The sequence below is a fragment of the Manduca sexta genome, chromosome 18 (assembly GCF_014839805.1).
Source record: "Manduca sexta isolate Smith_Timp_Sample1 chromosome 18, JHU_Msex_v1.0, whole genome shotgun sequence".
NCBI classification, from domain to species: Eukaryota; Metazoa; Arthropoda; class Insecta; order Lepidoptera; family Sphingidae; genus Manduca; species Manduca sexta.
This window is the reverse complement of record NC_051132.1, coordinates 6,730,405-6,954,019: the sequence shown is the minus strand read 5'-3', so window position 1 is coordinate 6,954,019 and position 223,615 is coordinate 6,730,405. Positions and strand designations below refer to the sequence as shown.

Genomic DNA, 223,615 nt, shown 5'->3' with positions numbered 1-223,615 from the left:
AAACTAAAATTGAAGGTTTATTTTGACTAGCAGATCTAGATATGAAAAAAAATCCTTGTAATTTGTAAAATAATATTTTGACAAAATGTGAATTATAAGATTTTTCTTATCAATTTCGGTGCTTTCGCTAGAGCCTTTGAGCCACATTGGCTTAAGGCCAAAGGTGGTCATAGGCTCCTGTAAACTGGAAAGCCTAGACAATTGCCCAGTTTGATATAGAAATATAAATATCTTATATGTAGATTTGTTTCTAATAACTTTTCAATACTTAAAAGGGCAGTAAACTCACATTTAATTAATTTATTTTTAATGGCATTATTTTATAATCGCCGTTATTTTTTAAATATTAATCAACCAAGGCATACATGCAATGTGGTAATAAGAGTACACCTACCAATCACCTATTTCTGGCTAATGAGCTGATATTAGTCAACATTATGATACCTATGTTATTGGCCAAATTAAGCATTCTTGTGATACTTTGTAAAAATTATTATTTAACTGGCAAAGCATAAATTAATAGTATTTATGAACCTGTTATGTTGCAAGATCATTTGTAATACATTCAGTAGTAACTTCACTGCAGTGTTTGCCCATTAGCTCCAAAAATTGCAACCATTCAAACACTCCAAAAAGTTCAAACACATACAAATTTGTGTGAAGTCACCACAACCTGTAGCAGATTAAATTTTATTAGGTTTATATTAACCCGTCATGACTTGTCAAACAGCTACGCGTGTGACGGAAAAATAACCTTATTATGTAGTATATAAGGTTATAATCCCGTGACACACGCAAATGTCATGTAGCTGTCTTGGCTCGCCGGCGAGCCACGCCACGGCCTAAATTTAAATATAATCTTTATGCATAGTACTTTAAAATTGTAGCAACAAAATTTATTAGGTTTTCTAACAATTACAAAATAGATAGGTAGGTACTTGGGAAGTTAAATGCATCATACTTTTTGTAAACCTACATTTTTTGCCATGTATAGCACCATAATCTAGTTTAATTTGAATAAATTTTTTACTTGCCCTTATGTTTGCTTTACTGTTTTTTCCCAGAAAAAAAATGCAAAATTAAAAAAATTAAAACATGACATATCTATTCAAGAGGGAACAAAAACTAGCAATGATCCCTCTCTCTGCGCCTTACTGCTGGGGAAAAGTCAAATATACCCATAAATTTTAAGAATTTGACATGTGGTCTGAAACATTTTTGAACAACATGGTCCAATTATTTTAGATTGACCTTAATTATTATAGCAATTATGTTTCATTTAGGAATGAGCAATTAATTTTAACCATGGTATCTAATTGCTATTTCCAGTCATTTAACATAGGTATTAATGACTGGTATTTTAGTGATGAACATTCTACATTAACATAATTTAAAATGTTTTTTTTAACATTTACTCTTTTTAAAAGCTTTGGTGAATAAACATATTCTTTTACAAGGAAAATATGAAATATAGTGAAAAACTGTAATCTGAGAATGCATAGTCAGACTCATTCTGGGAAAATCCTTTCACTTGGACGAAACCATGAGCAGAAGGCGGAAGTTAGTAAATGTAACATATAATGTTAGGTTTATCATTCCAGCTTTAATCATATTCTATATTGTGCCTTTAATAAACTCCATTATAAAGTTAAAATAAAGATATAATAATAAAAACTAAAAATGACCTATATCTCCAGTTTTTTTTCATAGTTCTTATTTTAAAAGTCTATAGACATTGGATAATTATAATTCACCAAATTAAGACAACATTGATATGAAATGATGCTACACTATTATGCTATGTTCGTGATAGTTAAATAAAGCTAACTTGTACAATCACAATCGCAGTCACTGTCCCCCCCATCACCACCACGATCAGAGGAACCCCAACAATCACAACAGTCATTGCCTGATCCATTATCATTACCTTCACAGCTGTTATGCAAGCAATCACCACAACAGTCACAACAATGTTCTGTACATGATGCTATACACCGGCAAATTTCCGAGATACATCTTAACAAAATAAAAGCATCTTGATCGTAGTAGCAACAGCAGTCTTCTACAATTTCAGATAATTGATCGTCTTGCTTCTTTTTTTTCTTTTCTTCTTCAGAGTTGATATCTGATGGTACCGCTTCCAGTGACGCGTTTTCAGGCACATCATCATTCGCCATCGGTTGCGTTGTAATAACACTGGCCATGACGATTTTTTTGAATTTAGAAAAAAAATAGAAACTTTCTCAAAAAAGTTTTTTTAGTGACCAAAAAGGTGGTAGCCCAATATTATTTCTTCTTATGGTTGTTTTTTTACGGTATTTGAGGTTGGCCATACAATTTAGTTCTTGTTTGTTTATTTCTTAGTTCTTTCGAAACAAGGTCCGGGTACTTATATTATAAATGATTCAATGGCATGTATCTAGTTATATCACCATTATATAGGTACTATTTACGTGCCTAACTCAATAATAAAAAACATATTCTCTTAAAAGGTTAAATATTCAGATAGGGTAATTCGAAATTGGTTTAAAAATTTAATACACACAACGAGTGAAGACACAATATTGTTATCGTTAAAAAACAGACTACACTCGACGTAATAATAGTAAACTATCTATGAAGTATGAGGATAACACAACACTGACAGTAAACCAATGTAAATACTCGATTGATCATTGACATACAGTGAGCTGTCATCACAAAGTATAAGTACCAGAATAAGTACTGTATCTCCCGTCATATATACGTCATACCAGACTAAAATAAAAGTTCCGAAACATCAATCTTATTCGTCCGATAATACGGTTTCGAGAGTGAGTGAAACAATAAATTTTTGGTGGTTTTTAATTATTTCGCAGGAGTCATCAGATGGAATGAGATACAGTGGTTAAATTTATGCATCTAAAATGAGATCCTTATATGACATTTCATTTGATCACATAATTTTTTTTTGAGACATATTCGTTTTGAAACTGTTCAAAACTATAAACTAATGGTTCCCAAACTCTTTTTTCTCATAGACCACTTTCAAAATTTAATTTTTTGGTCACACCAATGTAGACCCCCGTCAAGACTCGCATAGACCCGTGGGGGTCTCGCATAGACACCTGGACCATTTTGAGAATCAATGCCTTACATAATTTTACTATATCTACATAATTTTTATTTAAATCTGACTTCCACAAAGTTATTTAATTTACTTAGTCTTAAACTCATAAAAATGTTTTGTCAATAAGTGTCGTATTGCACTGAACTCGCCTTTAGAGCAATTTGTTAGTTGTTTTTTTTTTTTAAATCAATGATATGTGTATATGGCATAAAAGTTTCGTGAATACTAGTGACAACCTTGTAAATTTCGAATGCATGAATGAATATCCATCTCTTTCTGTCACCTTATTAAAGCTATAGGGTAATATAGTATAACACGACTTCGATGGTTTTATTGTTTTGTTGTTATAACTGGTCACTAAACATTTTATCTAGGCATTGTCGAAGAAGTTAAAAAAGAAAAGAGCATCGGCGTTTTTGTTAGTGAGAACTAATAAACTATAAAGTGGCCAAGAGTCGATAAACACCTGAAACTAAACGTAAATAAAAATAAAATAACATCATTGAATTTTCTTTACGTTTTTAATCACAGAAAAACATAGATATTCAGAGTCTCTTGAGTATTTTTCTTTTTTTGATCGCTACATTGGTAACATTGCTTTACGTAATCTCGTCGCTACGGCAAGAGATCTTCAAAATATACTAATGAGTAATGATTGCTAGCAACGGCTAGTGTAGAAATTGCCCCGGTTCTGGGGCAGCTTAACTTACTGAATTGAAAATATCAGATATTTGATATATAGCATAATAATTATTTGGCAACAATAATTCAATAAGTCGGATGATTATCGCTTGTTTTAGAAATATGTGGTAAGCGGTGAGCCATGATTGGAACACTTCACCTGTGTTTTCAGTAAAAAATTTTGAAAATATGACAAATGGCAAGAAACAATAAAATTTACCAATACTAATCCAATGTCGAACAGATTAGGTATGTTGCTGCTATAGTTAAAAACAATGCAATTTACTTTAAATTTATTTTATAAAAAAAAGTTTAGTTCATTGAATCAATAAATTGGCCACTGCCAAGACGTACTACAGCAAAAAATCAGCTATTTTCAAAATGGCAGTGCTTTTAGAGTTAGGTACAGATGCAATACCATTGCCTCGCAGACGCATAAACCCATTCCACATCATTTGCAATGATTTGGTAAAGTATTATGATTTTTGAAAACGGGGCTGGTAAAGTATTATGAGGATTTTTGAAATCGAGTGTACTCGATCATACTATCTTGTTATGACCACATAAAATATTGACTGTATGAATACTCATTCTAATTTATAGCACTATGTTAGATAGATAGAGTATTGTTCTAGGTTAGACGGATAGTTTTTTTTCACACATACGCGGTATTTACCAATGCTAATTAAGCGGTATTGTACTATTCTACGATAGATAAAATTAATATAATGTGTTACATAATTAGGGGCATTGTCTTTGGACTTTGCAAAGTACCTATTACACATTGATTCCTCGAATATACTTGGTATAACAAATTTTGCGTGTAAATAGACCCCATTAACATAGACAGATCAGTATTCAAAGTTTAAACTCTCATACTACAAGGTACGATGTGAGTTTCATAATATATAAGATTAAAGTAGTTACTATTTTGAGCACGTGCTAATTATAAGTGAAAATACGACTTAGTTCTCCTTACATATTATAAAACTAGTTCCCCGTCCCATCTGTCTGAACGCCATAAACTGAATAACTACCGAACGGATTTCGATGGAGTACCTATGCAATGTGGCTGCCATCGCCGTGATCGTTTCCATTACAAGTGTCAACTTCATTAACGGGTGCCTCATTACTATATCGATCTCTTCTTTCCATCAAACCTCGGTAAAAAACGGGCTCTGATTGTACGTCTACGTTGGCCACATCCAGATCTCCTTCTTGATAGCCTGAACAACAGCAACAAATAAAATCACAAAGAAAACTACCGAGATCATATTTCGTTGTAACTGTTCGTTCTTGAACGCTTTCAGCTAATTCAATTTGTTCCTCTTTTGCACTTTCTTCTTGTTCAGTTTGTTGTGTTATATCACTCCGTATCTCTTCTTTTATTTCGCTTTCAATCAATTTAACTGATTCTGCCTTTTGCGCTTGTTCAATTGGTTCTTTTTGTTCACTTTGTGGCTCTTGTTTTTTTATGTCTTCAGCCAATTCAATTGTTTCTTCATTTACATCTTTGATTGCTGAAGCATTATCATTATTACCTTCAGATACTGTATTAGATATCAAGGGTATCACCATTTTTAATTTTTTTCTATTCCTACTTTATTAATAAGACTTCAAACAATATGATGGAAGATTAAACTGGTATATCATTAAATATTACTTTGTAATTTCAATCTGAGCGTGTTGTGCAATTTTCTTCTTCGTTTTTATATAAAAGGCAAACCAGTTTTCAAGATGTATCTGAAATTACAATACTTATATAAACAAAGGACTAAATGAAATCACATTCCTTCAGAGCTGGTCTTGTGCAAGGCATAAGTACCTGAACACATAGACTTATCTGGGGGGAGGCCGCAGGGTCGCTTGGACCGATAACTAGCTACGTATATGACTCAATATCTAAATCTCCACAGATTAACGCGTCTAAACAAACAAAATATAAAACTTCAGAGGTATAATATTAGCTTAGAAAATGAATGAGTATAAATATTTCCACGAATTGATAACTTCTACAGAAAAGTGGCTGATAAGTTCAGGAATTACATAATGCAAGAATTTCACGTTGAAGTATTTTACTAAGTTTTCAATATAAATTAATAATAATAACTGTACATACCATTGAAATTAAAACAAGAACGAAATATCACACCTTCACGATTTTATGATATTACGGTTCAGTCCCCATCGAAATAAATTGCGTACTACTGTTGTTTATTGTAGTCTGATCACTCATGAACTATATATATAAATATGTAGGTTTTTCCTCTTCAATGATTTATTGGTAAATTATGTGATTAATGGTCTTCGTTTACAGTAAGGAAAACAAATTCCTAAATTACATCTATAAATGTTACGGCCCATAAATTAAAAACATTCCTGGTAATCCATAATGTTATATATTTTCTGAGAGCGAATGGTAAGATGTAAAGGAATCTGCCCACATAACCGAATCATATCATGACTGTGTCATTATCGTATCAGGTACAGACAGAAACATGACACAGAATACTATACTCAATAGAAGGTATCAACAGCGTACCTACCTATCATAAGCGGCGATAGCCTAATTGGGTGTGGGACGGACTGCGAAGATGAATGTCCGCAGGTTCAAATCCCAAGGGCACACACCTCTGACTTTTCTAAAATCATGTGTGTATTCTTTGTGAATTTATCGTTCGCTTTAACGGTGGAGGAAAACATCGTGAGGAATCCTGCACACCTAAGAAGTTCTCTATAGGAATTTCGAAGGTGAGTGAAGTCTACCGCACTCGGCCAGCGTGGTGGACTAAGGCCTAATCCCTCTCAGTAGTAGAGGAGGCCCATGCTCAGCAGTGGGCAAATATATAATACAGGGCTGATATTATTATTATTTATTATTATTACCTATCATACCCGTAACGGCACCGGCAAAATATTCTCGCCAACAATTGTGACGATCCGTGCATGACATACGACGATGTTGGTCGGTGACGAATCGGTCTAGTGGGTATAGTCTCGTACTTTTCAAAACAAAGAATATGTTTTTGCCTGACATGTTCCTAGCACGGTCATAATATGAAACGGTGTAGTGAGCAGACTCCTTCAATGGTCAAACGGTTAGTTTCAAGAATACTAAGCAAAAACCATTGGTAGGATGTATGAACATAGCATGTAAAGTATTTTGTTATTTAAGTCTATTCTTTCGGTGCTTTGTATGCAAAATTTTAAAACCGCTCGTCTAATACTTACAAAGACAGACGAGCTGATAACCCAGCTCGGCACCTAATTGATATTAAGTATATCTTAACCTTTGTATATCGACTATGCTAGAAACATAGCCAAGCAATTGGTAACCGTAATTATTCATTAACCACTTGATAATTTGTAGGTAATAATAAAACGATAAACTCGTATTCCAATGTTTAATTTTAATCGTCAGTAGTATATCCTCCGTAATCACCACCGCCACTATCATCAGCATCACAAGTTGAATCACCAAAGTCATTGTTATCGCAATTATAACTCGGAAAATCATTATCATTATTTTGATACTCATTATTATCTGTGTCGTTGAAGCCACTGAAAACATCCGTATCATCGTCTCTGGCCTCATACTCGTCATCTACATAATCATTATATCCATCATCTGAATTTGATTCATAGTCGTTATTAGTTGTCAGACAATTTCGTAAGCATTTTTCCAAACAGTAGCATTTAAAAATGGAATCACAGCAGTCGTCTTCTTTTTCCCTTAATTCTGTGACACGTTTTGCTTGAAGTTGCTCTTCATTTAGGTCATTTAGCTCGACATTGTTGCCGCTATTTCTGTTTGGTTGAGTAGTTACTGGGTCCGCCATTTCTTCAAGTTAGTTTTTTGTTACTAGAGTAGATATAATTTTTCTACGTAATATAAAAGTTAAAACTTTCTAATTTCAGCATCTAGGTATGCGATAAGTACTATCTTTTCAGAAAATATGTCAGGGAATTCTTTAGACAATATCTGAAACAAAATAGAGGTAGATAAGTATTTGCATCATGAATTAATTATATAATATCTATAATATAAATAAAAACAAAATTGCCACGTGTATGTAACACCGTCACTTGAGAATGGTTGGATCGGCTAACTGTTTTTTCTTTGTTGTGTTTCTTATTATCAGAACAAGGTTTGTATCAAAGAATACTTTTGAAAAACCAACGGGAAGAATAATATTTGTCTATAAAAATATTTTTTTGTACACACTAATTTTCGAAATCATCTCAATCATCAAACCAATTTCAATGAAAATTTTTATGAGAGCTTAGATACTTAAATTATTTAATTTTTGGATCCCGTAGGCGGCGCTGTTGTCCAGAGCTAAAAGATGATAGTTAACGTAGGATGTGATCTGTGACGGGCCTACAAGTATTTTATACATAAATCTACCGGTATGTAGGGACATCACTATCTACTCATGTAGAGTATCTAATAAATGTATGTAGTACCTATGCGCGGCGTAGGGAATGATATACTTAAATACTTAATGCGTACATTTTTATGTGCGTATCTAATTAAAATACCTACTAAACTCTCGACGGTGTAAAGTATAATAGATGTTTAGCTATAATAAAACATTCACTGTTCCCTGTGGGCTGTGATTCACTGAAGAACATCTTCCTCTCATAATATGTTTCTCTGTTACTGTTTACTGACGATATCGGTAGGTAACCCAAGATACAGGCATGGCCTAGTTTAGCGACCTCGTGTCAATTTGTATAACTCAATTCAGATAATAATATCGTGCCAAATGTTTTTTTTATGTAACGCCTGTTTTACACCTACTTATCTCTGTGTGTTTTTAGTGACAATAAAATTATTATTATAATTTAGAACACGCTAAGAAGCTATTACATATAGCTATTATTTATACTTACTATATGCGTAGCATCTTAGTACTTATATAATATTTACATGAAGCCTAAAGTGGGAATCTTAAGGCTCTCTCTACCCCCACAAACCGGCGCGCTAACTAACCATAATTTTAGTAGCTAAGATTTAAAATTTATTAGACATTTTATATAGTAAAATAAATTAAACATCATATTTTTACAATACGTTATAAGTATTTATTTTTAATGTTTAGTTTTTTTTTTATAATGTGAATATCATTTCATTAATTTCATGATGGAAATGCCACTAAAATATTTGACTCGGAATTTACTTTCATTTTCTCAGTACACAAAGTACACATCATATTAATATGCAATTACCACGATGAGATAGACAATTTAATAAGGAACTTTTTGTTAACAGTTTGAAATTTTCAAAGGACGTAAGTAAAATACATTTTTATATTAATCATTCGTAAGTCTGTATATTCCCGCCTGTAACTTGGGCGGCGTAAATGGTACAAAGTTTCAAGACTATTTTGTAGAGATAAGGCCTTCAAGCCAAACCAGAAGTTAATTGCGAAGAATGTCTAACTAACCAATGACGTTTTACAAAAAAACATCTTAGTAACTAACAACTTAATTATATTATTTATAACTAAAATATAGAACTACCTTTATCTCGCGGTTCTGCCCACATAAAATAATTTTCCGAGATAATAGTTCCGCTATATATTTTCTCGGAATAAAATTATGCTTATGAACTCAGGATCTGAAGCTGTCTTCATACCAAATTTCATCGAAATCAGTAAAACAGTTCAGTCATCACAGCGTCACAGACAACACAGAGTTACTTTCGAATTTAGAATTATGGATTTGACAGAAGGTTTAAACAGCGCGCGAAGAAGAATTTTAAACATTGTCGATAGCTGCACTTACCTACTTTCCTTATCAGAAGTTGTTAAAAAAAACACACACACAGACAACTTTTCAACAATAAAACAGTCAAACATCCAAATACCTGGTATTTAACTCACTTCATCATGTTCTGACTGCGTGACACTGAACACCCAAATTCCAATGTTTTCTATAAATAGATAAAATATGAGATCATTTACAATAAACAACGTGCTGTTGCTACTAATCATTCAGTACTGCTAGCTACGTATAGGAAGTGCCTTTTATGTTTTTAAACAGTGTAGTAGATGTTATAATAGTTCACCACTATGTAAATGACCGGCCATGACGGCGCACGCGATTACTAGCGAGCGTCGTGCGTTACTAAATACTATTTTGCCTGACACTGAATTTAATTCAAACAGGCCTCTCATACATAGATGTTCAAATAAAATTATTTCCTAAGGCGGGCATTTCACCTTAGTTTTTTTTATAGTTACATTCAGGTAACTTCGTTTAAGTATCATTTTATTTTTCGCGGACTCCCTTATTACTGGCATCCAGCATTCGAGGGGGGCGACTGCCCGGTTATGTTGGGGTAACCGTGCCTTATAAGCCGCCCGGATTTGATGTCAACCTTCGGGCGACCGCCGGACTTACTCCCCATACTATATACACCCTACGCACGACCTACAATCTAAAATTACGCGGCAGCCCTCTTCGGCGCATTAGGGACGGCTGCAGCCTGCGGACTTCTATTAGGCATAATATCTTACGACAGGCGGGGGATATCGTTGTGGAATTCTCCAAACGCCTCCATTCCACAAAGCGGACGTTACCATGTCATCTACGGGTTGCCTGTTTTACTAAACAGGTTTCGGTAAGGAGTTTTTGACTGTTTGACCTTCAAATTGTGCTCATTGTCTAGAATGGCGATGTTTCATGATGTTAGATTGGTTAATAATTACCCGTTTACAATAAGTACGTAAGGGGCCGTTCAAGTATTTCGTAGTAGTTCTTGTGCTATTTTTATTACTTTTAAGTTTCATTTTACGTTTAAAAGCTTAACACAACATAAACATACTTACGTAGATATTTATGACAGATCTCTGTACAATTAAAAAATAACTTTTTCAATGTATTTTTTTCTGAATGGTCCATTTTTGCTATACCTATAGATTGGATTGTAGCAGTCGTTTCTAGGAGTCATCTATGTCTATGGTTTATAGAGTAGTTTAAATAAAAAACATATTAATTGAAAATATTTTATTCTTATAAATTATTTTAACTACTTTTATACTGACCATGTAATTATGTACAACGGGCACTGTTACATAGTCGGTCGAATTGTATTAAATTGATACCAAATATAGCCTTCTATTTAATTCAAGTAAGTAAAACGTGAATTTTAACATTTATGTCATAAAACTAATTGACAGTACAAGATTAAAACACAGCTGGATACAAATTTGCATTCTGGGATGATTAAAAAGAACATACAAGGAATCCTGTGTTAGAGCCGATGCTCATTACTCAGTTGTCTAAAATATTTGTTTTGAGTCAATATTTTATACGAACGAAGGATAGGATAGGTAGGTAAATAAGGTAAGTATATTGTAAGGGGAATACAGAATTCTGGATAGAACGTGACTGCACATTCGGATCTAAGATTCCATTTAAAAACGATTCGGTCATCATTACATCAAATGTATAACAATTTCTACATAAAAAAGGTTTGTGGCAATCAATTTACGAAAAAAAATAATTAAGTCTACAGACATAGGCAGAGCCGCAAGCAGCTCGCCAAGAGTGGTGAGCACAGACGAACGGTGGTTGGAGCAGCTGGGGAACAACATCCGATCGCAACGTCTTAATCCAATAATAAACGAAGAGCGGCTGAGGAACCAATTAATTTCTTATAGCGCGAAACATCGGTATATTGAACCTCAAACCTAGAGCAAATGTACAACAATCCATCGACTTGTCCGAGTGAAATAGTACACGAATATCGAAGAATTACTTTCTTATCGCGCGAACAATCAGCATGTTGAACGTCAAACCGAAAAATAGCGTGCTTACGACTCATGCCGCTGTACTTAACTTATAATTTTGAGTTGAAATCTTGTATATTCTACATGTATTACGTGTCGACTGGATCAATTAATATTATTTTATAAGGAATTATTTAAAGTGGACGTGAACAAGATATTTAGTACTTTACCTTTAAACATCTAGCGACTTTTCATGCTACATTAATTTATATTTTTTTTTATCAAAGGCTACTTTTAAAAGGCAATACATTTATTCGCTTGGATATACTAATTTAAATATTAAATTCATCTAGTTTAAAAAGCTGAATATTAAATATCTAAGCGTTATGACTACAATAATTAAAATAAATACTTTATATTAAATGCGCAATTACAATAATAATTCCTGTATTCATTTGAATGGTAATGAATCAGTATAAATGTTATCACTTTAAAAACAACATTCTATTATTTCTATACGTATCAAATGCCTTACCGCCCGCAAAAGCGTATTTTAAATGAAATTGTGTTGGTAGATTTCGCACGATATGTATATTGATTAAAAAAGGGATGAGATTATAATTCTTATTCCACAGTTCCGTTGCAACACGGCTCACTTTTTTTCTAAACATGCAAGGAAAAGAATGCTAATTACGAAATAATTTAATTCGTGCAAAATCTACTTATTAATAAAAAAAATATATAATTTCAGCAATAAATATGTATTTTATTCTTTAAACGCCCTCTACATGGAACGTGACATGTGATTAAGTGTAGCTCATCTTCCCTCACACTTTTCAGACTACCCTTACTTTTCACACCCATGTATCTATAGCACGATAACATCGTGAAGTATAAATTTCCCATCGGGACCCGACTTATTGTTGAAGACACTTTATTTTATCGACAATCGTTTGATTCGCTTACGTTAAGACGGTCAAATCATTAATGTTTTCTATAAGTATATTTTGTTCGATATTATTAAAATAAAAAACTTAAGATTTGAATTAATTAGAATACCATTTCTACATTTGAATTAAGAATACAGTAATTACTAACGGAAATTCCAAAATTGGCGCGCTTTAAATTATCGACGCCATAAAAATCATTTCTTTATTTTTGGACGAAGGACGAATTTTATTTTGCTCTAAACCGTGCAAGGGATAACAATAATTCTTTTGGATACCACGATGACCAAAGTTTATAAAAAACCTCAGGTTTCAAATGAGTTTAAACCACGGTTTCCCCAAAGATCTATAGTTTTTGGTTTCTCTAAGCTTCATTTATACGCAGTCTTGTGAAGCTAAAGGCGACACAGATCGACTTAATCACAAATTGTATTATTTTACTTTGGCATAATTTTGCATCTCTGGTCTTATGTTGGTTTATTCCAAAAACTTCCCGTTTTAAACAAGATTGTTTCCTTTTCAGCGTGTCACACATAGACCTTAACAAACAGAATTTATAGTGTTATCGACAATTACTAACACTTCTTTGTAATATAATAGTAGAGACTCGATTACCAGGACCTCAGCAACCATAACATAACATACGAATTCGCCAACCTTATATGAAATTTATGTATGAAATTCAAAAAGTATTAAACCAGTTTTAAAAATACACTAATAGTAAGCTACATTGCTGCTGAGTGCTATGAGACTACTTTTTTACTAGAGAATCTATATATTAATACGTGAAGCAAAAAGTAAATGCCCCTTTTGCCAAAAAGTTTGTAATTAATTTTCGATTTCGATTATTCGAATGGTTCATTGAGTCTCTAGTGTAAGTGCTAAAATAAACCCGGTGCTCCAAGCTAGGAAACCATAGATAAATACCACATATAAACTTTAATGTATGGATTATGGATTTATTTTGTCTTGATAGCGTCTGCCATTCATTTAGCACGATTTGTCTGTATCTTGCACACGAGTCGAAAACATTAGGCAAGTGTTTGAGAATCCTTCGTACCATCGTTGCACTATAAGTTTCGTAATTAATTAAGTCCCAATGAAAATAATTTTTGATATGATTTTTTTTTGTTTATTGGCCAATGTGTCTCAATCCTTTGATTGAAATTTACCAGTATGTGTTCTTGTCTATGAAAATACCATTTGACTTACTTTACATTCATCCAATTTAGCACCATAGTATGTCATAATGGTGTTGCGGATAAATAATAAAACTTATCACAGAGGATTTAAGATATTTTAAGGATTGCAATAACCTTGTTTATTCAACAAAATGATTAACTCATGTAGCGGTAAGTTTATTTCACGTTCAAGTATTATCATAATGGAACTAATATGTTCATCATAATCAAGAATTTATTGACTATTAGAACTATCGTTGAAGATAAATAAATGATCCCGATCTTATCTTGAGAATAAGCTACTAAAATAATTAATCAAAAGCATGTCAAAACAAAATTTCCTTATTGGCCAATTTCGCGATCAATCCGCAGATAGCTATTGGGATCGGCCGTATATGCGTGGCCGCGGAAACTTAAAAAGTGCTATTCTCAACAGCACTCTTATTGTCCTAAGAACAGAGATGCAAATGCCACTAAATTAAATACTATCAGTCGATCCGCACTACCGTCCACACAGGTCAATCCCTGGTAGACGGAGAGCTGTCCTCAGCTTTCCTTTTACTGCCAGCATGTTGAGTTTTCTTGTCTGGCTTGTATTTCTCCCATTTTTTATGGTTAAGTTGGTCGAAATCGTCGCAGTATTGAGCTATATCACGTAAGTATGTAGAGAGGTGTAACAACTCTCGGTCCCTGTCTCTGTTGAGATGGGCTTGTCTGAACGGTCGGATTTTCAACCCGCTCTTTGGATTCATTATGAAATTTCTTCGAATATCGTCGAACATGATTGTGTTCTTCGAGCTGTACTGCGGGAACTTGCCCCATATAACGCCCAACGGTTTCACCTGGAATGAGGATTTTATGTCAAAATTCAATATCTTAGGATGATGAGTTTTGTATTTCAAAGTTAAAACTAGTATTGCTATTGTTGATAAAGTAGCCTGTTCTCGGTCTACCGTTCTAATAAAAATCAGTCTCGTATCGTTCATAAATCATATTCGTTCGTTCATATATTATATATCATATTCGTACGCCTATAAGGCGAACGAATCCTTTGCGTCTCGTTCCTCAACGGTATAAAACATATGACAACTAACTATCTACGATATAAATTATTCTAGTGCATACAAAATTTGGATTTTGCTAGTAATGAAAGTATTTCATTTGACATACGTCAATAGTCCCATATTTGGCTGTGTGGACGGTGATCATCGCCAGATAATCCAAGTAGAACATGATCTTGTACTCCTGATGTGTGGACACGCCCAAGAGCCGCATCTTCTCTTCTATCCACTTCATACCGGTGGCCGACCATATCACTATGTCGTAGTCTACGTACGCTGACGTCAGAAATTCATGGAGAAATGGCCGCATTAATTCATAACCTAAAAAATAATACAGTAATATATAGCAACATGATTTTGTAGGCCTTACGCACTTAGGTCTATTGAGTATTAAATAAAGTTATATTATATTGTAGTCGTTAATTGCTTTCTACAAATAAAAAACTCTATGGCAATGTAGTTTTTGAACAGTTTAATAATAGGCAAAATGCGTCTTCTTGGTGCTTTACATTTATCGCATCATTTTCCTTTAATATCATATAACTTAATGATTATATTTAATTAATTATAACTAATAAATAATATATTGAATTAACTTTTAATTTTGATGGACTAAAGCTTTAATTGATCATTTAATTAAACATAGTATAGGGATTTGATAATCGACAGTCAAACCACTTTTATTTACAAAGATTTCTTACCAGTTTCAGCGACAGATCTGTGATCAAACAGTGTGTAGTCTATGTCTAGAACAAGCAGTTTCTTTCCTGGACGTGGCTCATTCAATATGTAGATTTTATAATCGCGCACACGTTTGCCAATCTTTGCTAAGTATATCTGAAAATTAAAGAAAGAAAATTGTGATAACATCTTTGATTACAATTTCTATAACCTATTACAAAATTAATACTAGTTTTTGCATAGTTAATGGTGCTGTTTATTGTCTCTAGTACAATATAGATTTTTATTATTGAAAGAATATTTAAAGTCGATTCTGTAGTTTAAACTCCACTTTAAAAGTTACATTATAATTTGCAGTCACTCGCCATTTTTATAGATAATTGTTACATAATATAGAAAGGTTTTCTTTTGAATTTAAATGAAATCTATAATATAGTAGACAAACAAAGTGGGCAAGATATCTAATGATAAGAGATTACTAACATCTATAAATATGCACACAACTATAAATATGTTTTCAAGTTTCAAGAGTAGTCCTAGAGTTTAGTTGGAAGGAAATTGTTGAATATAAAGTAATAGACCAATAATTGATAGCATTTAAAAAGAGTCTATGGTATTATCACATAAGCAGTGATTAGTAGTTTGATGCTCGGTAAATAACCTGCATTTATATTTGCTTTAGATAACTATCAAAGATGTATACATTTATTCAAGGTTTTTAAGCATTTGTTTTATAGATTACAGTAGAAAATTATTAAAACGACTTCAGCTATAGCGTGCATCAGTTATATTGACAAAATGGCAAGAGCCATGCAAATAAACACATATGAAATGACTATTTATTTATAATATCAGCCCTGTATTATACACTGTCCCACTGCTGGCCACGGGTTTCCTCTACTAGTGAGAGGGATTATGCCTTAGTCCACCACGCTAGCTTAGTGCAGGTTGGTAGATTTTACACTCCCTCGAAAATTCCTAATAGAGAATTTCTCAGGTATGCAGGTTTCCTGACGATGTTTTCCTTCACTGTTATAACAACTACAGAAATGGCATCCAGGTTTCTTGGTCTCTTCGACATTGTTATAATACTGCATGTATAAATAGCTATATTAAATACCTCTTGATTTTCAACATCAACCTCTTCTTCCTCAATGTCCAGGTCATTGACTACTTCATCCCCAACATCTGGTTTAGTGCGGGCACCCTGTATCGCTTCTTCTAGAGACCCCATCATCATTATTTTCAGGTTTGGCTTTAGGTTTAACTCTGATAGCGTGCAGTTGTCTGTTGCTACTTTACCTATTTGATTAAAATATGAAAAAAATAGAATTTTGATTATGGAAACATACTATGACATAACATCTGTACAGATTCTATGCTGTATATCTCTCATGGCTTTTGTTTGCGGCTCCACATTAAAATGTTTCTCTGATAATCTTTCTGATAATTACTTGTAGGTACATATTTGGAATTTATAATTTGATTATCAGGCAAATATTTAGCTTGGTATAATGAAAAATAACATTAAATAATAATGCCTAGTTAGTTTTGTAATTATTAAAGTCAACAGAACATAATTGTCATATTTCCCTAAAAATTAATAAGAACAAATCTATGAATGAAATAACTAAATTTTTAAAACAATTCAGTTAATCATGAATTGTTATGAACATTTTTGATAGCAATATTACATCAAAATAATGTAATTGAAAACTGAACAAAGGTGACTTTGTCCTTAATAAAAACTGCTATATACAAAATTTTAATTGCTTTATATAAATTTGTAAAACAACAAAACAAAAAACAAAGTCAACTAATAGCTATCACATTTTATAAGATAGAAAAGATATCAGATATAACATAGGTGTATCCATCTACATCTCACAAGTACGTAATTTAGGATATTAAGTCATAAGACTGAGTTGTAAAACTGTCTTTTCATAAATTATACTATAAAGAACAGCACAACTTCAGAAATTATTTTAATATTATACTTTTCAATTATACATACATACATAATAAAATTAAGATTCAAACTTAATTTCCTAATTTACGTAAACTCAGGAGTGTCACCAACTTTCAGGTCAGAGTAAATATTAAATTTTAATCTACAGAGGAGGGCAAACTGGATTTTATTATAAAGGTGCCATTCAGTAAAATGCCATTAATTGAATTTAATTGTTAAATCTATTTTATTCATAATATATACAGTTGATGTATATAAGTATTTATAAAGCATGCATCCATCAAATTTAATAGAATTCTAGAATAGACACGTTATATAAAAACGTGATGTTTTTACATAACATAAAAACTAGATGTATTGTGCTTTTATTGTTATAAATACAAAAAGTATATGCATATTTTAATTATTTAAGGTTTTCATAACATTTCTTGGAATAAATTTACATAATTTACCTTGAAACTTAACGTTAAGCAACTTTTGTCTTTCCGGACGAACGCCCGTCGCATTTTCTATTGCGATTTTTAACATCGCTACGGAGTCTGATGGGGAGAATTCTGGAATATCATATTCTTTTCCGTTCCACTTAACCGTTAGTTTTATTGGATTATCATTTAGATCACACATTTTAGTGGAATTTTCACAAAATTACTGCTTGTTGCATGACACATAAACAAAACAAGTTTGACATGCGGCTAGTGACGTCAATAGTTTGTAGTTAAATGAGTGGTAAAAATCGACTAAACTGATTTTGAGCAATTTGTTCAATTATAAATTATAAAACTAATAATCATAAACTATTTTTTAACTTATATAAATTTTATTATTACTGGTTTAGTTGTGAAATTTCCGTATATATTATAATCTTCTTTGGTGTGAATGTTCTTACAATGAGATAACATTAGCTCGCGGCTAAATTGCCTCAGGGCGGCATTCTATCTCCTCTTCTCTTCACAGTTTTTATTAACTCGATCTCGAATCAGCTTCGCTCAGCCTACCACCTGTATGCTGATGAGCTTCAGATTTATTGTCAAGCACCGCTGGAAAATCTGTCTGGTGCAGATGCTAAGATAAACTGTGATCTGCATCATATTTATACTTGGAGTAAGGTTCATGGTCTAAAAGTAAACCCAAGTAAAACGCAGGTAATTGTCATTGGCAGCCCTAGGTTGATAGCCAGGGTAGATTGGTCGCGAATTCCCTAAGAGATTTGTGACAATTCTACTATCCCATACAGTGACTGTGTAAAAAATCTTGGGTTATACTTAGACAAATCACTCACATGGGGACCTCAGCTTCAACATGTTAGTCGAAAGCTCTTTGCGTCAGCGGGATCCTTGCGAAGGTTACTTACGTAACCATTCTTACCCATTGCTACCACGATTTCACTGGTACAATCCCTTCTCCTTCCCATCCTTGATTATGCTGATGCCAGTTATATCAATATTACTGAAGAACAACTTAATAAGCTTGAGCGCCTCCAGAATTTTTGTATCAGATTTATATTTGGACTGCGCAAATATGATCACGTGTCTGAGTTTCGCACTAAGCTCATGTGGTTGCCTATTCGACTTCGCCGGAATGTCCATATCCTTTCCCTCCTCTATAGTATTTAGTTCATTCCTGTTACCCCTTCCTTCCTTAAATCTAGATTCCTTTTTCTTCACGACTCACACGATAAGTTGCTCAGATCATCGGAGAACTTGAAATTGAAGATGCCTGTGCATGCTACTATATTTATGGAGAAATCCTTCACTGTTGTCGCTGTCAGGTTATGGAATGCCTTGCCAGTAGCAATAAGACGCGCTCAGTCACTATCAATTTTTAAAAGGATGGTAAAAGAGCATTTCCTTACCCTCTAAAATCTAATCGTATGGCATTGACTAGCACTTGTTACTTATCTATATGTGTAATTCATATTAAATATATGTATGTATGTATGTATGTATGTAGTCTATAAATTATTTGTGTTAGCGCATATGTATATTTATGTAGTATATTCTATATATTATCGTATCTAATTTTTCATATTACTATTATTATTGCTATTATTATTATTTATTTATTTATTTTTTATCTTTTTTACGTACGCCTTAAACTGCCCCTTTCGACTATTTTTATCATCTCCATCCAATGGTTGTCTGGTAGAGATCGCCTCGAACGATAAGACCGCCATTTGTACCATCAATGTATTCTTTTCCACCTTCTGTATACAATTTGTCTTCTTTATGTGTTTTTTTTTACATTTTTGGTGTACAAAAAAAATTTAAATAAATAAAATAAATAAATAAATTCGTTGCGTAGTTTTTGGGTTTATCGCGCTCAGATTAGGCAGAGAGATGTGACGAAAAACTTTATTTTATAATATATTTTTTTAAACTTTTTAAGCTGAACAATTCCATCAAAAATATTTGATGCGTAACTTTAACAGTTTACTCAGCGCACGCAACGGAAGCTTTCAAGAGGAATAGGTTTTTCATGTTTTGAAATATTTTTTTTGATTCCGGATGTCCTTACCAGTGTTTCAAGGGTAAGTAATAAATACAATAAATGATATTTACGTAATTGTTTTTTATTCAGAAAAAAATCAATGTGAAGAAATGTTAATCTATTTTAATTTTCTTCTCTTCAACTTCTACAAAATTTTCTGGTTCATAATCGGGATCCAGGGTTTTTGTTCTAATCATTTCTTTATAAATAAAAGCTGATTTTCTAGGTGTCCTTGTTTTTACGGGACTTGTAAAATCTACTTCATAAAGTCCAAACTTCTCTCTGGAAAGAAAAAACCGTTAATAAGGGAGTTAGTATGTAAGTATATAGTGTAAGTAAGTAATTTTTATTTATGATTCCTTTTACTATAATTGGTATGTAAGTAAGTACTTTTTACTTATGATTTATGTAGACGATCAATTTATGATACTTGATTTATAATTTGGATGAAAGGTGTTACGTACGTGTATCCGTGAGTCCATTCAAAATTATCCATCAAAGACCACACTGAGTATCCTTTCACATTGGACCCTTCATTCACCGCGTCCAGAAGCGCATTGAGATAGCTCCGAATGTAGTTAACTCGATCGTCATCGAGTAGTCCACCTGCAGTAGACCAACCATTTCCAGTAATGTACACCGACGGATTGTCGTAGAGTCTTTTGACTTCTTTTAACAGTTTGTATAATCCCCGTGGTACTTCCTGGGAAGGAAAATATGGTGGACCTGTACTATAACAATGCAAGACCATATGTCGAATGATTTTGGAGGCCTATTGTTAGATAGTCAGGCATAGGACTCTAAAATTATTCGAATGAAATGCTTCAATCGAAGTTCAAATTAGAACTCTAAGGTATCTAGGTACATCACAATATAGAAATAGTAAAAAATAAATTTGTGTAAGAATTTCTAGTCTGATAATTATATTTAATTGTTGTGTATTACGAAAAACGATGCAAACTTTTACGTTTTAACATATTGAATAACTATAAATCCTTATCAAAATATTGTACATACATAGATACTTACTGCCAACCAATTAGATTGTGATAGTGGCCATGATGGATCTTTAACAAAAACTGCACCCACATCATCACCAAACGAAGGCACGGCGTACAAACCATCTAATGATGCATCTCTATACGCCAATCTGCTTGTGTATGTGTTAATTCCGAGGAAATCTGCACTTCCCTGAATATGGGTCACTTCGTCATCCGACAGCTCCGGCAGACGAGACCTTGGATAGCCTTGTTCAGCACTTTTTAGTGCTACATTTCTTTTAACTTCCTTGGGGAAGTCGCCTAATTTGGAAAATATTGGATGCATGTATTGTCCCCACTGAAATGTATAAAATAACAAATTTATAACTGCAAAATAACATAGTATGTGAGTCGAGAAAGGCCAGACTGCAAAATGGAGCTCCATGGATTAAATTCTATAAAGCACAAACTTATTTACTAATTATACCTATATATAACTATAGGGGCCGTAGCCAAAATTATGTTCTACAATCGTTAACGCTAATAGGAAACAGATCTATAAAGTTATAGGTAACGATAAGTCTATCATTATCGGATATATCATTCTTACACATAACGTAAGCGTTAACGATTGTAGAGACATCTTGTCTACCGCCCTCATTCTTACTCACGTCGAACATCTTTGAATCCTCCGCGGCTAGATAATCATCAAGTGTTTCCGAAGCTGGCTCGAACCAAGTACAATAAACTGATATACCAATACTGCCATTTTGCAAACTTCTGTAGTGCTCGTCATACAAATGGTACACTTTAGCATGCGATAACAATACATTTTTAGTGCACATGTACTCTGCAATCCCTGTCATATTTAAAAATGGCGCTTTAAGATCTGACCCGTACCCTTCAAAGCATATATGTTTAGCCCCGTTTATAGTAATCCAGTGCTTCACTCTGTCACCAAACTTTTCGAACAAGACTTTCGCATAATCTCCGAACCAATCGATGATTGCAGGGTTCGTCCACCCGCCTAGATTCTGGAGATTTTGTGGCAAATCCCAGTGGTAGATTGTTACGAAAGGTTTTATATTGTTAGAAATCAGTTCATTTATCAAATTGTTGTAGTAATCGATGCCAGGTTGGTTGATTTTGTTCGCGAAACCGTTTGGGAGTATCCTGGGCCATGACACCGAGAATCTATAGAAGTCGAGCTTAAGCTCTTTAATAATTTCAACGTCTCTTTTGTATAAGTGGTAAGAGTCTGTTGCGACATCACCTGTTTTCCCGTCTTGTATGTAAGAAGGCTCTGTGTGTGTGGCTATGTCCCAAATCGAAAGTCCTTTACCTGAAAACATGTTTAAGATATCAGCTTTCTATAAATTTTATTGCAAAGAGCTTTGGAGAATAACATTAAATTAATGCAATTTTTAAAATCAACTAGGTATACTTATTACAATTGAATGACAGTCTTTCGTTGACACGTTCGTCTCGTAATATTGATGTAATGATTAACACGTAATAAAAATATTGTATTGTTACCATCTTCGTCCCATCCTCCTTCTATTTGGTAAGCTGCTGTTGAAGCACCAAATTCAAAGTTTTCAGGAAATTTTCTTATCTTGCCCTTACCTAGTGCCCCATTTTCGAAGACGAATAAAGCTAAACTGAAATTTAATTATATGATCATTTATTTAGTAATTGCTTTTTATATTTTTTTAAAATTTGTAAATCAGATTACTATGTGTCCGAAAAGTGCAGCAGTACAGGAAATACTTACCTACCTACGAATTAGAGCATCCATTATGATACAAGAATATAATGTAGTTAAGTTGGTGTTTTAGGTATATAGATTCTTTGTGTGGAGATTATGTAAGATAATAACACTGTTCCGGTATTGGCTCATACTTTTAATAAAACTGGCTATAAGATGGGTCTACCTTTTAAGGTAAAATAATGTACTTATGTATAAAAAGAGGATGGAAAAGAATAATCAATTAGATTTTAATATTATTGTATGGGTTGAATAAAATTAATTTATATTTACCTATGATTGAAGTTTATTTTTGAGATATAAAAGAAACTTACCAAACGCTTGTATAAAATGCGAACGCCATGAGCCAGCGATTAACTCAGAGTTTTGATGGAACTGATATCAATTTGCCAATCTTCAATGCGTGAGTTATTCTGCACTACTTATTAGGTACTCCTTTTTATTCAATGGCCAAAGTAATTTTAAATGCGCGAGTTAATCTGTATTCAATTATCCACCTTTATTTGTATATTTTTGTTTCCATGAATAAACAACTATTTTGAATTCTACGTTTTGCAAATTCGACTGACTACTAACTACTAATAAATTATAATTAGTGCGTGATCGGATCACTGCTATAAAGTACATATTATTAATATAAACTTTTTTATGTTTAAGTAATTGTTTCTATAGAAAATAATTAATAATGTCTGATTCACGTAGACTTATAAACATTACAATTTTGAATGGACTTGAAACCTTACTTAGCTTGAATTAGAACATTTTACTTAGGTACCTACCGCTCTAAACGATAGAAATATTATTACTGCATAAAATAAACTGGCCACATGGAGTACAGGGCATACGTACTAGCAGCGGTATGTCTTTATTGATTAAAAATCTTGTTCATGTTAAAGAAAATAAGCCATTGACCGGTGGCGAAAGGTGAAATTTTCCGGAAGGGACCCGACGCAACATATAGGTACTAAAATGCATAAATGCGGTCTGCAAATCGTTCTGATGATAAATAGGTTCTTCATAAACTCTACATAAAGGTAAGCCGATAGGAATCGTATTGTATGGAGCCTTTGCCACTGCCCAGTGCCCAATGGCAGTGAATACTAAAACAGTCAATACTAATTCTCTTTGTTTCTTATATATATAATAATTATACTTATCTATGTAAGTATTTTTATGCAAATAAATGATGAAGCAAACAAGCCCCTCGTTTCATGGTAAACGACACCACTACTTATACCTAAACGACAGGAAACCACACAACTGTGTAGATGCATTGCGTTCGTCATCCTTTGCTTGCGGATGCGCCCGCGTAAAAAGCTTTTTCCGTTACAAGTCCCTAAAACACAGCACAACGCCAGTGCCATCAATCGCCATTAAAAAAAAACATTAAAAATTCCGTAATTTTCCATGGGTACAATATAAGGTCAGGTGGGGCAAGTGCGCCGACGGGGTAAGTGCACCTACCCTAAAAAAATCGAGAACTATTGATGTTATACAATTACCGCAATCTTACATCTATGCTACTAACTGAAATACAGTTCGACTAAAAACATAAATGGCTATGTTCATTTTAATACGATTTATTCGCCATTTTATTTTAAGTGTCATTTAGACCTGTAAACCGAGATGACCCCGTGAAAGATAACATCAAATATTTCAAGATATTTAACATATTTCTGTAAACCAGTAAGGTGAATACATAGTTTAAACCTTTTATTTTAACTTCCTGCCTGAATTTTATTTATATATACTCAAATAAATGATTTTTTAGCAATGCGAAAAAATGTACCTAAAATTGTCAAGTAGGGCAAGTGCGCCACAGTTAATAGTCGTATGGCGCACTTGCCCCTGATCCATATATAACCAACCTTTTTTGAGAATAAGTTTTACTAATATGAATTATTATTATTAAAATGTTATACTTAACAGCAGATTTTTTGTACTCAAGGTATTTTGTTTTGAGCCGACTTAAATAAAAGGGCGTATTAGTTAATTCGTTTTTACAAAAGAAAAACTGAAATATCTTGGTCTAGAGCAACTTTACGTGAATAGGTTGCTGTTCGATCAGGCACGTTATCTGGATATAATGCAGCTAAAACATATCAAATGTCATAAGGCCAAATTCTAAGTAATTGAGTTATAACGCATTCAAAATTGTTAATTCCTAAATTTTTGTATGTTTCTTTTTAGTTTTTAGAAATAAAATGGATTTTATATTAGGGCTAACATTTTTTTAACAAACATATCCGCACACAAAACTCTAACATAGCAAAAAATTATATATCAATAAAAATTCTAAAATGTTTTCAAGCCCTGATTTACATATATATGGCGCACTTACCCCGAATTTGATTTGACAGCCATAGTTTGTTATAATATTGATTGATTAAAAATGATCCAAGAGCAATGCGTGTAAAACTTATTTCTCTATGGACTAAAGTGAGTGTTTTCTTTATAATGTTACATATTGGCGTTTTTTTTACACAGGCGCACTTACCCCATTTCCGGAGGCAAGTGCGCCTACTACCATTTATTTTTACTTTGAACAAAATATTATTAATTTATGGTCCGATTTCCTTGAATGGCTATAGGTTGTTATCACAAAATACCAAATATTCTTAAATTAATAAAATTACATTCTTAAGTCAGCACAAAAATAAATTATTTTGCATTGAATCCAGCTATGAAAATTTTATGGCGCACTTCCCCCGACTGACCTTACCCGGATTAAAAATGATCGAACTGTTAATCCAGGGGGGGGGGGGACGAACTACGTTTCAAATAGCGAAACCTCGTGAAACCCTATGTGAGACACAATTGTTACCCATCGACTATATTAAAGCCCATTTCGAATCATTACGAAAAAAAAACTGTTTATCCAGGATATGGTCTATCCGTGTGCTAAAATTTAATTCAAAACGTGTGGTTAATTCTGTCCCTATTCACTTCTAATAAACATACAAGCATTCAAACTTTCGCATATATGTTATATTTGTAAGAATTAAGGTATTATAATGGTAATCCAGAATATGGTGTGCCAAATCTCATTAAAAACGTGCAGTAATTTCTGTATTCAAACTAATAAACATGCAAGCATTCAAACTTTCGTATTTGTTATATTAGAAAGATTTACGATAAGCATGTTGCCTAAAACAACAGGTTTTAATACGATTACACAAACGTAGACAATAAACAAACATGAGTTGCAAAACCTGTATTCATTTATTATCTAAGTATATGTATTAACGTATTTGGATTGATGTGCAATCTTTGTAATTATTTATTAAGTGCATTTTGGTATAAATATTCCTATTGTAGTAGTATCTCAAAGTATCTACTAGTCATGAGGTGTTAAAACACGTAGTCAATCTAGAGGTGCATTTCATACATTGACAACATAATACGAGTACTTAATTTGTTTTAAAGAAATTGTCGCGATAGAAAACATAATTAAAAAAAAAATCAATTAAAAACTTAAAAAATAATAAACAATTAAATTTTAGGTAAAATTTCAATATATCAGAATGGCCCTGCAACCAAGAGTACAATTGATTATGGTAAAACTTAAAACAATCCATTTGAGACGTGCGTATCATCATCTCAAAGGTGTTATTGAAACAATGGATATTGTGTATTCACGCTGCGAGGGCATCATTCAAAATTGACCAACTGTATATAAACTTAAGTTACACCTTCCGTGAACCAGCATAGTCATAGGTAGTTTTATTTTTGCCGCATTGGTGCTGTCGTCGCGTTTGTTCCTTTTTATGCCGTTGCAATATTCGCCACAAAAAAATTGAAGTTCAACTTATTTCTTGTCATTAAAATTTAGTAGAAACAAAAATTTTGTTAATTATATTGCTTTTTAAGATGTTTTATGAGTGCGGTTGTATGGCGAGTGGGAAAATAAATCGCGTTAGAAGTTAAAAAAAGAAATAATAAATTATCAAAAAATGTCACAAAATAAATTACTTTTTTATTTATTTTTAAAGTAGGTACATAAGTTTGTACTATAAATATTATTACAAATAGTGAAAGGATCTAACATATTCAAATTTGAGGTAGATCTATGACTCGTATGTTTGAGGTTTGGTAATAATAATAAAATTGTCAACCTTAAAAAATACTAAATTGAAATAAAGAAAACAATTACTAAAATTCTGATACTTATATTTTGTTCCCGTACCTCTATATTATTTTGCGATACTTTACATGTTTATTTTTCCATGGTCTAATTTTGGTAAATGCCTGAAAATTATAAATTTATTCATTTATTAGCACCCTCACATTGTACATAATATAACAACTGTTCAGGTAATTAGATATATTTGCCAGTATTACAATTCGTCGTTGAACTAAAATCATACATAGGTATCCATTTTATATATTTTGATGAAACTTATTCTAAAATCTATAATAAAATAATTAAAATGCTCTACTTCAAGGTAAATTTATTTCAGAGTAAAATTATGAAATACCTGTGTAATTTATTTTCTTTGAACGGGTTGTCTTGTAATTTCTTGCGCGGTGAGTCGGCAATCCTAATAGAGCCACTTCTCTTTGAGTAATTTCCGTCCTGTCTCCTACTTTTATACCCTGTGAACATCATGTTAGGAACGATATTGTATACTTATACAGCTTACATTAAAACATTTACAAATATCATTTGTATAAAATCCGGAATCTAGGAAAATCACAGCCAGGAAATTTATAAATTACTTTTTTTGGTTATTATGCGAAAATTTACTATATAAGTCCCTCATTCGACCAAATATACTACAGCATTTATTACTACTCGTAAACGTCTCTACTCTCTACATATTGCCGGGCGTAACTGGACTACTCTACGGCAGTAAAAAACATTATAAAAATGCAACTATGCAATTATTAATATATTACATGTACGTACTCAAATAGGTACAATGCTACTTTCACTAAAAAATAATGTAATTTATTAACTATTTATATATTACACAAAATATCTTTTTGTTACTGACCCCTTCGTCTATGGCATTTAGCAGAAGTGGAAAAACGATCTTTATCATTCTCCTGGCGTTGCTGAAATAAGTAGGCTATTAGTTTTATATGTATTTTAATCTGGAATTGAAGCTTATAGGAAAGTATATTTTACCTGGCTTTGAGTAAGGACGTACATATGAGGCGTATAATACTTCGACGAAAATAATTCGTTGTAATATTTTTGAGACTGAAACATAGAATAGAGCAATAATCTCAAATATTGATGTCAATTTGAGGTCAATCTTAAAATGATAACAATAGATAATATTCTACCCACTTCCAAGAGATATCTTGACGGAGACATGACATCGTTTGCTCCTGAAAGCAATGCATTTTTTACAGATATTAGTTACCTATTACAAAACCAAACAATACATCAACAATTGGTCTTACCTGGAGGTATAAGCTGTGTCCGACTTCTAAACGTAACAATTCTGCCATCCGTAGTCATTCCCCTATTCCTTAACCGTTTTTTTACTTCTCTCATAACACAATCTCCTTTCTTCTTCTCCAAAGATATTTCTTTTTCTGCTTTCTTTTTCTCAACAATAGGACTCCACCAATCGTTCGTAATCGTGCTCACGTCACAAACCTTAGCTTTTTCAGTCAACGTTGATCGGTTTGTTTTTGTTACAACTCTTGTTTTAGTCTTTCTTTTATTCGTTTTTCTCTCTTCTCTGTAATTGAGTGTCGCGAGGCTAATTATTGTTGTGTCGGTTTTGGAACCATTACTTGCAAGAGAGGATTCACTTTTAAGACATGTTAGGCTTTCGTTTGTGAAACTATCGTTAACATCGTTCAATGATCCTGTAAAAGGCATTATAATTGCTGATTTCATTTATAACGGTTCGGTATTTTAGATTTCATTAACTCATTTATCTGACATGATTTTAAGAACCTTATTATCTATAATATGGTTTTTACCTATGTCACAATTATTAAAATATAAAACGAAAAAATTAGGTACTTAAAAAAAAAGTTTTATACCTGAACTTTCTTTATGAAAATCATAATCTTCTGTCGTTGCCTGAGGCACATGTCCTTGTTGCGAGTCTACGAGTTAAAAAAAATATGCTAGTTAACAAGAATATAGATATAAAATATTTTCTTTTGACAAACCTTCTGACTTTTCGTGTAGCATCCTTCTTTTATGTTCTGTAGCTGCATGATGTAATTCTGAAATTAAGTTTTATATAAAAATAGGGAACCATTCGACGTAATAATTACGATAAACACGGCGTTCCGGCCCTAAGATTATTAGTACTGAAGAAAAATTGCGACGTTTTTTTAAATGAATAAGGTTAAATTTCTATCCTCTAATCGCTTCCATCACTGATTTAATATTGTGGAATAGAAACGGCAGGATTTTCCTCATAATGTTTGTGTGGGTTATCCAAAATTCTATAGTTGCAAGTTAGTTTTAGCGATTGCATTTTTATGCAAAAAGTAAAAATATACATACCAAAAGAAAACATGGTCACAATGTTTGTTTGGCGCAAATGAAAATGTTGCATAAGTTATAGCGGGCGGGTGAGATAACAAATTATAATTTAAAGTCAATAATTCCATTAAGGAACACGATCATGAGCTTTAAGAACATTTATGCATGATTTCTTACCATTGCAGTGATGCCCTAACCAAGTGCCGACATCTCTGCTGGTAATGACACGCTGTGTAGCGCAAGTACACGTTTCATTCTCTTTACTCATGGCATCTGTAAAATGGTTTCCATTTCTATCATACTCGAAGCAATAAAACAATATAGACACCTATTATGTTTATGAGTGTCTTTGTGGTGTAGTTATATTACGTTTTTCGGTACGACTGCAGTACTTAGTTCGACCCGTTTGAGTTCAATCACCGGGACGGGCAAAGTGATATTGAGTCTTCCTACTCAGTGTCAGTGCGGACTCTGGAATTTGTGTCTGATATGTTTATAAGTTCGCCTCCTATCACATCATCGGGCGAAAGTGGGTATGCCAATTGCGCCTCTGCGTACTCTTTTGGGGATGAAAAACCCGAGTGTATTATATTTATATTATTTTTTAATGAAAAACGAAAATAAATTTGTAATTCTTAGACGTTACTTCAGAATGTATTGCGTCACTATCTACGCACCTTTGAATAAATATGTTCATTTTTAGTTTTGTATAAAATATTGTAAGTAGGTATTACAGTGACATTTAACATTATTAAGGCGATACCTCAAGGTCCATTTTCATACATTTTGTTTCATTCATAATCATGGATATTTCGGCCTTTAAAATTTAATATGACGAAATTTTAAAGGCCGAAATATCCATGATTATTAATTATTTTTACGTTTTTCTTTCAACTGCGAGAACTAATCACTAACTAGACGTGAATTTAAATTCTTTACTTGCCAATACTTGTTTAGTTACCCAGATTAAAGGTGAAACAAAATGTATGAAAATGGACCTTGAGGTATCGCCTTAAAACTAATAATTTTTGTGAAATGCTTAGCATTCCTTATTTTTAATCCCAATCAATATTTCTCATTATGGAAATACCAAAACAATCTACCAAAATCGAATTTCTCCTTTAATCCGGTCAATTACTTATGCAAATATTTATATTGGACCTGAATATAATCTACCGCGTTTCGTTTTCGTCGGATGCTATCCAAATAAAACTCAATGAGCGTATCTACCTAATTATAATGAAATTGGTTAGGAAATTGTTTGACCTCATAAGATCCTGCTATGAATAAAATTTGTTTAATCATATCTTTAATTTAGATTTGGAATTAAATAATGATTGTTCGTCCTATGAAGTCCTCGTTCCAGATGAACACAAATGGCGCAGCTGAGGTTTTATTTTTTTGTATACGGAATCGTGAGGGATCTTTATGCCTGACGGTAAGTGGATTGGGTCCAGATAGAATGTCGACTGACGAGAGATTATTTCATCTCGTCAGTCAACACAATTATGCCGGCCTATAGAAACCGGATATATACTATTATAACGCGGGCCATTATGGCGGGTTTCAACACCTTATGTACGGTGTTGAAATCGGCCGCTATCCAGGAGAATACAAAATATATCCTACTAATGTCCCGATACAACTATGTAGTCCAAGGTCCAAGAATTCGTCAGATATGCATTAGAATCTCCTATGATCAGTTATAATTAATGTTTCTATAAATATAGTTCAAGTCTATAATTTTATTATATAAATTCATATACTTAGCATATGCTGAATTATAAATAAATAAATATAATTCATTTTCACTGTGACATCATGCAGATTACGAATAGATATACATAAGTATTTTACTTATTTATCGCTTACCTTGCACAATTTCGCGCGGAGCCCATGCCGCTTGAGTGGTGTGGTCCTGAATTACTTTTACTTGGGTATGTTGGCAGGAGCTACAATGTAAATATAACATGAGTTAGGTACTGTAATAAATTGTTCTAATGCTTACTGAAAATCGGTGATGGTCTTTTCTATAACCACGTAAAGTTACGTACAAAGATTTCACTTTAGGCAGCACATTCACTCCTTTGTTGGCTGAAAAGAACAGTTATTTTATTTTTATACATAATATGTCGAAAAAAATCGCTTCTAGGAATCTGTTTAAGTAATGTATTGTAAATACTAAAGTTTATGAAAATTATTGGATGATAGAAGTAAACGCAGAAATAGCTGAACGAATTTAAATGAAATGATACATATAGGCTATCAGTAATATGCTCCCATAAGAAATGAGTCCTTTTAATCAGATTCTATAAATAGCTGGTGCTAGAATCGTACAGGTAACGCTATGAATCGATTCGCTACAGTTTTAGGTACTTCTGTAGCGAGAAAGGCTTTTCACGTGGCGAAATCGCGAGCAACGCCTAGTAATTGTATTTTCCGAGATATAGGAAATATGATAGTGAGTTATATATACCAAGTACCTTTGTTTTCTTTCCTAATTATGCAGGACGTTTCTTCCTCAGTTGAGCTTCCAAAAAGTGATGCGCATAAGTCTCTCATTAACTTCAATGGAGTCTTTAAACTAAAATATTTTTAAAGTAATTTATTTTAAGGTGTTCATTACTAAAATTTTCTAATCGTTTTTAATAATTATGTATCACACACAGTGATTAATGGATCTAATATGGAACTGAAATAGATGAAGCTTAGGTATATTTTTTTTATTATATGTTTAGATTTTTTAATTTCTTTATGTGGCTATATTAATGTTCCCGTATTTAATACCTCATAACATATTGTATACATATTTATCTCTTGCCGGTCGATATATTTTTGACCATCTCTTCCCTTACTTTTATCAGATGCAGCGAAACCAATTTGCCGTACACTCGATAAACTTTTTCTTTTGAAGGAAGAGGCGAATTTCTTTCCATATTTCACATGTTCTCCTATCAGTAAAACCTTTACTAATACAAAATTTCTGACCAATTTACATAATTCTAACAAAACTTTTAGAATGACATTACAATTTCCATATTTCCGACGTAATTTCTAGAATTGAGGTTTATATTACCGAGGCACGTTCTTTGATTTATCACAAACGCATTTTTTCTTTTTACTGTTTAAGGTATCCATTTCGCTAGTTTTCCTTGAAGTGTTACTGTCACAGGGTGCTGCAATAAATAATAATATGTGTGTAATAATACATATTAAATACGCGGCGATAGCCTAGTTGGGTATGGAACGGACTGTCGAAACGAGTGTCTGCAGGTTCAAAACCCAAGGGCACACATGTAAGATTTTTCTAAAATGATGATAATGAAATTGAAGTGTGTATTAATTGCGAATTATCACTTGCTTTAACAGTGAAAGAAAAAAATGTGAGGAAACCTACCTGAGAAACTCTCTATAGAAATTTTGAGGGTTTGTAAAGTCTACCAATCCGCACCAGGCCACTTTGGTGGACTAAGGCCTAATCCCTTTCAGTAGTAGAAGAGGCTCGTGTCCAGCAGTGGGACGGTATATAATACAGGGCTCATATTATTATTATTAAGTAAAGGGAAAAAAATACGATTACCCGGAAGGTTGCAGTCGTCATTATAAGATCCATCACCTTCACAATACGTAGCGGGATTTTCTTGATCGATAAGTGACTGCTAAAGTGTAAGTTAAATTTAAAAATTGTTTTTAATCCTTACTCTAAAGTTGAAATTGGATTAACTTTTGAAAATAATTGGTTGTAGAAATCCTTTACTAAGTGAGACACTTAATTTATCAGTTGTTTGATAAATTACCTACATGAGTGGCTCTAGCAAGGTGTTTTGGATATATTTTGGCGCTACATTCATAAATCTTACATTTGTTTTAATACAAAATTTCCTTCCAGTCTCTTCGAAGATGTCATTTATACTGCCAACATCATTATTAACAATGGAGCGGAAATAGTTGACTCGTCTTGTCGTACTTGAATTATTCTGACGCACTACAAAGTGAAAATTAATGCAATATACCAGCGTATTTAATGTTACGCTCTTAGCTAAAGTAAACGTTTATGATAAGATGATAGTACTTTTTAAAAGAATATACAAGTATTTTAACATTGAGTTATTAAATTAAACTTTACACTTATCTTCTTGAAAATAATTCCCAATAAGTTGTTGGGATCGTAGATGTAAAATAAAAAGTGTAAGTTTCGAACAACATAAATATGAATAAAAAGTATTTTTATTGATATTTTACACGCTCAAATATAAAGTTACTACTTACCGAAAACATTATTAACAATCGGAAAAGTAAAACCCGGATTTTTTATTATTTTAACATGTTCGTTATTCTTAGATAATTTTTGTCACAATAATAGCAGTAGTAAAGACATTTATTTGTTTTCATTTATTAATGCAATTTCATAATCAACCTGTATAATAGATTATTCTAAACATAAAAATGAGAATGGGTTCATTGTAACTAATGAATAATAAAGATGTTTTTACGGTTCATGAAGAATTGTGATTGAATAGATTAATAGTCACAGGTTAAAACTTACAAATTATTCTTCCAATTCGTTCACGGGAGACTTCTGCGGCCTTTACTAACTTTCGTGTTACATTCTTGGTCGATGGACCTTTTTGGAACTTCTGTGAAATTCTATTACGGAACCTTTCCAATGCCTTTTTTGTGATGTCTATTTCTGTAACAATATTATTCAGCCCTCTTTGAATGTCCAATTAAAAACGCGTATCGGAAGATTATGTCGTTTAATTTTGTTGTATGTGATTGACCACAATGCGTTAGTCGCGTGTTAGTCTTTCATTTCAGTAAAACGACACGGAGTACTGTCGAAATATTTTGACACATTTGAAGCATACTGTCCGCTTTTAAGAAATCTTCACAATATAGGTAAGGATAAGGATCCATACAGGTAAGATAAGGATTCATACAAATCAAGTAAGTAGTTATGTAAGTATTTTGTATCCTTTAGAATATGCAGTGGTCGTTATAAAAGAATTGATGAAATATTTAACATTTCATCAGCTTATAATAAATAGTTTTCAAACATCGTACTTGATTTACGGCGAATTTTCAGTTGATTATTATCAGGGTTCTCTTTTCTTGGAACATTAATTTTCAACATTCCAGAACTTGTACACTTCGCGATCTGTGATTTTCATTAAAAAATAGACTAAATTTACGTTTTCATTGTAACCATATAAGCTACGTGGTTCAAATCAGTATCTTTATGGGCATTAGGTACTTTTTTACGAGAAAGAAAACTCTACTATTGATGTTGAGAAAAACTCTAGATTACACTAACTTAATTTATTTTTGTCTATTTTTATGATAACTAAATAAATCTGCTTGATATGCAAAATTTTATTTACCTGGATTTTTGGCGGAGCTTCTTTAAGATCTAATGGACTTTCAAATGACAAATCTACTAAAGGTTTGCCTGTATTTTTGAAATTAACTTTTCTTTCTGGGACTTTAGAATCAATTTCATACTTTCTTTTAAACCACTCTTGATCGGAAAAGTAAACGGATATTCTAAACTTTCTTGCTTCTTCTTTATCTTTTTGGTCTAAGTCATCGTTTTGGTTGGCCCGGAAAAATCTAATTAATTTTTTGCGTCGTTTAAAATTTTTCTTTTCTTTGCTAATATCATTGTTATTATTAACATTTCGCAATGTACTAGCAGACTTAACCTGTAATTTCACATTACTCCAGCATGTAGAGCATATTGTTTTAAGACTTTTTAATTTCTTTATGTGTCCATATAATGTTCCCGTATTTAATTTATTGTGATTGTCTGTCTCCCTACATTTTCTGTTGTGTTTCTTCTCAGACTTCTTTTTATCTCCTTTCTTACGTTTCACTCTCTTAGAATTCTTCTTGCAATTTTCGAAACACAATGTATTCGTTAGATGCTTAACATCAATACAATCATCAGTGGTCTTTGTATTAATCATAACTATATTTATAAGTAAACATTTTGTAGATTTTGCTTTAACATAAATATTATAAGGGAAAGACTTGTAATTAATATTTATTTGGTTTAAAACGTCAAAATAGTGCCTATCATTTTTAAATATTTTGTTCATTTCATCCACTTCTAACATTGGATCAAATATAATATGATTTATACAATAATTATCTATTTCCGAGGTTATTTCGGCAAATAAATGGTCATCAAATTCTTTAGCGCGAGGATTATCGTAGCTATGTTCAATGTTACGAAATCTCGTAATTCTGTGCCTATTGTAAGGCAAGAGTGAAACTTCGTCTTCACGTTGCTTAGTTCTTGGAGCTACATTCTTCTGGTTTGTTGTTTTTAGATACTTTGTTATATTATTGTTTTCGTTGTAAAGTCTGCCAGGCTGTAACAGTTAATTTACATATTACACAACAACAAATCTAAAGGAGTAAAGAATCTACTTTTATAAATTACAAACAGATTTATTCCTCTCGGTATTGATTCTTGAATGTCCATTATCGTCATTTTCGTCTTCACTGTCACTGCTTTCTCCAGATGAACCTCTAGAAATTATAAAATTTCCAAATAATAAAGTAAAGACAGTTTTCTTCGAGGACACGGTTATTGATTAATTATAATATTCCAAAGAAGTTCGAACCCGCTTAGACTTGATTACGAAACAATAAAAAACGATTGATGTACGAATACATAGTTGAGCGATTTTGAGGAAATCTATTTTGCTTTAAACTACACGATTCTTAGTTATTTACATCATTCTGGTATTAACTAACCTTTCCAAACTGACGTCACTTAAATCCCCGTAGTCTTCTGGTGATAAACAAATGGTGCAAAGTTGGCCAATCTCGGCAAAACACGAACAGCAATATGTGCCAGGGCAGTCCTTACATTCACATCTATGAAAACAGTTCAAAAAGTTAAACGTACTTCATTTGTCTTATTTAAATATAATCTTAATAATAATAATATCTTTGTATCTGTTTTAGTAGCTTAACTCAAAGATAAACCTTATCATTTGTGTGTCAGGATCTGTTTTTAATTGTGTTGTACCACATAGTAAACATTTCTCTTCAAATCTTTTATCGAGGAGAGAACGGAGGCAATTAAATCTGAAAGTAAATTATCATGTTTTTTTTATCAGTAATATTAATTGCAGGTGACTCGTTTATTTCTAATTATATTCAATTATCGCATTAGCAGATTTATAAGTATCAGCGAATATACATATGTTATTATCCAAAACTTACCTAACAAAAATTACTTATTAGTAAGTAATTGTTGTAAAAACTTACGGCATGAGAGAAGTAAACCACATTCGAAATGTTAATTTAGTTTGCGCTCTATATTTATATTCTCTATGGAGTTTTCTTCGTGCAAATTTCATAAAACTACCTAAAATCGTTTAATCAACATTTATTACTATTTTTAGTTTAAAGGACGGATTAACAACAAATACAGTTTAATGTATAGGAGGTACTCCATAGAGAGAAGAATAAAGAATAATTTGTTGCAGTACACGTCATATATATACCTATAATATGTTTGAAAAAATTAACTGCTTGAAACATATATCACGTCCCAATGGCGATAACTAGTATCTAATACTTACCACGTGTCCGTAATATGTGATTATAAAGCCACACAGCTCTTTCTCGAGCTCTCTCTGGTCGATAATGGCTCATTATAACATGACGCAGTCGAAGTCCATATGGCTCGAATAAAGCAAAGAACCATAATAGAAATATAAGCACACCTACAAAGTAATATTTCTTTAATGCTAGTATTTTAAGTTATATGTATTACCTTTATTGCAAATGGGTATGGTCAGTTGCTACTTGCTGGCAATGTAATAGGAAAAAATTATCTAACTTAAGCTAATTATATTCATGTCTTTTTATTATTTAAATCATAAAAAAATACAGCACACAAGAAATTTTCTAGTTTTTTTTTCAGAACCTTTTTCATCAGCCCCTATTCTTACCCACTGCTAGATCCTAAGAACAGCATGTAAATACCTATACCCTATTCAGAACTTACCAGATTTCTTTGGATTTATCTTACCGTCGGTTTTTTGGCTCACAGATGCTAGTTTCAGGTTAGATTTATATATTTATAATTGCTATAATTTATCCTATTTAAGACATTTTTAGGACTATACGTAAAAGAATTTTAAAACAAACCCTGAAACTTACCAATTTGCGTATATCGTCGAAAATCAGGTGGTTTAGGATTTGGAAGACAAGACGCTGAAGAATCAGTATTGAATAGTGGTATTTCAAGAATACTAAGTGTGGATTTAAGAAATCTTCCAACAAGTCCAGCATCTGATACATCAAAGTAAGGTCTTGGCAATTCCGCTGAAATATGTATATTTTTTTTGCAAATGAAGATTGGGTCAAGAAATTGTTGCATAGGTTATTTATTTATTTAAAACAATATTAAAGGCAGCTACTGTAAAATGTTTTTTACCAGGCAATGGCGTCTGCAAACTTCCATGATATTTAATAGTCATGAGAACCCAGTATAAGCTGTAATCTGCCACCATATGGATCAATAACTTGAACGTTGTTATTGTCATGAATACGACAGAACGACTCCAATACGTTCTTTCCGACGTTAGTAATCGAAACGATGTTATCTGAATGTGTAATGATAAATTAATACATACCTGTATATTTTAAGAAACTAACACATTTTCAAACTGGGTGAGTTTGACGAGTAGATATACTACTTATATCCTACGGTATTGAAATTGGCCAATGCTACGAATTGGGTGAAGTTTTAGTACTTACTTAATTCGAATACTTAAAAATAATAAAATGTAAAAGACAGTATAAGTATAGTTTCATATCCAATGTGCTTTAGGCATTGCCTCTCCAGTACCTTGCATAACGAATTCAATTACCTTAGTTCACATGTTCACTTAGATAAGCTAGTAATAGTTTATAAACCAAGTGTAGATGTATTGACTATTAGACCGTTAATATTGGAGGTCCAAATATCACTTACATTGATGTATTTGGCTTTTTCTCTTCTATTTAGCGGTAATATTGTTTCTCTACCCTCTCTTAGCCTTTTCAAGTCTAAATCGCGGAGTTCTTTGGATACATAACGATTGTCAAACCGAGATCTTGTTTCGTACATGTGCTGATAATATTTCGCCCTAAAAATCACATTGGGATTAAAAGAAATTCATATGGAAATTTAATCCTGGCTAAATCCAGTAGGAGTTAATAATTTAAGTTTTGATTTACCGCCATTTTCAAAAAACGAATCCAAAAGGTTTTTTCGATATATCTCAATAATGTACCATTCAGAACAAAGATTTTTTTGCGTTCTTACCAATGAGTTTTTTTATTGGTTCATTCATGGAATCGGATTGAAGATCAAGATTAGGTTCGTTTATAAAAACGGCTGTTAATCAGCTATCAATGGACCAGTTTCTATTCTTCTTACCTATTCTATTCTAGTCTATTTTTCTTACCTAAATATAATAAGCAGCAGGAACAAACTTGTCACACAAGAGCTCCAAGACAACCAAGTAAGTAGCGGATCAGCCCGGTTCCTGATCTCTGTAACTATACCCGCTGCCACTTGACTAGTAGAGCCGCTGGTGTCGGCACTAAATGAGTAAGAATGATGTGTTCTCACTTCTACGTGCATCATCGCTTCGATTCGGTCAGAGAAATCTTTTAGTCCTAACGATAGAACACTTTTCATTAGCTTGATAACTATTGCTCGCTGCACAGCTTTGCGTGAAAGGGTTTAAGTGTATAAAAAACACAAGTATTTTACATTTGTGCGGGATAAAATGAAGCCTTATTCACTAAAATGATTGTACGTCCGTTGCTAATACTACTAAGGAAACAGAAGCTATTTGCATCCTAACTTCTACTTTTAAAGTTTAGATTAACAATACGTATTACTCTGGGATAGTGGTTACTATAGTGACAATTGTATAAATTATATGGTTTATAAAAATTATATCTTACTTCTCCGAACGGTGGCGAGAAAGCAATCGTCAACAAATTCGGAAACTCCGCAGAAAGCCTCGAAGGCCTTTGTATCAGCGCAGGCCTCGCGTGCCAGATTAGTTTTATCGCACAATTTAGACACAGCACCAAAGACTTCTTCGCAATATGCTATGCTATTCTTTAGTACTTGAGTGCAGAACTCGTGAGGGGTTCCCAGTTTTTTGTTGCAGTTTACCGCTATGGATTTCAACCATTCAAAATTCATTTGTATTGCGCTCACTGAAAATAAGTCAAATTAACACTTTAACAGAAAATAAACTGAGGCTGTTATTCTTAAAGAAATCTATAAATTTCCAAAGCATTCATAAATTAAATACCCACAGTAATACTAAAAAAGTAAACGTCTATTGATTGGTACCTACCGACTCTACTTTCTGATGCGGCGCCCTAAGCCTTGATGGCTGGATTCATAAGATAAACTTTAGATTATATTATATTCCTATCTAGTATCGAAGTAAATAAGTACTACCTTCTTTCTTTTCTTTCTACTACTACTTTCGAAGGCTCAATAATCATTCGGCTTCTTATTACCTACTTATAATAGCATTGAATAAAATTTCAATTTGCTGTTATTTAATTATCACAATAATCTGATAATTACAGTTTGTATCAAACTATTACCACTTCTGCAAGAGGTTATTAATAATGACAATAAACGTTTAATAACTGTATACAGTTATTATGAAATTTGCAAATTAACAGGTTAAGTATGTGGGAATCAACAAGACGTATGGCAATCGATACTTCAAGGATAATTGCAATGAAGTATCATTGGTGGAGTATCAGAATACTTAATAGAACATCGCAAAAACCCTTTTTTGGGCGTTTCATGAATACAATAAAATAAAGAGGTTAATGTATTAGGGACGAATAGAATTTCAAACTGTTTTCTTTAGCCGCTGCTCCTTTTTATAAATATAGATACAAGTACCTACCTTATGTTCTGACGAGAGTCATTAGACTTACAAATAGTTAGCTGTTCGTTTAAGTTCAAATCGTACGTACAAAACTGCTTCTTAAAGTGTGGTGAAGATATAAATAAATCATACCGACGCTCAGGATCAGCCTGTTAATCTTTATCATTATTTGCTTTAACTCAAGTGAAATTTTCTTAGTCTTCTCCATGATTTGTTTTACAGAATCCTTCAGGAAATTATGAGGTTTTTTTACCGATTCGTTCAGATTGTTTAGGCTTGTTTTTATTTGTTCCTATATAAAAATATTACAAATGTTGCTTACTGCTAGATACTTTTTAAGTAATAATTACATATTAGATAAATACATTAAAGAAAAATATTTATCTAGCATGTACCTGACTGCAAGCCATCGATTCTGAAAGTACTTCAGAGTTTTTCAAAGTGTTCGTTGCAGGACCAGTTAAAATTAAAATTAACGCATAGCAAGTCAGGGTATACCGACCAAATCGAGAGAAAAATTGTGGTACTAGTAAAAATATTAGGCACCTGAAAATTTTAATATATAGTAAGAATCTATAGATAATTGAATATTATACTAATATGTATATTGTATAACGTTTTGGTATCGCTGATAACTATGTCTAATTTTACATTCATTCTTTCATAGGATAGAAAAAGATGTGTTAAGTAAGACCCAGTTTTTATCGATTCAGGGACCTTACGCACGTGGCCCTTAGGGCAATGACAACCCTGGGTAGTAGGTAGGTATTAATATTATACATTTTGTAACTTAAGCTACATAATGTATTTTTGGAAATAAGATTGTAAAATATAATGAACCTACCTTATTCTGTAGCTAAAAGCTAGTCCCAAAGTCAAAAGTATCCCGATTATAAAACTCAGAACTGTGGCGTATACCACAGAAATTGATAGCTGGTACACAAAAAATATGAAGCATAGGTATGATAAGACATATCCTCCAATGAATCCGAATATTGCTTTCACCAGAATGTTAGTAAAAGTCTGCTTGGTTCTCAAATATATTATGAAATTCGATAGGCTGGACCCTTCTGGGTAAAGTTGACGAAATGTTTTCGAAATTCGTTTTTGTGTATCGAAACGGTAATGTCGCCATTTTTGCAGCACATTTTTTTTGGGTAGTTCAATATCCGCCATGGCAATTGAATTGATTTTCTCATTTTCATATTTGACGCGGTATTTTTCTACGATTCTCGCCTTCCACAATAAAGCGAAATGCGCCATGTTTAAGAAACCATGGAACCTGGAACAGAAATAAACAATTCTAGGTAGTATTTATAATTTCTCTAAAAACAAATCTATTGCAGCCAATGATATTCTCTTTGACATAAAATTGATTGATAAAATGATGGATACAGTATAGAAAATACATACGGCAACCAGTATCAAATAAAATCAATGATTAAAAATATTTATTTCCAATCATGAAGGTTACGCAGTAGGTAATGTTCATTGGGTTCGAGTTCATTGGCAAGTCGGTGTAGCTACAGTGTACGTTTTAGTGCCAATTTGCCATTCTGGCGGTGACTCCGAGTGGCGCGGCGAACGGATGCCAGGATGAAATGGGGCGAAATGTTCGCCTTAGTGGTGGTACCCAGCCGACCTGACGCATAGGTAACTGTGGATGTAGGCAGGAACCTATTAATCAGATTTAAAGGTTAACCGGTTCCCTTAATATATCTTTCATTTGGTTAACGTTTTTTCGAGTTAACCCTTAAACCAATATGAATTAAATTAATATTGTTGGTTAATCCAATTAAACCCTGAAGAGTAAGGAAACGCAATTTACGCTTTACCGTTTACCTACTTAGCAGTAATAGAAAAAGCAAAACAGCTAGTCAGTGAGTGATTAAGTTTCAGAACCTTACATTAATAAGTACCTAATACCCACTAAAAATCTACGTTCAGTAGCAATCAGGACCTAGTAAACTAGCCTAATATTAACTATCTAACACGGTAACCGACGCCTTATACAGGAATTTTACTAATTCTGACACAGGCGATAAAGAATACATAAGTAATAATTATAATAATTATCATTGATATTATATATAGTTTAAAAGTTCTATTATTTATTTGTTTATTTTATAAACGTAAATGTAGGCACAATAATATGAACGCATCCTTAAAACCGTAAAGGTATATTTTTGGAACCGAATATGTACTGCCCTCGGCAAATTTTAAAATAATTATGTTGGATTAATACATACACGCACCATAATTTTATTTCCACCAGCATTCAGTTCGTTGACATCGATTCTATAGTTGTTACTTACCAATAGAATTAATAAAATGAACACAGCCTAGCTCTTTCATTTAGTAAGTCTGCGCAAGGCGGCTAACATGCGCAGATCTCTGCATTGCTACAAACGAGCTCCGTAGCTTAGCATATCGTGAAAAAAAATACTTTTGTAATAACTCTCGTGCGACATAATGCAGGTTTAACTAATGTGTTAACAAATTCTTGAAAGTGAAAAAATATGTGAGACTCAGTGACATTCCTCAACAACAAAGGACTATTATAACAAGACACGAATGAGAGCACTTGATATTTATTGAAGAAGTAGTTGAAAGGTAAGTGGTTTTGAAAAGACACAATAGTGGTAGGAAGTAGGTCTATCTATATATTCATTTTATTTGTGTTGCATTTCAATGAAGCCTTATATTTGATAGCATTTCACAACATAATATTTTATCATTATGTTCACCTTTACATCGTAATGAAGAATTCGATATATTATAAGGAGCCCATTAACGACAAATCTGCATAATCATAAAAAAGGCACTTAGCCGGCAGGCACTACAGTAAAACTGGGTTGGTAAGATACAATCAGTGCACGAAAGGCAATGTTGTTTAAAATCGATTGCATACAATTTTATACATCGAAAATTAATTTATGAACGCATTGTAATCAAAATGTCATTAATTTTCCTTTAAATTTGACAATTACTGACGTTTGTAAAACCAGTGTTTGTTTATATTTTGAAATTTTGTAGTATGTTAATTTATGAAATATAAGTAAATAAAATAAAATAAAATTAAATGTAAACATTTTTTTTTAATCATATTAGAGAGAAAAGACAAATTATATTTCTGAATATAAATGAAAGCTATTAGTAAATTATTAATGTGAATGGAAAGGCTAAAAATGTTTACACAAAAATAGTGAATGATAATCAAATTAAATAAGCAATAAATATTAAAGATTGCGATGATTGTGACTTGTGTATAAATGTACGTAGGTATCTATAAAACAATATTAGTGCCATAACTTATTAGGTACTTACATGAAAATAATGTTAAATATTACAATTTTTTTCTTCCAATGTATTAAATAATGCCTTGAAGAGATGAGGAATGTTTGCATTAGTGTATCAATACCATGATATTGTTTATCCTGGGAGCTTGAATATGGTATGTGTATAATGCCAAAATCCATATTCCTATTGTGGCTTCATCTAACCTGAAGATGTGCCCCCTCATCAGTGAAACCACTGGATTTTATCTCTCTATAGTATCAAACCTATAACACATATACCAGAGACTTAGAAAGACAGTACTTAGAATACTGCCGTGCTAAGCGCTATAGCGGTATGTCAGGGAAGCCTTATTTTGAGATAATCAAAGTTTTGTAAATATAGTTTTTTAATTAAAATTAAGAGAGATAACTCTATTAAGGTTTTTTTCTAACATTACTAAACAAGATACCATTATTTAGGTAAGTTCATTGGATGGACATTTGTTTAAGCTATCTGACACCATAAAAATGAAGATTTCTATTTTTTTTTGAGATACAGCGATTGAGCTAAGCATGGCAGTATAGTAGGTTGGAGGTACTAGTATCACATTAGCAAGTGCCTCCTAGTGTTGACAATGGAGAAACCTAGGCTTTGTCTAACGCACTTGTAGACCCTTACTTGAACATGAGAAAGTTTAAACCCCAAAAAATAATGTACATAGTTGATAAAAAAATAACAGTAGAAATGTGTTATTATTATCATATTGTGAAATATGTAACTGATTATTGTTTCATTCTGTTTCTCCTAGAATATACAGGAATTAACTTAGTTATTTTTTGCACATAATATGTAATTATTGTAAATGTGCCATAACTTCATTGAAATTTGGCACATACTCAAGATATCTTAGTAAATATTTTGGTGATACTGGAGGAAGTAAATAGTTTTTGTTATGTCTACTGTAATCAATTTAATGTTCTTTATTACGATCTATGTATTTCATATTACATTTTGTTTATAATTCTAAAATTGAAACCTATTTGTTAATATGGTATTATTATTAAAAATTGTGTACTACAGGCAACTATGAATAGGCTTCTGAATTGAATTGATTAAAACATAAAACTTTCTAATAAAGAAAATGATAAGAAAAAGATAAGACCAAGTGTAATTTGAAAAAAGAAATCACCAATTTTGATTTTGATTTTTAGGTCATGTTAGGGAAATTTTGTAATAACTGAACAGAATTTTTCAACTTGCAAGGTTATCCTGTCATGCTTATTATGATTTTTTAAATATTTTTTTCTTTGTTGCATTTTGATCATCTGTGACAAAGTATAGTAACTTAAAAAATTATATTAGTAAGTGATGCTTACTTATTTTTTTTAAAAAGCCTGAAATAGTTTTAACAGCTTTTAGTTCTGATAACACTACAAAAACTTTCATATAAAAATATTTGACCCTATTTTTTACTGTATAGTGCATGTTTTCTGTGGGTACTTTATTTTACATTTTAATCATATTATTTATTTGAATGTGTTATAACAGGGCTTTTTTACTATTTATTCGTATCTATTTCGCTTCTTATTACAATATACTGTGTTGTGGTAGTATTATAACGAGTTTTAGGTAAAGTTTAGTTCAAAGTGATTTTCATTACTGTGATTAATTAATGGTCTAACTCATGTAACCACGGCAGCATACAAATATAGGGCGCGTCCTAGATTAATGTACAAAGTCACGCAATCCCACTTTTTTAATCCTAATTTTCATGTTAGTAAACGTGAAGCTAAAATATTGAAGAACAATTTTATCGTTTACTGTCTCACTACTTTAAAATTACTTATCAAACTATGTATATATATCTATAATGTTTGATAGATGGTAATGCCGAAATCGATAGACGTGGATAAAATTTGTCGTATGGATAGATCCATGTTATAGATTTACACAACAGGTAGTTTTTATGCTCGAAAAATTCGTCAAATTTTATTCTAGGTAATGTTTTTCACGCGTACGGGGCAGCAAGCAACATATACTATATTATAAAAAACATAGATATAATTTATTTCATATGTCACTTAATATCAAGCTATATTATAAAATATAGAACATAACAACTCTTGGTCGCTGCTGCTGAATTAGTTTATCATTTCACGCTCGCTTCATTTCCATATCATAATATGGATGTTAATGAGGAAATTCTCTCCGAATTAATTTAGTATAACCACCTACGCTATGTGAGTCAAGCACGGGCGGAGTACGAATTCGCCTTATAATTGGGACTCACTCGCTCTAAATAATTTACTTATATGTCACATGCTGACTTATAATATAAATTATTGAAGATTGCCTTTGTTGCATTTAGACTGCCAGGTTTTATTTAAAAATAAATGACATTGATTATTATTTCATATTTTACCCGGTAGATATGTGGTGCCGGTCATGCTGCTCATATTTATTGCAAGAAATTCCTCAAGGGCAAATTACTTGTTTGTTATAGACCATGGACAACGAGCAACCACATCAGGAGTTGGTCAAATGTGTGGTGGTAGGTGACACGGCTGTCGGCAAGACGCGGTTGATATGCGCACGCGCATGTAACAAACATGTGTCGCTATCGCAGTTGATGACCACGCATGTGCCCACAGTCTGGGCCATTGATCAGTACAGGATTTATAAAGACGTGAGTGCGCAACTACAGTACAACAAAATTAAGAACAAAAACCTAATAGAAGAATAAAGTACTATCGACTTTATTCGGAGATTATAAAGATGTACTCGTTAGGTATCTCAATTCAAGCGTATAACTTGCTGTATCCACATTAAATGCTTGAATCGAGATCGACTGCATTGTTGTTACTGTAATTTTGAGCTCGAGGAGGAAATCCTTACATACACCAACAATTACGCATTAATCTGCAGTCGTGCCGTAATACTACTGCGCCACAGAGGCAGTCATTTTTTGTCAATAAACTAACGTTTGTTACTTACATCATATATTTCGAATGTAAAATAATTATGGTTACCCTTGCAACTTAAGGTGTTGGAGAGATCCTGGGAAGTGGTAGACGGTGTCAATGTGTCTCTGCGTTTGTGGGATACTTTTGGTGACCACGAGAAGGACAGAAGATTCGCATACGGAAGGTGATATACTTAATCATTTATCACTTTGCTTGACTACAATTGCTTGCTAGTTTATAAGTAGTTAACCGGTTCAAATTCCAATCAATCAAATCAAATTTCCAAATTTTTCTCTTAACTGATAAACTCGCCTGAATATTATTTTGTCCTATCTCGAAATCCCAGATCTCAGTGTTTTAGCTTTAGTAAAATGTCAGACCAATGAGGCAGTTGTTGATTTTAAATTATAGTCCTAATTATAACCACTTAAAAGTTCTTACAACTGGTTTGAGTTCATAAACACCTACGTACAATCGCCTACAGATGTCCCATTTCAAGATATGTCTACTCTACTGTTTTATTGTGTTCAGTTTATTGATTATACAATAGCGCCTGTGTCGTCATACAAGACAGTCAAGTAGAGGTTTACCAGTTTTATTACTTTCTGTAAGATTTATTTTATAGCACAACATTAATAGATTTAAAAACATTGTTTTTGATTGATGGCACTTTATGCATGTAGTCGCCTAGGAGGATAGAATCTATTGATTTGTTTTTATTGCTGTTAATGTATCTTCGAACGGCCTTAATTGATTATTTGCTAGTTGCTACACATGGTTCAGCCTTGAGTGGTTCAGCAACACATAATATGTTTTTTTCTTGACACGGCATAATGACTTGGAGACAGAATATGTTCGGTAATGGTTGTATGTTTTACATAAGTTGACGCCATAAAGCAATTTATGGCGTCAATTATTTCGGATTACTTGTGGGCGATTGTTGTTATGGAGTCGAATACAAAGTAAATGTAGCCAGTGAAACTACTGGACATAATGAGACTTAACATCTCATGTCTAAGGATGGCGAGCGCAGTGGAGTATCAAACAATACTTTGTAATTCAAGGTGTTGGATGGTGTTTTTTCTGTTTATGGGCGTATAGCTTAGTATCCGGCGAACGGCAAGCTCGTCTCGTCATTCAAAACAATTAAAAAAGAACCCTGTACCTCAATACCAATATCTCTAAATAATCGGAAACAGCAATATAATTATCGATGAAACACTATTTCATACATAATATTATGCTATCTGATTTAGTTGTTGTAGAACTTTGCAATATACGTTTCTTGCAGATCTGACGTGGTGCTATTATGCTTCTCTATAACGAATCCCATATCATTGCGAAACTGCGGCGCGATGTGGTACCCGGAAATAAGGTAAGTCACGTAATGTTATTAGTCTTCATGTCTCACCCAGACTCGCTTGTATCAAGTATTCTTTGCTGTGTTTAATTATTTATGTTCCTGATTCCAATGTTCATATTAAATTGTTGTATTAACATAGGTTCGATTATTATCAATTGCTTTGTGTTTTTTATTCGTGTTGATCATGGTGTCTTCATTCCGTTTAAGAATTTGGTTAATTCATAATCAAAAATTATTAAAGAATTTATGTTCGAAATAAATACTTTCCGAATATTAATATCAACAAATTCTTCAGACGATTCTGCCCAAACACGCCGGTGCTTTTAGTCGGATGCAAAAACGATCTACGTTACATGTACAGAGACGAAACCTATCTGAACTATTGTAAAGATCGCAGTCCGTTTATAAGGTATGTTTTGGAGACCAATATATTGAATGATTATTTACAATTTCATTTGTATAATTATTTATTTCTAGTGGTTACATTTCAAAAACAAAATACTTATGTTTACTTATGAAGGTGCACAAACTTGTAACAAAATACCGTCAAGTATAAAAATGTAAACTATTTCAACACATTCAATGTAAAACTTGCTCAATATGTTATAGACAAATACTGATGTTTTCAATACCAATAATACACTGAATGTGTTGGAAGAGCATCTGTGTGCGAATACCGATCAATATTGTATCTACTTCTTAATAATTAGCAAGTATTCTCATGTAAGTTACTTGTATTGTCTTTTTTGAGAATAAAATTCTTTAAACCCATTTTATAAACTTTTATCATCAGGGCACCAAGAAAAAGCGATCTCGTGATGCCGGACCAAGGGCGAGCTTTGGCTCATGAGTTCGGCATCTATTACTATGAAACATCAGTTTTTACGTACTACGGGGTGAATGAAGTGTTTGAAAATGCAATTAGAGCTGCCCTTATAGCGAGACGACAACAAAGGTTTTGGATGACTAATCTGAAAAGGGTGCAACGACCTCTGCTGCAAGTAAGGGAAATTAGATAAGATTTAATAATATTATTATAATAGGAACTTTATTTTTTTATGACTTATGTTTGATTGTATTCCAAGGGTAAGTTTCATAATAGTTAAAGCATTTTCTTGATAACGTAATTCTTTTAATGTAGCAAAGTTGTTTAAGTGATCATACGAGTATTAAACGCAGAAAAACTATCATAAAACAAATTTCTATGTTTCAAATCTAATTATCGAAAGGGTTAATGCTCCAGACAAGATCTTAATACATACAAAGTATGCATGCGGTGAAGGTATGGAGATTTGAAATTCTAATTATATTTCCATTGCAATGCACATCATATTGACACGGGCGTTCAGATACGATAGTTTACTCAGGAGCCTAGTAAAAACTCGTATAGTAAAAATATTCTCATTGTTGATATTTTTATCACAAATGTCCAAGATCTTCCTGATATCGTAGCGATCTATCGTGATTGTTTTTTTCTCTTTACATGTGATTGTAGGCCCCGTTCCGACCGCCTAGGCCTATGGAACCCGAGGTTGCAGTTGTCAACAGCGTTTATCTAGAGAACACAGCAACTCTGCTACGTCAACAGGTCAGTTTTAAATGTTACTTTTAATGATGTTTCAACATTTTTTTATTTTCTAGATGGTGTCGGAAGATGAGAAATTTGTTAACTAAGCTTTAAAAATATTATGATATCAATGTGATTTTTTTGGTCTAATTATGTGTTGAAAAAGGTAGTAAATTATTTTTTAGAAAATTCGACTTAGGCCTCTTTGTATCTTGGGTCCTTATTAATAGTGCCTGTGTAAAATAACAAGAAAAAAGAAACAAATAATTTAATGGTGCATAATTGCTATGCACACCTAGACTGAAACCGATTAGTGATTTGTCAGTAATTATTATTATTTCCACGTCAGGTAGATTTTGATTTCTTATCATTTTTAATGTTACGGTCATCAAATTTCTTTTATACACACTAAAATTACGCCAATAAGTTACTGACATATTTTATGAAATTGTTATGTTGTCAGTACTTCTCGGACATGGTGATAATATGCGGCGCGAAGGGTTTCCCGGTGCATCGGTTCATGATGGCGGCCGCGTGCGAAGCGTTCCACCGACTCTTGACCACCGACTGTGCAAGTCTCTCCGCCGAGCTGGCCAGGAGTTCCAGTGAGAGCAGCATGGTGAGGGGTGTTATTATTTAGATAACAAGTTATGGTATGGATACCGGTAGAGAACTAAATAGATACACGGACATCGTACTGGGGCCTTATTGTCTATAACAGTGTAAACTCATAGCGTGGCCGTGTTACCTTATCTTCGTGAAATTAGCGTGGAATGGTATTCTAAATGGCAATTCCAGTTGTCATAAACGTGACGAGGTGCATTACTTGTTTGCTATCTACTGTCAAAATATTTGGCATAGGGAATCAGGGTCCAAGTTTGAATTGTTTCGTCAATTTTTCATCGCAAATTAATACTCAGTTTCGCATCGTATCTGTGGTATGTTTGATCTCATCTATACTTCTATACTATTATATAAAGCTGAAGAGTTTGTTTGTTTGTTTGTTTGTTTGTTTGTTTGTTTGTTTGTTTGAACGCGCTAATCTCAGGAACTACCGGTCCAAACTGAAAAATTCTTTTTGCGTTGGATAGCCCTTTGTTCGTGGAGTGCTATAGGCTATATATCATCACGCTATACCCAATAGGAGCGGGGCAGTAATGGCTAATCTCAGGAACTACCGGTCCAAACTGAAAAATTCTTTTTGCGTTGGATAGCCCTTTATTCGTGGAGTGCTATAGGCTATATATCATCACGCTATACCCAATAGGAGCGGGGCAGTAATGGCTAATCTCTGGAACTACCGGTCCAAACTGAAAAATTATTTTTGCGTTGGATAGCCCTTTGTTCGTGGAGAGCTATAGGTTATATATCATCACGCTATGACCAATAGGAGCGGAGCAGTAATGGCTAATCTCAGGAACTACCGGTTTGAACTGAAAAAATATTTTTGTGTTGGACAGCCCTTTGTTCCTGGAGTGCTATAGGCTATATATCATCTTGCTATAACCATTAGGAGCGGAGCAGTAATGAAACATGTTGCAAAAACGGGGAAAATTATGAGTTTTGAGAGCTTCCGTTGCCTGCGCTGCGTAAACGGTTAAAGTTATGCAACAATGATGTATGACGGGATTGTTTCACTTAAAAAGTTCTAAATAATATAAAAAAGTCCCCCGCTGCATCTGTCTGCCTTAACGTGTTAAACTCAAAAACTACCTAACGTATTAAGATGAAATTTGGTATGGCGACAGTTTGAGACCCCGTGAAGAACATAGGCTCCCGGGAAACTACTACTTTTATAACGGAAAACTTTAGCCTAAAAAACTTTATAACGCGGGCGGAGCCGCGGGCAAAAGCTAGTTTAGTATAATTATGTATTCAGGTCAGCAGCATGGGTGAGGCGACGACGGGTGATTTCAACGAAGACACAGAGTATTTGATCAGACAAGATCAGGCCAAGCAGATGAGGTATGGAAATTTTATGCACAATACATTTTCTGTATAAAATCTTCATTATCAGTTACTGGAAGTCCATTGCTGAATATAGCGGGCGACAGCGGTTTAGGGCAGACAGTTCTAATCGGGGGCCATTTTTTTGCTTCCCTATACTCGATATTTGCACGCACGATATGCAGGCGGCACAAACTCAGTGGCTTTTCTTAAGGAAAGCATAAGTTCGCCATTGGTTAGGAGCGGCCTCTATATTTACATATTAGTATAACTGTCAAATAATCTGTACAAATGCATTCATCCTCAGTAACATAGTTCAATGAAACAGAAATTTCACAGGCAAAGGAAATTAGTAATAATATGTATGATCAATATTCATGTTTCAATAGACAGCTAAAAGTGATTTCTACTCGACTTCTACAACTGTAAAGTTCTTTTTTAGAGTTTGGGACCAGATCAAACGTCGTTCGTCATGTCAAATCCTGCCGTTGAGCGACAACTGTAAGAAACCGCCAGATCTATACAGAGAAGTGAACCACCCCGCCATCAATTCGATTAGAGTTGTAAAGGTATGTGGATATAGTAAAACTATTTTATAATCTGACATATTTTAAGTTGTCACGCATGATCACACAATTAAAAATGGCGGTTCATTTGGTATAGGACCTTGAATTTAAAAGGTGTAGAGGGGAGCTCCTCCAAGGATTTCGATGATTGTTTTTGTGTTTGGTTCAATATAGCTTGTAAGTGCGATCATAGCAAAAATGTCGTTGTTTGATTTTCAACTTTAAAATACTGAAGGGAATTCCTCAAAATGAAATAGTATTTGGATTATTATTTTTTTGTTTAGTTCCGTATAGCTTAATTAAATATATAATTTGCCCCCAGTGCGACAAGATACAACACGCGACGTCTCAAACGCAAACGATCGTCACAATGAGCAAGCTCATCTCTCAAATAGTGATGCAAGAGATCATCAACTTCGTGTACACCGGGGCACTAGACAGCGGCACTTTTAAACAGCAAGTATGTATTTCACACCTTATTATCCGGCTCGAAGGACCGTTTTGCTTTAATGTTCGGATGATGGTTTGAAGCCCGAAATTGATTTTATCAGTATTTTGTTTAGGATTATAGCTATAACTATAGTATTATTATGTATCATGTAGATTTTTTCAGTTTTAAGATTATTTGTATAAAAGTGAGAAATACTTCCATACTTGTTATAGTGCTGCTATGATTTATAATTTTTACGATGAAGTATATTCCTAATTTATCTCTAATGGTTCCTTTATTATTACTTAACTATATTATACGTAGTATTATGTTTATTTATTGTTTAATGTGTTACAACATAAAAATTATCTTACTGGATACAATACCTACTAGAATATTCCGAGAAATAAAATAATATTTAACATAGAACAGTAAGTCAAATCTAGTAAGATGATTATTTATGTATACATGATAAAGTATAATATATGTATTTCTTTCTCTCTTCTGTCCAATATTTTATGTACTTTACACATTATTAATAAATGATATTTATTAAAATAATAAAATAAATAATGTTGTGTTCTGCAGTCCGCTGCAATCGGATTATTACTGGTAAATTGTTGTCATAATAAACATTATCATAATAATTCATTATTATTATTTTATACATATTTTGTTGTAATAGCACTGTTAATGTAGTGTGCATTTTATTGTTTATTTCAAATGTGTATAGTTTGACATATTATTATTCCCTTGATTCTGAAGGCATTTAAATTGTTGTCATGATTTTCCTATCATTATTTTATTTATTCATTGACCTTAGTTTATGTGAATAGGGTAGGTAATCATGTGTTTAATATTTTGATAAAAAAAGTGTGTCATCCAAAAATATAGCTGAAATAAAGTATTCAATATTCAATAAAAAATGACTATAATTTTTTTATGTGTGGTGTAAATAATAGCTTTCAAATAACAGAAAAGAGATGCACGGTCTAAGACGTGACGTCACTGCACATAACTGTGCTGAGGTTCGAAAGAAATAGTGAGATAATCCTACTAAGTGACCGCTCTTGCTTTTAGTAATGTTCTATATTTGAATTACAGGCTCATTTTTACTTTTTTATTAGTTACTTGTAAACTAATGTACAATATCGTACATCCGAAACTAACTTATTAATGCCTTCAGATTTTTTTCCTTTCACACTATATACAGCCATCTAAAAAGAGCCGAAATTTCACAATCTTATTTTTTATCCATTAGCATTTTATTACGTTTACATTGTTCTACAATTTTTATTTCGGCCATTTATCAAGCCAATATTTGCTATGAAATATGAATATGTTTGTATTTCGCTCTTCGTCCTTTAAGCTTTCTTATAATTTACGAGTTATACGGAAATCTAACATTAAATATAATGTTATCACGAACATAAAAAAAGAGAAGTTACTATACTTTGATATTAATAAACTTTTAATATTTTTAAATTCTGATGCTCGTTTGGAACATGCCAGAATGTCATAAAACCTCATTATTCTATTTTTTTAGCTTAAAATACGTTTCCACAACAACCATCGTAAATTTTAGTAATTATTAAATAAAAATACATTGAACTAAAAAATTATATTTCTTTTCAATCGTTAGTTACGTGAATCAAATACTAATTTTGTTTTTACCTTTGTTTAGGAAATCCGTCAAGCCGCTGAACTACTCGGATTCCACGAACTAACGAAGTTAAGTCAATTCATACTCGATCAGCACTTATTGTTCGACAAGGGATTTATGCTTCAATTTCATACGGTAAGTACATTGGTTTTATTATTATTTTATTTATAGGTACCTTTGTATAAACATTAGAATACAGTGGTATTCTAACTGGCACAAATCATCAGCACAGATGAACTGTGGTAGCGTATAAAAATGTATAGTAACCGTTCGACACGTGAAGGCCGATAGATAAAGAGCATCGACTGAACCAATCACGTGAAGCGTCGGCGTGAACAACGAGAAACCGACCAATCACGAGCGTGCTCAAGACTCGTGCCTGTATCTACTAGTTGTGTTGAGTGTCGTGAATGAATGATTATTGAAACAGAAATTACATAATAACTGTTTACTCGACGGCTGTAAAATGAGCGAGAGGCCGTTCAAGTATTACGTAACGCAATTTGGAGGGGGGAGGGGGGTCTTGTAAAACGTAACGATGCGTTACAGGCGCGGGCGGGGGGGTTCGTACAACTCGCTATGTAACATTGGATTTTTTATTTAAAAACAATAATAAAGGTATTTTAGCGATTTTCCGGTACTTTGCGAAAAAAATGTAATTTTGGAGTTACATAACTTTTTGGAGGAGGGGCGCGGGCGTACAGGAAACCGTTACGGCGTGTTACATGGGGGAGGGGGTCATAATATTGAAAAATTGCGTTACGTAATACTTGCCCCTGAGAGCGACGAATGCTTACATTGCAAACAAACAGATAAAATGCACTGGTACAGTCGCAACAACAACCGTGTTTTATAACTGTATTTGATTAATGTTAAGTATTTGTAGCCAGTTTTCTAGATTTAATAAAGAAAAAAAACGCTACAGTTGCCAAGTTCTAACTGAACTTTATACAAAGGAATTTCGGGACCGATAAGTTATTCAGCTAATCGTAAATACAATTGCCCATGAAACCAGCAATACCACTCAGAGGTTTGAAAAAAGATACTGAACTCAATTCGTATCACCAATTTTTTTTCTTAGCCGCTTCCCCAAAGACTTCGTGACATGTACGTCGAGAGGAACTTGTTTGCTGACGTTACCTTCGATCTCGATGATGGCATCCATCTCGCCCACCGCGCAATACTGATGGCGAGGTGTGATCCAATGAAGGCGATGTTTCAAGGTCACTTCAGGGAAAGCACGTCCAGAGTGGTATGTTATTTTTTATTAATGGTAAAATTATTGCATTGATTTTTTTTCATGCAATTATGACTGGCAGGTTATGTTGGTTTTATTATTCTTTCGGCTCAGAGTTGAGGTTGGAAATATAGTGGACATGAAGAGACCACTGGACCGATCGCATTGGGACTATATTACAGGCCCTAGATCCTCTTATGTTCGTCTGGGGCTCCGAGGTCCTAGGTTCCCTGACTTAATATCTAAATGTTGGATCTGCGAGCATCAGTTAAGTACCTTTATAGGAAGGTACTACAACTATATGTTTCGGACTGATCATTACCGATCAAGCTTTATACTGATTTCGTACATTTTCCAGATATCATTCCCCGGAGTGAAGATGTACGCGTTCCACATACTGCTATGCTACATATATACGGACAAGATCCCCACAGTGGAGCCGACGCGCTGCCTCGAGTTGCTGGAGCTGGCCAACAGGCTGTGCATGAACCGCCTCGTCAACCTTGTCGAGGCGCGCGTCATAGACCAGCTGCAGAGGCAGGACAGGTGAGGGTCTTTGTCCTGGCTTGGTAAATAATTGTTTCTGGAACCAGTAGGGAACTTCAGAAATGGGTATTTAGGTATTAGTATTGAAAGAATTAGAATGTGTCCGTGAATGAATATACAAATAGCAAACATAGATTTTTTTACAATTGGTTATGTCTTTGTTTTTAGAGTGTGCGGTGAAGATGATCAAGTTGTGGAAATTGCCCTGTCATTGTTGGAGCCAGTGAAGGTATTTTATTTGATTTTGTAGTTTTGGTACATGGAGCGTTACTTTACGGCCGTCCTTGTGTCCCGCAGTTGCACAACGCGCACAACCTGTGGTCGTGGTGCCGCTGGCGGCTGTGCGGCGCGTACGACCGCGTGTGCCGCGCGCGCCACCTCAGCCAGGCCTCGCGCGACTACCTCGCCGACCACCGCTGGCCGCCTGTCTGGTAACTGCACAATACGCGATACCTATCTCTAACTTCAGACCAATGCAAAGAATGAAACAATCAGTCATCGGAAATTATTTTTCTAATCGGTCCATTTTCACTATTATCTGGAAAGCTAATGGGATTGTTTATTTAAAACGCCCGTAGAAAGACTATTTTTTATTTAGCCATTTTTAATTACGACATAAATGATATTTTTTTAAATCTGAACCCGATATTTTAAAGGTATGTGAAGGAGTACGATTATTACCAGAAGTGTGTGAACGAGCAGTCGAAAGAGAAAAAGGAGATCGGTCCCACCACGTCGCTGCAGGCCAACCAGCAGACCGGCTGCTTGTGCTTTTCTAGTGAGTCATAACTAGATTATAAAAAATGTCTGTTTTCTAATTTTTAGCTTCGATGACAGGCTAGAACTTTTCCTTCCTTTAGTCATATCTAGTAGTCTCTTCTTTTAACTGCCTTTATAATATTTAAGTTAAGCCTCACGTACTATGTAAGAATGATAAATATTTTTTTCTATCAGCATCTGATTAATGTGAATACTAGTACGATATGTAATTTGAGGAATTTTAGTTAAGAAAGTGTGGCTCAGGAAGAAGTCCAATTTGCAAGAGCGAGGTGAACGTATATATGATGAAAGCTATAAGTATAAGCACCCAAGTATGCGTGTAGGCAAGGCGCGGCGCTCGAGCGAGGTGGCGGGCGCGGGGGCTGCGGCGGGCGCGGCTGTGGCGGAGGGGGAGGAGGGCGCGCTGTGCCGCCCCGAGCCCGCGCAGCACGACCCGCCCCTCTGACACCAGCCTTATTGGAGGTAGGGGGTTTACACCATTACAATGTAGGAAAATATACAGATTTCCAGGGCAATCACAATGTTTACAAAAATCTATTATTATACTAGTTATTTTAGATTGGTTCGATTCTCTCTACATATCTTAAGTGTAAAAAAATTTTGAACCACAATTTCGAAATAAAAAAAAAGGGGGATTTGTTATTACTTTATATATACTATCGTAGACTTATAATTGTAGTATTTTAATATATAGATTTAGGTACAAAATTTATTTCTTAATTTGTACATTTTCCAACAAATGATTAGTTTTTTAATTAAGATTTTAATTCGATTAAAAAAAATATTTGTAATTGCAGCAAACTAGGTTTTATCGATATCTTTCTCCGCAGGTCTCTCCGATTCGCAGTGCTCCTGCCAGTATCGATGTGTTTCATGAGCACTATACTGACTATAATCGTACTTTTTCACGTTTACACATAAATCGACACACCACATCTAACGGTAGTTAAATACGCACTAATAAACTTTAAACTCACTCGACTGCTATTTTTATCGTAACGGTTTTTGGTACGACGTTGCACTGTCGATAATTTCGTCTTACATCTATCAAATGGAGGGATTTTGTATTTCGTAGGCGAGCGTGGTTCTATCGAAATTCAAGTGGAATTTAGTCAGATAAATAAATACAAAATCGAGGAAAAATATTTTCTAGTATTACATAATGAAAGTTTTGATCTCTATTACTGAAAAAAATATTCATATACAGCACTGTATTATTAAGACTTGCAAGCTTTTTTTGACATAAAATAAAACACAAAAAATAGCATAATATTATACTTAGTTTAGTGCTGCGCTCGCCTGAAATGGGTGTTTGCGGGAACCGATTTATCGAACTTATACTTGTTGCGTCTGTCTCAAAATGCGAAGCTGAGCTCAATTTCATATAAATTACTTTAGTAATATTTCGCGAGCTACAGTTATCTTATAGTTTTGTGTGTCGCTAGATTTAGTGCTGTTTTTTATTTATCGATATTTTCGGAGCTTGAATGTTTGTATAAGATTTTGGAAGGAAAAGAAATGGTTGGGTAGGTAAATTTAAGAAGAAAATAGGAAGGGATTAGCTTAAGTAGTTTGCCAGAATATTCGTCCGAACGTCGATTTTTAGGGTTGCAAAAACCTGATAAATTATTTCAATTAAAATGAGCTTTGTGCGATTAATAAATGCATTTAGAATTGAATCTGTAAATCAGATTTTGTATTATATATTATGTTGGGTTGGATGGATGGATTATACGTATATAAGCATTTATCGTGTTTAGATTGTTTGGAATTGTAGGGGTTTAAAGTATGGTTACACTCGACGCACGCCACGCTAAGTCATATTATGCACCTCTAATTTTACTGTCCACAATGTTCTTTTTTAACAAAACACAATTTTAACGGCTTTATCAATGGTGGCGTATTATCTATAAATTTATTTTTATTTACAAGTCAAATTATTTTTATTGGTATATGTTATGAACTAGATATTAAGATACTTAACAATAGCATTGTCTGTAATAGACGAAAATTTAGGTAGTTTTGCTACTAACAAGTTATTAACTATTATAATATTTTAAGGCAGAAAGTGCGCATCGATTAAATTCTTTCTAGGTTTTATGGCTGTACTATTTCATATTAGATTGCGACGTGATGTAGCGTGGCGTGACATCACGTAGGCGTAGTATGTTGAGGATATTGTTTATGGAGATATGGATAGGACTTTCGCTTGGTGCTTGTTTGTTAAAGTGTGACTTGTAAGCGTAGAACATATTGAATATGTATAAAGTAATTTGTCTTAAATAGTTTCGTGGGAAATTTCATCTTGTACTGAATTTTTGACAAGATGTTGCGGGACTTGTGGCGGATTTACTACTGAGCCAAACTGTTTTATTGATGCGTCATATAATTATTATTTTGGTCACCTAGTCTTACCTACCATGAATGATTGGTGCCAACAAAACATTGCCTATTTTTACGTAAATCGTGACTGGCCAATGTATTAATAATTTTGTCGACAGTTGACACTTATAAGGTCTAGTTTGTCCGTCATTAAGTCAGTCATCAATCCGTTATCACTTGAAAACTAAATTCTTAAAAACCATTTAATATTCTTAATTCTGAACACTTTGCCTCAATGCTTTCACAATTGGTAGCCTCCTTTTTTTGTGTAATTCCAATTTTTATAATGACATTAAATAAAGCAATTTAATAAAAAGTCATGATAAAAATTTCAAAGAAGGAAATATATTTCGTTCATATATTTTGTAATGTACCTATAATCTATAAAATGTACGTTTTTTAATTTAATTATGTAATGTAACTAGATTAAGAAGGCTTTTCATTAAATTCACGAGGTTTGTTTTATAAAAAAAAAAACATATTTGTAGTGTTAAAATTCTTAAAATGTTCCTATTTTTGTATTATTTAAAATTTAAAGTGAATATTTATTCAGCTTTCTTTACGTGTAATTTTGTTAAAAATCCATTTATACATTATTTGCCTTAGGATTGTTCACAAAAACTTTGGGATAAGTATAATTTGGAAATGTGAATTTCATAGTAATTTTATTTATGAATATGACTTAATACCTAATCTTTAAAGGTGAATTAAGTGAAAATATGGCATTCCTGTGATATGGCCTGTTTAAGTTATTCTGCTATTAGCAATTCTATATTTTTATTTCGCTGGAATCTTGCCAATCGATAACGGTAGAACATAAGTTCTATAAATTATACTATTGTTTAATAACAAAGTTGTTCTGAATATTTCAAATACATAAATACAATCAGTATTATAATATTATGAAAGTGTTTCGCCGATGATTGTAGTCTGTGATAGTTTCTAATATCAAAACTGTGATCCGTAGGTCAAACCACGAGTAAGATACCAAAGAATATAAGAGTATGGTCGGCAAAATACTGAGACAAATAAAATATTTTCATAATTCGTGAAAATAATGACATATCAATGTCTTTTTCGTTTCCGTTCCTTTACACAGTATTTTCTGTCATATAGTAGAATATTATTTCTACATTAATTTAAAATTTCGTTGGTTCGTTCTCTTCAAATAATTATAATAGTTCATATTTGCACTATAGTATAGACCAACCTTCTAATAGTTACTATGTTGCACTTAGTCGAAGCATCATAGCTGCCATATATAATATATACTAGAAAATATATAATTTAAATTAGAAATATAGTATTTAATTAATATTTTATTTGAATAATTTTGTAATATTTAGCCGGCCATACATTTAAATTAATCGTATGAGATTAATTGTTCATTGAGAGTGTATTGGGTACGTAATGTATTGTTTGCATGATGAAAGAAGCAACAATTGTTGGAAAATAATGTTTTTTGTTTTATGTACAGGGTGATTATTTATTTAATTATATTCGTAAACCTAAGCTAGGATGAATGATGTGGTTATAAAATTTATTTGTATTTATAAGAATAATCATGCATTTTTTATTAAGATTTCAATCTTCGGCTATTGTGTAAGCGATTCTGTTTACAAAATAATATTACAGACTAAAGTTTTCGAATGGCTTAAAGAGAATGTTTTTTTTTTTATTTCCTTTATGTACCTATCAATTTAAATAGTATTCCATCGTATGATTCTAAAATTGTGTTATAATAATAAGTGTATGCTAGAAAACAATAGGATTTCGAAATTTAAATCACTGTCCGAATTGTCTTGCAATATTACTTTTTTTTTGTACCGGGGAATTGTCAGAGAATATACTTTTCTACAGAATAATCAAAAGTATCTTTTGCCATGTATTTAACATTTTTATAACCGTCTTGTCTACTTGAAATACGGAATCACAATATTAAATTTTGAATAGTAACTCATTTGTTACCATAAGTCTTAGTAAGGTCGAATTTCGTTATGGGTTGCCTGATTTGTCTCAATTTCATTCACAATCTTTGGGACCAAACTATATCATGTGAATTATAAAGAAACTAATCAATAGTATATTCACGCAATTTACATCTGCTGAAATAGTAAGCTACAAAGATGCAAGTCTTTTCCATTTTTATAGTTATTAAAAATTAATTATCGAAATCCCAATGTTTGCTTAAAGATAGTATTTAGATCTTATTCTGCTATCGATACCGAATTTCACATGTTGCGATTATTATGTTATTCTTCATAATATAAGTATTATATATTTTTCTTAATTATTTCGGACAAGTTAAAAGTTATAAATTATTTCTAGGAAAAAGTAACATGGGTATTATTCGGCAGAAAAGTATATTCCAATTTTGATGCGCACAACGTGTGTTGAGAAAAATGTGTTTGATTTGATCCGTTGGTAGCCTTAAGCTTGTAATAATTTAAACGTTGCGGTTTATAGAGCGTGGTGGTTAGTACAACCCGTGCAGTTAAACATCATAATGACATTGTTATTCTCTCTAACTTCCACACTGTTTTAGGATTGATTTCGAGAAACTCTTTAAAACCCAACTGCCGATCTATGGTGAGGTTAAACCAATCAAAATAAATCGGTTGTGAAAAAATCTAGAAAAACTATTCTGATTGGTTTATTTTGCCGTCGGTACTAAGGTAGCGGTTTTTCGTTTACAGAAATCGGCCGTTATTCGCACTTATAGGTAAGGTCAACATATTACTATGGAGTGTTTCTCGCTCTTTACATCACTAAAATATAAAAATATCCAATTAAATTATCTCGCTATTTCGGATCCCACTGTTGAATTGTGCGTGTTGTACAAACATTCTAGCTTTACTTGTAGTGCGCTCGGCTCCATCAGTTTCAATGCGCTTTGTGACGTAGTTATAATACTTTCAATAAGTCTGTGACGCTGTGGAGATATTTCAGAAATACTTTGAGTAGAAAAAGTCGAACAAATTAATTAAAATTTACATCAACATATTGTACAAGGCGATTAGTTACATTAGTAATTAACTTCAGTACAATAACTCGTGCCACAATATCAATTGTGTGAAATATCGTACACGTGTAAAATGCAAACACAATCATAACAGTTGAATACTTAATTCTTGATTAAATGTTCGGATCTTGTCTATGGAAGTTAAAATATTTTCTGAAACAAATCCACTGCGAATAATTACGAGTAGTATTATTGTCCTAAGAATTTGAAGTACAAAGTACCATCATCACTACATACACATATAGAGAGAATATTATAATTTTAGTTTTGTAAACACGCTGTATGTTTTATTATGTAATTGCGATTCTACACAATATAACTATTTTCTTATCAAGCACTTGTCTGCAATGAAATCTAATGTATTTAATTATGTTTAGCTGTACATAACTGAGCCCGTAGCCAAGATTTCTTGCTGCAATTGTTAACGCTAATAGTTTTTCTTTTTTGGAATGTCATATCGGAACGACAATCTCATCGCTAGGATATGTCCTTCCTACACATAAAGTTAGCGTAAACGATTGTAAGAGGATAACTTGACTACGGTCCCTGGAATTACCACAACTAATATTATCTAAAATTTACTTTTCATATAAAGGATACCATGATGGAGTTTGACAAGTAAAAAGTATTTGATAATGCACATATAAACTGATAAAGGGATAGATAAACTGGTTGACTGCCTACTTGTGATGCGTACCTACTACAGATACATGTTTGTGTGAGTGTGCATCTTATTTAACTCATCATAGCACTGAACACAGGATAGCACTTGCCAGCCAAAACATTTTGACAAATGCGTCTGGTTTTTGGACTTATGAACTATTTTACCCTTAACCTGTTCATTGCAATTGTGTCCAAATACATCGAGTTAGTAAATAGTAATTGATTTCATTGCATACAAGTGTTATATTTTTATTAGAACATTTTAAAATTGATCTCATCACGACCGAGCACTCATCCAAAAGCAGGGTTAATCTATTATATAATTATTGCTTCAATTATTAGTATAACTAGGTGGGTCCAGTAATTTATGAACATTTCTGACGAAAGGGACAAACTGAGTTTTTAAGAAAATAATCAACATTATTGTAACATCAACTCAACAGATGTATAACACAAACATCCTCAACTGCTGTGTAAAATATTTTTAATAATAATTCATTTACCAACTTAGGTAAAGAAAAAAACCATTTCAACTGAATTAAAAATATTTGTCCGAAATGTTCAATAACTTTACTGAAACCCTACTCATTCAAGCAAGTCTAGACTTCTACATTAGTAATTCTAGTAATCCTAGTGCGTAATTTCTAATGTAATGAGCATTAACACTGTCCATTGTCGTACTTGCGTAATTTAATTTAAGACTGTTTTACCTGCTATTGACATATTGGCTGAATTGTTAATTTAGTAATAATGAATAATATGATTTATTTATTATTTTTTTGGATTTGGGTTAATCATTTCATGTTTCAGGAAACATTATCTTCGATTTTTTAATCTTAAAAAGTATATAGCAAGCAATAAGTAAAAAAAATCAAGTAAATTCTGTTTCTGTTAAATGTTTTTACTAAATACAGTGTGTTAATCTCATGAATTTGCCTTGGAAGAAGATAAAAAGCGTTTCATATTTAATGATTTTCTCTCAACAACAACAAAACTATATTGTCCTAGTCTGTATAAATTATTTGATTGAGTCAGTTTTGTTCCAACAAACAGTGTAGTGAAAAGGGAAAAAGGCATGGATATCTTTTTAACCAAATGTAGCTAAATTTATAAAGTTAACATGTGGTTGGGATCAATGAAACATACAAAGAACTCATAATAACAATGACTATATTAATAGACATTTGCAGTCACTTACAAAAATGAAGGAGCCATTTTTAAAAGATGACTTGAATACTTTTAGTAAGATATTAAGTTAACAAATTCTATGTAAGCATTTGTTTTCTATTTCTATTCTTTGTTGTATTACATACTTCTGAAATTATAATGTAGCACTAATGTTCATGATTACAATTGCAATGCGACAATGGATAGTGTGTGAACCCTTAATTGTATTTTGCCAATCTTCACTGTCAATAAATGACAATCTGCCATTTTTTACGTACCCATAGATTTTAATAAGTGTATTAAATGTATGTGTAAATGATATTGACTTGTTTTATTTAATCTTTTAATATCCTTATATTAAGAATAACTGTCCAAAAATGTATGGAAATGTGATAAAACAAGTGTTTTTTAAAAATATATTTAATATTTTTGGGCCTTATTCAAATCTTAACCTAATTAACTAATAAAATTTAAAGTGGGTTTGCCAGAAACTTAATTTCACTCTTGACTTCATCAAATAAGTCTTTGTAGTCTTCATGTTCCTTGACAAGGACCATGATGCATCCTCTCATGGTTCCCATAGCAGAACCGATGTCCAGTCGACTTGGAGTATAGCAGTAAGGCACATCCTTCTCCTCACACACTGCAGGTAGGTGGCACATGATGTCTATCGGAGATATGTCACCGGCGAAAAACACCAAACTGAAAATATTTAAAATAAATTAAAGTTATATTATTTGGACATACCAAATTTAAATTTACTGTGTTTGTTAGGGTAGACAATCTGTATATTATGATGAATACAATGGATTTTTTTTTATAAAATATGCAACCACAAGGAATGTAATCATAAAATGACCAAGGGTCCACACCAGTGAACATGCATAATAGACAAGAGTATGACTAAAAATCATCATCATCAGCCTGTTGTAGTCCACTGCTGGACATTGGCCCCTCCTAAGACTCTATGCATCTACTCTGCTTTATCTAGACTATAGATATATCAGAATAATATGCTGAGTGTATAAACTGTAACGAGTGTCGAGTGAATTATATTAATAACCAATGAAAGTATCTATACATTTACAGGATTTTCAGACATGTAAAGGTCAGGTTTTGATATTTAGACAGTTTACATTTTTTGTATTTTTATGATAACTTAATGAGGGAGCCGCTGTCATTTGTTGATAAGCACTACTACTGCTTATATGAGTAGAAACACTCAGAAATTTGATTTACAATATAGTAGGTGATACTGTTTATGTTGTTTCATGACTAGCAATTATGCTTGCTTCAATGCCTCTTGAGACATATTGGAACACAATTATGCATGCGCACTGTACTTCATAGTAAAAATAGACATTGCTGTGGCACGTACCCAGGCGGTCCATCATATACAAGCGACCTACCACCAGTAACATGTAAGCAAGTAAATATAAAAATAAACAGTGACCTATTAGGTAATGGCTTTTATGACAACACGTATCAGCGATTGTTAGTCCAGCAACATGAAGTTAGCCATGGCTAAGCGGCCGTATATTATTGATATCATCTCATATTACCCATGCTGAACTTCAAACATAACCTCAAAATCTGTAACCAATATAAAACTCACCCTTTCTCTCCCAAACGCAGTTGTTTCTGTACGATTTTAAGTCCATTTTTAATGTGGTTCTTATGACTACTAGATTTTTTTATTAGTTTGTAAATCTTTTTGCTTAGTTTTCTGGGGGCCATCGGCTTGGCGATCACACTGCAGTTGTTTACTTTGTCATCGTAACTTAATGTTTCAGTTTTTACACTCACGTCCGCTTGCTCTGTCTCTTCATGTTCTGTAGGTTCTTGTTTAACTTTACCCATTTTAAGCAATTTATAAACAACTATATCTCAATAAACACGTGTGCGCCGTACACAATGCTAACACAATTTGACAGTTTGTTGATTCGTTTGAAAACAGCATCATTCATGATATATTTTCCCGGTTTCAGAACGAATTATTTTTTATTTGTAGTAAAGAAATCCTATCATTCTCACTTTTAAAATATTTAATCTTTATTACATACTATTTATTATTATTATATATAATTATGTTCATAATAAAAATAAAATCGAAACAGCTCTTTACTACATAAATTACGAAGTAGATAAGAACGTACAATGGAACTACATTTAAACAAGTTGCCATGGAAACGATGACATTTCAAACAATTTTAAATCGAACTTCGATTTATTTTGAGCTTATGAAATTAATTTAATTACAATGAAAATAATCGTCCATTAATTTGTTTATAGTGTACAAGACCTTTGTTAAATTTCCAAAGAACTACCAGTAACTATGGTGAGTGAATAACTAGGTCCCTATGTTTACGATACAATAATTTGTAGCATAAATATTTTTAATTCTCCTTTACTTTCAGGGGTTACTGAATATATTGAAGAAATTACGCTCTAATCCTGATAAAGAGTTACGTCTGCTTTTACTTGGGCTGGACAATGCCGGGAAAACAACCTTGCTCAAGCAACTAGCATCAGAAGACGTGAACCATGTAACGCCGACAGCTGGATTCAACATAAAATCTGTGTTGTCCAATGGCTTCAAACTGAACGTATGGGATATTGGTGGCCAGAGGAAGATTAGGCCATATTGGAGAAACTATTTTGAGAACACTGATATTCTAGTAAGGACTTTCAAATGCAAGTTATATTAAATTTTTTCAAGTCTACGAAAAATTAGACAAATGCCATCATATTTAATTAATAATAGAAAAAACTCAAATTACTTTTCAATAACTTTCAAACAGTGCCTAATGTAAACATAAAAGTGTTTAACTTTCAGATCTATGTGGTAGACTGTTCAGATCACCAAAGACTTGAAGAGACAAGCCTAGAGCTCACTGAATTGCTACAAGACGAGAAATTGCGAGGAGTCCCGTTGTTGGTTTATGCTAACAAACAGGATTTAGCCACTGGTATGATTTTATGTAGCAAATCATCTATTAATTTATAAACTCATGTTTTAGCCCCCAAAAGTCTAAGCAGATATAAGTACTATTTTAATTTGTATATTTTGTTTATTACATGACAGTTGAACTATTTATTGCAGATGGCCGATGAGCACACTGTAATATTGTTATGAGGTAGAAATTTCAATTCTGAACAGTTCTTGCTTTTCATTGTTACCTGACAATATAATAAATTTTATTGTTACCTGTATCTTGATGTAATTGCCAGGATAATAATTTTGCAGACAAAAAATGTTATCACAAGTAACAAATAACACCAGGTGCTTCATAGTTGTTCTGAATTTGAAGTTTAACAAGATAATTTTTGAATGAAGAATTTATATTTATAAATTGTTTATAATATTAAGACGATCTTTGTTCACAGCTTTGCCTGCAAGTGAGATAGCACAACATTTAGGCTTGCATTTGATCAGGGATCGTACATGGCAAATTCAGGCATGTGTAGCTACTGATGGCACTGGAGTCAAGGTTAGTCAAGTCTTTTTTAATACTTTTCTTAGTACAATAGAGTGAATCATAAACTAAAATTTTTTGGTCATTAATTTGGAGACTAAACTGCTTTTATGACAATGCAAAGAGAATTTTTTTGCTTGAGATTTGATTAACAAACTTTTTTTTGTTTACTAGCATTTCTTTTGTCTCTTTTCAGGAAGGAATGGAGTGGGTATGCAAGAATATACCTGTTAAGAAATAGATTAATAATGATAATTATATGGCTTCTAATTGATACAATTGACATATCCAATGACATTCAATATTTCATAACAAAGAATGTATTACAATGATATTGATAGTTATTCATAGGCACTTACTCTAAACGGGCCACATTGATGAATGCTTATTAGTATTGTTAATAAGTAGGTATGCAGTCTGCGCTTTTGTTAAGCAATGTTATCATTATATATGCAAACACTTTGACAAAAATTAAAGAGATAGGGGCAGTTTTTTCTCTGTTACAATTATTCATAAATCTATTTACTGAACAAGACAACATCAGGCAGGCACAAATTAATTAGTGGTGGTATCTTTAGACACATCACAAGTCTATGGTGTAGAGAGTCTATTGGTCATTATGCTTAGAAATCAGTTGTTATAAGTTTGTACTTATGACAGCAAATCTTGCCTGCTCATGTTATTGCAACTTTTGAAAAATAATATGGCAGCATAAAAATAATTCGAAGTTGTTTAAATCCTTTTTGAGGTCAAAAATTTTAAGATTGGTTACTATTTTACCTGCATAGGTATTTAATTAATAAAATTTTCTTTGGTATTTTATGATATTATATTTAAATATTGGATCTTATTTAGTCGAAACTGTATGTATCCGTCCAATTAATTGTTATTTTTTAAATACGTATGTTTTGTATGATATTGTTAAAAGAGACATGTTGAAGGAACATGTTACAAGCATAGAGGGTTTCCTTATGTTAGGTAGGCATAGTTATTATTGAGTTAATTCTATAGAACATTTGCCGAAATTTTTGCAATAGTGAAGCTTACGCCTAAAATAATAGAACAGTTAAGAGCCTTCAGGAACATTGGTCGAGACTTTGGACTAGATAGTCATTGATGGATTATTGTCGGGACTTGAGTGTTTCCATCATCTGACTTCTTAGAAATGTTGGAAACCTTGGAACAATCTGATAACTATTATTTTAAGGTAGTTGTATAATATACCTAGTCATATAGATATTTATTGAAAAACAAATGAATTGTCAATTTATTTGCTAATTATCGAAACACATAATATAATGTATAATCATGTTATTTTATAAGGCTACGAATGCGGGCATTATTATAAAATTATTTTTATTTAAAAAATGTTATACAAGTAGAAAAACATTGATATACAGTTGCAAATCTTTGAACTATTGTGATAAAAAATATTTTTATCGTAATTGTAACAATATTGTATTAGCAAAAACAATAATAAATTTAGGTACTTACCCGCAAATTGATATTAAATAAACGCATCTAAAGCATTTTATTTTATTGGTCTCCGAAACACACTGAGAATAACTAAATGGCTTTAGGGCCGGCCGCTTCTTTTTCCTGGCAACCTTTTTTTAGGTCACAAGTATATGCCTGTAGCGCCCCCTTAGAGTTTTTGCCGTCATCACTACTACTTTGCGCCTCGGGCAACCCCTCGCTCGCCAGTTAAAGGTGCTGCGGGCACTTAGAAGCCTTCAGCACCACGAGTCGGAGCCACCTGATTCCTGGATCCTGGAGCGGCCGCACCGTATACCCTATGAATGGTCCGGCCCTGCTTTAGCCCATATTAAGTGTTAATTTGCAGTTTTTGCGTTATTTAAGAAGCACTGCATTTTTAATATCTGGATAATAATAATAGTTAATAATGATGTTGATAAGTTTGCCCGCATCTACATGTTAAAATATCCTTCCATTTATAAATAAATCAATACATTTACATTCTAGATTTTTATTTCTCTCACAATAACATTTATTCAAATTAATTATAATTATAGGACGGCATTCATAATTTTAAATAATTATATACAAAATAATTTAATAGTTAGATATAATTTTCTTACGAATAAGATTTTGCGCATAGACGTTATTGCGATTTAGTTATTAGGTGCTACGCAAACGCAGTTTTATTCCGCGAATATCCGTCTCTGTCGTCAGTAAATGTTACCCTTATATGGCTTGAATGAATGAATAAGGGATGAATGTGAATATGTTTTGCTATTTTCCTTGATGTGCCTCAATATAACGAATATAACACGATATGTGTCGTTTGCGCAGCGCCTTAGGAATCCGCCACACTACGATTTAGTGTCGATTTTTGCCGATTATTAATTTTCAATTTAACCAGAGTCTCGTTAACATGAGATCGGATGTCAAATGAGAATTAAAACAATTTTGAAAATATAATATTAAGTCCTTTGTTTAGTTTCATCGTAATGTGACGGAGAGTTTAATACTTAAGTAGGATTACTTACGTCATAATTAATTATATAGTAGGTTTGTTTAAAGGAGGAGAAACAGCTATGTTGTAAAGCGTGTCCGTATAAATTATACTTTAGAAATAATAGTTTATATATTTAACCTACACAACAATCAATCGAGTGAAAAAAAGTAAAGAACAATAGTATTCGATAACTAGAAAGACAGCAAAGTTTAGATTAGCACATAAGTTTAAAAATTTTTTACCTACCAATTTCGTAAGAAAATACATACTAGTAAAGAACAGATAATAAATGCAAAATAAAATATTTTTAGCACCAAAATGTCCAGCAAATATTACATTATTTTCTTTTAACACTAAAACAATATAAGTAGGTACCGAAATGTATATCACCATATTTAAAAAAAAGATTTCTTTTAATACTCCTAAACTCTTATTTTCACACGCATCGGCCCTTAACTTGGCACCAATACTTTGAACAAGATAAATTATAAATAATTTCGCCTGCTGGTCCACACTTGTGAAAACTTTGTCTGGGAAAAAACGTAGCCTATAGCACTATAAAAATCTATACAGACAAAATGAAAATCTTGTTACGCGCGGCTATACTAACCGATGACATCGGGCGTTTCCGGAAGTATTCGGCTGCGCGGGCGAGCTGGCCGAAGAGAAAATATGTCACGCGGCGACTATTCTATTATTCTCTCTGGTTGCACGTAGTCAAAAATGTCTAAAATTGTATTCTGTAATTATGTTTGCTAATATAATGTTTAATACTGTAAAAAGAGCGTTTAAAAATCTCTGTAGTAATTCCCGAGATTAGCGCGTTCCAAACATATTACGGCGTTATATATATATATTAGTATATATTAGTATAGATAAGTAGGTACCTACGTGCCTGTGCGAGTAGATTAGGCACTACTCGGAAATTGATTTCCACTCCGAATAGCGCGTAATTATTTGCCCAACTGTGACGTTAATGAACCAATCGCGTACACACATTCGAGTGTACAAGAGCTTTCGCACACAACCAGCTGCCCAAACTTGATTCCCCAACAGGTCAGTGAAGTACCGAGACATGTTTTAATTACTTTGTTTTAGCAATCGGGCCACGAGAACCTAATTGAGTCAACTAAAACAGCATTTGGTCCTACTCCGTCTATGGGGCTTATCCGTCTATTTGCAATTGACGATAAAGCCAATTGATAATAGTACTGATAGGAAAATAGGGATTTTTTAATTATTTTACCTATATGGCTATCAAACTTGTCCCTCGATTAGATTTGATTGCAAAAAGACGGATTTGCCTCCGTAGACGGTATAGGACCTCCTGACTATCACTATGAACTATATGTTCGTAATTACATTGATAATTTCAATTTTACAACATTATTATAATTCGAAATATGACTGATAAAAATTACACAATTCGTAAAGAAAGCATAAAAAGTATCTAGTTTCATTTACTTAAGGAAATAAGTATTATCTATATAGATATTCATCAGTTACGTGTGTGGTCGGATAGCAGTACATTGGAATGAATATTGTTAAATATTAGCTAAATATAGTATTGTAGATTGACGGCAAATTGTAAAATAGACGTGAATTTACTAGTTAACTATTAATATTAGCTTAAAAATAAATATTATTTAGACATCACAAGACGATTCGTATGTTTACATTATAATTCGCTATGATATACTTCGGTGGTGACTTTCAATTCGTGTTCGTGGAATGCTGAGCAGTCTGCCGGATAAGTGGCCTGGAATATGATAAAGTAAATGTTTCAATATGTTATATAATATCACCTAGAAATATTTTTTTTACGTATTTCGACTATTACAGTTAGAATGTATTTTCTTTAAAATCACACAGCTATCACATTAGGATTAATTAATATTCCAAATTTGTATTATTGTGAAGAAATTTCAATAAAAGAAGAAAATAGTAATTTCAGCTTACCTCGCAGTTGACATCGTTCTGTATGGCGTTGTAGAGGTCCCAGAACCCTTCGCCCTTTTGGAAACTGAGAGCAGCCGAGGCTACCAAGCTACTCAACTTCGTCAATCCTGCTTTGAATCCTGGAAGTCCTGAAATATATTGCAGAATTTTGGAAGAGATAGACAAAAGTTTGATAGATTAAGTACTTTTTAGTTTGTGTAGTGATTTATGCATACCGTCCCAAAGTTATGGTCAAGATTACAAAAGCAAAAATTTTAGAAATCAATAGGTATATTCATAGAAAACAAAATGTATAATATATGTAAAATATAGTAATGTATAATATATATAACTATAATATAAAATATTGTGATACTTGTACTAGGTTATAATTTTCTAGTCACATATTGTATTTGGTTTTAATAGCAACATTACTTAAGGACACGTCCAAACAAAGGTATTATTTGTTTATATCAGCTTCATCCATTCCTGAATATGGTGTAGAAAAATAACAAAGAAATATCACCGAAAATACGTATGATTTTATGAAATATTTCTTAGTAGTTCCGGGTTACCACACACGTAAGGTTGGCTTTTATACATAGATAATATATATCAAAAGCATCAACGACTAATTGGGATGATAAAACAATCGGAAACTCGATCTGCGTTTGCCGCTTTTGTATAGTAGTTTCGTGACTGTTCGGATTTTATGGCATACTATAGTTTCCGTTACATATTCTTACGATATTTTTTACTATTATCAAGATTTTTCCTTGCGTGCAGGAATTAGGTTAGGTACAATGGTGCTTCCTATGTACACATAGGTGTACCTACTATGTTGGGAAATGTCAAGTTGTATATGTAGGTAGGTGTGTTCGTTTACATTTTAGGTTTAACTTATTTACCATACTTAATTTTATATGTTTTTTTTTTTGCAAGATTAAATTTTATTACCGTTCCAGTACGTCTTGACTTGGTTTCTTTTTATTAAGCGGTCGCTAAAGTGACAGAAATTTTCCTTGGATTTCACTGAGAAATGAAATCCAAGGAAAATGTCTACCGTCAAGAGACGAATGTAATATTAAGAAGGTTGGATATAAAATATATTACCTTTCGTTTCATTATCTTGATGTCTGTTGACCAAGCACATCAGGTGTTCTTGGCAATGAGGTGCCGCCACGGAGTGCTTGTACGCTCTGTACACGCGCAGCACCGGCTCGATGACCTCCAAGTTCAGGGTGTCGGTCAGACGGTCTGCGATCGCGTTGTAGTCGCCACGGGAAGATATTGATTTCGTCGTCTTCTCTGCCATTTTAACGGTTTGCTGTAATATTTGAATCCTCATTAGTGATTTATTTTTCAGTTTGAGCTCCCTCATAATTTGTGACAGAACGAATACCTACTTTTAAAGAAGTCGCCAACATTTAATAGATATTAACTATTTTATTCAAGTAAATAACGAAACAAACAAGCGTACCACCTTATATTAAACACCAGCTGATTCTTTAACAATAAAAATTGCAACACCACCCAGAAATGCGAACTGTAGAAGCAGCTTTGCGTTGCGCTTCTCTCCACAAGGCGGGCGTTAAGTCTTATTATGCCTAGTAATAAAAGAAACTAACCTTAAAATACTCTATAGCCGGAGACACATATTGAGATACATCAGTATCGATATCCATGTATTTCTTTAGCACGTAGTTGACGAGCACAGTGATGGACTTCTCCGGTTTCTTTACGTTGAAATGTGTGCTCTTTGGAAGGCCTTGCGCTTCCAGGAAATTGTTTATGATGAACTGAGCTGATATGAGATATCTGGAAATGTTGAGAATGATTTATAGCAACGAGGATATGTATGGTGGTGTTTTTATAATAATTCGAGTCTATTGCTAAATTTTATTAAATCTCATCCTTAAATGATGGCGAATTAATACTTCTAATACTTAAATAATACTTTCGCTGTGGCGCACGCAAATGGTGCGTATTTTCGGGCGTGACAAGAGTCTGTGACAAGAGTAGGCATAAATTTCTCGTCCAAAATAGTGGGGCCATAGTACATATATATCGATGGGGGCCACACACCAGGTGGATTTTCGAGCGGTTACGACTGTGCGGGAAAACACACGATGTGTGTTCGAACTTTATTTACTATATTTTTTTTTTATAATATGTGATGATTTAAAAAAAAAATGTGTTGATGAATTATTATTTTATTTATTCCAAACAGAGTTCAATGTGTTATTTTTGTGTATGTTTATTATTATTGTGTATCTTTCGTAATGTAATAGCACAGAAGAAAGGCGAGCTTCACTAAAACTAAAAATCTGTAGGTATTTTAAGAATTGTAATGTACCTACTTTACAGATTACTAGAATTACATCAGTGGCGAATTCTATGTAGAAATTTTCATTAGAAGGATTTGCAGACCTATATGTTGTGTCGGGTTCTCTTTTAGATAGTTTCATTTATCGCCACTGCTCTACATAATTGTATAAATATTAGCATTTTTTTATTACAGCACATGTTCAGCTTGAAAAATAAATATATCTAATAAAAGCTACTTTGTCAAAAAACGGCCATTATTTTATGTTCGTATAAAGATCAGTTCTACATCTATGCATCATTCCTACATCGTTGTCGGTAAGCGACGTCCATTGTTTACTTATTGAATTTTAGCAGAGTTTCAAAATTTGCAGTGATTGGTATTCGGTAAGTTTGTGTTTATATGTGTATGGGAATGGGTAATGGATTATAACGAGTGCAGCGCGTTTGTAAAATATATAAATAAAGTATTTAAGGATTTTTTTCACTATTTTTAATGAAATATAAATAGTTATAAGGCTTTCATATCTACAGAAACATTTTTTTTTTAATTAATATAATAACTGCTACATATCTCAAATACTATTATAAAAATAAATTATTGAAAAATGTTCTTTTAATAATTAAGGTGTAGAATACACAAATTAATATGTTTGTATACTTATTTAGTAAAAAAATAACAATAACAATATTAAGGAGATACTTAATATTTTACATTAAATTATGTACACCAATTTCACACAAAACAGTAGTGTTGCGCCGCACTGGTGTCGAGTGCCCGAAAACGCATCTGGTGTAATGCCGCATTCGTGTCACGAAGCCGAACGCCAGTGCGGGAAGACGGAATCCGTACGCAATCTCCGCATAGGTGGATAGATCGTTGTTTTGGCGCCGCAGCGAACGTATAAACATTTTTAAACAATAAAATACAAGTCTGTTGGGTTTATATTAAGTTTTTCTGTGTATTTAAATATCTGTTATGATTAGTCTAAAATTATAAATAGACTGGTGTCTTAATAAGGTCAGATGTTAGATGAAGATATTATGTTAAAGTAATAAATTGAAAATAAATTATTAATATCTAGTTCTAAGTTCAATGTCACCTCCGACCGTTCATTCTTATCATGAACTCTATTTAAAGGTATCTCGATCTCTTTTTGGTTTTCTGAGAATAGTACTGTTATTTAGATCAAAATAATTTTATTGGGAAAATATTCTCATAAAAGAAAATCTGAGAATTTCAATTCTAGAATTTTAATATACTTATAGTATTATCATCTTATCGACTTATTTATTATTTACCTCTGATACACTTCAGGTTTCGATACCTGAACAACCATGTCGGTCAAATACGTAGCAGCTGCCTTGATCCAATGCCTCCTGAACGAATGGTTTTCGAAATTCTTAAACATTGTTTCAAAACTGATGCTTCCATCAGGTCCAGTGAAGGATTTTAGGATCTGTTTTACCCCAGACTTCTCCCAAATAGTCTGTCCTAATTTTGAATTAATGAATATGTCCCAGTAAAGATGTGCCTTTTCCAAAAAAGGTGGAAGGAATGAGGCATGGTCTTTGTGGCCGTCAGCTCTCCTTTCGGCTTCGATCTCGGAGAAGGCGCTGATCGCACTCATTACTAAAGGCATGTACTTAACGGTGTTTTGATTGGTTACGAAACTTGATGCCAGGTTCAATATGCCTTCGAGATTCAAATCACTGTCATTGTTTTCCCGTTTTTCTCGTTTTGGTTGCTGAGTTCCCATATTTTGGGCGAACATGGATATCATTGAGCCGACCATAGCGGGATCGATTTTGCCGTCTTGCCCGCCAAATATGCTGCCTAGACCTGTAAATTTATAATTATGATAGATAGTTTTTGGTAGGCATTTTCTATGGTTTGGTTATGTACTTAGTAGTAATTGTTTCTTTGCTAGTAATCAGATAATCATTTTTAACTGACAATTCTTTACGTGCATTAAATTCTACTGATTGATCATACTTACTAGACAGCATATCACCAGCATTTCCATTCCCTTGGCCTAGTAAAGATCCGAAATTCTTAGCGTTGTGTCCTTGCATGAGTGAACCCACTAGATTCCCTATAGTTGCCAGTCCGTTGAGATTATTACCACCATCTCCCATATTTTGGAGGAATGAGGAAGCAAGGTCCAGAAATGGGTTATCATCATCAGTATGACCTCCGATAATCGGAAGGGCTATGAACTGACAGAGAAGTACAGCTAGTAAGCTGAGCTTGGCCATTTTGTTTCTGTAAAGAAAAGATAAAAAAATATAATCAGGACCCTATGAATATAGTAGGTAGGTACACTTTTCATTTTAATTTGAACTTGCACAAGAGAAGTGTGATTTAATCCCTACAAATTATAAACTAAAGTCCTCCGCCGCGTCTGTCTGTCTGGACGCGATAAACTCAAAAACTTCCAAACCAATTTCGATGAGAATTGGCATGGAAATAGTTTGAGACCTTGGAAAGGATATAGCCACTTTATATCCCGGGAAAATCTATCAAACGGGCGAAGCCGCGAGCGCGAGCAAGTATTATAATAATTATAAACCTACTCGCATTGCAGACGATTGTAAGTCACTTAAAATACCTATATTTAAAAAAAAAAGGTTTTCGAGTGTTAACTTTATAGAGGAATACAACCGATACTTAATATACTTAGGTACGATTTTGTATTTAGTTGGTACCTAAATATGCATTTGACAATTAACTTGTAAAACTTGTTCAGGTAAAAAAACTGCGATCGTGTTTCGCTGTATTTTTTAATAAGAACTTATCGAAGCAATGAATTAATTAGCGTGTTAGTGATTTATTCGGCATTGCAAATATCAGCTTCTAAAAATTGGTATCAGGTTTATATTTAATTTAGCACTGTTTTATATTTTGTTATATTATTATCCGACGTTTGGATCAATGGCTTTAGTTTTATTCTCGAACGGCTTCAATTGGGAGAGGGAGGATTAAAAAATGCCGAATAAAATTTTAGAAAAGAAGTGCCATATTTTATCTTATATTTTGTTTATGTTAAAGTTATAATAATCATTAAACTAATCCTATTTTTTTTGTATTAGTCTGCTCATCGAGTGAGGCTTTTCTACTAAAGTAACAATTTACTTTATTAGGTATATACCTGTACAATATTATATAAAATATATTTCTTATTTGTCACAAGTATTAGTATTGATCGCGATATTAAATGTTATTTAAATATTTACGTTACAAAAAACTGCTCTATTTCTTCAAGAAGAAAATATCTTTCAGCAAAAATTACTTTATCCGTACTGTTCATATTTATTGCATAAGATGTAGTTTTATAGCAGTTTCGTAATGTGGAACATACTGTATAAAATTAAAATGAGTAGGTATAGTTCATTATTGTTAGTTACAATGGATTTGTAACGGATATGTAATTTATGCATGAATAAACAAGCTTATAAAACGTGCCGTTCAATATTTTATTTATAACAAAAATATATTATAATTTATGCATGTATAAATATATTGATAAAACATGTTAAAATATGCTACTGACATTTGATTCTAAATGTTAAATAATTCAATAAAAATCGAAAGTATTTTATAATTTTAGCAGTGAAGCAAAAAATAAATGAATTCTTTATCCTATTTCTTTCTTCTGCTATGCTGACGGTAATGGATTTGCGTATCCAATATTTGCGGAACAATGGCTAATTCTTTTTTCAAAATTTCACAGTCATTAGTTTAGATCTTATGCTTCTAGACCGCTCAGAATCATCTAATTTGCGACGGATTACGTTATTTATTTTTTAAATATCGAACAAAATTTAAATAAGGACTCATCTTCGTAAAAAAAATTAAAGTGCGCACTATCCCCTGGTATTTAGTTAATGTGTACGTGTTAAATGTGAACAGATAAGAAAAATTGTATTTGCTAAACATTCATGTGGGTTGTGTCTGAATATCTATCATAGTCAGTGGTGCTATGGAATATTCCAATTGTCGCTGATTAAGCACCCAGCCCTCATGAGTGGTATTAATAATACCCATATGCGAATAAAGCCAGTTTCGAATAGGACTGCGCTCGTCACATTAGATCGTGTCTTATTATTTTTTTTTATTGCCTTAGTAGGCAAACGAGCAAGCGGTCGGCCTGATGTTATGCAGCATCTGTCGCCCATAGACTAAAGCAATGCTAGAGGCATAGCCAAGGCGTTGCCTACCGGATCTCCGGCCTCTTCTAATCCGCAATGACAGTTTCATTCAAATCGGAATACCTACATACTGTTTGACTGACCAAACTGCGACATTGCGTACCATATGGTTATGATGTCTAAGATCTTTCATATATAATAATATCAGCCCTGTATTATATACTTGCCCACTGCTGAGCACGGGCCTCCTCTACTACTGAGAGGGATTAGGCCTTAGTCCACCACGCTGGCCTAGTGCGGATTGGTAGACTTCACACACCTTCGAAAGTCCAATAGAGAACTTCTCGGATGTGCAGGTTTCCTCACGATGTTTTCCTTCACCGTTAAAGCGAACGATAAATTCACAAAGAATACACACATGATTTTTTAGAAAAGTCAGAAGTGTGTGCCCTTGGGATTTGAACCTGCGGACATTCGTCTTGGCAGACCGTTCCACACCCAACTAGGCTATCGCCGCTATATCTTTCATATACTTTATATCAAAAATATTGCCTAGTAAAAGCCTAGCAATTGCCCCCTTATAATTATTGCAACGATAATCCACTCATTAAAGAAATATATAAAAAGTATTTTGAGTCATCGGCCAATGATATTTAGTCGTGTACCTTCTACTCAGTAACAATAGCTAGTTAAAACATGAAATCAAGTAAATGTAAACTTATATACCTTGTAGAAAAATAAAATTGACATTTATAATTAATTAGTATATCGTGAATATTACCAATGAAACTATTAAATACCATAAATGTACAGAGCAGAGTATATTACAAATAATAAGTAATTCGATTTGAACGCTTTATAACTAACGCGAATATTTATTTTCGATGGCATGTGACATGAATAATTCAACCGCATTCCGCTGACCATCTCGTGCCATTTCTCTCTTCATTTAAAAGTGAAAACCGATGTTGATCTGTTTAATTTATGAAAATATTTGTTCGTTGTAGCCATGAAAAGTGGTTATCAGTTATGTGAGACTGATCATTCTGCTTTTGAATGTTTTGTTATTTGTCTCCCTAATTTTGAATGTCACTCGGTATAATGATACGATTTATCTGACAGTAATACTTATATACAGATTATAATAACATAGAGGTAGAAATGTGGATTTTTTTAATATGCTATTGAAGGATGAAACGAGAAATCTATTCGCCGGATAATCTCTTATACTGTCCATACTCTATAAGAAGTTTAAATTAGTGCCTAATTCTTACAGGCCTTAAGTAAAAGCCATTGTTTCTGCCGTCACACATGTCCGCTTTTTTGTGGTAGCAATAAAATGGTCCCTGGTCGGAACTAGGCCGCTGTCGTTCCTAGGCCGCGGCCTGTATGGCCGATAAGAGTATGAATTAAAAAGCGCTCATATGCTCGCGATTATGAAGAATTTAAATCTGTAGTAAATGTTTGTATTATATAGAAGTGTTTCAAATAATGTCTCGCACTAAAAACCATGTTAAATATTTTTTTTTATAAATGAGATGGCGCATTATCTTGATTTGTTATCGTTTCCACTGGCTCATTATATTTGTTTTTTATCAGATTCAGTCACGTGTAATGGAAAGTGCATTAGAAAATGTTCATGCTACGGAAACAATGGGACCTATTCTCTAACAAAATATGTCCAATTTTGATAAGACTCATGCAGAAAATATGTTGGTACCGAAATGTCATTATGAACTTCATTGTAACGAAATAAAGTTCAATTTGCAACAAAAATGGCAATGGAAATTAACCTGCCTCATCTATTGTAGAAAACAATGGAAAGTAGAGTATATCTCATTCTTAATGGCGACATTGTTTCGGATTTAAGCTACATCGAGACTCGACCGTTACTAGTTACTATTAATATGTTTGTAATAGAGTTAGAATCGATTAATAAGAGTATGTGTGTAGTCACTATGTTGGAGAGATTTGGGTGAAATATGCAACGAATAACGACTTCCTTTACCAAAATTGGGATTATTTTGGGCAGCTATAAATCAATTCAAAAGGTTGTTCTTTATACCTTCTATTAATGTTGTCGAATAAAGTACAAGGGATATCTAGCTAGTTTGTCTTTCGTTCGCACTACTGTTGCGATAATAAATATCATTAATTAATGCTAAAGACTATATTTTAACTCAAAAACCTGGGCGAGGATTCGAGAAAAAACTAGGTGTAAATATACAGGCATAATAATAAAATGCAAACAATAATATTTAATTATTAAAAACTCGTTACATAACGAATATATATTTCTAAAAATAAACGTAACTAGGTCACCGAGTTGATTATTTATACAATTAAGCATATTGACAATTAGAAAGTAAAATAAATTATTGGTCTCATTAGCCATGAGGATCCATGAGCCGTTCGGAGTTCTCATTCCATTTAGGCATTGAACGAATTAGTATTTGACTTGCCTTCTACGTTGGTGTCTAGTTCGGCTCTCATTTGGGTGATAAAAAGTGTCTTATTGGTAGAGCTTAAATATGGACTGTTCTTGCTTACAATCATATCCTTTACGAGAATTAAAATCTAAAATTATAATTTCCAACAGTGGATATTACCAGCAGCGTATTTTTAAATTTTATATCGTGCAAGGATCATCTTGTGTATAAAACTCGACAGGAATGTATGACTAACGGGTTTCTTTGACTTGCCCTTACAGTGGACGCTATCTTGCCTTCTAACAAAATAAAATATCGTGGTTCAAAAATTGTCTTAAGGATATCTTATCTACTATGTTTAGTTTGAAGTTTTAAAGAATTTAGAAATTTGAGTTATTTTTTCTATTTGCAATTTCTTTTAAGACCCTATCCAAAGCAAAAGAACTTGAGCATTCGTTCGTTAAAAAAAAAAATATTATATGAAAATGTTAAACAATAAAAATATTTCTTATTAAATTGTTTATTTAATAGTGTTAGGTGCAAATTTAAATTATGTATACTTTAGGAGAAGCTGCACGGAATTAATAATTTTATTGGTATTTTTACTGTAAAAAGTAAAGATATAATATCTACATTATAAACAATTTGAAACTACCAAAGTTAAGATACCATATTCTAGACTGTGATGTTTAATTGTTATGTTAGATATTTCAAAATTTCGAGTGAATAGCCTATAAAAATACGATTAGCGCTTCGTTTTGCTAAGGTTTTGCTAAAGATTGAAGCAGACAGGATCTGATGATCGGAGGACTGATAGAGTCCATTGTTGCTATAGTAGAGTTCCTGTATGACGAATTACATTTGCGATGTTGGTAGCCACAAAACGTTGTTATTATTCACGAGACAAAACCACGTAACGGTGTCGGATGACTTGTGGCCAAAAATGCTGAGCATTCAACGGGTCAGTAGAACTGTGTTTTGTTTGCCGATTGGTTTGTATTGTTGTTTTAAGAATGTAACTTATGTAGGTTATTAAGTAGTACGATAAATTATAATATAGGCTATACTACAAGAGTACTCGAGGGATATTAAATGAAATGATTTATTTTGAACTCGTAAAATGTTATACATTATATATATTCCGTCAATATTAACTCTACCACCAGTTCGTAAAGCAGTTCTCACCAGAGAAGAACGGGCAAGAAACTTGAGTGTTGCTCTTTTCAAAATCAGTTTAAGGTATAGACTACAGTACATGATAAAGAGAAGAAAAAAATACAATTAGTTTTTTTATTGTTGTTTAGAGAAGTTAATTTATATGCTCGCAAAATAAGGAATAAATTAATTTCAAATTTCCATACGAGTGTACAAATACCTGATGGATAGATTTAGAGAGCAAGGGCTTGTTTCACAACTTCTGAGTAAAGGCTTCTGTCACATAAATACATAAACCGACCAAATACAAGTCACGTATGCTCCCATATAAATAATAATAAAATCAGTGCTATACATTATTTGTTTAATACAATAATTGTTAATAAAATTTATTCGAAACTGTGATACAGACCCTTAAGGAGTTTTGAAATATTGTACAATTTAGAACATAAGACTACCTAATTAGATTTCGTGCTACAATACGTAGGTACGACATAAAGTTTAAACTTAATATTATACTTAATTGTAATACTTATTGAAAAGTTGTAAGGTGTAATGACTATTCAGGTACCTAATTATCTCAGAGTTGAACTAGATAATCTTAATATAATTTTAGTGCATTCTAAGTCTCATAAATTAATCTTAAAAATAAACACAGTAAAACAGTATAATTTTTATACGCAGTCATTTGTAAAAGTCAAGTCACGCCATTTATTCTCCCTTCGAAATGTTTATTATAACATTTTAATCGGTTCGGGAATGATTTTCTATATATTCCTGTTGTGATACGATGCCAAATAAAAGTAAATGTACAAAAAACGTTTGATTTATGTTTTATGTTCACTCGTGAAATATCTTTTTATCAAGATTTGCTGAGCGACCGATTGCTAGTATTTGCTTTTGTTCCAATATTTTTTTTTGTTATTCGAGTCGATTTATAATTATTATTAATAACATTGGCAATAGCGTGGTGGACTAAGGCCTAATCCCTCTCAGTAGTAGAGGAGGCCTGTGCTCAGCAGTGGGCAAGTATATAATACAGGGCTGATATTATTATTAACATTGGCAATAGATGGTATTAATCTTGGACTTGAAAAGTCGGATTTTAAGCCGGTTTATTAGATGCGGAGGTACGTGGTCTAACCGGTCTGATTTGTGGCATAATCATTGAAAGCCTTACTATGCTCGGCTTTATCTAGACGATAGAGGCAGACAACCCTATATGTAGCCTTGCGAATAAATAAGAAAGATAACTTAAAGTTGTTTTGACAGATTTGATAATAAAATTTAATATATTTTCGTTATGTCGGTTGTATGAATAAAATAATTTACTTTTAGTTTTATATTTAGTCTAAGTTACATCGGTTAACTAACTTTAATTAGCAAATAAAATTTTAAAACATCATAAAGAAATACTTACTGCATGTTTCTTTATAATTTCTAAACAATATTACCTGAAGTTACGAACTGGGCCCTTATTCTCTATCCCGCGCGTTATTTTAACAGTGTGTAACAAGGACGTAACACAACGCATCATGTTTAGGACTATAGAAATTTGGATTACAGAATACCATTACACGCACATTTCTCGAAGATAACATGACACGGCCGTGTTACGCGTTTACACTACCATACAGAATAAGGGCCCTGGATACGAAAGTCGAACTCAATGATTACTTAATTGCTTCGCATGGTCTATAATTAGCGCGGAATGTCAATCAGTCTTCCTTTAGGGCGGAAACAGACTAGCAATATAATACCACTTCGATTGAACCAATCACTTAAAACATTTTATGGGTTTAAACAGAACTAGTATCCGATAAATAGTCAACGAGTAATATCGGTAATTTTAAGACTTGATGAGCATAGCGAAAGAAAGAGTGATATTAATTTAGAATATTCGTGGGTCCTCTCTTGGCTTGCCGGCAAGCCCGACAGCCACATGACATTACGCGTGTCAGGGAAAAACAACCTTATTATGTAGTATATAAGGTTATATTCCCGCGACACACGTAAATGTCAATGTCACATTGAGAGGACCCACGAGCCCTTGAAGTATCTCAACGTTTGCCGGCAAACATGACAGCTTCATTGACATTTACGTATGTCACGGGAATATAACCTTATATACTACATAATAAGGTTATTTTTAACTACCCCAATCACAATAAAATTTCGTCTTATACAGGTACGGAAAAGTGACTCCGACACATTGGATTGTGAGTGGAGTGTTAGAGTATCAAGTGATGAGAGATGACTATCCTTCGCTAGTCAATACAATGATTTGAGCCTATTCAAAAACGGATGTGAGATTTGAGAATCATGACGTAACTTTGAAAAGGAATAAAATGCACTTGCTTCCGGAAATAGCGTGAAATTGCAAGACGGGATTTAGCGATCGTTAAAATGCTAAAATATCGTAAGTCGTGCGTTTTGAATGAGAATTTTATTTGGAAGATTGCCCATTCTATTGGGTTTTCCAATTATTCGTGATTATACGTGAACGCTTTTATTTGGATGTAGAAAGCTTAGGTTTTTCAATAAACGTAAGGTAGACATTGGGATTTGGGACCTAAGTATATTCTTGAGAGAATTGGGTTTTGCTAAGATTAAATTGAAATCTAAATCTAGTTAAGTAAAGCGATGTTGGACACCGAAGTATATAATGGAATTCTGTGTTAAAAACCGGAGAATATAATCCACAATAATAATATAAATATTTACCTTTAAAGATAAGGTTATTAAATTTTAAGGTTTTCGCCTGGGATTGGATTTGTACGGTATATCTTGTAAGTGATTTCTTAACCTATGCGAAGTCCGTCAGTTTACACTAAGCTAGTGTTATAAACTATTGGTTAAATGCTTAAATTCTCAGTAATAGGAGAGGCCTATGTTTAGCAATAGCACACCATATTACACAGAGCTGGTATTATTAAGTAAACTATAGATTTATTGTAAAATATAAGTTGGAATCCAATTATACTAAAGCTTGGGCACTAAATTCTTATCATAAATCTTGACATATTATTGTATCTCTATAAGATAACTGAATCCTTGATGGCCCACTTAATATTAACATCCTCATAAATCGGTTCTTGATATGTAAAATAAAAAATATAAAAATGTCTAAATTGCAACATATCACGACATATCTATACTATTATATAAAGCTGAAGAGTTTGTTTGTTTGTTTGTTTGTTTGAACGCGCTAATCTCAGGAACTACCAGTCCAAACTGAAAAATTCTTTTTGCGTTGGATAGCCCTTTGTTCGTGAAGTGCTATAGGCTATATATCATCACGCTATACTCAATAGGAGCAGAGCAGTAATGGCTAATCTCAGGAACTACCGGTCCAAACTGAAAAATTCTTTTTGCGTTGGATAGCCCTTTGTTCGTGGAGTGCTATAGGCTATATATCGTCACGCTATACCCAATAGGAGCGGAGCAGTAATGGCTAATCTCAGGAACTACCGGTCCAAACTGAAAAATTCTTTTTGCGTTGGATAGCCCTTTGTTCGTGGAGTGCTATAGGTTATATATCATCACGCTATACCCAATAGGAGCGGAGCAGTAATGGCTAATCTCAGGAACTACCGGTCCAAACTGAAAAATTCTTTTTGCGTTGGATAGCCCTTTGTTCGTGGAGTGCTATAGGCTATATATCATCACGCTATACCCAATAGGAGCGGAGCAGTAATGGCTAATCTCAGGAACTACCGGTCCAAACTGAAAAAATATTTTTGTGTTGAATAGCCCTTTGTTTATAGAGTGCTCTAAGTTATATATCATCACGCTATGACTAATAGGAGCGGAGCAGTAATGGCTAAACTCAGGAACTACCAGTTTGAACTGAAAAAATCGTTTTGAGTTGGATAGCCCTTTATTTGTGGAGTGCTATAGGCTGTATATCATCACGCTATGACCAATAGGAGCGGAGCAGTAATGAAACATGTTGCAAAAACGGGGAAAAAATATTCGTTTTGAGAGCTTCCGTTGCGTGCGCTGCGTAAACCGTTAAAGTTATGCGACAATGATGTATGACGGGATTGTACCTCTTAAAAATTTCTAAAAAATATATTATAAAACAAAGGCCCCCGCTGCATCTGTCTGCCTGAACGTGTTACACTCAAAAACTACCCAACCTATTAAGATGAAATTTGGTTTGGAGACAGTTTGAGATCCTGGGAAGAACATAGGCTCCCGGGAAACTACTACTTTTATAACGGAAAACTTTAGCCTGAAAATCTTTATCACGCGGGCGGAGCCGCGGGCAAAAGCTAGTTATAAAATATAATAATAAAATATCTAACAAAAATCGTAATATCTTTTAGCATTATAAAACAAAAGACGCAAAAAGATGTTGGGCCATGTTAGGAACTGGGTTATCTTCGGTTACACTACCTTAGAAAACGCAGATCACGGTTGTGTGTTTCACACCTAATATACATAGCGGTGTTAAGAATGCCGTTTCTCCACCGGGTTACGACTCAATCAAAACGCTAAGTGTTTGCTCGTTTGTAAATACCCTTAACACATCTAATATCGATGTATAATTTGATTCTTAAACGGTTATATTCGTACATACATACATACATAACATCACGCATTTTATCCCCGAAGGGGTATGCAGAGGCGCAACTAGGGCACCCACTTTTCGCCAAGTATGTTCCGTCCCATGATGTGATAGGGGGCGAGCCTATCGCCATATCGGGCACAAATTCCAGACTCCGGGCTGATACTGAGCAGAAAAACCCAAATATCACTTTGCCCGACCCGGTATTCGAACCCAGGACCTCAGAGCGCTATTGTACCGGACGTGCAATACAACTACGCCACCGAGGCAGTCGGCAGAAGGTTATATTCGTATTTTTCCTAAAAGCAATTTACACATTTTTTATACGTGTACAGCTAAGTGCACTGCACCTGATGGTAATAATGGGGTCTAATAGAATGTCGATTGACGAGAGATCTACACAATTATGCCGGCTTGTTAGAACCGGATGTACACAGGCTAATCCCGAAACGCGGCACACTTATATGAGACACTATAGCGGGTATAACACATTGTGTATGGTGGTCGCTATCCGTGAGGATATATCCTACCGTAAAATATATCCTACCACCAGTAGACAAGATTAATACAATAATAATAATAATATCAGCCCTGTATTATATACTTGCCCACTGCTGAGCACGGGCCTCCTCTACTACTGAGAGGGATTAGGCCTTAGTCCACCACGCTGGCCTAGTGCGGATTGGTAGACTTCACACACCTTTGAAATTCCTATAGAGAATTTCTCAGATGTGCAGGTTTCCTCACGATGTTTTCCTTTACCGTTAAAGCGAACGATAAATTCACAAAGAATACACATGATTTTAGACAAGTCAGAGGTGTGTGCCCTTGGGATTTGAACCTGCGGACATTGGTCTTGGCAGTCCATTCCACACTCAACTAGGCTATCGCCGCTTACGATTAATACAAGATAAAGCATAATTATAACTTTTTAAAAGAACAATACAATATTGTCCTGAACCTAACAAAAATCTTTTGTTTTGTTAGGATGTGTATTTTTAAAATCATTTTTTATTTGTCTAATTGTTGTCTTGTTTTATCACGTTGATAGCCAGTGTGAAAACTAAATAATTATTAATTTAGTACTCACATAGTAACCAAAAGATTTTTCAAGGAAAGTGGGTATTTACTATCATTATCAGTTTTTACGCAGAGGTATTTGGTTAGTGACTTTGTTTCTATAGAGCTCGTGTCGTCGACCTCACCTGTTCGCGACGCCAATCATTTTAGCGGTACGTTTAACTAGGTCCGCACGCAGATTCTATAGCTTTGTTATTTATTTTCTTAAGGTAATCACCGAAGGCGAAACGGCAAAGCACTGGTTTGTTAGATCATATGTATTTGGTATTCACTACTTTTAAAAGAATACACAATACACCTAAAGATATTGTTTAGAGTTAAAATAACGCCTTCCATCGCGATTGCAAAATTTTACTGTTGTTACTATAAGTCCGTTCATTTTTATGTCATATTTTTATTATTAAGATATTCATAAGCACACTACTCATTTTGAAAAATACTCTTGGACATTTGCATTTGGGCTAATAAAAATAACTGATTATAATTTGGAAAGCGTTAGAGTTAAAAACAAATTTCCTCTACCTCTTTTGGGTGCAGGACAATATATTCATAATGAATAAAGATGTTGAACGTATACTGTAGGCAAATTATTTTTTATATAAGCTGTTTCATCTTGGGATAACAGTAACACCCGCTTATTATGATTTTTCGCGTAATACGCCAATTTTAAACCAGTGCCTGCAATTTGAGGCATGTTTTAATACATTTTGTCATGCTTAATACGATTCGTCGTCGTTAATTCGCCTTTAGAACACGTGTGTTATCACAAATTGTGAACCGCGAAAGTTTTAACTAGGACGAATATGGTTTACTTTTAAATTGATGCCAAATAAATCCTATGTCTTCAAGGGATTACTTACATAGTGGCAATGTATGTAAATAATGTCTTACTCTCCTGGCTTGTGCCAATTCTAATGGGATTAAAAAGTTATGTTTGTTAGTGATTGGTAAAGCGGAACATATTTGTTGCTTTGAAAATCTAAGACAATATATGACAAATCGAGCTTCGATGACTGGTCTTCATTTTATCGACTGCATAAAATCTTTAGATGTTCCCTTTCTTTAAATACTATAAATAATGTTTAAATACTTTATTTATTTATTTAAACTTTATTTACAGTAAATGTATACATATGGATTTTATGTCTGAGGCATTCTCTAAAAGTCTACCTTTGGTTGTTGCAGGGTTGTGAGAATGTAGGTGTACTTATATATAAACAAGGCAATACATATTATACTATATAATACATACATATCTAGATAAATACAAACATTCTTATCCTATAAAACATACAATATAAATAATATCATGATGTAACATAATTTTAAAATACACAGGTAACATTATAATAATTTTATAAGTTTATAATTCAATACCTCCACAAAATAAGTACATAATACGTTTTATTATCCGTTTCCAGCACAATATGCTTTCTCGCTTAAAATGCGTTTATGGTCGGGTCCCTTCAAAATCATCTTAAACGAGTTTTACTGCATCGATAAAAATGCCTTCAGTTTAAAATAAGACAAAATGCAGCACAATATATGATATCGGAAGTTCATCAATTGTTATTACTAATTAGTGAAAAATACATGTCATCAGCAACTTGGAAATGCTGACGGAGGTAACCTACTTATTCCAATCGGCATACACGTATGATTTTCTGTTTGCATAATATAGCTGCGTACTTAAAATCAGCTGTTTTATTGTTTCGATAAATGTTTTGTACATTTTATTATTATAGAAAGTGCAAGGCCGTGTTTTCTTTTATGTAGAAAGATTACAATAAAACGCTAGATTATGATTAATGTAGGCAAAATGTAAATGCTGTACATGTGGCGAGCCTTATCGGATATTAATTCTAAAACCGAGAAATTCCATCACATTATTTCGTTTTGGTTGCTAATGTCAATTAAATCTCTGTTAAAGTTATAATACTTTAGAATTTGAGAATTTGTAAAGACTAGGCACAGGAATTCTTAAACTATTTACAGTTAGCGACATTTCCTTAGTTTGCGTGAATCATTTTCTTAAATATGGACCACGCCGTTATAACTGTATCTATTAGTTTAATAACTTGTAACGTTTATATTATTTGAACTCAAGTCTTAAATTATTGTACTTTTAAGTTATAAAACTTGCTTAGTTGAAAGGGTAAATGAAATATTCACGGTTGTTCTAAATTAATCTTTATAATGTTTTATGTTTATAATTGGTCGTTTTTTTATGAAACTCTTTAGTATCATATTATATAAGTGTGTTTGAAATTCAGTGAAATAGGTTTTTATTAGAATCGAAAAATAATAAAAAATAATGAACATTAAGTTCTTGATTTTCGACATAATATTGTAAATGTCAGAAGAAACTATATTTCGAGATTGGCGATTAAAATAAAAGTTAAACTTACCCTCAATATAAAAAAGAACTCCAAAATGCACAATATTAAAATATTTTACGTCACTTTTAGTTTTTAAATATCGACTCCCGCGCACGTTCGTTTCATGACTCAATTCACGCACCGGTAAATGCAAAAGAACCACGTAACCATTCCCGCTAAAAATTCAATGTTGCTACACTACAAAACAATATTTTTGTTGTTACAACACTCGTTATTATATCTAAAAGAAATGTTTGAAAAATCGAACACTTTTAAACATTCAAATAATATGAAGCCGTGTGACCGACGTTCAAGCCACGGCAATGTTTTTTCGTCTATGTAGGAATAATGTTGCTCGCTCTTTTTCACGTATTGCTCTGTTACTTTCTTACAGGTGAAGACTTGAGTGCATTCGTCCTTGACTCTGAACTCTGATTCAACAAGTAGCGGAGATGTACCGTTGGCATGTTGCGTCTCGTTCTTTGGACATTAGCAGAGTCATGTAAGAAAGAGACAGATACAAAATTACCAGTTATATGTGAAATCTGGCTGTCAATGACCGAAGGCTCGAATTGTCAAAGTGGAAGTTATTAGGACAGTTATGTTTTACTGTTATTCGAAGTCCTTTGAACTTTATAAAAATAAATAGATAAAACAGGACACATGGCGGTTGACGTTTAGGCACCTTGAGTAGATAATGTGAATAATTAGATCCTTGGAAAATATATGTCTATTTGGTAAAGTTCTTTTTGCGTGGTAACGGCATACTCATGCGGGTAGGCAAATTTTACGTATTTGTTGATAGAATTTTCATTTTTCATTTCATAATAGACTGTAAAAAATAAATAAATAATGAAGCAGTTACCTTACGATAAAGCAACCGTGGAGTTCTGTTGTGGGTGCTTTTATTTAGGTTTTGTTGAAGAAACGCGAAATTGTGGCATATTTGCTACAATTTATGCAGTATGCAGCTTGTACTAAGGAAATTAATAGCACATTGTACAATATCAATAAATATGTAGTTATTACCCAAAATTTTGGTCCAAGCGTATGTTCTTAATTTAAAAAATCTATCAATATTAAAACTTATGTTCCGGATATCCAGATACATTTTCCACATCATTTTTTTGCGACATCAACTTTCCACTTAAACTTCCGTGAAAAGCTTTTGTTTTACTCCAACTTTGTGGAATATGATGAAACACTTAACCACTTGTGTTGAATTACGAAGTTTGTAGAAAATCAACTTCTGCTCGCGGCTTTGCTCCTAAAGAATTCTGTTCCCGGACACAAGTGAGCACTCTAGGATGATGTAGCCTCAAGGATAATATAACGTCCTTTTAGTGAAAGAATTTAGAATACGAGAAGTAGTTTCAGAGACCAGCTTGTTAAACAAAACCTTTTGCATAATGATTTCTTATGTTTATGCAAATGTAAGACATTGAAATTAAACAATTTTCTAGATTTTGAAAACGTCTGGATAAAATAATGATATAAAAAACTGCGATAAAACGTGGAAAATAGTTTTATTTCAAAAAGATTTGCTTTAAAATTTGTATAAATTCATAGCTGACAACTTTATTCATTTATATTTATTGATGTATTAAATCTTGGTATATGTCTTATGAATATGCTATTCATTGATATAATTTAATTTATTTTTAACACCCTCAAATTTCAAATTGACTAGCCCTTTATATCACTATAATTAACTAAATCGTCAACAAAGTTCCATCTTGACCGCTGATATACTCATCGAAATTGAAACATGAATTGTTAGACAATATTTTTTTCATCACAATTTCGAACATCAACAATTTATTCCGCAAATTAAGCCAGCAAATTCCAACTTCCTTCGTAAATTGAATATTATTAACTATCGACCATTGCTCATTGGATGCAATAAAAGAATTAACAACGGAAATGAAATTCTAAACAGCTTTACACCAGATTCAAAACTTCAGAAACCAGTTCAGATAACATCGCTTGACCGAAACAGTCAGCGTGAAAATGAATTCGGAACTTGTAATTGTTCAAATAGTATTTTTTATTGTTATAAATGTACAGTTCGACGGCAGAAGTCAACAAGTAAGTAATGAACAAAGTGATTTTTAAGAGTAGACGGATATTATAAAAAACAGAATTTTAAATATTTTTATAACCTAGTAATGGATAATAGGAAGCTAAGCAACAAAACGCAAAATTTTCTGGACACTTTATAGACAATGATTTATTTGTAGAAGTTTGTTTTCAAAGTCTATTAAACCACATCAGAGTTCAGAATGATTGACTCATCGATCAATCTTAAATTTATATTAAAACTGATTACATTTTAGCTTCTCATGGTAGTAGTTAATTTAACTTTTTGACGAGTGTAGTAAGAGACAATATTAATAATGAGCTATTCTGTCTCCGTTTATAGTGTCTTAAATATATAATTTTTTGCGTTTTTCATAAATCGGTTTTGTACGACGAAGATTTTTTCCTTAGTACAAAATCTGTTAACCCACTTTACCAATAATTTTTTTTCTAGGTGGAAGCCGCCCCTAATCATCCAAAACAATTAGGCAGTTGGTTTGGTAGTTTTGAACAAGTTGATTTTCGGGTAAGTCTTGGCGATTCTCGTAATTGAATATTTAAATTTGAAGGCAGCAGACGTATCTATGTAGGTTTACATTACTAATTTGAAGTACCGTTCGTTGTTTAGTTTCCCTATAAGGCGATATAAGCCTATTTTATTTTTGTAGAAAATATACACCACAATAATACAGAGGGCTAAAAAATGTCTTGAGAAAATAAAAAAGAAAGTAAAAAATATTCTTTGTAAGAAAAAAAATAAGGCACGACTGTGAAGTGAGTTTATTTTGTTTTAAACACAATACTATTATAATTAAACAAAGTATCATACTCTTCGTAATTGTCAAATATTACAATACTAGCTTTTGCTCGCAGCTTCGCTCGCGTGAAGGAGTTTTCCGGGATAAAAGCCCTACTATATATATTCCTGGGATAGTAGCCTATAACCTTCCCAGGGTCTTATACTATCTCCATACCAAATTTTACTTTCTTATACCACATCTTATGTCACGTCCCGTTCCCGTGGGAACGGGATAAAAAGTATCCTATGTCCGTCTCCTGGTTCTAAGCTACCTCTCCACCAATTTTCAGCCAAATCAGTTTACCCGTTCTTGAGTTATAAATAGTGTAACTAACACCACTTTCTTTTATATAATATATAGATTTGGCAAATTTTTGATGCGATCTGTGATGCGATCTCGAGCTTTTTGAAACTTCTACCTACCAAAATATCAAATCGTTGTATTTACTTTTTCGTAAAAACTCAGGTGACTTAGCACGAACAATAACCAAACAAAAAACTATTTCTAAAAAACGGATTTGGTATTGTAGAAGTTATCCCGAAATGCATTTTTGATCCATATTCATACACGTGCAATAGATATAGATTTTTTGTTTGAGTTCGTACAAAATTTGTTTTACATACAAAATATTCCAGTTATTAACGAATAAAAAATATACTGTAGGTATGTTACAAAAGGCAAATGAAAAGACTACCGAAAATATATTTTGTTTGTGATCTGAGATTCGAAAATTAGATGAAATCTTGCTTCGGTATTTGCTTTAATTGTATTGAATATTTATGTAATAGATCAAAATAACGTAGTATGGTATCATGTAATAATTCCATGTGCTACAGTGACCTTGAAATTTTAAGATTTTTTATTATACTGCGAAACTTTATATAGTATCTACAGATTATTTCAAAAATTGTTTTGAAATGTAATGTAACCCTTTAATTATTCTTACGCCTTAGGATATGCAAGTAACACCAACAACTACAGATAATTTTGAAATAAAACCGCCGACACACAAGAAAATGCGAAAAAGAAAGGCAAATAAAAAGAAGAAAGCAAAGGAAACGGAGACAGATAAACAAGAACTCAAGAAAAAGAAAAAACATAAGAAGAAAGATGGACGCAGGTTCGTGAAGACGATGGTGCGCGAGCGAGATGGAGAATATAATGCGTCTTCATCTATCGAAAATGGAGATAGGAGAAAGCCGGTCGACATAATTGTACATATTAAAATGCATGATTAAATGAATATTATTTTATTGCCTCGTCTTTGTTTTATTGTTTTGTTCTAAAGTATGCAGATAAAAAAATCTGTGAAATCTAGAGTTCGATTTCTTACTCGGTTAATTTCGATTCGAAAACAGAAGATTATAACATATTATTGATTTGAATTTATGTACACATGTAGATTTTTTTTATTGCCTAAGTAGGCAAACAAGCAATCCATCCCCTTGATAGTAAGCAGTACCCGTCGCCCATAGACATATGCAATGCTAGGTAGCAGTGTGCGAACATTTTTTTATGACTACCAACAAATTACATTATTGCGCACAAACATTAACTGTGAACTGTAGACCAACTAAATCTATCGATGCCTATCTTTGTTTAATTTTTTGAGATTAGCTAGTACTTATAGTAAAATAGATCGACATAATTTTGGCGACCATTGAGGGCGGTAATATTTTTCGTTGCGATAATTTCTAACTCCATTTTACTTACCATCACGTTACAGTCACTTTCTAATGTGAGTTATTTGGTATTGAATACAAATCACAATTCCGTATTAATATTTCCGCTATACCATCTCACCAGTCACCACCAACAACATAAAAATATCCATGTTTTGACAAAAAAAAAAAAACATTAAAGTACTTATTACACCATTCACTGGTTACGATTTGGCGAAAATGGATATTGCTATTAACGTTTGTATCTCCTAAACTTATAATAAAACTCAAATAAATCAAAAGAGTCACAGAGTATCAGAATAATAATGTATTTTCGATACCTAATCTAATTTACCCTGCGGAGCCATAATTTGGAATTATGTTTTTAGTATGTAAGTATTCTTTGTTGATTACTTAGGTATATTGACCTTTTTTAGTTTATAAATTGATTTTAAAACGAAGTAAACGACTATTTATGTATAGTAATAAATGCAGTGCATTTATTTTTTCGTAAAAATGCACTGCATTTATTACTTAGCAATTCTGTTTTTTTATACAACTGAATGCTGGCTGGTTAGCGTCGTACTTGCCCTTTAAAAAGTTCCAATACTATAGTGTTTTATGTATTTCATGCCTGAAGTAAAGGTACTACGAAGTAATGGATTTAGATTATAATAAAGCAGATATAATGTTTCGTAATTTCTCAAAAACTGAATTAAATTTAATAGAGTATTTTCACTTGTCTATGAAATCTAATTAGTTGATTGGGTTATATCCATCATTAAGGGTTTGCTAATATTATGAAGTAATAAATTGTGTAAAGGCTATTTTATTTTCCAAATTAATTTATGGAAGTTTAGTTACATTATTGGCCTTATTCACAAATTTTTGTTTCTTCCTCAATTTTTTATTTTTCTTGTTTACGCGCTTCTGTAACTTTATCCTCAGCCTTTGTAGAAGGTTCGATGAGTTATTTCGCGTTGAGTTCGGATATCTTTTCTTAATTTCTTTCATCAAATGTTCAACAACGCTTTCAGTCACAAGTTCTACGTGTCTGACGAACTAGAAGATATTTGCAAGTTATTAATATGATTTTTTTTCTGCTTGAATATCATATTGAACTTCAATTGATTAACATTCATAAAATATACAAGCATAAATTCTTGGGTGTTATAACAAAAAAATTGTGTTTACTTACTCTTTCATTATTTGGGAGCACATCATAACCGTATGTTAAATCACTGATGCTGTTATCTCTATCTTTCAATTCGAAGTTCTAAAAAAAGAAAAATATTGAAAAAGTCAAAAAATAAAAAACTCATATTATGCAAATCTATAACCAACCTCTTTTACATGTAAATCTTTGGACAATATGACGTTGACAAACAAAACAGATATAATCGAAAAACTTAAAATATTCATTTTTTAAATTTAAATTTCCGAACAACAGTCGTATTTTGGCCAGAATCAATTTCCAAGTCGGGTCTTTGTTAGGGCCGTTTTGTTTATTAAACAAAAGTTGGACGGTGTTATTCAAAAATCGAATGTTTGCTTTCGATAAACGACTTTCATTCGTTTAAAGGTTTGAGCACCAGTGCCTACATGAAACTTTTTTAATCAGGCAATTTAAATTGTTACTTTGGTGCTATACCATTTCGTGGATATGTTACGTTTATGATAATATATTAGTGTGCTCCTTTACATTACATTTTGCTTGCGATTTTGCCAGCATAGAAGTACTTTCTCCATATAAAACTCCGCTATATTTGAACAGGAAAATAAAAACCTCTCCATGTTGTAGTAAAATATGGAACTGATTTCCTATACTAACAATGTTAAAGGAAAAGTGGCGTCCTCAAGTTTTTTTATTTCCTGATTTATATGTACTTACACGCAATGATTCCAGGATTTATTCTATGCGCCAAATTTCATTCAAATCCGTTCTGCAATTTACTGTATTTACTTCTAACAACCATATAACCATATAAACATCTTAACAATTTTTCGTATTTATATTAGTAAGATATAAAAATGGTTTGTCTTTTCAATACCTATTTTAACAGATTTTACATTAATTTGTAAATATCCCTAACAATTTAGTGCTGCAAAGTTCGTTAATTATGTTCTGTACTCCATTGTCCCTGCTTCGTTTAGAGTGAAATGGTTAATTAATTTAGGGAATACGTGTAATGAATATTTAAAGTGTTTACGTTACTAACAAACTTCATGCGTACGATAGACCGCGTGGTGCCGATATTCTGACAAACTTTAACATGATGGAAAGTTTTATTTATAATATAACAGCATTTTTTTCGTCTATTGGGCCCATAGGAGACCATCGCCGAGGCTCGCTCGCGGCTTGTGCTGAGGGTTTTCGTACTTACATCATGACGTTTGGAACGATACACTAATAACTTTGTAATACTTGTTTTTTTCATTTAGTTTTCCATTGTTATTTCTTTTATGTGTACTCGTGCTCGTGTCCTATTTCTTTTGTTTTTTTTTTCCTTATTTTCTTTGTGCCATGGTAAAAGCGGCGATAACCTAGTTGGGTGTGGAACGGACTACCAAGACCATTGTCCGCAGGTTCAAATCCCAAGGGCACACACCTCTGACTTTTCTAAAAAATCATGTGTGTATTCTTTGTGAATTTATCGTTCGCTTTAACGGTGAAGGAAAACATCGTGAGGAAACCTGCACATCTGAGAAATTCTCTATAGGAATTTCGAAGGTGTGTGAAGTCTACCAATCCGCACTAGGCCAGCGTGGTGGACTAAGGCCTAATCCCTCTCAGTAGTAGAGGAGGCCCGTGCTCAGCAGTGGGCAAGTATATAATACAGGGCTGATATTATTATTATTATATTATTATGGTGTTGTGCGAATAAATGATTTGTATTTGTATTTATTGATTACTTCACCGAATTTAAACATCGAAAGGTTCAGCATGTGCCAATGATTTCTGTATTTTGAATATTCATTGCCAGCACAGATTCGTTATTTTGGAATTTCTTTGTTAGTATAAACACGAGCGCTGGGAATCCTATTTTGCTACAACTCAATAAATTTATATACGACTGAAGAGCAACCGCTGTAATAAAACTGCCCATATATCGTACCGTTAACATGGTTTTTGGAATCAGCCTTTCTACATCCAGCTACGGCAAGCCAGCATAATTTGGCATTGGCGTCATTATAGTCTACAAAATACCTACGTATCAACGAGTGTTGTGTAAATAATTTGCCGCTCATCAATAAATGAAACAAGCAATCAATTTCAGTTCCTAACGTCCTACAGCCTCTATTTTCGCAAATTCAACCAATGCACTCGAGTTTGTTCATTTTGAAAATGGAACGTAATAAAAGGAAGCATTGTTTGGTGCGCAAGATACATTTCCGTTTGAAACTAATAAACGAGTTTCAATAAAGGTTTAATTTGTTACATTTCGATGCTTGGAAGTATTGTTAGATTTTTGCTTTATTTACTTTCTATTGTATAATGTTGCGTCCATCCTAGAAAGGGCAGTGTGGGGCTAGGTTTTCATAGCCGAGGTTATGAATTCTCTTCATTGATTTCATCTCATATCTTAAACTTGGAATATTTTCATAAAAATATTAAGCGTAATTATCCTCTCCACTTTTATAGAATCCTCAATTGCATCACCAAAATGTCACTGTTTGTCTGTAAGTACACCAGCAACTCAGTAATTATTTGGTTTAAATTTATGAACGAACACGTATGCTAGAGGAAATAATGCATAAATAATACTATGAAAATATTTTAATCAACGAACCAAAATAAAAAGTAGCATTTGTTTTTCAGATATTCATTAATTAATACCGTACATACAACTGACCTTGGTAATGAAAAATGCTTTTATTATTCAATAGTATTATAATTAAATACGAATTCATTTTAATTAAAAATTAAAACATGAATATAATTACCATAGAACAAAGCTGATATTTTATTAAAAAAAAAAACTGTTTATTTTGAATTATGAATACCATCTAAAATAGCTCGTGTTGCGGTTTGGAAATTATTGCATTGAAGATGTCAGCTTTATATTATAATCGATACCATATTTTGTTTGGTACTAGATGGAAGTAGGATAATAATACATTAAAAATAATTTCGTCATAATAAAGGTTCGAAAAAAGTACAAAAAAATGTACATAAATACCTTTTATAAAGGAATTGGTGTATCTTAAGTATGTATAGAATAATTATAAACCTTAATTACACAATATTTAAATTAATTTGCGTGATACATCTTTACCTACAAACGTCCGGATAGGGAAAAGGCTATGAATTTAAATTTGGAATCAGTTTGGATAATAAAGGTAAATTCAAATTTCTTGCTATCGAAATCCATTCAAAAACCTAGCTCGTTCCGGATAGAATGTGTTTTCCAATTGATTTTTAGATCGTGTTGGCGTATGCAAGTCCTCTGTCGGCCGCACTAGAGGCACGCCGCGCTCTCTCTCCATCTGAAATCATAGAGAGCTGATTTGCATGTTATCTTTCAGTGAATTCATCGTAGAACACCAGATTGGAATTCGCAGGGATTAGTAAGCTTGCGAGTGTGTTGTAAAATTGAAAATGTACTAAAATATTCGTTAGGTGTAAAGTAGAGTACTAATTTGTGAGAGATGAATTTGTGTTATATTTTATACATTACAATATTTTTTTACGTATAGTTTGTTGCTTCTGTTGTAAAATAAAAAAATAAAAAATACAATACGGAAGCCGTATCAAAAGTTTAACTCACAGTATTACGATGTCTTCGAGTATTTCGTATTTTTTTTTCCAACCTTTCTAGTTTCGCTTGGTAATACTTTCTTCTATCTGGGCTTAAAGGATCATCGTATGTATCAAAATCGACATATTTTTTAGTTATTCTTTCCCTTTCGATTTTATGTTTTAATTTATCATTGTTCTCATTTGCGTAAACACTCTTTTCTTCAGCACTTTTATAAACGTTCCTTGGTTTTATATCGTCTGCATAATACGTTGGATATCGAGGTGTATTACCAGAAACAATAAATTTGGCTTCAGGATAATCCTTAATGTTGTCTGTGAAATCCATATGTGCGTCCTTACCTTTAATTAAAGTGTTTTGATTCCTTGCTATAGACATGGGTCTTTTATTATAATCTGTTTGGGAATACTTGTCGAACACATTCGTTCTTGCGTCAGCAAATTCTTTTTTGAGCGTTTCAGAATCAGTTAAGGCTTTATCAAAATCGGTCTCTGCTTTGTCGTCACTTCTAACTAAATTAATAGGCTTCCCTACGACCTGTTGGTATATTTTCTTGATTTTTGCAATAACTACATCTTTATCTGTACCATGTAATTCTATTTTTCTTACCATTTTTTCTAATTCATTGCATAACATTATTAGTTGATTAGCAGTTTCGTTAAAACTTCTAGTGATAGACTGTACCGCGGATATGTTGTTATCGTTAAAATATCGGCTGTAATCGATAACCTTGTCTTCTGCTGTATGCAACATTGTTTCAGTAAAACCATTCTTGCCGTGAATATTATTTTCTGATGAAACTGGTTTGACGTCAGATATTTTTATTTTAGAATAAGGGTCGTTTGTTATTTTTCTAGTCATGTACTTCTTTACTAGAATTTGTGCTGTGTCAAAATTTTTCCTGGGCACAACATCCTTTTTAATAACATTGTATTTCCTTGTGTTGTCAGACTGTTTTCTTTGCATATGCGGTAACTCGAATGTTTGCGCTCTTGTAAACACGCTTTGTCTCTGTAATTTGCAAAATATATTTCTTCAGCATGTAAACTCAATAAAATATATGGTAGATCATATGATAAATATAAAATGCTTCCAGCCTTTGGCCATTGAGAGCAAAGTATGGACTTTTGCAAAAAAAAATGTAAATGTAAGTTAGGCCTTTTCGTTAGTTGAAATTATTGATTCTTAATCGCACCATCAATATAAGCATATTCTAATAGCACTATGACTTATTTGATTTCCTCTCGTATAAATCTACTTAGATGCATATGCCCAAAATATATTCCATTGATTATTTATATTATGTTTACGTCTATAATATTTACCCGTTGTTGCGGACTGCGTTGTAAAGCTCTGTGGGGGTCCATAAGGTGTTTTGTATCTGATACCATCGTCTTTCTATTGAAATATCGGTTTTTGACATCCAAAATTTGCTTTTTTTTACCTGATCTTGTCGTCGCTCTAAAATTTTAATTGGGTTAATTTTTAAAATTCCGAATATTTAATCTAAAGCGAAAGAAAGCATAGACTTTATTATATAGATATAAATCATTTATATGTATGTAGTAATCAGTATATTGGCCGTAAATAAGCAATTAATTTATGATAAATTATGTTACAGCAACCAAGTACCTCGGAGTAACCTTATCCATTCTACGTATGTCATCGAAAGTATTATGCTGAAATAAAATATTAACAATAAATAAATGAAGTTTCGATAATCTAACATATCCAAAAAAAAAACTTAAACAAATTACCACACACACACAGTCACACATATTACGTCTTTATTGTTTAGTTTTTTAATTAGTGTGTGTGCGCTAATGTAACAATGGTTAAACATTTTTTGATGAAATAAATTACCTCGTTTATTAAATCATGTGTAGGTTCAGATTTTTCATAGTAATCGAATATTTCTAATGAGTTTTTATCTGTTATCGATCCATTTGCACCTCTAGAAATCAGAAACTGTATGTTATTTACTGCCCACAATACTTAATATCATCTGACTCAAACATACTGTGTTGTTTTTATGTTCAATATAAGGTAGAATGAGAGATGTCTAAATATATATTTTTTGATAGAATTTTTGAAAACGACAACATAGGTGCATCATGAAATTACTTTTAATTACTCTTCATTATTTTTTACCCATAACAGTCAGAAACCAAAAAATGTAACAGGTATACGATAAATAAATTAAAAACAAATATTATCAAATAGAATTTAACCACCAGTTTCTAAAATCAAATCATCTAGTTAGTGCTTTATCAAATCTAATGTAAACTGACATTTTTGGGTTAAGTCACACGTACCCATAAGAATTAGAAATGAGTTTATGTGGTGGAGCATCTTCCATCGTAAATATTGGCAGAACGACCACAGTCGGGTCGCAGTTCACATCTCCTTTAGTACATTTGCGAGTTATATGTTTCAATGGAGTGGGCTCTGTTGAGAGTAAAATTAAAGTTGTAAAATATACTATAAATGTTTATACTGATGAAACCATGATAACAATAAATATTATATAATAAAAGTTATTTCATCCATGAAGACGCGCCCCACCACGTTTTGAGGGGGGTGTTGCGGGATGTCGCTGGGTAAGTGGACTGATCCAAGTACTTTTCCCATAATTATCCATCGTGTGTGTGTGTGCTCTCATGCTGTTCACGCACACTGTAAGCGATTAAAGAAAGTAGTGGGACGCGTATTTGTCGATGAAATAATCTATAGAAGGTATGGGCTTATCACAGCCATTGAGCCTTGGATTCTTGATAGCTACGGGAGGTGTTGATGGCGTTTAATTAATAGTATAGCCAAAAAAAACTCATAATCAGTGTATTTTGTAAATAAGTAGTAATCTCACAGAACATTACATGTGGGATATAGTCTTTCACGCTGTAGATCAGTTCATTCACAGGTGGCCCGATAACAAACAAGATATCCCTCAAAGTAAATTTTTAATCAATAAGTACAATCTAATTTATATAATTATATTATGTTATTAACGGAAAACGAGAAGCTCATTTCATCCCGAATTAGAAGTTCATAATGACTAGACTTTAAATACAACTGCAATTATCATTATCAACTTTCAGTTACCTACAAACATTTTCACCGCATCATAAATTGAAATTATTCCTCGACTCGCTAACGAACTGACGAAATTTCAAACACGTTCCACCAATCCAATTTCCAGAATACAGAATATCTGAGGTGTAAATGTGCCGCCATTGTTCTCAGGTCAAAGGTTTCAATGGTGAAGACAATCCTCTCTCATCGTCATTGGGTCTTACTCAGTGGATTCCGCCAAATAAATGGATTAGTTCGCAAACGAAGATCTTAGGCAGTTGTTATGGTGAAAATAGTACTTGTGTCGAATGTTATTATACTTTCGACTGTGAAATTGGATGTTATACGCCATACAATCTTACCTATAAACTTGTTTAAGCGTTTAGAGGTGGTTAAGAATTGCTTAAATAGATGTCAAATGCATCACCGGTTCCTAGTTTAAATCTTATTAAGATTTTGACTTACAGCTGATCGAGTAAATTTGTATTCTAACTAAGTATAGCTTTGCGAAATTTTTATAAGTAAGACTGAATGTTGATTGACGATTTTTTAATTTGTGTCATTACCGGTTAGTTTAGCTAGATTATCGAAATAAAATAAACAGGTATCCAACTCAAATTGAGCTAGATAGTGAGAAAGCGTTTTCTTGTCGCGTTTCGTTCGGATAGTGAGATTGACATCGGTCTAATAGATTCTCTCTTTCCTAATTTCTAAAAAGCGTTAAGATTACTATCTTTACTACTGATTCAATTCTAATATGTATTTCATCAATAGAAGGATACATCATCACAAAATAATAGTTTACTTTTATATAGGGAACAAGGTTGAATTCGGACGGTATCACGGGAATAAGCTTGCCTAGTACAACGTTATCTTAAAAGTTACACAATAACCCACGTTTAAATTAGACTAATCTTCGGGTTTAAGTAAGCTTAAATTGTCTTGCGCGGGTCGTCGGGTGTGGATGTTTAAATGGACATTTATGTCGCTTCAGTTGTTCACTAATGCGATAGGTTAGCTTAGTTTGTCCCATTTGCGCCTTTGGACGTTGAAGTGTTAGGAATCCAGATAATTTTGACGTAGAACTATTTTTGTTGATTATATAGCTGATTTTATTTAAAAAAAATGCGTTGTTTCGTATTCCTTCAACCTACAGGCCTCAGGGCGGAATAAAAAAATAATTGTGGAACGCAGTAACAATAGTTTGAGTATAGTAAAATGGGTTGTGTATCACAATGCACTGGGTTCGAGCAATGCAGCCAATCATAAATTAGAGAATTAGTTTGCACAACACATCATTGCTTACGTGGTCTAGAGCTCTCTTGACACAAACAGTTGGAATCCTCTTCGCTGCCCGGAGGACATCCGCATTTGGAACTAAAACCGGGCGTGGTCGGCGGCATTGTGTTGTAAACTGGACCAAGTTTACGAGGACGTGATGAATAGTTGCATATAACTTGGACCGACTGGAATTAATGCGGAGTTACATCAAACCTCACTAACTCTGTGTCTTACGCTATCACAATTAGCCAATTTTGATGAAATTTGGAATAATTTAAACTTGAACTCTAAGAAAGATATAATGTATGTTCAATAAAGTAACTTACATTATAATTCAGTGGAGCATTGTTGTCGTAATAAGCGTATTCAGTGTATGCAGATATGCCGCAGCCCATGTGCGTGGCCGGCCCATAGATCATCTCCAGATAAAGCCTGCCCTCCTGGTGGTTTGGGTTTCTAGAATTGTGGAACTAGATTTGGTTATAATACAAATATAATCCTATAAAAATAATCAAATTGTATGTGAATATTATTTAGGTAGTGTGAATTATTATTTTATACAAAGTGTATCAGAATTGTTTCTTCAATTATATCTCTAAGATGGTACCTGTTAGATGTAATAACTTGTGAGTTGAGTGTGATGACTACAGTGAGGGCTATAACATTTCAATGATATATAATAACAATGAAGAAAATTGGAAGCGGAACGGTTTTATTGAGTATCACGATGCAAATGTATATAAAGCAATAAATTCAGTAGTGAAGAGATAAAAAGCCATAGACAAGAAGCATCTACAATCGTTAACGTTGATAGGAAACAATACCATGTCTTGTAATGACATATCGCTGGCTTACTATTACAAGGTCCTATGATTTTTACTCATGTTGGACAAATCAGATTAAAAAGTTTCCTGTTGGTTAAATTAGAAAAGACAACAATTTATGGTTTCCCATGTATTTATCTTTGAGCATTATTTTAAATATTGAAAATATCTCAGAATCATGTGATACTATTCAATTTGCATATCAAATATGACTGGCTTGTAATAATGTGCAAGCGATAAGTCTTTTGGTAGAATATGTCATTCCCATACATAACGTTAGCGTTAACGATTGCTAGAAATTTTGTCTACGACCCCTGTTCTAACTGCGCTGGCGTAGATTTTAAACGACTGCTAACATAGGAATGACATTTGCGACGTGATTCACTACGACGGATAACTCGGTTACTTACAAACTCCAATCTGGATAACTAGTTATCATGTCCGATGAGACCGAATTCTTCTGTCCATACCAAGACTTCAGGGTTTGCGTTATAGCATAGAATAGCTTTGGCGTGCTTAGTCCGGGCGTTGTAAAGTGCGCTGACTTTGACACTGGGTACCAATCCGGGTAAGAGAAGCGGACTAGCCCGGCTGTTTGACCGGGATCAGGAAATTTCTCTGAGAAAAATGTTGATAGCTTGTAACATTAATTAAATATTAATAATATTATCCATAAATTTATATTTTTCTAAAATTAAATGTTAATTTTAGAAAAATATAAATTTATGGATATTTAGTACTTATCATAGAGAATGGACACAAAATTGTAAGTACTATAGATCCCCTAGCTGCAAATTAGGTTTAAAGACTAGTTTAGGAATGTATAAGTTAATTAATTATAGTAATGTTATGTACTTACATAGACAATCTTTTTATATAATACATGGTTGAAGAGAACTATCTAAATTATAATTATTGGTGTACTGCTTAATATTTTACTAAGATCAGTCATCGCTAATAGATTAATTAAACGCAATTTTAATGCAGTGTCATAATAGTCTTGGTTTTTTAAGATTATATTAAAATGTGATATATCGCGAAATGATGAGTTTCTATGGATACGTCTAAACTTTGATTTAAATATTCTAACACCTTCAAATCAGTATAAGTATATTATATATTATTAGGATTGTTATCACACCGCGTCGGACCTTTAAAATTTTTATCTTATTTGCATAGGTTAGTAAATAATCAATTCAAATTAGCTTGCATAAATCGGGCTCGGGCTGTGCAACCCGATGTGGCGGGTGATCTCGGCAAATAAAATGCAAATGAGATGGCACAGGTGTGCAATCGTGACTCTGAAATGAGGTCGAAGCCCACTTGTATTTGTTATATCGGAATAATATATATATTATAATTTATTTTTAATGTATTTCAGAGGGACTATTTGAATTTTGTGGGTTATGTTTTTTACTATTCAAAAATATTATATTAATAATATTATAAATTCAATATAAATTATACTCATATATACAGCTGTAGAGTTTATTTTGTTTGTTTGAATGCGCTAATCTCAGGAATTAAATTTTTAACTATACACCGTACTCAATAGTCTTAATTTATCTTAGTCCGCACTTTAAAAGTAATTAACTAGTATAAGGGCGCAAAGTTTAGGAATACAATCTAGTTTTTATGCTTGTATATTTTATAATTTACTTTAATTTTGATTGTTTGCGTCTTAATTTTATTAAATAAATAAATAAAGGCATTTGGTTTGGAACAAAAAATATTTTTGTATTAGATAGCCCACATATCTAGGAAAGCTAAAAAACATACAATATCACGCTTTGACCTTTGAAAATGTTGCAAAAACGGGGAATATTCCTTTTGAAAGCTTCGATAGCATGCGCTGTGTAAACTGTTAAAGTTACGCAACAATTATCTATGACGGAACTTTTCTTCTAAAAAAGTTATAAAAAGTATTTACATAGTGTTTAATGTATTGTTATACTATAAAACAAAGTCCCCCGCCGCATCTGTCTGTCTTTCTAATAAAGGAAAAAACTATCCAACAGACTTTCATTAAATTTGGTATAGAGATAATTTGAGACCCTAGAAGGACATAGGATACTTTTTATTCGTAGAAAATATATAGCAGGACTTTTATCCCGAAAAAGTCAATCACACGGGTGAACATTACATAAAATCTTATTAGTAAACATCTTGATTATAAATATAAATACCTCGATATTTGCATAAAAGATATGCTACATTTATTTTGGTTACATAATCTAATTGTTTTAATAACTTTTATATTTTGAGACCCAAACCAAGTTATTAGTACGCCCCAGTTGGCGTCCATTTAGACAAATGATCAAACACAGCCGTGGACGTAATTAGTACAGTGGATTTTAATAATAACGCCAGGTGTATTGAGTTCGTAAATCACGGAATTTGTTCGGCTTATCACGTCCGGGAAAGCTGTTGGAAACTGCTATATTTATGATCTCTTTGCCCAAATGTTTATTAATTTCGAAAAATTATTGCATTAATTTATTAATTGAAAAATAACTGTTGTGTTCCGGTTTGAAGGACATTGTAGCCAATGTAAATACTGGACATAATGAGACTTAACATATCATGTCTCAAGATGGCAAGCGCAGTGGAATACCAAAGAATACTATGTAATTCAAGGTGTTGGATAGTGTTTCTACTGTTCATGGGCGATCGTATCGCTTACCATCAGGCGAACGGCCAGTTCGTCTCGTCATTCAAAGCAATAAAATAAAAAAAATATTATATGCGCGATAGCTTAGTTAGGAATGGAAGATGTCGCGATGAAATTCTGTAGTCTCTTTACCCAAATGTTTATTTATTCCGAAAAATTTGCATGTTAGCCTAGTTCGGCATGACAGGGACTGTCATGATAAAAGTTCGCAGATTTAAAACCCAACGTCTGACTTTTCCTTAGTTGTGTTTTTGTTAACTAATTATAATTGTTCATTCGGTGAAGGGAAACATCGGAAACCCAAATACCTAAGAATTCTAGATTAGAATGACTATTGTTAGGGAAGTCAGGCAAATAGCACTAGCCCTGCATGGTGGACTGGACTAATCCCTTTTAGTAGTAAAGGCCCAAATGGACAGTACATAACATAATGCTGTATCAATTACTAGAAAATGCCTTTATTATAAAAGTTCGCTTCGGTAAATTGAATTATTATTTTAATTTGTAAAATAATATGCTACACATGATAAATGAAAAAAAAAAAACATATTTTATCGCGTGCAGATTAAATTTGAATGTATAGGCGACCATTCGCAGCTGTGGTGCTGTTAATAAAAATATTTTTATGTTATTCGTTGCACATTTAAAAACTTGGAATAGTTTTTTTTATCTTGAATGGCAATAATTTAATCTTAAAGCCAGTGTAGTAAATTATCAATTAAATCGAACTTTCTAATTTTTTTTTAATTTTTTCAACCGTTTCACAGATTCCCTTGACCGTTTTCATATAAAATTATTGTTCACCATTTGAATCAAGGTACTACTTTTCTCTTTCTTTACTTCAATTTTATTTATAAATACGGATACGTTCTAAGAGATTAACAATATAATTGAATAGTGATTATAATAAAATAGTGATTATAAATAATCAAAATAGGTGTTTTATTTATACTATATTTTAGATGAATAAAATTTCCTAGGTTTTCTGGTTAGCCTCAACCAGAGACCCGAATTTGTGCGAGAATATGGCGATTAGTTCGTCCAAATCATATCACGTGACAGAATACACACGGTGTAGAGTTGGTGTATTATTTACGTCTCTGCCTACCCCTTCGAGACTAAAAAGCGTGAATGTTAGTGTAAACAAAATAACAAAATTGTGTCTCATTAGAAGCCTAATAAAGTTTATTGAGTACTTATTGTTTTGTCGGAGTAGAGTTCATTTTTAGTCAATTTAAAAGTACATACTTATAATAGGTGTTGGGACACACACAGTTGCGCAGCTATGTAAGTGCACATACGTAGTTGTGCGAGAATGCTGTGTCGCACCATACCTCCCATATAAAAGCAACGTACGCCTTTGTTTAATTAGTACGTCTTACGATATGTTACTATTACCACCTAAGTACGCCACTGTGTATTAAACGTACTCTGGAGTTTTGAAATACATAATATATTCAGTGTCATCTTTGGAGTTTCATTATAGCTAGAGTTGTGACTCCCATACATTACCATCAAAAACACAGTAAACTCTACAACAGGTAAATCAAATTGGCATAGACTTACTTGTAGCTCGACACAAATCGTGTTTCAGAACACATTGATTGGCCAACACCTGCGCAAACGTAGCCAGCTCGCTGTCCCATTTCTGTAAAATTTATATCCGAACGTATTGAGGTGTTCAAAATTGATTGTCATTGGATTCTTTTCCGAAATATTTATATTTACGTGTTTTTATAGATTCTGCAGCTAGTTGGCACAAAATTAATGATACTAATTGAAATTAAATGCAAGCATCTGTATTTTATCTTTGTAAATATGTGTTATTTTTAGAGAAATATATACCATATTTAATATTTAGGCCATATTCTTTCTAATTTTAATAACTTATTTTTTTTAAATATGTGCCTGGATCAGATATTTAATGCTAACATTCCCAATTTGTACCAAATTGTTTAAAATAAATATTTATTAGCAAGCAAGGAGTCAAAAAATATAATTAAGACCCCGTTTACCACTAATGTCTAATTGACTATTTCTTTGCAATGGCTGTTGTTATTTCAGATTTCTCTACCAAATCAGAAATAAATAAACAAATAAAGAAAATAAGGAGGCGGTATATTTCTTTGTTCCATGTTCCGACTGAGCATATGCCAGCCAATCCCTAGGGACAGAGATGGCAAAAATAAACACATACCAGCCTGAATATTCCGTAGCCTTTTGGCAAGTAATTGCCGCCCTTCCCTTTTTCCTTGCCGAGGGCTATCTTACTACGGACACTAAAAACATAAATAAAACAGGAAATCTTATAAAAAACGTATTTTCTTCATAGTATTGGGTCGAAGTTTGAATAAATTAAGTTTCGTCTTTTGATCTATATTGTTGAACTAAATTTTGTACTGCTTTATAGATCAAACATATTTACTAGTAAATATCTATACTAATATATAAAGTAGAAGAGTTTGTTTCTTTGAACGCGCTAATCTCAAGAACTACTAAATAGATTTTGATTTTTTCTCTTTCACTAATAGTAAGCATTACTCCTGAGTTCTATAGGTTACTTTTTATCTGAAACTATTTACGTATCCTGTAAAAACTTATTTACAACGCGCCGGCGGAGCCACAAGCAAAAGTTAATTATATAATAAAGCCTCACCATTATAGGGCTACCATTATAGGCTAGATATTGTTTTTTAAAATTATAATTGAATATATTTTTTTCTAAAAGTGTTTTACAGGAATTAGTATTTATTGATAAATTTTAGACTTATTCAGTACCTTATAATTTAAAAAAAGAATAAAGGTGTTTTTATTGTGTAGAGAATAACACTAAATTCAATTATAAACGAATTCGAGGAGCATCTTTATCTTAAACACAATAAATTAAATCATTCCTAGGGCAAATGGTGATTGTTTCAATGAAAACAGTTTTAGTACTTACGCGTTGGAAACTTCAAGCAATTTGTTGGCGAGTTCGTGAGTTATGGACACATTTTTAGGATTACTGCATCGTGGTCCCATCACATGTTTCTGGAATTATTTCATTATAAACATTTGTGACATTTTTGGGCTATGTGAAATTTTTGGGGAGACACACATTGAATTCTCTTGAGTTTTTGATATGCGAGCTCTCCATAATAATTTTGTAAAGATGGAGTGAATCTTTCTGGTAGAGATGTTGTGTTCCGCTTTGAATGACATTGTAGCCAGTGCAACCAATGGACATAATAAGACTTAATATCTCATGTCTCAGAATAGCGAGTGCGATGGAAAACAAAACAATACTTTGTAATTCAAGGTGTTAGATGGTGTTTCTACTGTTTATGGGCGGTCGTCAGGCGCCATCAGGCGAACGGTAAGCTGGTCTCATCATCATCAGCGTCCATACAACCCGATTCCTACCGTCTTCCCTTTTAGGTTTATTTACTTTTGTCTTAGTATTTGTTTTCTGTTAAATTGGCGGTGATATGTAAGGCAATTGTTTTGCCTCGGGGTAACTTTTGAAAAATTTAGCCTATCGCTACTGCTGTCGACGCGTGTTCCTAAATATAATAGTAATAATCGAGGCATCCATACTGTGGTATCTACAATTCCTATAATAATAATAATGATAAGGATAATAGGGAAATTTCATGATTCCTGAGAGGGTTGTGCAGTCATATAAAAATTTAAATTAATTTATTCCTTATTTCACGAGCCTATAAATGAACTGCTCTAAACTTTTTTTTTTCTCTTCTCACTTTATCATGTACTGTAGTCTTTACCCTAAACTGATTGAAAAGAGTAACACCAGAGTTTCTTGCCCGTTCTTCTCTGGTGAAAACTGCTTTCCGAACTGGTGGTAGAGTTAATATTGACGGAATCTAAATAATGTATAACATTTTACAGATTCAAATAAATCATTTCATTTCATTTCATATACATGTATACTTTTTTCTCTGTCTTAGATTCATATTCTTTGATGTACCAATCTACTGAATCACCTACTAAATGTGATTTTCTTTAACAAACATTACAATTCTCATACGAAGTCAACTTCACAGACAAATTAATCACCATTTAAATATTACATATATTGTCTTCAAACGAGGCAAGAATAATGTCTAAAGCGTGGAATTAAAAGACTAACGCCAGGATTACAGTTTACGAGCTGTAATCTTGTTTAAAGCAAAAGAGACATTGTGTTGCCCTCGGCGATAATTCGGATAGATAAAGACATTAATAGTATAGATCATACGTGCGATTATAAAATCGTTAACAGGCTTTTGTTTGAGTGGTAATGAGTTTTTAAGTAGGATTTAACCGACTTCAAACAACGGAGGAGGTTCTCAATTCAACGTATTTTCTTATGTTTGTAACTTCAGAACGTTTTTATATACTTTAATTATGATGTTTTTCTTTACAAATCCATAATTATACATTCATCATAATATAGTATTTTATTTGCGAAGGGGTACGCATAGGTGCAATCAGAGCACTTTCTTTAGCCAAGTGTGTTTCGTCCTATTATGTGATAGGGAGCGAGCTTAACGCAATATCGAGCACAAATTCCAGACTCTGGACGGATACGGAGCAGAAAAACTCAATATCACCGCTCGGGCGGATTCGAACCCAGAGCCTCGGAGTGCTGTCATAGTGCATACACAATGCAACTATGTCATCGAGGTAGTCTACGAATCCATATTGTACTCACTTATATATTTTTACATATATATTTAAAGTCGTACTATTGCTTTTTATTTTATTTAGGAAATAATAGAATATAATGTTACTTATGCGTATATTATTTCTCAAAATAAAAGTACGTTATGAATTAGTTTTTATGGTATATTGTTACGAAATTTTATAACTCTTCTGTCTCCTTTTATTTGTCATACAACCGTTCCATCAAATAATACACTTATTATAGGTATTAAGACAAACACAAAAAAACAGTTAAGACAAAAAAATCTGTATCGTTCCGAACATTTATTTCGCGAAGTCCTATAGATTAAAAGAAACACATTATAAGTGATACCTTTACTGATTGACTTTAATAGGTTGATACTGGTTTATATTATTATGAGAAACGGTATACTCACAGGGTCATAATGCATGCACATGACATGGGCGCCTTCGGGACAATATTTCATTTTGGGGCAATAATCTGAGATATGAACGCCTCCTTGGCTCAAAATGTCTAAGACCACTGAACATTTGCTCAACTGGATTACGACAGCAATTATGATAATCTGTAAAAAAGTAGTAGAATATATAAATATAATTGTGTTTAACAAACAGTTGCTTCATGATTTGTAAAAGTAATAATTAAAGTAAAAACCACAAGGGTTGTCACAACACAAACGTCGTTAAAGTAAAAGCCAAAAGAGTTGCTTCAACACACGTCGCTAAAGTAAAAGCCATATGAGTTGCTGCAACACAAACCTCGCCAAATTAAAAACCACAAGGGTTGCCACAACACAATCTACGTAATTTAAAAGTTTAGTATTCATTTAAGTTATATACTTATGCAAGGAGTACCGTCAACCATAAAAATGTATGGGAAACCGTTGAATATGGAAGAAGCGAAAGAGGTGTGCCAAGATGCTTATGGCGCTCTATAATCTACCTATATCTAGGGTATAAGGGTGTATCTATTTTTATTGAATATGGGGCTATCAAAGTAGTAGCTATGTGTCAAGCATAATTACAGGCACAGAAAATAGCTGCGTATGTTTATATTACATATGGAAAGCGAGATATCAGCTTAAGTAGATTGAAACACATCCCTAATCTGAATTCCTTTTTATTTAAAGCTTGCAGCGTATGTTTTTCTACAAGCAAGGCCAAGTGCACTGCGGATGATGTAAAGCTGAATGGGATCTAGAACAGAGTCCATCTATGACATTGTTTTATAGTGGTGGGAAAGACCCTTTTGGGAGACATGTTGAGGTCGGGTAGGGGAGAGAGGGGGGAGGGAGGCGGGCTAGAATGAGTGCGATTATGTCAATTTCTACCTTTCGGGAAGAGTGACTACTTTTTCTGAATGAAATGTACCTTTTGTCCTTTTCTGTAACCCTGACAACCTACGTATATACAAATTTTTGTCATACTCGTTTGAGTAATAAAGGCGTGGAAGTACGTTAAAAAGATACCCATTTTTATTAATATTAGGATATTTGGTGAGCCCGCTGGTTCTGTCTTTCTTACGTCGAAGTGGAGGAGGACGTGGACATTTCTATTTTAGGCAGTAGGTTGGTTAGGTAAAGAATATTTTGTCAACCCTTGATCCATGATTGTTTTGTCATGTTTATCTATTAATTAACATCAGATGAATCACTTCCAAGTTTAAGTATCTATTTTAGAGGATATTATCATTGAGAATTTTACTGGTTTTAGGTCTCTCATACGTGAGAGTCCGCCTGAGTAGGTACCACCGTAATGTCTATTTCTGCCGTCAAGCAGCGGTGTGTAGTCTCTGTTATGTTCGAGTTTGAAGGACATTGTAGCCAGTGTAACTACTGGATTTATTAATACTTAACATCTCATGTTTCAGGATGGTGAGCGCAGAGGAGTACCAAACAATACTTTGTAATTCAACGTGTTGGATGGTGTTCCTACTATTTTTGGCCGATCGTATCGCTTACCATCAGGCGAACGGCAAGCTTGTCCCGTCATTCAAACCAATAAAAAAAAAATGATCCATAATTGATGCGTATGCATACTATAAAGCGTACAAGGATTTTTTCGCAGGTAAAGTCGGGATTAAAACCCAGTATTCAGTCAATGTGACTGATTTACGTATTTAAATCTTATCATAAATTACTATTCTATCAAAGAACTAATATGTGAGTCTAGACGCTCGACGTCGCGTCTCGTCTTTGCAAATTACTATATCGAGTCACAAATGAAATTTATAATTAACAAATTTTCTCAGGTACAGACCGTGGCTTCTCCTGTCTTGGTTCGAATTGTACTGAAACACAAACTTACCTTAAAAAACATTTTACATTTAAAAACACATTCATGATTTCCATCTGATTTTCACAATATTCAACATTTTAACGTATTTAAGTTATTCTCAGAATTCAAATTGGACACAAATTGAAGGCTTATTGATATTTAGCGTTGTGTCGTGAACATTTTTAAAACTCGTTGTGTTACTAGAAATAGTTCTAAGCCTTGTACTAAGAAAACTTGCTAGTCTTTTTAAAATTGCAGTATTATCGCGGAGAAAAGCAGTTGAACAGTGAAATTAAAATTTTATGCTTTTATAAGGCAATGTATATTTATTAAAACGTTTCTTTAAGAAATATTACCAATTTAATTAAATTTTTTTTCAATACAATTTTTTTTTACAATACACTGTTTAACATATGTATTATCTTCTTACCCATTATATTATTTAAAGTAAAAAAAAACATACAAGACAATAATAAGTGAATTCTGAATAATAACATCAATCAGTGAGATAATATCTTCAATCAGACTATTTGTAAGATTTTATCGCGGTTTCTTATATTATTATGGACTCCTCCTGTAACCAAGATGACTGAAAAGTCTTGGAAACCTCGAGATAAGATAATAATGTAAGAAACAGATAAATCCGTAGAATTATTTTAATTATTCAATGTCTAACATTTGCGTAAACATAAGAAATCATTATCTTTATTAAGTTTTAGCAGTTAAATGTATTATTTCCAATTAAAACAAAAGAAAGTGAAGTGTATAAATATTATAAAATTGATGATATCATGTTGAAATAATCTCATTGTGGCTGAATCAGTGTTAGTGAATTTAATGGATTTCATTATCATAATAGTACGCTTACAGTGAAAAGTGTGTTCATTCATGTTTTCCATTAAAAATGCATTTTTTATCAAATGTAGTTCGTGACTGTACCTGTGAGCTCTCCCATTGAAAACATTTGAATACTTAGTTATAACGCTTTCAATTCAGTCGAATTATAAATTTATCGAATTACGTTACACGAAGTAAAGATCACTGCGAAGACTTGTTTGTTTAGAGTTTTAACGAAACGAACAATACAATTATATTTATTGTTATACAATTGAATATATAATAATTAGATTCAAATCAAAATTAAATAAGTTAATGGCCAGGGTAAAATTATGGAACAGTTTTTCAAATATATACACACACTCATGCCTTTGTCCCCGAAGTGTTCAGCGAATCGAACCCGAGACCTCAGCATGCAGTCGTATCGTTATACCAGTTGCCACCGAGACAGTTTTTCAAATATTAAGTATAAAATTTCTTACCTACCTACCTACCTACTTAGGAATTTGGGCATGATTTCAGTTATTCAAATTCACAGCATATTTGAATGACAAGAAGTGAATGCATTATAATATACTTTATATCTGTAAAGAATTCGAAGAGCGTAAAACAGTCTAGACACTTGATTGTTCATGGGAATTAGTCACATTTATTATGGTAATTTTGGTGTGTAACGAATTGAAGCAAAATGTTGAGAAATTAATTTGGACAACTTTTAACTGGGATTTTTAAATAGAGGAGCTAAAGAGTAAGTTATTTTTCTGCTGTACATATACCCTATATTACTGTAAAATCTCATCCAAATCCGTTCAGTAGTTTTTTCGTGATAGAGAAACATACAGACATCCATCCTCACAAACTTTCGCATTTATAATATAAGTAGGAGATAGTCAGGGGCCCTATTCCGCCTTTTTGCAATTATGAGAATTCTAATTGAAGGACGGTTTTGATAGCCGTATAGGTAAATAGAGTTTTTTTTGAATCTTACCTATAAGGCTATGAAAGTTGTCCTTCGATTAAAACGCTCGTTATTGCAAAAAGACGGACTTGCCCCCATAGATGGAATAGGACCACTTGATTCTATATGTAGTTTGTTAAATTTTATCTACATAATGTCGAAGGTTGAAAGGGTTATTTACTTAAGCGAATTATTTTCGAAAAAATTTAACTAGGTTAAAAAACAGAAAAAAGAGCTGATTTTAAATATTGATGAAAATTTGTGTCGCAAAAAATCTCGCTTAAGTCAATTAGTCTTTCACTCGCCCGATGTATAATATATTAATTTTTTCACGGATAAAGTATCTTTAATCCAGTTAAAACTTTATTCTACAGAAATAAATACAATAAATCTTTTAAAAATGTTAACCTGCATCCGCGTTCGTTTTACAGCTCGACTATTTTTTTGAAACAGTCCTGCAGAACAATGGTGTTTTGGAATTATTCCAACAATAAAACTTTCAGTTAGTTTATAAAAGTGCTCACGTTGGTCTATTAAAATCATTTGATTGTTAGGATTGTGTTTTATAATGTGTTCTGTAATATTCGCTGCATCGTTTGCTTTGAATTTTGTCATAATATCTTCACAAGTAAGTATTACAATAAAATAAAATAACAGTCAGACGAACACATAATTATAGATTTAAATATCTTATCCTTCTAAGTGGGTAGGTATCTATAAATAATTTACCGAAATAAATCTCAAACATTTCAAAGGCACAATAATAATTTATCAAAAAGGTTCAGTGGTGCAGGTCGAGGGGTCCTATACCGTCTACGGGGGTAAATCCGTCCTATTGCAATTACGGGCGTTTTAATAAAAAAATAGCTTTCATAGACACGAAGGTAAATAGGAGAATTTTAGCGCTTTCGATTAGAACGCCTGTAATTGCAAAAAGGCGGTATTGCCCTCGTAGACGGAATAGGGACCCTGGCCTTAATAATATAATAATATCAGCCCTGTATTATATACTTGCCCACTGCTGAGCACGGGCCTCCTCTACTACTGAGAGGGATTAGGCCTTAGTCCGCCACACTGGCCTAGTGCGGATTGGTAGACTACACACACCTTCAAAATTCCTATAGAGAACTTCTCAGATGTGCAGGTTTCCTCACGATGTTTTCCGTCACCGTTAAAGCGAACGATAAATTCACACATGATTTTAGAAAAGTCAGAGGTGTGTGCCCTTGGGATTTGAACCTGCGGACATTCGTCTCGACAGTCCGTTCCACACCCAACTAGGCTATCGCCGCTTATACCCTGGCTTTACTTTAAGTTATTCCTAAAATCTAAAGTAGTTTTACCAGCACAAGGCCGAATCAGTCTCCAGTCTATAATTATTTTGACACTCGTCTTGGGAATTAAACCTTGTTATTTGAATCGTTATTATATAATCACAAAGACTGTTCTAATTTAAAGAATTTTGTGTCTAGAAATTTCGATTCTAACAAAGAGAAATTAATTTATTTAGTGATTTACGTAAATAAGTTAAGTTTTGTTTTAGAAAATACGTTATTCGATGTAACAAAGCTATTTGTTTCCTCAAAATCCATCAGGTCTTTGTTTTATCTGGTATTGTTAAGTTAATTAAGGAGAAAACGCTGTGTCCTAAAGATTTATACGAATCTCTTTTGTAGTTTCGTAATAATTATGTTTAGGCATCAGAAAACTAGAAAACGTGTTGAGATACTATTATTTCACCATATGTTCGTAAAAGTTTTACAAAATCCTGGTCATATTAAAAAGAAGCGGTCCTGTATGAAAATGTTTTTTGCTGTTTAAATATCAGCTTTGGCATTTAAAATTTTAAGAAATTTTTTAGTACGGTTCGATAATAATATTTTTAAAATATGTTAAATTTTATATCAAAAAATATGTTTTATGCATTTTCAGTCTGTTTTTATTCTTTTAGGATCATTCACGCCTTTATGGTGGTGGAGAAGGAAGTATCAACGCGAATACCAATATAGCAAACAGAAATCAGGTAAAAACATTTTTTATTCATGATATTCTTAGTAGCTAAATGAATCATAAGATGTTTGATTGTGTGATGATTTTTCGAACATTGGCCTTAAATTTCGAAAGTCCATTTTTCAAAGCTAAAAGCTGTTGGTACGTTAAAATAAACTTTAGCAAACATTATAAACTTCACTGTAGTTTATTCCAAATCTTGGCAGCTTTAATGTGAAGGATTTTAAGAAACAGCTCAGACTAGTTATTGTACAATTTCACATTGAAATCAGACACGTCTTGTCTTGAAAACTGAGTTTATTGAATTTAAATAATGGCAACTATTCTTATTTTTAATTAAGTCTTCGTCTATATTTACTTGATGTGAAGTGTCAATCAGTCTGATAACATTGGTAACAAGTTGGTGATATTCATATTATTAACTTTTAATTAGATATCTATTACACCGTCTACATATATTACAGAGTAGATAGTCGTGAATAGTCGTAATTGTCCAAATAGTCGTAATTGTTTTGTTCTAAAAAAGTATAAAATACGCAGAGGTTCTAAATGAGGATTTATAGTAATTTATTTGTTTTTGGTTTATTTTACAAAAACAAGTTGGATTATTATTGCAGCGCAGAATATAGAATTATGTAAGAAGTAGTAACCAGCTGCTTTTGAACAAGAAATTCAAGCATTCTAACAAATAACAACTCGAAAACATTATAAATTAACCAACGGATAGCAACGATTAAAAATCCACCAAATTTGCTTTGAATTCAGTTGCATTTGGTTTGCTCAGCATTGGTAGACAAACAGTACTCATATTTCTAGAACTAAACGTTTGCTAGTTGCATCAAACGTTTGTACATATTTTTTTTGCATACAGAAACAAACATGGTCGTTGATGTGTGTACATCACGAGAGGAATAGAGGAATAGCTAATAGCTAGTTAATAAATTACTACTTTCATAGAAAACGAAATTAATAGAATAAATATATAAATATGTAGTAATAAATGCAGTTCAATTTAATTCTTATTTTCCACAGATACCTCAATACAACATAACGTACATAGACAAAGTAGAAAACCCACTGCGAGTGCCAGTTATCAAAGAAAATTTTGAAGAACATAAAGTAAGACGGAAGCCTATCAAGAAATCACCGAAACGAACAATCCAGAAGATAATAAAGAAAAATCGCGTTAAGACCAAAAAGTTTTACATACATTTGATGACACACAAACCGACGCAGTCACCAGCTAAGCCAGAATACGACAATGTTTACGCACAAGAAGAACAGCAGTGGAAGGATGATCAACCGACCACCCAGGCTAATCAGAAGAAAAGACCAAGAAAATGGAACCCTAAATTCGCGAGGTATCCCATGCCATTCCAAAAGATGCAGAAAAGAGACAACTATAGGTATAAAAGGGATGCAGATAGGAATATGTACATACTAAATGACTTAGATGAAATTGAATTTTTAAGTAGTGACAAGGATTATCATGTTGTAAATGCACACGTTAAAAAGTATTGGTAACAATGATTAATGGTTACTTAATACATTTTTGCACAAGCCAAAGTCATGTAATCTTTGTTGCCCAGATTAAAATATTTTGACTGACTGCTAGAATAAAATAAAGTTTTTAATTTACGTAATATTAGGTTCGATTATTGCTACAATATACGCTACAAGTGAATTTGGTCAGCACTTTAATGTTAAAACGTGACTAAGAAGTTGTACTTCATTAGTATAAAACTACTTGTATAAGCTCTGGAATTAAAGCACGTAAGGCCGTTGGTGCTGTGCCTGACTTCTCTCCGGTCATCTTAGATTGCCGTCTCACCTGACTATGAGCGTGGAGGAACGGAAAGTGCACCTGTGTATTGCGCACACACTTTTCCACTTTAATATTTCCTGCGCACCTGACTGTTAGCCGAAGTTCGACAAGAAGAAATATAAGTTATAAAGGTCTGGCATTCCTATATAATCCATAATCAATTACATATTATACATATTGATGTATTTGTCACTTTTAGTAATATAATATTGTGTCTATTGGATATATTTAGTTTAATGATGGTATAAACAAGTTTTATAATTTAATGATTTTTATTTAAGAGTTGATGATAATATAATAAAACCTACTACGTCATTCTTATTCTATTGCAACAGCCACATATAAAATCATGCTTTTTCCTGTTTAAAACGTAGGCTGAGTTGTAAAACAATTACTTTTCGCCAGTCATTTATCCCATGTAATACGGAGCGAGCCTAAATTAATTTATCATAATCATATTATTGGCACTTTTTCTGTTACAAATGTGAATTATCCTAATAATATAAATGGGACTATTTTTGTTAGTTTTCACTCAACGTTTTCATAGAACTCTTCGAATATCCTAAATAGCTAACCTAGATTTCAATACATCGGATTTCTTAAAAATAAAGCTGTTCTTTGCAAAGTCAGTAAACAATTGGCCCTTTTACATTTTCAGTCCGACTTATTGGCGCACGAACTTCCTTTGTATGAAAGGGAAGAAATATTTATAGATAAGAATAAAATGAACGGAAAATACGAACATTTCAACTCGAGAGCTTTACAGATTTGTTCTCTTTCTGATGCCATTTTTGGGCCGCCTTTGATAGACATTGGAGTCATTTCGACAGTTTTCTATGTCTGTGCTTTACTGTCGCTAAATTCTTTTATGTTTTTGTTTCAAGACTTTCTTTTAGGGTCGGGATTAATCTTTTAATTAAAGGGTACAATGTCATTTAATCTGGTTAGGTGTGGATGCAAAATCACAGAAAACTTTACAATAGATATTATGAAAGTTAATTAGAAGCAGAAATACATTAACAGCACACAGCACATTAGTGTAAATTAGATAATATTATGGTTTTTTTCAATCATACTGAAATCACTTTATGCGAATTACGTGAAGCTCTTAACATTAATGAGCAACATGGCGCATTTTTATTAGTATTATGAAAATAACTGAATCGTGACTTGATTACTAATGCTAAAAAATATTTCAAGTAAAATAAATAAGTCTCTTAATAAAATATCTGTAAAATGCATGATTAGACTTCAAATTGAATGTATAATATTTGTTTTTCGGTTTAAATAAATTCTAAATAAAGATATATAAAGTTGGAAAAGTTGTGTTTTGAAGAGCTACAAAAGACGCAAAAAATTATGTGGATTTAAATAGCTATTTATTAATGCATTTAAATATATTATTAAGAATTAATCGATCGATCATCGTGTAGGAAAAATGGGTATTAGAAGTAAAAATCTTATTCTGTTCTAAAAGACTATTTCGAATTTAAAAATCTTAAATTGCCAAAATTCTACTTATAGAAACACTAATTAAAGTTTGTGATAAGTACGCTATTGATAGATATTGTCTTTTTTCTGAGAGTCCCTCATTATAATTTAATGAAATAATTAAAATAGCTGGAGACTTAGAACATGAATGATAGTCTAATTTAATTAATTTCATGTCTCTTATAAAAGAGTGTTATTTTGTTAACAAGTTACAAAAATCTGTTTTTACGTAAATAGCTAATTATATTTTAAATAGTAAGTGAAAGTCATGTCGTTTAAAAGGTAATAACAACATCATGTTTTATTTATAACTTTTGGCTACATTTTTCTACATCGATGTAGATGTTTTATTAGAATTTATAAGGAGTTTTAGAGAGAAAATATCTATTTTTTTACCACGAGGTCCCAAAAGCTTTGTATGTAACTTAGCCTACGTTTTAGATTTTTTTTGACAAAAATAAATTCAAATTATTACTCCGCTGCTCCGTGAAAGGACAAACGAACATACCCTGCATTTATATTATCACATTAAAATGGATTATCTCAGACTAAACTAATAGTCCTCATTGTTTACATTTCATTAACATGGATTTTGCTGATATATTATTTAAATTAGAGATTACCACATTTCAAAATGATATTAGTAATGGGATTAGACTGGAAATAATTTAAGGTTTGAGTAAACAGCAAATAGAAACTCGTTATGTACGTAATTTAGGCTTTTTGTAGCCTTGTCTGGGATTATGATGTTTAAATATACAATACTAGCTGACCCGACAGACGTCCCGTCTTAACTATGAATTTGCAGCGCGCATTCTGTCAATCGCTGACAGTTATTTTAAAAAATTGACAGTTATATAAAATTAATATTTTCGTCAAGTTTTCTTAAATTTTATAATTTGCCGCGCAAGTTTTTGTTTTTTTTCTTACATAAGAACCTTCTCCTGACAATAACAAACACAACAAAAAAATTAGTAAAATCGGTCCAGCCGTTCACGCGTGATGGCGTGACCAAGGTAAATAGGGATTCATTTTTATATATATAGATAAGGCTATAAATATATAATTATATCTGAGGGTTACATCTTCCACTGACAATTTGCTAAACAAGACACTAAACACATCTGTATTCGACCGCGCTAAATGGAGACGGCCGAGAAGTCGAGGTTCGTAACCTGTTAGTGGGTAGCTCTCAGCACGGTCGCTTAATTTTCAAGGGTTGCGAGCGCCTAAAGCGCTCACCGAAAAGACCTGTATGTTTGTATAAGCCAACCCTTGTCACGCGAACAAGAGTAAGTCGAGTTAAAAAAAACTACAATTAAAAAAATAGCGGCGTCGGACGTCAATATTTCGTTTTCAAAATAACACGAATTACCTTTTGTGAAATTAATGGTAAGTAAATTGATTCATTGAGCAATCTGCGCTGAAAAAATATAAAATTATTTAATATTATATATTAAAATAAGAGATCTTGCTACAAAAGTCAAAATATTTTATTTTAAATGTACAATTTAATAACGTACTTATGGTTAATTAAGTTATGGACTTATATTAATGTCAAAGACATACATCCAGAGATAGATACTATCTCATTAATTTGTATTTACAACAATAAATCTATAAATCATTATAACTAGTAACAAAACAAAAATACAACGAAATAAATAAAAAAAGCACAACATAACACAACACAAATAATTGTATGGAGTGTTGATGTTACTGTATAATTGGATAATAAAAATGAATGAATGGCGCTAGGCGTTTTGCAGACACTCTTAAATTGTTACAGAGACATGCTACTATGATACTGACAGTTGCCGAAATTGTTGTAGTGTTTCTCGGTGATAAGTTGACAACATCTGCGCAGCGCCTAACTTTATGAGGTGATCACACTTGGATGACTCGAAACTTCTTTTCTATTATTAGAGTAATATAATGACTCAGTCTTAAACTTCTCCTGCTTTGATATCATCTTTGCCCTGTTTGTTCCTGTACTCCCATCCTTGGTATGCGAGGTCTTGTGATTCGTTCTCCCTGAAGGCAATGCCGCCCGAGCCGTATCCATGGTTGCCCTGAGAAATAACATTATAACAAAAGTTTTAGACCAAAATTTATTGTAATTTTTTTATTTTTTTTTTTAACTTTGGTAACTTAACTAATAACACACTGTGAGTTGATGCAAATACTAGGATTTTGTAAGAACTAAGAAATACAATAATGAATAGTGTATATTTCTCTAGAAGTAAAATATATTTCGTTATTAATGTATGATTTTTGACATAATGTCAGTAAAGGTGAAGACGGGTATATGGTTGCATTTAGTAACGCAATCTTAAAATGACCCTGTACATATAAATTTATTGTACACCATTCGACACTACGACCTGCTAAACAATCGCATGCGATTCAAAATTTTAAATATATACTTACAGGGTAGTTATTGTAATGACCGTAATGTTCTGGCGGATGTTCCCGGTAAGGTCCGAGGCCGATGCCCGCCGGACTGTATTGAGGGCCAGAGTAGTGATTCGGTGAGAACGGCGAGGAATTAGGTTTGCAGAACTTGAAGTAGCCGATCACTCCTGTAAGACATATTTATTCAATACCACTAGCATAAATTACGAATACATGATACAGGTGTCAAATCTCAGATAGTTTTAAGGGGCTAATATAACATAAACATGTGGGTTGTCAAGAAGAATACGGAGGTGATATATCCGGTTGTAGATACGGTAATTCATCTATGACTGATTTAAACAGCGGGAGCTTTAACTACACACCGGATCTTGAATTTATCTGAATTAATCATAGTGTAAGTAACGTGTAATTTCATGGAAACACATTTTTGAAATTTACTATTAAATTCATTAACGTTATTCACGAGGTAGTAAGAGTGTATTTAAGTTGTATAAATTACCTGGAACGATGAGGGCCATAAATCCTAAGAACTTCTTGAAGCTGGCAAGTCCAAGGATGAGCGGCAGGAACAACAGCAATTTCAGTTTGAACAGCTTCAGGATCAGCAACATGGGGATGATGAGCTTCTTCAGCTTGTGACGGCCTGTTGGTCATAAATGTTAATTATAATTTTGGTTTTTTTTTGACAGCGTACTAAGTGGACGCAAACAAATCTGTGAATGTTATTTGCCTCTTTATACAAAAATCTTTAAAAGTTAAATGATGTTACAAAATCTATATAGATTTATTATTCTTTTTTTTTAATTTAAACGTATTTAACAATACGTTATTTTTTTGTATTGTATTCTAAAATCATCAGGATTATCGAAACGTGTTACTTATAATACATTGAAAAAATTTAAAGTTTGAACTATTCTCGTTTCATTAAGAACTAATCACATTAATATTGTCCCACATATAAATGTCATAAGACGTCAATTTTCTCATCGTATGAAGAGCAGATTTTCTTTTTATTACTTAAAGGTTCTTGTTCTTGGGATCCCTTTATTAATATTATGTTTTCGTATTGCCCAAAATTAATATTTGTTACTTACGGAAAGGTGGTGCACTTTTATCTTCAATGATGTCCACTTCATCAGCGATTTCATCAAGAAGTCTAGGAGCTATTATGCCGTTAGAAGTAACGTCATCGTCTAATTGGAATTCCAATGCAGTAGACCTTAAAAACCTGCAAAGTGCGAATAGTTTAAGTCACTTAAATCCTTCAGCACCTTGAGAAACATTTGGATGTTTCTAGATTTTTATTGGTACGTCTTTGATAGTTTAAAAGCAACGTAAACAAAAGTCTAAGACATTTGAAACCTAATTTGTTTGGCAGTCTAATACGAATAAAAAATAATTTTGGAGATTAGAAACATTTATAGATAACAAAAGGCAATAATCATTTACGCGTAAACACTAAATCAACGTATTCTTAGTTCTTAGCTCGATACATAAATCTACAAACTCGTAGCTAACAATATTTAAGCAAGATTAAATGCTTGCAAATTACAGGGGCACTATTTGGCACGGGAATTTAGTGCGATGTGCCAAGCAGCCTAAGTTTTACAATGAGATGTACGACTGATTCAATGTTTATTGATAATATAATTTGGTATTACAATCGTCTAACTTAGAAAAGGATATTAATACGAGTATAACTTTGTATTAAAATGAATATTGTATTCAATTTGTAATTAGCCCTGCCAGTAAAACTTGCCATTACTAATAGTTTATAACTGCTTCTGAGCCAATGTGAGAGTAATTAAAATAGTTTTGTGCAAAGTTTACATACAACATAGTGTTTTTAAATACTCTGACAATTCCATTTATTTCTTAGACCGCTGGGTATTTTCGAGATAACATTTTTAAGATGAATTTGTTTCATTCTCTAGAATCCCAAAGGATGTTTTAGAATTTGGATGAAGTTAAGAGTTAAAGTTTTCTTAATTTATTTTTGGAAAATTAGAATTTGGAGCATTTGTGCTCTTACATGGTTTAAATTAAATGCTCTTAAATGGTCTTTTAGTTTGGATCATTCTGGCATAAGTTATTACGATGTATTTTCTACCTCGCTTTTCCTTCGTGTAATTAAAGTACTAAGCACAATAATTGTATAGAAAGTAAAAATATTAGTATAATCTTCCTATAATATAATTTGTTTGTGCATTAGAGCAAAAATGGTATTAATTTTATGTAACTAGATGATGAAATCCTGAATTACCTTTCTATTTTCCTCATTCCGTATTTGACGAGCGCGTCCCAGTCGGAGTCTTCGCTTCTTGGCTGCGAGTCTAGTTGCGGAGGCTCTCTTGTAAGGGCTCTCGCTTGTGACTCTACTTTACGTAGTATGGCATTGTCTGATAGTCTGTAATTAGATTTTTATTAGTTTCAACATATTAAATATTTTATTGAATTTAGTAATCATTATATTAATGCCTTTTATCTGAGTTAGATCAATTTTATTTCAGTGTTTTGTTATTTTATTACAAGTTCAATAGCTGTTTTACTGAATTCGGCAAGCCATGTAGTGATAACTATAAAACTTACTGGTAAGCTTGTTTGTCAAAGAAGTCATCGAAAGACCTCAAAGCCTGAGCTTTGAAACAATCGGCCAGATCGCCGCTGATACACTGCTGTGTGGCTTGCTGGATGTATGGATCCTGGTCTTCTCCAAGACCAAGCCAGTCGAGGAGCCCTCGACCCTGAGCGTTCGGCTGAAATTATTAATAGAAAAAAATATTTATATAGTAACGATATTATATTTGCAAAGCGTGATCAATCGTGTTGTATATTTTGAAAAGTGTGAAAGTCTAAAGCAATAGAAGACAAAGTAAAAATTCCATCATAGCACTTCATTATTAAATAAAATTGTTTACCAGCTAGTAATTACAATAAAAGTCATTCAAATTCAAATTACCGATCGTCCGTGGTCCCCACCGAAGTTGAGCGACCTGCCTTCGGTGTGTTCTATGGGCGGCTGGTCCGGTAATCTGATGCCTCCTTCTCCCCGCGACTGCAGCGCCAAGATGGCTGCTATAGCCACCATCAGCCAACGAGCTTGGTACATCGTGGTTCGTGGGTTCTGGAGAAATAAACATGTTATATCATTATTGTAGCGGGTTTGACGATTTTTTTTTATATTTGTTGCATCAACGATAGGAAATCCCAATCCGTAAACTGTATTTAAAAAATGGTAGATTAAGGTAATTGTATACTTCGGATTATATTATGGCTTTAACTGATTTGAAGTTTTTATGTTTAATTTATTTAAAGCTGTATTTTCAATTATAATTATTTTACAACCGTTTTATTTCTAATTTCAATGAATGTTTATTTATAGTTTGAATTACCAGCTCTTTGTATACAGTTTTCTATTGCGCAACATTATTATTTACGCTTACAAAGACTTTAAAAGACGTTACGACGTCTTCACATCGCTCTCCTACTTGAATTTATTGTCTGTTCAAGTACACAATATGTTTTCCACGTTAACGATTTTGTAAGTAGAGCTGCTAATTACAGAATCTGTTTATAAGATTAATAGAATGACTCTGCCGATTTTTTTGATGTATAGTATTGTATTTTGTATGTTAAGAGGAATTATTGCCTATAATATATAATTGGTTTTAAACATTATCTATTTACAAATATGCGTGTGACGGAATAAAAAAAATCTTATTTTCTGTATTTATAAAATTGTGAAGACATCAATATTATGAATTACTTTTATTTTGCTTAACGAAAGCCCTCCAATATATTTTTTTAGCTATCTGCAAATACTACTTCCTTAACAAGTTGGCCACGAAAACCATTAGAACCGTTACTCCAAAATCGATTTTCGGAAACAAATAATTCAGCAATAAGTTTAACAACCTAAACGATTGCTTCGTTAGCAACCTCTTTTCATTTGACGCGAGCGTTCAGTTCAATTACCACACTGAACACTCGTGCCTGCACGCAGCTTTGAACGAAATGAGTTTTCTTTGATGTATTAAATTCCAATATTTTTGATTTGGTATAAAAGGTGGAAAACATTTTTAAAATTGAATTTGGAATTTTCTGCTCCGTTTTTATAAAGGGTTAGGTAGTGGAGCAACTAGGGCACCCGCAATTCGAAACGATTTTAATAAACAGAAATTGTATGTTGTAGATGAATTTATGATTTGTTCATAATATATTCATTTGTTATTGCAACGATCGTCTACTTCGCAGTAGACATGAGCAAAAAGTTATACTTAGGTCAAAGAAATGTGAGGTGTTTAAGTAGCATAGAATTGCTAACTAAGTATCATGAGTCATAACAAAAAAAAAACGTCCAAAAGAAACAAAAGTAAACTACATCGGTCCTGTAGTCAATAGTGATGTCGATATTTCCTACTTTTACTAGAACGTTCATTTCACTTTCTAGTTTGACAATGCTTTTCCATTACGTGAAGAATTTACTTGAATAACTGAATAAATTGTCATTGCATTCATATTCAAGTTTGAGAGGTGTTCAGTTCTTTTCTTCGTAATCATAGAAGTATAATTTCTGGTTGTAGTTGTTTTACCTGGTTACAATAGACTTCTTGACTGAATCTGGACTTTACAATGTTTAAAAATCTTTAAGTTATTAGATCATTCTTTTATAACAAAGTATTCGTCAAGCATCATAAGCTCAGTAGTATTTTTTTAATGCTGTTTAGAACGGATAGGGTATCGACCTGCGGAAATTGATTGTAGACGATGCATTGAGATTTGTATTAAGATTAACTTGAAGACTTAACAATAACTAACTATAGTGTTCATTTAATATCTATAAATTATCAATTAGCTATATTATTAATATACCTATCAGAATTAAGCATTCAAACATAAAATCAGATAACTAAGACATATGCTTAGAAAACTAGCACTTGGTCTACGTCTTCAAACACATGAAAAATATTACTAATTGTCTGAACCATTTATATTAAAAACACTATTCAAATCAATAGGACACTTACTTAAATCAATTCATGTTTAAAAATGCGGCAAAGCACATTTCAGCAGAGAAATCCACAAGCACAAAAACAAGCAGAGCGCGCGTGAGCGAGACGCAATGCGCGGCCGGGCACTGCGTACGAGTAACGGTCTACAGCAAATAGGTTACAGAAAGACGTGACGTCTGACATTATTAGTTTCTGTTCCTTTTGCAAACACATGTCTATCAGGTTTGAGAAGAGAAGTAGTATAGAAGCTAAGGCATGTACACGATATTGCTTTGGCATCCTTAAAAAAAATATTAAATGACAAATATATAAAGAGAACCCGTGCCGCGCTTGATATACTGACGTCGCGCAAGTATAGGACATAGGGCAACTTGCATGATGCCTGAATTATACCTAGAATCTCTCTAAATGAGGTCTTAATTAAGCGAGATAATTCGATAAAGACTAGAAGAGAAAAATAAGAAATATATTCCAAGAATGGGGCTGCTCCAATTGTTGTTGGTAGTAAATAGGCTAACGTATAAATTTGTAAGTGGCGTGAAATCTCTGTTACTCTCATTTAGTATTATAATTGAACTGAATATTTCTTCCTATTATACTGATAAAATACTTTTATCTAGTAAATTATGTTCCTATAATACCGAAAAAAATGTTTTATCTAGTAAATACCTCATACGTTTCAATTCTTTAAGTTCAATTATGTCACTACATAAAAGTAATTTATTCAGTATTTGAACGACACTCAAACAGGCATGATTATCTTTTTTAAATACCGTTAGTATCAGATATAAAAATAAACCAAAAAGTTTGAAAAAAAAACCGGTTGTTGAAACTTATATGTCGTTTTACTGAAAATGCTAAAAAGATTTTTTCCTCATACTAAAGTTACGTGTTAATGATTCTTACTATATAGGGAACTTGGAATTCAGAAATATAATGTATAGCCTGTAGATTCAATTATGTTTAAAAAAAGTACAATACAGATGTTTTATTCTTTCCGTGATGTTTTCACGTGATTTGAATGTTCAATTGTTTTGCCATTCATTCAATATGACATAGTATAATGTTGGATGCGGCATAAGTAATAAGGAATATATCGGCATAGACACCATCAATAATTGATGATAAAGATTAGATTCAAAAACTATATTAACTCTTAAAGTTTAAAAGATTACTGTAATAATAACCCTTAAACATACATTGATCTATGTGACTGTACTAATCAGCCTAATTGGTTAATAGAACTGGTAAACCCAATGCATTTAATAAATACCACACCAAATACCTATTATATAAGCATTATTATTGCACATCACAAGATATTAAATGGGCTGATTGTTATCAAATACAAAGAGACTTGGAGAATTATATAATGATACTTTGACTACTTATATGAATGAATTTAATTGTACCTATAAAGGATTATCTGAGTATATTACGTTGACCTAGTATATGCCAATCGAATAAATTTTATTAAATTTTAAATGCATATTTTAGTCGTGTAATATCGATATTTTTTTTAGTTATTACATTTTACCGTCGTTAAAGCAAATTCAAATGCCAACAAAAGCAAACATTGGAACAAATGCAGCTAAAAACGATAACTCTCAAACGAATTTCAAATCTCTTAGTAAGCATATAAACGAAACAACATACATAGTCTAAAAATAATGATATGCGCGATACCACATCCATAAACAGTTTTGCAAATCCATGTTCTTGACCTACAAAGCGGAGCGCACGTAAGGACTCGTCCACTTTCTCCCGTCATATTGTCTACATTAGTCCCCAGTGGAGCACGAATGTCGTTATGAGCTATGCATGGGACATACAAATGAGGTAAATGGGACCTTAATGGGGGTGGACATTAAAAATAATATTTTGGGGAAATATAAAGATTTTGAATACTCAAGAGATTATATTTAACGTCATGTTGTATTAGTTCATGCGAGGACAGATGTTGACAAGTAAATGGAAAGACATAAAATGGGAAAGATTACACTTATTTAAGTGAGAATATTATATTTTGTATGTTATGTGTTATGAACCCTGCAAAGCATATATGTAAACATGATTATAAGAATATCTTAGATAAAAAAACGTTGGGATGAATTATAATTTACTTCAAAAATTACGTTATATCGATTAATGAAAAAAATGGTTTTGAAGAAGATTGGTAATTAAATATTGTTCGACTGATTTGAATATGGAGGTGTACATTGATTAAAAATAACTAGTCTACATGTAAAAATTTTACGTGTTCTTACAAAACACTAGTGCATTACTCGGGTAGGATGAATGAATGGAAACGATGACGAACGAAGAGAAATGCTACTTTAAGAATTATCTGATGATATATTATTATATAGTATTACAAAAATATTTTTTAGGCCTTGCTATTTTTTCCCGGTTATTTTGAAATTAAAAATGACTTACCTTATTAAAAAAAATAACTAAAGTAGCCCACGTTCAATGCACTGGCCGATGCAAGCGAGAATGGCTGAACAAACTCAAAACAAGCTTATATAATAAAGAACATAACAATTGCATAAACCTTCTTGGATCCGTTTTGTATCAGTCTGGGCATACAAAATAGTTTATGCGATTATGAACTTTAATATAAAGCAACAAAATTTAATATCGAAGGGCAAAAAGACGAACCCCCGAACTAATGTTTGTGCTACGCGCGAAATATTTCTTTAAAGGAAATTGAATTTTAAGATTAGAAGGTTAAGATAGAATTTGTAACGGTTTTCTACCTACAGAATAAAGTTTCAAAGAAGGTAACGCAACTTGGGATATCCCAGACACTGTTCGCGCAGTTGTAAAGTATGGCGTCGACATCTTCAATATATTTAGTTTATAATTAGTTACACAAGTGGCTCATCGTAAAATACGAACCAAATCGTTCCTGGATAATGTTTGAAAAAATATCTTTTGCCAATCCCACATTTAAGGGTTAGAGATATTATTATGCAAGTAACAATGGCGTATATTTAATGGTTTGGTATCTGTGGTATACCTATATTACTGAATCACTGATTGACACAATGATTATAGTAAAAAAATGTAATGTGTAATAGTCTGTATTATGAACTGAATCCAATAGTTAATTTTAATCATTTAAAATATTTAGTTTTTTAATCATTTGATTAATTTTATGTTTCTTACCTTTCAGTCGTGAAGAGTTTTCCATTCTTCCCTCTGTCTGATTTATTATTAAAAACTTTTTGTATAATTAACAATTCAAAAATATTTACATATAAAGCGTTCCCAGTACAGTAAATAATTTGTAAATAGACAATCTCAAGATAAGGCGCTTATAAATAAAATAATACGGACCGTGTATTTACACAAATTAATTCATAAAAAAATATCTTTATAATTTTTTGTACAAACTAAACAATAAATATAATAAGTCTACATCCACTCTTTCTTAGCTCGCACTACGCTTGGATCCTGGTAGTGCTTACACAATTTGGTTCATGGATAACGTGACGTATAAACCGTCATATCACAATGTGTTTTGACATGTCCAAATATAAGCAATAATGACGTCTTAACGGACCTTCATGCTTTTATGTCCGACATAGGGCGTAGTTTGGAGGAGCAGACAGCAATATCCGATTGGAATATAGGCATTCGATTTTTGAAAAATCTGTTAGATTACGATGTTTCAGATTATAGTATTTAAATCTATATTGAGGAAAGCAGAACACTAACGTTCTGTGCAAATGTTAAATGTCAACTTGTCGACAAGAAACACTACACTGCTATGAAATGGTCAGTCTTCTTGTATTGCTATTTACAAGAGAAATCTACGTTTCCTATACTTCAGATTAGTTCGTAATTGATAATAGAGTTCTTTTTGTTTAACATTCTTTCTGCCTCACTTCAAAACTATTGGTCAGTTATTTTATAATTTGTAGAAGAAAACCTGAAAATCACTTTCTAAGTGAAAACTGCTGTATACTTAGTCACTAAGTTTTGACAAAATAGTTCATTGACCCTAAATTCTTACAAGCATTTACTCTACTAACCGGAAAACACACATAAGCCTTACGTAAGATTATGCATTGATGATTAATACCCTAATTTATTTCTTTACCCTCGTAAATATACTCTGTTATTAGATTATTAAAGTTGAAATTCAAGTGGCAGTAAAGCAATGAGTCAGGTCTACTTTCTACCAAGAAAGTGGTAGGGATCGTCTTAAACCGGATCTTGGGTGTACAGTGACTTTGACATTTTGATATTTTTATTTTTTAATGATGACAACATAATTTTGCGGCGCGACGGTGGATTAGTTCCATGGTTTTAAGATTAGTTGTAATGGTAAACCAATTTTCGTTTTCTTTAATTTTATTTCGTGTATTTCTTCATTTGTTTCCTTTTTTCGAAGTACATGTATAATATCTCGCCTCTTTCCCGTAGGGGTAAGCAGTGACTATGGATTGTCACTTTGTACGATTCTGGCACACTTCTCTCGCTTCCTCCATCATCATCAATCTTTTCATGCATTCCCACCGGCTCAGGAAATTTTTTGATCTGACTTTAATAATAATGTTAGATATCTGACATTTCGAAGGTTAAGATATTTTTTAAGGCTATTTTGTAATTCTATTTAGAGAAGCCAGTAAGAAGCTGTTTTAGATTTTCAATTAAACATGATGAACTTACTGAACTAGTGAAAGTGGCGACGATTTGATGGATAGCTATAAGATGATGACTTAGTCATTTTAAGCTCCATCGGGGCCTAGCTATAAATTATCCAAGTTCGCTTTTTTCTCTCGCATTTTTTACTATCCAATTATCTTCGTTCTTTAACCTTTCTATAACCTCTTTTCCTTTCTTTATAGTAGAGCATGATTCATTATTTTGACTTTAAGGATGTTTTATGAGTAGCTGTGTTGTCATCAAGTAACTCAATTGCTTGACTACTGGTCTATGCTTTAGGAAACAAGATTAATTAAAGTAGGTAGTCATTATTAATTTATTTTATTATTAAGAGCGCAAAAGTCCATAACAAATTCATGGATTTGATATTATAGTGAATCTACGAAGACGTGCTTTCCATAAACACTCACTCCCAACCGAAATCAGATCGTCGACCACTCGGTTTGCCTTCAAAAGGAGAGTTCGACAGTTACTGCTAAATAAAGCGGAATAGTCACCACCTTATCTTATAATATTACATTATATTCTTATATATATATATATATATATATATATACACATATATATATATATATACCTAGTCTTGCCATAAATATTGTAATAAAGAAAAAAGAAAATTGTTAACTGCAAATAACATTTATTACTTTTACAGTGTGTCAGTTTAATACATAAATATAAAACAATTAAAAATATAAAAAGCTTATTCGAAGTGGTCTCCATTGGCTGCAATACAGTCCTTTAAACGATGAGGCCAGTTATCAATAGAAGCACGCACTCTTTCCATGGGAAAATTCTTCACTGCCAATCGTATAGATTGTTTTAGGGACTCCAAATTATCATGGCGTTTAGAGCAAGCTGTACTCTCTAAAACTGACCACAAATCATAATCCAGCGGATTAAGATCGGGACTAGACGACGGCCAGTCTTCAGCTCTGATGAAGTCCGAAACGTTCGATTCCAACCAAGACTGCGTGGACCGAGCTTTATGACCCGGCGCCGAGTCTTGCTGGAAGGACCATACTTGGTTATTGAACATGGTGATGTTAAGGGGCTTAACTACCTTCTCAAGAATGGTATCTTGATACACTTGTGCCGATGTTTTGATACCTTTTTCACAAAAATATGGCTCAGTCACTCCTTCATAGCTAACACCCCACCAAACCATCACTGAAGTCGGATAATGTCCACGTTGCACTCTGTCGACTAATTGGGAAGCTTCCTTAGAGCTTTGAGCATAAATACGGTCATTTTGTTTGTTAAAATGTTGCTCAATTGTAAAAATTTTCTCATCCGTAAACAAAATTTTTCTGTGACCTCCCTTTGCGTACCGCTTCAGTAGTTGTTTCGATTTTACCACCCTATTCTTCTTTAAATTATCAGTTAAGAAATGGCCAGTGCGTCTCTTATAGGCTGCAAGTCCTAAGTCATCTTTTAAAATACGCGACATGGTTCTAGGTGCTATCTTCATTTCCCGAGATAAAATCTTTTGCTTTCGGACAGGATTTCTTCGAATTCTTTCCCTTACTGCTTTGACCACCTTTTTCGTACGAACACTACGTGGACGGCCAGATCTTTTCTGTCACAAACAGAGGAGGTCTCATTGTACCTATTAATAGCCCGGTACACAAACATTTTACTAATACCAAGTGTATGGAGAGTTTTAAAATTGCATTTGGCTCCATACCTACTTTGTGTAATGCTATCACAGCGATTCGGTTCTCTTTATCACCCCACACCATTTTAATATCGCAAAATATTTTACAATGTATTGGCGCCAAAATGAGAAAACACAATGAACAATCGTATAAAAATGACAGATTCGAAATTCAAATGTAATATTTTTTTATAATTAAGTGTAACAGTATTTATGGCCAGACTAAGTATATATATATATATATATATATATATATATATATATATATATTTATATGTATATCTTTATGTAATTATAATATGTATTTTATGTATTTTGATAGTTATAATGTTACTTATAGTTATTATAGGTATTTTATATATTTATCTTCTTTCTCAGTGTCATATTACCGTGATGCACCTACCATGATTGTCTCTGCACCACCCTAAAGTTGGCTGGTAGAGTATGCCTATGGCATTAAGTCCGCCTGTATACATTTGTATATTAAGTGCAATAAATAAATAAATAAACGGTTCAAATATCAAAATTATCGAATCCTGTCCCGTACTTGTTATATGATTTCGGATGTTCGACATCTGCGCTCGCCGCAGTACGATCTCCGATCCAACTAACTAGGAAATTGTATTTCAACGCGTTCGCAAATGAGACCAAGTATTTACGTAAATGTTCTGGGATGGACTGACTTTAGTTCCTTATTGGTGAGAACCTTTAGTAATATAAGGTCTGCTTTCACAAATATTATGTTTGTAATCTTCAGTGTGTCTTACTTTAGTTCCTTTTTAATCAATGAAAGCTGACACTATTTATCAGTATAACTAACTTATGTGTTGAATAGAGTTCGGATTTTACGTCTCAATGAGAGATACATATCGCCAGTTTCAATAAACGATCCCAATCGCTTTTTTATCTATTTCAATGATGAATCGGATTGAATATTGAGATTAGAATCGTTTATTGAAGACAGCTGTATGGTGGTTAATAATGTGTTATCTTAAAAGAGAAAAACTGTTTAAAAACTGGACTAAAAAAATAATCATAACGATAATTATTGTATTACCTTGAGCAATTACTATTATAATATTACAAATCCGGTTTTTTGGTTTCGGACACTTCAGGCTGCCAGACTTCAAAATACCGCGAGTACATTCCCCGTAGATAGGACTGTCAACAGCGGATTTTTTTTTAGAAAGATACTTATATGTAGCTAGATATTGTAACTGATTTTTCGGACGACTAACACCTCAGACCGCACCAAGGCTGCAGAGTCTTCGAAACGTCAGGAGAAAATGCAATTAAAAAAATCGCGACAAAATCCAAAAACTAGTTTTATTTCCATGACTAACATTCGCATAAACATAAGAAACCATTAAGATTAGCAAACTGAATTTGAATCATTAAGGTGACAGAACTACTACGCTGGATGGCAAACGTCCTATACGAAATCAGATTGCAAATTGCATACAAACATGTCGGGTTATAGCGCACGTAGATAAACTGGCATGGTTTGATGAACTGGATTCAATTTGATGCTCGAAATTCTAAGTCAATATTTGATAGCACTAGCGAAATGTTCGTCTTCTATTTAGGGTTTATTTCACTTCTGCGTAAATGCTACTCGTCATGTATAAGTCGACCAATATAGAAGTCAGACTGATATATAATAATAATAATAATAATATCAGCCCTGTATTATATACTTGCCCACTGCTGAGCGCGGGCCTCCTCTACTACTGAGAGGGTTTAGGCCTTACTCCACCACGCTGGCCTAATGCGGATTGGTAGACTTCACACACCTTCGAAATTCCTATAGAGAACTTCTCAGATGTGCAGGTTTCCTCACGATGTTTTCCTTCACCGTTAAAGCGAACGATAAATTCACAAAGAATACACACATGATTTTTTAGAAAAGTCAGAGTTGTGTGCCCTTGGGATTTGAACCTGCAGACATTCGTCTTGGCAGTCCGTTCCACACCCAACTAGGATATCGCCGCTTACAGATAAATAGTAATAAAATGTGTACAATTAACATTAGCTGTTTAACACGATAACTGTGAAATAAAATTATTTGAAACTTGTGAAATAGGGCCTAAATCTTATAAATTACATGCAGATGTTTTACGTCATTAAATTCTTAATTCTGGTTGATTGAGCATGAGTTAAATTAATTGGTATAAAGGCTCTCAGTGTATATAAGGGCCGAAGTCAAAGTACAATGTACCTTTCTACAATGATTAAAAATGGTAGAAAATAATATAGGAATGACATATCCAACCGATAGATTTATCGCTAGGAAATGTCATTACCATACATATTTTTGTTTTCTCTTAGCGTAAACGATTGTGGAAAAGCGCCTTGAGAACGTCTTTTGGATTCCAAGAGTAAGGTAATTGCGCAATAAAAACGGATTATAAAATCTTCCTTTTAAGGGATTTTTCACGCGGTTAGATTATATATAAGTAATATAATATAAAAAGGTGGACGAAGCATGGAAGCGATATTTTTGGTGTTCGAGCAATCTCTCATCTCTTTCGCAGGACAAATGCAATATTAAAAATTCCAGCTTATTTTGGTTTTGAAATAAAAATATTTTACGAATTTTATTGCGGTTTTTTATATTATAATTTTCTTCTGACGTTTCAAAGACTTTGCAGCCTTAGTGGCCACGAGGGACTGAGGTGTTGGTCATCCGAAAAGTCAAAGTTACAATTTACTATTACACATTTTTTTAAAATTTTTGCTGTTGACAGTCGGATCTACGCAGAATGAGTAGTTTTGTTTCAATGTCTATCATCCGTGAAAACATAAGAAATCATTATATTGGTTTTCTGTTTGAGAGTAATATCATACCGGTCTCATCAAACCAATTGTGCTGGAGTCAGCACTGGCTATTTTCTAACACTTCTGGCTTTTTAGTTCGTTTTGTTAATCAAATAGTCGATGAAATGGTACACGTTACAAAATTAAGCCTCTTTAGCTTGAGTCCCGTGTAATATAAAAAAAATACAGATAACGGACATTTAATACAAAAATAGCAGACTATTTAAATTTTAGTTGAAGAAGATTATTAATTGTGTAGAAAAAGATTGATAGAGGTATAAATATTATAACTGAATTGTAGTATCAGAATAATGGATTCGCTGTAGGTAATTTGAGTTTTCTTAGATATTCGTATTTACTGTGGTGTGGACATTGTTTATACTAGCACTATACTATAGTCTTATTTTTTTAAACATGAATATGATTATGGAATAAAAAAGTAATATTTTACAAAATTTACATTTTATTTCTTGAATTTAAACTTTGCTAAATTATGACTATTACAATAAATAACAATAAATATAGATTCTTAAATATTTCATTGTATACCTTAATACAATATTTAACATTAATTAAATAATTTATATACAATGTTGTATTAAGTTTATTTCTAGTCCAATTTTCTACTGGGACCAAAAATACTTTCCAACCTCATCAAATGTGTGACGACAAATATACAAAGTTTGGCTCATGACAACTGAAATTAAATTATAATATATAGCTTTGGGTGGTTTTATAATAAAACAATACACTTAATAAATAAAAGACATAAAAAAATATTTGAAACGTTAACCAAACTTAAAAATAGTAAAATTACGAGGCTACCAATAAATAAGTTATAAGTTAAGTTGTGACAGATGAGTAAAAATAAATTAAACTTCAATCACACGACATACACACGATAAATTACAAACACACAATAAATAAGTTTTTTTTTCTATCATATAAAAATAAATTAACATTTATTACCATAATATAAAAGATTTTTACCGTTTCAATTGTGTTTTCTGATTTGATTTGAAGGATTTTTGTCACACCATTATTGATTCTATAACGAAAAAAATCTTTTAACAATATAACCATTCATAACAACGTAACACTGATTTTTAACAAATTCTGATAAAACATAAGATTGCAGACTAGTCTATTTTGAGACGCTTTCTTAGAAGTTCCATCAACCGAAATATTTTCTAATAATAATTTGTATTTAATTTATTTATTACTTTTAAGTTATCATGTAAATATGATGGAACAAAGGGATATTGTGTGAACTACGATACTCAGACAATCACAATCGTAGTTAGAAGATATTATTAAAATCACTTCAATACAGTACGTAATGCGATATATGATTCTGCTCTGCATAATAGAAATATACGATAGGTTTTAACTTTGAATCTCGTTTTGGTGAAAAAGACAATCTGAAATTGTATCTCCATAAATCTTTAATAAAATCAATGTCTAAATTTTCTAGCAGTAACGAGTTTGTTGATGTCATGATAGGCGGCAATCATGGTGTGCGCTGGTGCTGCGTTGGACGAGCATCCTGGATGGGACCGCATGCAGTCCGCGCCTTCCTGTCCGCGACGAGCTGCCCTCATGTAGCGGAAGAACCGCAGGATCTCAGGGTTGTCTGACACTGGACGACGGAGTTCGTTCAGTTCTCTGGAAAGGAGGAAGATGCTAGATAATAACGACCAAATTCGGTGTAAATTGATAAATAATATAAAATTGTTGAAATTATGCACGGATACCAAACAGACGAACTGTTTTATTATGTGATCAAGAAACAATAGAAAGCTTTTTAAATTTAAATTCTAAACAGCTATTACCAATGAGTAAAAACTATTAAACTATATTCACATGAAAAGGCAACAAAAACATTATGCCACAAACATTATGTTTTACATTCTTCCAACAAAAGTACATGGCTACAAACTTTGAGTGAATTACTATGAACAATTTGCAGACATTGCCACATTATATGTCTTTAGTCCAATTAGAATGTATATTATCTATTTCTCATTTTGTATTAAATATATATAATACATGCTTTACAATGTACTCTCATTTACCTGCTCAATTGTGCTGAAACCAGGTTACTGTAGGGCGCGTATTTTGCTGGACTTGAATACATCAGGCATATCAGTTGTTCTCTGCAAGATTCTAATTTGACGTCACTCAGGCTTTGGCCACCTATTTGGGCCTCTTCGTTGACTGTGTTTTCTGCTGGGGCTAATCCTGAAAGAAAAGGCATAAGATTCAAAATTATATTTACACTAATAAATAAAACTGAAGAGTTTGTTATGGTATTTTGAGATGAGTTTGGACAGAAATATTTTTCGTTCATAACAAAATGGAGGATAATATAATACCGCCAGCGGTTAGAGAGCATTTCTTTCCAAGGACGAACCGCTATACTAAAAACCAACTACACATCTATGAATTTTCTAACATATTTTTGCCTTTCTTCAAATTCTAATATAAAACGAACACACATCGTAGGATTTTAGTATCTTAAAGAATAGAGAATTTGTATGTTGTTTACTTTACTGGTATCTACTTCCGACATTGCTCGTTCATTTAATGCACTATATCATTGCTTTTCAAAGTGGAGGAAGCGCCTCCTAGGGCAGCGTGATAACATGTAAAGGGCGGTTATGTAGATTTTGTTAAACTATTTCTATCCTTCGGGAGCAGTATTATTTTCGGGCTTGAGGATACCATATGACCTTCTGCATCCCTGACGTATATGCGAAATTTTATGATCAGAAGTTTGAGTAATAAAGGTACGAAGGCGTTATAAATACACAAATTCATTTTTATAATATTAGGATACTTTTTAAGCCCGGATTCCTGTTTCTTGAATTGAAGAGATGGGGCGTGTAGGTATTTCTATTTTAGGCTGCAGGGTTCTCTAACAAAATACTTGAACCAGTAACAAATAAACAAATTTATTTCATAATATTAGTTATGATATTTTTTAAGTCCCCCGGATTTCTCTTCTTTCCATTGAAGAGATGGGGCGTATAGGTATTACTATTTAAGACCGCGGGGTGCCTTTACAAAAAACTTTGGGAACCTCTGCCTTATTTCCACCCAGGGTACTTTACCTGGCATACATTATTCAGATGCAAATTTTATGCGATATTTTCCGCAGATTGAAATAGTGCATGGCAATGGGTTTTATACAGAGATGTTTAGTCAGTTGAAATGATCGGCCTAATTGTTTGCATAGTCCATTTGCTGAATACCTCTAGATTATATTGAAAAAAATTCATCATACTTAATAGAGTTGAGTTGGCAGTTCAGTACTAATGATATTTGCCAGAATTAGAGAATTTGGTTATAATTTGTATTTGTATAGGATGGAAATAAATTTGCACTTTATCTGAAAGTCAACATTTGAATATATAATACTAGCTTTTGCTCGCTGCTCCGCCTGCGTGAAAAAGTTCTTCAGGGATAAAAGTCCCACTATATATTTTCCGGGGTCAAAAGTAGCCTATGCACTTCTGAGGGTCTCAAAATATCTCCTTACACAATTTCATTGAAATCGGTTCAGTGTTTAAGTTAAGCCGTAAACAAAACGAAAGCGTAACAGCAGATATACAAAATTACTGTCGGATTTATTAGTATGAATTTCCATTTTGCTTCTATAGATTTTTTACATTACTAGTAAAAGGTTTTGCTCGTGGCGTTACACGCGTGAGAAATTTTTTTCGCTTCAAAATCTTTAAATCACTGTTAATAACGGCCTCCAATAATATCAACTCTATATAAGACTACATATATAACTCTATATTATATAAGAGAGCTTGTGAATTTTGCATCAATTACGTCTCTGTTTACTCATTTGCTGATATAGTTTGATTTAAAATTATTATTACCTAGTCTCGCAAATATTCCATCCAGTCGTGATAGTAAAGGTGAGTAGAAAGGATCGTAGTTGCTCAGGATCATTGAGGAAGCCGGAATCTTCTGGAACACCTGGAAATTTAGCAACAAAAACGTCATTTAATTAAATTCTACCACACATCATGCAAGAAATCCATTGTGTGGCTGGTATCGTTAACTGTGTGTGTGTGTGTGTGTTTTTTTTCTTTTTATACTTTTTTTTGTTGTATTTATGTGTTTGTAGTATAAATGGTTTAAATGGAAATTTCAACGTCAACAATTCATTATTATTATGAAGGGGAGTTACAGCGATTCTTCCATATCTTAAGATTACCCCATCTTAGCAGCTAGGTACACATCACTGTCTCCAACTTATCCTCAAGCTTACCTTATAATTATTGGCAGCCGTGACCATCTGGTTCTTGTAGTAACTGTTCTTACTCGGAAGATAAGCAACCTTCTGACCTCCCATGCCAAATCTGGAAAGATAATATTTTATAGGACAATTGACAAGTCAAGAAGAGATTACGGAATTTTGCCACGCTCAGTATTTATTAAATAGGGTTATTAATAATATATTAATACCTATTGAGATTGTTGTAATAATCTTACAGAATGTCTTGATTTATGTGAGCCAATATTTTTTCTAACCTATCCTTTTGCTTACCCTCTCTAGGGGTCTTAAAAATATTATGAAAAATGAAGGAAAAAATTGCACTACTCTTTGAATAAGTTATACTACGTATCTGCGTGATGACTTTTGCCCTTTTCAGGTCCAACTTAATCTAAATGTTCCAATCACTAGGAACATACCGCACAAATGAAATTTCTTTCTTGTTTACCTCAACGGGAATCGTTTCGGCAATTTCCCAAAATTTACCGCCTTTGAGTGGAAAATTGAATAAGTAAGCCATAAATTGGCCTAATGGTATGAAAATATGTTTACTGAGGAAGCTTCAAATTGCGTTTTATCGTTTTATTGCCAGGAACCGAGTGTTTCTTTAATTTTTTGTATTGTGTATCTAGTCCCGCTTATTTAAGTTGGTATAACTATTAAGGTATTTATTTTTATCTGGTTGACATGGTTTTAAACTAGGCTGAAGATATAAACATATATGAATATGTGTAGTTAATTAATTCAATTGGTTTAAGGGAAGAGATTGATGAGATTCATATATAACACACAAGACACACCTTACTCTTTCATTAAGGTAGTGGTGCAACCAGGGCGTCTACTCTCGCCATGTGTGTCTTTTTATAAAGGGTGCTACTATCGTCGTATTGGGCATGAATACCACACTCCGGGACCTCGGTGAGATAGTCATAGCGCAGATGAAATATAACTACGTGACAATAATTCGAGTATATTGATAATAATTCTAATTAATTTAATAATCGGGAATAAAACTTCGATATTTAGAATAAGCTAGTTGTAATAATAGTGTACTATTACTTTTACTCACCGGGACATATCAACATTGCCTAATTCGTTGACGTCATTAGCGTCCATTCCGTACATGCCTTCTTGAGGATACGCGTAAGTCCCAGCTGCGTTCGTCTCGTAACCCATAAAGTCCTTGTTATCGGTATTGTAGCCAACCTGGTCATCGCCATTAGCTGGCGGATAGCTGGCTTGGCTAGACGTAGCTGAGAGCTGGGATATTCCTGGAAAAATATAGAAATTTGATATATTAAGAAATATTGTAATAGGCAGTAAGGTATTTTTACGTCTTTTACAAGTTTAGTAGATTTTGCAATGAACGAATTTACTAAATGTAATGATGAAAATGATACAACGAATAAACTGCTTATTACGAAATGTGTTACTTTTTGTAATCACTTTAAAGTTTAAACGTTGTAGACTATGGTATTTAAATGTCGATATACAGCTAAGTATAAATATTTAGTCAGTAAGAAGCGTTTGATTTAAATAAGGGCATAATATATTGTGTATAATCAAAGCCTTGTTAATATTTTTAATGTTGAGATCATCGATGTTGAAATATTCTTTTTTCTGAATTTATTTCGGGTTTATGATTAAATAAAGTTACATTTTTATTTTACATTAAAGTATAGTTTTAGATTTGCTACGATCTATATCGTTTTTTTTTTGTATTAAAGTGCTATTTTGATTTGCTTTGACGATTTTTTTGTGCTTATTCACTGAAATCCAGTTAGTAGTTTTTCTCTTGTCATGTGCGCTTGTATTAATATTTTTATACTGCGCTCTTTTGAACTCGGAGAGCTTACATAAAATCCTTATTATTTTAGCAATTTGATTAGTTGCATTCTTAACTATGGCTTTGGCATTTATGATGTAAATACATACGAAGTACGTTTCTGTAAAATACCACTTTTTTATTTTCTGTTGTTTTATTCTTGATAGACAATTTGCAGTTAGACATATTTTTTAATATTATCTATAATTAAGTTTGTAATTATTATATTTCTTGCATTAGCAACTTAAAGTAGAACACAACTTTGCTATTACAGTTTATATGTGATCGAACCGTGAGCGTTGGGATTAAAAACTTTCCCTCGGCGACCAACCTCGATTCCATATAGAAAAGTATATCATCACTTTGACCGAGTACTTTTGTTGCTTATGTTGTTATAGTTTAATGGTAGAATAACATATGAGCCCAATGTGAAATGTGAGCCATATTACTATAAAAACCAATTTGCATTGCAACATCAGTAATTTAGCAAGAAACCTTCAAAGCGGAATTTCTTGTTGATACAGAAATATAGTTAGTATTACGAATGATGAGCAAGGCATGTCCAGTGTCCATAGATAGAAATGAGTTGATATCAAAACGAAACGCTTTCGATCAATCACAACCCATGTAGAAGGAGCGGAGCAATCGATCTTCCGTAAAGTTTGGCAGTCAGTTTTTAACGCATTTCTAAGTTGCAGTAATATTTCAACGAGTACAATAATATTACGTATTTAGTGTACGCAAAACTTTAGCTTGATATTTCAGAAATTAATTACTTTTAGAGTAAAACGACCATATTATTATATAATTTCTTCACATTAAGTTATAATGGTTATAATACTATGGGGGTAAAAGCAAGGTTGAAGATTAACGCATTCCAAGGCTGTTCAATAGAAAAAACTTCATTACCTTTCCCGAGGATCTTGCCGAAACTTCCGAGGATGCTTGGCAGGAACATTGCGAAGAGAACCGACTTTATAAGCACTTGCCCAGCGATGAGTATCGGCAAGAAGAATTTATTGATGCCAAATGCTGAAACAGACCATAGGTTAAATTATAGGGTTTTTGTTATTTTTTTTTGTAATTTAACTTACTAGTCTAAAAAATACAAATCAGTTTTCTTCCACACTTAAAATTCCAATAATTAAAAATATATACTTACATCTTAAACCAATTATTCTTGCTGCTTTTGGGATATTAATGGACATAATATGCGTGTCAATAAAGTTCTTAATTTTTTGAAACAATCTGTACTCATACGTGTATTTGCTAAATAAAGCTCTTCCTTCTGAATCTGTGTGATTGTCATCTTTTTCACTATCAGATCTGTCTGTAGATTTTGAATCTGTTCCTTCTAATGCTTTCATAAAATCTTTTCTTAGTTCTTCACCAACTAATACTTCTAAATTATTCTCTACATAGAGATCTGTTTTATTTTCCATTTCATAAATTTCTACAAGTTTATTTAATGTTGTGAGGAAGTTACTAACAATATCTCCATTTATATTATCATTGACTACATCCGTTTTATTATCAATTTTACTACTAGATTCACAACTATGGCAATCGCTTTTTCTAAAATCTACATCGTTTTTGGTCGAGTTTGTTTGACTCGTTTTGTCATTTGTGTTTTGACAATTCACTTGTAAAACAAGCAGAGATATGTACATGACTAAAATACATTTTTGGAACCTCCACTCCGATCTCCTGCTAAAATTTGTTTGTATTTTTATTATGTCCATTTTCAGTCTTTTCAAAACTCATCACCGTTTGTTATTTATTTCGTTTGGTGGATTCTTCTTGCCTCATTGATGGTGAAACCTGCAACAAATGAAATTGCTATTAGAAAATCGTTGCAAAGATCATTCGCATCATTGTTCTTAGTAAAGTAAACACTATGACCTGATTTGTATAGGAAAGTTATTCCGATACAATAGCGCTTCTATGTAGTATCTACTTTATTTGACATTATTTTTTAAACGACAACATAATATATATTGTATATATTTACAATATTAATATTTTTGTTATTATGGGAATCTTGATTAAAAGACCGCCAAGTTGTTTTTGGAAGATCGAGAAATAAGGTACGGATACTGGAAAAAAAATAAAACGTTTTTTGATAGGTTTAGCTGACTTTATGTATACTTTATTTTACATATCAATTTAAATTTGTCCTTCAAAAAATGTTACGTCTCTTTATAACATTATAAGGTTACGTCACATAGTTCTTTAAAGATTCTTTATTATGAAATGAGAAAATTAATTATAAAAAATTCTCTGCATTACGTGGGATGAAAGCTCAATTGTTAAATATCTTTCCAGCATAATTAAAGAACTGAGTAGATATTTTTGTACTTGTTTATTTTTATTCTCACTGAGTTCTTTGCATTACTAATAATCTTTTTTTAGATTGGTCTTTGTCTGGGTGCTCTTTTAGTTTATTAACTTTTAAAGGACTTGAATTCGATTTATAATAATTTAAAGTTCGTTTATTTTCTTTTTTTTTCGTATAGTTAATATTAGAAAAGTCACTTAATTTGTAAATTCAAGGTTATAGATTTTTTCTGCCTGTATGATTGCACACGCATTACGCAAAAACTACTACATGAATTTGAATGCAGATTTCATCAGTGTATTTCTAGAGGTCTAACTTAAAGTATAGGTCCAATTTTGTCCCGGGAAAATGTAAAGCTGGACATTTATCTCGGGAAAACTCCTTAACGCGGTCATAGCCGCAAGCAAAAGCCAGTCTTATAAAGACGAATATAACCATTGACGTATATAGTATTACATAGATTAAGTCTTTTGTGTACTCGCGTCAGCTGCTTATAATTAAGTTGTGCAGTCGCATTAGAGCTGTTTTGAAGTTAAATGCACCGTTCAGATTACATTTATGCATTTAAACAACTTACCTCCCGTGACTTACGGGTAAACCACTTATCTCAAATGGCCTTTTGCTTTGAGTCTGTTATGTTAAATTAGACAATTGCTCATTTCTTTTTCTGATTCAGTGTTAATTTAAAAAGCTGTAGTGACGAAGGTAGTACGTTTTAGACAAAGAAATAGTTTTGACGAAAACAAAACAGTGAATTGTTAAGAGTGGAAATTCATTTTATAGACATTACTTAATTAACTCTGAAGTTAAAACAATAGAAGGTATTTTTATAAAATTGTTTTGTTTAATTATTGCAGTAACTTCTGTAAGGTTGTTGAATATTGGGAAGATTTATTATGGTATTGTAATAAATATTTAAAAAGATTGTTATGAAATACTAAATCCACATCATTGAACATAGCTATATTTTTCGTCCATGTTTTTATCTGTTACGTTTTACCTTATATAATATGTATCGTTCACTAAAATCGCATAAGACGCAACCTTAGATTGAACTTAAAAAGTCGGGGTTTAGTTTCTTGTTTTTTTTTATAATATAGTTATTATAACGCTACGACAATATCTACTAATGCCATGGAAAAATAAACAGGAGTCAGCAGATATAATCTATTAAAATTCCTAACAATAATCCTCTTTCTCATATTGCGATGGAACGTAAATAGACATATTGTTCAATATTTCAACAAATTGCCTTTATGATGGACAGATAATAAGATTGTAGTATCATCGTTATTTTATGTTATATTTAGTAAGGTTGAAACTGGACAAAATCCCCAATATTTATGCTTTAGAAAGAGATAAAGCGTTTAGTAAAAATGGAGACTGAACAAAATCCTCACAATATTTATTTTTTAGGAAGAGATAAAGCGATTGTGCGGCTAGTACCTGACACTTTTCTGTAAGTATGTAACGTTCTCTATGGTTCTAAATCGCATGATAGCGTTTGCCTATATTCATTTAAGAAATAGATAGACAATGATCATTCTATTCTTTACTTATGTCTATCGATATCTTTCAGGGATTGATTCAATCAATCGATTTAAATGGAATATCAGATACTTTATTTTATCTTAAATTGATTCTAAAGTTGTTTATATTTAAATGATTCATTTGAAAGACTGCACAGTAATTAAGATTTTTTTTGCGTCATTAAACAATTGGACTTGATAATGTAAGTTATGTATTCATAGATGTTTTATTTTTAAATTATTTGATTTTATGGTAACATAACAGCAAAAGTTAAGCTCTTGTGTAACTATTTGTTTGTTTTAATTATTTACAATGATGATGTCATTAATAACAAAATGTATAACGATTTTATATAGTTAGAGAAATTATAATTGTGATGTAAAATTTTATTAATTATTTTTACTTACTAGAAGATTGTCAGGATCTTTAGTGAAAAATTAGCGTCAGTTTTACAACTTCTGAGTGAATGCTACTAGTCACATAAATGGATAAGCCGACCAAATACAATAGTCATCTTATTTATGTTCCCAAATAAATGATAATAAAATGAGTTCTATCTACATTAGCTGTTCACACGATACATGTCAGATAAAATTTGTTTGAAACTGGTGAAACAGACCTTTAATGTGTATATCTCTACACTATGTTATTAAGTTATTAGTCTGTAAGCTTTCCTTAAATAATAAAATAATAAATAAAATATGGTTTCTAAAACCAACCATGACGTTGAAAAGTAATTTAAAACCAAAGGCGTAAAAACTAACGCCATTAATAAGTTCTAGTAAATCTTCAAACCGTTTGGTAAACATGTTTACTACTTTCTTGTTATATTACGCGAAATTCTCAAGAAAATGTATGGTAATTTGATGGACGTATATTTATAAACTACAAAGGTCGACGACCTTATAACATGCTCAAAATAACATCGGCGGCACTTTTTCCTCTAAATATATTCACTTTTATCTTAATGCCAACGTATTTTATGCCAATAATCATTATCGATATATTACGTTGGTATCCTATTATTAAAGTTATCGTGTGTCTGTCGGAATCTAAAGAGTAAAGGGCCTTATATCTTGAATCGCAATAGAAAGTGGTCAGTAGTTTTGCTCAAAGTAATCTTTATAAGTGCCGATATCTTAACAAATATAAAGATGAAAGTGACTGGAGTAAGAAACTTTTGCAGCGTAAGTTCCATTATTTCAACAAATATATTCACTTTTATCTTAATGCCAACGTGTTTTTTGCCATTAATCATTATCGATATATTATGTCGGTACTCTATCATTAAACTTATCGTGCATGTTTCTGTCGGAATCTAAAGAGTAAAGGGCCTTATATCTTGAATCGCAATAGAAAGTGGGCTGTAATGTTGTTTAAAATAATCTTTATAAGTGCCGATATTTTAACAAATATAAAGATGAAAGTGACTGGAGTAAGAAACTTTTGAAGCGTGAGTTCCATTTTTTCAATATTCGATCTTATACACTACATGATACGGACTAGTACTATGTGAGGCATGGAAGTCAAACTTAGTTGATGAGAAAAGGGCAAAGTAGATGAGATAGCGACACTACATCTAATAAAGCTACATGATTACTATTTTATTTACTAAAATACCATTTTTTTTCCCTTTTATTCCGTCTACAATCAGCTTTCTTAGCCATAATTAAACGTGATCTCAGTAGCGTATGATGTTTAGACAATTCTCCATTAAGATTACCAATAACCTTCAAGTAGAATCTTAAACCCTCAGGTCAAATATGTGCCAGATTTTTGGACTAGTAAATTTTTCATTTATTTAGAAGCTTTTAAGTTAGTTCATTTGTATGTTCAATTAGTCTCTCCTTATAGATGTTACTGTTATTATTTTCAAAATACGTAAATTCCCGCTATCATCTCTGAATATTCAATCTTAGCATCAGATCCTACCCATACCCTGCGGCTAATCAAAGCTGTTTACTATTGTTTATCGGCTTCACTACGGACGGGTTCAAGGCTGTGAAAGTGAACTTTCCAACTGCAGATTAAACTGGATACGCGTGTAATTATAGCAACACTATCAAGTGTGGTAAATTTGCAATGTTAACATTTTCTTGGATACATTTTGGTGCTTTAGACCGATCGAAACGTGTTATGCTCTAAAGAGCTAGAGTGTTAAAAAGCAACACTAACAAGCTAAGTGTAGTAAATTTGCCAGATGATTATGATATTAATTTCTTTTTGGATACATTTTGGTGCTTTAGGCCGGTCGAAACGTGTTACGGTCTAAGTAGCTAGAATGACCTTCATTAACTTCTATTGGTTATAGCGTCGTCGTCGCGTAATTAATGAAGAACTGATATAAGTCTTTTATGACCGATGAGATTTGGTGAAACTAGGTGTTGGAATTAAAAACTGACACGATTTTAAGTCTCCCAATTTTGTATTCCGAACCAGTGACTTAAAGGTTTACAGTTCAATGGATCTTTAAGAGAAATGATAATTTATTAACAAATAATAATGGATAATGTCTAGATAAATTAATATTGAAAATAAAATTGTACTTTGTTGTAATTTTGGTTGTTAAAGTTATAGTGATTGAATAAAAATGACGCTTTTGTACCGACACATTGCGACATTTTTTATATTTTGTCTCACGAGTTAACTTTCGAACGGAACTTAGGTTTCATTGTTTCTAAGAATTAATCTTATGGCATCAAAGAAAGTGTTGAGTCATCCGCTTATCCAAAACGGAGTTGTATCCTGTTTTGAATTTAGTAACTTTAGGTAAAAGCTATATTATAATATTTTGCACAAATTCGATGAAGGTTGCTTCTGAGTTGCATCTGGAAATCTTTAGGGGTGGCCTAACTTTAGTAGTGCATTTCATTTTGTAGAGCGTTGTTTGAATAATACGATAATTGAAAAAATCCTAAATTTGTAGATGAATTTATTTTCTATACGGATAAAATTGTGACTGAAAATGTAATTTAAATGATCAATCCATTGAAATTAGCAAGCATGAAATAGCTTTAATGATTATTATATTTATGGATGTACACACACACACACTCATTACATCAATACCTTAAGAGGAAGGCAAAGGCGGAACTAGTGGATATAAATCGGCAACTTTTTTATTGCTGCAACCTATTTTTTTTTTAAATATTTGACGGTTAAAACTACGTTGAAAATGTTGCCGTTTAATTAAGCAACTTAATACTTCATTGTGGCAGAGAAATATATAAAGTTCGATGCCTTATTCAGTTGACTCTTAAAAACATAAACTTATGTTACAAGAAGTGTAAACTCAAAAAAGATTGACCGTTAGATAAACGTATAAACAAATACAAAAGTCACATCTTATGCTCCTATATATATTATGGTAATAAAATGATAGCAATTTACATTAGCGGTTTAATACGATAACTGATAGATAAAAAATTGAAACTTGTAAAACAGAGCCTAGGTGTAAAATTATTCATTAATTCTCGGAGACGTTTTTGAGGAGTATGAATTATGAAGGCTTAGGCACAGTCCAGTGTAAAATAAAGGTAAAAAGTCATTGAGGAAGAATTTCCGCTCAAAATCATGTATGAGTTAAGATCCTTTGAACATCTAATTAAAATTTAATCATTAACTTTACGACGGCAACAAAGAGATTTAATCTAAACACGTTCAAAGCAATTTCCGGATGACTGAAAATATTTTCTGACTCTTTCCCAATTTCCAAATTGCACCCACACTATGAAGAGTTCGTAAGGCCTTATTTATTGTTTACTAGGTGTTTATCGCGGGTTCGCTCTCAAGAAAATCCCCCGTTATACAAATCCTTAATACCCTGTACGACGTCAGGGACATCTATTTGAAGAATGAAATAAAAAAATATTTTTGCCTATGGGAGTAAATTATCCGTATAAAAAGCCTATGTGTTAATCCAGGACATGATATACCCATATGCCAAATTTCATCCAAATCCGTTCAGTTGTTACTTTACTTCTAACAAACATTTCAACATTTTGACAGATATTCGTATTAACTATTGTATTCTAATATTCATTTATAAAATAAAATTATGTTATCTATCTCTGAATCTACTTTAATTTGTAGTGCATTCGTTCTTATTTGGGTAAATCTTTTAAATATAGCTTTTGTACAAGCGTCTTAAATATAATATTTAACTTCTAAATGCAATTACGAGAAAAGTTAAAATGAAAAATATTTTTGCCATTGCCTTTATAATTTTTATGCTATTAATATACTATAATAACTTAAATTAGGTATAAAATATACATATACGTAATAATAGCCTGGCAGGGCCGGCTTATACAAACACACCGGACTTTCGGGGGAGCGCTTTAGGCATTCGTCATCCTTAAAAATGGGGCCATGCTGAGGGCAACCCACTCACGCGTTACGAACCTCAGGACGGTCACGGTGTTAGGATGAGACCTCAGCGATTATAATGAACTTTAAACTTTATCAATTTTATACATGCAGAAATTTATCATAAATGGCTATGTCAAAACAAGCTACAATACAAAATATCTGGAATTCGTCAGTCGATGTTGATGTAATTGCTTTTCTCTAAGAGGTTTATCGATGTAGAGTTGAAAGACCAACTGCGGACTTTAATTTCGAAGCCTTTGAAGGAGGTATTTGTAAAATCTATTCAAAATAATAATACGATACAATCTATTGCTTTTGATGCTTGGTTCTTTGTTGGAATATTGTATTGTACACGTTTAAAAGAAAACTATTAAATATTTCAATTTTATATTCGTTTTCCAATGTTAAAAATAAAATTCTATTGATTAGATTTTAAGGACCTTAGTAAACAACATGTTTTATGCGCACCGACCATGCGCGTTTTTGATACACTCTCTTACTGTATCTCTCTTGTAGTGTATAAGCGCGTAGTTATCTCTTTTGAAAAATGTTGTTTGCATAGGCTCTTGCGCATCAGAGATTTTTGTTTTTCGGTAGTGTCCACTGCGCTGACTGTATTGTACATATTTATTATCACATGCCGACGTTTTATATATGTAGGTGAATTTTTTGTAACTTATTTATTGTTTTAAAGAAATAAAATACTTTATAAACAAGTAGGAATAAGATTCGACAATAATAGTTACACACATCCAAGTTCTTGGTAACAACGTGTGTTACTCATGTTGGAAACGACGTAACAATCAGTCTCTGAATTAAGGTTAGTTTACGTAGTGGGTATTTCCAAACACTTTCTCCCAACGTGTTTACATTTGCACATTTCTCAACTGATGACTCTTCGGAATAAAAACGCCACGCGAAATCATATGTGATACATTCTTATTTCTTGTTACGACAACTTATTGTCACTAACTAAACACTTGATGTAGACGTCTAGATATAGTAGTAAGACTAATTTCATTAACTATATATTAAAAACGGAACACTTACCTAATGAAAACATAAAAAATGTTGCAAAAAGTGTAGTCTAATTAGCAGTATTCACTTATACTACTGACATTGCAATATAAGGTTATTAGGTTCAATACGAATTCCCGTTTTTTCCGCGGGTAAATTCCTTTTCAAACTTCATAGCTAGTGGAGTGTTGTGGTTAATAAAGGCAGCAGGGCCTGGGCACTATTGGCACGGTTTAAGTCATCCCGTTGGTGCCATTACACCGTCTAAGTGCTGGCACTGCTGGACAGAAGACTCACAATACTATCAATCCAGTTTTCTTTCAACTCCCAGCTTCCAGTCAGTACAATGCGATTTATCAAGGAATTTAATGGGAACAAATTCTTAATGCGCTTATATATGTATATAGCCGTTTTTACGTGTGCATACGGAACTCATTTCTTTATACCACTTTCTCAGTGAAGGTTAATAAAAGGAATCATTAACAAATACTTAAAAAATAAAAAGTTGCATTAAGCTTACGTGATATTGACCTTTATGAGTGGTCAAAAATGACTAAAAATAAAAAACAGAATTATGAAGAAGCGGTAGAAAGCAGTGACCGCGCGCACAGCCCCGCGCACGCGCACGCCCATCATCACGCGCCATTTCTCTTGACATGTGCAAGTTACAGACGACGGCGGCTAAAGAAATATAGTATCGATAATTACATTAAAAAAAATACATCAATCTCTTATTTGCAATCATCATGTTTTAATAAACAAATAACTAGAAACAATACTTATTCAAAAAAAACAAGCATTTTATACTATAATAAGTAAACAAAGTTAATGACCTAAATATTGGTATTGAAAGTTAATGTTATTATACAATGAACTATGATTTTTCATTAGAGCACTGTAATTTAACTTAAAACCTGATACTGGTTACAGATTCTAGAAGATCTTATGGTTTTGTTATAAGAAATACTTTAAGTCAAAGACATAGCTAATGATGTTATAGCGGTAGTCCAATTGCAAATCCGTAATGTTTTAATTAAAATTGTAGTTATTAATTTAATCTGATTGTACTAACTCAGATCACAACTTCAAGCATGCATGTAAGTATTTATTTAACTTAGTAATATAGCTAACTTAAATGCTCGGCAACAATGTGCAACTTCAGTATTCTGCAGCTAGCTAACTGTAGACATGTACACGGGCATATTTGCATTTAAATTAAATGATAAACTAATATTCGAACATCTCGAAGATAGCCTGGCAGCATACAGGGGAATCGTCTTAAGGAAGTAATGCAAACTTCCCTAATATGAAGCGTGAGATTTAAAGCGTTAAGATAGTAATTAAAATTCAAATGTTTTGTAAAGGTGTTGTATGTTTACCTTTTTTAATTTAAATGAAAAAAGATTCCGAAATAACCAAATAAAACAAAAAAATACCACTGATAAGTTACCTACATCTTTTTATTTTCAAATTACCACCAATAAAAAATTTTACTTCCAACTTAATTTAGAGAAGCTGTAAAAAAAAGTAAAATAAATAGAGAATTATTCTGAACAGTAAATGATTCTAAAATGTATCTATAAATTAATATTCAACGAAACGTATTTAATTCCAAAGTAAAAGAAAATACATTAATTAACAAAATCAATGAACCACGAAGCTTACTTACACTAAACGGAAACTTTAATGGTTAGAGGTTTATTAATTTGTTTACTTGGTAATACCCGAAAAGTTTGCTTGTATTTTAGGGGTGTTTTCGTGTTCAAGTTCCAAGTGTCCTTAATCATGCGCCATGTGTTACGTAGTTCCATATATTATTTTGAGGTTAAGCGGCTTGTTTTGAACGCAGCTGAACAAAACTCTTTCGTAATGCATGGGATATTGAGAAAAGTAATGAGTACATAACGAGTAATAAAGTGGCCAAGTACGAGGTGAGAAGTGACTAATCTTCCTAAATACAAGTTTAGAGTATTTTGACGTACTATGATAAAAAGTGCTATAACAAAGTAATGATATTTAATTAAAGTTACTCGAGAGGTTCTCATATAATAAATTAACACTCTTAGAACACCGTTATTTGCGTTAAGAAGTTTCAAGTTTTCACTTGAAGGTAAGATAGTGCTTTTTGCACGTAATCATGTTAATTCTCTGAATCCTAGGAGAGCGATACCCGGCGAAGTTTCATACAACTCAAGACAAATAGTTTTATGCAATCAGAACTTTAGTTGATCGCTGGCATTTCACTGGGATTTGTGATTTAAATACGAAAGAAAATTGTTCAGTGATTTGCAGTATCGATGATGAAACGAGTATAATGAATTCTCAATTCAGTTTCATAAGTTTTACTCTTTATTACAATGTAAGTTATCTTACATTGTACAATTATAATTCAGACAGTTTTGTTAATATGTTTAATTTGTGTTAAAAGAACTATTAATGTACAGACTTTTATCTATTAATAGTTATTTTAACACGAATTAAACATATATTTACCTGACATTTTTTTAGGTTTTTATGTCAAAGTACATGTAGTAATAAAACAAAGTTTAATACATGAACAGTTCTAGAGAACGAACTGTTGTTTCTCTGCTAATTCTTATAAATTGAACCAACGGTCAAGAATAGCCGGGCGAAAGTACCGGACAGTGCGTCGTACGAGGAAATCCTTAAACTTGTCACTAAATTATACATTTAAATACCTGGTGTCGTAATGCTGACTCGTTTGAACAACTTATAGCTTACGAAGACTACGTAGAAGTGAACGTCAAGATTGTGCTTTATTTTAAAGAAAGTGCTTCTTATTAGTAAGTATTTAGAAAATATTTTTCTTTGCACGCAATTTAACCATAATTCTGTAGTCCGATTGGCCTAAGTCGACGTATCTCGTGGAGAAGGATAATTAATTATTTAAAATGTATATTATTAAGGGAAATAATTACACCCTCCAATGCTTGGATCACATTAAATCTGTAGTTTAATTAAACGAATATTTGAATACTTAAAGAAGTTTCTATGGTGAGAGGATTAATTACCTCAAACACGTACTGGATAAAGATTAATATTTTAATTATAAAAAAAAAGTGACATATACAATTTCAACTTTAAATTTATGTGTTAAGATTTAAATTCACTAGGTTGGGGTAATCGTTAATAATAAAATTATTCACGCGAACCTTTTTTTTTTATATGAAATACACGATAATACTTTTTGAAATACGTCACGTAGTATTTATTTTGCTCGAAACACAAAATATTGTCAAAAGGATATATTTTACAGTCCCAAAACGACCATTTCTTTTAAATTACGATTGCTTAACTTAACTATAATAAATGAGCTGTAAAGTGCTTCAACCAATACAATTGTTGCAATTTTAAATTTATCTGCGTATTAATATTATATTTGTATATAATTTAGCTTGTTATGTTTTCATTTCTAATTGTTTTTCATTAAGTGTATAAAGGTAATTCTATATTTATTATTTCTACCACTATATTTTTAATTTGTTTTACTTCACAGACCACTCCAACTCAGTAGAATAAGAATTATTCGGACCAAACCAAATAATATTTTTTTAATGAAGTCTTCAAAATTCATAAGCAGGAGTCGTAGTAATGAAGCAGTATTATCATGGACAGCGTATTTCCCACAGCGTATTCACATTACAGATGCATGGACTTCCCAAACATTGCAATGCATGTAACGTGGCACTGTAACCGAGCTAAATTGAAATGTAAAAACTATTAGATTTCTTCACACGTCTGCTTTTCTTGACTTCAAAGTAAAACTAGATAATGCATGTGCGTCTTTGCATAGTACTCTTCGCTTTATTGAACGAACGGAGAAATAAAATGTAAATAAATTTCGATCGATTTTCCAATTTTCTCTATAGTTTTGAGTGTATCTGACAGACCTGAATAAAAGATTTATTGGAAATATGGTTTGGTTATATTTTTTGTTCCTTAAACGTGGTATGAAATAAAGTAATGATTTGTTTACTACGATTCTAACTTTCTTTCGAGTTTCAATAATCATTAATTATATGTTAATTCGTCGGGGAAAATAAGGAAGTTCTATAATCGGGTTTTAAACAGTTAGTACAATTAGTACAACTTTAGAGAATTCTGGAAAATTTCCAAGTTCGTACGAAATTGTGCTGAAACTCGTTTATTTGTTACAATGTCATTATCAAATAGATCTTAATAATTAGATGATAGAGCAAGAACTTTATAAATTGGTTGCTAAACTTCGAACAGTATTTTTACGTAGGTATGAAATTCGTCATATTTATATTATTCTTCATATTACGTCAAAAAACGAGAATTAAATTAGTAACATTGGAATAAAACTATTTTGTGGATTTGATCGCGGTTTTTATATGATTTTCTCCCGTTTGGGTCACAGGGCGGATCAGGCTGCAAAATCTGCAAAATAGTTTTATTTTAATGTCTAACATTCGCGCAAACAGAAGAAATCATTAGTAACATTGGACTTCATTTTTCTTAAACGCAAATAATACGGTCTTATTCAATTCTTCTTGCTTGTCAAATCAATAAACGTATACAAGAAATCTCTTTACATAATTTGTAAACACATAAATACGGTCTTACTCATTTCTTCTTGCTTGTCAAATCAATAAAAGTATACAAGAAATCTCTTTACACAATTTGTCTTATTGACTAAACAATTGGCATTATGTCACAGATCTATTAGAAATTCAATTATCTCACAGCGGAAGGAACAATGTGCAATTGCAATAGTTTTTGCTATCAATATCCTCATTCCCAAGTGTACAATTCTTTAGTTCTCTTGAGAAGCTGTTTTGTAATTTTACACAACATAGTTATAGAAAATTGTGTGAGTATAGCATGTATATTGTGTTTCGTTTCTGTGCCTAAGTATTACATTTAAAATAGAGAAGGTATTATTTTATACAAAAAAACATTTCAATTTTTTTTTTATCTTGCTTAGACGTGACATTGGGTTATCATACTTTAACACTACAAAACCATAGGCGAAAATGATACGTCTTAGTTTGTTCTTAATAAAAATACCGCTTCAATGCTATAATTTAAACCAAAACAGGACTATTTGCAAAATACACGTTACCTACATAAATATTAAAATGGTCTGTACTACTCGAGCCGACTTACCATAAAAATAATTTGATTAGGGTTTTCTTTGAGAATTTATTCGGAAAATATTGTATTAAGAAACACTAGGTATTTGCTTAAATATTTAAACACACCACTATACCTAAATGTTTAACGCTTTATGAAATAAAAGGTGGCATGCGTTACAATGAAAGTAACAATATATAGCGAATTATCAACACGTGTGCTTGCAAGAATTTATAAATCGGTTTACGTTGTCAAATAACTGGAAATGTTGTATTTTCCTTTATTTTCTTGAAGATTGTTAAAAAAAATGATATGCCTGTTTTTATCGCGAGTCGTGTAAGTGGGTAGAAAGTAGTGTTAATGTATAAGAGAGTCGCGATTAACAAATTTATTGAGGCTACCACATTCATTATGTAGTGTTTCTGAGAAAAAACTTGTTAGCGTTTGCGCACGCACACACACATAACGCATTTATCCCCGAAGGTATGCAAAGGCGCAACCAGGGCATCCACTTTTTATCACGTGTGTTCCGTCCCATGATATGATAGGGGGCGAGTCCATCGCCATATCAGGCACAAATTCCAGACTCCGGGCTGATATTGAGCAGAAGAACTAAAATATCACTTTGCCCGACCCGGGATTCGAACCCAGGACCTCAGAGCGCTGCCGTACCGCGCATATAGTACAAATACCACATCGAGGCAGTCAGCGTTTGCGCGACAGCTTATTTTGCGTTAGCAAGTCGAGAATCTCGCGACACTATAACGATATTAAAGCAGATAGGTCTTGGGTTTGATCTTCAGGTTGGGCAAAGTGATATACGGATTTTGTACTCAGTATCAGATCAGAGTCTAGAATTTCTGCCTAATATGTCAATATGATCACCTCCTCATGGGATGGAATACACACGTCGGAAAGTAGGCGCATTAAAGGCGTGAGTTTTAGAAATGAAACTTTAGTACTTGCCTACTGTACAATGTTATTTCTATATTGCTTAACACTATTACATTTTGTGACGTGCCGGTCGCCGGAAGGGCTAACAGTATTTTTTTTTAATTTAAACACAAATATATACTAGAAATATATACCAAAAACAATATGCTTAATACACTAGGTATAGATAACAAATTCCTATAGTATGTGTGCTGCATTATAATATAACGAGTAATAAACATTTTAAGTTATCCTTGAAACCGCGACTTTCACTCAAAATACATATACTGGCCGTGAAAGCATCTTTAACAAGCACCGTCAAAAAGTACTTCAGCGTAAAGTTAGTAGCAAACTTTGCACGTATCGTCCATTTATAAGAGAATCGTTGAAAGGTGGTGTTGTCGCGAGTTCATCCTTGGCCGGTCTCTAGGGCTGCCTTTGAATCAGAGTACCACTCAATATGTAAGAAATGACGTTGACAGTTATTTATATTATGTGAAACTCGAATATCGGGATCGGGAATGATGTTATGAATCGTTTGAATGGATGAATTCTTGCTTACGGTTTTTTTATTCCGATAATAATTTGTGCAATTCATAATATGGACTGTAGTCCATAATACTAATGATGGTTATCACTGTAATTTTGATGGGTCTACCCTGGTGCTGCAGTGAAGTATATTAGCCAAAGCAACAAATGACTTTTTTGCAAATATGCGCAAAAATATTGTCTCGATGCTCAGTAGGGCGCGCGCTAATTCCGATCAAATCCTGAAAACGATAGCTGGGCGGTATAGCTCATCTCTTTCGTATTATTGTGTGCGGAGGTGCTTGTTTATTGCACAATTAGCAAAAAATAATTATTAAATAATAACTTTATGTTAACGTAGTCGTTATGTAAAAATGATTACTAGGTAACTTCTTATTAGTTTACTGAGTTTCAAATAAAATATATTTTATTTATTATTTGATATCATATGAAATCGTAGATTTATTTTTTGGGTATGTATATTCTAGGCTACAGTATAATAATAATAATAATATCAGCCCTGTATTATATACTTGCCCACTGCTGAGCACGGGCCTCCTCTACTACTGAGAGGGATTAGGCCTTAGTCCACCACGCTGGCCTAGTGCGGATCGGTAGACTTCAGACACCTTCGAAATTCCTATAGAGAACTTCTCAGATGTGCAGGTTTCCTCACGATATTTTCCTTCACCGTTAAAGCGAACGATAAATTCACAAAGAATACACACATGATTTTAGAAAAGTCAGAGGTGTGTGCCCTTGGGATTTGAACCTGCGGACATTCGTCTTGGCAGTCCGTTCCACACCCAACTAGGCTATCGCCGCTAGGCTACAGTACTGATTTAAATTATTTTTGACATGCGAAATTATAAAGTTCCCATTAATTTGTATTATTGAGACATTGGTTGTAACAAACAATATAAGCGATGTAGAATTATGCGCATTTTTTTACTTTATTTAACGCTAGAATTAATAAAATACCTCAATCATTATTTAAAATACTTATAAATAACCTTTAAAAAATTCGTAGCTGGAAACAGCTACCGTTTATATTTTGTACCAAACATTTAAGGCGAAGCAGAAGTTGCAAAATCATTAAGGATCCAATTTATTTGGTACTTCCCGAGATATGATAGCGTTGTTTAAGAGTGTTATGGCTCGTATTTTTTTATCTTGTACATTTATCATGTCATTTTGTCCCAAAAATCGAGGCTTAACATGAAAAAATGTTACCTTACGTTAAGTAGGCTCATTAGGCGCTATTTTTTCTTTGCTTACGGCAAGAAAACGAGTATGTTTATACTGAGATCAAGCATATAAATAATGAACCACGTGTTAATACAAGTAACTATAAAGTATCAAAAAATAAAAATATACTAGATAATAGATCTTTCACTTGCAAGTGCATGCGCATTACGGCCTGGAAGCAACATTGCGCATGCGTTGTTATATGTGAAAAAAAATGAAGTTACCAGTATTTATTATTTGGTATTTGAGAATATTTTATATTTCAGTATGACGCAGTGCCACACAGTGCTATGTAATTTAACATTTGGTGTTGCTACTTGCTATTGTTTATGGATAGGCTTGTCCCTTACTAACAGGAGAGCGGCCATCACGTCTCGTTATTTACTTGTATTTTTTATCAGAGTTCGACAAAGTGGCTTTACTGCACCTCATGCTAAGCAAAGCCAAAGAAAAAGTATTAACTGGCAAAAGATACAAGCATCTTCAGACGGTTGGCATAATTATGCCGGCCTGCATAATTGCTTCTTCACACTCCGCTTGAAGGAGCCCAAGTTAGAGGAAGGAGGAAACACGTATTTAGTTGTTTGGAAAAGAAAGTTCAGCAATTTCGTACTGATATATTGACCATTGTCTCTATATATTGCGGATATTCTAACATTCGATTCTAGCGTAGTCATAAATATATAATACTAAAGACACCTAACAAATCATAGTTAACATATAACATGTAAAATTATTTAAATATCGCCCTGAATACATAAACCAGAATTTATTTAAACTAACTAGTTCAAAACACGTATTAAAAACAAAAAAATATTTTCAAAAATAGAATTATGTTACTAGAATAATATTAAGTTATAATATGCTTTTAAAAGTCGTCCTCTAAGTTTATTTTCCGTATGGAATACATTTTTTTTTTTAAATAATATCAGAGGCGATAAGTGCATTCTTTACAATTTATTTTAAATTCTCCTTAACACAGCCGTTACATTAGTATTTGCCGGCGTGCCGATACAGTGAAAGTGAGATCGTTTCGTTTCACGCAAGCAGAAATCGTATCTGACGTGCTTCGAACAGTTTCTATTGTACATACATTATGTCATATCGGTTAGATCTTTCAATTGCATCATTATACGATAATTGTGTTTTATTTGACATTTTCGAGTCGCTAGACGAATGGCTTGAGATTTAAATTTGTAGGTATATTTATTATTGTCATTCGCTATACCAGCCTATAGGTAAATTGTAATCCGCGGTGTCTTCAATTTCGTGAGTAGTCTTTTATATTAAAGTATGAGTTCTTTACCTATTCATTACTAACGACCCGCCGTGGTTTCGTTCGACACTATAGTCTTAGCCAGACGACTTCTGGTGCTCTTATCTCTACCAACCTTCGTAGAATCACCCGCTGTGCAGTAGCTCCATATGAAAAATATAATCTTGAATGAAAATTACCTCATTGTATCAATGTATGTAAAATTACCTTAATATCATTGAAATATTTGATTCAACTCAAATGAATCTTTCACAATTACCCTGTACTACGCTAATTTGGTTTAGAATATTATGTTTTGTCTAATATTGTATTTACTAGTGATTATTGTAATAATATAATATCAGCCCTGTATTATATACTGTCCCACTGCTGGGCACGGGCCGCCTCTGCTACTGAGGATTACGGCTTAGTCCACCACGCTGGCCTAGTGCGGATTGGTAGCCTTCACACATATTTTTTAGAAAATTCAGAGGTGTGTGCCTTTTAGAATTTGAACCTGCGGGCATTCGTCTCGTCAGTCCGATCGACAACTAACTAGGCTATCGCCGCTTTTTTTGTTATTATATTTTATTGTGTATATTATTATTGTAATGTTTTGAGAAATAAATGTCTACCTGTTTAATTGAAATCACTCCATTTTGGAGCCCACAGGAAACATACATACACACATAATATGTTTTATATATAGTGTATAAAGTATTGTAAGCATCCATGATTCTGATTCGTCAACAAGCGAGCACATAAAACAGAAAGGATTGTCTATGATTGCAAAGTTTATCACCGTTAAAGAGAACTTTATGGCTAGCAATAAATTAAATAAACATTTGAAAGCGTCGTCTCACTTGTAGAGTTTTAAAGGTTATGCTGATGACAACTAAAGTTATAGTCGTTTATAATAGTTTTATTCGTAGCTCCGTTCGCGTGGGTGTCTTTTCTCGAAATATGTCCCGTAAAGCAAAGTTTACTCTACGAAGTTTCCTCAACAATATATTGCGCAATAACTTCTAGATTCGTTTGCAATGGCGGCAATATTTCAATAATTTGACTCGCCGCAAGTCCTTGTAATTTTGCAAAATTTTTGTTGGAACTCCACCTACCCCTTCAGGGATAAAGACTTTTGACCAAAAATAACCTTTTTTTAAAAATAATTTTATAATATCCTATTTTTTTTAAACAAATATGTACATGGTCAGTAATTGCAGCAGATACGCTTTTTTAGTTTTTGATAATTAAAATCTAGTGGCGTATATTAGCTTTGTTGGCTGGTTTGTACTTACGACTTATATAATATATAGTTGAAATAAAACTATTTTAGGATTTTATCGTGGTTTTTTATATTATTATTTTCTACCGACGTTTCGAAGACTGCGGCCTTCATGGTTTTTGTAACGTCAGGAGAAAATTATAATATAAAAAACCGCGATAAAATCCGAAATTAGTTTTATTTCAATGTCTAACATTCGCGTTAACATAAGAAATCATTAGGCTATCACCACTCGCTGGTATTAAAACTATTTGCAATTCACAGCACCAAGTCATATTTACTTTTGTGCACGATCTATCCTTGAACGCAAGTCATACAATTCCGATTCAAGTCCGTGTGCATTAAAGTATTGAATATCCTGTAATGTATTTGAGTTTTGCAGGATTGTCACGGTCGACTGAATGCGTCGTTGAGCTGTATTTAAACTATATAATATACGAAAAGTTCTACCTACGTGGTATTGACAATTGAGACCGTGTAATTGAAGAAAACCAATATGAAGTTATAGTTTGTGACTGTGATCAAGTTACAGTTTGCTCATTTTCCCAGTAAATTAACTGCTCTAAGGGTCTATTTCACCATTTTCAAGTAAATTTTAATTTTAGTTATTACATTAAACAGCTAATGTAGATAGTACTCATTTTATTACCATTTATTTGGTAGATTGGAGTGTCATTTATGTATCTGGTCGGTTTATACATTTATGTATTACGTCTAGCATTTACTCAAAACTTGTGAAACAGGCATTTAACAAAATAAAATACATTTTCTTTTATTCGGGCACGACAGAGACCCTTGTACTGTGTGTACCTGACTACCTAATGGTAAGCGAAGTGGGATCCATATAGAATGTTGACTGAGAATGATACCCTTTGCTAGTCGACACAATTATGCTGGTCTGGTGAACCGGATATATACAGGCTGATCCTGGAACGCGACAATTACGTGAGACACTATGGTGGGTTTTAACACCTTCCATACGGTGGCTGATCGGCAAAAAGTTCCTTAAATATTGTAGCGGTTCATATCTCCACCCGTATGACTCCAGCGCCATCTATTTAGAAATAAGATAACTAGTTCCATTTTTCCCAATGGGAACAAATTACCGAGTCACTAGCCTATATTTTAATCCAGCCAAATTTCATTTTAATCTATTCGGCTGTTTCTGCGTATACTTTTAACAAACATTTCACAAACTTTCGCATTTAAAATATCAGTAAGAAGTAAGATAATTTAAATCAAAAAAGACTTTATACATTTATGTGGAAAAGCAAAATTAAAAAGTTAGAAAAGTAATAATAGAGTAATGTTAGTTTCAGTTTATGAAATTTCTAGTTGGAAATAAAATCTTAACTTCTTACATTCTTGGAAACCAACGCGGGAACAAACTAAAACCATTTTGCGGATCATTTAGCACAATCTCAGAATCAGCCATTATATGAAAAGACAAATGACCCGTGTAATATAAATGAAATTTACGTGCTGCAAGTACGTATTGTGGATGGATTATTTAAGGGTTAAAGAATAATAACGCCCGTATTCATAAACATTATTTATCTACGGACGGAGCATTGCTGTGATAACAAGTCTGTTTTTTGCTTTGTTTGTCTGACGGTTTGCTGTTTGTTCAGCTTTGTTTATCTGACAGCAAACTAAATTAAAGTTGTATCTCGATTTTAACAAATCACAACGGCCCTATGTCTACGCACTGCGAAAGCTGCCATGCCGTCAGCACTGAGAAACAGTCTTGTTATCACAGAAATGTTCCGTCCTAAGATAAATAACGTTTATGAATAAGGGGGTAAGGTGATATTTATGTAAAGTGTATTGCCGTTTCTAAATACAGATCTCTAGCATAAAAATACGCAATATCGTATCGTATTCATTTAGGGTTAGTTTACGTATTGAAATAAAACTCAGGGGAGATAATTATAATATAAATAAACCGCGATAAAATCCGAAAAATAGTTATATTTCAATGTCTTATATTTGTGTAAACATAAACCATTAGTTTACGTATTTCTCAATATTTGTGACAAAAATTGTACTGGCAATTCCCAATCATTTTGCAGTTATCGTTACCATGGTTACGTTATTTACTATTCCAGTTTAAACGCGCGCAATGTTTACGTTCCCAGATTGTAGAACCAAATACGCTCAGGAATCGCTGTTCAAATTTCCATACATAATTTTATTTAAACGAAATTATTACTTTAACTATACGATAGCATGTTAATTTGTGTTCAGGGTAAAGGTTTCAAATATTGTCAATAGAAACTATTAATAAAAATATAAGGAGACTAAGTATAATATGATGTTACATCAAGTATTTAATTAACAGAAATGATACACTTCTGATTTTGACTGATGCGACTGCCTCGGTAGCATAGTTATATTGCGTGCGTGGTATGACTATTGCTCTGAGGTACCAGGGCTCGAATCCTGGGTTGGGAAAAGTGATATTTCAGTTTATCTGCTAAATATCAGTGAAGATTCTGCGTCCGCCAGAATATGTGCGCGATAGAGTGATAAGCTCGCCCCCTATCACATCATGGGACGGGACATATTTAGCGAAAAGTGGACGATTCGACCTCTGCCTACCCCTTCGGAGATAAAAACGTAATGTGTGTTTGTTTATAACATTATGTATATTATAAGGCTAAATAATACTATCTTAATCATGCCTATAACACCGCATATACAAACAACAGAATATGTAAAATCTGGGCCCAACATCACTCCGTTCATAAGATTTAACACCATTTAACTGTTAAATAATATATCGTAAGAAAGCTTATCGCATGACATTATGTGGTTAAACGAGACGAACGACCGCAACGGTTTCATGACAATGCCTCATCGATTTGATCAGTCCCGTTAGTGAGCGGTGCAACTATTTTAATAAAATAAAACATCTACAGTATTTCGTTTTGGTTTAGTTGGCTACTAGCAGACGTATTTTTATTGCCTTGAATGACGAGACGAGCTTGCCGTTCGCCTGATGGTAAGCGATACGACTGCGCATAAACGGTAGAAACACCAAAGTATTGTTTGATATTCCACTGCGCTCGTCATCCTGAGATATGAGATGTTAAGTCTTATTATGTCCAGTAGTTACACTGGCTACAAAGTCCTTCAAACTGGACTAAAACAGTGCACACACTGCTGCTTGGCGGCAGAAATGGACATTGCGGTGGTACCTACCTAAGCGTCTTGGTGTATTTTCGCTGTAAGCGGTACTAAAATGAAAAATAAATAAATTAAGAAATTATTAAATATACCTACACAGTAAATCAGATTTTTTTCTTTAAATTAGATATAATAATTTATGTAAAAGGGATATGTAACATAATCGCATGGCATAATCAGTACTTAAATTTAATTATGAAAGTTTATAGACTCTCCAATCCTTAATGTTACAATTTCAGTATAAAATATTTGATGAGTTTACGCTTTATAACAATGCGAGGTAAATGCTGATGGTAAAGTAATGTGAATTTAATGTGTCTTTATTTTAGATAAGAAACACAATCTCGAATGTTTGCGATACATGTTAGAAAATTGCTTAATGTAAGTATGTTTCTTAGCACTGAAAAAGGAACTTTATAAGACAGATTTTGAGTTTAAATTTGCTCAAAAGTACCAGCGTATTTCATTACCGGGTTGATTGAAATTGTAATGAGTTGCAATTTAATTTGTTTTCATCTATTTTTGTTTATGTGTAATGAAGTTTCTTATGTTACCCATCTGAAGTATTAAGAAAAGGTATTTAATACGAGGTATCATTAACTAATTTATGTAACTTATGTTTGTTTTTTAATTGGTATCAATGGCGAAGGTCCATATAACCTGATTCTTGTTGTTCCCTTTCGTTATTTAACTGTTATTAGATTTACAGACTGTATTTATGCATATCAGTACAAGTTGTGTCTGATTCCCTTTCGGATATTTTATCTCTTCGCCACTGATTGGTAGTTACTGCGGTATGCAAACCAGCTATAGTTTAAACATCATCGTAGCTAAAAATACCAGATAAGTTTCTGTATAACTGTTATCTATGGCTAGCTTTTGACTGCGACTCCGCCCGCATGAAAATATTTTCTCGAGAAAAAGTAGTCTACAGCACTCAGGAGTAATGTAGCTTTCTATTAGTGAAAGAATTTTTATAATCAGTTCCGTAGTGTTAGAGATTTTTCCCTACAAACGCTACAAACTAACTCGGAAACTTTTCTTTTTACATAATTAGTAAACATATTATGTCTGCTATATCATCCCATAAAAACCATGAATTATAAACTATTTATCAAATAAAACTTATCACATTTCGATATCATTTACTTGAGCCCGGAAAAGAAAGCACATACTTAATCCCCAAAATAAAAATTGTAGCATGTGACGAACTGACAAATTTACATGTTCAGTTTTTCTAAATATTACCTGAGTAATGTTAAAAACCATTCGGGCAATCCTCGAAATATACATATTTTAAATATCTTTTCCAAGAATATTTATGGCAGAGCATTTTGAAAATGAGTTTCACTTTGATTTATGCAGACAGACACAATTTAAATTTGCGAAGTATTACGATGCAGACTATTTCTAGAAATGTATAAAAATAATATTAAATACCAGTTGATTTATTGTGGTAGGCGACATTATTTATCCACGATTGGGTTTACATTCGGCTTATCGTGGCCTACTTGATTTATAATGCGGATGATTAGATGAAAAAACAATTGATTAATCCCTATTCTACACCCTAAGTGCCAGCACATATATGCGGAGCGCAGCACAGATAATTTCTTAATATTATTGACTCTTTCTTATTTGAAATAATATTCAAAATCAATTAACACAAATACATTCCTGAAGAGCGATAAATTTATTGTTGTGTTAATTGATTTTGAACATTATTTCAATGAAGACAATATCGTTAATAGTTTGACAGTAAAAAAAATCGGCGATATATGCGACGTCCCGTAATGATAATCAATATTTTGAAAACGCACAGTGCGCCCGAACGCAAAGTGTAGGCGATTTCATAGTTTTCTATGGTTTTGTTCAACTGTTTTATTTGACAGCCAACTGAAGTACAGTTGTAACTCAATATTAGTCAACTAATGTGCTATTTGATTTTTCTCGCAGTTATGCGAGCTAAGTTTAACTTACTTAGCTCAGTTCTTGATTTGCAACCGGCGTAAATGTTCCTTTTTTATATGAAACTGAAAATATTTTTATATCTAAAACAAGGTTAAAATTACCGTTAAAACGATTGTTAATTGTAGTCATAATATGAATTAATAATTTTAGTATTATTGGTGTTATTATTATTTTTCAATAAATTATATACTGAAGTATTTTAAATTATGTAGTAAAAATATTGATGACAATAAACAGAAAGTTGACGTTGATTAAAACTTAGACTAGAAATAGGCCAAGTTATACCACAATACCCTATCTTAAGAATACTGAATTTATTCTTTAGGAATTCGAAATCACCATGACTCATACAGACCGGAAAGTTAATGAATCACAGCATAACTTTTCACATTTCTACGAGTATTTGTATAGCACAAATACATTCCAGCTTAAGATAATCACAAAAGAAAGTGCAACCTTCACACATAATACGAACATATTGAATACACGGTCGAAAATATTGAATACAGTGAAGTTGTCATCGCTACAAGAGAAATAAAAAGACCGACGGTATAGATGCTTCGTTCACTTTCATTTTCGACTCCGGCAGACATTAAGGAACTTTACTTTCACTATTCGTTAACGTTGCAACTCGGAAATCGCGTTTGCTTAGTAATTTAATGCTCATCAATAATTAATTGTTGAGCTGAAATACTTTATCGGTGTTTAAAAGTAACTTACTTACGCTTTTTATCGCCGAAGGGGTAGGCAGAGAAGCAACGGGTACACTCACTTTCTGCCGACAGGCGAGCCTATAGAATTATCAGGCAATAATTCCAGACTGAGTAGAAAAAGTAACATCACTGCTTCACCTGGGTGTCGAACCCGAAACTATAGCACTGCAGACGTACCGTAATGCAACGGCGCCATAATATTATAAACACCGGGAAAAAGTAACAATGATAAAACTGTTTTATATCTCAATAAATAAAATTCGAAATTCTTCAACTTCGTATCGTATTATAATCATTAAAAAATGTAGATGACATATTGGAACTTAATCTAGTCCTTAGGCGAAATCTGTTGGCGAAAATTTAGATCTGACGCATAAGGCGGAAACAACCCAGAGAAGAATCGAATGATTTTAAAGAGCTATTTGTACTGCTTGGCGAATATATAATGTAATATCTCGGAGCGAAGGCTAGTTTACAAATCCAATTACTTTAGAACAAAAGCATTGATTATTAATGAGAGTTTCCGCTGTATTGCTATTTTCTGTACACGGAAATGTAATTTACGAAGGCAAAGGATTCGTTACATAATATTATGCAAAGAAATTCTTTGGCTGTAACAAAATTGAAAATATATTGTACCCAATAAAATATGATAGTCAATTTATCATTCCTATTTGATGTTTTGCTCTTCTGTGAACTTTCCATATTGTTATTTCACTCATACATCAAGCGGATCATTTTTATTTATTATACAGTAGTACCATTTTACTATTTTATGTGAAATGTAAAAGCAAATAAGATTAAACAATTTACGGAAGATAAAATCCATTCACACGTTTTGGAAAAAATATGCAAAACTGACAGATTTTTTATGAATTTTGTGAAAGTTTGTGAGGATGGATGTATGGATGTGTTTGTTGCTCTTTCACGAAAAAACTACTGAACGGATTTGGATGAAATTTTATAGCAATATTGGTTATACATTAGAATAACACATAGGCTACAATTTATAATGATTTTATGTAATTTGGTCTTGTTTTTGCTATAACTGGATAAATAAGGTGTTAGTTGAGAATTATTATGTTCGTGTATTAAAGAGTATAATAATATGACCTTTCCCACACACAACGGTTTGTAATTACGTCTTTCACGATGTATAATATTGTCCAAGACTTTTATACAAACTTCACACATTTATTGTGTCATAATATGTATGATCCAAAAGTGGAACCGAAAATACGGTCACTTATGATTCGCTTACATTTCGATTCAATTAAGGTCACTCAGATCTTGGCGATGTGTTAATTCGTTTTAATTTGTCCCTAAGTATTTAAAAATTCTGAGACCTATTATAATAATAAAGTATAAAATAAAGATGATTAATGAAAACATTCTATATTAAATTACCTTTTGGTTTTCTCTCAAAAAACTACACTTCTCCTTATCAAAACCGCGGTTCAGAGATTTACAAATATTTCAACATCTTTACAATCCTTTCTTTTACTTAAAATTATAGTAGTAGGATAATAACACTATAAGTAATTTACTTCTAACATCACTAAGGGGAAAAATCATAAAATATTGTATGAATACATAATTTATTTAAAAAAATATATATTGTAATATATTAAGGCTTACTACATCGCAAAATAGGTTCGTAAACAAAAGAATAAAGAAAAACTACAAAACGCTCCATTACTTTCTTCGACAAAAGATCTTCTAAAGGTAAGACCGACAAGATTGTAACATCTTAATTAATTGAAGCTGGGAACGTTGACATGAAACTGTCTTATTAGTTACTAGCTTTGCCTTGGGCTTTATTTTTCTCCTGTACATTGAAAACAATTGTAATTTCATTTACTGTTCGAAAACTTACGTAGAATTTTTTTTACACAGTATTTAGAGATCTTAATATTAAATTAAGATATTTTAGTATAGAATCTTTATATATTATAAAACAAAGTCCCCTTTTTTGTCTGTTCGTATGTTATCGATTTTCTTAAAATTTTCTGCACGGATTTTTATAAATTTGGTATGGAGATAGTTTAAGACCCCGGGAAGGTATAGAAAGTATTCTATCCCGGGTAAATATATAGTGGGACTTTTATCCCGGAAAACTCAATCACGCGGGCGAAGCCGTGAGCAAACTCTAGCGTATTTATATTTTATGGCATTCTGAGTAAATAAAACACGATATCTTAAATTTATCAATCGTATACGTATACAGTGCATTTTTGACATGATTTAAACGTAATTTCCAAATAACTGTACTTATTCTTATTCGTAGCTTCAATAGGTTCGAATAAAAAGATCAGATACTATTCTCACCAAGAACGAACACCAGACTGAGTCAAATGTAATTAACTGAACTACAACTATAAAGCAAACTTTAAAGCAAACTACCAGAATATTATAGAAATAGTCTTTGAAGGTTCTGTAATGCTAATTGCTTAGACCGAAGCTTAGATGCGATGTCAGCATCAAAGCATTTACTGCGTCGTCGAATAAACCTGCGCTTCGAGCCTTTTTTAACTGAACAAAGGAGGTGACATCAAAGACCCTTTTAGTAGGAATATTAATTTCTGAATCCATACCGATATCTACTGCGAAATGAAAAGGTGTTGACTGTGAAATTACGGCTATTGTGATTTCCATGAGCCGTATTCCATGAAATATATTGATTAATAATGACGTATTTAAAGTTAATTGTATTATGCTGAACACTTCGCCATTGCATTACATGATGTGATAGAGATAGCTTATCGTAATAATATGAAATACATATTATTATCGCCAGTAATATTTTTCGTATCAAAAGATCTGAAACTTTTGTGTCTCTTTAGTACTAAGTTTATGTTAGGGGAGTACAGTTTGCATGTTAGAAGTGTAAAATACCAAGTTTATTGTTCCTTTACTTAAATTTTATAAATCAATGTTTCTTAAAAACTATGCCTAAAGTTTTCTTCCGAATGTCAACAACAGAGTAATCTAAATATTATTTTATCTTTACGCCAAATCTCCATTCATCTTCAATAACTTTGACGACGTTATGGATAATAAAGGGTTTTCACATATCTAAAACGGTTTTCGAATAATTGGGTTCCCTGTGGTCGGTAATCCTGCATATTATTGTATACGGCAAGCATTCCTTTACAATAGGGGTATGACAAGGGTTTCCATATAATTCTGATCTTTATGTGTTAGGTTATTAAAGACTTATGTATAAGTGCAATAAGTTATATACGTTGTAGGAAATTTAGTCTTTAAAATGAACGTGCGGACTCGGGAAGTAGTTAGTAACCTCAATGGGCATGAAATGGCTGCTTTATGAGTGCTGCAATACGAGCATTTTGAGCAATAAATGAGATTAATAGGGGTCTAATAAATCTTTTTTGTTCGCAGCACCCAATCCTCCGCTTTCAAGTTCGGAAATACCCTAAACATTTCCCTGACAATGTAGGTGTTCATGGGTGATGGTTATTTATTTATTTGGTGACATACAATGGGAATTTTAGTATGATTAAATTTTATAATAAAATAATTTAATATACAATAGTAACAAAGTAAAAGTAAACCTAGATAGTGGCAAATTTGCAACAAGTCACGATATCCCAGAAGACCAATCCACAAAGCAAACAAAAGTAGTTTTTTATTTTTCCAAATTATTCCAGCCTGCGAAATTCCAGCAATCTCGTTTTACAGCGTTGAAAAGGTTCAACACACGCGTGGAACATTATCAATATTGCCAGAAAGCACAAGCTTCCAGGACTACGATATTGCCACTAGAGATCTTTGTGATGTGAGAGGTACTAGCGTTTGCATGTTAACTTTGATACTTCGAATGCTAAGTATTTGAAATGCCTCTTCTGGAATTTTATGTATTGAAACCAAAGAAATTTATGAGTTGCTTGATGGTAACTCAGCACCAACGTCTACAAACATGCACGATCTCAGACTAATTAAAATTTAAAGTAATCTCTTGGGTGCTTGACGGCAGGCAAACGACCTTCCAAGTTTTTTTCAATTCATTAAAAGAAGAAATGTCATTGAACCTTTAATTGAATTATCATAGTTAGAATAGAGAAGGATGATGATTTGTAATCTAAAATACAACGTAGAATTCCAAGGACGTGTTAAAGATCGTACAAAGCAAGTATCAAAAATCGTAAAGGGACTTAAATACACATTCAAGACGAAGGAAAACATGCCCAAATTAAGGAAGTGCGGTTCCCAAGACACTTTGAATTAAACTTTGCCGATTCGGAAAAAGCTGTTTGTAAATGGCGGTATTTGATACGTCTTGAAAGGTTTGATGTTTGGTGATTTTTCGCGAGTTACATGTTTTCTTTATTAATTTGTTTTGATGAGAATACGGATTTTGAATAGGATTGGTTAAACTTAATGGCAGAGTGACGATCCCTTCCATAACTAGTAGAGAACTTATAAATCCTAGATGAAACTACAAAGCTACTTTATGAGCTTTGTTTGAGTGTTCTTGTTGTAAATTCGATAAGCGACTATACTGACAAACAGGTCAATATTCTTGTTATACAACCTTAGACTACGAAGTAACATTAGATTACAACGATAAAAGAAGCCTATAGTAGACTAAAATTGAGCAACTTTTAATAAACTTTAGCAACATCCCAGTGGCTATCCTGATAAATTCTAAAAATAAACTTCAGTGTAAAACACGAATCACAACAAATATAATTATGAAGTTTTGTAAGAAAGAAAAATAAAGTTAGTTCCATTATCTAAATCTAATGCGAGTGGTTTTGATCAGAGAAGCCCTAACCCTGATAACACTCTGGTTTAATTAACTAAAGGTCGGGCTCTAACTGAGGGAATAGCTGTTAGAGCGATGATAAAGGTGTTTCCACACTGAGCGTGTAACATGAAAAGAACGTAAATAAATGAAATAAACTAACATTCTTTAGCTGACAATATTTCTTTTATTTTTCTACATAATATAACATCACGCATTTTATCCCCGAAGGGGTATGCAGAGGCGCAACCAGGGCACCCACTTTTCGCCAAGTATGTTCCGTCCCATGATGTGATAGGGGGCGAGCCTATCGCCATATCGGGCACAAATTCCAGACTCCGGGCTGATACTGAGCAGAAAAACCCAAATATCACTTTGCCCGACCCGGGATTCGAACCCAGGACCTCAGAGCGCTGTTGTACCGGACATGCAATACAACTACGCCACCGAGGCAGTCTTCTTTTATTTTTCTATTACCTCTTAATTAATCTTAATTAATAATATGAAGCCTTTTAACACATTAATTAGCGCTATAACTTTATGTCTATGACTGAGAAGCACCAAGGTACTTATGGGCAGGACTTAGAGATCAAAATCGTTAATTAATTTTAGCCGTCAGGAGTTCGCTAAGCTGCTCAATCTAATATTAGATTAAAGCCGGTTGTGGCGCGTTTTCTCTATTCATTTGTAATAGATCGGCTCGTCTAAGATGGTTCTATTGCCTTATTCACTAATAAAGACTATTTGAGTAAAGTCAACGATTTGGGCATGATCTCTCTCCGGTCATATCAGATTGCCATCTCACCGGACTCTGAGAGTGAAGGAACAGAGAGTGCACCTGTGTATTGTAAACACATTTGTGCACCATAATATCTCCTGCATACCTGGCTGATCTCTGTTGAGATTGGCCGCCGTGGCCGAAATTCAGCTAGTAAGGAATCAATGAATCATCCTCAAAAAATCAGAAACGCAATAACAACTTAAAAATAATATTTTACAACGTAGAAAAGTTTATGTTGTCCTACTTGGAAATCTAGAGAAGACATAATTGAAACTATTAAATTAGAAAACCAATGACGTGTGTGTTGACAAACTTGTGTAATAAAACACAAAGTGCAATTTCCAACAGAGCTAAGAAACACCCATGTGTGCCAACGACATTACTAATAGCTTTAACACTGTTTTGGGGTATGGCCTTATTTGTAGCGGAGATATTAAAACATTAATTAAGTGTGCTTATGTGAAGACTTCCTGGGTGGTGTAGTTGTATTGCGGCACGACCGCAGTGCTGAGGTTTCGGGTTCGATCTCCGGGTCGGACAGTGATATTGGATTTAATTCTCACTATTTGTCCGGAGCCTAGAATTTGTGCTCGATATGGCGATAGGCTCGCTCCTTTCACATCATGGGATGGAATATGCCCGTCAAAAGGTAGGTGCACCTTTCGTCTCTACGTCTCGCCTATTGTCTCTCACTCTCTCTCTGTATGTGCGCGCGTACGTGTTGTATGTGTGTGTGTTTATGTGTTAATAAGTGTTACTCTCTTTGGTAAGTTGTTTCTTCAGTAGAAATGATCATCTCGACAAGGCACATAGGTTATGCGAATGGTGAGCAACCGACGATTCGAACAGTTCATCCTCAAACAATATGCTGAGCGATCTGTTAGCAGCTTGCATTCAACTCGCTGTAAAGGCAATGCAATGAGCTGTTATTAAAGTAAATGTAGTCCTTTGGTTTCTTAAACCAAAATTTTAATATTCAATATTTTTTTAACGTTTTAACTGTTGATGTGACAGTCAAGTCGTAAGGAATTTCTTTATTTGAAAAACGTTCAATACTAAAATGAATTAAATCCCTCCTAACCAAATGTAGTGTGGTCAATATAGTCAATCATATTGTATACATAACATCTAATTAATGAATATTTTTTATATTTTCTTTAATTATTAGAATAATAAGTTATTAGTAATTTAATATATTTCTCAAAATTGAACATTCTAACGAATTAATATTTAAATAAGTTCATGTTAACGTCACGGTATAATTAGCATTTTTCGTGATTTCTAACCTACTTGCTAAAATTTGGCGATGCATTTTAGCACTTAACATCAATTTTAATATTCAAAAAATTATTCATCATTAAATCGCTTTTAATGGTAATTTGTGCAAACTATTTTATCTGAAATTATTTATAAATTGATAAAACTTTGAGTTCAGTGTGTAGTAGGTATGTAATATAGATTTAATAATGTAGCCATTTTTAGGATTCCGTGCCTCAGCAGGAACCCTTACAAGATCACTTTGCTATCTACCTGTTTGTCTATCAAGACCTTTTATCACAGGAATGCATAGGAATGTCTATAAAATACTCGGGTATTGGGCTGCCGTGAAAAAATCAATTATGGCCGTTTATCTCGCATATTATGGCATATGGCTTTTCACTATTGAATCAAAGCCTATAAGGCACTTTATTTTGAATTAGAATCATAAGCTGACACAAAATATGTAATAAGTAGAAAATAAAATGTATTTGTTTCTCGGATTTTTAAGTTTATTTCTATTTCAAACTTTTTAAATTACAATTTTCTCCACCATGTCTCGATCATAATCTATCTTACGCCTGCATATTGAGACGATGCTTATAAGTCAAACAAATTATATATGCTGTTAGTTGCTGAGGAGTTGGGTATCCCGCAGACTACTTGATGTTGCATCACCTTAAGGTTACTATGTCCTAAAAATACCACCGAAGTAAGAGTACACCAAATTTGAAAACGATCAGATCTGTTAACTTGGAAATGACCTGGTGTTCTTTAAACACCTTTACAGGTCTTTACAATTTATAGTTAAGACTATTTTGAACACATTAGCTTTCAAACAAGCCGTTCGGTCCATACGTTTGCGAGTTACGATGTCACATATAAACTACAAATACATACCTCGAACTTACATTACCCATCTTTTTGCGTTGGTGATTAAAGATGGTTAATATAATATTAAAAAATAATAATAATTTATATTTTTATCCTCTATATTTTTAACCTCACAAAAATTGTTATTAAGTACTTTATATTTTCACGCTGATATTGACAACGCACCATTTTGTAAATAAAGATACAAGAATGAACATTAACATTTCGAGCTATGCCGCAGTTGTGGAATAAATTGTTCAATTCATAAAACAACTAATTTGGTCTTGGTTTTAAGATTTAAATTTTAAATAAAATTCTTGCTCTAGTAAGAAGGTTATGGCAAAGAACCAAATGTATTCATTTATTACTAAATATGAAGCTAAGTTTTCATGAGGATTAAAACAATCTGCTGGAAATCTACACAACAGAAGCTGTGATATATAGTGGCGCAATCTAAATTCTTAACCCTATCAATACTTGGCAATGTCGTAAAATATTCATATTAAAAGAAGAGAATATGCTGGTGAATTTTAAGGTTATAAATATTTTTAATAGTTTCGTTCGAAAACTTTTTATTTTATTCAGATCTACAGGCTGTAAAAGATTTGTTTTTATTAAATAAAATTCTTTAATAATGTATAATTTATTTTGCTCTTAAACAATATCACCAATAATTGAAGAGGCAAGTCACATTGTTAATTGTACATATACTACGACATTGTATTTATTATATGCCGTGTATCCTTTGTTGGAGGTCCTTAAATAAATAACCAATAATTTAGGCGTGACATACAAACTTTTAGCATCTAACGGGATATATTGTCTCAGATAGTTGCAATCGCTTTGTACACTTCACGAACGTAGCCGACAAAAATAAAAAATTGAAATTGCTTTTAAACTTTTGGTGTCCATAGTAATCGTTATTTGTTCACTAAAATTAACTTCATATTACATTATTTTAGATAAAGAAAAATTACATTTTGATAAAAAAATATACGTAGGAACGTCTTGAAGTTTGTGATATGTTCAACTAGTTTTGTTTCTAATTATACGTGTGATATTATTAAGATTTTGTCTTTTGCGGGATCATCTCTCGTTAGTTGAGTTTTCACTTAATACACCCACACAACAAAGGAATCCTGATGATATAGATCATGTACCCAAGCAACATATTAGGAAAGCAATTAGGATTGCGAAGGAGAAGTGATTTGGTACGAAATATAATATCTCCGGAAACTTTTAGAATTTGATGTATTAGAATTTCATACTTAATAATCTTACTAATATTATATGCGAATGTTTGTCAACATGTTTGTATGTTTGTTAGAAGTAAACGCAGAAACAGCTCAACAGATTTGGATGAAGTTGGGCACACAGATAGACCATGTGTTGGATTAACACTTAGGCTACTTTTCTCCCGGTAAATTGATCCTATGGAAAATAAGGGCTTTTTTGGTAATGCTGGCGTAGTAAGGCGGCTCTATAAATCGTTACAGTATTTTACGTATTTTTGTAGCGGGACAGGCTTTTCACGCGTTCAAAGCCGCGACCACCTAGTTTAATTTCAAATAAAATCCTAACCATAAACATGTAAGTAACTAAGTGAGTAAGTAAATTCCGTAAAATGCATATATGTAACAAGCATGCTGAGAACTATTCTAACTAGAACTATCCAGTAAGCACACTGTTGGAAGGATTGCAGCTACGTGCTACCCGCATTGTCGACGATGTGTACGTGATATGGGATTATAAAACTTATTACAGTTTCAAACTGCGTCACCTAGTGTTGTTCTTACTAAAATAAATGCGAAAGTCTGCGAAACTGTTTATATGTTTGTTAGAAGTCAATGTAGAAACAGCGGCTTCCGTGGGAAATAATTCAAATTTTTACTAAGATTTATTAAATAGATGACGCCAGGTCATAGATCGCTACTGTGATTTAGGGGCTTTTGTAACAGGACAGAAAAACACACGAGCGAAGGCGCGAGCAACAACAATATAGAATGTTCTGGATTCTTCCTACGCCTACTATTATGAATGGGAAAGTTTATGAAGATGTGATATTTAGAGGCTATGATAGAAAGCGGGAAACCGTTAAACAAATTTAGATGAAAATGTATGTCCTAGCTTGTATTTCCGCTGTCACTTTATAAATTAACGAAGAATTTAATTGCATTTCGATATTCATACAATTTTTTGTCACAAAAAATATATTTTTTTTATTTGTTATCTATTAACGTCCATAAAAATTATAGAATTCCTTCGAATTACATAGCGATTATATTTTTAGGAGATTGTTATATTGCCAAATGATTTATTTAAAAATATTTTATTGGTTTCTCGAATATATACATATAAAACAATATTTTCTTTACTATTAATAAGTATACGCTTCGTCGTGCCCGTTAATCCTGTACCTAAAATAACTGGTATATCTAGGTGCAGTAGATTTCATTTTTAATATTGCATTCTCATTTCGCTTTCACTGCAACTTGTATGGTTTTTTGTTTGTGATTACGCTTTAATTGTTTTATGATAGCTGCACTGTGTTAATGCTATTGAAGTTATTTTCCATCGCTTTGAACATTTTCTTTACGTATTTACATTTGATCTATTTTAAAACACATTGATAATATTAAAATGATATCGGGTAGTTAATTAATTTACAGTGCCATCTATTTTATTGAATTGTGTAATTCATATGCTAGTGGCAGGATATATTTTATATCCGCCTGGATAGCGACCACCGTACACAAGGTGTTAAAACCTGCCATAGTGGCCCAAGTAAGTGTCGCGTTCCGAGATCATCCTGTGTATATCCGGTTACAACAGGCCGCCATAATTGTGGCGACTGTCGAGGGTTAATCATCTCTCGTCAGTCGATATTCTATTGGACCCCACTCCACTTAATATCAGGTGCCGTAGGGTCACATTGCCATGTCTCATAGTAAACAAATTTACCCAGTTTAATTTGTTCAACAATATTCTTGGCTGACTGCACATTAACAGTAAATATAATAAGTACATTGCTTCGGTGAATAAATATGTGCAATTTAAACAAGCTTGGAAAAAAATAACTTTTTTTTAACAGAATCCAATTAACCTGAATGGAATAAGGATAGACTTTTTAAAAGACTTGTTACAATGTATTATAGAAGTTTAGTACGGGATCATTCGTTAAAGTGGGAGATCGTAAATAAGTAACAAATTTTATCACGGCATAAAGTGCTGTAAAATAAAAGTTCTAGATAAGTCTCGTTTGCAATGGAGAAGAGAATGTCTTTGAAATGACGCTTACACGTAAAAAGGATTTTTTGTCCGTCCATAAATAGGATTTTAAAATAAGATACTTTATTATCAATTAAATTTTACTTTGAAATTATTGAAACATATTTCGAAGAAAATAAATCAAAATACATTCATTAACGAGAATTTAAAGAAAATGTAATAAGCGTTGAGAGGTTTTCAATAATATAATAAGCAATAATACATATTTTTTAATAGTCTACGTATTTTATGTTATTAAAAACATCTTTGTCATAATATACAAGATAGCAATAACTAGTGGCTAAGGTCCATATAACCTGATTTCTGCGGGTTTCCCTTTATGTAGAGCTTTTGCTCGAGTCTGTGCCCGCGTGATGGAGTTTTGAGGGATAAAAGTCATGCTTTATATTTTCCCGGGATTGAAAGTAGCCTTTAACCTTCCCAGTGTCTAAATCTGTCTCCATAATACATTTCATATAAATCCATTCAGTACATTTTTAGAAAATCGATTTCGTTTCGATTTTGTTTTATAATATGTATAGATTTATGCTTAATCTAATTATAATTAAAATATTATTTATATTATTTATAAGATAAATTAAGGATAGATATCAGTAGAACCCTTTGCAGACCGCATTTATGCATTTCAGTACCTACATGTTGTGTAGGTTTCCATTTCGGAAATTTCACCATTCGCCACTGATCCATACATAAATAAATAGCGCAATGGAAAAGCATCACGGGTTTACAAACAGACCTCACTAACATAAAAGCATCGTATAGAAATGTTTCCTTACGACCTGGCCAGGCAGAGAACAAATTCAGTTAGGTAGAAAGAACTTTAGTGATTTTATTTATTGCTTTGACAAAACATTGTCTGGCTTGTATTTACTAGGTCAAAGCAAAATTTTATGAAGTTATCTAGGCAGTATATTTTTATTTTGTAAGGATAAAATGATTTGTAAAGGTACGCTTTCACTTTGTTTTATATTTAATATTATTTCGTTTTCTATAACAAAATTCATTGTTTGTATAAAGCGTTTTTTTCTTATTTATTGTTCGTTGTCCCATAAAGTCGATTATAAACTGATATTCATCAATGAATACATATTTTTCTGAAATGTCATGTCATTGTAATCAACGATTCTCTAAATAATCATTTAAATTATAGCATATAAACTTAAATAATACAGCTGTAAATGTTTCTAAATACGAATACATTGTTAGTTTTCTAACTAAATCAGATCTCTGCGGGTGCATTGCAAATGATCACTTTAAGCACTAATGTTATCAAGTCTATTTGTTCACTGGACCGCATTAGAGTATGTGCCTCAATGTTGCTTTTATGTTTTACTAGCTTTTGCTCGCGGCGCAGCGTCGCCCGCGTGAAGAAGTTTTCCGGGATAAAATTCTCGTTACATATTTTCTTGGGATAGAAACTAGCCTATAACCTTCTCAGGATCTTAAACTATCTCCATACCAAATTTTATAAAATCGATAACATACAGACAGACAGCTTTTGGGAACTTTCTTTTTATTGTATGTATAGATTTCAGTTTACAATTTGTTGTATCAAGCATATAAAAATTGATGATAAAAAAGGTATGTTTTAACACTATTGCCAAATAGGTCGAAAGTGTTGCCAAAAAAATATTAAATATACTCAAGCTAAACTGCTTATCCCTGGGAAATCATAATTTAATTTCGGGAATTCTTTTAATCATTGAACATTTTTAAAGAATAATTATATTATCATCTTCCTTGTTATATCACATGTATTATGAATGCATTTTTTAGAATACAACGGCTTAGAATACAGTTCGCAATTGAGAACTAAACAATTGGTTGAAATCTCGAATTAATGTTGCAGGCAAAATTAGTGTGGTTCTACTACAATACAATGTATTTAACAAACTATGAACGTGTATTAGTCGCTTGCTTATGGCACCAATTCTTTCAAAATGCCTAAGTAACATAATTATTGAGAATAATTGTGAGCACATTCTTCGAAATAAAATATTTCGTGTTCTTAAACATATATTATTTGCTATTTTAGTTTTTTTGTTTTTAGTTTTTAGTATTACGCTAAAATTGCCTTTTATTTTATGAAATATTCCAGAACATATCCCAAGACGGCTTTATATTTTTAGTACATTAATGTGTAGCCTTCTAGTTCTAGTTCTATGTATAGGAACAAAAATAACAAACAGCTGTTAGACTTTTCGGCAATATTATAAACACGATAAAACGTTCGATGCCTACAATTCTGGCCTGTGTCCAAATATCGTTGGGTTAGGAAAAACATTACATGTACTAGTTTGTACGCGAAAATAACATAAAAACAAGAACTGGTACCGTTGTTTAGTAAATCATAATATATAGTGTTGATTAGATTATGGGCAAAGTTAGGTCAAACAGCACATTATTTAATACTTACTTTTTTAAGGAATAAATTATTGTACATTTTGCTCTGTTAGAAGAATATAAAAAAGTATAGGTTTTAGTAGTAGAAAGAGCAATAACCATCGAATTATCTGTGCCTTTGAATAAATATTCTTTCAGTCTATTTTTTATGATTGTAGCAGTTGTTGACTTATAGTTGTATTCGTACCAACTACCAACGAATTGCAACTGTCCGAATGAAATTATCCGAGCACAACTAAACTGTATTGCAACTGCAAATATTGACTCGTGAATTGTTTTCCAAATTGCCGTTTCGGTGGAAAAAAGCAATCAGTGAAATTCCGTTTTAATCGAATAACTACAAAACATTTAAATTTAGGGAATCATTGAGGCCCATAGATCATCCAATATGTTTTCTATTGGCCGTACTTTGGATAAAATTTTGTATTTGACAACTAGAACTGATGAGTTGACAATTTCATAATTTTATTAATTCATCATCATTCAATTTCTAACTGTTTACTTACTTTATGGCTTACATACTAGTTTCAACATTTTTAATGTGCGATAGCAGTAAATATAAAAATATGATGCATATTAATCAATTTGCACTAGTTCTGACTAGATGTCAATGAGAAGCATCGAACCGATAATAAATCAAAGTCCTTTGTTAGCGAGGTATCTGGTGTGCGATGGATGTGTTCCTATACATGATGTATGCGATCCTGGTCCTCGCAAGTTATAAATGTAATATCCGCTTGCTGGCTTGAAGTTTTAAATTTATGCTCAACATTTGCTCAACATTTTAGAACGTTTTGGAATCACATTCATTGTTGTCCTGTTGTTGATGAGTAGTTTACATTCTTGTTACTGTAATTTATAGACTAATAGATGAAAAATATGTACCCCTTATTCAGCATATTGCGCACACGTAAGGGTGTGATTTTTCATAACTAATTCATGTAGAGTATAGAAAAATAAAATTAATGAATAATGTGTGTAACAAATATATTTAATTCGACGGTCGAATTTCGACCATTGCATGACTACTAGTATAATGTGAATATAGTGTACAGAAACTGATATATTCTGGACAGAAGAATACGTTGTTATTAATAATAGTACATTAACGCGGTTGGGTTTCGGTTAACAAAAACCAATTTCTAACTTCCTTCATTACTTTTCTTGGAAAATTTTCATTTCACTTTCAAAACATTCACCTACTAAGTTCTAATTTACTTGAATGTTTTAGGTTCTTCTGTTAATTCTTAACACATAAACCACGCATCTCATTATGTAAATGTGCTATGATTTATTAAAACTACTTTCTCGTGTAATACAAGTTCTTTCGGCAATCTCACGCTACAAGAATATTTTACTACAATGAATTTGGTAAAACGAAACGTCTAAGTTTTGATCTTGGAAGAAACATTTGCTCAAACTTATGAATGTTCCTAGACTTTACTACATTTTAGACACACATATTTATGGCTTTTATAGGTATAAGTAGGCAGAAGTGCTATTACATTCACTGTTTACAATCGTCTTCCGTCCCATTATGTGATAGGAGCCTACGGCGAGTGTTAAGTTAATCAGTATGATCTGGAGAAGGAACAGAGGGTGCACCTGTGTATTGCGCACACATTTATGCATTATAATGTAACCTGCGTACCTGGCTGATCTCCGATGAGATTGGCCGCCGCGGCCGAAAATTCGACTAGCAGCATTTTATATTAATTTCCCGATCTGGAACTGTTCGACATAGTACGAAATTATCTTTAAAAAAAAAAAAAAATACACCTATTTAAAAAAAAAAAAACAGTTCTATACGATAGTGATAGTGACCACGAAAATGAACATCCCGCCATATTATTCCTGTGATTCTCATTATAGCACCTATCATTATACAAATGTAGATGTACATTAGACTAGCGGAGTTACCAAAACTTGATTCTAGACAATTGCTTAGGAAATTTTCTGGGCAACAGACACGCGATATTACTTGATAAATAAGGCAGTTTATAATCCAAAATGCAAGACAGTTATTGTCTAGAAAACGGCAATCAATCACAGTATTGTTATTTTGCAGGTATAATGAAGGCGACCGTTAACCTCACTCTTTGTCCTTTTTGGTGTGCATTGTAATATGCAGGTTATCATATTAAATATAAAGTTTAATTTATGATTGTAGTATATAGGTTATATATTATAATATTATGTTAAATATATGCAAATGAAATACAACGCTTAAAACCATGTTTGGAAGTTTATATACGTTATGTACATACCGATATATCTATTTTAAACGAAGGAAAACTCAAGTGTTCGCAAACAAAAAAAAAATAACTCATAAAATGTTTTAAATACATTTTATAACATACTTATCATACAATTTCTACAGCTTTCCAAAAAGTCAATTTGTAGTTGAAAACTTGTAAATAATTTTCGTTCAACATCTGGCGACTTTTAAAATATTTAAATAGCACATGGAAAAAAGAGAATTAGAAAGTTCGAAGTAAGAACTGTTTATTATTTATTCATGGAATTTTTCGTCAAAGCGGTTTTTCTTTGTGATTAAAGAAGCAATAAATAATAATAAATGTAAAATGACACACAGTATGTTTGTTTCGCACGCCATTATTTGTCATTTTTCGTATTCGTGCCATTGAATTATTATACTTAGGTATAATATTATTCTTTCTCAAAAATATAAAGCCACTAAGTAAATAATAAATTAGTACAAAATTGGAAATATACTGAACATAATAAAAGCAGACTTATGTTCATCGGTCTTATATTATAGGACATAAACTAACATAAGGTTTATTATTACCGTTTTTCATGCTGGCATTAAGAAAGTAAACTTTTCAAAACTTACAATCTACTGAATTAGTAGGTTACTTATTATAACATATCCTCAATATTAAAATGAAAGTAGAAATGAAATGCATCATTCTACATGACGTCTAATTATTTGCAAAAAATGATTTATTTGGTACAAGCTAGTCGAGATAATCAGGTGAGGTTGTTTAGAAAATAATCTGTTTATTTTTTGTTGCTGGATCGTCGACGACATTTTAAGTGAAAAGTTTTGTTTTTAAAACGTTTAGTTTTGGGAGTAGAGGTACTTCATTACAAGTCCCTTTCTGTATTTTTAAAATGAGTCTTGTTTGATAATAAAAAAAAAACCGAAACTACTTAAAAACTTGCTTTGTTTTGTCTATTTCATTTTTAATCGTTTATTATTTACGGTTGTTAAATATTTTTAGAATAATGAAGATATTGTGCAAATAATCCACATCTCTTTATGTGCTTTGACACCTTTTGAAACAGAAAAATCTTAAAATTGTTTAAGTCTTCAAATGAAAGTTCTTCTTAGTTCAAATATATTCCACACATTTTACGTCTGTATTTTTATTCTTAATTTATTTTTATTTTCACATCGAATGAAAATCATTTGAATATCAATATTTATGACCACTGACCCAAAACATGGTGACATACTGCCGTCGCATACCACTGATCCAAAACAAATCGGCAGTTAATTTCGACAACCGTCACGCCAGTATGTCACCAAAAGTCGCCGGTATAGTTTCTCCAATATGGTAATGAGAGAAACATGTGGGACGCGGATTTCATCATCTGCTTATACGTTAGTATTTATTTAGGGCAATATAGCTTCTATATATCATGAGAAAGGACTGAATAATTTGATTAGGTCTAATCCATTAGTATAAATAATTGTGGTGCATTTAGTTTTGGATAACTTTAATTATATTAGGTCAGAATATATCTGTTTATTCTGGTAACAAATAAACACGGCTGTTGTATGCTTAGAAATACAAAGTTCAAATAATTTATTGGAATATTTAAAAAATAAAACAAAAATTTTGCATTTATGTTTTAATCGATGTGATGTGTGACTGTATTTTAAAATAAACAGGACTTTTAGAACGTCTGGAAAAGGCTATGAATAATTATCGAAATATGGTAATGACTTATAATTCACAATTTTATTCATTGTGGCACGACATAAGATATTCGCTATACATTTGGTATCGAGAAGATAGCGGGGCACGAGACCGGTTTGCGGAAAGTAGTTTCAGACCTTGCATCCAGGATTTTGTATGCAGGTTACCTCGATGCCATATAAAATGCACATGTGACACCTCTAATTTGAAAAAAGATAAAGCTTTCATAAATGTATCATTAAAATATGTTAGAAAACGAATGACGAAAAAAATAATGTAATGGTTTAAATATCATCGAATATTAATTTAAATGTTGTCTAACCCAATAGCTGGTATGGAAGCTTTAATGTGAGCTAGCGTAATAGCTAGCAATGTTTATAAATCTGCCTGCGTGAAAGTGTTTTCCCGAAAAAATCCCACGGGAATCGCGATTTTTTCGGATGAGAATAGGCTATGTCACTTCCTGGTCCATTAACGATTTTTAGCCAAAAACAATGTCATTCTCCTGCCGCGAAAAAAGCATAACGATCAAATACATTTTCGCATCTTCCGTGCACTATTGTCCTCGCGTATCGTCATGGGATGGAACACACATGGTCAAATGACCTGGTTGCGCCTCTACCTACTCTGGGGATAATTATTGACGTGGTTTTATTACATTTTCACAGCTACAATACTAGGGCGTTATATTTTTTGATATAAGTAAATTTGATTCATGTAATTATATCTAATATATTTGTAGGATTTTTCTTACTAAGTTAGTATGGAATATTAATGGTAAGATAATCTGTTACATAGCTACCTTTTGTTTGGATTTAAATAGTCAAATTACGAGTACTTTTAAAATAATTTGATAAAATACTTTTGATAAGTATGATTAATTGGGTTTTTCAAGGTAGGTTGATAAGTTTTGTAATTACCTATTTTAAAAACTTGAAAATGAGGCGCGACAATTTAAAATATTAATCCGGCTTTAGGCACGCAATTTGATATTTCAATGATTTTATGATAAAATATGGTCATAAAACTAATAATATTTAAATCGTTAGTGTAATACTTATAATACACACACCAATATAATAGTGTCAGGAACAATTCCATATTTATCCTTAGTAATTATATAACAGGAAGTCCAGAACCGTGATGAAGACGTCCCGAAATGCAGACTTCCAAAACATAGTTTTGAATTTTTATACCATTAATACAATTAAAACCTCACGGACATAGAATATTGTTATCATAAAATCTCAATGTTCTTTTGTAGTAAAAAGGTCCCCAGACTCTGTTTGCCCTAGACAGCCCCACATAATATATATACAGTGGGTATAGGAAATGACGAGGCATTTACAGACTTATAACAAGGCCCGTAGCAAATATTTGCGTATCCTACTAACATGTCTTCTTGTGGGACCGAATTTACATCATCTTGCTTTTCAACCTGCTTGCAGGTTGATATTAAAATATCAATATAGGTTTCAACTTCCATTTTTTATTTACATTCGCTTTCGCTCCTCCGCCGTTCCCTCTTTGGAGGCCCATATACGTGGCGCTTCCGAGGTGTATAATATTATATTCTCCGTTAGCCTTTTTCATTCTTCTCGGTGTAGGGCTCCTTTAACATCTTCCATACACTGCAGCATTGAGATTTTTGTATTATATTGTAGGTATTATAATCTATGTAATATGTTTGATGGAGTTTGATTATGATGCACTATAACAACCGGTAAAGCAATCGCGTCATAGGTTTAGTGGCAACTTGGGTTCTATCGTTAGCTTCGGCATTCGATTTCCAGTATGAAACCAAATTGTGATTTAATAGAAAGAAAACAAATAGGAGTGAATTGATATTCAATTTTGTGCTAGTTAAGGTGATAAGCTTCATTCTTATCATAATGGTTCGGAACTAAGCTGGTATATATAACCTTTCTATAGATAAAAAGATATATGGTAATATTACAGTATACATTCTTCAAAAGATGGTGTTTATATCCTGATTTAGTATCAACAAAATATGTCAAAATAGATTTCAAACAACTTCTCCGTGACGCGTTTGAGGCGGTTAAACAACATGAAAGTCACAAGTGAGTTTGCGTATTATTTACTTTCATTTATGTTAATCTGTACTTAAAAACAATCCGGGAAAATACCGTACATACGAATAATAATTTGCCGAAATAAGTGCTTAAAAATAAATAAGTATTATATGTTAATGCAGTAACGAAAATATTGTTAGTTATAATAGATTATAATTTATTAATGCAGTTCCTAAGAATTTTTCCCACACACAAAAATTCGAAAGTGGATCCAATCAAACGTTATAAGGAAAAAATACTTACTTTCCAAATATTAATTTGAAATCCATATTGTTAGGCGAGAAATCCGAATGTCACAATAGAAAGAGAAATTTGCGCACCCAGTTTTTACTCTTTGTCAATTCACTCGAACACAAACACAATGATAAAAGTACACAAAACACTGTGTATTATTCAATTTGTGTATTATTTTTTATAATGCGTGACACATTCGCGTAATTCGTTCACGGGTTGCGAAGCCACTGCCACGGTGAGCGGACATGTGTTACTCCCCCCAGACGACTTTTACTCGACAAAAAATCGTACGCGTGATTTGATTTTCGAATTTTTAAAATATTTTGATACGCGTATACTTGATGAGATGACAGAGGCGAATGCTAGCAGATTTTCTATCTTGCTTACTCTGCGCGAGCGCAACTGATACTACGGGTTTGGAACTCGGTCGGATGTCGTTTGGACAAAACACGATTAAAAAGTGATATCATTAGTGGACGTAGAAAGTCTATTAACGTAACAAATAAGTCTCGAAATAAAGATTGATTAACCGGAAGTATATATTATTTTTAGATATAGGTAAACGTGTAAATTATATTTTATTGTGTTACTCTTTTTTGGATGAGCTTGATGTAGAATAAGTAGGTATACTTTTCTTTTCGTTTTTAGCACTAAAATATACCTTTTTTATTGATGAATGTATCTGTTAAGAACAAAATACAATTCATTTTAAATTTGAGCTTAAATATTACAGAGATTATGGCGGTGAGCATCTGAAAGCACGGTTTTAAAACTATCTCGGAATTGTTATGTATTTCTTGTGCTATGGTGTGAGGCAAAGCAAACCTTAAAGTTTTATAGTAAATGCAATTAAAATCACCCTTATTGTTAAATTTGTACATTAACTCGAGAAGGCAATCTCACAAACATCTCGTCTTCTTCCAATCGACATGCAGAAGAGTTTTAATAGTAACGTTGTCTAGGTCAGTGCCGGTGAACGCACTTGACCGATTACTAGTTCGTAAAACGGCAAGTCCGTAACAAAATGCTCACCTGTTGAGAGACAGTTTAACAACGTTCTATGAATTGACAATGTTTATTTGCTTTTAACTTTCATAACTTTCTATGATATAAGTTTGTTTAGTGGATGAAAGAGTTGGTGCTAATAGTTTAAGCAAGTCACTGTCATCAGCTTCGTTGTTTCACTATCATGGATTTAAAAGTTACGGTTTGATGACACTCTATTGTATTATCCGGATTGATGATACTTTATTGAAGCTATATTATCTTATATTATTATCATTGTATTTTCTATTTCTCTTGTCCAGTGGTAAATAGGGTTTCGGTTAGAACTTGGTAGATTATTTTTTAATCTCTATTAAAGGCACTTTTTGGCGGCGATTGCCTAGGTGTGCGTAGAACGAACTGCTAAGACGAATATCCGCAGATTTAAAACTCAACGACGTGAATCTCTGCATATTGTAAACAAAGTTATAGATTGCATTCTTTGTTACTTCTTCTTGCTATAATGGTGACGGAAAACATCGTGAGGAAATTTGCTTACCTGAGCAGTTCTTTATAAGAATTTTAAGAGTATGTGAAGTCTGGCAATTCGCCCTCAGCCAGCGTGGCTCCACCACGTCGTAAGACCAATAGTAGTCACTCCTCCCAATAGTAGTCCCCTACTACATTGGCCTGTGCCTAGTGCCTACCAGTGGCACAGTATCACAGTATACATTAGACTGTGGATATAATTATTATAAAAGCATGTCTGTAGACTATATCGTTCCTAAAGGAAGATTGCTACAATGGCCAATAAAAACCAGTGTTATAATTATCGATCATTAAGAAACTTTACATATCACTGTCTCACTATTACTAGATCCTATGTTAATTTTTATTTATATTGCAAAAGTGAGATTAAATATTTTCATATTGGTAAAAATTAGAAAAGACGATTTATGGTTTCTTCTTATTTGTCTTTCGGGAGATTGGAAATTTTTACTCAAAAAACATATTATCATGCGATATATAGGGTATTTGACATAGTAAAGAAATAAATAAATTTGGTATTGAAGATTATATAATTTAAGGTGTTAATTAAGAATATTTGACTTAAATTACAAATAAAAATTATTAAATATTTTATTTTCCTAAATAAAAATAAGAGTTTTTGAATCTGTACATCATTTACAAGAAACGTCTCAAGCGACCAAGACTAGAGAACGTGACGTCACGATGTATTATATTATGTAATGTCTTGTCTTTTGGTCTTGTCATTCCGAAAAAGATTTTGGCGCGTTTCATTCGCAGGTTTCATTAATATTTATATGATTAATTCGTGTCCAAGGTGCACTTTACCGAATAAAACATGGAAATTGGTTTTATTAAAGCTGACAGTGCAAATTTGCCAAACATTTTGTCTTTTATGATCGCAAATTTCTTTGCCTCAAACCTGGACTTTTGTTCTGCAGAATTTAGAAACGTGGAAACTTCATTGTAAGTACAAAACTATCCTTTTCTGGTATTTTGTTCAATTCACAATAGATTACAGTTTGATTTATGTACTTAGCCTTATTTTTTTTTTTGGTATAAAATAACCTTTGTGTCATGCATGTGATAGCTACATGGTTACTTTGTAGACTATAAATACAAATAATACATTATTACGTTACCAATAAAATCATAACTTATGAGGAATCTTACTCTGATTAGGTACCTGTTATTTGTGTAAAATCTTTTCAACGAAAAGTATTGTGACTATCTGTGATGCTTTATTTCTATTTTTACAGATCATCAAGACAGTTGTATGGTGATGATGCTACTTCATATGCTAACTCAAATCCTAAAACATCAAGCTGATTACAAAGTGCACGATATTTTTCAGTTCTCGATGCATTATTAGAGCATCAAGCATAAGAAAGGAAGTGACTGTGAAACGTTTTTAGCCAAAATTTAATTTAATTAATGGTGTGTGTGTATGTGTAAAAACACAAGGAAATATAAATTTTGTGGAAAGTCTGACTCGAGCACAACACAAAATTCAAGCATGGCATGAGTTAAGGTATTATTTATTTATAGGTATTTGACTGTATTTTAAATTGATGTTGCCCTTTTAAATGTGATTTAATACTGTAAGGATTGAACCAATAAGATATTTAAAATTAATGTTCTAGAGCAAAATTCCCAACTTGGGGTCTGTGGACATATCTAGAGTCGGCTGATTTCAATGTTAAAGCTATGAAGTTTCAGGTTGTGCTTAAGAGTAGCATTTTATTGTGTTTTAAGGAGATCTGTGGTGATCAACTTTGCTCATTTAGTGGTCCACAGCTAAGAAAGGTTGGAAAATGCTGTCTTAGAGTAATATATATTGGAATTCTATATGTTTCCATGTGAGATGCAATCTCAAAATGTAAATTAGTCTTGTAGCTTTACTAGTCTTTGATGTTTGTGTTCACATTCATATGTGTTGGGCACCCATTCTACAGGGCATCCTAGTGGGGATATAAATGCATATGTGCCACCAGGCAGTCACTAGTTTAACATTAAAAAAAATGAATTTTCTTTTCAGGAATAAAAGCATCCAAATTTTTTGATGTTTCACGATGCAAAACAACTGTTGGATCCTTGGTTGCCTTAATAATGGGAGCTAAAGTACCAGATACTCCAGCCATGAAAAGAGGAAAATCATTGGAAGAAGTAGTAAGAAAGGAGTTGGAAAAAAAAATATCGCAAGATTGCAGAATGTGGTTTTATTATCAGCCAAAAATTCCCAATGATAGCTGCATCGCCAGATGGTATTTTAAAGGGTGACACAGTTATTGAAATTAAATGTCCAACAAGCCAAAAAAGTTTTATATATTATATATGTAACAACACAATCACAGAAAAGTTTGCAGTCTAAGTTCTTTTGCTAATGTATGTGAGTAATTTAACAAAAGGTTTATTTTGTGTGGCAGATTGGGAATTTGAAAAAAATAATAAAGTCCATGTAATACCAATAGAGTATGATGAGATCAAAGTAAATGATATTTTATCTAAAGTAGTAAAGTTTTGGAAGAATAATGTTTACAATCTATTGTAAAAACTTATTTTTATACCTAAATATAGGAAAATAAAACATTTTATTTTAAATTTTGTTTTTATTCGTCAAATGTTTTAAATTAAGGAGCCTTGTAAATTAATTAAGGCACATGCAATAACAATGCAATCGTCCAAAAACTTAATTAAATTTGTATTGACAACTGAATGCGGTTCTAACATTGAGAACTTCCTTAGTCGTCGGGTGACTCTTTCAATGTGTATCAGTAAACTTGCTATCTCCTTAGTTTTTCGAGCTTTAACTTTGGTTTAATTGGACTTAACTGATACACTTGGCGGTCTCACTAAACTACATCCCTTTTGCTCAATATGCACAGTTGCTCAATATGCTTGAATCCTCTATCAGCTAGTATAATCGCACCGGGTTCCCAATGATCTAAAAAGTTGCAATTTTCAACCAAATATACATCGCTAATCCTGCCACCATAACCAGGAGAAATGTAGTTAATAATACCATCAGGTGTGCTACTTATAAGTTATTTTATTGTATTGGCCTTTTTATAATCTTGAATAATAAACGAATCTCACGTATTGTTTACATTAAGACTATTACATCATGACGTCACGCCCTTTATTTGTCACGTGACTTAGCGTTTCAGTGGGAAACACAAAATGTATTTATTAAAACTGTCTTTTTGCTATTAAAATGGCTCTAAATATAAAAAAAAACAATTGTTAAGCGTATCTTTAGAGACTCTAGAACATTTTAAAGTACTTTACGAAAATTTGTCAAATACCCAATTAAATTTGTAAGTTAAAATATCGTAGATCCTGTCATCCTTATCTAAGGTTGACGAGTTTAGTGCAATGTCAAACAATATTTGATAATTCGAAGTTCAAGTTGTAACTCTTATTAATGGCCAGGCTCTAATCGTCACCCAAGCAATATTCCTGTTTTGTCATAAATTGTCTAAGAAAAGCAAAATCTTGATTGACCTACAACTTTTCATATTTAACTCAATTGTATCATTATTATAACCATCTTTTACTTACTTCTGTCGACGTTATTTTTCTTTCTATTTTCTATGGTGACAGTGATAGATGTGGTCTTCAGTCAGTCTTGCTAAAAGATATTTCGTTATGACAATGAAAAATATCAGACTTAATTTCCGTTTGTTATTCTTCAGAAAATAGCCCGTTAATTTAATGCATCCAGGAAAAGTGTGAAGTTATCCACATGAGCTATGAAATGAAACAGATATTTAATAATAATATTTTTTTATTATTTATTTTAACATGTTAATAACCCTCGTCGATATGCCGTTAGTGAAAACTAGATTTTTCAAAACCATTCCGATCGTAAAAACTGACCTACTACGGTAAGTCGCATAATTTGGTCAAATTAGCATTGAGGAAAATAATAAGTAAAAGAAATTCATATTGAAAAAAATATAAGTAAATGAGTACTTAAGGGAGATATCTGATTGTAAATACCTAATTATGGCCAATGGCCTTGGTGGCCATTGAGCATGACTAGTGAAAGAGGTGTCTTGGCTGCGTATACCACATTTTGGGACAGGAATGAAGATTTGGGGAAATCAAACTCGAGACTTCACCATTGCAGTCTTACTGGAATACATCTACGCCATCGAGGTTGTACTAGTATAATATTATGGTAAATCTCATAATGTCGTAAAATGTATATCCAATAAAATTATAAAACTAATAATCATGTTCTAATAAAAAATTACACTATTATGAACAAGTTTATAAGTATTATAATAGTTTTAAAAGAAAGTGAAATTTATGCTAAAAATACTAATCAGCCTAGAAAATTATTTCCGCAAATTTCTAGACTTCAGTAAATAATTAAATAATTTATTTAAGTGGCATCTATATAATCGTTCTACTAGTTACATAATATGGATGAACGAGAGAATACGAATATTTTGCAGTGGAGACTGCATGGCAGACTTGGTGTGAACAGAATTTGTAAATATTCTTAACTTAGTTGTTCAGTATTTAGTTTTCTAAAATTAGTACAAATTCTACTTCGGCATAACTTGGGTAAGGTTATATTTGTCACTTGATTTCAAATTAACATTACCTATACCTATGATATGTTATGCATAAGCAAAATATAATACTTATAACAAATTCAAGAATTCTTATTTATTATTTTTTTTTATTTAATTAATACTCACACTATCGTGTTCTTTAGCTTACTACACATAAAGCTTGAGATCGCCAACCACCTATCTATTTAAAAGGAAAAGGTTATCCATAGACAAGAAGTAATATCTCAAACAAAAAATATATTCAATTCTGCATTTTACGACTGGCAAAAATTTAAAACATAAAAAACACACATCAAATAATACAATAAAATCATTAAATATACATAATATTTATTTATACCTAACAATGTCACTAAATAATACAATAGATAACTAAATATTATTTATGACTATAGCTATCGTCTACTAGTATTTCATATGCAACAGTAAACTCTATGTATTCTACGTGGCATTGAATGAGCATCTGACTGCAATAAATTAACAATATCAATCTGGACCATGGCTCCGGCTCCGTCCAATAGAATTAATCACCGTCAATACATGAGAATCAGTGTTAGAAGGAATTATTGGTCGTTTGTTCCCTGTACAATCTCACTATCAATCCTGGTTGATCATTGATTTTACTTAGATACCTATAGTTTTAAAATTGGAAATGATATGAATCCTTAACATACATTGTCTTTACTTATCATACTAATATTATAAATGCAAAAGTTTGAGAGGATGAATGTATGTATGTATGTTTGTTACTCTTTCGCGAAAAAACTACTGAACGGATTTGGATGAAACTTTACAGTAATATTGGTTATACATGAGAATAACACATAGGGTACAATTTATAATGATTTTGTATAATTTGGTCATAATATAACGTTACATATCAAGTAAGTCAGAAAATATATTGTTATCTTGGCGTACGCTACCTAAACCGTTGGAGTTAGACAAAGATGATAATATGTAGAATTGTTTCTCTTAAATAGTTCTAAAAAAAGTCCTTGGCAGCAAATATATGTATCTTGTATGTGGAAACACTATGACTAAAATAGTGAGCCATAAATAAAATTAAATTGGATACTTTTTTAAAGGGATTTTTATCCCGGAAAACTCCTTCACGCAAGCAAAGCCGCGAGCAAAAGCTAGTAGTATACCTATAATTTTAAAATTGGAATAGTTACGTGATAAAACTGTCTATACGAAGGACATGAGATACCTTTGGAGCAACTTTTGCAAAGTTTCCGAACGCCGCTTAAGACGTTTTTCCGGGCAAGCGACCTTGAGTATTTGTTTCATACATTTTAGGCGTTCGACTTATAGTGGGAATATTACTTAAATATATAATCCTAAATTGTACAGTCAACCACAAAAGTAGCTAAACAAATGCAAAACTTCAAATCGCGCATGTTGACTGGCCCTTATAAATTATTTTTCTTCGCTAAAATAAAATACTAAGTTACTTTCATTTGTATAAAGAAAAAAATATTTCGAGTAAAATAATTGAGTACTTATGATTTGAAATTTTGACTTTGTTCAGCAACTTTAGTGGCTTCATCAACATTCAATTTTGGCATGGTGGAAGCTCTCTCTAAAGCTCGAACGCACAGTCGCGTTGCGGGTCAGGAAATTTCTGCTAGTGTTTCCAACCATTAATTACGAGTCTTTCTTTGTAATTTGACATCGTCGAGTTGTAAAAAAAGCGAACGGTGCCTTGTTATTATATTCAGACGCCACGGTTCCTTGTTTATCTTTTGTAAATCGATAAACTGTCTCAGTAGAATAGTCGTATTACAGTACAACTACCGTGTTGAGGTCTCAGATTTAATTTTCAGATCGCTTAAGAAGTTATATTGTCCTATTTAATATAAGCTCGGGGTCAGAAATTTGTGCTCGATATGACCATCGGCTCACAATCCTTCATGAAACGGAATAAACATCGCGAAAATTAGGAGCGCTAGTTTTGCCTCTGCGTACTCCTTCGTGGAAAACGCATGAGTTTAAATAAATCTAATGATTTCTTATGTTTACGCTAAAGTTGGGCATTAAAATTAAACTATTTTTCGGGTTTTATCGCGGTTTTAATATTTTACTTTTTTCCCGACGTTTCGAAAACTTTGTAGTGACTTTAAATAAATCTATAAACCATCCCGCAATAATACCTGGGTTTTCCACAGTATAATGACCCCAAGGGAAGGTCAGTAAACAGGTAAAAATGCAGCCTCGTCGGCTACTTTCACGTGCTTACGCGGGACAGGTCGAGGTAACTTTCTCCACACGAGATGTCTCGATGGCCCTAGTTATTTTAATCAATATGTAGTCATATGGACAATGGTCTGAAATTTTCGACCAGGCATTGTTTCTTCTCTGACTGTCTGAGTATTGACCCAAGTTCAATTCAGTGACCAGGTCGAAACTATGAACTTTTTATGGACATCAGGAATCTTTGCCTATGATCAATATAGATATTATTAATATAAAGTAAGTAATAGTATAGTGACCACATATATTTAATAGAGATCATTACTCTATAAACTTATAACCTTGAATCTCGCAGCGAGTTGATGCCCATCCGGTTATTATGTAGGTCGGTATGGCGATTTAGTGTGATGGTATTTCTTTCATTAATGTTTTGCCACACGGATATTAAACAACCAATTTTAGGTCAGTTCCATATGACTTTTCTATGGTAATTAATGAAGATGGAGAAGCCTAGCTTAAAGATAAGCGAAACGACTGCATGAATCGTAGTAAAAGTAAAAGAATTTGTAATTTGAATGTACTAAACTCCGATGATCATCCTGATTCCTTAATTGTTAAATACAATAAATACCTACACTGGCTACAATTTCTTAATCGGAACATATGCCTACACAATATTGATTGACGACAGAAATTGATGATTGCGGTGGACCCTTCTCAGTCGGACTCGAATGGAATACACCAACTACTTTGAATTTGCTGAAGGAAGATTTGCTAAAAGGTAATAATATCTTCGAGGAATAAGCATATTCTGAAGAAAACTTAGTTTTAAAAATGATCCTCAACGTCCACTTTACATGAGCTTAGTTAGCAATCTCATAACCGATATTGGAATAATTAAATTCTTAAAGTCTGAACTCCCAACTATTTAACAGTTTTGCATATTTTAAATCCATTTACTAATTTACTGAACGAAATGAATTAAAATTCCTTTAAAGTGTGAAAGTTCTTCAATAGCTCCTTGCGGAGAAATTCAATGGAATTTCTTTGTCGTATTCAAGTTTTGATATGCGGAAATGAACGGGTTTCAGAGCTAACGCGCCGTTTATTCAAACTATTGAATAGTTAGTCTTTACTAAGCGTAATCTTATTGCTGAGAAATATAAGTAACAAGTACAAGTTAATGCTAAAGCCAGATCATTTGTTTGTTAAAATATATCTTTGAGCTGAGCAAATGTAACAACTGCTAATACGGCCTGCGGTGATCATGTTATGCCAGCGATTTGCGACGAAATTCATTTATACCCTTTTGTGGAATATCAGTCAGATTTTGGTTATGAATCAAAGCCATTGTATAAATAAATTACGTAATATCTTGTTTTATTTATTTCCATATTTATCCTTGGTGCGCATCCAATATTCCTATTTCGTAGTTAGTTAATTACTAATTATGATGAAAAATTCATAAAATGTGTTCTAACGCTTGATACGGGTCTTCTTTTAAAAAAAAATGGTTAGATCTTTTGTCTGTAAAGATTGTATAAGGCGGTACAATTACCGACTATCAAGATAGTCTTACGCATTGCCGTATATTTTATAAATACGAACGTCCATATAAACTATTTGTTAAAAATCTGGAGTTAGGATTAAAGTTCGCTGCAGCGCTAAAACATCGAACTTCGTCTAACCAAACTTTTAAAACATGCAACGCTAAAACTGTCAATTTTGACACCATATTAAAGTCAGTTTGAATGGATTGCAGTTCAATTCAGTTGAACTCAGTGAGAGTTCGGAACGCCACATCTAGTACGTAGTACATATATATCGATGGTATTACGTACTTGCGAATTATAACTTTTCAAGAACTTCAGATACTTTCTCCATTAGCATTTAAATGCAAATAAATACACATGTAATTTGAAACGTGTACTAGGAACTATATTGATTCAACACTTCTCCAAATAATCTTTGAACTAATTCGCAAACTTCGTATAAGATCCAATTTTACTTCTTTTCGTGTTGTCAATTACCTAGATTCCAGGATTTAGGCCTCAATTTCTCGTTTCGGAATACCGAACTTGAGTGGCCTACGTGAGACTTGACACGAATGGTTTCTTTGAACTGATCATATTGAACAAGTTGCGAACGATGTCAAAATTAAAATTTAGTTATATACGTCTGTTAAGTGTTTATTAATAATTAAACACCTAACTTATTGGTAACGTGCAAAGTCTCAATCTCTAACATTCATTACTTATGATACGAATATTAGGTATTATGGAGGACTTTCGCTCTTATTGCACTCATAGAAAGGCAATAGTCGTATAGACGGCTCGCTTTTTGGAATCCGGCTGTGATTTGGAGACATTCATCTTTAAAATAATTCAATACATACATACATAGTATAACGCCTCTGTCCCATGGCGTTAGGCAGACACTGTGGATTTTAAAAAAAGATATGGATTGAGAGAATTTCTTGATTATTGATAGACCTATTCTTAAAAACAAATTGGTAAAAGAAAAAAGTATTTGACTTACGTATACGAAAATAAATAAGTGCATCAACCCTAACAAGGGGAATAAATGCCCCACGGAAGAGTATAATTACAAAATGACTATTTAGTTTGATCCTTAAAGATGCCGTTTGAAAACTAACAGCATTTTTTATCACACATTATGTAGTTTCGTTACAAATTCTATAATTCACGACATCTAATTGGAAGAGTTTCCTAAATAACATTGGTGCAATAAAGGCTTTTTTATCCAATTAGTTTTAAAAGTAATGAGGAAACAACGAAAAATAAATCTTTATTGTGTTTGTAAGATTTAACGAGCAGCATTTCGACTATCGACTGTCCTAGAAGTGAAGCACATAATTCAGTTATGGTTCCGAGATTCTATCGCCAAATTTATAATAACTAACCATGGTCTATGATTTATTTTAAAACTTGAAAATGAATAATTATGTCTATAATACTGTGCTGTATTACTCATACTACCAAATAAGTTTTAGTAACAAAAAAAAATTAACTTCATAACTTTACTTCAACTCTATTCTTCATTGATATTCAGTATTCAGTACTTAAGTATTGAATATCGAATTAGTATTATCTTACTTCTCAACTTTTCTTACTAATATTATAAATGCGAAAGTATGTTTGTTAGAAGTAAACGCAGTAACAACTGAACGGATTTGGATAAAATTTGGCACACGGGTGTACTATGCCTTGAATTAACACAATGGCTACTTTCCATTTGGGTTATTTGCTCCTATAGGAAATAATGTTTTTTTGTTTTAAATAGGTGCAAGCGTCGTGTTTTAGCGACATTTGTAGCGCGAAAGGCTTCTCACGCGGGTGAAGCCGCGAGCGATTGCTTATATAAAATAAATAATAAGTGAAATCAGAATCGTATTATAATGCTTTGTGAACCTAGTCACGGTTAATATAATGTAATCTGTTATCATACAGGGAATTCTTACGTAATACGATCACTTTCTTTTATTTAAATTTGTTTTTATTTCACTTTCATTCGTTGCATATCGATTTTTATTGCGTTTTTATGGCATGTGAAAGTAGTTTTATAAGGTTGGGACTTGGGACGAAATGCGTGCAATAAAATAAATCAAGTTAGGTATAGTTTGAATACGTGCGGTATCTCTAAGATGTATATAACATTTTGGATTCATTGATTGAGGTAGATTTTCTTATAAATTTATTAATATAATAATATCAGCCCTGTCATTACATACTATCCCATTACTGGGCACGAACCTCCCCTACTACTGAGAGGGATTAGGCCTTAGTCCACGACGCTGGTCTTGAGCAGATCGGCAGTTTTCACGTAGCCTCAAAATACATATAGAAAACTTCTCAGGTATGCAGGTTTCGTTTAGTATTTTATTTCATCATTTATGCAAGCGATAATTCACAAAGAATACACATATAACTTTAAAAAATTAGAGGTGTGTGCCCATTGGTTTTGAACCTGCCAACATTCGTCACGGCAGTTCGTTCTACGCCCAGCTAGGCTCCCTTACACCGAATTTTTATTATAATATTTATTTTATATGCTTAAAATATAGGCTTTAACCCATTAGCGGATATGTTGGTCTGACATACAAAATATAATATGGATAACCATAACCACATCAAAATATACAAGGCAAACTGATAAACGCTCTTTATTCCGTCGGTTGAATACAAATACTCCACAAGGTAAATAAATATATTTCCTCATGCATTTATAAGAATGAAGAAGTAGCAGTGTATTCCATGAATAAATGTGCCATTCATATCAGTCTGTTGTATAAAAGTACCTATTACTCTCTTCGTAGTATGATCACCATTATCATAAAAGCTCATACACACGACGTCTTAACAAACAAGCGACGACGCGGTTTCTACGCAACTAAAACGCACAGTAAACGCAATGAATTCAACTTTGAACAATATTTAAGGTAATTTTGCATACATTTTAAAAAAAAAAATTGACCGATTTTTTCACTAGGTAAGGCCTATAACAAGAAAAATACTGTTATCTACTGATCTGCGTGCTTAAAAGGCGAAGAAAGCGCGCGTTTTAAAATCGCACGTCTTGTTCCTTTAAGGTACATACGTCATATGCGTAGGTTCTAAGTTTAAAATGCATTTCATTTTTACCTGCGTTGTAATGTAGACTGCATGAGATGAACTTACTAGTATGAGGTACTTATATTTCTCTTTAAATTTGTATTTATAATAAGCTTTTGAATCGATTCTATACTGAGAGGGTGGTACGCAAATAGTTTTTAGTTTGTAGTCTTTTACCACCCTTGGCTGATATATGGAAGTAGTTTGGTCTATTATATTTCGGTACCTATGTTATTAATTTAGTTGTTTTACTGTTCACTTTATGTGATGTAATTTACAGGCAGATGTTTTATTCTATGTAAATTTTTTTGAAAGTAAAAAATAAATCTAGATTATTTTAACCAGGGATTGGCTAGGCTGTAAAATTTGTTTCAAAATAGATTTTCTTTCATGCCTTTAATGTCGCTTATAAAGGCCAGCTGACAGCCGCTTATTTGTTGAGAGTGAAGTGATTAAGAAAGAAAGAAAGAAAGAAAGAAATATTTTATTAAAAATTAAAACAACAATATAGCGATAAAACTAGTTATACAATATACAATTAATAAAGAAGGTAAACACTTGCGTGCGATAGCTAACTGATGTGTTTGACAGATGATTAAAACGTCAAAGTTTCAATTGTATGTCAAAGACTTTTTAATTCGTTATGCGGTTTTTGAAATAAAGAGTTCTTTTTTAAATCAAATAGAGATATCATCATTTATATGCCAGATTTTCTTAATTATGTGTTTTTTTAATCAGACTTGTGACTACATATGATAACATATAAAATAAATTTCGAAAAAAAATATTTTCGAAAATGAAGATGTCCTTATCTACTTTGCTACCATCAACTTATGGCGAACGGTACGCTGTGTTCAAACAAACAAAATCTTCAACTTTATAACGAAACATAGTATAGTGATTCCATAATTCATGAAGCAAGCATTCAAAATAAATAAATACACATTGTCTAAATATTTCAAAATTCCGCGTTCCTAAACTTTCAAACAATCATTAAATACTCTTCCTCAAAGAAAGGCGGTTGTACAACTACACAAGTCTAGAAACAAGCTTTTCCATTCAAAAACATTTCACATCAAAATGGAAATTTATTTCTGGTCTCTACTTGGAAATTGTAGATGACACAAAAGCGAAACAGCAAAAAGTGAACTTCTCTGGTATATTTATGTGGGATTTATTCGAAATAAAAATGTACTTTTCAAGTAAATTGCTTCTTCAATCAATTTCAGTCCAACGTCTTTGTCCGTCGTTCCCAAACTTCGTCCGTCATTCATACTTCTCTCATTTATCTTCCTTCCGCACTTAACATTCTATTCCATGCATCATACTAGCGTTCCATTCCCACATTTATATAGAATTTATATAAAACTATTGTTACTAACCACGAACGCAAATGACTGATATTTGTCGGTCTCCCATTGTTATTCGACGTCGACCGACTTTAATCGGTAGCGTCTTTAATGTCGTGACAAGACTTTTTTTTATATATTTTGTCTATAAATATATTTGTTCTTGTCTTGAAAGTTAACTTCGTGAGAATTTTCCTCTAATTTTGCCAGAGTCGGTCCAGTTTTTTTTTATTGTTTTGTATGACGAGACGAACTTGCCGTTTGTCTAATGGTAAGCGATACGACCGCCCATAACAGTAGGAACACCATCAATTGACTTGAATTACTAAGTATTGTTTGATATTCTCCTGCGCTCGCTATTTATTATAAGATGTGAAATGTTAAGTTTTATGATACCCAGTAGTTACACCAGCTACAATGTTTTTCAAATCGATACACAACAGTGCTTACACACTGCTGCTTAGCGGCAGAAATAGACATTGTGGTAGTACCTCTCCAGGTGGACCCTCCCATAAGAGAGACCTAAAACCAATATTTTTCGATTCTTGCTTTTCGTAGGATATTTCTATTCTCCAATATAGCGACCATTATACGCAATGTGTACAAATCTACATATTAGTCTACGTAAGTGACTCTTTCGGAAATCCAACTTTATCTTGTTTCGAACAGGTCGGTATAATTGTGTCGATTTACGAGGGATTATCCCTCACCAGTCGCCATAACATTTGGAACCCATTCCACTTACCATCAGGTGCATTGGAGTGAAGTCACTTTGTTTTCCGTCGGATAAATTGTTCAGTTTAACCGTCTTTTACAGGAGCGATTATTTACAGTCGTTTACGTTACTCAAAGTTTGTAGCAGTTCTTAAGTTTCTTGTTGAGCATTTGTTCTGATCAAAAGTAGTTATAAGTACTTCGTAAGTCCGCGTTTTGGATTGACTGCTTGAAAAGGCATTCTGTAATTTCTATTATGACTTCTAATAGTCTTAAATTAATTTAAATATTACACGTCACGCCGTTATTCCCTAAGGGGTAGGTAGGGGTGCAGTCAGGGTACCAACTTTCCGCAATGAGTGTGTCGTCCCACGATGTAATAAGAAGCGGGCCTATCGCCATATCGGGTACAAATTCTAGACTCCGCTGATAAACTGATGAGAAAAAAAAAATGTTTTCTATGCTAAAAAGATTAACATTATTACGCACAGAAAACGCTAACTCCTAAAACAATTTCTCACACTTATATATAGTAGATATTATCAAAACCCCTCAAAAACATGTAAAGGTACCGCAGCCTATGTTCCAGTTACTCTAAAATGGTTAACCCGAAAGTATGTTTCTGCTATCTTGAACTAATTTGCGGTCGCGTACTCCGACCAATAAACACGTAGCCCGGACAGAATGCGAGATATACCTGGCCGCGCCTGGACAAATTGGCCCGCCGCGCCGTATCGACATATTAATTCAAATGCTACCCTAGAGTCACTAAGATTTGGTCCATCAAGATAACATTACTACATACGATTTCGATTGGTCTAGTCACAAGCTCTCTAAAGCTAGTAAGTTTGGCACATATCTTACCTTTTTTTTGCTATCGTAGAGAATGTGCCTACTACCTACCTACCTACTACTGCCCAGCCTTCGTGAGGGGCGACTGGGCGGTTATGTTGTCACCATGCCCTACGACCCGGTGTTGAGCCGAACGGATTTGATGATGGCCTGCAGGAGACTTATTGTTATAGCCAGTATGTTGATAAAAAAATATGAAACCTAAGGCCGGCTTTACATTTATTTGTAACTTTAGCGTAGGTTCATTATTTATGCATTTAAAACTATAACACACGTTAGCTTTAAGTCGCGAACAATAAGTTTGTATTAGACTGCAACATGCGTGCATGGTTCATTAGTGATTTGTTCGTAAGTAGTTTATGTAAATAAAACTACGGGAAATCTTACTCCTAGTATATATAAATTTATGGTATATTGACTTTCGCCATCAAGGGTGATCCTTTTTTATACATAATATACGCATTGTTATTTTTAAGGTATTTAGACTTTAAGCATAATGGTTAATATTTTATATTTTCATGATGTAGGATAACAGTGTATACTGTAATTAAAAAAAAATCTTAATTATTTCCGAAAGTAGCTACTGCTTTCTTTATAACGATAAAGATATTTAGCACCTTCCGATATTCACATCTCCGTGTGTTCAAGCGATGTTTTCTCGTTTGACCTGTGCTAGAGGAAGTGCAGCGCCGAATCTAGGCTCCATATATCAATGTATCGAGACAATATATCGTCTGCAGTTGTTTTAGAAAATGTAGGCGGTGTGGAAGAACATGTCTTTTTATTTTTATACTGCGATATATAAATGATGGAGTATGGATAAAATGGAAATAACAAATCATTTTTAAGAGGCCAAAGTTTATATTGGTGATTTTTTAAAGGCTTTTATGTGTCAATCAATGAATAGCTACTTATAAGACTTTGAGTTGATGTCATTCTGTGTCGCATTTACGCTGAACTCAAAGCTCTTCATTTAGAGTTTCACAATCATTTATGCACACCAATATACACCAAATTTACACCAAAATTGCGTAAAAAAATACCATCTTTCCTTATTTTTGTTGCCGATGATTAATCTTGCAAATTAAGATGACAAGATAACAAATTCGCTGCGTGCTTCTTCATAAATACTGCGTCTGAGTTGTTTTGAATTAAATTTTCTTTTGTCATCTATAAATTATGCAACCTCGATGTTTACCAGTGTGTATAATTATATCGGCGACGTGGTACCAGAGGTCGACTGGACACATGATTGACGTAATTCGGGATGATACTTATCGTATCTTGTTTTTCCACAAATTTATTTATTGTTTTGGATTACTCGTAGATGATGCACAGTAAAAATACAAGCAAAAAAAAATACGCATACAATATTAACTAAATTGTATTTTGTTGCCAGTTTCCACGCTTTTTCATATTGGATATATTTTTAATTCCAATTATTACTATTATACATACACACTCACACCTTTTATATCCGAAGGGGGGTAGGTAGAGGCGCAACTGGAGCACCCACTTTTAATAATGAATATTGCGTCCCATGATATTGTGATAGAAGGCGAACCTATCGCCATCTTGATCGACACAATTAAATGTCGGTCCGGCCTATTCGGTAACGGGTAAACAGGTTCGTATAATAAAGTTAAATTATACTTAAACAAAAATATTTTATATCTTTACTTTCTTAAGTTTTGGTGTTGGGGGTTATTAAAATAATTAATATAAATTTAAATTACAATTTCTGCATCGTGAAGTCTCGATCGTCATCTATCTAACGCCTACTCATTGAGAACCTTCTTATGAGCCCGAACACGCTATATCTGCTATGAGCTGAGAAACTCGGTATCCCGCAAACTACTTGATGCTGCAGCATCTGCTCAACCATGTTTTGAAAATACCATTGAATTAACAGTTCACCAATTAAATCAAGAAATTAAATCAACAGATCAAGGAAATGATCTGTTGGTATTCAAACGCATGAACGTAATTTCATAAATTATAGCTAAAAGTCATCTTGATCACATTAGTTTTAAAAAAAATAATACAGAACGCATTAAAATCGGTTCATTCGTTTGCTTACGATGCTACAGACAAACATACAGACATAAACTTATAACACCCTTCTTTTTGCTTCGATGGTTAAAAATACAACGTTGTCAATTTTTGACGCAATGATTAGTGATTGTGTATAGTGATTTTCTCGTTCTTGGTAGTGTGGGTGTGTATTTTCTGGTGGCTGTATTATAACGTGGCCCACTCGCTCCAGCGGACCGCGTAATGACGTTCACTATAATTTTGCCACCAAATGATGGTGAGCCAGTTGCGCGACCCGTGGGGCGTGTTAACACATATCAAATTTTGTTTTTTTACTGTATTTGAATGTCTTTAGTCTTTTTTTTAATTGTGGGTCATATTGATTTTAAATAAGAAATCAAACCCACGGCTTTTCGCTTTACAGTCGGTTCATGCCCACTGCGTCACAGAAAATGTGAAAACTTAAAATATTTATAACAAAATATTTTAAACCGGTGTAAAAATATTGGTATATTTTTTACTTAATTTATAGCAGATTTTTCGAAGCAAACGCATGTCAAAAAAACATTTTTTGATTCTTTACGTCTTTTGTTCATACCGAACAAATGTGCCACATCTGTCCGAAACGTGTATTTTAGAAAGTAGTGTAAATTGAAATTTTTGAAACAGTTTATATTAATAAATCAAAAATATTGGACAGTACAGCAACGACACACGAATCGATAGTTAAAAATTAATACTTTAATACCATTGTCATAGTATGTGGAAGTTAGAAGTTAACATTTGTTTTAATGATTCTGTGATGTGATGAATAAAAACTGTATTTCAACTTGTAGAAATGTATAAAAATGATAATATGTATTCTGTCCCATAAGTGACAGGGAACAAGAATTATCATCGAGCACATGACTACGGACTGAGCAGTAAAATTTAATATTTGGCTCGGACTTAAAAGTAAAATAAAGATCTTTCTTTCTATCAATATATATATAATTTTAAACTACCTAGAGATCAAAACTTACACCTCAACATGAGCGTCATATCTCAATGGAACTACGCCACAGCAATATTTGAAATAAAAGAAACATTTATAAACCAAACTTTTGAACATCTGCAAAGTTAATAAAATGGCTGCTTGAATTTATATGTGAATTCTGTTGCAACGTCACATATTATTTACATCTCACTGAATAATGAACAATCCAGCTTCGGGCATCGCTCTGCATTTGCTGAATATTTTATAAAATAAGATTGAGAGTAAATAGTAAAAAGTCTGTTTATTTTTTCTACCAACCACAGAACTATGAGCCAGATCTTAATCACATAATCAATAACTTCCCATCAGGTGTACATTAGGGTTCTTACACATAAACACGATACGACGTCGCGTCGTCCTATGACGGCTTAGCGACGTCGATACGGTGATAATAAACGCGGCACCGGCGAAGGAGTGCACTGTGAGTTTCTACGACGTCGTTCCATGCATCATAGCACGTTGCCATGTCGTGTCGTGAATTTTTACATTACTCGTCGTAGATTTCCAAGGTACGACGTCGCATCATGAAACGACGTCGTAGGACGATTCGACGTCGTATCGTGTTTATGTGTATGAGCCCTTAGGGTGGCAACAACTTGAAAAACTAAATGACACTTTCTATCTTTTGACAGAGATAATGTTACACATGCTACACGTGTGCCGGTAAACCGAGGCTAATCGCAAACTTGGCCTAGATTCATACATTTTTAAAGTAGGTATTACCAGACTTTGGAATAATACGACGCACCAATACACAGCTTTCTATGTAAAGGGACAAATATATTTTAATCATTTTATTGCGGCAAAACGAAAATATTAGGCAGGCCGGCATAATTATAACAACCTTAAAGATGTATCCGTGGTTTATTTTAGTATTTTTCTTTGCGCTGTGCTATTTAGTAATATCATAAAATTATATCGAGGTAGCCGAGTTATTTTTCAGTCAAGCAAGGACCGACTACTGTATCAATATTTATAATTCAATATGCAATAACAAAAACAATGAGAAGTTTCAGATTATACGAACAATCTCGTTATATGAAGTTGAGAGCCATTTCAATATTTCCTAAAGGGTACGCAAGCATAGACCTTAATATAGTATGAGATATAGGTAAAGTCAAACACTTCAAAACAAAACTATCAAAAAAAAAACCACTCACCTACCGTTTATAAGTATAGATAATAAAAACACTTTAGTCCTGAAACACTATCGAAAAAATCGTTAACAATAAAGTGTAATCGACAAAACTCACAAAACAACACTCACGTTTGCGAAACAGAGCCGAGCAAAATGTCGAAAAACCGAAACATACGCATCGATATGGTTCGTCGAATGCTGTACGAAAATTACAGTACACGTCCCAATCATTACGTTGTTGTACGTTGTTAGGACAAGCGGAATATTTAGTGATGTGCTAGGATATCGATTAAAATATCGGCAACTGGAAATTTAGTCCATTATAAATCAACTAAAAATGTTGTATTCAGGCCATGTCTTTTTTATCTGCATTCTTGATTTTCTAAGTGTAACGGTAGAAGAATACTGATTCTCCCCTATTACTTAAAGATTTGTGAGACAAAGGCCAAGTATTTGCTTAGTTTTATAACATTGAATAGCCATTTCAACAAAAGAAGATAATTATGTAAGCCTTTTTTATACGGGCAAAGTCACCCCACTACACCTGATGGTAAGTGGAGTGGGGTCCAATAAAATGTCGGCTGACGAGAGATGATTATCCCTGGGCAGTAACACAATTATGCCGTCATATTGGAATTGGATATACACAGGCTGATCCCGAAACGCGACATACGTGAGTCACTATGGCGGGTTTTAATACCTTGTGTACGGTGTTCGCTATCCGGGCGGATATAAAATATATCCTACCACCAGCAAATTGTAACATTAGCTAGATTTTTGAATGAGCTAGTACTGTTATTATCGAGATTACTATATCGATTGTGAGTAATTTGCAGCATTCAGTGATAGAATTGTTCTTGTGATTATTCATCAAAATAGAAATGATATCAAGTTTAATATAAACAGCAGATTACGAGTATATTCAACAGTAATAATTACGAAATAACTCACATAATTTTATGAACGAATTGTAAATACCTATTTCAATTACTGAAATTGCTTTGTTTGTATTGTTTGAATATAAGATAAATGATTAAAATATACGAATTTTCTTTATAATAATTCATACTTACATATTATAAAACATAGTTCCCTCCTCCCCTCTGTCTATGAACACAATAAACTCAAAAACTACTAAATGAATTTCGATGTTTGGTATGGACATAAATACCCTGGGAAGCACATAAGCTATTTTTTATATCGAAAACATAGATAGAGGGATTTTTATTTTGGAATAATCTTTTACGCGAGCGAAACCGCGAGTAAAGTTCATACTATTAGAAACATAATGTGAAATTTGATTATTCACATGCTTGAAGATATTAAAGCAATTAAATGTATAAAATATAACCAATTATTTTCAAAAGAGACTTTAGGGCTTATTTACCTGATCCTAATTAACTTGTTTGATACTTGTTACAATAGAAAGTCTAATTTTCAAGTCAATGCAAGCTTTTCAACTCAATGTTTCTGAGTTAACAGTTACCTAATAAAAAAAACATTGAGAGCCATTTGCTTTTGTCACTCACCAGTCCAATTAAAGAGGTAATTGACATCTACAGTGTATTTAAAGAGAATTTCAAAAAACAAAGATGACTTTCATTCGCTATTGTTTGAAAAAAGAGTATATTTTTTATTCTCTTATACACTTTATATTCATATGCTACCTAATTTTGAGCCGTTTCTTACTTTCAAATGGGATGAGGCGTGGTTAGGTAAACAAAATGTAGTTTACATCCTACGTTTAAATAAAATACGCCTAATATTTTCGTTTTGCCGCACTAAAATGATTAAAATATATTTGTCCCTTTACATAAAAAGCTGTGTATTGGTGCGTCGTATCATTTCAAAGTATGGTAATACCTACTTTTAAAAAATTATGAATCTAGGCCAAGTTTGCGATTAGCCTCGGTTTACCGTCACACGTGTGTGCGTAGCGTGTGTAACATTATCTCTATCAAAAGTGCTGTTTTGCAGCGTATACTGAGCTGGTATCCCTTCTACCACACATTGTGCAAGCAATCAGTTTTTGTGCCTGGTATTGTTAACTGTGTGTGTGTGTTTGTTTTTTTTTTCTTTTATACTTTTTTGTTGTATTTATGTGTGTGTAGAGAAATAAATGGTTTAAATGGTTTATACCTTTGAATTTCTATGACCAACGTATTCATAATTTATATAAGCTTTCATAAGAATTGTATATAGAAAGGCATCAAGGTAGGCTCTTAAATGTTTACGTGATGCAAACACAAATTTATTGTTTATCGATATCTCCTGGCACGTCACTATAAAAAAAAAACGAAATTATACTTATCACATTAGGGTGATATGTTTGGAAAGTATATTTCCGGCTGTCAACAATGGAAAACGAATTATTTAATATTTTCACTCATTAGTGATACAAATTGTTATCGTAGTACGGTTGGTGCGTACTGGTTTATGTTTGTGAATTTTGTAAAATAAACTAACATAAGTTCCTAGGTAAAGATGCAAACATATGTATGTATGATAAATAAATATAATAAAATAAATAAAACAAAGTAGCCTTTATTAACAGAGCAAATTACAAAGATGTTTACAACAAACAAATTAAGTTTTAGAAACAAGTATACGACAAAATAAATATACGATCACATAAATAATATTATTTATGACATATGACAACGTTTTGCATAATAAATGTTAAATTAAGGTCATATATTACATAAATTTTTGTTCCTCCTCCTTGGGGAATAAAAGGCGAGAGTGCTTATATGTGTGTGTAGTTACATGTCATTACAATAAAACATTTTTTTCTGAGTTTTTTTCATGCTTTTTGGATGTTTATTTGGGAGATTAAAGGCTTTTGTCTTTATATCACGAAATTTCGGCTATTTACGTCTTTTTTTAATAGGTTCACGACTTTTATAAAATTTTGCACACTGAGCATGTTACGGATTAACTAATAGCCTAATTTTTATAATTGAAAAAAGTCTTTAAATCATTACTAATTATGAAAACGTGTGAAACCTCAAACAAGTAAGTAGTAAAGAAATGATTGCGACGACGACGATTATCAACAAATCAGGAATTTTAAAAGTAGACCTTATCAGTTATTATATTGTTATTAATGATTTAATTTTAGAGTAATCTTAGGTACGTAATTTGATCATACATATTTTTTTTTATTTTGTTTTGCTTTGAATGACAAGTCGAGCTTGCTGTTACCTTATGGTAATCGATACGACCGTCCATAAACAGTAGAAACACCATCCAACGCCTTTAATTTCAAAGTATTGTTTGCTATTCCACTGCTCTCGCCATCCTGAAGCATGAGATGTTAAGTCCAATTATTTCCAGTGGTTACACTGGCTACAATGTCCTTCAAATCGGAACACAACAGTGACTACACATTGCTGCTTAGCGGCAGAAATAAACATTGCGGTGGCACCTACCCAGGCGGACTCTCACATATGAGAGACCTACCACCAATATTATAAATTAAAATCATTTGTTGTTCTTGACTGTTAAAAAATCCTATAATCGCTTAATACTTCTTACAAATAATCATTTATTAACCTTAAAACTTAATGTTATGGTAATATCACACAATTTTCGAACGAAATACTTCGTCGCGTGCCGAGACCCGCGTTATAAAGCGGTATTTAGATCTTGAGATAAAAATCGACCGAATTCTTAAGGGACTGAACCTTTTTTAACAAAAGATTTTCTGACGATACTGAAAGCATTTTTTCAAGAGCAACTTCGGGGCATGCAAAATTGCTTAGGAAAGTGATTATTTTTTTTATGGTTTACAAATTCTATAGTTATATTATATGTTATAATGTATAATAGTTTAATGAGCAGTTTTATATTTAACAAAGTATACTGGTTGATAGATACATAGATGATAGATAGACACGTTAATTTCATTTTGTGTTAAAAATTCACGGAATATATTTAAAATCCATTATTATTTCAATTCAAAATTGATATTATTTTTATTTCACCTAGTGGTATTATTAGAACAATCAGTGCATCTGACGCGGCGATAGCCTAGTTGGGTGTGGAACGGACTGCCAAGACGAATGTCCGCAGGTTCAAATCCCAAGGGCACACACCTCTGACTTTTCTAAAAAAATCATGTGTGTATTCTTTGTGAATTTATTGTTCGCTTTAACGGTGAAGGAAAACATCGTGAGGAAACCTGCACATCCGAGAAGTTCTCTAAAGGAATTTCGAAGGTGTGTGAAGTCTACCAATCCGCACTAGGCCAGCGTGGTGGACTAAGGCCTAATCCCTCTCAGTAGTAGAGGAGGCCCGTGCTCAGCAGTGGGCAAGTATATAATACAGGGCTGATATTATTATACTGGTTGATTTTGACATGACCTAGTAAAGTAAACTATAAAACTGCTTTTGAATAAGCTAAAATAAACTGCTTTTCTTCAAAATAACAATTTAAAATATGTTACTCGGACCGAACATGTAAAATAAGAAGTGTCCGTTTGGAACAAAATAAATAGTAATAAAAAGTAATTTTAATTATACACACACTAATACCACGATTACTACTCAAGAATTCGCCGCAGCCGCAACATCACACTTTCAATTAGAAATAAACTCACGCACACGCCACATTCGCATTCAGCTACAAAATGATAAAAAAATCTAAAAAGTAAAATTGGGATTCTTAGCACAAATATTCGTTACTCATTGATGTTTTTTGGTACAATGTAAAGACGAGTATGTGGTTTCATTTACCAACGCAATGTCAAAATTACCTGGTATATATTATACCAAGTAAATTACTCGATGGTAAATATAGCATCGAGCTATAAGGAAATATACTTTGCAGAAAATATCACATATTGGTTTAAGAAAGACATGATAGGTTAGGTTAGGTTAGGTTTCGTAGAGTGTCACCTAATGACACATCTATAACGTTTTGTCGTTCATTTGCTTATAGCTCGACGTGTAATATTTACAGTCGAGTAGTACCATCTTCGGATTGCACTTGTGTTATAACTATGCCTTAAGTAAAAATATTTTATTGATTGCATATTTTCGTGCGTTGAAATTTTAAAGCATGGATTCTTAACGAAGGTCGTAATAATTTTACAATATATTGTCAAGGACCAGTTCGTTAAGATTATAGTTTTATTTCATTAGCCTGTTAATTTTTTTAACTGTTTTCTTATAGGCAAAATTACTGTACATTTAAAGGTGGTTTTCATGGAAGACGTTGTGACAAATTATTCGTTAATCTGTTACTTATTATTTTTCCATTTTCTATATTATTTTTGTAATTGTCTTAGAGATATAAATATAATTTGTGTTTATATCAGATTTTTTCCATATTGGGTCGCTGTTTGCGGATTATTTTAATACGATAGCTTTACGCGAAACTGGATTCCCCGGAAAGGAAATATATAGACTAGTATAAAATCTGTCATAGTGTCCCATGTAAGTATATCGCTTTCAGGATCAGCCTGTCTTTATCGGGTTTCAAAAGGCTAGCATAATATCTATTTGCATACTATCTGGACCCTACTCTACTTAGTATTAGATACAGTGATATCACTTCGCAGTGCTCGTATAAAAAATAAAAAGGGTTCGATTTACGGGGGTGGTTGGTCTATAAAATTAAACCAAATTTTTGTTAGCCCAGTATCAACATGTGGTTTGGTATCGGACCCGGTAAATGACAATAGGCTTGCCCTATATGCATATAATCAGAGGAGGATATATAACGGACGAAATGTGGATATACTATACTTGCCCACCACAGAACGGAAGACAGATTAATGAGGTATTTCATATAATAAAACCCAAAAAGGTTTACAAGCTAATTTATTGTAGAAATTCATTTCTACTCCAGCTAAAACGAATTCAAAATAAACACTGCGCCTTGGACACGCTCTGATGTGCGTTCGGTAAACATTTGTTCACGCTGCGGGGGCACACTACAATAATTACTCAAAGTAATACATGTCGATTGCCGGACCGAGGTCAGCTTTCCAAACTAATGAATACGTTCACAGATATTTGTGACTTTACAGAGATAAACTATAGAGATATCTGGGGCCATAGTCTGAGGGACGGAGGTTTGGTAGAGTATATATACAGCAGTAATTGTGAAATTACTGCTGTATATGCTATGATGTGACAGAATAGAGTTGATTTTTTACAACCAGGAGAATGATAACTATTTACTTAAGATTAAGGTATTTTTGTAAATAAAAATTACGTAGGATTGGATGTGATACAATTCAAATTAAATATTTTGCTTTTAGTTTATATTTAAGTTCGAAGTCTTTCTTTCGGTTGGCGCTTTACAAATTAAAAATTAAGGCTATCTATCTATGGCCATTATCTGATATAAGAATAATATCTGATAATTATCAAAAAACATATAACTTAGTTAGATTTGATGGATGGGATATTTTTTGTTTCAAACTGTTAAACAATCTTCCCAGTAAGTAACAAAGCTAAAGAAATGTAGAGCTATGGAACCCGAACGATTTCAAACAATGGAGCGGTATTTTATTAAGGGTTTTTACTTTTTATAAGTTTTACCGAACTCTAAAGTAAATTAGGTATTAGTTAAAAACATTAAGAAAATAATACGGAATCTGAAGGTCAGTGAAATAACATTAAATAACCAACTACAAAAAACCTTGGTCCTCATGACTGCCCTTAATTGTATGAAAACATGCGAAAAATATGATTTCTATCGGCAACAATTAACATAAGTATTTATTAAGTCCTTGGTGATTGTAAGTATTTTGTCGTTTATAATTAAATTTCCGCTTTCAAAATGTGTTCAGAAAAGATTTAATAATTAAAGAAGGTAACTAAGGCAACCATTTTTACAGCAGTGAATGTTGTGTTCCATTAAATCGTATAAAAATATAGTTCATATAAATATGAAGACGCTGTTTACCTGCAAATAAAATTCAGCTTCTTTCTTCATGACTTTAGTTTGTTACTCGCATGACCAGTCGATGCGGTTTTGGGACCTTCATTAAAGAACCTATTCTATTATTCTAGCTACAAGACAAGGCGTCGAAGATTTCTGGTACTTATTGTAAAATATGTTTATGAGCGATAGCTATCACCCCACTGCATTCTAAGAAAGTTCATTCAGTTAGAAAAGTAGTTGAACTAATTCCAAACTTAAAATAGCCTATGCACTTATTGATATTTTATTGTATGACGTAACATAAATAAATGCACTTCTTTATTTTAGTAAAAACATAAAAAAATTATACTTAAGCGATTTGAGGATTTTAATTTGTTCAACTTCTAAATTTTATTTCACAGTTAGAGGCCTTTTCATTTAGTATTTATCATAGCATGACAGATTCGTATTAAATCGTCTAACTTGGTGTGACATAATTATTATTTAATGTACTTACATTAAGGTCATTAAGTAGTAAGGTCACACCACCCCTCTTGCGAGGCAAATAAAAGATGGTCGAAGACTGCCTTTGGACAAATACAAACACGCGATAAAACAAATGAATTGGCAAAGTAATATAGATTAATATTGTGTCTAGTTAATTATATTTTAATTACATTTGGCCACAAAATTACTTTGCTCAGATATTTTTTGTAGGCATTTAAATTTTTTACGTAATAAAATACTTAATAACTATGCTTCAGGGAAGAGGTAATATTGGAACGAGCTTAAAACCTTTATCAGCTAATGTTTAAAACAAAATGAGACTGCCTTTTTCATATAAAATGATTTTATATAAATATACTATGTCAAAAAAATATAACGCTCAAGAGTGATGAAAAATAAATAGTAGGTTCTTAACACAGTTCGAAAGAAATTTACGAAAAATATCACTGAAACTTTTTCTTTAAACGCAAAGTTAAATTGGTGACGAAGGAAAGAAACTTAAAAAGTAATTTTTACATCAAATGTTGCAACATTTTGCGCGGAATGGGAATACAATATTTTATGTATATTCCAATCAAAAGTTTGCTCTGTTTGTGGGAATATTTTTTCCTTAGGCGCTCTAATTGTCATATGTTTGATACTTGATATTTTGATTGTAAGCACTAGAAATAGTGTATTTTTTAAGTGCGGCGTAGTGCAGTAACCGTTTAAAGATCGCACAAGTCTTGGAAAATCGGCCAAAGTAATTTCTTCCGATAAGCTGTGTTCTGGACCTTTCCAATGTACCAAATAACACTCACAGGTAATTCTAACGACTGTCAAGCGACGCAACATCCCTCATTGGTCAATGAAATACTTTTTACTTAAATTCTGACTCAATGATTTTGACGAAACTCCGCTTAGTATCTTTCCGGGCTTTCTTCGGTCATAGGACTTTATAATATTGTAGGAAGTTTTGACAGGTAATACATAATCATTCGATATAAGGGATTAGTTAATTTAATAAATATCGAAAGGGATTGAGTTCTATAACCCTTAAAATTTGTTTAGCCTTTTGCAAGCTGAATTAATCCTTATTATTTTCGGATACTTTACTTTCCAAATTGTGGTCTAAGGGCGTATATAATATATATATATATATAAGGCAGCTTATATACTTGAAATTTTTGTTCGATTTTCAGGTAGAGTAAAAAATGGATTTTTTCCAAAACAATTATCCAGGGTGTCCCCGCGAATCCATATTCCCTACAAGATTTTATCGTAACTTTGTCTGTAAAATAGTTGTAATTTGTTATGAGCCAGCACCACATTAAAGTAGAAGTGCAGGAAAAAATTGGTGCGTGTGAAAAAAATTCTCGATGTGAGAATCAAACCCGTAGTCGTTTACAGATCCTACTTATCGCGCTATAAAGGCTGTCTGTTCGATCCAAATAGATAAAGTAACGCCACTCGAAATAGTCTGGGGCAAGATAAATGAAGCTGATAATTATATTACATGTGGTCTGGACATTATTAATGTATTGCGAAAAAGGGGATTGAGATATTTAGAGGGCTGTTAATATAAACCATCTTCTTTACTGTTCATTAAAACAGATATTGTATCGTTATATCTGAATTATCTACAAAAATATTTATAATATATTTTTGTTAACATAAAAAGTGTTTTTTTTTTGTACTGTAAAACGTGCATATACGAGCCTAATCTTTGTTGTTCATGAGCATCGAACCCATAATGACGGAACCATTCGATTAATGTGGTGACTATCGGATAATGACGCCGTAGGTATGTAGATACTGTTTTTTAAACAATCCATTCGTGATTCGGAGACGTGTGAGACGTTTTCTAGGCGTTTTAGTTATTCTGGAATAAAAAAGTATGATATAGTTTGTTTGCGAATTTTAATCCATCCATAGCATTTTGGCATTTATTTCTAAGAAACATTTAAGCATAACAAACTTTCTCACTTATATTAATTGTTTTTTTGTTCGCGGCTTCGCTCACGTAACATAGTTTTCCGGGATAAAAGTCCGGTTATATTTTTTACGGCATAAAAAGTGGCCTATGTCCTTCTGAGGGTCTTAAACTATTTCTATACCAAATTTCATCAAAATCGGTTCAGCCGTGAAAGCGTAACACACAGATATAATTATTCTCGCAATTATAATATACCTAACTATATTATACTATAAGAATATACCTAACTATGTAAATAATAATTAAATAACTTCAAGGAAAGTCTTCTCAAACACTAGTCGACGCAGTTTACGTAACAAATATATAGATACTTGGCAAATTAATATCAGGCGAGAGTCGTGACTCATTGATTGCTTTAATTACAAAACAAACACGATTCTACGCTTCATTAACGCAAGGGGATTAACCTCTAGTATCGCAGTTTTTTTTCTAGTAAACCTATTTTATAAAATTCTTAGTCAGTACTAAGGTACGCGGATGTGTGGTGTACATTCTTAGAAATACAGGTGACTTGGCAATCAGTAGTGTGTTGAACTTGGAGTATAGAATATTTATAAAACTAGCTATGGCTCGCGGTTTCGCCTACGTGTTTTTTTCCGGTATTAAAGTTCCACTTTATATTCTCCTGGGATAAAAATTGCTTATAGCACTCATGAGTAATGTAGCTTTTTAAAGTGAAAGAATTTTCAAAATCGTTTCAGTACCTGAGATTAGCGCGTGCAAACAAACTATTTTTCAGCTTTATATATTAAAGTATAGAAAATATGCCTTTACCAAGTTATTGTCTTTATTGATTTCTTTAGTAGACTACTCGACCGTTATAGAGACGATTAAACAAAAACAAAAAGCCGAAAAACAATTATTTTACGAAACAAATTTTAGAACGCAAAGTATATAGTATTGGTGTACAAAATGTTTGCATTATTCATGAAGACATTATTGTTAAGGCAATGACCATAATCGCGGTAAATTTCCATTTTTACAAGCTTTTATTTAACATGCAATGTTTATGTGTGCATGTGTGTATGTAAGATATTCTCAGATCTTAACAAATGTAATTACGCAACGAGCTCTCCCTCGTCTCTACGTGGTATAAAACAAAAATTGATTGAATTTAAAGGTATTTTGCTTTTTAGAGTATTAAAAAAAAGCAGGTTTTTTTTTAATATATTTTATTTATGTTAATCCTTGAATACAATATTTATTAGTATGATAGAATGCAATAAATTACTATACACACATTTAAATAATGTTATTATCGCTTCTGTGTTAAAATTATGAACCATCAGCCTTCTTAGAATGTTCCAAAAAAGGCGACTCGTCTATGTCGTTTATTTTGATGTTTGTGATTGGTCGAGAGGCCAATGCGTCAGTCACGTGTTAATCTGTCAACCAATCCTAATAAAACGACACGGAGACGTGTGGATTTATTCTGCTAAATTTTAAACACACTGGTGGTAAATTGGACATCACAGTACTGTAGTCGTATTACAGTTTCACTGCGGAGCTGAGGCCTGGGGTTCGACCTGAGGGTTGGTTAATGTAATATTATCCGTTACAGTGGTCCACATAAGAGCGTGGTGTTCGGCCTATGTACTTTATTCCGTTTCAAACAGTCGCCTGTAGTATTGTAGTTTCATCGCGGTGGTGAGGCCTGGGGTTCGACTCGAGGGTTGGTTAATGTAATATTATCCGTTACAGTGGTCCACATAAGAGCGTGGTGTTCGGCCTATGTACTTTATTCCGTTTCAAACAGTCGCCTGTAGTATTGTAGTTTCATCGCGGTGGTGAGGCCTGGGGTTCGACTCGAGGGTTGGTTAATGTAATATTATCCGTTACAGTGGTCCACATAAGAGCGTGGTGTTCGGCCTATGTACTTTATTCCGTTTCAAACAGTCGCCTGTAGTATTGTAGTTTCATCGCGGTGGTGAGGCCTGGGGTTCGACCTGAGGGTTGGTTAATGTAATATTATCCGTTACAGTGGTCCACATAAGAGCGTGGTGTTCGGCCTATGTACTTTATTCCGTTTCAAACAGTCGCCTGTAGTATTGTAGTTTCATCGCGGTGGTGAGGCCTGGGGTTCGACTCGAGGGTTGGTTAATGTAATATTATCCGTTACAGTGGTCCACATAAGAGCGTGGTGTTCGGCCTATGTACTTTATTCCGTTTCAAACAGTCGCCTGTAGTATTGTAGTTTCATCGCGGTGGTGAGGCCTGGGGTTCGACTCGAGGGTTGGTTAATGTAATATTATCCGTTACAGTGGTCCACATAAGAGCATGGTGCTCGGCCTACGTACTTTATTCGGTTTCAAACAGTCGCCCGTAGTATTGTAGTTTCATCGCGGTGCTGAGGCCTGGGGTTCGACTCGAGGGTTGGTTAATGTAATATTACCCGCTACAGTGATCCACATAAAAGCGTGGTGTTCGGCCTACGTACTTTATTCGGTTTCAAACAGTCGCCTGTAGTATTGTAGTTTCATCGCGGTGGTGAGGCCTGGGGTTCGACTCGAGGGTTGGTTAATGTAATATTATCCGTTACAGTGGTCCACATAAGAGCGTGGTGTTCGGCCTATGTACTTTATTCCGTTTCAAACAGTCGCCTGTAGTATTGTAGTTTCATCGCGGTGGTGAGGCCTGGGGTTCGACTCGAGGGTTGGTTAATGTAATATTATCCGTTACAGTGGTCCACATAAGAGCGTGGTGTTCGGCCTATGTACTTTATTCCGTTTCAAACAGTCGCCTGTAGTATTGTAGTTTCATCGCGGTGGTGAGGCCTGGGGTTCGACCTGAGGGTTGGTTAATGTAATATTACCCGCTACAGTGATCCACATAAGAGCGTGGTGTTCGGCCTACATACTTTATTCGGTTTCAAACAGTCGCGCATTATTGTTTCGACTGGCGAGGGGTAATCATCTCTCGTCAGTTGATATTATATTTGGACCTTCCAAATACCATCAGATCGAGTGGGTACACTGCCGTATCCGTATAGAAAAAAAGGCGATCAGTAAATAGTATCAGTCCCAAGTCAACGATATCTTCAATAAAATGACTACTAATTAATGCGACCACACACTCAATTCACTCAAACTGTACACTCCACAGGAGGGACTGACGAGGAGCGAGCGAAAACATGCTATGTCGTAGTCGTGGCCTTTGGAGGATTCCCCTAACTCCGGCAAGATTCAAAACACCGGTAAGGGGAAAGGCCCTCGTATTAAATAGTGCAACCCTACCCTTTGCCGGCCACTCATACATACGTACACAAACACAACATTCTACAGCGACTCATCATTCATTCCACATTAAAACAGAAAAAGACTCCCGAGGCTCTGTTATTTGTTATGACTCGTGAGTCATTAACTTATGCTGAGTTTTTCACCTAGTTGTCGCGGTGAGGAAGTGTTGTTGATGGTTTTTTGTTCTTGTTATGTTCTTTTTTCTTTTGTTTTACACTTATTTTTTTAATTTTTATTGTGATAATGTATTCCTCTACTGTGATAATATTTTTTCACTCTTTTTTCTATTTTTATCTATGGCGGTAGGCTTGTCACTATGACATCATGGGGCGGAATAAGTATAAAGTGCGAATTAGTTGCAACTCTGCCTACCCTTTTGGAAATATAAAGTGCGAGTATTAATGTATGCGTATGATGCCAACTGACAAACTAAATTCAAAACATTTAAACGTAAATAAAAATGTCAGTCATTACTTTAATATTTTCTTCAGTCCTAATTTGTTTTCTAAAGAAAAATGTATATCGTATTTTATACGCAACTAATAAGAGGTCGATGGCAGACTAGAAAGGATCAATCATGCATTGTTGGCATGTCTATTCATTCAAAGGGCATACAAAATGTATACACTTTTCTCTCTTTCAGATGTCAGCTTGGTCGATCGTATTATTTTTCTCATTATATATGAAAAAATGAAGTAAACGATTATCGGTATATTACGAGTTTTGTAATCTATATATATAAAAATCAATTGCTGTTCGTTAGTCTCGCTAAAACTCGAGAACGGCTGAACGGATTTATCTTATCTTGGTCTTGAATTATTCGTGGAGGTCTAGGGAAGGTTTAAAAGGTGAGAAAAATTCGAATAATTGCCGGGAAAATCCTCAAAACAGCATTTTTCTATTTCCCATACAAACGTTTTCTAACTAATACGTAGAGTCAATTTGAGCTTTATTGCTATTGTATAAAGTTCACTGTTGTCTAAGCAATGTAGGTGTGTTCCTAACATCAAAGCAGTGTGCGTTGGAGCACAGAATATAATAATGTAATGTCGCGTTCTGAAACTCAACAAAAGTGATATCGCGGACCCGACTAAATTGAACAGTCACAAAATTTAATATATCATTAGTTATTTGGTTGGCTTCACGATATTATTTCTTTTGTTTTACTTTAAAATGCATGTTTTCGTTATGGACAATTTTTGAGCTACTTTTGCATATCTATACTTATAATAAATCTGTAGAGAGGTCAATTCTGTACATGAAATATATTTCCAAAATAACTGGGGGTGATTAGGGATCGATACTGATGCCAAAAATGCAATTAGTAAAATTTTTGTCTGTCTGTCTGTATAACCGTTATAGAAACACAAACTACTCGACGGATTTTAACTTAACTTGGTACAATTATTTTTCATACTCATGAGCTGGTTATAGTATACTTTTCATCACGCTACAATTAATAGGAGCATAGCAGTGATGGAAAATGTTGGGAAAACGGGAGAAGTTACTCCATTTTTTAAGCTTACGTCATTTCGTGTGCAACCTTAATGGTTAAAAGTTCCTTCGATTTCACCAGGATCCCATCATCAGACCCTGACCGGACAATCGGACCACCTGCATACCACCATAAATTAAAAAAACATCCCGACAAATTGAGCACCTTCTCCATTTTTGAAACCCGAAATCCACGCGGGCGAAGCTGCGGGCGGAAGCTAGTCAAATATATAATATGTAATTGATTAACTATGTGTAACTAATTTCAGCATAGAAAAGATCATCTCTACATACATAATGATAATAATCATATATAATGATAATAAATTAAATACAACTTATAAGAACTAAGATTAAGACTATTAAAAAATAAGCTATAATTATTATCGTATAAATAAAATTATATGCAATTTTAAATTGACCTTAAGATGTTGCGTATTTTTCCTATTTCCAAAATGGCGTCGCATATTCATGGCAATGGAAATGTTATTTGCATTCTATATGACTATGTGCTCGACCCAACACATAATGAGAATGGGATGGATATAAGCTTGGCGAAGTATGTGTGTAATAAAATCGTCTTTGCATTATCCTTCAGAGACATACGCAGACACATTATTCTTTATTCCCAAAGGGGTGGGCAGAGGTATAACCAGGGCACCCACTTTTCGCCCATCCCATGATGTGATAGGGGGCGAGATCATTACCATATTGGGTATTGGGATAGGATTCCTTAGCTTCATACTGCGCAAAAAAACTAATATCACAGTCCGACCCAAGACTCGTTCCTGGGACCTGAAAGTCATGCCGTACTGTGCACGCAATATAATTATGCCACCGAGGCAGTCAATGAACCTTTAGGGAAAATAA

At 32.8% G+C, this 223,615-nt stretch overlaps 15 protein-coding genes across 30 annotated transcripts; 4 read left to right on the top strand and 11 right to left on the bottom strand.

The window, feature by feature from the left end:
* Nucleotides 1-3,611: 3,611 nt before the first annotated feature.
* Nucleotides 3,612-6,295, bottom strand: LOC115449446. Of its 2 annotated transcripts, none has more exons than XM_037440008.1 (2): nt 5,943-6,295; nt 3,612-5,533 (listed from the first exon to the last, which is right to left on the bottom strand). In XM_037440008.1, exon 2 carries the CDS (start codon nt 5,366-5,368, stop codon nt 4,850-4,852), a length of 519 nt encoding a protein of 172 aa, XP_037295905.1. In that variant the 5' UTR covers nt 5,369-5,533; nt 5,943-6,295; the 3' UTR covers nt 3,612-4,849. The 2 variants fall into 2 exon arrangements, with proteins under 2 accessions (XP_037295905.1, XP_037295904.1); XM_037440007.1 differs by having other exon boundaries at nt 5,910-6,280.
* An 885-nt stretch (nt 6,296-7,180) lies between these two features.
* Nucleotides 7,181-9,933, bottom strand: LOC115449443 (GATOR complex protein WDR24). Of its 4 annotated transcripts, none has more exons than XM_030177274.2 (2): nt 9,581-9,933; nt 7,181-7,772 (listed from the first exon to the last, which is right to left on the bottom strand). In XM_030177274.2, the coding sequence occupies exon 2, from the start codon at nt 7,627-7,629 to the stop codon at nt 7,201-7,203; it is 429 nt and encodes a 142-aa protein (XP_030033134.2). In that variant the 5' UTR covers nt 7,630-7,772; nt 9,581-9,933; the 3' UTR covers nt 7,181-7,200. The 4 variants fall into 4 exon arrangements, with proteins under 4 accessions (XP_030033134.2, XP_030033135.2, XP_030033136.2 ...); XM_030177275.2 differs by having other exon boundaries at nt 9,679-9,933; XM_030177276.2 differs by having other exon boundaries at nt 9,663-9,830.
* Nucleotides 9,934-10,789: 856 nt separating this feature from the next.
* On the bottom strand, nt 10,790-18,087 carry LOC115455281 (ubiquitin-like domain-containing CTD phosphatase 1). Its single transcript, XM_037439863.1, has 5 exons — nt 17,821-18,087; nt 16,520-16,701; nt 15,420-15,555; nt 14,828-15,039; nt 10,790-14,499 (listed from the first exon to the last, which is right to left on the bottom strand). Exons 1-5 carry the CDS (start codon nt 17,990-17,992, stop codon nt 14,176-14,178), a joined length of 1,026 nt encoding a protein of 341 aa, XP_037295760.1. The 5' UTR covers nt 17,993-18,087; the 3' UTR covers nt 10,790-14,175.
* A 1,829-nt stretch (nt 18,088-19,916) lies between these two features.
* On the bottom strand, nt 19,917-23,076 carry LOC115449450 (myrosinase 1). Its single transcript, XM_030177282.2, has 6 exons — nt 22,918-23,076; nt 22,372-22,496; nt 21,507-22,177; nt 20,885-21,193; nt 20,320-20,558; nt 19,917-20,137 (listed from the first exon to the last, which is right to left on the bottom strand). The coding sequence occupies exons 1-6, from the start codon at nt 22,944-22,946 to the stop codon at nt 19,969-19,971; spliced, it is 1,542 nt and encodes a 513-aa protein (XP_030033142.2). The 5' UTR covers nt 22,947-23,076; the 3' UTR covers nt 19,917-19,968.
* Nucleotides 23,002-41,402, bottom strand: LOC115449449. 5 transcript variants are annotated; one of them, XM_037439852.1, is made up of 32 exons: nt 40,848-41,402; nt 40,399-40,549; nt 40,136-40,295; nt 39,045-39,305; nt 38,537-38,750; nt 38,062-38,215; nt 37,522-37,690; nt 37,245-37,409; nt 36,662-36,805; nt 36,345-36,444; nt 36,060-36,161; nt 35,826-35,948; nt 35,513-35,597; nt 34,445-35,437; nt 34,128-34,221; nt 33,610-33,753; nt 32,924-33,048; nt 32,638-32,722; nt 32,140-32,239; nt 31,547-31,647; nt 31,118-31,157; nt 30,936-31,015; nt 29,241-29,336; nt 28,742-28,798; nt 28,610-28,675; nt 28,016-28,429; nt 27,900-27,940; nt 27,735-27,809; nt 27,601-27,661; nt 27,082-27,199; nt 26,790-26,851; nt 23,002-23,082 (listed from the first exon to the last, which is right to left on the bottom strand). In XM_037439852.1, the coding sequence occupies exons 1-31, from the start codon at nt 41,264-41,266 to the stop codon at nt 26,812-26,814; spliced, it is 4,977 nt and encodes a 1,658-aa protein (XP_037295749.1). In that variant the 5' UTR covers nt 41,267-41,402; the 3' UTR covers nt 23,002-23,082; nt 26,790-26,811. The 5 variants fall into 5 exon arrangements, with proteins under 5 accessions (XP_037295749.1, XP_037295748.1, XP_037295751.1 ...); XM_037439851.1 differs by lacking the exon at nt 23,002-23,082 and having other exon boundaries at nt 26,757-26,851; XM_037439854.1 differs by lacking the exon at nt 23,002-23,082 and having other exon boundaries at nt 26,757-26,851; nt 32,644-32,722.
* An 811-nt stretch (nt 41,403-42,213) lies between these two features.
* Nucleotides 42,214-63,899, top strand: LOC115449451 (rho-related BTB domain-containing protein 1). Of its 3 annotated transcripts, none has more exons than XM_037439857.1 (19): nt 42,214-42,616; nt 45,786-45,968; nt 46,326-46,429; nt 47,537-47,620; nt 47,904-48,017; nt 48,402-48,609; nt 49,104-49,196; nt 49,639-49,794; nt 51,055-51,140; nt 51,565-51,691; nt 52,011-52,148; nt 53,803-53,916; nt 54,863-55,033; nt 55,377-55,564; nt 55,733-55,793; nt 55,862-55,995; nt 56,221-56,342; nt 56,668-56,806; nt 57,175-63,899. In XM_037439857.1, the coding sequence occupies exons 2-18, from the start codon at nt 45,789-45,791 to the stop codon at nt 56,787-56,789; spliced, it is 2,202 nt and encodes a 733-aa protein (XP_037295754.1). In that variant the 5' UTR covers nt 42,214-42,616; nt 45,786-45,788; the 3' UTR covers nt 56,790-56,806; nt 57,175-63,899. The 3 variants fall into 3 exon arrangements, with proteins under 3 accessions (XP_037295754.1, XP_037295755.1, XP_037295753.1); XM_037439858.1 differs by lacking the exon at nt 42,214-42,616 and adding an exon at nt 43,000-43,277; XM_037439856.1 differs by lacking the exon at nt 42,214-42,616 and adding an exon at nt 43,000-43,281.
* LOC115449447 (H/ACA ribonucleoprotein complex subunit 2-like protein) lies at nt 63,561-65,520 on the bottom strand. Its single transcript, XM_030177279.1, has 2 exons — nt 65,194-65,520; nt 63,561-64,280 (listed from the first exon to the last, which is right to left on the bottom strand). The coding sequence occupies exons 1-2, from the start codon at nt 65,436-65,438 to the stop codon at nt 64,049-64,051; spliced, it is 477 nt and encodes a 158-aa protein (XP_030033139.1). The 5' UTR covers nt 65,439-65,520; the 3' UTR covers nt 63,561-64,048.
* A 243-nt stretch (nt 65,521-65,763) lies between these two features.
* On the top strand, nt 65,764-69,031 carry LOC115449439 (ADP-ribosylation factor-like protein 3). The gene is made up of 5 exons (XM_030177267.2): nt 65,764-65,916; nt 65,996-66,256; nt 66,415-66,547; nt 66,966-67,069; nt 67,251-69,031. The coding sequence occupies exons 1-5, from the start codon at nt 65,914-65,916 to the stop codon at nt 67,293-67,295; spliced, it is 546 nt and encodes a 181-aa protein (XP_030033127.1). The 5' UTR covers nt 65,764-65,913; the 3' UTR covers nt 67,296-69,031.
* A 1,282-nt stretch (nt 69,032-70,313) lies between these two features.
* LOC115449438 lies at nt 70,314-89,908 on the bottom strand. Of its 3 annotated transcripts, none has more exons than XM_030177262.2 (7): nt 77,034-77,121; nt 75,797-76,062; nt 75,099-75,639; nt 73,100-73,289; nt 72,585-72,798; nt 71,493-71,620; nt 70,314-71,292 (listed from the first exon to the last, which is right to left on the bottom strand). In XM_030177262.2, exons 1-7 carry the CDS (start codon nt 77,105-77,107, stop codon nt 71,212-71,214), a joined length of 1,494 nt encoding a protein of 497 aa, XP_030033122.2. In that variant the 5' UTR covers nt 77,108-77,121; the 3' UTR covers nt 70,314-71,211. The 3 variants fall into 3 exon arrangements, with proteins under 3 accessions (XP_030033122.2, XP_030033124.1, XP_030033126.1); XM_030177264.2 differs by lacking the exon at nt 77,034-77,121 and adding an exon at nt 89,594-89,908 and having other exon boundaries at nt 70,315-71,292; XM_030177266.2 differs by lacking the exon at nt 77,034-77,121 and adding an exon at nt 76,949-76,967 and having other exon boundaries at nt 70,315-71,292.
* A 205-nt stretch (nt 89,909-90,113) lies between these two features.
* LOC115449440 lies at nt 90,114-93,701 on the top strand. Of its 3 annotated transcripts, XM_030177271.2 has the most exons (4): nt 90,114-90,339; nt 91,503-91,651; nt 92,097-92,168; nt 93,396-93,701. In XM_030177271.2, the coding sequence occupies exons 2-4, from the start codon at nt 91,574-91,576 to the stop codon at nt 93,678-93,680; spliced, it is 435 nt and encodes a 144-aa protein (XP_030033131.2). In that variant the 5' UTR covers nt 90,114-90,339; nt 91,503-91,573; the 3' UTR covers nt 93,681-93,701. The 3 variants fall into 3 exon arrangements, with proteins under 3 accessions (XP_030033131.2, XP_030033130.2, XP_037295910.1); XM_030177270.2 differs by lacking the exon at nt 90,114-90,339 and having other exon boundaries at nt 90,360-91,651; XM_037440013.1 differs by lacking the exons at nt 90,114-90,339; nt 91,503-91,651 and adding an exon at nt 91,688-91,908.
* Nucleotides 93,702-94,916: 1,215 nt separating this feature from the next.
* Nucleotides 94,917-95,612, bottom strand: LOC115449448. Its single transcript, XM_030177280.2, has 3 exons — nt 95,448-95,612; nt 95,302-95,379; nt 94,917-95,165 (listed from the first exon to the last, which is right to left on the bottom strand). The coding sequence occupies exons 1-3, from the start codon at nt 95,523-95,525 to the stop codon at nt 94,950-94,952; spliced, it is 372 nt and encodes a 123-aa protein (XP_030033140.2). The 5' UTR covers nt 95,526-95,612; the 3' UTR covers nt 94,917-94,949.
* A 2,661-nt stretch (nt 95,613-98,273) lies between these two features.
* Nucleotides 98,274-113,888, bottom strand: LOC115449456. The gene is made up of 14 exons (XM_037439803.1): nt 113,684-113,888; nt 111,793-111,942; nt 109,653-109,741; nt 108,909-108,990; nt 108,278-108,359; nt 104,451-104,658; nt 103,543-103,672; nt 103,242-103,401; nt 101,179-101,311; nt 100,727-100,817; nt 100,496-100,542; nt 100,189-100,324; nt 98,873-99,874; nt 98,274-98,591 (listed from the first exon to the last, which is right to left on the bottom strand). Exons 1-14 carry the CDS (start codon nt 113,693-113,695, stop codon nt 98,463-98,465), a joined length of 2,451 nt encoding a protein of 816 aa, XP_037295700.1. The 5' UTR covers nt 113,696-113,888; the 3' UTR covers nt 98,274-98,462.
* A 2,078-nt stretch (nt 113,889-115,966) lies between these two features.
* On the top strand, nt 115,967-119,800 carry LOC115455482. The gene is made up of 3 exons (XM_037439801.1): nt 115,967-116,076; nt 117,400-117,471; nt 118,491-119,800. Exons 1-3 carry the CDS (start codon nt 116,017-116,019, stop codon nt 118,980-118,982), a joined length of 624 nt encoding a protein of 207 aa, XP_037295698.1. The 5' UTR covers nt 115,967-116,016; the 3' UTR covers nt 118,983-119,800.
* Nucleotides 119,801-122,249: 2,449 nt separating this feature from the next.
* On the bottom strand, nt 122,250-130,714 carry LOC115449455. Of its 2 annotated transcripts, none has more exons than XM_030177286.2 (8): nt 130,641-130,714; nt 126,152-126,316; nt 125,782-125,948; nt 125,456-125,599; nt 124,287-124,420; nt 123,692-123,835; nt 123,205-123,356; nt 122,250-122,846 (listed from the first exon to the last, which is right to left on the bottom strand). In XM_030177286.2, the coding sequence occupies exons 2-8, from the start codon at nt 126,299-126,301 to the stop codon at nt 122,721-122,723; spliced, it is 1,017 nt and encodes a 338-aa protein (XP_030033146.1). In that variant the 5' UTR covers nt 126,302-126,316; nt 130,641-130,714; the 3' UTR covers nt 122,250-122,720. The 2 variants fall into 2 exon arrangements, with proteins under 2 accessions (XP_030033146.1, XP_030033147.1); XM_030177287.2 differs by lacking the exon at nt 130,641-130,714 and adding an exon at nt 128,220-128,334.
* A 7,227-nt stretch (nt 130,715-137,941) lies between these two features.
* On the bottom strand, nt 137,942-188,978 carry LOC115449453. Its single transcript, XM_030177284.2, has 8 exons — nt 188,621-188,978; nt 144,631-145,289; nt 144,378-144,500; nt 142,713-142,914; nt 141,638-141,728; nt 141,243-141,342; nt 139,428-139,593; nt 137,942-139,017 (listed from the first exon to the last, which is right to left on the bottom strand). The coding sequence occupies exons 2-8, from the start codon at nt 145,208-145,210 to the stop codon at nt 138,807-138,809; spliced, it is 1,473 nt and encodes a 490-aa protein (XP_030033144.1). The 5' UTR covers nt 145,211-145,289; nt 188,621-188,978; the 3' UTR covers nt 137,942-138,806.
* Between the last annotated feature and the right edge of the window lie 34,637 nt (nt 188,979-223,615).

Coding starts and splice junctions, on each gene's coding strand:
- LOC115449446 (XM_037440008.1), bottom strand. CDS start 5,368: ATGGTGATACCCTTGATATCTAATACAGTATCTGAAGGTAATAATGAT.
- LOC115449443 (XM_030177274.2), bottom strand. CDS start 7,629: ATGGCGGACCCAGTAACTACTCAACCAAACAGAAATAGCGGCAACAAT.
- LOC115455281 (XM_037439863.1), bottom strand. CDS start 17,992: ATGTGTGATCTAAATGATAATCCAATAAAACTAACGGTTAAGTGGAAC. Junction 16,702..17,820: donor GCTTAACGTTAAGTTTCAAG/GTAAATTATGTA, acceptor TTAATCAAATAG/GTAAAGTAGCAACAGACAAC. Junction 14,500..14,827: donor CCAAATATGGGACTATTGAC/GTATGTCAAATG, acceptor TCCTCATTCCAG/GTGAAACCGTTGGGCGTTAT.
- LOC115449450 (XM_030177282.2), bottom strand. CDS start 22,946: ATGGCGTTCGCATTTTATACAAGCGTTTG. Junction 22,497..22,917: donor GCATTTTATACAAGCGTTTG/GTAAGTTTCTTT, acceptor ATTAAATTTCAG/TTTAGCTTTATTCGTCTTCG. Junction 22,178..22,371: donor AGGAGGATGGGACGAAGATG/GTAACAATACAA, acceptor ACATGTTTTCAG/GTAAAGGACTTTCGATTTGG.
- LOC115449449 (XM_037439852.1), bottom strand. CDS start 41,266: ATGGCGCATTTCGCTTTATTGTGGAAGGCGAGAATCGTAGAAAAATAC. Junction 36,162..36,344: donor TGGTTTACTTCTCTCATGCC/GTAAGTTTTTAC, acceptor ATTTACTTTCAG/ATTTAATTGCCTCCGTTCTC. Junction 31,158..31,546: donor AATTAGGAAAGAAAACAAAG/GTACTTGGTATA, acceptor TGTTCTTTTCAG/CCAACAAAGGAGTGAATGTG.
- LOC115449451 (XM_037439856.1), top strand. Junction 45,969..46,325: donor AGTACAGGATTTATAAAGAC/GTGAGTGCGCAA, acceptor TTGCAACTTAAG/GTGTTGGAGAGATCCTGGGA. Junction 55,034..55,376: donor GGGAAAGCACGTCCAGAGTG/GTATGTTATTTT, acceptor TACATTTTCCAG/ATATCATTCCCCGGAGTGAA.
- LOC115449447 (XM_030177279.1), bottom strand. CDS start 65,438: ATGGGTAAAGTTAAACAAGAACCTACAGAACATGAAGAGACAGAGCAA. Junction 64,281..65,193: donor CTGCGTTTGGGAGAGAAAGG/GTGAGTTTTATA, acceptor AAATATTTTCAG/TTTGGTGTTTTTCGCCGGTG.
- LOC115449439 (XM_030177267.2), top strand. Junction 66,257..66,414: donor TTGAGAACACTGATATTCTA/GTAAGGACTTTC, acceptor TTTAACTTTCAG/ATCTATGTGGTAGACTGTTC. Junction 67,070..67,250: donor CTGATGGCACTGGAGTCAAG/GTTAGTCAAGTC, acceptor GTCTCTTTTCAG/GAAGGAATGGAGTGGGTATG.
- LOC115449438 (XM_030177262.2), bottom strand. CDS start 77,107: ATGAACAGTACGGATAAAGTAATTTTTGCTGAAAGATATTTTCTTCTT. Junction 75,640..75,796: donor TGCTGGTGATATGCTGTCTA/GTAAGTATGATC, acceptor ATAAATTTACAG/GTCTAGGCAGCATATTTGGC. Junction 71,621..72,584: donor TCAAGATAATGAAACGAAAG/GTAATATATTTT, acceptor AATATATTTCAG/GACTTCCAGGATTCAAAGCA.
- LOC115449440 (XM_030177271.2), top strand. CDS start 91,574: ATGAATTCGGAACTTGTAATTGTTCAAATAGTATTTTTTATTGTTATA. Junction 91,652..92,096: donor TCGACGGCAGAAGTCAACAA/GTAAGTAATGAA, acceptor TTTTTTTTCTAG/GTGGAAGCCGCCCCTAATCA. Junction 92,169..93,395: donor TTGAACAAGTTGATTTTCGG/GTAAGTCTTGGC, acceptor CTTACGCCTTAG/GATATGCAAGTAACACCAAC.
- LOC115449448 (XM_030177280.2), bottom strand. CDS start 95,525: ATGAATATTTTAAGTTTTTCGATTATATCTGTTTTGTTTGTCAACGTC. Junction 95,380..95,447: donor AAGATTTACATGTAAAAGAG/GTTGGTTATAGA, acceptor TTCTTTTTTTAG/AACTTCGAATTGAAAGATAG. Junction 95,166..95,301: donor TGCTCCCAAATAATGAAAGA/GTAAGTAAACAC, acceptor AATATCTTCTAG/TTCGTCAGACACGTAGAACT.
- LOC115449456 (XM_037439803.1), bottom strand. Junction 108,991..109,652: donor TTGCTTGAAGTTTCCAACGC/GTAAGTACTAAA, acceptor TTATGTTTTTAG/TGTCCGTAGTAAGATAGCCC. Junction 100,325..100,495: donor ATGGATAAGGTTACTCCGAG/GTACTTGGTTGC, acceptor TTAAAATTTTAG/AGCGACGACAAGATCAGGTA.
- LOC115455482 (XM_037439801.1), top strand. CDS start 116,017: ATGTGTTCTGTAATATTCGCTGCATCGTTTGCTTTGAATTTTGTCATA. Junction 116,077..117,399: donor TTGTCATAATATCTTCACAA/GTAAGTATTACA, acceptor TTATTCTTTTAG/GATCATTCACGCCTTTATGG. Junction 117,472..118,490: donor ATATAGCAAACAGAAATCAG/GTAAAAACATTT, acceptor TATTTTCCACAG/ATACCTCAATACAACATAAC.
- LOC115449455 (XM_030177286.2), bottom strand. CDS start 126,301: ATGTACCAAGCTCGTTGGCTGATGGTGGCTATAGCAGCCATCTTGGCG. Junction 123,836..124,286: donor TAAAAGTGCACCACCTTTCC/GTAAGTAACAAA, acceptor TATGACCAACAG/GCCGTCACAAGCTGAAGAAG. Junction 122,847..123,204: donor GTCATTACAATAACTACCCT/GTAAGTATATAT, acceptor GTTATTTCTCAG/GGCAACCATGGATACGGCTC.
- LOC115449453 (XM_030177284.2), bottom strand. CDS start 145,210: ATGGACATAATAAAAATACAAACAAATTTTAGCAGGAGATCGGAGTGG. Junction 144,501..144,630: donor AAGAATAATTGGTTTAAGAT/GTAAGTATATAT, acceptor GGTCTGTTTCAG/CATTTGGCATCAATAAATTC. Junction 139,018..139,427: donor GTTTCAGCACAATTGAGCAG/GTAAATGAGAGT, acceptor CCTCCTTTCCAG/AGAACTGAACGAACTCCGTC.